Raw genomic sequence first — 287420 nt, forward strand, 5'->3', positions numbered from 1 at the left:
TGCAGAGTTGCCCAACAACTTGTCGAATTTGTCAAATAGTTTGCCAGTAACCAATTAGCAAAATCCTTTTTTCCCTGGGCTTGAGGCAAGAGCCCGCCCCCTCTATCCGTCTGATTGTTTCCATTGTCTTATCTTAGTACCTGCTGAGGGCAGTCAGGATGGATCTCTCTCAGTCATATTTGAGAGATCATCTTTTTTTTCCTTTTCTGTTCTTCTGTTTGTAACTGAACATGGTAACATGTAAGTAAATAGTCTTTCTCTGTTTAGGATGCTTCTCGTAGACATTTTCTTAGTGCTAACCAGTAAAGGAGTAGATTCTGCTGCTCTCTTACACTCTCTGCTGTTTCATTGCTTTCTTTCCTTATTTGTATCAGACAATTGCACAGTTTAAAATCATGGGCGCACATGAATGTCAAGACAACCAGATTGTTTTTGACCAGAAGCTGTCAGAAATTAAAATACGTGCAGAAATCTTTCCTCAACTTCAGCCATCATCCAGGGGGTCGGCATCCATGAAGTGGGTGGATTTGGTGCTGTTCCAGTGTAGTGTTTATGGAAGTGAAGGCAGTGTCAGCTGCACATTATTGACACCAGAGTATACTCACAGAAGCTCCTTCTGTGCCTTTCGTTTTAGCGCTGGTTTGTACTTTATGCTCTACTAATTAAAGTATGAATTAGCCAAAGTCCCAGTATGTATACTGGAATCCCGCCCCAATAGGTTATGGGACCAGTTTAGCAGAATGATTAGCCCAGCACAGACAGAGTAGCTTAACTCAGAGATAGCTAAGAAGCCTTTTGGGGGGATTGATGTTTTCCACACATTGCAATTATTCTCCTCCCTCCCCCATTAACTAAATCATAACTAACTGTAGAAAGTCCTATACATATACAGTTTGAATTGAGCAGACATATATACAGTATTGTACTATATACAGTGGACCCTCTGCTTATGGAATTAATCCGTATTGGAACAGTGGCTGCAGGTCGAAAAGTCTGCAGGGCGAGTCTCCATTGACCTACAATGCATTGAAAACCGATTAATCCCATAACTGGCCGTTTTTGTTCTATTTTTGTTCTATTTTGGTTTTTTTCTGGTCTGTAGGTCGATTCTCTGGCTGCAAGTCGAATCTAAATTTTGTGGGCAGAGAAGTCTGTAACTCGAAAAGTCTGTAAATCGAGTGTGTTTATGCTCAATTCAAACTCCTGTTTCTGAGATTAATAAGCACCCACCCAATCTCAGAAACAGAAGGATGGATTTGATCACAGTAAAAGTTTCTCTAGGAAATGTACACTTACTTCTCCTTATTCCTCTCACTGGAAGACTAGGCTGCAAACTCTCTTAGGAACCTTAAGTGTACACGACTGACTATATAACAGATTTCAGATGCACCACATGAGGAAATTTGTTCTCACCCTAGATGGGAGTGCTGGTAGAATTAACTAAACATCTAATGGTAAATCAATGAATATAAAGGGAAAAGGCACTGGGATTTTACAGTGTTAACTGCCTGATGAAATTAGTCAGAATACCTTAAGTAATATTTTGTATGACCCTGATTTTCAGTGCTACGTGTTGAGTGCTGACTTAAGATGACAATTGCTTTTCCTTAAATTTTGGGAATAGAGAATAGACAATTAAGAAAGACAATCAAGTATATTTTCAAGCTTTTGAATCAAATGAACCTTCAGCTCACCAAAACAATATAGCAGAAATCCAAAGAGAAGACGAGAACAGCATTGAGTTTTGGCACCGTCGCTTTGCACACAGAGATTCAAAGGTGATCCTGGAGCTGCAGAACAAGAACCTTGCTACAGGTATCAAGATAAACCTGTGCCAACAACACAACCGGGTGCATAAGCTTTATTACAGAAAAAAGTACTAGGCCCTCATTCCAATTAAGGACTGAGAAAAGAAGCACGAAGATGCTAGATGTAACACACGGTAACCTGTGTGAGTAACTTAATGTGCCATCACAATGTGTGGAGCACAATAGATGTATTCTAATAACAAGATGCATGCTTGCAGATGCAGAGATTCCCAACAAATTCTGGGGTGGTGCAATAATGACAGCAACATACTGAATCTCCAGAACTGATTGCTAGCCAAAGGCACCACAAAAACATCATTTGAGTTATGGCAGGGCAGAGTACAAAGTGTGGAACATACCAGAGTCTTTGGAAAAGGCACAAAGTGGAGTATAGAACAGAACAGGCTATTTTACTTGGCTATGCTCCTGGCAACAAAAGCTATAAAGTAATGAACTTAAAAACAGGTGAAGACAGCACAAGGCATTAATTAATTTTGAGAAACAAAAAAGGATTGTGTTAGCTCTGAAGAGCAAAAGCAAAGCTGGCTGCTTATATACTGCCCTGTAGAACTTAAAGCACTCTCTAGGCGGTATACAATTTATGTAGGCTAGCCCCCTCCCCAAAGGCTGGGTACTCAATTTACCAACCTCGGAAGGTTGGAAAGCTGAGTGAACCTTGAGCCAGTTAACTGGAATTGAACTCAGGTCACGAGCAGAATTTTAGCTGCAGTATTGCAGTTTAAGCACTGCTCCACAAGGCTCTGAAGAGCAGGACCACTATGCTGAACATCTGCTAGGCACTGTAGTGTCAGTGCTTTCAACCAAAGCCAAAGGTAGAGCAGGGAGAGGAGGACACACATAATAAGAGCAGTACACCAAGAGAAGGGGGAAGAGATGGAGATGTTGAGGCTGTTGGAAGAGGCACCTATGCCACTAGATGTTCCAGAGCCAGCTGTCAGATACTCATCTTGACGCAACTGAGGTGCACTGTCTCCTCACCTGATCTTCCTTACAAGATTGTCGATGATGAATGAGCTTGTGACCTGGGAAGAAGTTGAACAGATGCCAGCAGCTGAAGGCACCCGATGGAGAGGAGCTGCAGGAGAAGAGATAGAAATCCTACACAAGATTGAGATGTGGGTCCTGACCAGACTACGGTACCATCAGAAGCAAGTGGATCTTCACAGTGAAACAGGGTGTAGACCAGGGATGGGCAATTAATTTCTATAGGGGGGGGGGGGGCACATGAAAAATCTGAACTGTGATCGGGGGCCGAACCAACTTTACTTAAAAATAAAATGCAACAGTGATGTTATGATTGTTTTTATTTTAAACTTGTTAATCTTCACAAATACTAAAGACGCTTTTTTGCGTTATGTTAAAGATAAGCAACTGCAAGAGCTATAAATGGCTCACACTTTGCCCAGGGCTGGTGCAGACAGAGAAATCGTGTGCTACAAAGCAAGGCTGGTTGCCAAAGGATTCTTGCAGAAATATGGAATAGATTTCAGTGAGACCTTTTCCCCTATTGTCAAGCACAGCATGTAAGAATGCAGCCTCTAAACCTGTGGTTCTCAGCCTTGTTAGGTCCCCAGATGTTCTTGAACTAAAACTCCCAGAAGCTTTCACCACTAGCTATGCTGGCCAGGATTTCTGAGAGTGGTAGCCCAAGAACATACTCTAAAGTGATACAAGTTAAGCACCTAGATGTGAAAACTGCATTTCTCCATTGAGAGATTGCAGAGGAACTGTACATGGAACAGTCACCTGGCTTCATCAACCAGAAGCATCCTGCTTTTGTCTGCAAAATAAAGAAATGGATTGAAACAGGCAGCTCGGACCTGGAACAAGAAACTGAAGAAGATGCTGCTTCACTGAGGTTTCAAGCAAGGTGAGGCAAATCAGTGCTTATATACCAGAAGCAGAAATGGCCATTTAACCTTTATTCTTGTCTATGTGTAGATGACCTAATTTTAGCTGCTCATAGGGAACAAAGATACACAGAGATTGTGTGCTATCTTAACAGGGAGATAGAAATAAAGGAGATGCAGCATATGATTTGGGCATTCAGATTGAAAGGAAGGCACATATTTGCTGAACCAAAAGCAAAAAATAATTGATCTTGAGGACACATTAGGTTTCCAAGATGTTCATTCACACTGTTGCAACGCCCATGACAACAGACTTAAAGGTAAAGAGAAAAGTGAGTCTCTACCAAATAGCAAATACACAGAACATCTATAGGAATGCATTTGTACCTAACAACCACTACTAGACTAGACATACCTACCACAGTCAGAATACTGCACAGAAAAGTTAATCAACACAGGGTGACTGGACAGCAGTCAAAAGGGTTGCTGGATAAGTGAAAAGGCTGATGGACTTTAAATTAAGACTGCCAGTGAGTAAACACCGAAAGCTTGTAGAATACACAGATCCAGACTGGGCAGACCGTATGTCCACCTGTGAGTTCCTGTATATGTATGGTGACAGGCCTATTTCATAGGCCAGTCATAAACAAGATATTATAACAAGATGAAATACCATCAGATAAGTGCTGTCCTCTGAAGATGCCGGCCACAGAGACTGGTGAAACGTTAGGAAGAACAACCTCCAGAACACGGCCAAAGAGCTTGAAAAACCCACAACAACCATTAGATCCCGGCCGTGAAAGCCTTCGCAAATACAAGAAGTTGTAACTTTGTCTTCAAGAGAGTCTGAGTTTCTTGCTGCACTGGAAGCATGCAAAGAACGGCTATAGCTAGAGAAGCTACTAAATGACTTTAGAGTAGAAGAGATGCCTGTTCAGATGATGGAAGACAACCAGGTCAATGCAAAACTGTCACAGAGTGTGAAGATGAATGCATGCACCAAACACCTTGGCATGAGGTACCATCTAGTAGGTGACCTGACCAAGAAGGGAACCATCCAGGTGATCTACTGTCCCACCATTATGATGACAGCAGACATCCTGACCAAGCCTCTACCAAGAGATCGAACCTGCGAGGCGAGATGGGACTCACTGAGAAGGTGCTGCATGCAAGTTTGAGAAGAGGTTTTGGAAAATCTAACAATCTTGTGTGTCTTTTTAATGCCGCGTATCAGTGGGAGGGGACTTTTGCAGTCTCATGTGTCAATCCTTTGCCACTAACCAATTAGCAGACTCCTAGCCTGAAGGCAAGCCTCCACCTGCTTTTCCTGTCTGTTTGCTGCCATTACCTTATCTTACCTTGTCTTTTATATTTCTTATGTTTTTATGTTGTAAGCTGCCTAGAGTGGTTGCAACGACCAGATAGGCGGGGTATAAATAAAATAAAATTACTGTGTTTCCCTGAAAATAAGACAGGGTCTTATATTAATTTTTGCTCCAAAAATGCATTAGGGCTTATTTTCAGGGTATGTTTTATTTTGCAGTCATGTCATCATCTTCTAGTTGCTGCACAAGGGTGAAGGGCGGGATTTCACTTAACTGGGGCTTATTTTTGGGGAAGGGCTTATATTACGAGCATCCTGAAAAATCATCCAGTACTAGGGCTTATTTTCAGGTTAGGTCTTATTTTCGGGGAAACAGTGTAGTTCCTGCTGAGCTTTGACCATGTTTCATGAAGTCAGGATGAATCTCTCATAGCCATATGGTTGATATATCATCTTTTTCCCTTTTCTGTCCTTTTTATTATTTCGTTTGTAACTAAACTTTGTAAAATGTAAGTAAATATATATAACTGAACATGCTTCTAAGCCGCCTAGAGTGGTCGTTTGACCAGATAGGTAGGGTATAAATTCAATAAATAAATAAATAAATAAATAAATTTTCTTTCACTATTTTAAGTTCTGGTTAGCTAAGGGGGTGGATTCTGAAAATGTGTACTCTTTTATGCTTTCTGCACTGTTTTGTTGATGATTTGGGCTCTGAATGCATGCACCAAACACAGAGATGGGATTGGCAAGACATGGGAGATTCATCTTCATTGGCACAGGTGGCCAGCCAGATTAACACCCGCTCCCGAACCCGCCGGTCAACTTACCACTCACTGCCCACAGTCGGCGTTGTTGACAGTACGTCAGTCGCAGCAGTCCCTTGGCTAGTGCTGCTCTGCCTCCCTGCTCGGCCGGCCACTCAGTGGCTGAGCAGGGAGACTTGTCATCCCATTCCTCGCCAGAGTGGCCAGCCGAGCAGGGAGGTGGGGACTGTGCCAGCCGGGCTACTGCTGTGATTGTCATGTGGATGACAATGCTGGCCACAAGCAGTAAGTGGACCGGTGGGTTCTGGGGGTGGGTATCGATCAGGACAGCCACCTGTGCTGGTGAAGAAGACAATCGTGAATGTCCCATGTCTAGAATTGACCAAAGCTCTAGTATATATATGTATATTTCAGTTTTTTCCATAATAATGAATTCCAGATACGTGCATGGGTTGCAGTGTAAGGTTACAACACTATACAACCCTTTATTCTCTTTACCTTACCTGGGACCATAACAGAACTTAATACTGAGTAGACATGTCCAAATTTGCACTTTTACCTTTTGCATGAAATTGACATCCCAAAATTCTAAGTAGGAAACTCTGTTTTCATGAAAAAAAAGAGAGAAAAGATCAGTGTTTTTAAAAATGGTGGGAGAAAGAGAAGGGAGATTGAGCAAGTATTGTGAGGATGGATGCAGAGGGCTTTTCAGCAGGGCAGACCCGAGTAAAATTCCTAACTGTATCATATTATTAATGATAAATTGACTTTTAAAATATTGGGTATTATTATAATATTGGGTATTATTTTAATGGTTTTTAATGTGGTTCTAAAGTTTTAATATTAATATCCTGTTATTAATATTTAATAATGCCGCTCAGAGACCATTGGTAATGGCACGGTTAAAAATCTTGTAAATAAAATAAATAAATAAATATAAATCGCAGGTAAGGAATCTTTAGCTCTCATGTTGATAAGCTACAGTTTCCTTCATATTGCACCACTGGATAGGGGTGGATTAGTATTCAGTAATATCTGGAAAGCCATAGGTCTGCCCAGTCCTGAGATAAACGTTGAATTTAAACATGAATATAGTTTACTTAAGTATGTATACAGAAAGAGCAGTAGCAGTTATTGCTAGTCTGAGGTAGAAGAGGATGATTAACCCAATGGGATTTACTGCCATTCAGCAGTGATCTAATCAATTTACTCTAGTTGGGACTAGCAGTAGGATATTAGCCATAAAACAGGAGCTACTGCAAGAAATATGAAAGCAAAGGAAGACATGTGAGTTCCAGCTCTTTAACTTAACTTTTCAGTGTCAAAGGCCATTCAAGCAGCAGGAAGAAAGAAGAGCAATAACATGAATCATAGGCAAATCACTTCGCTCTAGAGATGTCAAAGCACGTACAACATTTTTTTTAGAAAAAGCAATAAACACAAAATAGGATTGTAGTTTTTGAAGTTATAGCCTTGTTAGTCTCTGCAAAAAGAAAAATCCAATGGGAGACAGCTGGGATAAAATATATACACGTCCTGGACACCCATCACAATGGATTAAATATTGGCCTAGGTGTTTTTAGTCATTGCCAGCTGCAATAATTATGTTTTCTACTGGTATTTTTCTTCCCAGCTAACTAGACCCACCTTTTCAGAACAAGGCTCAAAGGTAAAGTCCGTCGTTCTCTAATTACTTCCTTTAATCACTGTTGCTGTTTACAGAACCAAGCTTCAAAATTATTGCTCAGTGTGAAATGCAACCAAGCACCCCTGTCTTTCTGTCTTAGAGCCTTGTATGAATGTTTTATTATACATACGTAAATACATATGTATTTATATTGATGCTGAATACTATCTTTTAATAATTTAATTTCTGTTTATGTGTACAGCCTGATTGGCTATGAAGCAGTATTCATGTTCTTATTTATATTGTAGTTTCTGAATTCAGACTCTTATGTCTGACAAAGTGAACATGTTCCACAAAAGCTTACGTTAAAATATAGCAGTTTGTCATGTCTTTTTTTTTAATACAACGTTTGCATTGCCCATAAAATAGGTAGTAGATCAGACTACACAGAAAAGGCTTGATTAAAAAAAAAGACTGAATGGGTTTATAAGGAAGAAAATAATCTCTCAGGTAACATTGACAACTACATTATTTATTTATTTGATTTCTTTACCGCAAATGTGGCTACCAAGGCCACATTAGTCCTCCGGGTGCATTTTGCTTCAACCAGAGAACCAAGTGGTAAAGGATATGAAGACACTCCTTACAGCTGGATGCAGACCTCTGTTTCATGACAACACTTCGTTGCTTCTGGGCCGGTGGCCATCTTGGCTGTGGGTTCTGCGAGTTTTAATCAAAAAAAGAAACCTTCTAAATTCAGCAATAGCATGACCTGTGTGGTAAGGACAAGGACCATTCTACATTTTTAATCCTTCTTTAATTATGAAGAGTTGGAGAACTTATCATAAAGAGGTATTATTTATTGAACAGTACTTATCTGAACTGCTGGATATCCCGAGCTGCAGTTCTTAGATGCCTCTGATCTGTCCTGGAACTGGACCGGCCCTACCATTAGGCAGAATCAGGCAGAAAATGTTAGCTGGAAAAGCAACATATTTTGCATTGTTATTATTGTGTTTCTACTGCTAGGAAGAATAAGGCAGTATTTGTGGGATTTTCTGCTCCGTGCCCAAATCACTTTAGCGGCCTTAAATGGTATATTGCAATGCCTCAGGCAGCCAAATGTACTGGGCCTGGCCCATCCTGAAGGCTTTACAGCGTTTTTCCATATTAATATGTTGATTTAAAGTTTCTTAAACTTATAAAGTGCTGTAAGTAAATCCATTAAGCACAGTAGACCTGCTGTTTAAATTCTGGCTTGATACTGGTGAAGTTGTTGTTTAGTCGTTAAATCATGACTGACTCTTTGTGACCCCATGGACCAGAGCACACCAGGCCCTCCTGTCTTCCACTGCCTCCCAGAGTTGGGTCAGATTCATGTTGGTCACTTGGTGCTAAAAGGGGAAATCTTGGACATAGGGTAGAAAATAGACTCTGCTGTTCCTGAAGATCTCTGCGTTAAGTAGCAGATTAGTAAAACTTTCTGGCTTTAAATTATTAAACAGCACCTCCAACAAAATTACTTTTCTTATCCAAATTACAGTGCTGAAATGAAAAGAACAACAAAAATGAAACAAAACAAACTCACTCAGTTCTAATACTGATAGCAAATTCCTGGGCTGAGAATATTTTGAGAAGAACTTTGCTTTTTACATCACAGTGTATATCCTGGCTAAGGTGGTTTGTGGTAGTTGGAGTTGTTGAGTAAAAAGCCCCACACCAGTTTCTTCTGGTAAGCCAGAATCCTGTACATCCTCATGTATTTTATTCTTCTTTGTCCTTTCCTAGGGAAAAAACAAAGATGAAGATTACTTTGTAGCTTTAAAAAATCCCCAGACTCACAGATATTCTTTGTTTTTATGAGCAACTAAAAAGGCACAAAAGCTTTTGGTTTCTCCTTATGTTTTAAGACCTGTCCACCTCTCCTCCCATCTCTTTTCTGTGCCACTTACTATGGTGAAGGATTCTGGAGAACACAATACAGCAGTGTGTTTTATGTGTCACCAAGTCTGTACTTTATGGCCTTCTGGTTGGTCCTAATTAGGTTACTGCCTGCCCAATTCCAACTAGCCAGCCAAGCGGCTTGAGCTGACAGTAAGTCAGCTGAGGTTGTGTTGAATCCAAACCTCTCCCAGTGTAGGGATGTGAGTAATTACTAGGAGTATGCTAGTAATCCCAGGCTGTGTGCCAAATTAGTGACTTTGAGTCTGGACTGAGGAGAGGTTCAGGTCTGGAATAACTAGGCTCTTTCCCTTCTCCGCCCCCTAAGTTGGCTCTTTTGCCAGCCAGCACAGAAGTTGTGCCAGCAGATCTGGAAAGGTGGTGTTCATATCACCTCAAATTGGTGCTTCTGGAGTGGCCCAGCTGACAGATGCTGATCATGGAGTGCATGGATTCTTTTGGGAGACGCCTTCTGTGTCTCCCTGATTTGAGATCAGTATGTCCAACAGGGGACGTGGTGGCGCTGCAGGCTAAATTGCAGAAGCCTTTGTGTGCTGCAGGGTCAGAAGACCCGCAGTCATAAGATCGAATCCATATAACAGAGTGAGCGCCCGTCGCTTGTCCCAGCTCCTGCCAACCTAACGGTTTGAAAGCATGCAAAATGTGAGTAGATAAATAGGTACCAATTCAGTGTGTCTAAGTCACGCTGGCCATGTGTCTGAAGACACGGAAGATTGTCTTCAGACAAACACTGGCTCTATGGCTTGGAAACGGGGATGAGCACCGCCCCCTAGAGTCGAACACAACTGGACAAATTGTCAAGGGGAACCTTTACCTTTACTTTTATGTCCAACAGGGCTGTGTCAACCCATGGTGCTTCGGCCCTGTTCCAACCCCACAATGGTGGCCATACCTTTGATGGTGAATTGCACTGTGAAGATTTAGTTTTTCTCCTTCCCTGTTCTAACAACCTTTTTTTTGGACCTCTGCTCCCATAAGCCCTATTTTTTTTAAAAAAATTATTCCTACTGTTCGATTTCAAGACGTCTTCCAAGTTGCCATCCCTTACCTTAGGGATGATCCAAGAGATTTTGCTGCCTGGCACAGGATATTTATATAAATACGCTTTCAACCCAAACATAAGGAGTACCCAAGGTTTTTTTTTAGCTCATGAGAGACAAAAAATCTTATACACCCCTTTCTCCCCCCCCCCCCTACGCCTAACAGTTTAAACAAAAACCCATAGCAATCCAGGAAGACCCTTGACGCCTTTTACCGCCACCGAAACCCCGCCGCCTGAAGCACGCGCCTCTCGCGCAGCCCTGCCGAGGGAGTGCGTTCCCTCCTGGAATGCGGAAGTGCGTCCCTTGAGCTCTCATTGGCCCGCGGTGACATTCCAGGCCCGCCCCCCCTATTTTTTTTTAACAGAGAGCCAGCGAGGAGAGGTGGAAGTGGCTCCAGTCCGGAGGAGCCGAGCGCCGATGCCGTCGCTTCCCTTTCTCCCGCGCTCGGCGCCCGACGACGCTCGGGCTCACCCCGAGGTTGGGCAGGCGCGGGAGCCGAGCGCCGATGAAGTCGAGCCCCGATTGGCCGCGCCTGGCAAGCCGGAACCGCACCTCAGGGCGAAGCCAGCCGCCGCCAGAGCGGCCGAGGAGGAGGAGGAGGAGGAGGAGGAGGAAGAGGGTGGGTCCGGGTCTTAGTGCGTGTCTGCCTCCAGTCCTCTTCGCCCCACCGCTCTTTTCCCTCCGGCTGGGGACGGAGTCTCTTCTCGGGGGGGAGGGGGGAAGAAGAAGAGGGCGGCGGACAGCGACGAAGAACTTTTCCCCACTCCGGAACCGGGGACGAAGAGGTACTTCTGAGGGGGTTGTGTGTATGGGGGGGGGGAGGAAGAGAAGCGAAAGAGGAAACGGCTGTTTCTTCCCCTCAGGCGCCCGTGTTTGTGAGGGAAGGAGTTTTTTTGAGGAGGGTCCGGCTGAGAAGTAGCTGAGGCGGCGGCGCAAGGGGGTGGGGGGTGGGAAAGAGAAGATGATGAAGAAGAAACCCCTGAGGGACAGGGACCGTCGTCGTTTGCCCCCCCCCCAGTGTTTCCCTCCCTGAGGGAAAGGCGAAAATGAAGCGGGGGGTGTCGTCTGTGTGGAGAGGCAGCGCTGGGGGGGGAAGGAAACGGGGGCGGTTGGGAGTGTGTGTATGTGGGGGGGATGGTGCTGTTTTTGGTGAGGGGCTGCTGAGGTAAAAAAAAAGGCAGTTTTTGGGCGCCGGGTGTGAGGGGGAAAGTCTCTGGATGTGAGGGGAGAAGAAGGTGGGGGGGCTTGGGGTCAAGATGTGGGGAGACGGAGGGAAGGCGGGGAACCAAATATGAGGAAATTCCCTCAAAAACGCCACCACCACACACACACACACTCCATGCTGTGGGGAGAGGTCGGAGAAGGACAGTGAGGGAGAGTCCCTTTATTTACACCTACTGTACTATATAAATGTGCGTTTATTTATTGAGGAGCGTGTGGGCTGGGGATTCCAGGTGTGAGGATAGTGAAAGGAAGGAAGGAAATCCGATGTGAAGAAATGTCTCCCCCCCCCCAAAAAAAATAATAATAGGAGGGCTCAGAGAATGCTGAGGGGAAGGAGAGCGGTAGGTTTGGAGGGAGGCTTGACTTATTTATGAGTGTTTACATAAGTTGCTTACCTCCAAAGGTTTGGGTCCCAAAACAGAGAAACGACTGCCTGACATTGCAAGGCAAATTCTGTGTAAATTCCTAAGACTCAGAGGAAAGGTAGGGTGCAGGATAGGTGTTTTGTCAAGATGCGTGTCAGCAGGAAGGCTTTTCCAAGCATGTTGGACCTGGGAAGAGGAGAGCATTTCATAGGAATGCACTGCCACCCTAAACACACTCTCTCAGGAGGGTTGAGTTTATTTATTTATTTATTGTATTTATTTATTGTATTTATACCCCGCCTATCTAGTCATTTCGACCACTCTAGGCGGCATGGGTGTCGGTAGCAACTGAAGAGTAGAAGGATAGGAGAGGTGGGACACTAATAGTGGGGTGGGGAAGCCAAGCGGGGTAAGAAATGGTCAGTTGCCCAGGTGAGGACAGGACACCCTCCCCCATGTGGGGAGAGTAAAGGAAGGGAGAAGTGACATGGGGTGTGTGGGGGGGAAATGAGGTGTAAGATCCTTTTCATTGCTTGTGGTGGGAGAAGGTCCCATTAAATCAAACCTGAAAGGGTGTGAGTGTTGAGGGGAAGATACACATCCCTCGGGATGGAGTATGAAAGAAGAAAGGGATTTGGGAAGCTACTTGAGGACATCACTTTTCTCCAGAGGTGACAGAGCCAGGTGAGAAGGACAAAGGGTTACAGAAGGGAAGCAGAGTAAGAGGAGGGATGATTGTAATGAGAAGGGGAAGCAGATCAAGAGAGCAGAAGTTTTGCAAAGATATGTATTCTCGAAGGCTTTCATGGCCGGGATCTGACGGTTGTTGTGGGTTTTTCGGGCTCTTTGGCCGAGTTCTGAAGGTTCTTCCTGACGTTTCACCAGTCTCTGTGGCTGGCATCTTCAGAGGACTGGAGTAGGAACTCTGTCCATGCTCTGTTGCTGTTTGTTGGATAGTTGAGTATTTATAGCTGTTAATTTATAGCTTAGTTATGTTTTGCAAAGATAATTAAGATTAAGGAGCTGTACATGAGGATTTCCTATTCTCACGTGGAAGGTAAGACATTACAGTATAGTTGCCTGAAAGAGGGTTATGGAGAGGAGGGGGGACATAGGTAGGAGAAAAGCAACAGATGAGGGGGTTAATCTGACCCAGAAGAGAGCAATAGAGGGAACACTTTGAGAGGATAGTCAGCTGAGGGTTTTTTGATCAGGCATGTTTGTTGAGAGAAGCCTGGACATAGGAATCTGGGGTGGTGGCAGTGTGTGTGTGTGTGTGGGGGGGGGGGGGAAGAATTGGCTTGGTTTTAGAAAATGTATAAGTGCATCTTGAGCATCTTGAGTGCATCGTCTTATGTGTGTTTCTGTGTGTATGTAACAAACAAATACATGTACATATACACACTCAGTGTTTGTTTCTATATACAAGGGAACTGATGTAACTCTAGCTAGCAGCAGTGGTTGCGGAGCCCAGCAATGGAAGTTTGAACCCTCATTATGCCTCCTGGGAGAGGGGCTGGTTGAGGTCATGCAGAGTGCCTGTTTTTAATTCGATTACCTACCCGGCCACTTGTGTGGATTTGAAAAGTCCCAGAGCACCATCAAAAGGAGGTACTGCTTAGCCAGCTCTGGTACTTTTATATATCTAGAAAACCTTCTGGTAACAACTTGACGTCATGTAATTAAAGTGATTATTATTATATATAAATTGTTGCAGCCTTTCTGCAAGGGAGTTCCTTTGAAGATGCTCAGGGTTTTGCAGCGGGTCAGAATGTTACTGCCTGTGTGTTGACAGGAGGTAGTGAGGGATGAGCATGTTACATCAGTTTTGAACTCTGTATCAGCTACAAGGGAGCTGCTAGCCCTGATTCAGAACAGTAGTGTTACAGTGCAAATGGTTCCGTATTTAGTCACTTTTCACAGTACTGACCAACTCATGTTTTAAAGACTGTGTAGGTTCTGTTTGTGGTACCTATGATGAGTGTGGCCAGTAGGTCAACCGTATGTGCTAGTACCCCTTCACTGGCTGCACTCCAGCTGTAGAATTTCTTCCTGGTGGAAGTCTGGTTATTCCAGACTAGAATAGAAGCATTTAAGCTTCAGGGCAGAACATACTGCTCTTATAGAAGCATTTGGAGTGATTGGCAGGTGCTGTGTTGATTTAGTGGATTTTTCTTGATAACCTTTTTTACATTTATATATCTAACATTTTAGAATTTCAACCTTAATGTTGATGGTCTGCTGTACTATATTTTATTAGTGCTGAGGTTTTTGTAGCTCATAAAAATGGATAAATACATATGAGGGTTAGATGAGATGAAAATGTGATCAGCAGTGCCTTGGACAGAGAGATGGAAAAGGGTTCAAGGATAAGGAACAAACCTGTTAGAGTTGCATGCGATCTTAAATCCTGTGAATCAGCTGTGAAAGGTTGTTGGCACAAATGGTTCTACAGTTACTACTGAGACACCCACATTCCATTGCTAAGCTTAGAGAATAACAGTAGGTACCAATATGATTCACTCTTATCATAGTGATGTTTGGATACCAGGAAGCTGTGTGTGTAGGAAGGAAGGTAGATAAGTTGTGGGCTGTTGGAGAACTATACTCCAAGATGCATGGGAGTTACTGACAAGAAAATAAACATTAGGTGAACTGACTGTGGCCATTGAGAGATGGGATGAATTGTGCAAGCATCATACTGTTAATTGAATGTTTACAATTTGCTATCAATTTTCTCTTCTGGTGACAAGTAATTTGATTTGGTGCTTACACTGTGAGTCTCTGGACAGTAGCTTTAGACTGATGATAGGTTCATTTGGAAAGTTTAAATAAAATGTGGTGAAAAAATGTCATTGGGCAATCAAATTTGTAATATGGTGAAAGGATTGACAAATGAAATAAAACTGGTAGATGACATCTTACTGTGGATGTGTGGTTTGCTTTGTTGTCTAGACATAACTACAATCTCTCTCTCCCCAGCCCCTTGCTGTCATGGTATTCAAACTTCACAATGACAGGGATGAATCATGTCTATACGTAGGTTATTCTTTAAGCTCTGCAATAGAACGTTGATGTTTCAATGATAACGGTAGCATCATTTGTTCTTGCAATCTTTCACATCTGATTTACAGGATCTATAATCTATCTATCCCCACTACCACCCAGATGACCCCTCATTAGAGTCATTGTATTGCTCATGGGTTGGAGACAAATTCATTTATGTTGAAAGTAGTGCAGACTAGTGATTCTAAATCTTTGGCCATCCGGAGGATTTGAGCGTCAGTTCTCAGCATCTCTACTGGTATAGGCAAAGATAAGGGTTCCCCTTGACAATTTGTCCAGTCGTGTCTGACTCTAGGGGGCGGTGCTCATCTCCATTTCCAACCCATAGAGCTAGCGTTTGTCTGAAGACAATCTTCCGTAGTCACGTGGCCAGTGCGACTAGACACGGAACACTTTTACCTTCCCACCGTGGTGGTACCTATTTATCTACTCGCATTTTGCATGCTTTCAAACTGCTAGATTGGTGGGAGCTGGGACAAGCGACGGGGGCTCACTCCATCACGTGGATTTGATCTTACGACTGCTGGTGTTCTGACCTTGCAGCACAGAGGCTTCTGCGGTTTAACCCACCGCGCCACCACTGGTATAGACCTGGAAACAACTCTGTAGAATGGAATTAGATTTTTAAACATTTCTCATACTTTCCCATCTGTTGCAATGTAGCCTGTTTGATCATGAGGTACCTAATACACATTTTGTCTCAAGATGCCAAATAATAGAAATTTGAGGACAAGTATCAGATATACCGTTTCTTTATTGGCATCATCTGATATGGGGCAGACTATAACTTGTTACTATTTCCCCTGTTTTTATTAATCAGGACCCATTTGAGTCTCATACATCTTATGTAGGTGTTCAAATAGGTCTATGTTTTTAGCAGATCATGGTTTGCTAGTATTGCTTCTTTTTTGGTGCTGTGTATTAAGATCTTTTGGGTTGCCTTTTGACGTTTTTCTGTTATTTCTTTCCTGGAATCATATTAATTCTGCCAGGGAAGATCCATAGCTATACATTTCTGTAACAACTTGCTTTAGTCTTCATGTACAGGAGGCATAGGTTCATGTAGATTATAGCAGATTTATATGATTACATTTTTTACTACAGTGACTAAAGGTCTTTATGTAACTTACATGCAGATGTTTTACCATGTCTTCCCGAAAATAAGACAGGGTCTTATATTAAGTTTTGCTCCAAAAATGCATTAGGGCTTATTTTTAGGGGATGTTTTATTGTACAGTCATGTCGTCTTCTTCTGGTTGCTGCACAATGATGGAAAGCGGGGTTTAACTTAATTGGGGCTTATTTTCGGAGTAGGGCTTATATTACGAGCATCCTGAAAAATCATACTAGGGCTTATTTTCAGGTTAGGTCTTATTTTCGGGGGAAAGGGTAGGTTCAATGGGGCAGACAGCTAGCAGTGTGTGCGCTCAGTCTAGTCTCAGAGGGGGGTCTCCTCTAGTCCTTGTCATAATGCATTATGCACTTTAGACATTTTCATGCACATTAAGGCAAGACACAAGCAAAGAACACTTTCCCCTAGAGTGAACAACTGAAGTCATTTAACAACCCTATGTTTCTTAAATGGTCACTCTGAAATACAGACAAAGAATCCTACAACCCCAAGTTCCAATTGTGAAAGTCTTTTTTGGAGTTCCCTGCTTGCATGTTTATTTGTTCCAGTTCCATCAGTCCTTTACTATAAAAGATGCCCAAGGTTTTATTAATTTCCAGAGGAATATGCATGTCCTGTACTGCAGTGAATCCTGGACCCTTTGGGCATGGCACGAGAGGAAGCTGAACACGTTCCATATGCATTGTCTCTGATGCATTTTTGGTATCATCTGGTAGGACAAAGTTCCAAATAGAGTAGTCTGAGAACGAGCTGGAATTTTTAGCGTGTATACATTACTGAAATAGTGGCATCTACATTGGCTTGGGCCTGTCATGAGAATGGCTGATGGTCGGATTCCAAAAAATCTCATGTATGGAGAATTAGTGCAGGGAAATCGCCCCAGAGGGAGACCACAGCTGCAATACAAGGATATCTGCAAGCGGGATCTGAAGACCTTAGGAATGGACCTCAACAGATGGGAAACCTTGACCTCTGAGCGTTCAGCCTGGAGGCAGGCAGTGCATCACGGCCTCTCCCAATTTGAAGATACCCTTGTCCAGCAGGCTGAGGCAAAGAGGCCGTCCTAAAACCAGCAAAATCAGGGAGCTGGATGGGTGTCATATTGGATTTGTCTTCAGTGTGGAAGGGATTGTCACTCTCGAATTGGCCTTCTCAGCCACAGTAGACGCTGTTCCAAGTCCTCCATACAGAGCATGTTGCCATAGTCTCTCGAGACTGAAGGATACCTAATCTAATTATGCATGCGACAGCAAAAACATTAGAGAGTCTTGTGGCACTTTGTGGACTTAAGAATTTAATATAAGATATGTTTTTATTGTGCCATAACGTTGGTTTTTAATGAACTACAATCCTCTTTGGAAATAAAATAGCAGCAAAGAAAGTCATGCTGAACAAAATCCAGTAGGCACAGCACCTGTTTAAATAGAAGCTCAGAAGGCTGTCAACAAAGGGACTCCAACTCAAGGAGATGGAGTATGGTGCAGGGCATTGCTTGAGTTCGTATCAAACATACATCAGATGTTTGTGGGGAGAAGGGCCTCACTACGGGATTTAAAGACGAGAGCAGGCATATTGGACAACTTGGGCTCCTGCAGCCTCAAGCTGTTCCAGACTTTATCATGTAACCGGCAGTTAAAATGGTTGTGGGAAATATATTGAGTACAGTTCAGAAGTAAGTCATCTTTTGTGAGGGAACTATTTCAGCCACTTTAGATCATTTCAGTGCAAGCTATGTCACTACTAACCATACATTGTGGTGAGGTCAGTATTGGGGGGGGAAAGGCTCTTCTGTTTCCTTTTGTTTTGTTTTTTGGCAGTTTTTTTTAACCAAGGCATGTTCTGGGGACATGTTTCTAAAACAAGGAGGGAGGGGGGTTGCTCCTTGTTGTAGAAAGATAATACTTGTTTTTAAATTTCTGTATGTGACACAGTCTCTCTTTGTAAAAAACAACTTAGTGGATGCATTCAATCTGTATGTTGGCCACCTTTGGAGTAGCTGTTCTATCTCTTTTATTCAGTATCTTTGGTGAACAGTCTGGGTGCAACATACTGCACTGGCTGACATTCTGGAGCAGCCTTGAAAGGTAGCAAGATGTAGAGAGTGTTGCAGTAATCCAAGAAATATTTTAACTGTGATACATGTCACTAAGACTAGATCTGACACCTCTAAGAAAGAGCACATTGTACAGAGCAAAAGAACTTTTGGTTACCAGAAAACCTGGACACCTAGTTATAGAAAGCCACAGCTACAGGCCTGATGTTTTCCAGAGAGAGCAAACACCTATTCAAAGTAGGAAGCCGAGTTCCCTGACCTACTTTTTGCTGACCAAGAGCACCTCTGCCTTCTCTAAATTAAGTTGTGGTTTGCTCATTCTCTTATGTTATCAGTATCAGGTATGTATTCAGAACATCCATAGTTTCTTTGGCTTGTGATGATTATCAGGTTTGCTTATCCTGTACTTGTAACATTGAACTCCCAAGTTCTGGATTAGTGTCCTTGGTAATTTTTTTGTGGTTGTGAAAAGGCATAGAAGACAGAATAAAACCTTATGGGACAATATCTGCTGACAAAAATGACCTTCTAATAAAGCTTGAACCTCTGCACCTGGAGGGCACCAGTTGAGAGAAGGTGGCTTCAAGTCATTTACTGAACCCTTGCTGTTTACCAATGTACTGTAGTACAGTACTGCCGGAAGGTACACAGCACATCCTTTTCATTTGTGATGTGCATGATCTGGAATGCTCTTCCAAGAGATTTTGGGGTGCTGCCTCCCATTGCATGCATTCCATTGATTACTGAATTCCTTTTCTTCTAAGTGTTTTGACCTTAGCTAGATATGTATAAATGTATCATTTTAGCTGCTGTTTAGATATCTTTCTGTTATGCACTTGTGCCCCTTTTCTATATAACTCTGTATAATTAGTGTTTGCTTTTATCTTTTTTGTGTATTGCCTAGAGCATTACTTAGTTGGAAAGGTGTTTGATGACAAAAATTTGAAATGTCCTATAGCAGAATACAGTGTAATTTGACAACATTGGTACAATGTATTCCTTACACTGGTAAAGACATAGACTTCAAATCCTTCTGACAATGTTAGCCTTCAAAATGTCATAGGTTACAATTTTGTGTTTCACTTTTGGAAACCCTTGTCATAGCAAGCCCTGTTGCTGCCCTGGGTTCTTGAAGAGTTTCGTCAGTATCACAACACTGGAGAAAAAATTGTTTTCTTCCAGTATTGCTTGTTAAATAGGGCCTTTAAAAATAATTAAGTTATATTACTTGAGGGGAAAAAAGTGATGAAAGCCTTTGTTTACATGATTTAAAACAAATCCTTAAGATTGTTCTGTATATCAATTACTCCTCGCATATGGCTATGAAACAGTGTTTGAGCAGCCTGGAACAGGGCCATTCATGTGAGGAAACCTTTATGTGAGTTGATGTACAGGAAGCTGGGCTGAGGGCGAAGGCCAGGTCTGTTTGCATGGATGCCATGCTGAGTTTTTTTTTTCCTGGGATTTCCTTTTGTCTCCTGAGCACATAGCCTGGGGGTGGGGCCTAGGGGTGGGACTTCCTGCTTTATAAGAGCGTTTCCCAGGACCCAGGACCCTTTTCCCTAGGAAGCTGGGCTGAGGGCGAAGGCCAGGTCTGTTTGCATGGATGCCATGCTGAGTTTTTTTTTTCCTGGGATTTCCTTTTGTCTCCTGAGCACATGGCCTGGGGGTGGGGCCTAGGGGTGGGACTTCCTGCTTTATAAGAGCGTTTCCCAGGACCCAGGACCCTTTTCCCTAGGAAGCTGGGCTGAGGGCGAAGGCCAGGTCTGTTTGCATGGATGCCATGCTGAGTTTTTTTTTTCCTGGGATTTCCTTTTGTCTCCTGAGCACATGGCCTGGGGGTGGGGCCTAGGGGTGGGACTTCCTGCTTTATAAGAGCGTTTCCCAGGACCCAGGACCCTTTTCCCTAGGAAGCTGGGCTGAGGGCGAAGGCCAGGTCTGTTTGCATGGATGCCATGCTGAGGTTTTTTTTTCCTGGGATTTCCTTTTGTCTCCTGAGCACATGGCCTGGGGTGGGGCCTAGGGGTGGGACTTCCTGCTTTATAAGAGCGTTTCCCAGGACCCAGGACCCTTTTCCCTAGGAAGCTGGGCTGAGGGCGAAGGCCAGGTCTGTTTGCATGGATGCCATGCTGAGTTTTTTTTTCCTGGGATTTCCTTTTGTCTCCTGAGCACATGGCCTGGGGGTGGGGCCTAGGGGTGGGACTTCCTGATTTAAAAGAGCATGTCCCAGGACCGCGCGCCATTATATCTGGCCTTAATATGGTAAATAGGAAAGGCAATGAGATTTGCATAAGCCGGGGAGTCAGGAAAGTTTTAAGGATCAGATCATACTTTTGCACTATTAAAGAGCAGGCCGGGTAGGTGGGGCTCGTCAGCCATGGAAGGCAGCCCATCTAGAAGGAAAACTCCGATTTCAAACCTCCACTGCCTTGTGGCTATATCCATTCATGGAAAAGGCTTCAGGAGTTAATCTCGAGGCAAAATCCGGAGCTGGAGTCCCGAAGGCAGCATGTGTCGTTCTGCCAACTCCTGCGACATTGCTGGAACCAGTTGTATTGGCTCTTGCCTTTCCATTGGATCATTTCAGCAATGTGGAGAGGGGGGATCTGCTGCTTGGGTAACAGCCTATCCTCCATATTAACCTACCCGGGCTTCATGCTCTGGAGAGGATACTCCTCGATTCAGAGCATGTTACCATAGTCTCTTGAGACTGAAGGATGCCTATGTACAGGTTTCCTTTGCTTTAGTTTCTGCTCTATTTGAACTTGTGTAACTGATGATAGCTTATGTTGATGTTGGGAGTAAAGAGGAAGGGAGAAGACTGTCATGTGATTACAAAGCAACTTTTGGAGAACCTGTGGAAGGAGGCATACAAAGAGCAGGCTTTGCTAGTCTCATAGTATGGAATTTTGATGAGGAAAATATTTTTATAGATCACTGCAGAATTTAAAAAGTTTAATATGTTTAATATTTTAAAATTTAATAGTATACCTAATTTTTAAAAAATCTAATGAGAAAAACATGCCCAATGCATCTGTGCTTATTGACCAGAGCAACATAGGAATGTCAGTAAGTACAACATTTTTTTTTATTTTAAGCAGGGAAGTAGAATGCTTTGTGCACATAGCTCTTTATATATTAGTATCAAACTCTTCCAATCATGCTTTAATTTTTTTAAACTGAAAATTGGAATTAAAAAAACCCCAGAACAGTATGTTCCACAGAAAGCATGGGAAAAAACAAGCAAAAGAAATAATCTATAATCCAGAAATATTTCAGAGGCTTCCATCTCCTGATTGCCAACAGCTACTTCCCTTAGTTTGACATTGGTTGACCTGGCTTTTTGATACCATTCACCAAATAAAAAAATTATTTGACTGTGTTGTAGATAAATTTGTTGGGAGAAAAAGCCTGCAATTGTCTGATTTTAGTTATGCAAGAAACAAAGGACAAATTGGAGGATTGCCATTGTAACCACCAAATCAAATGACTGGTTGCCAAAATGAAAACCATTTGTAAACTGTAAAAAAAAATCCAATAAACCAACAACATGTGATTGGCAACACTGCTTCTGCTTTGTGAGTACTGTTAATTTCATAGCAGATACTGCTTTTTTAGTTTCTTCACAAGCTTTATACAGATGAAATAGTATTATGGCGTTTCATTTGTTTCCTCAGATCAAAATGAGATTATAAAATGTTATTTCTCATCTTTGAAGGGAAAGTTTCTTTCTCTCTGCACACTTGGAAAGCTAGACTGCAGGTCTTTGAGATGCAAATAAATTATGGGCAATAAGGACTGACATCATCAGATATTTCTGCGTACATAGTGAGATCATTTGGAAGACTCATAACAACAATGTAAAGTTAGGTGTTCTGGAATAATTAGTCGGAGATCATTTGATGCTTTCCTTGTGGCCACTATATGAGAGGCTGTTCGTGGTGACTGAAAAATAAGTAGGGAGGAGCATACACACTTAAAAGAAATACTTCTCACAATAAAACTGGAGCTAAATCCGCAGCTGGGACTAGAGGCTTTGAGTTAAAGTATAGAAGCCAGGAGGAGCAGAGGAGCAAGGTCCTGGTGTGTTTTTTATACACACTAGTCTTCAGACTTCTCAGGCCTGTCATTCACAGTGGTTTATAGCACTTATCTCTGTTCTTCTCTGTGAATATGGACCAAAATGATTTCTATTCTGAGATGCACAAAACTTCCAGTGATCCCTGTGACTTAGTGACTTCATTCACATACCACAACAAAGTATGATGTGATTTGCTGAAATCTAATTTACTGTTACAGTATGAGCAAACCTAGTTCTGCTAATAACCATAGTTTGTCAGCTAACCATAAACCACAATTGGAACACAGGGTTTATAGTTGGCTCATATTATCTGGCTTGTTTAAACCAGTGATTATCAGTCTGTGTATTTTGCATCCTGAAGTAAAAGGCCTCCTTTTTCTGAGAAGGACACTTATATTTTTAAAAGCATCCTGGTAAGCTATAAGTACATACAAGTAGTGGGTTTTGTGTGCAATATTTTAATGGGCTTTAAGGATGTTAAACTTGCAGTAGTGTTGAATAAGGGGCACAATACTTTGAGAGAAAGGTGGTGTGCTAGGGACACTTTCTGGTAGGCTGAGATATTATGAGAGAGACCATGTGTCTATAGCTAATACTGAAAGGGCAGAAAGTCACAGGCAGATGATCAGGGGAGAAGGGCAGCATCAGTAGGAGACAGCATTGTTGGGAAATGAGGGACAAAATATTTTGAGTACAGTAACTGTTATAAACCCCTTGTTCCACAGACTGCTTCTGTACCCCACTGGTGATACATGTACCATTGAATGAAAATTATAATTATTTTTAATGGTGGTTCATTGTGTTATCTAAACTGACAGCATTGGGTTGTTCTTGGCTTACATCTCTAGCTCTCCATCCCTGAAACAGGAGCTGAACCAGGGGGCAGGAGAAAAGCAAAGGAGAAATGGCAAACTCAAGCTTTGGTTGATTAGTCTTCTGACATGCAATTTGTGGCTTTAAGCAATCATGGTTAGAACAGATCATAGCTTGGTGATATGGGAATGCAGCTGAAAGCTTCTGGAATGAGCAGGGTTTGACACTATCGGTTGTGTTTTTGTTATACTATTAAGTTGCCTCCAACTTATACTGACCCTATCAATGACCTATCATTAACACCCCTGCTCAGCTCCTGCAAAATCAAGGCCATGGCTTCATTTATGGAGTTCAGTCCATCTCATATGTGGTCTTGCTTGTATCATTCATAAATAAATAAACAAATCAAAGGTCTGCCTTACCAAAAAAAAAAAACACCTGTTAGGAGACTCTGATAAGTAGATGATAATAATAAGCCATTAAGTTGATTCCAACTAATGGTGGTCTCCAAAGGTTTTCTAAGTATAAAGGTCTTCAAAATAATTTTTTACCGGGGGTGTTGATACAGTGGGGATTTGAACTAACAGTCCTTGGCTCTGCAGTCTAGCACTCCAGTTCTACAACTCTATTAGCTCTAATATATAGGTAGTCATTTATAAAACAGCAGCCCTGTGCCTGAGCTTAGATTGCCTTTTGGCAGACGTTGGCTGGGCAGAGGCTTCCCACAACTCATGGACATTGTGGCAGGCATACAGAAAGGGAGGGAGTATGGCCAGTAGTAGATAATCCCTCGTCTCTCGCACTTGTTAAACCATAATTCCTCCCAGTTTCACTGGGATGTGTGAGAGGTAAAGGTTCTCTACCTATTGCGGAAAACAGCAGCTGAGATGTCTTTCATATCAGACCAGTGAAGAAGCCTGACCCAGAAGCTTTTGTAGGGAGAAAAGTGTACTGGCTTATCCAAAGAAGCACTTTTGCAGATTCAGTTCACTTCCAGCCTGCTATGTTGAAAGGAAAGAGCTGAACAAACCTGTCATATCCAAAGCAGTTAAGGTCTGCAGGCTCGTGTTCTGGTTCCCTGTTGTACTACACCAGTGAAGAAAGCATCTGTAATGTATCCCTTTTTTTGTTGTTCAAAGCTGAGAACGATTTAATTTTAACAATGTTGCAATGATCTGTGAAGCAAAACTGAAAATCCACCTTATTTTTGAAACAGCATCTTCACAAGAATGTGATTTCTTCTGGTAAAAGGTTTTCTGAGAGGGTGAGAGCCCTGTCACTGACTCATGGGAATGGGGCTTTTTCCTAGCTTTGCACAGGGTGAAATGTTCATCATGTGTTTTTCTCCATAGCAGGATGAGCTCATCCTATGTATATGAGGAATTCATTACCAGTAGTGGTAGGAAAATGTCAGATTTAATGTTGGAAGCTTACAAGACACTCTTGGCAGAGTCATAATGAACTGAGCTGCTTTCAGACTAGTAAAATGCAGTTTTAATAGAAATTTCATTTTTACTTTTAACAGTTTGTTCTAGCAAAAGAAATGAGAAACAATTCAAACACCAACAGCTGTACAGTATGTTGCATTCTTTAGGGAATGTGTCCCCAACATTTTTAAATGCACATCGGGCATTTTATGATATTGTCATGGCTGTCATCACAAAATGGCTGCTGTGGGGGTTTGCCCATTCACAAAATAGCTATTGTGTTAATTGTGGCCCAGGAACTAACTATTGTGTTAGTTCCTAGGAAATGAACGTTGTGACAAACATTCATTTCCCAGGAATACAAGGTTAAAAGACAGCTTGTCTAAGAACTTAAGTTTGCAACACAGATACCTGACCAGTAAGAATCACAGAATCATAGAAAAGTGGAAGTTGGAAGGGGCCTACAAGGCTATCAAGTCCAACCCCCATGCTCAGTGCAGGAATACCATCAAAGCATATCTGCCAGGTGATTATATATAAAAATTCCATGGCTTCTCCCAAAGATTTCCAGGAACTATAGTTTGGCACGGGTATTGATAACAGCAGCTGATGTGCAGAGGATTAAAATTAATGTATAAATGGGAGGTATATAGGAAGCCACAACCATGAATATATATATTCGTGTTAATTTGCCTCCAAGGAACAGAATTGATATTCATGGTTCTGGCTCCCTGTATACCTCCCATTTGTCTGCACACAAACTCCACGAGACCAGTTGGTTAAGAGTCTAAGGTCATGTCTAACGGAAACTTTGAACCTGAGTCTCTCCAGGCCTAGCCTGAAATTTTCACCTTTATGTTACATTGATAATCTAGTGTAGGATTTTCCTCTGTATTTAAAGTTAGTATTTCATACCTGTCTTGCAGTGTTTTTAGAAATTGAAAGAGATGTAAACATACTGCCTTCTACCTTGAATTTGTAAATTCAGACTGAGGTTTTATTCTCTCGCACATGTAATGGCGAGGTTTAATTTGTAGAGTATGGCCAATAGAGACTTTTGGTGTGTTGAGCCAAAGTCACGGTAGTGCAGTCAGAGCTGAATCACCCTGAGGAGACATATTTCCTTTAGAGAAATGTAGGGCAGTGAATAGATAGAGTATGGTACTGTAAAAGAAAAAGGGAGGAAAAAACCACAACAGCAACAATCCTATTATGATTTTGTGTAATGCCAACAGTTGGAGAATAGCTTCTTCTTTTTTTAAAAAATGATGTTAAATAGAAAGCTATATTAATTAGTAATCTCTATTAGAGAAAGAAGGAGCAGTGGCATGAAGCAGCATGAGGCAATCTTTTCCCACCCTTTAACTTGTATTTGAAGCTTTCTAAGGATGTACACAGTTCTCATTTGGGGAAGGAATGGTGACAAGGGGGTGAACATTAAGTTTAATGTTTCTGGGATAGGCAAAGTGCAGCCAACTAGATGTTGCTAGACTGCAACTTTATCACCCTTGGTATAGATAATGATACAGAATAGTGGGAATTACATACAGTCCAGCAGCATCTGGAAGGGCTGCACTTTGCCCACTCCATATTAGACAGTATCAAGCTGGTGAACCAAAATCAAGAATCTGACTGAAGATAAAGCAACTTGCTTTCTCTGTGGCTGCCCCAGGCTTTGGAATTTGGAAACTCTCTACTGAGGAAGGGGCTTTAAGAGGTGTATGCTCTGTTTCCTTTTTTATTTTTTTGATGTGCTTTTAAATTGCTTCTTGTACATTACTTTTAAATACTATAATTTATTGAAATGGGTTAATACAGTTTTGTGTTTTTCTTTTGATACGTAGCTTTTGAATTTAGTCTTTTAAGCTACCCTGAGCGGCTGGTTTTTTTTGTAGGAAGTAGAATCTAACTCTCTCTCTGTCTCTCTGTCTCTCTCGCTCACACACACACACACACAGAGAGAGAGAGAGAGAGAGAGAGAGAGAGAGAGAGAGAGAGAGAGAGAGAGAGGTTATTATTTGATTAAGACAGTTAGTCGAGCATTGTAGTACAGACATAAGCACATGGAAAAATTTACTTTAGTAAAGAAAGCATTTCCATAGGTTGATTCCTCCTCCCCCCCCCAAAAAAAAATGCTGTGTAAATGTCACTCAAACCTTCCTGGCACTTCTATGGCAACAATTTCCAGGAAAAAGATGGTGGGTCATCACATGGATATGTATTGATGTCCAGCAAGTGCCTCCATTCTATAAATTAGTTCTTTCAAAGTCTTTTCCAGATACATGTTTTCTTCATGGGATTTTCTTCTGTATGGACGCTAAATATTGGATGCATAGTAGGATTTCCATTTTCAGAATATTGACTGTTATCTTGACATGTGCAAAAGCTTACATCTGTAACAGTGATATTTTCAGATCCTATAGAAATTACAGTGCATAGCCAGGTAAAGAAATGCTCTGTATCCATGGAATGATCCATAGAATGCTAGTGTGTACAGAGTCAACAGCCAGGCACACAGGGCCACAGAATCACCTGGAAGTGGAACATTTTGTCTGACTAGCATCCAAACCTCCTGTATTGCAAAAAATAAAAATAAAAAGTGAATAAATAAATAAATTGAATATAAAGAAACAAGATAAACTCCAAAGCAAATCAGATGTTTACTTTACCTCATAGCTCAGTGGTTAAACTGCAGTATTGCAGCCAAACTGTGCTCCCAGCTTGGGGTTCAATCCCAGGTAGCCGGCTCAAGGTTCACTCAGCCTTCCAACTTTCTGAGGCCAATAAAATGAGTACCCAGCTCACCTGGGGGGATGTGTAGCCTGCATAATTAACTTGTAGACTGCCCAGAGAGTGCTTTAAACACTATGGGGGTATATAAGCAGCAAATTTTTGCTTTTTCAAGACCTATTTAACTAATGGTATTGTAGGAGTTTCCTACCTTAGTAAAATCATAATGTCTGCTTAAGGAAGTGCCCTCCACCCATCCAGGAGAGCCATGCTTTTTGCCAGATGCCCTGTGAATAACCAGAGTATGCCAGCTGAATGATGGAGTGGTCCTCAAAAGGAAATTTCCCATATGTGCTATATGTTTGTTGGATATATTATTTTATTTAACTTGAAAGCCCCATTAGGGTCACTATAAGTGGGTTCCAACTTGACAGCACGAAACAACAACTTGGTTATGGCTGTATATATAATTCACTGGTTCTAGTTCAGGACACCCAGCTATGATACAATTAATTGCTTCTTTAGATTTGTGACAGGCCTTTTACATATCACCTACCTTATGCATCATAATTATTTTCTGATAATATTTAGTGCAAATTACTTGGTCTTGGGTTGCACATATGCAGGCCATATTGAAAAATGCACTTGTCCACTCATCTGTGAAGAGTGAAAAATTCTGCTCGAGGAGTCACAGCTCCCTGCCTGCCTGCCTCCTTCCACTCCGCCTCTCTCTCTCTCTCTCTCTCTCACTCACTCACTCAAATCCTGCAGTCTTCCCCTCCCCCCTCCCATTGCAAAAGGAAAACTACCCTCTTCTCATGAGAAGAGAGTTCGAGCAGTACATAGAGATATAGCTCTGCAGGAGAATGTAGAGTAGACACATGCTGGAGAATATGAAGATTCCCTGCTCCCAGTTTCAACCAAATGAGGACACATCCTGGGGTGGGAGGGAACTGTGGCTCCTTAAGAGGCTGGGCACTTTTGCTTTCAGTTTTATTTTTGCTGGAGACATTCAAAATACAAGCTTAATGACCCCACAGGCATGCAGGTAATAAAGCAACCCAAGTCTGTGGGTATAAATCAGTGATTCTGAATCCTAATAAATTGCAAGGCTATAGTCTGGTCATGCTGACTGGTGAAATTTTTGACTGACTGGTGAGACATTCTAAAATTTTTCAAGCCCTGCACTTATGAACCACATGGTTTCAGTATAAATGTAACTAAACTTAAGCCTCAGCTTTGATTGTTGCTTTTGGATATTAGCAACAATAATAATTGGGAATGCCAGAGTTGAAAATAAAGAATTGGAAAAACTAACAAAATACAGTACGGAGATATGGCAATTGAAACATCTTGCTTGTGGATGAAACACACCTAATACCAGTCAATGCATTTCTAATTTTGATTGACTGTGCCTGGCATTTACAAATAATAATAAATATTAATAATGCCACATTATCATTCTGGAGGTACCTGAAGTGCTGTCCTAGTAATTCTTTCTCAAGCCATGGTGGAGGACTGTCATTAACAATTTGGTTCCCATTTGTTAGTTATAATTAAAGACGGTCATGAACTGAACTGCTGGATAGCTCAGGTCTCTGGCTGCGGGGCCAGAGGTTGGGAGTGCGATTCCCCACTGTACCTCCTTCAGAGGGGCTGGACTCTTATGATCCATAGGGTCCCTTCTGGCTCTGCAGTTCAAAGGTTATTATTACTATTATAAACAACAAAGCAGGAAATTCATTAAAAAATCGCTAATTTCTTGATTCAGATAGGTTTCAGTTCCTCAGAACTGAAGAACCTGAACTTACCCCAATCAATGATTTATTTATTTTTTTGCAGTTTCCGAACCTCCTGGTTCATTGTCTCTCCCCACAGCCTGCCTCCCCCACTCCCTCCCCACTGTCTCTCACCCCCATTTCCACTGTCCCTATTGTCTCCCTTTCTTTTCCTGTTGTTGGTTCTTCTTCCTCTGCTGCCACCGTCATCTAGAGAGGCCCACTACAAAGTGGCGACCTCTGTGCGTGGCCCTGCCCATCAGAGGCGGCAAACTAAACAATTTTTTTTAAAAAAAGTTTGTTTTTTAGCTAGTCAGCCAGCCAGAGGCCCTCTGTGCATGTCTCTATCAGCTGAGAGGTGGGGACATGCAGAGAGGGCCCCCGCCCAGGATGGCTAACTAAAAAAAAAATTAATTAATTGTTTGAAAACCAAAAATTGTTAGCCTGCTTGTCAGGCGGCCTTTGCACATTTCCCTGCCTCTCAGCTGATCCACTATCCATCACCTCCATCTAGCCACCCAGTAGTTAAGGCTTGCCCTAGGATGATAACAATGATTTACAGTTAGACCCTGCTTTCCACGAAAAAGTAGTGCCCGTGGCAGCTTACAATTTTAATAAAATAATAAAAGCTAGTAAAACTAACTGGACCATAAAAACCATTAATGTCAATTGAACAGATTAAAACCATTAAAATAAACTAATTATGCAGCTGTAGCCAAGTCAGCAGGGCAGGTCTAACATATTGATTTTTGAGCTATTCAACTGAAAGGCAGCCTTTTATCAGTGATTATACATTGCTTTGGTTTCCTTGTCAAACTTCAAGTGCCTTGTAAGTTGACAAACTCTTCCAGGGTAGGGGGAAGCAGGGATAGAAAATGAGGACTTCCAATCCCATTATCCTTCATAATTGGCTGTGCTGGCTGGATGTGGTGGCAGCTGCAGTTTAGAAACATCTAAACAGCCATACTTCCAAGGCTGTTCTACAGAGAGCATTGAATTATACTGCTTCTTATATTTTCAGAAAATGAAAATATTTTCTTTTTCTATTCTTATCTGTGGTGTTTTTAGGATACCATGAACACCGGGCAATTTAGTTGTCTTTCAAGTTATGTTGCCTTTTCATTCTGTACAGAATATTAAAAATCAAATTTATTTTTCTGTAAACGTGTTTATGATTCAGGTCGATTATCTTGTTATAGTAAAGTTAGTTTAGCTATTTTTGCAGTGCAGTCCATCTTTTCAAATACAGTTTTGAAACTAGAGTGGTGGATAGAAAGTGCTTTGACACCCACTCACCCTGCTTTTTAAGGTTTCCATTATTAACTGTCAGCAATTAACAATACTATCTAATTATTTTTGCTCCTTGCTAATCTGTGACTGCAGTCTGGTAGTGAGTGGCTACTACAGTAGGTCCACAGAATAAATGGAATTTATGGAGGAACTGACTCACCAAATCCTAACTGATTCAATGGGTCTACTCTAGATGCAAGTCTTGCTACTGGATTTCAGCTATATCAACAGGAACTGGGGGATTAACGTATCAACATCTTAAAACAAAGTACTGTATGCATTATGTTCAATAGTATGAACTTGCCAGTTTGGCCTCTAGCTTCTTGGAGGAATGGCTAATATTCAGTTTTGCAGTTGTGAGAATATCCAGTTTTTTTTCTGGCTGCAGTTATAGCAGGTACGAGAAGTGTTGAACATATGCAGCCCTGCCAATGCTGCCAATTGTTACCTCTACAAGTGTTCATTATCTCAATATCAGTGTTCCTTTAACAAACATGGTTTTGATGGCATCTATTCTCTAAAGTAATGTGCAGTTCTGTGCTTAGAGTAATGCTTAATCTGGCTCATTGCCACTATGAAGTGTATAAATCTTATTGATCATCAGAATTCTGCAGTAGTCCCTGAATTGCATGTTAGAGGGCCGTACTCTATTTTATGCATATATTTGTCCTTGCCATTTACCATATGATTTTTTCTCTCTTACTCGACACATTCGGATTGTTACTGCATTGGCCGTTATTTCCAAAAAAGGAACTTTGGAACAGAGAAGCTGACATCTAAGCAAATCCATACACAAAACTTGGATGTCTAATACATTTGTTATGCATCAGAGATCGTAATAGATTAGACCTGAGGATCAATTTGGACAGTGCTCTCACAAAAAGTTTTTACTTCGTATTTTGCAGAAGGGGTCTGTCACACAGGCCTTGATGGTATGTTTGTCCTAAGTTTGGCTTTTAGTGTTGCATTGTGGAAAGAAGCATGCTGGGGGGAAATGAAGTGTTTCTGCCCAGCTACATACAGTGGGAATTGCAGCCGGCTGGTTATTTTTAGCATCTGGAGTTATCTCACTGCAAGCATGAGTCTTTGTGGTTGCAGATGCTTGGAGTGCATGGGGGTGGCTGTTGGTTTTTTCCCCCTTGGTTGTTCTCTTGTGCTACCCAGATCTTCTAAAGCAGAGAAATCACAGAATGCCGGCAAGACTGAGGACTCCAGCTTATTCTGTATGATAGATACGTTGTGGACATTTCGTGTTAGTTTCCATTTTGTTTTGTTTTATTTCTTGTCCAACGAATTCTGTCTCTAAGAGCAGGTAAGTCTTATGCAGTGACTGAGATCTTGGTTATGCTGTCTTGCTTGTATATTCACTCCTAGGTAAATAAATGTGCTGTGAGTGTAGCTGCTGTTTACTTCCTGGATAGGAAAGATATGGTTTCTGCATTTAGTCAATTTGTATTTCAGCTTCTGCTTTAACACATGGCCAGCACTTTTACTTGCTTGGTTTTGTGGCATAAGAGGGAAAAACTGGTGTGTCCCCCCCCCCCCCCCCATAGCTTTCTGTCATGGAATCTAGATTTTAGAGTAGCTGGCTTCCCCCTGCCCCCCACTTTTCTTGTACAAAGTTAGACAAGTGTCTGGCTCCCATGATTTTGTAGACTTGTTTTTCAAGTGTTCTGGATCTTGTTCTTAAAAAGCTATACTTTTCATGAAGTATACTTTGTGTCCTGTGCTGGTGTCCCTCCCATTTCTCCTGCACATCTGATCTTCGACTTTAATGTTTAACCAATTATTACCAGCTAGACAAAATTGTTCCAGTTGTCCAAAACCTTATGAACCTCAGCACTTATAAACTGTACTGTTAATTAATTTGCTTATTATTTTCATTTATATGCTGTTCTTCTCTCCAAAGTGACCCAGAATGGCTCACAACACTAATTGCCAAGTGTGGATGCTAGAATCATGTTACACTTCTGAAAAGACATGCTGTATCTTTGAAGATCAGTATGTATCTGTATACAAACAGTGGGAGAAACTGATTGCCTTCATGCCCTGTGTCTGGGCTTTCTTAATGTATCTTGCTGGCTACTGTTAGCAACAGGATGCTCAACTATATTTATTTATTTATTTATTTATTTATTCATTTATTCATTTATTTATTTATTTATTTATTTATTTATTTATTTATTTATTTATATCCCGCCTATCTGGTCAATATTACTCCTTGATCATTAGGACTCTTATGACTCAGCTATACAACATGCCTACAGTTGTCCAACAATAATAGTATTCCTGCAGTGTTCCTATGATTGTCCTAAATGTGACCTAAAGTTAGTTATTTTATTATGACTTACAGAATTCTCCAGCGGCCATTCTAGAAACTGTAGTCCAAAAAAGTTACTTTTCTGAGGTCTGGATTGACTTATGTATTAGAAGGCTGGAAGGGGTCAATATAACACTGTTTTTAAAAAGCGATTTTGTTTATGGTGGTGAGTCCAAATAATTATAAGCCAATTAGGGTATGACTGGACTGCTATTTACGCCAAAGTTTGTGCTGGAATTGGCATGGTTAAATTTGGTATATTCTGTGTCACATATGTGATCTACAGCTAATCACAATGAAGCCTTTTTTCATTGGCATTAGATGCTTTTTGTTCAGGCAGCAGAGATAGTGTCTTTTTGTAATGATTTTGATTTGCATGACCTTTTTTCAGTTTCTGAAATATGTGATCACCTGTATTAATCCAAAGGGGCAGTGTTGGATGTGTCCTTAGGGTGATATGGGGGGTGGGGTGTCTTTTTAATAAACATCATAATTAACATAGCACTGAATTGTTAACAGCTTGTTAAACTGCAGTTCTTTTCTGACATTTCACTAAATGGGAAAAAATAATAATAAATTCTTCGAAGGAGCGAAAAGAGATGCTTGCTGAGATTTTCCTGCTTTACTGGCATACTGAGCTGCGCTGCAGGTTATCCCAGTACAGTAGGAACAATCACTATCTAATGATTTTCACTTGTCTGTCCTAACATTTTTAATTGTGTTTTTCTAATTTAATCCTGTCTCATTTGAGCCCATTATTGTATGTCTTACACTGTGGGATGATTGAGAATAATCCTGCCCCTCCTCTGTATGACAGTGTTTAATTGAGACTTATAGTACCCCACTTGTTGCCTTCTCCCAGTCTGAGAAGGAGCCATTGATAGGCACTCTCTGAGTATGATTATGTAACCCACTGTTTATCTACTTGACAGTTGTTCTATCCATCCCTTGCTTAATTAGCTTGATAATCAGAATATAGGGTACTTTGTCAAAAGCTTTGCTGAATTCAAGATATATTACATTTACAGCATTCCCACCATCTCCAGAGCGGTTGAAGGATTAAAAAAATGAGATCAGTTGACTCTGGCAGGATTTGATCTTGACAGATCCATGTTAGCTTCTAATTATTGCTGCATTATTTTCAAGGTGCTTACAGAGTGACTGCTTTATAACCAGTTCCAGAATTTTCTCTGGGATTGATGTCAAGCTACAGACTAGTCTGTAGTTCCCAGATTCCTCCTTTTTGCCCTTTTTGAAGACAGGGACAAAATTTGCCCTCCTGTGGTCATCTGGAACTTCACCCCTCCTACATGATTTCAATAAAATAGACAGTGGTTCTGATATCTCTTCAGCATTCCTTCAATATTTTTGGATGGAAATCAGCACAATGTCACTTATATTTTTTTTAAAGAGATAAGGAAGAGAGCAGTGTCAGTGACAGAGGATGTGGGAGACCTGTGAACCCAATGAAAATTGTGGCAATTTGAGATTCATTGTGGACTCTTGCACCCAAAATTGCCTGGGATAATAATAGCCACCTAGAGTGGTCTATTAGGTCAAATAGGCGGGGTATAAATCAAATAAATAAATAAATAAATAAAAAAGGTAAAGGTAAAGGTTTCCCTTGACAATTTTTGTCCAGTCGTGTTCGACTCTAGGAGGCGGTGCTCATCCCCGTTTCCAAGCCATAGAGCCAGCGTTTGTCCGAAGACAATCTTCCGTGGTCACATGGCCAGTGCGACTTAGACACGGAACGCTGTTACCTTCCCACCGAAGTGGTCCCTATTTATCTACTTGCATTTGTATGCTTTCGAACCGCTAGGTTGGCGGGAGCTAGGACAAGTGACGGGAGCTCACTCCGTCGCGTGGATTCGATCTTACGACTGCTTGGTCTTCTGACCCTGCAGCACAGGCTTCTGTGGTTTAGCCCGCAGCGCCACCATGTCCCTATGCGCCACCATGTCCCTATGCACCACCACGCCCCTAAATCAGTCAATCAATCAATCAATCAATCAATCAATCAATCAATCAATCAATCAATCAATCAGTCAATCAATATTTCATGTGAATGACAACAGCGATTGAGCTGCCATAGGAAGTGTTGAATTTACTTGAATCAACCCAGGATGGCCTCTCTAGTTGCATCCTTGGCTAATCTTTGTTCCAAGTAAACTGATATTAGAGCCTTATTGAGATTGATAGTTTAAATGTTTTAATTTTATAAACCTCTGAATATTTTCTTAAATGTAGAGCAGTTTTTACATGTAATAAATAAGTAAATAAATGAGTCCTCTTGGTTGTTGTGAAAACAGAATAATAGATTAGTTAGGCTTACCTGAATATCTCTGAGTTCAAGCATCTGTCTTAGTCCAAAGCTTTGGGCAACCAAAGTATATTGTATAATAGGCGAGAAGGTGCTTAGATTTCTTTTCAGCATATACCCCTCATACTGTAATCGTAATGCATGCTTGTGTATTAATATAATCTCTACATATTTTATTGATGTGTATCTGTTCAGATCGCTTCTACTGTACTTTTTAGAGGTATAGAAGCTATTTCCCTTTCCCTTTCCCTCCACCTCAAAGTTGTGAGATATGGCTTGGAAATTTTGTGTTGTTCCTAATACTTACTGTATAGTGTATTCCTGCTTTCTCTTTCAGTCACTAAAAAGAGTTTGGTGCTAATCCATATGCTTTTATGGCACAATAATGGCACTGTTCAGGTGATTTGAGGAAGATGTCCCTTTTGGCTACTGGTAGAGCCCCTTCAATGTCGAAACATTGAAGGGGCTCTGCCGGTATGGGGAGGTGTCAGTATTCAAAGTGGCTTGGATTAGGTCAGTGGTTCCCAGCCTTGGGTCCCCAGATGCCTCCCAGAAATCCTGATCAGCAGAGGTGGTGGTGAAGGCTTCTGGGAGTTGTAGTCCAAGAACATTTGGAGGCCCAAGTTTGGGGACCACTGACTTAGAGGGCACCTAAACTCACAAGAGCGATACCATTTTACTGCCATGCCATTTTATTTCTAACCCCCCCTCCCGGTTTGTGAAAACAAAGAAGGCAGTTCTCATTGAACAGAAGTTGAACAATGTTCTCAACCTTATCCTTCATCTATAACTTCTGTGTCAAGATTTTTCCAAAGCATGTTCAGTATAGAATTGTCTGTTGTCTAGAGCAGCGGTCCTCAACCTTTTTCAGACTGTGGACCGGTTGGGGGCTGCAGTCTCCATGCGCAGGGGGTGGACCCTCATGCTCATGTTTAGGCGTGTCACACTTGTGGGTGGGCTTGTTGTGCTTTGCGGAGGGGCGTGTTATGGTAGCACACCCACCCGTAAGTGCGACACACCCACCTGCGAGCACGACGTGCCCACCGTGCATGCATGCGGGGTGCTGGAGATCCATGTTCATGGCCCAGTTCAAGGAAGCCTGCGGACCACTACCAGGTCGTGGACAGGGGGTTGGGGACCCCTGGTTTAGAGATCCCGACTCACTGAACCCTCTATAATCAAGGTTGGGTGTGTTTAGACATATAGTATGTGTACATATTATATATAAATATTTAGCAGTCAGAATAGCAAACCCTACAAGGCAATCTGTTAGAATAGTGGTGCCTTGCTTAACGATTGCCCCGCATTACAACGAAATCGCAGTACGATCTCTTTGTGAATATCGGTTCCCTGCTTTGGGAACTGATTCTTCACATTGCGACGATCAAAACAGCGGATCGTCGGGTTTTCAAAATGGCCACCGGGTGCTTAAAATGGCTCCCCGCTGTGTTTAGGGACAGATTCCTCACTATACAGACAGCGAAAATGGCCGCCGTATGGAGGATCTTCGCTGGACAGTGAATTTTTACCCCATTGGAACGCATTGAACGGGTTTCAGTGTGTTTCAGTGGGGGTTTTAAATTTGTTTTACGATGTTTTCGCTTAACAACAATTTTCCTGGAATGGATTATCGTCGTTAAGTGAGGCACTACTGCATGTTGAAACAAAATCCAGTTGAGGGTATTCCTTTGGGATTCACATAGCTTAAGGCAAGGATGACAGAGATCAAAAAGATTACAGAAATCAAGACCCTTTATTCAGACAGTTGAAGTTTGGTGTAGGTTGTGTGTAGCTTTTCGACTCAATAAGAATTACCTCAAGAATCCATAGACTGTTATGAGGCCTTTCAAATTATGATAGAGAGAGAGTATATTTACTGTGGTCACATTAACTTGGGTCCGCAATGTTACTTGCAAGGCTGTTATCTGTTTAGCCCTGTGGTAAGAATTTGCAAAAGCACATCCAAATTTGTCGCCACCAACTACTTAATACTAGCCAATATCCTGAAGCATGTAATAGATCAATTGCCATAGACTTGTTTTGTGTCAGGGTGCCTCAATTGCAGTTAATTGCCTTCTTGAGCAGGAAAGCAAATGTTTGAATTATTTTAAGCCGTCTTCGTTTAGGATGAGAGAGCAGGAAGCACATAATCTGCATACTGTCGGAGTATGAACAACTTCTGGCTGAATCTAATCCTGTCTTTAATTAGATGGTAATAGTGCTTGACAAGGTAAGAAAGAAACCAGGAATAGGGGCATTTCTGACTGGCACGATCTTAAAAGTAGAGATTGGTTTTATAAATCTTATCCCTTCTTAGACCTCTGTCTCTTCTCTTCAGATCTGCTGATTTTTACTTCTTTATGACTCCTAATACATATTAGGTACATTTATAAGTTAATAATTACAAATGTGCTATATTGCCTGAGGAATTTTGGGAGCTGTAGTCCAAAAGCAGAGACCTGCATGCATTTCTCAATGCTTACACTCTTGATCAAGTCAATATAGTGTTCATGTATGTATGTATGTATGTATGTATGTATGTATGTATGTATGTATGTATGTATGTATGTATGTATGTATGTATGTATGTATGTATGTATGTATGTATGTATGTACAGTGGCACCTCGATTTAAGAACTTAATCCGTATTGGAACTGTGTTCTTAAGTCGAAATGTTCTTAAATCGAAGTACCATTTCCCATAGGAATGCATTGAAAACCATTTAATCTGTATCTGCTGTTATTCGTTCTTAAATCGAGGTGCTGTTCTTAAATTGAAGCATTAGTTCCCATCGGAACTAATACGAAGCCGGTTAATCCGTATCTACCACTAGGGGGTGATTTTTAAAAAAAAATTATTTTGACCTAAGGTGAATTTAGGTTAAAAAAAAAAGGTGCAGGAAAAGGTTTTTGTTTTTTGTTTTGGTTCTTAAATCAAGGCTCTGTTCTGAAGTCGAAGCAACTTTTTGCGAACGGAGCCATTCTTAACTCGAATCATTCTTATGTAGGGGAGTTCTCAAGTCGAGGTACCCGTTGTGTGTGTGTGTGTGTGTGTGTGTGTGTGTGTGTGTGTGTGTGTGTGTGTGTGTGTGTGTGTGTGTGTGTGTGTGTGTGTGTGTGTGTGTGTGTGTGTGTAATTTTTATGCCATTTACTCCCCATGGGGACCCAAGATAGGTCATAGAACTAAAACTATACAACCATCATGCATTTTAAAATTCATTAAAAATTATGATAAAAAGCAATTAAACATATATCAATATTAAAATTACAAATTAAAAACATTTCAAAATTTTTTATTTATTTATTATTATTTATTTTATTTATTGTATTTATACCCCGCCTATCTAGTTATTTCGACCACTCTAGGCGGCTTATAACATAAGGATAACAAGTTCTAAAAAAAATTATAACAATTAATTAATTAAATGATTCTATAAGATGGGAAAAATAAAAATAAATCAAATAAAGAGAGAAAAAAAGGAAAGAGGACAGGAATTAACTGGAAGGGAAGGCCTGCCTATACATCCATGTTTTTAGTTGGTTCTTAAAAGTAACCAGCGAGGGTGCAGCGCGAATCTCCGGAGGTAGGTTATTCCAGAGACGAGGAGCCACTGCCGAGAAAGCCTGGTTCTTCAACGTGGTTCTCCATGAATCCACACTAGTGGGTTTAGACAGCGCCTGCGCTGGCCTCTCGGAATTTTCTAGAGCTGTAAGAGAAAAGTAACAATGTTTGAGGCTACCCTTTACCGCGCATGTCTAGCCCGCCAACGGCTCAGTTCCATTTTTCCGCCAGTGAAGTTGGGACCTCTCGTTAGAGCTTCGCCTTCTTAGTTCGTTTTATAGCGAACTATTTTCTTCTATTCCTTGGCTACCCTGACTTTCGGACCGTTTTTTGACTTCGCTTTTGCCTCTGGTGATTTCTTCGGTGAACTGTGCCTCTATCCGGCTCTGATTGCCTTAGGCGGCCTCCCGCTGGGGCCTAATAGGCCTTAACGGGCTCCCCGCTGAGGCGCCACGCGCCAGCAGGAATCTTTCAATTATCGCTGATTGGACTTCCTTCCTTGCTTCTTTCGACGCGGCTCTCTTCTTAGTCAATCGGATCCTCCGCTACGGTCAGTTTTTCCTCCTTCTTCTTAGTCTATGCCTCCTAAAGAGAAGCCATCTCCCAGGAGAGGACCCTTTCGCCTCTGCACCGCGTGCTCCAGGAAACTTCCCTTTCAGGACGGGCATTCCCTCTGTTTGTACTGCCTGGGAGAATCACACGCGGTGTCCCACTGTAGGCATTGCAAACAGTTTACGAAGGTCACTCTCAAGGCGCGCCAGCAACGCCTGAAGTATTTTTTGTGGAAACAGACCCTGTCCGCTTCCCAACCTTCCCAAATGGAGGCTGTACCTTCCACCTCCTCCGTGCGCTCCGAAGTTAAAATCGTCTCGGCGCCGGAGTCATCTAAGGCAAAGGGACCTAAGCAATCTTCTAAAGACAAGTCCAAGAAGAGGAAGACCCCATCTACTCTTACCTCCGCATCGGTCTCCCTGTTCACATCGGCCGAGTCCTCGGTTCCACCGGTGTCGGAGCACCTAAAAAAGAAAAAGGCATCGACAAAATCAACATCGAGAACTAGAGAGCTTACCCTCGTCGTTCCATCCTGCTCGACGTCATTGCCTTCTCCTTTACTGGAGGATTCCTCTCGAGACCGGGAGTCGGCTTCGGACTTAGCTCCCTCATTGCCTCCTCATCAGGAGCCACCGTCCGTGGTCGAGAAGTCACCGACAACGAGCCACTTGGAGAAGATAGTGGCTGATTTGCCGGGCGTCCCTCGCAGCCCCATTCTAACCGGGCTAGGGACGGGATCCAGATCCTCCACACCGGGATCCCCAGGCTCCAAGTCTCCATCCACACCAGTGAGACCTGCTAAGCCTGTTGAGGCCCCCTCTCCTCGGCTTCCAGTATCCGAGTTAGAGGAGGAGCCAGCGCCTAAGAAGCCCCAGCACCACCGCAAGCGTAAACGCGGTTCTGGTGCCGATAGGCGCAAGAAACACAGACATCGGGACTACTCCTCCTCCGACTCCGATGACAGCAGGGGTAGGAAGAGATCCCGTCGTCGACGTCGTAGGCGAGATTATTCTACTGAATCCTCCTCCTCGACCTCGCGTGATCGGCGTCGACGTCGGAAGAGGTCTCGATATACTTCTTCCTCCTCGTCTTCTACCTCGCCACCTAGGAAAGGTCGACACCGCAAGCGTCCGATCGTCGTCAAACCTGTTCCTCCGGCGCCGACTAAGCCGACTGAGGTTCCAAGTCGACCCAAACCATCTTCTCCTCCGGTGCACCCGGTGCCTGATCCTGTGCCTCAGGCGCCTCGACCTCGTAAACCTTCGAAGACCAAGGATACCGACTCTCGTCCTAGCATCCTCCAGTCTTCTGATGAGGATAGCCAAGACCCTCACTCCTCTTCTGAGCAAGAGGATGGCAACACTTCTGAGGCTTCTCTGGATTTGCCACCTCCAGGAGAACCCCTAGGCTCAGACGCAGCGGACATCCATCCCTCCTCCCCGTCTGAGGACTTCTCATCTTATCCTCAGATGGTTTCTAGGATGGCTGCGGCACTTAAGTTGGAGATAGAAAAATCCCCTTCGCGTGCAGACGACCTGATTTTTGGGGATATCCACCTCGCAAGGTCTCGTCCTGTCAGTCTCTCCTACGTGCCTGAGCTTATGGACCTTCTCAAGGAATATTGGCAGCACCCTGCTGATCCTCCCAATATGTCCAGGCGTACTGAGAACATGTACCGAGTACATGGGGATGATACCTCGTTCTTGTTAAAGCATCCAGCTCCCAATTCCTTGGTGGTAGAGTCTAGTGTTTCCAGGCTGCCAGCTAAAGGTCATCCAACTCCGACCACTAAGGAGGGCAAGGACTTGGAAGTTTTGGGCAGACGGCTTTATTCTATGACTACCTTTGCGCTCAGAGCTCTCAACTACTTAGTAGCTATGGGTGCATACCAGAAACAACTATGGGAACGAGTCTTGCCAGCCCTACAAGTAGCCCCGGAAGACATCAGGCAGACTTGTCTCAATGCCCATGCGGAGGCCTTGACCGTTTCCAAGCACCAACGCTTAGCCTCCCGCCACGTCGCTGATGCCAATGCGAGAAACTTGGCATCCATCATTACTTTAAGAAGGCACGCCTGGCTTCGTTCCGCTAATATTATGGAGGACATCAAGGCTAGGATCAAAAATCTGCCCTTTGATGCTACAGGACTATTCAATGGCTCCACTGATGAGAACCTCGAGAGCTTACACAAGAGCAAAAAGACGGCAAAATCCTATGCAGTGCAGCAGCAGCCCAGGACCTCCAAATTTCAATGGAGGCCTAGATCCCAGCAACAACCCTACCAACAGCAGACCTACCAACAACTTGGTCCTTCAACTTACCGTTCGTTCCGCTCTCAAGCGGCTCCACGTTCTTCTCAGGCTTCTTCATCGGCTTCCAGCTTCAAGCCTCAGGCCTACAAACGGCAGTCCTTCAAACCTGGGGGGAAAAGGTCGAAACAATATCTTTGACTCTCATCATCCCATCCGGTCCATCAGGTCACGCACAAGACTTTCTCCTTACCTTCTGAACTGGAACATCATTACCCAGGACACCTGGGTCTTGAACATTATAAGCTCCGGCTACCGCCTGGAGTTTATAGAGTTACCTCCTCTAGGCTGGATCAAGCCTACCTCGTTCGATCCCATCCTAGAGGACGAGATTCTCACCCTTCTAGAGAAACAGGCCATCCAGATAGTTCCTCAACAAGACATCCTGAACGGGTTTTACTCCCGGTATTTCACTGTTCCGAAGAAGGACGGCGGTCTGCGTCCCATACTAGATCTGAGGGACCTCAATTCTTACCTCAGGCCTCGTCGCTTCAGGATGGTCACTTTAGAAGGGATCCTTCACCTGTTGAAGAAAGGAGACTGGTTTGTGGTGGTGGACCTCAAGGATGCCTACTTTCACGTGACGATACACCGGAAATTCAGAAAGTATCTCCGGCTCATGTTCAAGGACACAGTATACCAGTTCGTGGCTCTTCCTTTCGGTCTGGCCTCGGCACCGAGGACCTTTACCAAATGTATGGCCCCGGTGGCGGCTTACCTGAGGTTGCAGGGCATACAAATTTACCCGTACATCGACGATTGGCTCATCGTCTCCAGATCCAAAGCAAGGGCATATCGGGACACTCACTATGTCCTCAACACTCTTCAAGCCCTGGGGCTGTCCATCAATTACGAGAAGTCTCATCTAGAGCCCTCCCAAACGATGGACTACATAGGAGCACGTCTCGATGCAGTGCAAGCCCGCATGTTTCTTCCTCTAGAACGCGTCCACAAAATCAGGAAAGCAGTTCACAAGTTCAAACCGCGACGTACAGTGTCGGCCAAGCTAGCTCAACATCTGCTTGGCCTCATGGCATCGACAACAGCCACCTTGTCTCATGCACGGTTGAAGATGCGCTCCCTGCAAATTTGGCTCCTCACCCTGTTCGATCCAGAGACAGACAGCCAAAGAAAGCGTCTCAGGGTCACACCAGAGCTGGCAAGTCAACTACAGTGGTGGACATTCCTCCCCCATCTCTTGGTCGGCAGACCTTTCAGACCCATTCTACTTACCAGGCAGGTCACCACAGATGCGAGCCCGACGGGTTGGGGAGCCCACTGCGAGGGTCATCAGATCAATGCCCTCTGGACCCCAGAAGAATCGACGCTGCACATCAACCATTTGGAGATGTTGGCGGTCATAAAAGCCCTCAGGGCCTTTCTTCCCCTGGTGAGGGGCAGGGCCATACAACTAGTCACGGACAACACCACCACGATGTTCTACGTGAACAAGCAGGGAGGCACAAGATCAAAGTCTCTTCTGTTCCTCACTATTCAGCTGTGGGAGTGGTGCTACCAGCAGCACATCTTTCCGGTAGCCATCCACATTGCTACAACGGACAATCAGCTGGCGGACGACTTGAGTCGCCGCTCTGCTCAGACCCACGAGTGGGAATTGGATCAACAGGTGTTCCTCAAACTTTGTCGGATGTGGGGTCAACCTCGAGTAGACGTGTTTGCGACCCTCAGCAACAAGAAGTGTCTGCATTACGCTTCTCGGGCCGGGAGAGGAAAGGACTCCCTCGGGGATGCTTTTATGATCCCTTGGGACGTGGGACTAGTCTACCTGTTCCCTCCGCTACCTCTTCTGCAGAGAACTATCATCAGAGCCTTGCGGATGAAAGCGGAGGCGATCCTAATCGCCCCTTGGTGGCCACGTCGACCGTGGTTCTCCACACTATTTCAGAGTGCAGCGGACTACATGACATTACCATTGCATCCACATCTTCTCACTCTGGACGACGGGAAAATTCTGCATCCCGACCTGGAAACCCTCCATTTGACAGCGTGGAGGATTTCCCATCACTAATTGAAGTCATTGATAAAGCTCGTAAACCAGCAACAAAGTTGCTTTATCAATATAAATGGAGAAATTTTCTGAAGTTTGCTAAGGAACGCAACTTACAGTCGTCCCCAGTGTCCTTGTCTACTCTCCTGCTCTACCTCAGACATCTTTTTGATTTTGGACTGTCCAAATCTACCCTGAAGGTTTACACAGCGGCTATTGTGGCCTTTCAACCTCAGGGTTCTGAGTCATCTCGCTGGTTTTCGCACCCAACGCTTAAGGCCTTCCTCAAGGGTTTAAGCAACATGAGACCACCGTTGAAGAAACCAGTGCCACAATGGTCTTTGCAGACTGTTTTACATAGCCTCACCAGACCTCCCTTTGAGCCTATGACCTCTTGTGACCTTAAGTTCCTGTCATTCAAAACATTGTTCCTAGTAGCCATCACTTCGGCTAGGAGGGCTAGTGAACTTGCAGCCTTGCGTGCAGATTCTCCCTATCTGCAGTTTTACAAGGATAAAGTTGTTTTGCATCCTGATGTCTCCTTTCTCCCTAAGGTGGTTTCTGAGTTCCACGTTAACCAGCCTTTGGTTTTACCAACATTGTTCCCTGAGGCAGTGACAGATGTTGAGCGCATGCTTCATTCTTTGGACGTTCGAAGGGCACTTGCCTATTATGTTTCAAGGACTAAAGATTTTAGGAAGTCTCCTAAGCTGTTTCTTTGCTTCTATGGTCAGCAAAAGGGTTCAGCTGCTTCGTCGTCCTCTCTTTCTAGGTGGTTGGTCTCCACTATTTCTTTGGCCTATGAACTACAACACAGACCTATTCCTGAGGGCCTTAAAGCCCATTCAACTAGGGCTGTGGCCACGTCTACAGCTTTACTACGAGGAGTCGATATTCAAGAAATTTGCAGATCGGCTACCTGGTCTAATGTGTCCACGTTTGTCACGCATTATAAGTTGGACCTCCGGGCCAAGAATGAGACCAAGTTTGGAAGGGCTGTCCTTACGTCATTGCTACAATGACGGCCCACCATCCAGTAAGTCTGCTTGCTAGTCACCCACTAGTGTGGATTCATGGAGAACCACGTTGAAGAAGGACAGGTTACTTACCTGTAAACATGGTTCTTCAAGTGGATTCTCCATGAATACACACGTCCCGCCCGGCCTCCCCACATGTCCGTCATTGGAATCGAGTCCCAACTCTTCTTTGTGGCGGGCATATGGAACTGAGCCGTTGGCGGGCTAGACATGCGCGGTAAAGGGTAGCCTCAAACATTGTTACTTTTCTCTTACAGCTCTAGAAAATTCCGAGAGGCCAGCGCAGGCGCTGTCTAAACCCACTAGTGTGTATTCATGGAGAATCCACTTGAAGAACCATGTTTACAGGTAAGTAACCTGTCCTTTCTAGTTCTTTCTTTCCGGGCCTCCCTCAGCGTCAGGCTCCTCAGCCTCCTGGCTTGCGTGGGTGACACGGGTAGAACTAGTTGGGAGTATGTTTTTACAAAACATTTAAAAATCTCTGAGTTCATCTTCCTTGGAATCAGATAAAAAGGAGAGATAAAAGTTGGATGTCATCAACATACTGATGGCACTAAATCCCAGAACTCCAGATAACCTCTCCCAGGAGCTTCATGTATATGTTGAATAAATAGCATGGGGGACAGGACTGAACCCTGGGGGCTACCACAGGCTAAATACCAAGTTGACAAATAGGATTCACCCAGTACAGTGGGGTCTCTACTTAAGAACGTCTCTACTTAAGAACAATCCAACTTAAGAACAGCTCCATTTGCTAAATTTTGATTCTACTTGAGAACAGAAATCCAAGATAAGAACAGGGAAAAAAACCTTTCCTGCTCTTTTTTTAACCTTAGGTCATCTTAGGTTAAAAAAAAATTCTCCCCCTAGTGGTAGAGTACGTATTAACCAGCTTTACATTAGTTCCTATGGGAACTAATGCTTCAATGTACGAACGCACCTCTACATAACAAAAAAACAGCCAGAATGGATTAAATTTGTTTTCAGTCCATTCCTATGGGAAATTTTGCTTCAACTTAAGAACGTTTCAACTTAAGAACACCATTCCAAAACGGATTAAGTTCTGAAGTACAGGTTCCACTGTAGTTTCTATGGACGGAAAAGAGCAGATACGGATTAAATGGTTTTCAATGCATTCCTATAGGAAATGCAGATTCAGCATAAGAACTTTTCAACTTGAGAACCACCTTCCAATACGGATTAAGTTCTTAAGTAGAGACCCCACTGTACTTCCTTCTGATTTTGACCATTTAGGAAGGATCAGAACCACTGTAAAACAGAACCTTCAATACCCATCCCAGAAAGCCACTCCAGAAGGATACCATGGTCAATAGCATTGAATGCTGCTGAGAGAACTAATAGGGACACACTCCCTCTGTCCCGTTCCTGCCATAGGTCATTCAGCAAGGCAACCGAAGCCCTCTCCATTCTTTAATCATGGCTGAAGCCAGACTGAAATGTGTCTAGATAATTTATTTCATCCATGAATTTCTAGAGCTGAGATCTACCACGTTCTCCAAAACCTTGGACAAAAAATGGAATATTGGATAGCACAGAAACAGAGTATTGATAGCACAGTCTCTTTTTGAGTAAGAAATCCCCAGAAGATGACCTGGATCTTCACATGAGAGGAAAAAGGTGAGATTGGGATTGTCGCAAGGTCAATTAGAATGCCTGTTGAGCAGATCAGCACTGCACATTAGAAGGGCAAGTGCAGTAATTGGAAAGTTCAAGAGGATGGGATATGTCTGTGCTGTCCAGTATTCTGGACAAGGTTTTGGAGTGTTAACCCTCTGACAAAAACAACAAAGAGTCTGGTGTAATTTAGTGTATTTTGCCCACTTGCATCTGATGAAGTTCGCCATAGACTGCAAAAGAGTACGTATGAGAAATAAAACTTAACAGACTTGGAGGTGCCACCAGATTGTTTACAGTTTAAGATGATTTCAGTTTCTGAATGCACTGATAAAACAGATGCACAAGCACAGAGAGAGAGGGATATAGTCGAGAAATGGGACCAAGGAATCGAGGCAGAGCTTACAGGGTGAGGAAGCAACACAGGAACAGAAGAAGAAAAGATGGGAACACAGCGTGGAATCTGTGTAGGTGCTTTAGGAAAAGTTAAGATACACATTGAGCAAATGTAAGCGGGGTGAAGCAAGTCAAAGAATGTTAGAGTTGCTTGGGCTGTATGAGACTTAAAACTCTGGTTTATTTTCATCCTGGAAATGCATGTTAGTGGGATTCACAGTGCTAGTGGATTTGGTTTTGTCCTCCACCTAAGCTATAGGTCATGTAGGCTAATGTTACCAATTACTCTCTTGGCTCTAGTAGTGCTGGCATGGTCAAGGGCACCCTGGAATCTAGCATACCCTTTAAAGGCAGAATGTTTTATTTGTTCTTTGACGATGGCAGTTTTTCCTGAGCAGATGCTTCCCAAGAGCTGACTGCACTGACCTCAGGCCTTTTTTCTTTAGCAGCTAGAGTGAATTGTAAAGTTCAGCCATGTGCATGAGTAACTCTCATTAATTTTTCCCTGTATATATTGATGTACTGTCTTTCACTTGTCAAGAAGGCATCCTAGCATTGTGATCCCAGTTCTTGCTGGTTTTTTTATTATTTCCTATAAATAGGTAATTCTTGGTAACATTATATTTGCTTATTCTTTAGTCTCTCCCCCCCCCAATCCTCCCATGTATGAACAAATAAATTTGGGGGTCATCAAGTAGCAAACAAGTCTCTGACATTTCTGCAGCAAGCTTATATTTGTTTCTTCAACAGATTGCATGCCTACTGCTGGAGAACCATGGGAATTGTTGTTTTTATGTGTAGCTAACAATGTTCCCTCTAATACTCCAGAGCTCCCTGCAGAGGCTCCGCCCCCTGCATGCATAGTTCTGGCCACAAATGGATGCAAATGGGTGGATACACTCGCTCGGCTGCACTTGACCGATGCAGCAAGCGCGCTCTTAGAGGAAACATTGGTAGCAAAGCATCTAGAGATGGGCATGAACTGGGAAAATGGTGGTTCATGATGTATCATGGTTCGCTGTTATTCATGAACCACAAACTTCCACGAACATTCTGACAGAATGAACCATTTAATGCCAAACTTGCAGCAAATCTTCAGCTGACTCTGTTCTCCACCCCTACATATTTGGCAGAGATTGGATTTGGGAGGTCCAAGTTATACACCCCGCTCCCCCCGGCAAAGCAGATTCCCCAAGAAAAGTGCTCTGTGGTAGCTGGCTTGAACTTGACAAAGGGTGTTGCTCATCATGAGGTGGACAGGAGGGAACAGAAAGGGGAAGGATGAACGGACTAGCTAGCTGGTGTCCTCTTCTCACCCGGGCTGCTGAGAAAGTGAAACCACCAGCTGAGCTGCCCAGGGTGTGGCTTCTACAACCAGCTCTTCCCAGAGAATGGACTTGGATTTCCATGGTTGCCTGCCTGATCTGACAGTCAATCCTATACAAAGCTTTCTCTATGTCCACTCCAGCATTTCCTAGGGAATTGATTGAGTAGAGTCAGACAGACCAGGGATGACATACCCAAACAAATTCAGTTCCGATAATGTTCATTATTTTGTTTTGTTATGGCTAGGCGTGTTTCCCTAAAGCGTCTCAAAACAAACCACAAAATGGCCTAATTTGTGGGGTTTTTTTGCTGTGTGGTTCGTTTTGTGCCCATCTCTGGTACTTTATATAGACTATATCCTTTTATAGAACTACAGCGTCCAGAATCCCTTGGGAAAGAGGGCATAATTATTAAACTGAGGTCTGGTATTTGAATACGCCTGGTATTATAGTACTACTGATTTAATTTGATGCCTTATATGCTCTTACACTTACTTGGCTGAGTGCTTGTCTTCTAAAACAACTTCATTCCTCAGAAACATGGTTTATACAAAGTCCTTTTGTGATTCCTTAACTATAGTGCTAGACCATGAATGGAGAATGTGAGGCTCTATTGATGTTATTGGACTTCAGGTGTCATTACTTCTTTTTATTGATTGTGCTGCTTGGGGCTTATGAGATATTTACTGTTACCACCTTCGGATGGTAACGTGGTGGCGCTGCGGGCTAAACCGCAGAAGCCTGTGCTGCAGGGTCAGAAGACCCAGCAGTCGTAAGATCGAATCCACGCGACGGAGTGAGTGCCCGTCGCTTGTCCCAGCTCCCGCCAACCTAGCGGTTCGAAAGCATGCAAATGCGAGTAGATCAATAGGGACCACCTCGGTGGGAAGGTAACAGCTTTCCGTGTCTAAGTCACACTGGCCATGTGACCACGGAAGATTGTCTTCGGACAAAACGCTGGCTCTATGGCTTGGAAACGGGGATGAGCACCGCCCCCTAGAGTCGAACACGACTGGACAAAAATTGTCAAGGGGAACCATTACCTTTACCTTACCTTCGGATGACTTGACGTGGCTGAGCAGATACTGAAACCCAGATCTCGTGAGTCCTAATCTGTTACTCTATCCATTGCACCACATAAGATGCCCACAAAATAATATTACTAGATTTAGAGATTGAGTTTTGTTGTATTATTTGACTGACTTCGCTCCTAATATTGAATTCTAAATATATTAAATGCCCATTTTCCTTATTAATACAATACAGTGGTGTCTCGCATTACAACGTTAATTCGTTCCAGCGAAATCGCTGTAGAACGAAAACGTCATAAAGTGAAATTAAAAAGCCCATAGAAATGCATTAAAACCTGTTTAATGCGTTCCGATGTGCTGGAAACTCACCGTCCAGCGAAGATCCTCCATAGGGCGGCCATTTTCGCTGCCTGTGCAGCGAGGAATCCATCCCAGAAAACAGCGGGGGGCCATTTTGTTTACCCAGCGGACATTTTGAAACCGCCAATCAGTTGTTCGAAAATCATCGTTTTGCAAAGAATCGGTTCCCAAAGCAGGGAACCGATCATCGCAAAGCGAAATTCCCCCATAGGAAACATCATAAAGCGATCACAAAAGTGATCGCAAAAAGTTCGTCGTAATGCGGTTTCGTTGTTAAACGGAGTGATCGTAAAGCAAGGCACCACTGTACCAGGATCCTAGCTTGATGCATTATATCCTGCCTAATTAAATTTATAAATTTCAAGCAACAATTGGTAGTCTTTGAAATTAACTCTGTTATGACTGTGTTGGGATCCAGTGGCAGCAAATATTTTTAAAGTCAGAATTGAAAATAAATATGGAGCTCCATGTTTTACAGTATATGAATTTTGGATGAAATTTGTAAGTTGTGATAATATGAGAAAGGTGGGGTTCAGAACATCACAGGAAAGTTGATTCATAGAAGCATTGATGATCTTGTCATATAACATGTTTAGGTTCTCAGCATTAAGAAATAAATATCTGTAGAAGAAAAGTAGTAGTGTACAAATACTTAAGTGAAGACAGTTTAATATCTTATTCTTGAAAAAAACAATTGTCTAATATACAGTACTATAGTCCAATTTTGTTTAAATGTTTTGTCATTATTGTGGATCATCAGTGTTGATATACATATGTTGGCTCACGTTACTCTTCAGAAACAAGTCCAGTTCATACCATTTTTAGAGTGTCCAAATAACAAAAGCTTTCAAGTCCTGTAGGACTCTTTCATGCTGCACCTTGCAGAGCTTTGGGTGGATGAGGAGAGATCTGTAGATAAAGTTACCGGTAAATCCCAAAACTGAAGCTTCAGTCTTGTGGTTCCAGTTCCCCCTTTCCCCTTTTTCCTTACAATTCTGTTTCAATCTCAAGGGCAATTCAAGCGGACTGCTTCATCTGCATGAATATGACCATCATTTATCTTTCTTAGAAACTCATACTTCGGGATGTAATGAATGACCAGAACTTGGAAAAGTTATGTTTTTAGACAATTCTCAGAATCCTTCCATCAGCATTATTTTGTAAGCCGCCCCGAGTAGACATGGTCTAGAGGGGTGGGGTAAAAATCAAATCAAATAAATAAATAAATAAATAAATAAAGGCTGGAGGACTTGTGGGAGGGCGGGGGGGGGAGGGTTTTACCACAGCTTTGCCATGGTTTGATTATAGCCAGGTACAGGATGCCCTGATTGAGGAATGCTGCCCCCTCCAATCTCTTTTTTGTGCCGTCTGAGCATTTTGGGGTGAAGGGGAGGAGATGTGGACTTCCTAAACCATGAGTTCCTGCAATGCATTCCTTTCTTATTTTGTTTGGTTCTATTGTTTGTTTTAAGTAATCTCCTTGAGTTACTCACAGATTGGTCAAGAAAATTATTGTTGTACTTGCCATTTCAGAATGCAAATTGTTATAGTAATGTAAGTCCAGTCCTGTCTGCATATGTTACTAAAATTAAGTTCCAGTTATTGTAACTGTATTGTCACAGTATTTTAGACATGTTTTTAAAATATTTATTTATTTATTTGTTCCTTGCCTTTCTCCTTAAAAAGAGCCCAAGGCAGCTTATACCATTGAAGGACAATATTTAAAACCAAAAATAATAAGCATACAAATACTAAAAAGAGACAAACAAGTGCTACTCTAAGAAATGATAAATGATAGCAATACTAAAAACACACCCAAAGCAGTAAGGCATAACAATCCGTTTAAAAATCCCACTCAGGCAGCCAGCCACTAAGGGGGAAGTATGTCTGAAGAGAAAGGAAATAGCTTGGATATTAAATGCTGTATAATTTGCTTGCCCTGTGTAACAACTCTTTTAATCCTAACTAAGACCTTCAGAATATCCAGGCTGCCTTTCACTTTCTTTTAATTATAATTACCATGGCTTTGGTGTTCTTTAAATGTTGGTGCGTCTACAATCACCCTGGACCATGGAACAACTCTGTGCAATGCAGTGGGTTTCCACATGTAAAATTTGTCAGCTCTGTAACATACTTTTAATATTGTGCATTCTTATTTAGGAAGCTAGATGCAGCCAAATATTGTTAATCTGCAGATACAGACATATGCTATATCTTCTGTTTGTAACATGGCTGTTAGAGATAGGGGTATTCATATTTGTATACGAATACCCCCCCACAGGTGGACATAACAAGGGTCCAGCCCGGCCGGATGGTCCACTCACCAATCCGCCGCTGCTGCGGGCACCACAGACCCTTCCAGTGGCTCCAAAGATTGCGTTCGGCTAACGACTCCTGGCAGGAGGTGGGATGACAAACCTCTTTGCTAGGTCAGAGAGTGGCTCACCAAACACAATCTTCGAAACCATTGGAAGTCTCCGTTATGCCCGCACCGGTGGTGGATTGGTGAGTGGACCAGCCAGCCAGAGGGGGGGGACCCTCATTATGTCCACCTTCTCTAATGGTTGTATGAGTCATGGCGTCAGGAAAATAAAGTTCATATAAACTGCAAACCGTTCTGAGATTCTTAGGATATGGCTACACTAGCAGCAGGTTGTAAGCTTGTATGGGCTGCTTGGGAATGGTTGGGCTTGATTAGCCGCTCGGAGTGGTATAAATATACCAAATGGGCAGGATATAAATCAAATAAATAAAATAAAATGAAATAAAATAAAATAAATTAGAATGATTTAATCAAGCTTAACTGTTCACATAGAAATGGGTCCAGTCAGTATTGTGAAGTGGCTTAATAAGTTAGCCTCTTCAGGAGATTGGCAAATTAATCACTTCCCTTGCTTGGCAGAGAGGGCAGGGGAAGGGGAAAAAGTTTTTGACTATCTATAAACTATTGCTGATGCACTGTATCAGTTATTAAAATTTTTTTCCCCTTCTCTTAAAGGGCTGATCAAGAAACTGCCTGTAGCTGAAGCCATTGGCATGGATTCAACTGTGGATGGTTTCTCAACCAGCCCTTTAAGGCAAACCAAAGAAAAGATTTTTTTTTCAAAAACTGATCAAATTGAAAGAGGAAGCTTTGCTTTGGATTATTTCTAGCAATCACACATGCTGGAACTGATCCAAACCAAAGCGATCTTTCTCACACCAGAAAAGTAGAAGCTCCATGACAGGGACTAAAAGGTGAACTTAAGAACACACCGGGAATGGGCTGGTGGGCTCTAGCAAAGACATTGTCTGAGTTCCATTTTTAAGAATGCACCAGCCTGTCCCTACGTGCTTCAAACAGCGGGCTAAACATGCCTCCCTCCCAGTATGTTCTACTCATCCATAACAATTTGGCTTAAAGGGTCTGGTGTATCAAATGAAGAGTCAGCTTCTTAGAGAGGTATCTGTAGCATAAAGGTGACTGTAGTTTCAATGGATAATGTAGTAAGGCTTGGCTTTTCTTTTTTGTTTGTTGTTTGTTTGATTGTGGTATGTGTCCTATCTTTAAGTCATTAATAAATTAGAAGGAAGGTTAAGAGTGACCAGCAGTGTTTTTAATAAAGAAGGAGGGGCCTCTTTATGCAGGGAAAGTAAACATCCCAGGATGAACGGACAAAAATTATAAAGATAATATGGGACACTGACTCTGAACTGACAAAACTGACCACACCCCTAAGACTGAGCCAAGGAATGCAGGCTCTGGGAGAAGAATGATTTGACTGTTATAGTAACTTACTTTCCAGCTTACATTCCTCCTCCCTTGCTTGTACAGATCTCATCTGGCGTTCTGATCCAAGCCCAGTGGGGATAGGAATGAGGTTTCAGAAGCACTGGTGCTCTTATTGTCATCCTGGTACACATTTTCCCCATTAAAAAACCGGGGCTGGATCGTGATTGCTTCGGGTTTGTAAAGAAGAAGCAGTGAATTGTCTCAGCTGATGTGCTATGCTAAAATCCCCCCTTCTCTTTTTGCTTGCCTTATATTTTATGAAGAAATGAGCTTAATAACAATCACGAGTTGCAAATATTATTACTATACAGTGGTGCCTCGCATAACGATTTTAATTGGTTCAAAAAAAAAACGTTATGTGAAACATCGTTATGCGAAACACCATTTTCCATAGGAATGCGTTGGAAACCAGTTAATCTGTTCCAATAGGCACGGATTGCCGTCCTTAAGCGAAAAAACCCATAGGAAACATCGTTAAACGATACAATGTTTCCTCCATTGGAATGTATTGTAGCTGACTCAATACATTTCAATGGCTTTGCGAAGTCAATTTTTGCAAAATTAAGTGTGTCATAAAAGGGTCAAAAATGGTTTTAAATGCTTGGATTAGCTTCTGCACCCTCTAAAACGGATGCAAAAGTTAATTTGGCTTTGATCTGACTTTTCGTTAATTAATGGTGAATTTTTTCCCCCCAACTTTTGACAGCTGTCAAAATCTGACAGCTCCATTATTTCCTATGGGGAAGAAAAAATTCACAAAAAATTAATGAAGACTCAGCAACTGTTCTAAATTCTTGGGTTCGTTAGAGGACCCCCTAAGTCGTGTGCAAACCTGATTTGGCTTTGATCTGAACTTTCGTTAATTTATGGCGAATTGTTTTCTCCCCCATAGGAAAGCATGGAGCTGTCAGATTTTGACAGGTCCATTGGTTCCTATGGGCCGGAAAAAAAAATTAACCATAAATTAACGAAAAGTCAGATCAAAGCCAAATCAGTTTTGCACATGACTTAGGGGGTCCTCTAACGAATCCAAACATCTAGAACAGTTTTTGACCCTTCTAAGACACTTTTTTAATTGAAAAAAAAAACATCATTAAGTGAAGCAGGGGACCTAAAATCGCATTCGTTATGCGAAGCATGGTCCCAAACTTCGCTAAGCGAAAATCGCCCATAGGAAACATCGTTATACGGTGCATATTATTTTCTAAAAAACACATCGTTATGCGAATTAATCGCTATACGAGGCAATCGTTAAGCGAGGCACCACTGTATTGCCCACACCACTTATTTGCAACAGGTGTGTCAAAACACAAATTAAAGGAGCATCGCATGCTTGAAAACCAATGATTTCTTGCAATTTAGACAGGATGCCAATACTTTTGGCCAGTACATTTTTGGGTTTCTGTGTGGGATTGTATCAGATTTGACTTTTCTTCTGTGTTTTTTTGTGTTGTTCCAACACAAACCAAAGAAATGAACATGAGAGTACCACAACATTTGCCACTGCAACAATTTTCTGAGAGAAGGGTTGCATTTTCTGACAGAATTGCAAGGGTGCCAATATTTTTGGCCATGACTGTAGGTAAAATAATAATGGTACTGTGACCCTCTGAGTGAGCTCTTCTGTGTTTGACCAATGTGTGTGGCATTTAACATTACTTTGGGAAGGCCAGCATTAAGAGTTGCAGGAATAGATACTTCGAATATCTAATAAATGTTTTTATTTATGAGTAAAATATGTTGGCCTAGAATAGTGCAGTGGCAAGGAAACGCTTCTTGACTAACTCGTGAAGCGTGAAGCATTAGCTTATCACATGGGACTTACAGTCCTTGTTTCCAGCTGCCAACAAGCATGAATGCAATACAGAATACTTCCCTGGTATTTTGTATATAATAGCTGACACACGGATGCTAGATTGATGATAGTAAATATTGTTCATACCTCCCTCCCAATAGTTTCTAATCATCAATAACAATTTGGCTCCAAGGATCTGGTGTATCAAATAAAGAGTTTATTCCAACCTGTACAAAGCTAGATAAAGTTTGCTAATTACTGATAGCAATATAAATCTGTACTTATAAAGTGGAAATGTCTTTTCTGTTCATAAATTATGTTAGTTAAAGGAAAGGAAAGTGATGACTGAAAGAAAAACAGTGTGGAAAGGCTTTAGGTAAAATGTTATATATTGTGGATAATATTTTGTCCTGAGGGTGGGCATGCTATTTTCTTCAGCAGGCATTAATTATATGTTTTATATATATAATTTATACATGTATGTGGCTTTGTAGAGGCTGCAATAGCTCATTATTTGATGCCAGTTCTTGAGTAGGGGTGCAGCATGATGCAAAGCATGTCTAAGTGTGCCACTAGTGTGGTTTAATTTAAAGTGGGTAGACACAATGTTTCCAACTTAGAAGGCTGTGTAATGCAAATAATGAATTACCGCATTTTTCCGTGTGTATAAAATGACACTTTTTCCTAAAATAATGTGAGTGGAGGCAAGGAAGTGAGCCGTCCTCACAGAAACCAAAGGGAGAAGAAAGTGAAGGATGCGCGGTGGGGGAATTGATCAAGTTGGACGATGACGAAAGTATGACCAACAAGGCAATAGAGGTGTTTCTAGCAGAGAGGACTAGAGACTGGGGGGAGGAGTCCGAGGGGTGGAGATGGGATGGGATTATAAAAGAGGAGGAGAAAAGGAGAGAGGCAGATCTGTTGAAGGAGGACAAGGGCACACAGACGAGAGAGACAGGTGCAGAAAGGGAGAGAATTGCAACGTTGGTTAAGAGCTTCCCAAACCTGATGAAGGAAGATGGTTTGCTGCCTTTACACAAAGGAATAGGAAAACTTAAGACAGGTGAGCAGCAAAGAGAATGGAGTCCCGGAGTGGGTTCAACTATTCACCCAACGTTGGGCAGCGGGACCCTTGGTGGGGCCAGTCCTTTCCTACCCAGATTGGAGGGTTTGGTCGTAGTCCACCCGCGTTGCAGGACTACCTGTTCGGTGCTGAGTGTGCCAGCCAAGAACCAGAACGTAACCACTCACTTTGGGGTGAAGAGGTTGTAAAAGTTAAAGATGTAGGACCTGGGACTAACCCCAAGAAGTATAATGTGTTAAACAATGAAGAGTTGCCGAACCTGTTTGGTTCAGAGTTGTTTAATGACAAAGTTAATAAAACTAATCCTTTTTTGACTGTTGAGTCAACTCCGGCTGTCATTCCCGCCGAATCCCTTGGCCCGCCTATCCTAGAAAAAGAATCCAATCACAAATAATTAGAGGAAAAAATGAGTGTCGTTTTATACACAGAAGGAAGAAGACACATGCGTGCGCTCGGGCGCCTCTTGCTGCTGCCCAGATGCCTCTTCCAGAGCTCATGGCTTGTCCCCTCTGGTGGCCCCGAGGCGGCAGCAACAGCAGGAGGCAGAGGCGAAGGAGCATTCACACGCACTTGGCCGCCTCTTGCTGCTGCCTCCCCTGCACGCCCGATCACCATATCCAGTGGGTCTGACGGGCTCAGCTCACCTTGCCGCCTTGTGCCCTCCAGTGGTGGAGGCAGGAGGAGGCAGAGGTGAAGGAGCATTCACACGTGCTCAGGTGCCTCTTGCTGCTGCCTTCCCCACCTGCCTGATCACCACCTCCACTGGGACTGACGGGCTCAGCTCACATCGCCCGCCTTGTCCCCTCCGGTGGTGGAGACAGGAGGAGGCAGAGGCGGAGGCAAACAAGCACTCTCACGCACTCGGGCTCCTCTTCTTGGTTCTGCCGCCGGATCACCTCCTCCAGCAATTGTCTCCTTAGGGCAGCGACGTGAGCTGGAGGTGAGCCCCGGTAGTCACACATATTGTCTTCCACTGACATCAGTGAAAGCAGTGGTGGATTTGTTGCAAGAAAAGTCTTCAGGACTATACCTTATTTGCCAATTTCTATTTTCTTCTTGCTGAAAAACAGTATTGTGAGAAGCATGTGGGATTTCAGGTTTCTCTATACAGGTTTAGAAGTACTGTACAGTATTTTAAGGTGATAAGAGATGTGGTGGCGCTTCGGGTTAAACCACAAAAGCCTCTGGGCTGCAAGGTCGAAAGACCAGCAGTCATAAGATCGAATCCTCGCGAATGAATGAGTTAGCGTCGTTTGTCCAAGCTCCTGCCAACCTAGCAGTATGAAAGCATGTAAAAAATGCAAGTAGATAAATAGGTACCACCACATGGGAAAGTAAACGGTATTCCATGTCTAGTTGCGCTGGCCACGTGACCATGGAAACTGTCTACGGACAAACATTGGCTCTGCGGCTTGGAAACAGGAATGAATACTGCCCCCTAGAGTCAGACACGACTGGACTAAATGTCAAGAGGAACCCTTGCCTTTACCTTTTTATTTTATTTTATATTTATTGATATTTATAAAGATTTATGTATCCTTAATGAAGAATTTTGTTAGTGCTAGAAAATTGATGAGAACTTTGTAAAAGTTTCCAGACAGATGCGTTGGTCCTCTTGTCTTAGGGTGTAACATTTTTCACATTTGACTCATATCTGATCCTCTTTTTCTGTGTCAGCTGTAGAAATTTTGTCTCAAGAGAAGCAGGAACATGTGCATGAGATGTAATTGGCTGAAGGTCTGAGGGTCTTGGCGAGAGAAGGGGCCTTGGAAAGGAATGCCAATATCCTTTTCACATATTAATGGGAGGGCAAGAGTCATAAGTGATAAGGCGTTTCACTGAGGAAGATGATTATGAAAGCCTGCAAGACAGCAGTGATGGTTTATTAACACAATCCATTATTCAACTTTTGTTTTTTTTACAGTCAAAGAGGTGACTTGTGGTTTCATAGTGTGAGATGGAACCACACACAAAAAATTAAGGTGCTTATTTCTCTTTGATAATTTCAGTGTTGTCATAACTGATGGAGGAAGGGTTTTCTAATTTGTTTAGGGCATTGTAAAACTGTTACTCATTCTTACAGATATCAAGATGATGTGTTGTTTTGTACTCTCAGTCACCTCTGATTTATGATGACCTTATGAATTCGTGGCCTCCAAAAGCACCTGCAAACTAATAATCATGACAACTCTTAGTGAGTCAATCCATCTCATGCTCAGTCTTCCTCTTTTATTGCCTTCTATTTTTCTTAGTATTATTATCTTTTCCAAGAAGTCTGGTCTATTCATGCTATGTAAAAAAGCAAAACAGCCCTTGTTTAGTCATTTTTGCTTCTAGAGAAAGCCTGATTTGATCTAGAACACAAATGTTTATGTTTATTTAAATTAATTATTATGTAATTAATTTAATGATTATGTAATGTTCTTGTGTTTTATTGTTTTATCCTATACTGGAAGCCACCTAGAGTGGTCGAGTAGACCAGATAGGCGGGGTATAAATCAAATAAATAAATAAATAAATAAAATGTTTGTCTTTCTGGATGTTAATAGTATGTTCTTCAAAACCACATTTTAAATGTTTTTTTTCACAATTTTAACTATTTATCATCATCATCATCATCATCACCATCATAGATAGGTCAGTCATGCAAGACTAAAATACAATAAGGAAGCATATAGTATTTGCAATTGATACAAAACAGACTGAAATTCAGATTGCATTTAAGTGTGAGTTATTAATCTGATTACTGCAGTGATTTAGACATCTGTTGTTTTTTTATTGTACAAACCACTGCACAGAATTTTGCAACCTTAACTATACTTTCACTTGAGGAATCAGAGATGAGAAAAGAGATATGAAATTGGTTAGTTCTTCCTGGATAATGTTTAAAATTGGGGAAATAAGTACATTGTGTAAATAAGGCTTGTCCAACCTGCAGCCCGTGTGCTGCATGCGGCCCAGGTCAGCTTGTAATGCGGCCCAGTGCAATTTTTTATTTTAAAAGACATTCCAAAGTTTCAAGTTACACTGCTGGCGCTTGCGGCCGGAATGCGGCTGGGGCATGTCACAACAGTAGGGGGGGAAAGAGGGAAGGAAGGAGCGGGAGGGGAGGGGACAGGGGGGGCTGTGTGACTGCTTTGCGCCATCCCCTTCCGGCCCCATAAAGCCACCGTAGTCAAAGCTGGCAGCCTGTGCTCTCTGAGATTGCAGCTGCTGGTAAGCGCGCTTGAAGCGGGGCCGTGGAGGATGGATACGGCTGCCCCCCATGCAGCCCAAACCAAATTTATGTGCGGCTCAAACCAAATTTTCATCTTCTAATTTGGCCCAGGGAAAGTGAAAGGTTGGACACCCCTGGTGTAAATCTTTATAAAATGTACCATACAACAGGACATGTTCTACAGTTTTCACCATACCAGATTGGCAGGAGCAAAAACGCTTCTCGTAAAAGCAAAAGTAAAACAAAGCATGCTGCTTGCTTACTGCCGTATATTGCTTAAAGCACACTCTGGGAGGTTTGCAAGTTAATTAAGCAGGCTACACATTGCTCCCTCTGCCCCCAGCGAGCTGGGTACTGAATTTACCGACCTTGGAAGGCTGAGTGAACCTTGAGCCGGTGACCTGGGATTGAACCCCTGGTTGTGAGCAGAGTTTGGCACAATACAGCAGTTTAAGAACTGTGTCACAGGGATACATATCTTCCCTCTTAAAAAGGCAGAAAGCAGAATATTGAAAGGAACAAGGGTAAAATTTCCAGTGTCTCACAAATTCTAAATTACTGCATTTTTCCGTTTATAACGTGGTCCTTAGATTTTTCCTCTATCACCTTTCTCCACTGTCCACTTCTCACATCTGTACATAGTAACAGGGGATACTATAGTGTGAATGATTTTGTCCTTCTTATACATTTTCACTCTGAAGGATCTTTTCTAGTTTCTTTATAGCTGTTCTTCCGCATTTCAGTTTCTAATTTCTTGACCAGTCTCCACCTAGAATAACAATTGAACTAACATACAGAAAATGTAATACTTTGATTTTTGTTGTTTTTGTCAACATTGATGCTATATAATTTTTCTGTGGCTATTATTTCTGTTTTTATAATGTTCAAAAGAATCCCTCTTTTACACTTTCTTTTTTCAGTTTCATCAATAGTCATTTACAGTGGACCCTTGACTTACAGACAGCTTGACTTACAGACTTTTTGAGTTACAGACTTCTCTGGCCGCAGAATTTAGGTTTGACTTGCAGCCTGAGAATTGACTTACAGACCAGAAAAAAACCAAAATGGAACAAAAACGGCCTGTTACGGGATTAATTGGTTTTCAATGCACTGTAGGTCAATGGAGACTTGACCTACATACTTTTTCACTTGAGAACCGCCTTCCAATACGGATTAAGTTCTCAAGTCAAGACCCCACTATAAAATCATTTCTGCTTTCTACTAGTAATACGGTATCAGCAACATTTTTGTCTACATCGTTTCAGTTTTTATGTTCTGAACTGTGGATTTATATATTAATTTTATGATTGTTTTTGTTTTGAGCACCGTGTATTGTTTGAAATAATATAATCTTAATAAATTGAAAGGATGGCCATGTTTCTTTGTAAGGTCACTTTCCTTCTGACGCATGTTGATGAGGCAAGGGTTGTATGTGTTTTGTAGTAAATGAGGTCAGTTCATGTAAAACTGGTGCCCAGCAAAACCTGTTCACCTGCTCTGCATGCACTGATTTTCCCACTACAGCATTCTCAAAATCCTCCCAACATAGCAAGATTCCCCTGTCAGAATGATGCAAGAGAACTTCCTGATGGAAGAATTGAAATTTAGTTGTTCTAGACAACATAGTAACCTATACATTCAGATAGTAGCATTGTTTTGCCGTCAGCTTTCTAACAGATGTCAGCCTCTGAATCTGGGCTGAATTAAAAAAAAGGCAAGATCATAAAATGATGACTGAATCCCAAAGCATCTGTTTGACTTTTATCTTATGTAAGGAGAGGTGAGCAAATTTGTCTTCACAAGCATATTAGCAGCCATGTGATTTTTGATTGTAGTATGCTTACCTTAGCTGAGAAGTTCTGCCAAAGTAATTTAGGAACTTTTCTATTGCGCTGTGTCCAAAAAAATTTCAGTTCATTTTAATTGACAATTTACTGAAATTTGCTAACTCCTTCATATTCAGGATGAAAAAAAGTAAGATTTTAAACCATTAAACGTGCGGATGAACTGCCTGGTCTGTTCATGCAGGTGTAGGGCTTTAAGCATTTCACACTGTCAAAGGCTGAATCTGTGCATTCAACCATCTGTGTGGTGCTGATTTAGAATTTACACACACACACACATGGCTGAAAGCTCCTTATCTTTCACTCTATGGCAGGCAGGTACAATGTGGTCCTTTCCATGCAGAGAAATCTCATTTCAATTTGTTTTTGTAGAACTTGCTAAAATGCATAAATTGTGAGGACCTCATTTTTTAAAAAGTGTCTATGTGTATGTGTGAGAGAGTACACTGGTGCCTTGCTTAACGACGATAATCCGTTCCAGGAAAATTGCTGTTAAGCGAAAACATCGTCTTGTGAAATTAAAAAGCCCATTAAAACCTATTGAAAACCGTTCAATGCATTCCATGGGCTAAAAACTCACCGTCCAGTGAAGATCCTCTGTATGGTGGCCATTTTCAGTGCCTGTGTAGTGAGGAATCCGTCCCTAAGCACAGCGGAGAGCCATTTTAAGCACCCAGCGGCCATTTTGAAAATCCAACTGTCAGCTGTTTTTGATCATCGTAAAGCGAAAATCTGTTCCTGAAGCAGGGAACCGATCATCGCTAAGTGAAATTCCCCCATTTAGACCATTGTTTTGCGATCACAATTGTGATCGCAAAACATCGTCGTAAACTGGATTCGTTGTAATGTGGGGCAATCGTTAAGCGGGGCACAACTGTAAAAGAGAAGCAAAATTGGCCAGTTTCTGCTTTCCTAGCTGTGATTCACCTTGCTAGGCAAGGACTGAGTTAGAGTATAGACATCAGGAGGTACAGGATAAAGGAGAGACCATGGAGATGCTTTCTAGGAGTCCATCATTTGGAGCATTTTTTGGTCAGGCTCTGAATGCTCTGCAATTCTCTGAATTATTTGCCTGTAGTGCCCAGTTTAAAAAAATCTCCTGGTGAGTAGCATTAAGAGGCCTGCATGTGTGCTGTTGTATTCTGTCCCAGTTTCAATGTCAACATCAAGAAAACAATAGTCCTATAAATTAAATTACTATATGCAAAGTCAACAGGCACACATTTTGCATAGTTTGATTTCTGAGAGAGAGTATACAATATGGTCAAAAAAATAAACAAAAAACACATGCCTTCTGCTCAGGCTTTCCATCTGGCTTGTGTAATTTTACTGGGGTTCACAAATTTTAACAGCCGGCTCGAATCTAAGCCTACTGTTGACTCTGAGCCGTTTCCAGCTTGAGAGACCTTCATTATAGTAGTTGTTTCTCCCTTCTAGATTTTAGAGTATCAGTTTGATTAATTTTTTGATAATAGTAATAAAAATAAGTGAAAATGAAGGGTTTTAACTAGAATTAGAACTAAAATATAATTTTGAAAGTTGGGTATCCCATGTAGTAACAAAGACACTTTCAAGAATTACGGTATACTCTGTTACCTTCTCTGGGCTCTGTAGAATTATTTTCAATGAGATAAGTCGTAAGGCAGTACTGAAACCCAACTATTTTCTTGAGCGTAGAGATGGGCAAGGGTATTCAGTATGGTGCAGCGGATAGAGTAATGGACTAGGACTCAAGGCTACCTGAGTTTGATTCCCTGGTTCTGCCATCGAAATTCACTGTGGGGGTTTGGTGGAACTGGTAACTACTCCTTAAAGATACTTCAGTTACTTTGAGACCCTAATAGGGTCACTGTGTTATTCTGACTTGACAGCACATGATAACAAAGAGATGGACAAAGGAGTTCACCTGATTCTGCATGTTAGTGCATGAAATCCATCTTCTTTTATTTATACTGATAAGTGGTAACAGCTACAGAGCAAAGAGTAGGCTAAAAACACGTCTCTTATTTATTTGCTTTGAAGGTAGGAATGGAAAATTTGAATTAACTGAGGTTTTTAATGAATTTGTCCAATTTATATCTGCCAGACTGTCAGTGAAAGTGACTTAGGAGGAAACTACATTTTTAAAATTTGTGTCTCTGTGTTATGACTCCATTTGACAAATGGATGAAACCTGATTTGTCAATGGGAAAAATCTGTCGAACTGTTGGTGTTAAGAAATATTAATAGATCTGTACACATTAGGAAATGTTCACATCCAGATAGCATAAATTTCTGTACAGAAAGAAAATCTCATAGTGCCCTGTAGAACCTGGAGAAATGCAGGTGGCAGATTTTCACATTCCTACATGCAGAAAAAGTGGTAGGAATGCAGGGATCTGATCGGAGTCAGTGTAAATTTGCATCATACTAAGCAGCATAAAGTTCTGCTCTTTAATCCATCTGAAAGTATTCTCGGTTGGGGTAAAGAGTTGTGGCTGCATTGGCAGAGTGAAGGCACAGCCAAATTGTAAACAACAACTGAATGTAAGTAACCCATTCCCGGGTGGTTCCTTTCCGAGTTGTTCTGCTTTAAGAGCTGGAGCAGATTTTCGGGCAAGTGAAACCCTGTCATGGCCCCAGAGTATCCACTAACAAATAAATGCCTGAGTCAAACTAGGCGTGACAGGAAGCAAGATTTCTGGCTAGTAGTTCCCAAGGACAGCATGTAAGCTGACATCATCAGTTCTTTTAGTAAATTACCACAAGCCTTGCAATCTGTTTGCCTATGTCTCCAGCCCAGTCCTCTGGTATTGCAGGCTAGTTTCTGCCCTCTGGCAACCATGTAGGGGCCCTGCTGGACGAGAGCTCGGACTTGCCAACTGTATGTGGTAAGGAAAACCTGTCTTGGCCATTCAGCATAGTACACGACTCTTTTCAACAACTCTGAGCTATAGTTTGCTGTGCTGGTGCCAGGAAGTTTTATATTGGACTGCTGGGGGAATAAAATGCCTTTTAGTCTGGTTGAGAATGAACTAGCCAAGGTGCGGTTCAGTTTGGGGCGGTCTCCAAATCATCAGTCCCAATTAGAGCCGCTATGCGGGGAAACTTGTCATCCCACCTCCTCGCCAGTCAACAGTGCAGGCAGGTGGGGAAGCCCGGACCGGACTACTTCCATGATTGACATGGCACGAACATCAATGGCGCTGCGCTGCAAGCATTAAGTGGACAGCCCAGTTCTGGGGAGAGGGTCCAATTGGCCTGCCCACCTATGGTGGCAATATTTGTATTCATCTCCCCCAGGAGACAAATATAAATATCCCATTTCAAGTCCTAATCAATGCTGTATATGTATCTATTTTATATCTCCCTTTCTCTCAGTACGTGGGCATAAGTTGGCCTACAAGATTATCAAAACCCGGATAACAGCTAAGATTCAATGCCCAGAATTCTACTGAGGACTTATGCCAGAATCAGTGTAGTTGTGTAAAATTGTGGTGGTGAATTGCCACAAATTAAAGACTTGCCACTTGCATTCCTCTTCGCATGCCATTTGCACAATGTGGTTCACAATGTGGAATGGAAGTGTTCTCATTATTAGCAAATTTCCCACCATTACAGGCGTACCTTTGCTTTACAAAAGCTTTGGTTTGTTTAATTTTCGGTTTACGAACCGAAATCCATAGAAAATAATGCTCCGGTTTATGTTCTTTTTCTCCCCCCCCCCCCCGCTGTACGAAAGGGTTTCCCCCAGGACACATTGCACCTGGAGGTTTCTAGCGCTGCCCCCATTCCTAGTGCAATCCACGTATCGGTTTACAAAATTTCCACATGACGTAACGTCCCGGAGGACACATTAATTTCGTAAACCGAGGTACACCTGTATGTGGGCAGTTACTTATATTGGTGTAAGTCACAAATAGGATTCTGGCCATTAAGCTATAATATTGAAACACAGTTGGCCAAAATCCTCTTGTGGATAGTTATGCCCACACAAGCTGATGGCATTACCAGCCAGGAACTTGTGTCACTCATTAAAAGTTGCCTATTCGACACCACCCCAAGGTTCCCCTATAATTTCTTTTGACCTGAGAAAGCCTTCGGGAGTCTCGGCATGGGAGTGGAAGCCTTTAATATCCAAAACTTGCGGCCACTGGGATCAGAACCATGGCTTGCAATTTTTGGATGTTAACCGCCCGCCCCCCATCCCATGGCTCCTGAAGCCTTCCCCAGGTCAAAAGGGATCCTGAGGTTGCCTGAGAATTGTGGGGTGGGGGTGGGGGGGTGGAATAGGAAACTTTTAAGGAGTGATGAAAGCCAGTGGCTGATGATATCATTAGCTTGTGTGGGTGTATCTTTACACAAGAGAATTTGGGCCAATTTAACTCTATTAGCACATGGAAACAACCACTGAATTAAAACAAATTAAAAGCCCAGTGGGAAAAGTGGGAAAGTACCCCCAGTTAAAAGCCTTCTCTTCAGCTTCAAGACAGTTGCTCAAAGTCTGTGTGAAAAGAAAAAGGAAAGACAACAGGGAGGAGAGCCTGCCTAAAGTTCCCTGGCCACAATGTCTCCCCTGGCAGGAAGTCCCCTACCGTACAGTACCCATTTAAAGTCCTTCTCTTGTGTACTCATGAAATGTGTTTGTGAGGGTCGTGGGACTGGGAGAAGGGCCTCCACTGAAGATCTTTAAACCTGGGAGCCTTGTTTGGAAGGTGTATTTCCAGTAGTAGCTTGGATCCAAGTCAGTGTACAGTACAGTCCTTTATAGAGTGTATAAACAGGACTTTGAATTGTGCCTAGTAATGGACAGACTGACAGTAACAACGGGTTTCTCTGGAGAAAGCCATGGAGAATCTGGCATAGACCGACTGCCTCTTCTGGTGAGAAACGTGGTATGGGAGATATCGTAGTTTTACAGGCTGATACCCATAGTGGCCTATAGGAGAAGGAAGAGGCGTCTTAATATACAGTACAGTTTGAATTTAGTTGGTGGTTTAGCAGCTAAAGAGGGATGTGTTGGCGCTGTGGGTTAAACCACAGAATCCACGCGATGGAGTGAGCCTGTTGCTTGTCCCAGCTCCTGCCAACCTAGCGGTTCAAAAGCATGCAAAATGTAAGATCTGAGTAGATAAATAGGTACCACCACGGTGGGATGGTAACGGTGTTCCGTGTCTAGTCGCGCTGGCCATGTGACCACGGACGATTGTCTTCGGACAAAACGCTAGCTCTATGGGTTGGAAACGGAGATGAGCACCGCCCCCTAGAGTCGGACACGACTGGACAAATTGTCAAGGGGAACCTTTACCTTTACCTTAGCAGCTAAGGCAGAACAGAAAATTAAAAGTATAACTTATGTTTGTCCTTTCGTAGCCAAAAAAAAAAAAAAAAAAATCACCAGATACTTGGTAGAAAACTGTATTGTCTTAAAGTTTAGAAGTAACTTCTGGAGACAGGTCAGAAGTAGCAGGCATTTATTGCGTCAAACTTAAAAGATGGTTGGCCAATCCAGCATTTAACCATAAATACTGCTTTTAGTGCACCAGAAGCAGATGTTTGCAGTCTTCTGCTGTGGCCACAAGACCTGAAATGCAACATTCTTTTGTGAAGTGTGGGGTGTTGTAAAATTGACACAATGGGTTGGAGGTTGGTCAGTTGAACATACACTGATCCTTTATTTCTATTACAGTAGTTGTTGTTTTTTTCCCCTTGTTGCAGGTGGAACCAAAAGACACTTTCTGTACATAGAAAAGTGGCTGGAATTTTTTGTAAGCCTTTAGCCTTCCTTTCAGGGAGAATGAAGGCATTTATTGGGATGGGGTGAGGAGCCAGGTATTTATAAGGGAAGCCGTTTCTGCCACTATCTGAAACTATTTCACTTTCAATAATAGAAATATGGAGTGGGGGGGAAATCTTTACTTATCTTTTAAGATAAGCCCAAATAACAGTGGTTAAAACGCTGTACTGCAGCTAAAACTGTGCTCACGACCTGGGGTTCAAATCCCAGGTAGCTGGCTCAAGGTTGACTCAGTCTTCCATCCTTCCGAGGTTGGTAAAATGAGTACCCAGCTTGCTGGGGGGGCAATGTATAGCCTGTATAATTAAAAATTGTAAACCGCCCGGAGAGTGCTTATAGCGCTATGGGGCGGTATATAAGTCCAATAAATAAATAAATAAATAAAATTTACCTCTGTCTGCTCAAAGTACTCCTATGCTTTTGAAGTTTCTGATCTTTTCAGTATCACAGTCACTGTAACTTTTATGGTATAGTTTGGTGTCTGTTTTTAAAAGGATGAACAAACAAACATATAGATAATGTGGGGTTTACATTGAATGAAAACCGTGTTGAGCACAGGGGAGAGTGTTAATATGATCAGAATTAGGACCATCTTTATAGGAGCTTTCCTTGCATTGCAGATGGTTGCAGTGGGAAGCGCTGATAGTGAAGTGTGATTTAAATCAACTTGATTTTTAAAAAAATGATTATTTTCATCCACCCTGTCATCTACTAAGCCCATTGTAAATATGGCTGCTTTTGTGGTATTTTTTGTTGGGATGTGCCTCTCTTCCTCTCACATTTGAATATACAATAATGCCCACTACTTATTCCCATGTTACTTGTGGTTTTTTTTAAAATCTTACTAGGGTTCTGAGCAATTCTGGGTTCTGAGCAATTCAGGTGTGGATGTAGTTAAATTGTATATTACCAACTGTAAGACTTGCCGAGGAAAGCTCATTTGCCTTGCTTTGATAATAGAATGAAGTACTGTAGAATGTGAACTTTTGCAGGCTAGTGGTGGGACTTCAGATGACTCCTCATAAACTATGACTCTCATAGTTAATGGTGCAGCCTCAAAACATCTGGAGAGCTACACATCCCCCAACCATAGTGTGTTATAAAGATAGATTAGTGGAATAAGCAAGAAGTTGGAATAAGCAAAAAAAACAAAAGAATATATAAATGGGACCTTCTAGGGGGCTTAAGTGATCTTGCTTATCCTTAGAACAAGTTAATTAGACTGGTTGGCTCAAGAGATTCATGTTTGTTTGAAGATCTAAATCAGAGTCTTGCTTCATCTACCCCTGCACTCACTGCACCACATTGGATTGATTGCAGAGAAAGTGTAAAGTTTGTATTCAGATTAAACTTTGAGAAGGTAGCCCAAACAATAAAAGATGGGCTGCTTCCAGCAAGGTTAATGGTTTTATGTTCCAACTGTATAGTCTATGGTAGGAATAGAAATGTTTAATTACTGTGTTCTCACAATGAGAACAAAAATATTCAAAATTATCTCTCATAAAAATTTGTATTTTGCATAGAAAACACAGTATGTTTTGCTAGTGCAATTGCTGACCCAAAAAAGCCCCGTATTGGACTTTTTTCTCAAGCAAAAACTCTCAACAGTGCTTGGCCATTTGTTTATGGGGTGTCTTGATGCGTTGAGAAACCACTTTTCATTGAGAAGGAGAGGTCAAGTCCCGTCTGACCTATCAGGACTTTATAAATCAGTGAACTTCAACAGGTCTTATCATTATTCTTTTGTCTCTATCAACTCATTTTTATTTTCTGTCAAGTGATATGGTGTCATCTATCTGTAGCACAAAGTCATGATCTTTACCACAGTCTACTTCTCATCTTGTTTTTCAGGAACTATAGAGCTGGACCATGTTCTGTTTTTAATTACAGGGTCTGTTTGATTTCTGTATTGGACATCTGGTGACACCCTTGTGTCTATTTTGTTACTTGAAAAATGTACTTCGAGTAAACAAATTGTTGGCTTCAGAAATTATGTGAGTCACTCTCTTGCTTTGTTTCTGACTCCTAGGCCACATTCTCTTAGGATATTTGGCTCTGATTGATTTTCAACTTTTTCATGCTAGTGACCTGTGATTATTAACACATCTTTTTTGGGAAATATTTGCATAAAATATTTCAGTTCTTCTTTGTGGCCTCTGTGAATGCACACAAATGGATTTTACTGCGCCTGCGCAGGACTTCTCAGAATATTCTAAAGTTTAAAAAGACGTTGCCCGGTGGCATGCATGCTCAGCCCGCCCATAATACCTCAGTTCCTTTTAGCTGCCACTGAAATCGGACTTCTGTAGTGATTACTAGAGCAATTTTCTGATTTTCTCAATCTTACAATTTTTTGATCTTATGGACTGCCTTACGTTTTTAATTCCTGGATTATGGACTTGATCAGTTTTTTCATTTATGGACGTTTCCCTTATTTTTCTTAATTTTTCTTTTGTCTCCCCCCACTTCCCACCTTCCCGCCCTTTTTAATGGTCTCTTCAGGCCCATTCAAGCATTGTACTGTACGACGTGTGCCCATAAAAGCCACGATAGTTGCTTGTTCTGCCTTGGCAAAAGTCACCAGACCCATTCATGTCCGGAGTGTAAAAAATTAACAAAGCTGGCTCTTAAACTCCAACTGCAATGACTTTGGTCTCATTTGTGGGGAAAATCCTTAACACCATCAAGCCATCCAGCCAGCCCCATGATGGAGCCTACCTCCACTCCAGTGCCTCGGTCTGAGCCTTCTCACCCACCAGCTCCAGTTACTCCATCGCTGAAAGCCTCTACCAAGGCTTCCAAGCCGAAATCCTCCTCGGCATCGACATCAACCTCAGTGTCGAAGTCGTCCTCGGTTTTGGCTACGGCCCAACCTGATAAGAAGCAAAAGGAGAAGGACAGGGCTAAGCAAAAGAAAGCTAAGTGGATTCCTAAGCCTCACCACCTTTGAAAGCCTCCGGTCGTTCAGATTTCCCTCCCGTCTCCCATCTTGGAGGAGTCATCTAGAGATGTACCGGACCAGGACTCTATTTCAGAAGCGGGAGAGACAGTACTTCTTACTCAAGCTCCAGCGTTGGTATCAATACCAAGCTTGTCTCCAAGTCATGGCCGCTCTGAGGCTGATGTCACATCCAGCCTGGCCTCGGCCCATTCTAGCCCTGTTTTGACTGGGCGGGCAACTGTCATCCATCTCTCGAACTCGGAGGTATCGGTCTCATGGTCCCCTCTGCGTAAGAGGGCAGCAAAGCGGCACCATGTTTCCCCGTCTTCTCAGTATCAGGAGATAATATTTGTCTTGTGTCCATCTTGACGCCACTTGCTTTCTGAATATGGAGAGTCTGTTTATGAGGTCGGCTGTTGCAGTGAACACTATAAATACCATTTTCACGAGTTCGATCCGCAGTTTGAACAGGATTACTATGAGCATCCCAAGCTACATTCGCTACGTTTATGCCCCATCAGAGTCCTCACCATCAATGTTGCCTCCTCCTATTCGGAGTCGGCATCGAGCCTATTATCAACCCAGTCTTATGGTACCGACCTCTAAGAAAACTAAACACTGTCTATCTCAGCCGGTTGTCCCTCAGTGCGAGCCATCTTCTGCTCAACACGAGCCTGTTCCATCCAAGTGCTTGCATGCTTCTTCAGTGCCCTCGGCTTCAACATCGCACCCCACAACTGCTTTGTCTGGATCCTGATCTGCCCATCATGTCCCGACACCAATCCCTCTTTCAACTGCTCGGGCCCGTCAAGGCTCTCCTTCATCAACTCTCTCCATCTCTGGAAATTCCTCTGTTTTAACAGCTTCTGAACATGATCCTACCTCTGAAACTTCCAGGGAGTCTCCGTTGAATTTACCGACACCGAATTCAGATGTTGCAGATGTTCATCCTCCGTCCCCCTCTGAAGACTTTACCTCTTATTCCCACCTCATTCTTCAGATGGCCATGTTGTTGGAGCTCGATATCAAGCAGCCTCCTCCCCCTAAACATGACCTCGTCTTCGACAATATAAATTGGGATAAATCCCCTCAGTTGAGTCTGGCTTTCATACCAGCGATGCTGGACCTTATTAAAGAATCATGGGGCAAGCCATCCACCTCCCTCCAAGTTTCCAGATGGATTGAGAATCACTATCAAACACACAGTACCAACACAGCTTTCCTTGTCAAACCTCCTGTTCCAAATTCGATTATTGTCCAGTCTAATCAATCTCACACTGGTAACCGGTCAGCAGTCACCCCCACTAACTGAGAGGGCAGAAAGATGGATGTTCTCAGACATCGTTTATATTTTTTGGCCTCATTTGTGATGAAAGTTTCCAACTATCAAGCGGCTATGGTCGCGTATCACAGGCAGTTGTGGAACAAAATACTTCCTGTCCTTCAGTCTGCTTCCGAGGAGATCAGGACCAATGGGCTCAGTACTCATCTAGAAGCCACTACTCTTGCTAAGCAGCAGGGTCTTGCATCTTGCCATACAGCTGATGCTGCTTCAAAGGTTTTGGCTTTTGCCATCTCCCTCCGAAGGCATGCTTGGCTGCGCTAGGCGGGAATCAATGATGATGCTAGATCTCGCATTGAGGATCTTCCATTTGATGGAGTCGGTCTTTTTAATGAGAAGAACGATTAAATGATGGACAATCTACACAAAATTTGCAAAACTGCCCGTTCCTTCTTCACCCAGCACCCGGATACCAACGCATTCAGTGGCGCAAACCCTTCACTTTTCAACAATCATATCAGCAACATTATCGTTCTTATAAATCTTTCATTCCAGCTCCAGAGAGGTCCGATCTCCCTCAGCTTCTCCTCCTTTCCACTCTCAGGCACCAGCTCAGAAGCATAGACAATCTTTCTGTCAACCTGCAAGAAAGAATAAACAATATCTTTGACTTGATCCCTCTGAATCTGTTCTCTGGCTGTCCCCATCATCCCCGTCTGGCTCCCTTTCTCGACAAGTGGTCCATTATCACCAAGGACTCTTGGGTACTCTATATCACACAACAGTTACCTGTTAGAATTCACTGATCGACCTCCACTTGGCTAACTCCAACATACCACGTACTCACCTGCCCTAGAGGACAAAATTTCTCTTCTCATCCAGAAATATGCTATCCAATGAGTACCTTCCCAAGATGTTCTAAACGTTTTCTATTCTTGGTACTTTACCATCCCCAAACGTGATGGAGGCCTTCGCCCCATCCTGGATCTGTGACTTCTCCACACCTACATCCATCCGAAGCCCTTTTGCATGGTCACTCTGGAATCCGTTATCCCACTGCTTTCTCCAGACGATTGGTTTGTGGTCATAGACCTACAAGATGCACATTTCCATATCTCCATTCATGAACATCATTTCAAATACCTTCGTTTCCTCTTCATGGACAAGGCTTACCAATTCTGTGCCCTCCCGACTGTTCTGACCACCCAAACCCACGAGTGGGTTCTCGACAACTCTGCCTTCCACCATCTCTGCGGCTGATGGGGAACACCAGGTCTCAACATTTTTCCCACTGAGACCAACTCGAAATGCAGCAAATACTGCTCTCGAGTGGGATGCAGCATGAATTCCGTAGGCGACACCTTCGTGGTAGACTGGAGCGATGTCCTACTTTACCTCCCCCCCCCATTCCTTTTATCCAGTGGACAATAGTCAAGCTCTGCCAGCTGCGAGCCAATGCCATCTTAATAGCACCATGGTGGCCTCGACAACCCTGGTTTACTCCTCTCAGGGCCATGGCGGCCGAAGTCCTGAGACTGCCTTTTCAGCCACACCTCCTGACGCAGAACAACAGCTGTGTTTGTCACCCCGACCTAGAATCTTTACACCTCACAGTGTGGAGAGCCCCCTCGTCTTAGCCGGATGTACTTGAGGAAACCTTCTACTAAATTGTTGTATTCCTATAAGTGGAATGTTTTCTCTAGATCTGTTGCATCAAGAGGTTTATTGGCGGTTCCTGTTTTGCTAGATATCCTCCTCTTGTTTCTTCCTCACCTGTTTGATCAAGGTTTGGCCCACTCCACATTGAAAGTTTATATTTCTGCAGTAATATCCTACCAGCCTATTGGATCTGAGGCCTCTTGTCTATTTTCCCATCCAACTCTCAAGATGTTTCTTAGAGGCTTGTAGAACATTTGCCCATCTGTGCGACCTCCACTCCCTCAGCCGTTGTTTCTTCTATTACTGCTACTACCCAATAGCTGACGTATAAAGTGTTCAGTTTACCTAGGCACAAAACTAACAAAAGTTAGCTTGCGTGTCATAGCTGTTGTCTAGGAAGGATCTCTGCTAGTGTTATCTTCCACTCCTGTTGCTATGAATTCTCTTCTGCTGATGTGACCGTTCATTCCTGAAGGGGGTGGATGTATTTCATTTTCATTTTGTCTGTTCTGTCTTGGGTGACCCTACTAGAAGTCTAGATGCATAACAGAGTATAGGCGCCTAATAGTACAGTATTGCATCTAGCTGCCCTGACACAGTCTGGAGTCACCCAGCTCCTCAGTCCATAGTTTTCCGTTCTGTAACTGAGGCTTCTACTTTTCCAAAATAATGGACTGATTTGCATTGGTTTAGGCATGTGATCACTTGAACTGATGCAGAAGAGCTGCCACACCAGCACACACACTTGGGAATGCTGGATAAAGCCATCAGAATGACTGGTTTGTCTCATCTCATCGCTTTCTTTTTATATCTAAGGGCCATGCGAAGCCTCTCTCAGCTTGCAAAGCTGGCAAGACTTTATTTTTTAAAAAAACCTTGGTTCCAACTCTCATGCACTAGGGCACTGGTTCTTAACCTTGGGTCACTCAGGAGTTTTGGACTGCAACTCCCAGAAGCCTTCACAACCAGCTGTCCTGACTGGGGTTTCTGGGAGTTGCAGTTCAAAGGCATCCGAGTAACAAAGGTTGAGAACCACTGCACTAGGGCATCTAAACACACACCAAACAGACAAACAAACAAGCAAAAAGAAACTAAAAAGATGAGGAATTTAAAGGAGTAAAACTTAGCTTGCTGGCAATTCCTTTGAACTACACCTCCTTCTGGGCTTCAATAGAGCTGCAAACAAGTAGCAAACAAGGCTTTTTCTCCTATATCCTTGTGTTGTCACTAAAATTGAATTGACCTAAATTCCCAAGTGCAGCTTCACAGCAAGTAAAATCTGAGTGAATTTGCATTTCTCTCACTGTGTAGTTGCACCTAAGTTGTATATCAAGAGAGGGAGTCTGATGGTTGCTAGAATAGGTTTAACCCTTTGGAGAGGATGGGGGCAAATGGATTTTGTGGAATAAGATATCCCACAATTTTGTTACAGCCACGACAAAAACCTGTTTATACAGCCAATAAGATGGTCTTTTATTGTTGGGAGTGTTTGGATGTTTGGCTTTACTTCTCCTTGCAAAACATGTTTCATGTTCTTCAGCTTGTCTTAATCTCACTGTTTATCCTCATGACAGAGAAGCATCAGTATGCTTCTCTGTATGCTGATATGCATGCTCTCTAGATAGCTCTCTTTCCCCAGTGAGTATAGAAGAGTATGCTGGGGAAAAAAGACATCTAACTTTCTTTGTTGCTCTCTGATTGTATGCTACAGCAGCTCACCCACCATTTGGACACATCCACAGTCATCCTGCCAGGTGTTTTTCAGTTTCCAAACAATTGTTTTGCAGTAGTCACTTAAGAGCAGTCTTCTTTGGCAAAAGGAAGGCTGTACATGGAAACAGATCTCCAACCCAGTTGATTATTGGTCAGTAAATTGAGCATGGCAGGTCACCTCAGGGCAGCCTGTGTCCCTGACACTGAATGTTTGTAAATAATGGGACTTCTAAATATTAGCTCTGCTTCATGAAAAACAAACAATGCCAGGTGTCAATGAGTGCTGGTAGAATAATGATGAAACTTAATGTTAAAATGTTCAAAATGTTTTATCTCTGTTAGCTCAATAATTCTTGCAACAGTTCTCTAGGGTATAACAATTTGCCTCAAGCAACTGAGAAAGATTTGAGTGAGAAGATCCCCACTTTGTGGCCTTAGCTATGATATTATACTGATTTTCAGTAATGAAAAACTTTTACTGAAAGAGGTGCTTCATATGTAATAGTAGAGCATATACTCACAGCACACATTGTAATGTTCGTATGTAAAAGGTTCCCCTTGACATTTTTAGTCCAGTCATGTTCGACTCTAGGGGGCGATGCTCATCCTGTTTTCAAGCCGTAGAGCCAGCGCTTGTCCGAAGACAGTTTCCGTTGCCACGTGGCCAGCGTGACTAGGGAATGCCGTTTTACCTTCCCCCCGAGGTGGTACCTATTTATCTACTCGCATTTGCATACTTTCAAACTGCTAGGTTGGCGTGGAGCTGGGACAAAGCGACGGGAGCTCACTCTGTCACGTGGATTCGATCTTATGACTGCTGGTCCTCTGACCTGCAACATAGGCTTCTGCGGTTTAGCCCGCAGCGCCACCACATCCCCTAATGTTCATATGGGGAGCCTCTAAAAGCCCATTGGGTTGGGCAGGTTTACAGAGATACCTGTCCAGCACTCCCGTGTCCCGGCTTCCCTTATTTCTTAGCAGAGAAAGGGATTTTGTCCCACTCTCTCATGCTCTAATAAGAACTTAAGAATGCATGCCTCTGGAGAATCTTTATAGCTTCATTTCTGCATGGATGTTATTTTGAAGCAGAACATTATTGGGGGCAGAAGAACTATCCTCCCCTTCAAAATACTGTATTCTCTTGGAAAAAAATCTCCCCTTTGTTGCTCTTTTGAAGCTTTTAAAAAGAGCAGCTTCCATTAGCACGTGTGGGGTTTTTGTAAAAGCTTGGCCTCATCAGGAGAGAGACTATGTGAATATTCATTAATCATTAGGCCCTGGACAGTCACATTCCAATAGTGAACACACTGCTGGCCTATGACTCCCCATGTGCTCCTGAGAACCTCTTTGGCCTCCTGTGTGAAACAATTTCCCCATCCCTGCAGTAATGTGTGAAGGGCAACCTGCCTTTCACTATCTCTGCACAGTTGGTCCCTTCTCCCAGTTGCTTGTGCATGCAGTGACCTAGAAAGGCATACAGTTAATTTGTTACAGGGCACACTGCAAGTGTGTGTGGTTCAGATTAGCTCTATAATGTATAAAGAAGTTGATGTAGATGCAATCTCTTGCACATACAATATACTGGTTTCAGAAGCCCATTCCTTCTCCTTGAATGACTTCAGGAGTGGGTGGTGTGGCTGACATTATTTGACTGCAGTTCCCATCAGCCCTAACTAGTTTAGGTAGTGATGAGGTTTCATGGGGGTTGCAGTCAGTAACATCAGACACAATTGCCTACCCAGGTCTAAGTCTTTATAATGTTTGCATCTTTCATTATACTCTTGTTTTAATTAAACTGTTTGATTCAAATGTATTTCTTCTTATATAGCCAAGCTGAGACAGAGAATGGTATCCAAATCCATCTTTGTACATTTTTACCTATTTACTATTTCTATCCCTTTTCTGAAAAAATGGGTTAAAATAATTTGTGTTTATTTGATGACTAATGTAGACACAGTAGTGCATGCAAAGCTGTTAGGTAAAAGGAAAACCACAATTCTTCTTTCTGGAATCCTGCTTTCCTGCAGAATTCCACTTAAAGATCCACATGTTTCTCACTCAGACATGAATAATTGTTGTTTGCAGTTGTAATCCTGTGTGTGTAGGATTAAAGGTAAGAGGATAGTGCTGACTGTTGGTAAAAGGTGAGATATTTGTCACCTTCATCCTGTACTTTGACAAGATGAACAGGAAGATGCCTGGCCTTTTCTCCTGCTTTCAGGTGCCTTTTTTGTCAGAGGGAAGTTTAAATGGTGGTGGGGGGGACAAATACAGGAAAATGGTTAAATGAACTCATTACAGTTAGTTCAGAAATTGCCTGTGGTCCAGCAAATAACTAATCACACGTGTATAGTGTATTGTTTATTTCATCGTTGCCTATTCCTTCCATTTCCACAGGTCAAAAAGACAGAGCGTGTATAGTGACTTGGGACTCAACAGAAAAGAAAAGCCAGTATTTCTGCTGAAATGAGCGCAAGCTGTGGAGTATGGTTAATGCTACAGTTACCCAGGTATGCTAAAATGCCATTCTTCTATCCTACCTCTCACTGCAGTGCAACCCTCTTGGTTTTAAACTTTGCAAAATCTACAGCTTCTCAGCATTGTGAGCCACAAATGTAGGGAAACTTCCTTGGTTCTCCCACCTCACAGTTTGTTATGGATGAAACTGAAGATCCCGTGCAACCTAAAAATAATAAGAATGTGACCCAAAATCTTAAATGTTATGACCTTGCAATTGTCATCCAGACACCTGGGCTCAGAGCCTTTTTTAAGCAAATAAATTATTTACCTCCAACTCCTGCCCCAACATTCATTTTATGTAGTTCTTGTTCCACTCTGGCAGTGAGAAATGTTAGAATGTGAAGCAAGCTGCTGGATTTTACCTGAGAAAACCAAATATGCTGTAGCATTATTGCTTACTCCAGTATGGTGCCTTACTGAATTATATTGCTTATTTCTCAGAACACTATATAGAACATTCAGAAGGATAATCTCTGTCCAAATGTAGCTGAATGAACTTCTAGATCTTTTTTTAAATAATTAATATAGTGTAGAAGGACAATTAGTGCAGGGATGATCTGAGGAGAAAAAGGCTTATATAATATGGTTGTGATAACGGCACACCAGAAAAAACCTCCAATATATGCAGCGTGTAGCCATTTTAATCAGTTATGGCAAATTATATAAGAAATGGTAATGTAGTGCCTAGAGAATGTAACTAGGTTTTTTTCATAAGTTTGTGTGTATGTAAGCACACTTCTTCAGATGAAACCAAAAAATTCTGTTCTCCCTGTAACCAGCTCCAGTTGGAGTCTAGCTGTGGCATCTTGGTCCTGCTGAAGTTTCTGAAAGCAGGCCCACATATAGCAACAGTAATCCAAACAGTCAGTAACTACAGCCTGTGTCACTGGGGCCAGAAGAGATCTCCCAAGGAATGAGTATAGCTGGCTCACTAGTTTTATCAGTGCAAACACACCGCTAACCATTCCGAAGACCTGGGTATCCATGCTCACAGATTAATCCAGGAGTACTGCCAAACTGTCAGCGTGAATTTGCAGGGGGAGTGCAACCCCGCCCAACACAAGTTGGATCTCTATTCCCTGATTGTGGTTGAGTTCTTTTGAGAGTTGTGGCAGTTCCTCAGTTTTGGCGGGAAAGAAAGACTGAGATCTGCTTGAATCGCTCTCAACTTCAACTTTATTAACTTGTGGTGTTTCAACCATAATTCCAACGGGATCAAACCATGATGAATCAGGCAACTGTCCATAACTGGATAATGATAACTGTTCTCGTAGGTGGGGATGATTCATTGGGGGGGGGGGGGGGCTGGACCAAACCGCTCTCGATCCATGATGTTTCATAGAGGGGCACTCTGCATCGTGCAAGCGGTGCCACAACATGAGTGATGAGCCCAGTCCCCTTCCTTTGGAGGGTTGTTGTAAGATTGATCCGGGTGTATCACCTTCCTTCCATGCCCCTGTCCCCGTAGGAAGATGATCACTCTCCATTCCTGTGTCTCAAATGTAGTCTCTCCTTCCGTCTTTGTTTCTGGGTCCGGCAGCAATCCTCTGACTTTTAGGTTTGGAAAGTCTTTTAGAACAATGGTCCCCAACCTTGGGCCTCCAGATGTTCTCGGACTTCAGCTCCCAGAAATCCAAGCTAGCAGAGGTGGTAGTGAATGCTTCTGGGAGTTGTAGTCCAAGAACATCTGGAGGCCCAAGGTTGGGAACCACTGCTTTAGAAGACCACACATTCTTTCATATTCCAAATCATTCCCTCCCTTCTCTTTCCCTCTTCCGCTTCCTCCTTCATTCTCACATCTGCTGCTGAATCTTCTCTCCCCCTGATCTTTTATACTTTCCTCCCATACAGAGAGTTTCAGCTCCTCCCCTTTTCCTCCTTCTCCTTCTCCCACCAGACAGACCTCTGTTCTCCTCTTTTCCTCTATTAAGATTTCTTTCATCTCTTTTATTTCACAACCACTGATTCCCTTTCCCTCTTTTGACATTTCTATCAGTGAGGACGGCTCACTTTCCTCCTGCTTTTCTTCACACTGATCTTCCCTGAATAAGCAACAGTTGCAGTAGAAACAGTGTTAGTTAGTTTTGTTGTTGTTTAGTCGTTAAGTCACGTCTGACTCTTCGTGACCCCATGGACCAGAGCATGCCAGGCCCTCCTGTCTTCCACTACCTCTCAGAGTTTGGTCAAATTCATGTTGATAGCTTCAATGACACTGTCCAACCATCCCGTCCTCTGTCATCCCTTTCTCCTCTTGCCTTCACACTTTCCCAACATCAGGGTCTTTTCCAGGGAGTCTTCTCTTCTCATGACATGGCCAAAGTATTGGAGCCTCCCCTTCAGGATCTGTCCTTCCAGGGAGCACTCAGGGTTGATTTCCTTCAAAATGGGTAGGCTTGTTCTCCTTGCAGTCCAGGAGACTCTCAAGAGTCTCCTCCAGCACCAGAATTCAAAAGCATCAATTCTTCAGCGGTCAGCCTTCTTTATGGTCCCACTCTCACTTCCATACATCACTACAGGAAAAACCATAACTTTGACTATTTGGACTTTTGTTGGCAAGGTGATGTCTCTGCTTTTTAAGATGCTGTCAAGGTTTGTCATTTCTTTCCTCCCAAGAAGCGTCTTTTAATTTCGTGGCTGCTGTCACCCTCTGCAGTGATCACGGAGCCCAAGAAAGTAAAATCTGTCACTGCCTCCATCTCTTCCCCTTCTATTTGCCAGGAGGTGATGGGACCAGTGGCCGTGATCTTTGTTTTTTTGATGTTGAGCTTCAGACCGTTTTTTGCACCCTCCTCTTTCACCCTCATTGCAAGGTTCCTTAATTTCTCCTCACTTTCTGCCATCAGAGTGGTATCATCTGCATATCTGATGTTGTTGATATTTCTTCTGGCAATCTTAATTCTGTTAGTTAGTTAGTTAGTTAACCTCATTTGTTTCTTCCACTCAGTGTTCATTGCTGAAACTGCAGAATGTGATCAGATTTTTATTTATTTATTTGTACTTGTATCCTTCCCATTTAGTGAATGAGCCAGTACTCTGGCTTCCGGGAAATAACATAAATATCCTGTACAACAATTTGAAATAAAAACAAAAACTGAACATTAAAAAAAACCCATTTGGCAAACCATGGGCCAGCATAAACTCAGTACAAAATTAATATTACAAAGGGCGAGGATTGTAAAGGCCTGGATAAAAGCCAGGTTTTCACTTGCTTATGGAAGCTCAGGAGGGTGGGGGCCAATCACACCCCTACAGGGAGGGAGTTCCAAAGTGGGGCGGCTACTACTGAGAATACCCGGTTTCTGCTTGATGTCTTCTGGACCTCTTTCAGATTGGCCACCCATAGCATCAAGGATTGCGAGGTGCAGGTGGGACAGGAGGATGACCTGAGGGAGAGACACTTTGACAAGTAGCGTGGTCTCAAACTGTAAATGGCTTTATTCGTAAGTTAACATCAGTCCCTTAAATTTGGCCCATAAGCATAATAGCAGGTGAGCCAGGATGGGTGGAATATGGTCAAATTTAGATGTATCGGTAACCAGACTGGCTGCCGCCTTTTGCACTTGCTGCAGCTTCTGAAGCACCTTCAAGGGCAGCCCCACATAGAGGGCATTGCAGAAGTCAATCTTTGAGATTCCCAATGCATGAACTAGTGTTATTAGAGACGTCTTGTCGAGAAGGGGGCTGAGATGTGCCATCTGCCTCAGATGGAAAGAGGCAGATTTCGCCATGACCAAGATCTGTGTCTCCATTGAGAGGGCCTGGTCCAAAAGCACAGCCGCATTAGGCTTTTAGGTCTTTGGTCTGACCATTGTGCTAATGATTGAGGTCAAGGGCCGAGAAACATTTGACAGGGGAAGAAACCTGTGCCTGTGAGAAAAGCATCACATGCTCTCTTCCTGCCAGACAGAAAGCTTCCCTGGTTGCAGATGAAACTGCCAAGAGGGGCTGGTCTTTCAGCTGCCTTTTAAAGAATACACATTGGAGCATATATACTACCTTTCAGTCATCGCTGCCTTCTTATTTATAATAAATAAATAAATAATTTGGACCTTGAATTTTTATTTTGAGTTAAACCACTCTCTGGGGGATAAAGGCAGGATACAGATATTTCCAATGAGGTACATAGATTGCTCTCAGAACATCTTTATAGTTAAGAGAGAAATCATAAAAAATTCACCCCCTTCCAGAAATGTTGTTTCCTCAAATCTCTGAATAAAAGTCACCAGATGATTGAAAATAGTTGGAAGCACTTAATTGGTTATTTGACCACAATTTCCCCTTTCTCCAGGTTCTGATCTGTTAAGTACCAACTCCATTGTCAATGAGGGAAGACACTGCCTGTGACTCTAAGGTGGGAACACAATCCTAATATTGTTCAACATGCGGAAAGGGGTACCAAAAGACCCAGATATAGCTGACCTGTTCTACAAAGATGATCCTCAGGAACTGTTTGTGGGTTTACATGAAATTGGACATGGAAGTTTCGGAGCAGTGTATTTTGTAAGTAATTCTTTCTATACTAGTACTCATTAAAAAAAGTATTTCTGTAGTAATTAACTCAAAAAAGATGTTTGCTATCATTATGGCTCTTTGACTTTCCTTTTGGTTCCTTCCACCATCCCAGAAGGGCATCTATTATGCAGAAAAAGACTTTTGTTTTTTCTTTTGTTAAAGTATTTTGGCAAGAACACAGGGGGCGTAAAGACTAACAGTCAGTGGCAAACGTATGTCTGGGATTTCCAAGTTGCACAGTGGCAGGTTTGATTCGAACAAGATAGGTGAAGATGGATGCATGCATCTCCTCCCTTCTCCTTTCCTCTCGACTATGTTCCTAGGCTCCAGGCTTGTGTTGGATGCCTTAGGTTAAGTAAGCATGGTGAGAAGGAAGTGAAATTAACAGTGGAAAAGCAATGAGTGGGAAATAGCTTATCTGCCACTCCCTCTCCCCCCCCCCACATACATATTTTTCTCTTTGCTGTTTTGCAATTGAGAGAGGCAAAAACAGGGATTCCTAGAACCATATTCACAACAAAATTTTCAGGATAGCTTTTGTTAGGGTTTTGCTGTTGCCAGAATATTACAGATTGCCACCAAAACGGAAGGGCTGAGAGCATCTGCGTTTGACCAGTGAACACAGGCGCACGCATTCTGTGTATGTAGGGTGCATGTGCATTCTTGTATTGGTAGTATTCTCTAAGGTGGGGCTGTGCCGGCAATGATTGTTTCTTGCCTAAGGCTACCCAGTGAGTTTGTGGCAGAGATGAGACTTGGATCTGGGACCTCCTGTAGTTCCTCATTAAATTAATAAAAACAAACGTTGACACTTTAAAGAGAGCTTCACATCACAGCATCGCTTCCTGTTTTGTATATTTTCAGTTGCAAAAGATGGCTGCTTGTGTGCTAACTAAAGGAGGTGACCTAGTTTTATAAATGAAGTAGAATGAACTTATTAGTTCCTCTGCTTTGCAGAAATGATGTAGTACTCCTTGAAAATGAGGCAGGGCCACTTAAAGCAGCCTGCCTTACAGCATTACTTACAGTCTGTCTGATGAGCCTGTTATTTAACTGTAAAATGTCTCAGGCTGTGGATTAGTCCTTTAAGGGAAGGAGGTAAGAGCCCTGCTACTTTAATCATTTAAAGCTCCACCAAACGGTGCCGCCACAGAAGCGCGTTCTGCAGGGAAGAATTCTTTTTCCAATGCTCTTGGTGGAGATCACATCAAACAGTTGCCACACCTTTGCCAGCTCCTGGAGTTGGGTGTAGCTTATTTTAAGCACATGGGGTGGAAAGAATCACCAGATGCTATTGGCATCGCTGAAAATGTGTCGGGAGGTTTTCATATAAAGCTTCCTTTTTATTAATAGAAAGATGCAGAGCCAGTGACTCACTTGAAAATATAAATAGCACTTTTGAGGCATAAAAGCTCCTAAACTCCTAAGGTTCTGTTTATTTATTTAAATATCAGGCTGAAACCCTGGGACAAGTGACAGGAAGAATTCTATATCGGACTCTACATTTTAAAAAGACTGAAAAATTGGGAAGGAGATTGTAATACATTTTATTAAGCTTGTCTAATAATACTGATGTGCACATGTGCATATGTGCACATGTGCATGCACAGGCAGGCAGACACACTTTTGCAGCTGTGACGTAAGAGCTAGCTTCCTGTAACATCATGAGGGACTTTGTCTTGTTCTCAGGTTTCAGCCCTAGGGTCTCGGAGGATGTTGAGAAGTTGCTGACGGGGCAATTTGAGTGGACTCATTCTGACATTCCTTAGGAGGGAGGTCCAGAGTCAAGGACCTGCTACCAAGAAAGCCCAGTGGCTCATATGCTCACTGGTCTTGGTTCTTCTAGTGGTGGGACACACAACAAACGCTCCACAGGGCATTTGCAAAGCTCTCCTCCAGCACCACATTTCACAAAAAATTATCCCCCCCCCCCCCGTCAGCTTTCTTAACTCTCAAGATTTGATAGAGCGGAAGCCACTTACCTTAGTACTTCCATGAAAATGTGCCAGGAGGGGAAGCCACTAAGTTACTTCTCTTCATGTGGATGTTACCAGTAGAATCAAGTACCATATTTTTCGCTCCATAAGACGCACCTTTCCATAAGACGCACCAATTTTTAGGAGAAGAAAACAGGAAAATATAATCTGTTTTCTTCGCTCCATAAGACTCACAGACTTTCCACCCCCCTGTTTTGTGGAAAAAAAGTGCGTCTTATGGTGCGAAAAATACAGTACCACCCTTAGTGGCTGCTGGATGAAATAAGAGGGCAGTGGTTTTTTTTCTGACTTTATAACACCTATGAATCTTCTGACTCTGGCTTCTCAGTCTTGGCAATTTTGGTCTTTAAGACAGAAAAGATTTAGGATGGAGGTGAAGAATCTTTGTGTGTCAAGTTGGTTGTAACTTATGGCAACCCAAGGAGGGTTCCCAAAGTGTGTGAGATATATGAAGAGTTATTTTACCAGTAACACTCCCCACAATGGGTTTCCATGGCCAAGCTGCAATTGGAAGCCAGGTCCACGTTCTTATCTGCTACACAACACTGGCTCTCAATGTAAGGCATCTTTAGCCACCCTGATATCTTGGTCTGTAGTTCCATTCCATCCACCCAGTGGTAAAGGATCATACAAATTAGAGTCCAAAACCTATGGAGGCCAGAGTTTCCCCCTCTGTAATCTAGAATTAATGGAGAACAGTGAGGTGCTCAGATTTGTTGACAGCACAAAATAATTCAGAGTGGTAGAAACAGAAAACGATGATGCTAAACTCCAAAAGGATCCCCCCAAAATGGAATGTGTGTGGCAATAAAAGTACCTTGAGGCCAAAATTCTGAATTTTCCATTAGGCAATGACTTGCCTGGAAGAGGTTGCTGGAGTTAGCATGGGTAATTTTCCTTCCCCTTTAATAACACTAGAGTCAAGGGTTACCCAGTGAAAATAAAGGATGGAGAGAGCATCTCTTCCCATAGCACCTGAGTAAACTGCAGGTTTTGCTGCCGTAAAATATAATTGATGGTCCTAAAAAGAGAATTAGGTAAATTCATGAAGAGATAAAAGCAGTCTATGTCTATTAGTCTGGGAAACTACTCTGGGCAAGGGCTGTTGCCTATTGTCTGTCTTATGGGCTCTGTTGGCATCTGGTTGTCCAACACTGATAGTGTATACAGTGGTGCCCCGCATAGCGAGGTTAATCCGTTCCGGATTAACCTTCGCTATGCGAAAACATCGCTGTACGGGGCAGGAAAAGCCTATTGGAACGCATTAAACTTAGTTTAATGCGTTCCAATAGGCGCCAAAACTTACCCCTCCAGTGATGTTTTCGCTGGTCCGGCGGCCATTTTGGAGCCGCCGAACAGCTGTTCGGCGGCTCCAAAATGGCCGCCGGATGACCCGAAATGGCCCCCTGTCAGTGTTTTCGCGCCTTCCCCTTGCTTACCGAGGTCGCGAAAACGCTGCAGGGGGCATTTCGGGTTGTCCGCGGCCATTTTGGAGCCGCCGAACAGCTGTTCGGCGGCTCCAAAATGGCCACCGGACGCCCCAATCGTCGCAAAGCGAGTGCGGCGATTGGGGCAGCTCCGTATAGCGATCCCCAAAAAGGGATCGCTATACGGATTCTTCGTTATACGGTGCGCTCGTTAAGCGAGGCACCACTGTACTGGAAAAGGTATTTTGGCTCCTGTTAAGGATATTGGGCCATCATGGAAGTTGAGATCAGTAGCAAGCAGTGAGGGCAACTGTTTTATCATAGACAACATCTGGTTTATTCACATGGTTTGGGGCTACCCTGACTCATTGGGGAGGCAAAGGTGTAAGCTGAATGAAAGACACAGGCTTATATAAAAATGCATTTGCTTGCATACGGAACAGTAGTTGCTTGTGTGTGAGAGAGCTTATAGATGCTTCACTTGGTGCAAAATAACAAGGTAGCATTTAAGATTGGTATTCTGTACCCCACCTTAGTAACCCAAAGCAGCATTACAGTATGTGGCACTGCTCAAATTTACTTTGAGATACTTGTGTGGCAGTTGTCAGCACCCCAAATGATGCAGGACTACACCTCCTATCATTCTCCGTCTGGATGGCCCATGGTAAAGGTTTTAGGACTGTAGTTTAGCTAAGGCTGCATGGGAGAGGAAATTTCTCCTGGGTCAGATATTTCAGGCTTTGACAGGTGGTGGCTCTTTTCTCATTGAGGTCCTCATAGAGTTTTAGGGATTTATGCACAGGAAGCAGAGTGTTTAGCAGACATTTGTAGTATTTTGGCTATTTTAGTGACAAACCTAGACAGCATCTTAAAAAGCAGAGACATCACCTTGCCGACAAAGGTCCGCATAGTCAAAGCTATGGTTTTTCCAGTAGTGATGTATGGAAGTGAGAGCTGGACCATAAAGAAGGCTGACCACCGAAGAACTGATGCTTTTGAATTCTGGTGCTGGAGGAGGCTCTTGAGAATCCCCAGGACTGCAAGGAGATCAAACCTTTCCATTCTGAAGGAAATCAATCCTGAGTGCTCCATGGAAGGACAGATCCTGAAGGGGAGGCTCCAAGACTTTGGCCATGTCATGAGAAGAGAAGACTCCCTGGAAAAGACCCTGATGTTGGGAAAGTGTGAAGGCAAGAGGAGAAGGGGACGACAGAGGACGGGATGGTTGGACAGTGTCGTCGAAGCGACCAGCATAAATTTGACCCAACTCCAGGAGGCAGTGTAAGACAGGAGGTGATGACCCTGGCATGACACCTAGTATAGAGATAAACTAACATTCATGAGGAAGCATGTCTCCATAGGTACCAGCTTGTTTAGCTATCGGGGCAAATTTTTAAAAAAGGTTAAATCCTACTTTTCTCTTTCCTTGCATCCTCCTTTCCAACTTCTAGGCCACCAATGCCCGCACTAATGAGGTTGTGGCAATCAAGAAGATGTCTTACAGTGGCAAGCAAACAAACGAGGTAAGAAGGACAAAAATGTACAAATCTGTTATGCTGTTAACATTACATTAACTGTTCGGTTGTGTCCAAGATGCTTTCACAGAAGAGCCTTCTTTAAAAATTATAGCCAAATGATAATTTGCTTGGTAGTGAAGCAAAGTGAGACTAAAGACAGTGAACTAATTACAACCTGAAATCTGCGTGGTTTTCAGATGCTGCGAAATAACTAAACAACTATTGCTAAACAGAATATCTCCTGAGACTTGAATCTGAAGGCTTGTATCAATACTTGAAGTCTGTACCCCCAGCAGTGTTAACTTCTTTTCTTCTCAGGTCCTACATATTTCTTTTTCCCTGTCTCCTGCATGCAAACATGTCACTGATACTTTTATCGTGCCATCCCTGCAGGGCAACATACAAAGTTCTTGCCATGTTCACAACAGAGCTGTGAATAGTTTGATAGACATCAGCTGGCACCCAGGAACATATTTCCGTGGAACATGGAACTCTCTACAACCCGACTCTGCCCCTTTTACTACTTGTCTACCAAAAATAAAAGCAAAGAATCTGCAGTACCTTAAAGATGAACAAATCTATTTTTGTGTCAGCTTTCATGGGTTACCATTTACTTGCTCAGCCATGTACTGTGTAGAGGATGGGGACCAAATGAAAACGGGAAAAAGAGTAACAACTACTTTGGTAATAGGCTTTTTTAAAAAAAATCACACTAGTCAGTTTGTTGATTACATAGGCATCCTATTATCAGCAGTTAGATGTTTGTACAATGGTAGTTGAGTCAGATCAAGGCTACCCTCACAAAAGATCATTGTTAATAATTGTACGACTGGAATACATAGGTCCTGTGGTTTCAAAATCAACACAAGGCATTCACATTAAGCTAACATATGCAGTATTGTAAATTCAAAAGTCAACCAAAATCGGAATCAGAGCACGCCAGACCCTCCTGGCAGTGGTAGACAGGAGGGTCTGGCATGCTCTGGTCCATGGGGTCACGAAGAGTCAGACACAACTTAACAACTAAACAACAAGAAGTTGCGTCAGAAGGCCATCAAAGCTTGAGTGGCCCCTCCATGCTTGTCCTAATTAGTTTCAGTTTTATAATGATTCAGTCAAATCCTGTTATAAAAATCGCAAAACAAAATTTAAAAAGCATGCATTTCATGTACTCTTGTTCGAATTTTGGTCGACTCTTGAATTTACAATACTGCATTTGTTAGCTTAATGTGCATGCCTTGTGTGGATTGTGAAACCACAGGACCTATGTATTCCAGTTGTACAATTATTAATAATGATCTTTTATGAGGGTAGCTTTGATCTTTTAACTTCCTGGGAGGATATGAACTGAAAGTTTTACCTCTACTTCCTGGTCCCAAATGCCATGTGGAGTCATTTAGGACTCAGAAACAAAATCCCAGTCTGTTCAGATATAATATTTCTGATGAAATGAGAGGAAGCAGTGTGCCCTTGATTTTAGCCTGTTACATACAGCACTGATGTACCTGTCTGTCATGGGTTTGGAGGGAAAGTTCCATCCTATGGGGAGTGGAAGGCGGGACCTCAGGAGGAGGGGCTGTACTGTATATATATGTGATGCGTGGGTGGAGAAGTTAGGAGACGCTGGGATGTGAAGAAGCAGCAGCTGGGAAGAAGAGGCTGGTGTGGGAGTCTGTGTGTCAGACAGGGTACTACTGTGTGTCAGAGTACCAACCTGATAGGTTCAGGTGTCTGTTGGTCAGCCAGAACTGATAGGTTCAGGGTCTGTGCTTCAAGTTAAGGGTTCTGTGTGAACCAAACTGTGTGTATGTATGAGTGAAACTAAGCCACGTTACTAAATCTTATTCACCTGATCATTTTATTTTCCCTGTGTGTTGTTTTAAATAAACCTTATTCTTTTATTGGTTAAAAATCCATCCCTGGTCTGTGTGACTTCTTACAGGGAATGGTTGGTGGCAGCTTAGTTAACGTGTGGCAGGTCCCAGTAGGTCTGGGTTTGTCACATAGCCTACCTCAGAAACTTTTTGGTTTTTTGCTTCTTTAACTTTATGATCTTTTGGACAGTACAGGGCTTGATGCTAAACCAAGTTCCTTTGGCTTTTTTAAAAAACAGAAATGGCAGGATATTATCAAGGAAGTCAGATTTCTACGACAGCTGAAGCACCCCAACACCATAGAATACAAGGGCTGTTACTTGAAAGAGCATACTGCCTGGGTGAGTTTTGAACTGGATTACATTTTACGGCTGTATAGTCCTGTATGTCCTTTTTATGTTTCTGAAATCCTTCTGTTATAGTCTTTATCAAAAGTTGTTGTTTCTTTAACACACTGTTGAATATTAATTGTGTAGCATTACTGTTAAATACGGTGTTCACAAAGTACTTTGCCATATGAGGCATTTGGGCCCCTGACAGGCTTCTGAGGCCCTCCCGGGGAAAACACATTTTTGAAAAATTACCAAAAAAAGGGTCCTACTTTGGCCAAAAAAAGTTTCTAGAGCAATAGGGTTTTTTGTGTTGGTGGTACCCCAATATTCATCTACCCCTCAATGCAAAATAAAAAATAAAAAATTGCAATTTTCAGCCATTTCCGTGCATAGTATAACTGTAGTTGGTCTGCGGGCACAGCATCTTAACCCTCAAATGTTGCCTACTCCAGTTTTAAAGGCTGTAGCCTACTATAGAATCATGGAATAAAGGACCATCAAGTCCAACCCCCTGCTCAGTGCAGGAATCCAGATCAAACAATATCTGGCAGATGGTTGTCTAACTTTCCCTTGAATGCCTCCGCCATTGGAGTGTTCACCACCTGCCAAGGTGCTTAGTTCCATTTTTGTCCTGTTGTAACATTTAGGAAGTTTGTCCTGATATTCAAGCGAAATCTAGCTTCCTGTAAGTTGAGCCCATTATGATGTATCCTGAACTCTGGGATGATGGAGAACACATCCTGTTCCTCCTCTGTATGACAGTCTTTCAAGTATTGAAAGAGTGCTATTACATCTCTTCTCAGTCTTCTTTTCTCTAAACATGCCCAGTTTTTTCATTCTTTCTTCCTAAGATTTGGGTCTTAGGGCTTGGGTTCCTGCTCATATCCTTGTTGCCCTCTTCTGAACTTATTCTGGTTTGTCTGTGCCCTACACAAGTGAAATTGGGATTTATTTGAGGGTTTGGGGCCACCATTGTGCCAGCTTTGTTTTCCTGCACCGGCAGAATGAAAGCAGGCAGGTGTTGCTGACATTGCACCAGCTATGGACATTTTTTTTTCTTTGACCAGGATTAGGCCAGATGCTGTTGAACTGCAGTTCTCAGCCTTCCACACCATTCAATATGTTGGCTAAAGCTGAAATTTGGAGGGCTGCATTTTACTTAATGTTTTCATAAGCTGTGTGAACCATTCACAGCATTGCTGTTCATTAAATGCTTTGCATGTGTTCTCCTGTGTGAAGTGTGCATATGCTTCCTTCTTTAATTTTCTTACTTGTAGAGCACAGCGATTTAGTTTCCCTGTTCTCCTTCAAGTTAAGACAGGTCATCACACTGACGTTTGTGTCTCCACCTTGTGCTGGCATATATGAAATACTAAGACAGAAAAGAAAGAAATGACTCATCTTTGTTGATTCACTTTTTCATGCATCTGTATGGCTGCACTTTGTGAAGAACAGACAAACGGCATGAATGCCTAAATACACAGTGGACACATGCTAGGAAAATGTGGCTAGTTTGATGCATACCCCAGGATGGTTCAGCAATTGTGCCTGTCCTTACATGTGTGCTGTGGGCACACAAGCATCACTTTGACAAACAAAATTGCTGCTTAAAGTGAGATACTCTTGCATGTACAAGCTGTGTATTGAGAGAAGGCTATTCTCTGTAAAGACGTGTGAATCTCATGCATTATCCGTCATTCAGCAGAATCATATGTCAAAGCCTTTCTAATCTAACAGTACCACTGGGCAAAGAGCACCTGTTTGAACTCTATACAGCAGTTGTAGGCAAAGTGCAGCTCCCAGATGATGTTGGACTCCAGCTCCCGGTGTTCCACCACATTCTCTGTTTTGGCAAGCGCTTTGGGGAGTTGCGCTCCAACAACATTTGGAACTTACTTTGGTCATCCTTAGCCTACGGAAAAAGAGACTTTCTTCTGTGAAGAAACAGCCTGTTGAGATAGAAGACAGAATTAAAACTTGGAAGAGAGAATGTTCAAATATCTGTAGAAAGCAGGAATATTATCTGACTAAATGTTTGCTGTGGGTTAAACCGCAGAAGCCTCTGTGCTGCAGGGTCAGAAGACCAGCAGTCGGTAGACCAAATCCACATGACGGAGTGAGCTCCCGTCGCTTGTCCCAGCTCCTGGCAACCTAGCCATTCGAAAGCATGTAAAAATGCGAGTAGATAAATAGGGACCACCTCAGTGGGAAGGTAACGGCTTTCTGTGCCTATTTGTGCTGGCCACATGACCACGGAAACTGTCTATGGACAAATGCTGGCTCTATGGCTTGGAAACAGGGATGAGCACCATGCCCTAGAGTCAGACATGACTGGACTAAACGTCAAGGGGAACCTTTACCTTTACCTAAATGTTTGCTGCATGATTCTGCTGAGTGTATAAGCAGTTTATACCATTAACCTAACTGTACAGTTCCTCCCTTGATCCCATATGTTGATGATCCAGGACTCTGTAATCCACCAGTCATGGTTCTTGGATTGTGGAACCACATAGACTTCACCTACACAATGCCTCAGAACTTGGAGAGAGTGGCCTGGTACAGCCGTAGTTAGCAAACATTAACATATACATGTTAAAATCATCTGTAAATGTTTCTGATGCCATGTTGGTGTGAGCAAGTAAGAGAAACCAGAACTTTGATTTCCTGGGTCATTGAAACTTGTGGTATACTATATTGTTGTTGTTGCTGTTGTTTAGTCATGTCCAACTGGTGCCCCCCTAGGTCCTGGTGTAAGATTTCCTTCTAGAAAACTACACTTCCCAGGCTTCAGTTACACATGATCCATTTTCAAGTGTATTGGATAGGCACACCCTTTGTGATACATTGGTCACTTGTCATCCCTGCTCTTTAACAAGCTGTGCTTATTTCGGTCTCTTGCAGTTAGTGATGGAATACTGCCTAGGATCTGCTTCAGATTTGCTGGAAGGTAAGCCTTGAAATATTCCTACCACATTTCTTTGTCAGTATGGCTGCGATTTTGGGAAGAGTTGCTTACCTTCGCAGCATTTCATGGGCTCCACATTTCACAGTCTAATTGTTCCCTCTTTAGTTTATGGGTAGATTCTGTTATTTGCAGTACATTTGGATCTGTCTAGTTGTTTCTTTCCACCATTTCCACAGTGACTTGCAGGTTACTGAGTTAAACTAATGTATGTCTCTCAACCGATGACCTGTAAAGGTTTCAGTGGTGGCCAGGAGTGTGTTGGCATAATTAAAACTAGTACACCAGCTGAGCCCGTTGCTGGAGAGGTCTGATCTGGCCATAGTGACACATGCCCTAGTTACATCATGGCTGGATTACTGTAACATGCTTTACATGGGGCTGCCTATGGAAAATGTCAGGAAACTTCAGTGGATCCAACATACATCAGCTCCACTGGCTGCCAGTTTGCTTCCAGACAGAATTCAAAGTGATGGTTCTAACACCCTAAATGGTTTGGGCCCAATCTATCTCAGGGAGCATGTCTCACATTATGAGTGGGCATGGGTGTTAAAGATCATCAGAAGAGGCATTTCTCTTGGTCCCACCACCTTCACAGGTATGTCTGATGGGGAGGTGGAACAGGACCTTCTCCGCGGCTGCTCCCAGACTTTGGAACTCCCTCCCACTGGAGGCCAGGCTGGCCCCGTCTTGGCTCTCCTTCCACAGGCAGTCAAAGGCCTTTCTCTTCAGGCAGGCTTTCCCTCCGTGACTGGCTGCCGAGTGGGATTTTTAAATGGATGGCTAAGCCATACTTCCTTGAATGTGTTTTTAGTATTGCTTTTATTTATCATTTCTCAGAGTAGTATTTGTTTGGTCTTTTTTAGTATTTTATACTTATTGTTTTTAGCTTTAAACATTGTCTTGTAAGGATATAAGCCACCTTGGGTCCTTTTTAAGGAGTAGGTGGGGTAAAAATATTTTAAATAAAATAATAGAGTGGTCAAGTAGACCAGATAGGCGGGGTATAAATCAAATAAATAAATAAATAAATAAATAAAGTAATAAAGTAATAAATAAATAAAGTAATAAATAAATAAAGTAATAAATAAATAAAGTAATAAATAATCTGGTTTTCATCTAGGATCTAGATTAAGACACTCACTCCTCCTTGTAGCCGACTGCCCCAAATACTGCATATCAACAGTTTTTATGATTCAGGAGGCCAGATTTGATCCTGGAACTGCTAGGTGCTGACTTCTATTGAGTGATATTTCCTTACCTACTGATCATCTTCACTCAGGATCAACATACCCTCTTGTTGTTCTTGTTCTCCTCTGGCGCACCTTCCCTGTATATAATTTTAAACTCCCCAAAGATTCACATCTACTCCCTTCATCTGAAGAAATGTGTTTGGACATTCAACAGCTTATGAAAAATAAGAATTAGTCTTGAAGGTGCTGCAAGACTTCCAGCTAATGTTGTGATTGGCTTGAGGCAGTTTACTGCTCTTTCTGCCCCAGGATTGCACGAGACAATGTTTGTCCAATGTTCTTTCTTTGTGCTTTCCCCCCCTCATTCAGTTCATAAGAAACCACTTCAGGAAGTGGAGATAGCTGCTATTACCGATGGTGCCTTGCATGGGCTGGCTTACCTGCATTCTCATTGTAAGATACATAGGTGAGAGCATGATGTTATTTTTTTAAAAATATACTGTTATTTTTCTTTCTTTTATATTTCATCTAACTCAGGGAGGTAATGTTCAGACTGAGTGATTTGTACTGCTCACCCCAAAAGATTAGAGTCGCAGTCTGAGGACACTTTTTGATCCAGTTTTCTTTGGAGATCTAACTGTTTGCTGCAATTTATCCAGAAGAGAAAAACATGTACAGCAGTGCCTCGCTTTACGATCGCTCCATTTAACAACGAAATCGCATTACGATGAACTTTTTGTGATCGCTTTTGCAATTGCTTTACGATGTTTCCTATGGGGGAATTTCGCTTTGCGATGAACGGTTCCCTGCTTCGGGAACCGATTCTTCGCAAAACGATGATTTTCGGACAGCAGATCGGCGGTTTCAAAATGGCCACTGGGTAAACAAAAAGGCCCCCCGCTGTTTTCTGGGATGGATTCCTCGCTGCACAGGCAGCGAAAATGGCCGCCCTAGGGAGGATCTTCGCTGGACGGTGAGTTTCCAGCCCATCGGAGCACATTAAATAGGTTTTAATGTGTTTCTATGGGCTTTTTAATTTCGCTGTACGACGTTTTCGTTCCACAGAGATTTCGCTGGAACGAAATAACATCGTAATGCGAGGCACCACTGTAGATGTTGTTCAAATCTAACACCCATATTTGACTTCTGCTTGCTTTCCACACAAGGCTGCCTTTGAACAGCAACGTTTTGGAAGATATAGGTCAGCAATGGCAAACCTATGGCACGCGTGCCACAGCTGTCATGCAGAGTCCTTTCTGCCAGCTCGCGAGCCATAAGTCGCCGGCTCGCTACTCCCCACACTCACAGCCAAACCTGAGAAGGCGGCTGTAGCCACGGTGCTGGCGCTTCAGCAGGTGGGTCCGGAGCAGCTAGTGCTGGCGGTGGATCCAGAGTGGGGTCTCGAGGCACTTCCAGTTTTGCCACCACCACCAGTTCCGGTTCCGCTCCTGCCACACCACCTGCTGGTTCCCCCCCCTCCAGTTTGGGCACGTGAGCCCAAAAAGGTTCGCCACCACTGCTATAGGTGGTTCAAAATACAGCTTTTTGGATAGCTGACTGGACTTGGCTGGGTGTAACACATATCATCAATTCTTAAATGCCTTCACTGCCTGCTGGTCCATTTCCAAGTTTAATTCAGAGCTCTAGTGCTCAACGTTTAAAGCCCCAAGGTTAAGTCCCTTCTTCTAAGACCCTCCTTTAGATGCCCCTTCCTTCTAGTAAAGGTGGCACCAGGAGGAGAATTGCTTTGGTTCTGATGCTCGATTTGCCGGATGTTCTTCATAAGAGGCTTGCTTAGCATCAGGCCTTATCTGATTCTAGCACTAGGTGAATATTGTACTTACCCAAACCATTTATAATGCCTTTAGATCAGTGTCCCTGCTGACATATTTTCCTTACCATACTTCTGATTGTTCTTCTTTTAATTGCTGATTGCTGCTCTGGGAGTTTTCAGACCAAAAGGCAGGGTATTAAATATTTTAAGAAGAGTGGCTTAATAAAATAAGGGATATTCATTTATATATTTATTTCAATATTTAGTTAGTTGATTCATAACCCACTTCATTCCCCAGTCTGAGATTTAAGGTACCTTACTGAAGGATAGAGCAGCAATAGTAATATTAGCTTCCTGCAGTCTCATATAAAAGGGATGTAGTGTGTCATAATTTAAGGACTCAATGCAGGCAGCTATGAAATAATGCACTTTCAGAGAACCTCTCCTAGCAAATTATAGAAACCAGCCAACCAAAGTGATGTTGATCATATACCTGAGGTTGAATCCATTTATATGTTGTATAGCCTGGTACTGTACAAAAAACATAACTTCACAGAAGTGTCATTATTGGTTGATGGCATTATGCTAATTGATGTTTGAAGGGGCCCCTGCTTTGTGCATTTAATCTCTCATATTCTAAATGCCAGCAAGCAGTTAAAAGTAAAGGTCACTCAAACTGTCCCATCTAACAGTAGTCCAATTTGAACTTGCCTATTTTAAATGTACAGAGAGTGCTACATTTAATTACATTTAAATGTGGCCAATAGCCATTTAGGCGGACGGATTCTGGAATCTGTAGCCCAGAAAAGCAGTTTTTCCATACTTGGCTCTGAACCGTATTCTAGTTTTCCATTTCTCACATTTGTATTGTTCTCATAGACCAGTGGTTTCCAGCCTTGAGTAACCCAGGTATTCTTGCACTTGCAAAAACTGTTAGCTGTGCTGGCCAGGGTTTCTGGGTGTTACAGTCCAAGAACACCTGGGTTGCCCAAGGTTTGGAACCACAGTCATAGACCATCATCCCATGTCTTTGTCAAACAGACCTAACACTAGCTACACCAGAGAAGGTGATTCTGTGTTCTACAGAGATGCTGGGTTTGCCTCTTGTCCCTTTTGTTTTATTCACTTAAAGGAATGAGTAAGTTGAACTACACAGGAGGAGGACCTGGACACTGCTCATTCATTGTGTTTTAATTATACATGGACAAAGAGTGCTAGAAGTATGCCATAAGAGGGCAGGTGTCCTTGAGATTGAGTCCTACCTTGAGAGTCCTACCCTGTTTCCCCGAAAATAAGACAGGTTCTTATATTAATTTTTGCTCCAAAAATGCATTAGGGCTTATTTTCAGGGGATGTTTTATTTTTGTCGTCTACAACCATCTATATTAATTCAAATGTAATCATGTCATATTCTGGTTGCTGCACAATGGTGGAGGGCGGGGTTTCACTTAACTGGGGCTTATTTTGGGGGGTAGAGTTTATATGACGAGCATCATGAAAAATCATACTAGGGCTTATTTTCAGGTTAGGTCTTACTTTATGCAAAACAGGGTAAATTAGGAGCCACTCTGCCATTAGTTTCACGATTTCCTATCTGTTGGTTAAGATTTCCGGAGGGTTGCATAAAATTGCAGGATTTATTTATAGGATGAGCACCTATTATAAAGAAATTCTGTTTGTAACCATGACTGTGGTTTCCCTCCTTCTGTTCAAAAGGGATATTAAAGCAGGAAATATTCTCCTAACAGAACCAGGTCAAGTGAAGCTAGCTGATTTTGGGTCTGCATCTATAGCCTCTCCTGCCAATTCCTTCGTGGGGACTCCATACTGGTAAGTGAAGCGGGAGCAGAACTTTTATCTTTTGTTAAAACAAAAAGGTCTTGAAATCTTGATCTGCCATGTCCAGTCTGGGAATTTAAGACTGACTGAGGGCTCATTCAGATGGGCATTTGTCCTGCTTTTTGATATGTTGGGGTGATGGATGGATTCACTCTTTTTTCCAGCGACTAAATGAAAAATGGACCAATTTGCTCCCAAGGCAGCAGAATCTGCATCTCTTTGATCCCCTGTCAGATGCGTCTACATTTTTGGTGTGGGCTGGTTTAGTCCATTCTCGGCTACCAAGGTTACCGGTTTGAATTTCTGGGATTATGAAGTGGCTTAATAAAATAGCAGCTTCAGGATATTGGCAAATTGAAATTATTATAATTTTGTTTCTGCTTACTGCTGATGTGCTGGATCATTTAAATTATTTTTTTAAAGAAAAAATTCTTGACTTTGTGTGAAGGGCTGGTCAAAACCACACACAAGGCAAAGAAAATTGTTTTAGAAAAATTTAATCTAAGTGATTCAGTGCATTGGCAATAGTCTAACACAAGCAAAAATAATTTCACTTCCCTTGCTCCTCTGCAGAGGAGCATAGAAAGGGTTCAATTGACAGCAGAAGAGGCCAGAGGGTTGCTTACGGTCCAGATGCCATTTGGACACAAATATCACACCAAATGGCATATTACTCCTTCCCTCAACCTTAAGCGACCCCAGCAGCCAAAGGGCCAATTTAGACTTTTCCTTAGTTTCCTTATGAAACTATGCCATACAGTTTGCTTCCCAGAGTTGAATGAAGTGTTGAGGAGACACAAGAGTAGGAGTTAAAAATAGCAACTCTTTAAGTGCTTAGCCCTGGTCCATTATGTTCATGTTATTGTCACTGATGTTTGTTCGTGTTCCATGTCATCATTTCCTCTAACAACAAACTCATTACACCTCCACACATATGTACCTATAGGACACAGTCACCCATGATCCCCCCCCCAATCTCATATGATCCATTGTCCTGTGGACCTTCTGTTCAAGTGTGAGACTGGAGTGGGTGGCGCCTGTTGTAGCTGCATGTCTTAATGCCACCTAAAATTTGCTTGTTTAAAACTCGCCATCTGATCTTACCTGCCGAGCTTCTCTGGATAGGAAGGCTCCGTCCTTGACAAGTTTTCCGTGAGGGGTTTGTGACTTCCATGTTGGAAATCAACATGGGGTGAAGTCAAGTTGCAAGCTTAAATGTCTCTTCACACCAGGGGTAAAGTTTAATTGCTAATTCGAGTAAATCCTTGAGTCGAAATATATTCCCTTAGCTGCCGTTTGGCCATTTCTGTTAATGTGGCATTAGTTTTAAACAAGGGTGAGAAATCATTGTTTTTCTCTTCACCTTGGCTCAGCTAGAAAGCTGACAGGTTTGGTAGTCCTTTTCTTTTGGGAGAAGTCCAGATGGGCTTTCCGTGATCCTGTTTTGCCACTTGTTGGCCAAACCAGAAGCTAACCAAAAGAATCCTGGTCGAAAGGATGCTACTTGGCTATCTGCTCTACAGGTTGTGGTGGACGAATGGAGGGAGATTGGGACTCAGGATGGCGTCTGTTTTGTGTGGGAAGGGCACATCGGCTACAGGAACCTGGCTTAGCTTCAGAAGCTACAGTACAGATGTCTACCCCTCCCACCGCGGACTTCCCTGCTGTTTTTTCCTTGTGCACTGTTGATCTTGGGCTCCCTTTCCCCTCCTGTGTCCTAGATCCCCTTGTCTCTTTCGTGCTTGCACTCCCAGGCTGACCATCTCCAGGAAAACACTGTTGGTGTCTCAATGAGAAAACTCACCCCCAGTGATCAGACTGAAATTGATCCCTTAGGACCCTTTCAGCCCCTCCTGGCTGACTCCAGGTACAGCGCCCAAGAAGCTGATGCGGGTTGCCCATCCACCAGCATGCTGCCCTCACAAGAGACTACTAGGTTTTCCTTTTTTATATATATTTGCTGTCCTCATACTTCCTTCCCATCATGTCCTGAAGACCTTTTGTTGCTAAGCAGGAGAGTATTATTTTACAGCATGGCTTAGTTCTGCTCCATGCTGATTCTTTTTAAGTCCAGGGGCTGCCGTGATGGTGAAAATGACTGACAAAAGGGGGGGGGAGTGTTGATGGAACACCTTCTCATCTCAATACTCTTTGTATCCCTGCCTTGTAGGATGGCTCCTGAGGTAATCCTGGCTATGGATGAGGGGCAATATGATGGAAAAGTAGATATTTGGTCTCTTGGAATCACGTGCATAGAGTTAGGTAAGTAAAGCACACACAGACGTTGAAAATGACCAACCTACCGCACTGGTAAGGTAAAGGTAAATGTTCCCCTTGACAATTTGTCCAGTCGTGTCTGACTCTAGGGCATGGTGCTCATCCCTGTCTCCAAGCTGTAGAGCCAGCATTTGTCCGTGGTCACGTGGCCAGCGCGACTAGACATGGAACGTCGTTACCTTCCTACTAAGGTGGTCCCTATTTATCTGCTTGCATTTTGCATGCTTTCCAATCACTAGGTCGGCGGAGCTGGGTCAAGTGATGGGGGCTCACTCCATCGTGTGGATTCGATCTTACGACTGCAGGTCTTCTGACCTTGCAGCACAGAGGCTTCTGCGGTTTAACCCGCAGCGCCACCCACATCCCTGCACTGGTAGGGACGTCCAAATCCACCTTCTCCAGGTACTGACCTGCCATGTAACCATTTATTTTGCCACACAAGGAGCAACTTCATTGGCAGTCTGTCTCTCAGATAGTGCCACCAAACAGCAAATGCTTTGTTGCTCGGTAGCAACATATGGTGTGCAAAGCCCTCACAGAGATGTGTTGTCAGCGCATGGAATATCTCTTGTCAATTGACGGAGGTTGCTGGAGAGTGAGGTGGGGACTGGAGGATATACCAAAAGTGAAATAGCAGATTTCTTCACGTTTCAATTTGTGCTTAGTTAGGAGCTGATGAAATTTCTTCAGAGTATCTAATGGAACCGGTCATAAGAACACAGGAGGGACTGTGCTGTATCATACCAGAGGTCTCTCTGAAGTTTCCAGAACACTTGGTCCACCTGATATGGCTAGGCAAGTCAGTCTTGCCCATTGAATGTGCTGGTTGGGATTAACAGGAGTTGACGTTATATAATACTGGTTTAGGATTTGCTCCCGTAGTAGCTAGTCAAATGTCTCAGGGAATCCCAAAAGCAGCAGGCAGGCTAAACGGATTCTCCTTTATCATGTTATTCAGCAAATGATCTACAGAGGCATACTTGCATCCACGATAGCCATGATGAGATTTAACAAAACATATAAGCCTTATGACTTCAGACTGGCTTGCTTATTCATCTTATATTTAACAATGAGACTCCGTTTTTCTATTTCAGAAAATCCACAGGGATATTCCCAAAGCTAAAACTAAACAACAACGAAATAGTACACAGTTGCATCAAGAACCTACAAGCGCCTACAATGATATAGAAATGAAACAATGCAAAAAAAGGCTAAATGCTCCCAAACATTAAATGACCAAGCAGGGAAATCCGTCTTGATGCCTGATACCTCTTTCTTAGATTATCGGAATGCATTACGTGTAATTTTGCTTTTGAAAATGGTCCATAAACCTCGGTGGTTTCAAGATACGGCTTTAAGGGTATTTAAAAATTTGTTAGTAGCCATGCTTTAGCATATTTGCTGTACTCTAGTCGGATTTTGTACTTAAATCAGACTATTGGTTTTGACTTGCCAAGTCCTTTCTTTGATGGCCTCAAACCACAACCTTTGAAGGGTTGCTTCATTCTTGTGTTCCAGTCAGATCCTAAGTTAAAGGTTTAAGGCCCTTCTTTGGAAACCCGTCCAGAATGAGGTGTGGCAGGTCCTCATAAGCAAAAAAATAAAAATAAAATAAAATAAAATAAATGTCTATTCAAGAGAGATTCTCTGACTGGAATGCCTTCTACAGAAAGACCTACCTGTTATATTCTTGAGTCGGTCTTTGGCACGAGACAGAGACCATTTCATTTTCTCAGGTTTTCTAACTCTGTTAATACATGCCATAGCTCTTAAGTCTGTTTATATCATATATAGTTTGTTTTCCTCCCTCTTCTTGATTTTAACCTGAGGTTATTTTTACAATTCACATTTTATTGTTTGAAATTCTGTTACTGTGGTTTAGCATTTTGTTTTATTCTGTTAGCTTCTCTGGAAGCATTTTTATAGGGTATTTTATAAATGTAAATTTAAAAAGTGAAATGAGAATAAGCAAGAGCTAGAACCAAACCAGTGCTTCTACAGAAGGAATTTCACATACCAAGATGCCGCCATTGAAAAGGACTCATGGCAGGCCCTTTGCTGATATACAAGAGGCCTGATCTAGTTCATCCCTGTAACTGAAGAATACAGGATAAATTGCAGAGCTTGGGAAAAAAATAGTAGTAGTAAATTGTTAAGGCAATATCATATGTTGATCTTGAAATATTAAGAACTAATAAATTGTCACATCATTAAACTTTAGAATATCACTTAGAATTGCTGGAAATAACTACAAGCAATTGAAAAGCAATTGAAATAACTACTACAATTGAAAATGTTAAAACATTGTTAAAACATTCACCATTCTAATAATTAAAACAATGCTTTGTTTTTTTTTTAAAAAAAATCACTGCTGATATTTATAACACATTAGAACACCTTATTCATTTTAAATATTTTCCCCAGGATCTCTCAAATACGCAGAATGAAAAAAATGTTTGACAATCGGCATCATCTGTAGAGATTACAGAATTAAGCTTCTTTTGGTACAGAATTTGGGTTGTCCTGTTGACATTACTCTTATTGCTCACAGTCTTCTTTAGGAATACATTTAATCCCCATTATATCTTCTTTCCCCCTGTTCCTATAAACAATTTTAATTGTATTTTTAATTGTATTTTAATTGTATTTTAACTGTATTTTAATTATTTTATTTTATTGCATTGAATTTTAATTGTTGTGAGCCGCCCAGGGACCTTTGGGTAGAGTGGGCGGCATATAAATTAAATAAATAAATAAATAAATAAATAAAATAAATAAGTACAGTGGTGCCTCGCAACACAGGTGCTCCGTTTAACGACGAATCTGCATTACGACGAGGTTTTTGTGATCGCAAAAACGTTTTGAATGGGGAAATTTCACTGCGCAATGATCAGTTCCCTGTTTCGGGAACCGATTTTCGCTTCCCAACAATCAAAACAGCTGATCGTCGGGTTTTCAAAATGGCCGCCAGGTGCTCAAAATGGCTCTCCACTGTGTTTAGGAGCCATTTTTCACTGCACAGGCACCCGAAAATGGCCGCCCATATGGAGGATCTTCGCTGGACTGTGAGTTCTTAGCCGATTGGAATGCATTAACCAGGTTTTAATGTGTTTCAATGGCTTTTTTATTTTCGCTTTACGTTTTCGTTCTAAAGCGATTTCGCTGGAACGAATTAACGTCGTAATGCGAGGCACCACTGTATATAAACTATAAACTAACTTACTTCGTTGTGGTTCCTCTTTATTTCTCCAGAGTTCTGAGCTATCCATTGCTGAGCATATGTACCTCTGCATTTGCCAAATTTTAGCATGATTTAGATAGAATCCCACTGATAGAAGCTTGTGCAGTCCACACCTCATTCCATGCTCAGCTGAGTTTTGCATTCACCTGATGCCTTGGCAGTTGCTTAATCTTCCCAAAGAAATGTTGAACGTGCTTCCAGTAGAGATAGTCTGAGTAACATTTTCCCTTTGCCTTCGGAGATTTTTTATTTCCCCTCTACTCATCTGCAATAGTGGTCACAGACTTCCCGAATCCATACTAGAAGACTTTGTGACGAGTCAGTTGCTCCAGTTCTCATTCTTCCCTTTCTCTCTGCTTGCAGCGGAACGGAAGCCTCCCCTGTTCAATATGAATGCTATGAGTGCCTTATATCATATAGCCCAGAATGACTCCCCTACACTACAGTCAAATGAATGGTAAGAATGCTGCCATCCGCTTTTCACTGCTGCTTTTGAGCATTTCCAGCTGTTCCTTTGCAACAGTTTCTTCTAGCATTGAAGACAAGGTCCTTGTTCTCACCTGCGGCACAACCTGCAAATGAAAGCTGCTATGATACAGTGGTATGAGTATGGGAGAGCAACACACCAGTGGCTCTAAGCTTTTTTTTAAATTCCATTCATGTTGACCTTAGACTGATGGTTCCTGCAGCAGATACATGCATTGTGAGTGACATGTATTCAGTCCATGTGTACTCAAATTGACTCCCCCCCCCCAAAGGAATCTTCCTTATACCAGGTCAGCCTACTGCTCCACGAAGCCCAACACTGTGTACAACAGCTGGAAGCATCAGCTTGGGACTTTCAGGTACTTGACCTGATCCATTCAAGAGAAAATACTAGGGAATGAACATAGAATCATCTGCTCTCCATTGAGTGATGGCCTGTACTTCTCTTCCCTTTCTATGGTTCAGTGCCCTATAGGTTCATGGCAGGAAGCAGCAGAGTATCAATAGCAAATGCACCTGTTATGTATTTTAATCAATTCAGTTTAATATAGAAGTTGCTGCAAAGCTTGGAAAAGTTTCTTTTTTGGGGACTACTGCTCCCAGAATCCTCCATCCCACTAGCAAAGGATTCTGCTCCCAGAATCCTTTGCTAGTGGGATGGAGGATTCTGGGAGCAGTAGTCCATAAAAGCAGCTCCGAATCTGTGAATTAATCCATTTTATGGGTACATAGAATGACAAATTGATGAAAAAGAGAAACAGAAATGGCTGGAATATTATCATGAAATTCTTTGTTCCAACGCAATGCAAAGGCAGTGTCAGCAAATGTGTTTGTTGTTCGTGGCATCTCTTATTAACAGTCAGTTTTGCAGGAATTATGTATTTTCCATATTCTTCCATCCCGGAAGAATGGATAAGTATTTCCTGCTGGCTGCATCATGCAAGTCTCCCTCATAAAAAATGTAAAGAGTCTTTGTGGGGAGAGACTTGGACATTTAAGCTCAAAACATATTGAGCAGAGGACCAAGTCTTGGAGAGACAATCCACATTTTGTGTGCAGGACACATGCAGAAAGAAGTAATTATATATCTCCTTAAATTCTAAATAGTTACAACAAATCAGTATAGTGGGCTGAATGTCTCCACATATATACCAGGTTGTGGATTAGGCTGTTACATCTCCCCCCCCTTTTTTTTTTAATTGTGTAGACTACTTGAACTATAGTGATGATGACTGCTCTCTTAAAATGGTTGAAGTAGAATGTTTCTGTTTTTCATTTAGATAAGTTTGCTTCACTGGTAAGTCCTCTGAACACAATGTACAGTATATTTTTCTTGATATTCCTGTAAAAGAGATTAAATTGGGATGAGAGTGACTTGTGAAAGAGCAGCCATTATATCTCAAAAACTAACCAACGTTTTGAACCTGTGTAACACTTGTATGAACTGGTGCTCTAACCTGTTCCATCACATTGGTTATATTAGATGGATCTGGCTGATGACTGAAGGTGACTGTACATGCTTTAGCTCTGAACTTCTAAATGCAAGCTTGATTTGATTTCTCACTTTTTGGCATCTTGATGATTCCCATCTGGAACATGCTTTATTTTCCTTGCCATCTCAAATTTAAATGTATTTTCACGTATATTCTGTTCTTATACACAGGACGGATTCATTTAGGGGATTTGTTGATTACTGCTTGCAGAAAATACCTCAGGAAAGACCATCATCAGCAGAACTATTGCGGGTAATTTTTCAAATCTTTCTGGGAGGATGTACGTGTGGAAAAGGGGGCATAATAGCATGATAAGAGGTTGGGAGAAACTGCCTAGGGGAGAGCCATCTATCCACAGGTTGTTGTTTTTTTCCAGCCAGTGGGCCTAATCCAGCATGTAGTCAATCCGAGGCCATTCCATTGAGAACTGTCTGATCCACACTCACCATGTTTCTCACCCCTATTTTAGGAGGTCACCTATTCACCTCTTAAGTATACTCCAAAACATGATGCTTTAACTGGGATTAACCACCATGAAGCATGCATTGTAATTCAACAACTGCCACCACTTAGGGGATAATCTTTTAGTCCCAACAATACCCCGTTTCCCTCAAAACAAGACCTAACCTGAAAATAAGACCTAGTATGATTTTCAGGATGCTAGTAATATAAGCCCTACCCCCAAAGTAAGCCCCAGTTAAGTGAAAACCTGCCCTACACCATTGTGCAGCATTGAGCAGCAATCAGAAGATGACATGACTGTAAAATAAAAATCCCCTGAAAAGAAGCCCTAATGTGTTTTTTGGAACAAAAATTAATATAAGACCCTGTCTTATTTTCGGGGAAACTCGGTAGTATTGTGAGACTACATTTTAACTACGTTGTCTTAGAAATGATGGTGGAAACAGAGAAGGCAGATAGAGAACATAATGTGTGAGATGAGGAGCACAGGGGGAGATAAAGATGGAATGGAAAACCAAGAGATTAATAAGGAGCACAGCCTCATCTAGGAAGACATATTGTGAAGATCTGTTTTCCTGTTCTGTAGCAAGGATATCTGCAATCACCATAGCATGCTTGTGGCCGTCCTGTTAATAAGAAAGTCCCCTCTGTTCAGCTCTGGTTAGGCCTCATCTTGAGTACCATGTTCATTTCTGGACTTCACATTTTAGGAACGATGCCGACAAACTGGAGCAAGTTCAGAAGAGGGCAATAGGGATGATCAAGGAACTGAAAGTCAAGCTCAGTGAGGAAAGTCTGAAAGAACTGGACATGTTTAGCCTTGAGAAAAGAAGACTACGAAGAGATAGGATAGCACTTTTCAAAGACTTGAAAGGCTGTCATACAGAGGAGGGGCAAGATCTGTTCTTCATCTTCCCAGAGTGTAGGACACGTAATAATGGACTTAGTTTACATGAATCCAGATTGCAACTGAATATCAGGAAAAACTTCCTAACTATTAGAGCAGCATGACAACAGAACCAATTACTTTGGGAGGTCGAAGGTGCTCCAGCGCTGGAGGCATTTAAGGAGTGTGAGACAACTCTCTGTCAGATCTGCTTTGATTTGGATTTCTGCATTGAGCATGGGGTTGGACTTGATGGCCTTATAGGCCCTTTCCAGCTCCATTGTTCTGTGGTTCTACGAATCAGAGGTTCAAGTAGATGGAATGTGACCGTGTGTTAGTGTTGGGGGCTATCATGACAAATCGTCTACAGTAGTCCTGGGCAACTTGTGGCCTACTGCGTGTTGTTAGGATTGCAGCTTCTATTAGCATTCCTAATTAGCTTTTCTAACTAAGGCTGATGAAAGTTGTACTTCAAGAGTCGGAGGGCCACAGATTGCACACCTCTGGTATTTTATTTATAGTACATGCACACTACTTTATACAAGTATTTCTAGGTAGTTAACATTAAAATCATCAAAAATAATGTTTTCACTTCTGATATGTGAAGATACAAGTCAAATAAATTAATACATTGCCCTTCAGAAAGTATAGAAGTACACTAGGTGTGGGGTATTTTGTGTGTTCTCTCTTTCCTGACCCAAGTGCTTCTGTGTCCCTTCTAAAACCAGCATGAGTTTGTTCGCTGTGAGCGGCCTCCACGTGTTTTAATAGACTTGATTCAAAGGACGAAGGATGCTGTTCGAGAGCTGGATAACCTACAGTATCGGAAAATGAAGAAAATCCTCTTCCAGGAGGCCCACAATGGCCCTCTGAACGAATCTCAGGAAGAGGAGGAGGTATCATGTTTATCTATACCAGTGATGGGGGATAAAGAATCTCAAATTGCATGTGGTATTTCCCCCTGCTCTTTTCACAGGCACCAGCAAGACTTGTGGAATTTTGTGGTCAACAGGAGTGGCTTGTGCCTGATGCCTGGCCTATCTTTCAGTTAGTTACTGAAACAAATGGAAACAAAGCCCTTGAAGTCTTCAGAGTCAGCTGCCAGTCATTAGTCATGAAAAGAATTTAATCAGACTCCAAAGCAACTTTTATGTTCAGAATGGGGTTGCTAAGAATACACCTGCTCTAGGTGAAGGAGCTTCCATCTCCGGACTATATGGGAAAAGCTGTGCAAGACCAGATGAGTTATCTAGGGCAGTGGTCCCCAACCTTGGGCTTTCAGATGTTCTTGGACTTCAACTCCCAGAAATCCTGGCCAGTAGAGGTGGTGGTGAAGGCTTCTGGGAGTTGTAGTCCAAGAACATCTAGAGGGCCAAGGTTGTGGACCACTGATCTAGGGAAAGCCGACATGCTGGTCACCCTGACTTTTTTCATTATGTGAGAGCTGAAATTTGTTGAGCAAGCAACTCTTATCAGTGTTTTAGGCAAACTGGTCAGATTGCATGTCTTTATGTGGAAGAGAGTACAACAGAATCTACCGTATTTTTCGCACCATAAGACGCACCTTTCCATAAGACGCACCAATTTTTAAGAGAAGAAAACAGGAAAATATAATCTGTTTTCTTCGCTCCATAAGACGCACAGACTTTCCACCCCCCTGTTTTGTGGGAAAATGTAATGTATGCAACAATAGCTATAGGTAGTGTTTGACTAATTGCAGGCCATCTCCTGATCTCAAAGAATAGTGGCAAACTGGACCTGATTGTTTCATGAGTTCTTTCAGGATGGGGGCACCTGCTAAGCATCTGGAACAGTTTGCCCATTTTACACAGCAAACAGCTTTGCCCTGGCCAGAGAGAAGTGATGCAAAATAGACTCAGGAGCTACATTCTCTGCAGCCAAGACATTTAGGTGGTGAGGGGAGAGCTAACCTCACCTTGGTCTCTGTTTCCCAGTCTTGCAGAAATGGACCTTTGTTGCTATAGAACTAACACTGATGCAAAAAGCTTGTGAAGTCTAGGTACCAGAGCGAGCTAGGAATAAAGTTATTCATCCCTGTAATCCCCCTGTTTGCTTTGAGATTCCCAACCCTTATTGTTCCCTGGTCCTCTGCAATGCTGTCTACTGTCCAGACCCAGATGGAAGTATTTCATGTTGAATCTGGTTATGTTCTGTGCTTTAATCCAGTTATGATCCAGTGTTTCTTTCATTTTAAACAAAAATTGGCATATTTATACATTTTTATGGTACCAAGGGTCATTGTAGACTAAATTGTATGATACATCAAGTATACAGTGTGCAAATGTAGACTTGTTTTTTGCTTCCTTGGATAGGAGCAGGATTGTAGCAGAGGTAGAAACTTTTCCCCACTATATTGTAGCCTAATTGCAGTCAGTGTTCCTCCCACAGTACTTTTTTAGCAAAGAAAAAAAATGTAAGCGCAGAGTTGCAAATGACACATGTTTGCCATAACATATACTTGCCCCTTGCTGAAACTGGAACAAACCAGAGAAAGCTTTTTACACAACAATTCAGCCTGGAGGTGGTTTACAAAATAGTTAAAATAAAGGCATAGGAATCAGGATTTTACACCAAGCAGGGCAGAGAATCAACACGGAGATACAGATTGGACCGTTATGGCATGAGACAGATTTTGGAGAAGCGTCACAAAAATAGCAAGCTAGGAGTTGCCCTCACCAAGCCATATTTTTAGCAGTCCCGCATGAACTTTCCATTGGCCTTTCAAATATTGTCGTACAGTGTGACAAAGCTGTGTGTTGATAATCTTATTACAACATTCCCTATAAACAATGCACATGCATGGATCTGGTATTTGTACAAATCAGATACGCTGAAGGCTGCAGAGCACCTAATATTTTTGACAATCTCCAAGTAGGATGATTGTGCGAGTATAAGTTTCTAGGGCTCTATCAACATGCAAGCAAATTTGCTGCCATCTGTGATTCCGCCCCCCCCCCCCCCGCGCTTTCCCTTAATGCTTAAGGTAAGGCATTTTAAAGTCATTTGGACCAAAAACAGCTTTTTTAAAAAAATTGCACATGGAGAAAAGAGGCTTATGCAAAATAAATGTTGTGTTACTTCACAGGAAGTGGTGTGTAGTGTCTTTCAGTTCCTTTAGACGTTTAACATGTCCCGTCATTCTTACCTGCACTTTTGATCTGTCACAAACTGACATGCTCAGCCTTAAAATATATATACCTGTATTGTATACAGTATTACTAGTTTCAGTGCTAGGATTGAAACCAGCTGCCTCTGAGGCATAGATTCTTTCCTGCTCCGAAAAGGAGGTGTGACTTTTTGCAACTTTGTTCACCCATGTTTTGCCCTCATTCTTTGGGTTAATCGTGCACATAATTCCAGCATAGATGGGAGTTTTCTGTTCTTTATTACGTGTGTTCTGTGCTGCCAAGTCAGAACAGACTTATGGCCTCCCTAATAGGGCTTTCAAGGTAACTGAGCTATTGAAGGAGTGGTTTTACTAGTTCCACTTCCCATTGAGTTTCTATGGTAGAGACTGGGAATTGAACCCCAATCTCCTGAGTCCTAGTCCATTACTCTATCTACACCACTTTTTTTTGAGGGGGTGTCCCTATCTGCAAACTTCAAAAAGCTGATTTTTGTCTGAATCACCTTAAAATGCTTTATCTCAAGCACCAAGGAAAAGAAGGGGCACAGATGGAAGCGTTTTTTATTGTGTTTTGAGAGAGCCGTGGAAATTTACACTCACAGAAATATGCCTATGTGACAAAATTCATATGCCTAATGATGCTTTTAGTTCTAATTAAAAATCTTCTGTAAGATATGGCTCCATGGTTGTGCCACTGAAATTAACTGAAAGCGAAAGTTAAGTTAGATAGTTTAAACCAATAGACGAGCAGGTTTGTAAAGAGTGCAGATGATGCTGAGAAGCAGAGGCTGCTTTTTGGCACTGCCTCATTTTGAAGAACCCACATAGGGTCTTTGGTTTGTAGGTGAACATCCAAGCTTATTGATCGTTGGTCATCATAGTAAAAACAGCACTTTTTGGATAAGAAAAAATTATCAGCTTCCAACCTTTTTCTCCTGCAAAAAAAAAAAAAAACTGAAGAGAGATTCCTACCAATATTCTCTTCTTTGCTTGTGACCCTGTCTGCCAGATCGCGAAGTCAATAAACGTCTCTATTCACCACTGGGAAATTCCAAATGGGAGATTTTGTTTTTTTAAAAAAGCACCATGTGAAACCCCTATGACACCACAGGTTTTAAAAATAATTCAGTGGTGATGGCAGTTCTTTCTTTTTTTGCTTTCATTTTGTTTGGTTTGGGCGATGTGCATTCTTCAGGATTACAGCCAAGCCCTATGATTTAGGTTGTGTCTGCCCTGGCAGTCCTTGCCTTCTGTGACATATATTCTACATTTCAAGAAGAGAAGAACTGCAAAATAGTTATTATTTTAGAATGCAGTTCTTGCATTCATGTATATGTATATGTACAGTTGCAAGTATTACGAAAGAAGGACCTAAGTACTCAGCTATCCCATATTCTTAGCAATGATTGTCTAGACCATTGTTTTCCATTTCACTCCACCCCAACCCTTACCCCTCATCTCCCTCTCCACCTTGTTTAGTCTTTAAAAAGCATATAGATATAATGGCATGCATTCCTATGTATTCACTAACCTTACCTCTTTCCAGTTTCCTTTTCAAATGTTAGGTGCATTTGCCAGGCACAGTCTGTTTAAAGAGAGACACTCCTTTTTGGCTCTTGCACACACATTCAGCCATGCACACAAATAAATGCAAGGCAGAAATGGCCGTGAAAGTGTGACAGTGTGGACAGAGCTTTTCACTGAGATAACTGGCCCTATAAATATGGACAACCACATGGGAGGATTATTGCGAACCAGAGTTAAGTCAGGAATTCTGCAGCTCTGTTTGCTTGGCTTGGCTTTGGAAGGTGAGGAGTAATGCCCCTGAAAGTTCTTGGAAGGAAGAAGGATTTCTTTACTGATGCTACCATGTCCAGCCCTGCTTTTTGCAGAAGGCAAGGTTTTTGTGTGAGTTGGCATAATTTTGAGATGGGAGAAGAATGAGATCAACTGTATTATTTATTTGTTTGTTTTATTTATTTATTTGGTTTATTTGATTTATTTGATTTATACCCTGCCTATCTGGTCTACTCGACCACTCTAGGCGGCTTCCAGTATAGGATAAAACAATAAAACACAGGAACATTATTAGCAATATTAACCTGTTTTGCTGTCTTTACAGCATGTTGGAAACATTTTATTAATAGTGTGCATTAAAAAGGGTGTCTCCTTAAATTAACCTGTCTTGCCTCCGTCTTTATATCTGCCCAGAGAGGAAATTGACTAAGACGAGTTAAAATGTTTCCTTTCTGCAGAGTTACTTTTAACGGAATGGTTCCCACAGCGGAAATATGTTCCAGGGAGTTTGCCCCTTGTGGTATTTTGTTTAACCCTCCTGCCCCTTGTTTTGTAGGAGAGTGAGCATGGGATAAACCTGAGTAGGAAGATGGACAGTCTGGGCAGCAACCATTCTATCCCCAGCATGTCTGTAAGCACAGGCAGTCAGAGCAGCAGTATCAACAGCATGCAGGAGATCATGGATGAGAGCAGCTCTGAGCTGGTCATGATGCATGACGACGAGAGCACCATTAATTCTGCTTCCTCTGTTGTACCCAAGAAGGTATGTTTGCTGGTGCTCTGTCCCCCAACCTCAGGCAAACCCTGCTTTATTGCTCTTTCTTCTTCTGGTCTGCGAAGGCAATGTAAGTTAACCTGTTGAGCTAATGACAAGAAGCAAGTGTTCAGCCACTCTAGGCTTTGACACTGCTCCCAGTGTGCATTTTAAAACCTCTGTACGATAGTTCCCAGCCAAAGCACAAAGTTCCTCATCTTCTCTAGTGCTAAGAAAGTGAGGCATATGTACTGTTACGAGATGAATGAAACTTGAAGGTTAAGGTTTGTTTTTTTAAAAAAAGATGCCAGTAAGGAGAAACATCTGAGACAAGGGATGGAGATCAAGATTGACATCTAATATAATCCTGTTCAGTCTCTTCCCCCATTCTTTACCCCAGCACTGCATGCATACCTGTGTCCTTGCCTGTTAACACCACCTTGTCTTCTGAACATCTGTCTCCCCCAAGTGGTTGTCATGTCAGTTGAAACAATCACATCCACCAAGCTAGGACAGTAATTTCAGTAGCATTCCAACAAAATCCCAGCTCGCGTGACAATTCTTCGCTTGACAAGTTAACGGCGTACTGGATCGCTTTCTAGAAGCTTTGTTTTTTGAGGGCTAAAATAAGTACAGTGCTTCTTCTGTTTTTTTTTTCTACACTGCCACTTGAATCATTTGCCCATTGGGTAGTATACATTGCGATCTGGTGTAAAGGACTGTGGTTCCACTGGAAGAATGATGTTGGAGAGCCTCAGTGACCTTTTCAACAGGAGCATGGTGCAATGAAGGCCACTCTTCAGTAAGAGTTTCAAAGTTATCTTCAGTAACGAGCATACAGATCCTGCATACAGCTGCCCCAAAAAAAGTTCACTTTTATACTATTTACTAAAATATTTGCCACATTTACCACATTTCCTAAAATGTAACCTTAAATCTAAGCTGAGGGAAAAAAGGAAGGTAACACATCACACCAATCATAGTGCAGGAGATCTCAAGGACTAAATGCTTAAATCAGTGTTTTTCCCCCTGAGGAAAATGTACTGGGAAAGTGTTGGACTGTAATGGCCACTTCTCCACCCTTGAGGAGGTAAAGCAGCACAAGAAATAGTTAAAGCTCTAAGCTAGTTAAGAATGCCTTTAATCTCATAGGTTTCAATGGGATTGAACACCCACAGTACTTGTATCTCATTGAATGTGTGTGCTTACACCATTAACAAGCTTCATGTTTATATAACACTAGCAAAAACTGCCAGCTGAATAGAAAGACTCCAGGCAAGGTGGAAATGTGGCAAAAGGCAGTATTTTAAAAGTGAAGATCAGTGATTCTTATGATGAAACACCTTAAAACACTTTCTAAATGTAAGGTGGTGAAAGGCAGCATTTTAAATGGGATTCTTAACCTCTGTCCTGCTAAATGTTTTGAATGTTATTTCTCGGAGCCTCTGACTATTGACTATGCTGAGTTTGACTTTTGGGAGTTGAGAACATCTATAGTGCAAAAGATGGAAACAGCTGCTCTAAAGGGATCCTTCTTCTGTTTCATAGTACATCCAGGTAACAGTAAGGGCTCTGCTTCTCCAATAGAGTGGTCACCAGTTGCACTAGAAAGTGAGATTATGGGATGTGTTCTTCATTAGTAAATGGGGTCTGAGTACAGAAATCCCACTTTGTGAATATTTACATACTTCTTAGATGTAAAGATTTCAAAGTGATGTTGGACATTAATAAAACATAAAAATATAATAAACACCATGCAAAACCTTAAAGCAAAATATTTACATGATGAAATAGATGGTAGGTTGGACTACACAGGTTTTGTAAGCAGGTATCCTTTCAGCATGCATCTAATGATTGTCTGAATGTGCCAAATTTCAGAGACATTTTTCAGAGATAATTCATTTAAGGCCACAGCATTAAATTCTGACCACTTTCAGCAACTGTATAGGATACATACAGAAAGTGGGTAACATCAGCAGGAGAACCTCTTCAGGTGGCCCCAAGGACTCTGTGGCTCTGTAAAGTAGTCACTTGAACTAGTTGCCAAATTATCTAGGGCCCTGAAAACTAATAACAGAAGCTTAAGCCTGGCTTATTAGCAAGCAGGAACCAGTATGGTTCCATGAGCATAGGGGCAAAGTGGTGCTCTTTAATCGCTGCACTGCAAAGTTCAGAGGAAACATCCTGCACCAGCTCCAGCTTGTGGAACAGTCTTCAAGAGCAGTTCTACACAGTGATCTGTGCTTAAGGTTTCCAGTGGCTGGATCACTTTAGCCAACAATGTCTAGAGTATGTATAAGCATTAGGAGCTATAGGGTGGCTTTCATTTGGCCCTGTGCCATTAACAAACCAAATGTAAAGACCTTAAATTGGTTAGTATGTGTTCTAAATTGAGAAAGCTAAAACCACTTTGGTATTGCTTTGATGTTGAGCTGAGCTTTGCATCTTGAGGATAATAGGAGCTCGAGATGATTTCTGTGGAGCCCAGTCCTGCCTTGCCACCATTCTGGAGTTCTTTTTTCAATGGGTGGGTAAAACCTCCAGTAAAGTCTACATTCTTCCAGAGTGGCCCAGTCCATTGTAGAACAGCTCTTACTGTCAGGAAATTCTTTCTAATGTTTAGACGAATTCTCCCTCGTATTTTGAATCCATTGTTTCATGTTCTTCTTCATGGCCTCTGTGACTCACACCATGGGCGATCTGTGCCTGCGCAGAGCTTCTTCAAAATATTCTAGCGCTTCTGGGGTAGCAAAAAACACATTAGAATAGACCCCTCCCCTTGGTATATTTATCTTGGTGCCAGGACTCTCCCTTCAGTTCCTTTCAACTGCCACGTTAAAGAGCCTCGTATGTCTATCTTTTGTGAGCCTGAAAGTGAAACAAGTCAATTTTTTCTGCTGAACTTAAAAAATCTTTCTCTTTATTAATAATCAAAGATACATATATACTGTTTTTAGTTTTTTCTCCTCCGTGCCTCGGCCTCCGGCCATCGCACACACCCCCTCCGATTTTTATTTTTCTTCTCATTATTGTTCATGGCCCCTTTGGGCCCGTTCAAGCACTGTGTGATTTGCGATAACAAGATCCCGCTGTCGGATGGTCACACAAAGTGCCTTTTTTGTTTAGTCGAGGCGCATCAAACCGCCTCGTGCCCTCATTGTAAAAATTTCAAATGAGGAGTCCTCCGTTCCCACCTATCTCGACTCAGACTCTGCCTCTGGAAACAGTCTTTGCAATCAGCAAAACCTATGGCTCAAACTGCATGTAAAACCACCCCACAAGCCAAAACCATGGAAAAAAGCCATTGCAGAATCATCGAAACATCGTTCCTCCGCTACTCCATCTCACTCAGATGCACCTTCCACTTCATTGAAAACTTCTAGGACACACAGGTCTAAACAGCTGACATTGAAGCCTTCCAAAAAGTGAAAGCCGCCTTCTGATCCGGATCCCAACCCCCTGTAACTGAAACTATCTAAATGAACCAAATCAAAGACCTCGGCAATCCCTCCACAACAGGTTTCTGAACCTGGCGATTTAATTTCTGTAGCTTCACCCTCTGATGATGAAGGACTTCCATCTCATCAACTGGTTTCTCAGCCACCGACATGGGACGAGCGAGTAGACCATCTTACTTCCTCGCCTAATAGTCCCCAGCACTCTGTCTCTTCTCCTAATCCATCCACTGACACCTCCCCAGAGAGAGAGGAACCCGAGCCTCAGTGGGACACATTGCCCTATTCTCTATTGGGCCGGCCTCCAAGGCCAGTGGCACACTATTGGGCACATCCATCATATGAGGTAATTCCACAAGCGTGTGTCGATCAATCCCGCACACAGCATGCTCATTGGATAGACATTTGCCCCGGTCAGTGCTTCTCTAACCTGCCAGCTATGGATGCTTGACCGGCTGCCTCCTCCGGTCCGGTATTAGCATCACATCATAAACCTCCATCTTGACAACCTTCCATGTTGAAGAGATCTTATCACTTAGAGGCACGCAGCCATCATATGATGAAAATCGGCAGTCGAGAAACATGCTTCCACCCACAAAGCATTCACAGCCCCTGTGACTACATATTTTCCAGCTTAAAATGATGGAAATCACTCCTCTCACTCGGCATCCCCAGCCTCGATTTACTCTACAAACCTACCTATGCATCCACTGAATCGGCGTCAGACGCCTTTTCGACACTGGTTCCAATATCGACGACCCTCAATATCCATCCTGGTCTATGGAAGCTCCACTTTGATCTTTCTCGGTTGCTAGCCCTTAACAATGGCACCAACCTAGACACACAGTCCATCAATACCAAGATGCAGACCTCGACACCGAGATCCCATCTAGTTTACCTCCGTCCATGGACACACCTTCGACATCGATACCAGTCAACTCTTGACGTCGACAAATGTCCAAGGACATGCCACTCTCGTGGCAGACCACTGTCAACATTACTGTGATCAGCATCCTCTCGACACCGAGGTCGATCAACGTTCTATTGATTCCAGGCTCGATCCCAAGGTCTCAGAACATGGTTCTCGACCACGAAGTCCATCTGTGCTTCTCACATCGCCAGATTCCGACCTTGCAGATCTAGATCCTCCATCCCCAGCAGAGGATTTTCAAACTTACACTCAACTCATGATTGGTATGGCTAAGTCACTGGATCTTCAAATCCATTGCCCCACAACCAAACTGATGGATCACCTTTATGATCCTATGTCCAAGGACATAACTACCCCAGTCCATATTTCCATGCTACCACCTCTTCTTAGCACTGCTCAGTGATCTTGGACTAAACCAGCCTCCTCTCATTCGGTCTCGAAAAGAATCGATAATCTCTATCGGATACACAACCCTGGAGCACTTTTTCTCCAGAAACAGCTGGCCCCAAATTCGATATTTGTTGAGGCCTCACAATCCTGATTTTGAAACCAACAATCTCTTATCCCACCTAACAAAGACAGTAAAAGAATCAACTCTATGGAGCAGGTGGTTTTACTCATCAACGGCTTTTACTATGAGAGTAGCTAACTACCAAGGAGCTATGGAGGCATATCAGCGCTTCCTTTGGGATAACATGGCCACTTTTCTTGACTCTTTACCAGAAGACAAAAAAATTATTAGCACAAACCTTCCAACAGGAGGGTCTCTGTTGCCAAACAGCAAATGTTCTCTGCCAAACACACGGTAGATGCCACAGCTAAATCCATGGCTACCTCTGTCATGCTTAGACGTTTCCCCTGGCTAAGAACAGTCGGCCTTGCGGAGGATGCCCAAGCATGTATTGATGACCTCCCATTTGATGGCACCGGTCCCTTTAATGCTGAAACTGATGACATCCTAGAAACTGTTCAGAAGAAATGTTCCGCTGGGAAAAGATAGGGTGTTTATCCCACTTATCAACAGCACCTCCGATGCAATCAATGGAGGCAACCTTACAATTCCTGCCAGAGTTTTCAACACAAATCCCAACATCAGAACTTCTACACACCATACTTTAAACAACAACAATACAAATAAAAACCTTGCCAGCAACCCATCCAAAGGCGCAATGACTGCAAACCCAAACATCATGTTTGACGTTTTCACAACCAAGATTGCAAATCCACCCCCTTTCCTCTGGAAACACTTACCTGTCTGGCAGTCTATCACTACTGACACCTGGGTTCTTCCCATTGTCTAATACCAATTGGGTTTTTTTTCTGAGAAGAGGTAGAACGGAATCAAGGATTACCATACGGAATTTTGTGGTGATGACATATTGGTTGAGTTCTCTGAGGTCTAGAATAGTTCTTAAACCTCCATCTTTTGGGGGGACAGTGAAATAACAAGAGATAAAAATGTTGCTGTTTTGTTGTATAGGTTCTATCACGTCCTTGATGAGCAAATTTTATATCTTTTCTTGTAGAGTTTGGGATGGTGGAGTGACGATGTGATGTGATGGAGGATGTTGATGGAAATGGATGCGGTATCCATTCACAGTCATAGATCTACGAGATGCATACTCCCACATCTCCATCCACCCCTCCCACAGACAGTTTCTTCGATTCCAACTCGGGCCCCAAGCTTACCAATTCAAAAGACTTCCTTTCGTACTTGCAACAGCTCCCAGAGTTTTCGCCAAGTACATGGCCCCAGTAGCTACCTTCCTCAGACTTCAAAAGATCCTCGTCTTCCCGTGCATAGACGACTGGCTCCTTGTAGCTTGTTCCCACCACAAAGCTCGCCGAGACACCCTTTTCACCTTATCCATCCTTCACGATCTCGGTCTCGCGGTCAACATGCAAAACTTCAAAATGAGTCCTACAAGGGTTATTCATTACATCGGGGCTTCCATAGACTCCACCCGAGCTTGTGCAATCCTCCTGCATGGCAAACAACAAAACTTCATCTCCCTCCTCCAAGGTTTCACCCCCCACGCCTTGGTTCCTGCCATCCTTATCCAATGTGTACTAGGCACCATGGCCGCCATGACCTCAGTTGTAAGACACATATGCCTGAAAATGAGGTCTCTACAGTCATAGTTCCTCGCACTTTTCAACCCACTGACAGATCCTCCCAACACTCTTAAGAGTTACTACCGAACTCGCTTCACAACTCCAATGGTGGTGCTTCATCCCAATTCTCTTTATGGGACGCCCTTTCCAAAAACCATGTCCTCAAACACAGGTCACAACCGACACCAGCCTTACTGGCTGGGGAGCACATTGTGTCCGCAGAGAACGTTCACTCCACATCAATGAGTTGGAACTATTAGTGGTGGTAAAGGCATGCAAAGCATTCAGAAACGTCCTAGCTGGCAAGGTGATCCAGATTGCCACCGACAACACCACAGCCATTTACTATATTCACAAACAAGGAGGCATACACTCCCCAAGTCTTCTCTAACTGGTGGTCGACCCATGGGAATGGTGGCTCTCACACCACATATACCTCACAGCTCTGCCTATCACAGGCCAGGACAACGACCTAGCCAACTCTTTCAGCCACACAAACTCACAACCCCACGAGTGGGAATTAGATCACACAATTTTCCTCCACCTGTGCAAAAGATGGGGAAAACCAACTCTAGACCTTTTTGCCTCCCGCAACAATCGGAAATGCAAGCACTGTTGCTCCCGTGCCGGGATCGGCAAACACTCCCAAGACCCTCACATACCTCTTCCCACCATCCCTGCTCATCCACAGGGTAATTGTTCGAATACAACAGGACAAACCCAATGCCATCCTCGTTGCTTCTTGGTGGCTGAAAGAGCCTTGGTTCCCAGTGCTTCACCACCTATCCTCCGACATCTATCACCTCCCTTGCCTACCTCACCTCCTCGCACAAAACAACTCCCGGATCCTTCATCCCGACTTACCTGCTCTGCACCTGGCAGTGTGGAGGATTCTCCCTCCTTGATGGATGTTGTCCATCAAGCAAAGAAGCCCTCCACTAGGAAAGCTTACCTGTATAAATGGGAAAGATGTCAATCTTTTACTACAGCACTTTCCCTTCCTGCCGTCAACCCATCTCTCCATGGTTCTGCGGTATTTTCTCCATCTCAAATCTTCTGGTCTTTCTCTCTCGTCTATCAGAGTCTGTCTCTTGGCAATCATCTCGTACCAACTACCGACCTCTCCAGCAGCTCGATTCTTCAAACATCCCACGGTCAAGCGCATTCTTAAGGGATTGTCACACACTTACCCAGACATTCACCTGCCCTCTCCACAATGGTCCTTGGTCTTAGTCTTGCAACAACTCACTAAAGCTCTATTCGAACTGCTAGCCTCAACGGATCTCCATCTACTTTCTTCAAAATGGCCTTTCTCGTTGCAATTACTTCAGCTCGCCGAGCAAGCAACCTTGCGGCCCTATGCCATGATTCTATCCTGATAAAGTAAAGTTGTTCCTCAGTGTCTCCTTCCCTAAAGTGGTGTCTCAGTTTCATCTCTCTCAACCACTGGTCCTCCCATCTGTCTTTCCATCCACAACCCATACTTTGGACGTCAGGAGGACCCTCTCCTTTTATTTGTCATGGACGCAACCCTTTTGACGTTCCCTACGCCTTTTTGTCAGTTATCAACTTCCTAACAAAGGCCTACAGATCACCTCCCAGACAATCTCTTGCTGCCTTGCCTCTACTATCCAGCTTGCAAGCCAGCTTGTTCAACAGCTGGTCCCTCAAGCTATTCATCCTCATTCCGCCAGGGTGTTGGCAGCCTCTACAGCATTCCTACGTGGTTTGCCTCTCCCCGACATCTGCGCCTCAGCTATGTGGGCACAACCATCTACCTTTACCCAACATTATAGACTAGATGTTTGACAGAAGTCTGATGCAGCATTCGGACGTGCTGTTTTCGCTTCCGCCTTGGCGTAACACCCTGCCTCCGGGAAAGACCGCTTGCTAGTCACCTGCAGTGTGATTCACAGAGGCCACGAAGAAGAATGGCAGGTTACTCGCCTGTAATTGTAGTTCTTTGAGTGGACCTCTGTGATTCACACATCCCACCCGACCTCTGTCGCGCCATGCAATATTTTTCTCCTTGCAGCGGTTGACACAACTGAAGGGAGAGTCCTGGCACCAAGGTATTTATACCAGGGGGAGGGGGTCTATTCTAATGTGTTTTTTGCTACCACAGAAGCTCTAGAATATTCTGAAGAGGCTCCGCGCAGGCACGGATCACCCACAGGGTGAATCACAGAGGTCCACTCAAAGAACCACAATTACAGGTGAGTAACCTGCCATTCCTTGCTCTGGAGCTTCAGAGAATATTTTTTCACGTTCCATGTGGAAGTTCATATATTTAAAGACAACTGCTATGTAATGCAGTGATGTCTGAGACCCAGGGATCAAAGTTCTAAGTGTAATCCAAGACTCCTTGATTAATTCTCTTTACAGTTAGGTGCATGTGAATCTTACAAGCTTTCCAAATCACCTGGCAAACAGGACAGAAAACTTGAGAGATTATCCCTGCACTATGATGGAAAGCAAGGAGACTCTGGTCACAATGATTAAGTGCTTCTGGACAAAGAAAATTGAAATTTGGTCTTTTCCAGACCAAGTAGTCAGTAGTTACTATAAAATTATGCACATGGGGCATGAATATGTTTAATATTGTCTTTAAAAGGTGGAACATGAGTCCTCTAGAAGGCTAGGATTCTCCTGCAAACCCAGTCTCCACATGGAATTGTATGCTGGGCTGCAGGCCCAACAATTTTCTATTAGCACCCTTGAAATGGGCATGTGTTGGAAGACATTTCTGTGTTGGAGCTTGGGAGAAAATGAGTTGACCTAAGACATTAATGGTGAAATACTTTCACATTAAACAGAAGATTATGCCAAACCATGCAACTAAAGAATAATGTTTTTAAAGTTATGTTTTTAACATTTTAAGTGTTACTTTAAGTGTTACTTTTAAAACATTCCTATATACCACTTGGCATGCTTAAATTTAACATACTGAGGAGAAAAAGGTAATAGGCCCAATGCCCGCCACTCAGAGAACACTGGTAATAGTGCGGCTAAAAAAATCTTGTAAATAAATAAATCTCCTCTTATCTCTTTCCCACAATGAATTCAGAGGTGAGCTGTTGTCCCATGTGAACTAGAGAAGGCACTTTGGTCTTTCCTCTGTTTCATAGTACATTCAGTTAACTGTAATTTCTTCTGTCTGCCTTTCCTTTTGAGATTTTGACTCCTCTTTGTCCCTGCCAGCCCATAAGGCAGGCAGGATGCTTATGGGTGACTTACAGAGCCTGTGTATGTTCTACCTACATAGCCTTTTGTCGTACCAGAAACCAACTCAAAAACAGGTCCTCACTTTGTTCACTTCCCACACGACAGAAACTTCCCAATTTTATTATGTTTGATCCTTCCCTTTTATCTAGCAAATCCTTGCCATTGTGCTTGAAAGCAGGACATGGAAGTTTAGTTCATGATGTTGTTCTTCTAAAGGAAACATTTTTCACCACCACCTTCCCTTCCCTTTCTTCTCTCTGTGTTGAGAAATCAGAGTTTTGTTTTAGTTTAGTTTAGAGAAATCAGGGTTTTAGTCAGATCATGGATGAACACATATTTTTGTATGCAAGTGGTAAAAGAGAAAATAAATGCAAAGAGGTTAAGTATTAAAGAAATGCAGCAGGACCAAATTCTCACATTGATGGATTGAACTCAAGATCCTGAAAGATACAGAAAAAGAATGACCTTGTGGGAAAGGTTACAAACATCCAGTCTCTTGGAGCTGTAATCACAGAAGGTAGTGAAACAATAGAAGAACTCAAAATAATATAGTGCAAATATATGCTTACATAAGAAAGTTTTCGAAAGTTAAAAGTTCCTTAATAGTTTCCAGATTTATTGTACAAGTTTTGATCAGTTCCTCAGCACAAATAGACATTCTGAACACTGCAAATTAATACTGGATGAAATGCTAAGAAAAAAAATATATAGTGCCGTAAATAAAAACACCTGGAGGAAAAATTATGAAGAATCTATCAAGATTAGGGAAGAACTGGTGTCTCATAAAATCCCTGTGAATGAAAGAGAATGAGAACATTGAGCAGACCAGTAAGAGGAAGAGGCACGAAAAAGATTCTGAAACCTAAGTAGTGCAGCAAGGAGAAGGGCTTCAGGATAGCTGAAGCCAGCAATGGAAGGGAAGTTGGGTTGTTTGAAGGACTAGACTGAAAGGGGTGGATGAAAATTCCATGATCTGGAAAGTAGTTGTGCATAATGAGAGAAATTTGAAGGGTGGTCGTCGTGGTCCCTTGTGGTTTGTGAGAGCAGAAGGGAGTAGCCCACCCGATGCAGTTGCTTGAAGCACAGAGCTGGTTTCCAAATTGTGTCAAAAATTGGTTTTCCCCACCCTTGCACATGGATAATTTTTCAGCCTTGTGTAAACAAGGTTGCTTTGAAAGGAAATCATAGAGAACGTCCAAATAAATAGCTGATCCAAATAAAATACCTGATCCACATCAGGTAGTTATCTCAAAGGTCGATTCAACTGCAGAATCACACATCCATTTCTTTTCACACTCAGCAGTTCTGTTAAGTGAGAATCTTTCTGTTGGAAATTTACCATGCAGACCCAACCTTCTCTCTCACCTGTAAGAGGTGAGAGAGAGGTAGAAAGTACCAGATGAACTCCTGCAATCTCCAGTAGAGCAAGAGGAACTCCTGTCTTGAAACACAAGGGACTCACTGCCAGTCCATCTCAATAGTACAAAGTTAATCAAGAATACTTCCAGTGTGGTGTAGTGGACAGAGTGATGGACTAGGACTCTGGAGAACAGGGTCTGACTCCCTACTCAGCCATGGAAACTCATTCGGGGAGTAGAACTCATAAAATCACTCCTTAAATGTCTCACTTACCTTGAAAACTGTATTAGGATTATTATAAACTGGTTCCGATTTGACTGCACTTAACGCATGTCATCAAGAATTGTGTCCTTCTGTCATGTTGGTTTTGACTTGCAAAATAATTCAGAAGTTTCCAGGCATAACTTTCAACTTGTAGGTACTGCCACATCAAAACCATTCCTCTCATTTAGTTAATTAATTAGATAATTAATTATCTAAAATATTTTTACCACACTTCTCTCCTTAAAAATAATCCAAAGGGGCTTTCATCATTAAAATGCAATATTTAAAAGCTTAAAACAGTACACACACACTTTTTTAAAAAAAACCAACAAATTCCACAGGAAAAAACGTAAACAGAATCAACCCCAAAAACAAATTTAAAGCAACAAGGCACAACACTCAATTAAAAAACCCCTCTCAGACAATCACTAAAAGAAAGCCTATCTGAAGAGAAAGGTCTTATCTGTTTGCAGGACAGCAAAAATGGGGCCAGCCTGGCTTTCTGTGTTAAGCAGTTCCAGAGTTTGGGTGCATCAACAGAGAAGGCCCTCTCCTGTGTCCCAATCAAACTTACCTGTGCAGGTGGCAGAGCCAAGAGGAACGCCTCCCCTGATGACCTTAACATCTGAGCAGGCTCAAAGAGGGAGATGTGGTCCTTGAGATCGCTTGGACCCAAGCCACTTAAGGCTTTACAGGTTAAAACCAGCACTTTGGATTGTGCCCAGATACAGATCGGCAGCCCGTGGAGCTGCTGTAACAGGGGGATTGCGTTATCCATCCAACCAATCCTAGTTAACAGTTTGGCTGCAGCATTTGGGACCTGCTGAAGTTTCCAAACACTTTCCAAAGGCAGCCCAACATAACAGAGGACACTAGCAAAGTAGAATACTTTGATGTTGAGGATGGTATGGGACTCAGTGGCCTTAGAGGCCCTTCCCGATTCCATTAATCTATGATTCTATGTGCCTACACCAACTTTTTTTCAAAAAGTTGGTGTAGGCACAATTTCCCTCTGCAGGATGAGCTTGTTAGATAAAGGAGAGACATTAGAGGCGGCAGAGGGGAAATAGCGATGAAGGGAAGGTATGCTGCTTATATATTGCCCCATAGCACTCAAAGCACTCTCTGGGCTGTTTACAAGTTAATTATGCAGGCTACACATTTCCCCCTCCCCTCCCCAGCGAGCCGAGTACTCATTTTACCCACCTTGGAAGGATAGGAGGCTGAGTCAACCTTGAGCTGGCTACCTGGGATTGAACCCCGAGTCATGAGTACGGTTTTGGCTGTAGTACAGCAGTTTAATCACTGTGCCACGAGGCTGCTTAAGGGCAACATAATAGGCAAACTTTAATGACGAGATGAAGAAGAAAATTGAATAATGTAGAAATAATAGCATCATACATAACAATCTCAAAACCATGTCATGACCGACTGATCTGCCCATCTCCAATAGACTTGAAAGCTTGGTAGATAGAGGGACTGCTATGCATCTTGGTTTCAGCAAGGTTTTCAACAAGATGTAATCAGATTGGTAAAATGTGGTCTAGCTAATGGTACCTTTAGGTGAATTCGGACAGTACCCAAGGAGTGCTCATCAATGTTTCCTTGTTATTGTGGTGAAAATTAACAAGTTAACAAAACTAACAAGAAATCTAACAGGTTTGTTTCCCAGACCTGGTCTCACCTTTATAAATTTCTTGAATGACAGTACAATCTTGATTAACAATTTCAATGGCAGTGTGTGGGGAATGCTCGTATTTGCAGATGACACCCAACTGGTGGTGGCTAATACCTAAGAAAACAGAATCAAGATAATTAGGTAATTGGCAGTGGAACCAATTACCTCAAGAAGTGATGAGTACTCCAACACTAGAAGCATTTAAGGGAAATCTAGACAACCACCTGGCAGGTATACTTTGATTTGTATTCCTACATTGAGCAGGAGGTTGGACTCAATTGGCTTTATAGCCCACTTCCAACTTTGTAAATCTGTGATTAATAAATTTTCTCTTCAACAGAGAAAAATGTATAAAGATTTTTATAAGGCAGGAAAGGTCAGATGTACAAAATTAGGATATGGGATATGCGCCTTGGTAGTAATATATGTGAAAAAGATGTATGAGTCTTAGCAGACCACAAGCTAGACAAGTTAATAGTGTTGGGATTGCAAACATTGTAGGCTGCACCAGAAGTATAGTGTCCAGATCCAGAGAAATAATAGTCTGATTGGGCACATGGCACCCAAGCTTAACAAGTGTATCAGGAAAATGGAACATATGCACAAAAGGGCAACTGAGAGAGGTGTGGAAACAGATGGAGGGGTTATATGATAAGGCATCTTCAAATATGTGAAGGGCTGTCATGTGGAAGACGAAGCAGTCTTCTTTTCTTTTGCTCCAGACGATAGGATCCAGACCAATGGATTCAAACTTCATGGAGATTTCTACTAAACAACAGGAAGAACTGCCTAACAGTAATGTTCAGTAATGAAGCAGATTATTCCTGAAAGAGGGTGGAAAACTGTCATCAGAAAATTTTAAACCAAAATGGGGGAATGCTTTGCCTGGGATTTCTTGGATTGCCAGGAAGGTGGGCTACATTATCTTTGGTGTCTCTTCCAGGTCTACGGTTCTCTGATTCCAGTTCTTGAACACTTAGCATCTGCTTGGCGGTTTAGTAGCCCAGCTGAAGCTATACTCCTGCTACAACAATTTCTTCGTTGCAATCTCTCTCTCTCTCCCTCCTTCCCTCTGTAGGGGTGGTCCCTCTTAGGTGCTCTAGACGTGTGTTTTCCTTCCAGGAACATGTTCCCTGGAAGATGACCAGCATAATACACACAAGTAATTGGTAGATGCATCCTATTCTTGTCCCATTGTGGTCTTGCTTAACATCCTGTGGGCTCTCAGGTCCAAACCATGGAAGACATCTTCCAGAGATGATTATACCGAGGAGGTTCATATTAGCAACCATGCATTGGAAATATAGGGTTAAAATGGCAAAGAAATGAGTAGATGGATTGCTAATTCCAAAGTAGAGGACAGTAAAATAATTTAAAATTGGTGAGTAATACAATCTACTCTTGTGTCCTACCCAATCCACCAGTACCTCCCCATTCATGCAAAGGGGAAGAAGGTGATTCACTGCTTTTGGATGCACGTAGGAACTACGTTTCAATTTTTAAATAAGTTGCAGTCCACCCTGCACCACTGGGAAAATATACAATTTTTTCAAAATCACAGGTGGACTTTCAGCCATTCAGTCTCAGTTTCATTTTTAGCAGTCTGTGTAGCTCTTAAAAGGTCTTGGGGACAACAAAAGGTCCTCTGTGCCTGCTAAGGTTGCCCCCCATCTCCAATTTAAAAATGGATTGGCTCAATCCAGGACTCTCGGAGGCTCTCAGATAGTCTTGTGGTTCCACAGAGAGAGAAGGTGCCTTATTTCATTCAATAACAGGAATGGTGTCCTCAGTTGCATTTTAAAATTTTGAATCTCCCTCCTAAGTGTGAACTCTTTGATCAGGGTGCTGAGTATCTCTGAGTAAAGATTAATGTAGCCAAGAGTGGCAAGGCAGGATCTGTTTAATGGAAGATGCACTGTAACCTCCAGCCTCTGACATGGTTATCTGAATGCTATTAGAGATCCTGTGTACAACTAAATATAGATACATGAGACAGAGACGTTCTCTGCTGGGATCACAAGAAACATTTCTTGAAATTAAATATTTAAATCTTGACACTTGATTAAAAGCTAGCCTTCCTCTAAGTGCATGCAGCCTTTATAGGTATACCCACACATTTCAAGTGTTGTTGCAGACCTGACCTGTCTGAAACACGGGGCTCCCGCTGCTTTCCTCTGTCCTTAATTTTTTTTTAACCTTTCATTTAAAGATTTTAAAAAATACAGATTTAGCCTATTCTTTGGAAGACAACCCCATTTAGCTCAACGAATGCTTCTGCTGCTGCTTTTAATGGAACCTGCTAGAGGCATATCACTTCTATGAACGTGTGATAAGTTGGTGCTAAGACTGATGATCAGTCTTTCCAAGGAGAAACATGGTGTTCTTCTTAGAAGTATGATTTCTTCTGCCATAAAAAAAATATGAACTATTTGCTCAAAGTGGTATCTTCTGTAAATTTTCTTCAGCTGTAGAACTATGCTTTAAAAGCCACCCAGATAGTGTCCCTGCTGTGCTTAGACCCTTATGTGACCTGCTGTTAAATGCCCCTACTGAGGAAGTTTCTACATACACTGTGGCATTTTTTTCTGGCTGTCTGCTACAGTTATGGTGTTACCATTGAATAAACAGGAAAAACCACTGCAAAAGGTGGTACAGACAACACCAGCTACACAATTATTTTCATGCTGAGCCGAACACACGTTGATTAAATGACTATCATGCGTGCAGTCATCTTGCTCAGAAAGTGGAAACTAAAGTACACCTATATGCACAACCATATCATCTAGTATTCTTTTCCCCAAATTTGCTCTTGGGTAGTATTCCACGTTATGACGAAATCTTGTCTTGCGAAGCCTGGCAGCTTTTCTTAGGAAGTTGGTTCTTAAAGTCTGGAGACTGTATAGTTGGTTGAATTAGGCTGAAATTAAATGGAATGCAGAAAAAATGTTGGACACCAATAAATTGCTTGAGGTCTATATGGGTTCATGACAAGAAGTGGGAGACCGTTGAGGGTGAAACCTAAGGGCATTCGCTTGAACCTGAGCTAACCTCTTAGTAGTTAGAGGTACACCTTGTTTCCATTACGATAACTAACGGGAAGGCAGCCTTGATTCTGGAAGCCCCCCTTTTTCTTCCTCAGTTTAAGGAGTTGAATGATTTGGTCTGTACGCCATGGAGACACCGCAGTGATGCCTTCCAAACTGGGTGCCAACTTACAATTTCTTGTAGTTGGAACTATACAGCATCAACACTATGCATTAAGCAAAAACGATTATCTTCTGAGCATTTATATCTTCAGAGATAAACTAAGTTGAAAGAAATACAATTTCTGGTGAGGGGCAGGAACTCAGAAGCTGCTTTTCTTTTGTGTCAGGACATCTGCTCATATACTTGCTCCTTGCTTCATCCTTGCTCTGTCCTCGTGAGAACAAACAACCCCGAGATCAGGTGTGTGATCAACAGGCTGATTGCTGATCTACTTTTAATAACATTTATTGTTTATTAGGAAAACACCCATGCATGTGGTTGGATTTTTTATGTGTGTGATTGCATTCACCAGTTGTCCTGACACTTGCTGTTTGTACACAAGGAGCCTTGTAAACTGTGAATTGTCTTAGAAGTTGATTTCTGGTCAAAGTCCTTGTTTTTTGTCAACAATTCTCTGTTGCGCGCATCAGAATCGTTGCCATTTATTACATTAAGCTATCTAGGTGGATTCCTTTAAGCAGTTTTTTTAAAAATTGAATGAAATAAAAACTACAACAAAGCAGAAGGCAACCCACTGCAAATCCGATCACATGGATTTTAAAACTGAGAAGTCCGAATTACAGCTTTGGGTAAAAAGGGTAAAGAGAGGCTGACTAGAAAGGTCTCTGTGCAGTGCCAGGAAAAAAAAATCAGAGGAGTTACAAGAAAACCTCTTGAAATCTCTTTGGGAAGAGTGCTTTACAAATGGATTGCTATGAAAATGGATTGCCATGACTGAAAACTTCTTTCCTTGGAAGTTGATGCCTCCTTGCATTCAGTAGATGCTTGGAGTAGGGTCTCTAAGGAAGATCTTAAAGATCAGGTATGTACACATGTGAGAAGTCTTTTTTTTTCAGGTAACCTTGTCCAAAATCATTTAGAACATTAAAGACTGAACATAGCTATTTGAATACACCTGGAGTTTAACCATGAATCACAGAAGCTGAGAAAACAGACAAAATGTGGTTAGACCTCCCTTTAAAAATCAATCTTTGCTGTTCCAAACCACCTGAAGTTCTCATATCATATTTAAATATGAACCCATGTACATTGCATTGCAGCAGTCCAAGAAAACTTTATCGGAGTATGTGCAACTGCAGGCAAAATACCTTTGTCCAAGCAAGGTTGCAACTGATGTATCTGTCAGAACTGTTAAAAGGTGATTCGTGCCACAGATTACGCCTCTCACGGCAGTGCTGACTCAACAAGCAACACAGGACTGTGAACCTTGTAGTCTTTAGTGGAATCGGTTGAAAAGCATTCCCAGTGACTAATGAGCAACCAGCCAGTCATATCTCCATTGTGTCTGGAGTGAGCCTCAGTTCATCGTCATCTGCCTCCACTACACTGACTATGCAGTAGTTCAGAACAGTGTTACTTGCACTTGATCAAAATTAAGATTATTATCTGCATATCTGTGACTTCTTAGAATGAATCCGAGGATGGCCAAACATCCTCAGTATTAGAATCCAATAACTGAAACTCATTCAGCAAAATGGCCAGACAGTAAACCTTTATGGACTTCATTGCTTTCGAAGTTCAAGTCATAATAGATACAGGTAACTTCCTTCTCAAAGAGTTCTTGAGAACATGTCAAAGGGTACTGCTGATGGTTCTACTACATCTCTTCTTGGGCCATATTTTAAAGTGCTGTCCACGACCTGGAAGATCTGCTAGAATGATACTCAGCAGATGCAGTGTCTGAGGATAAAGACTGTTTATTCTCCTTCATTACCACCACAGAGTTGACCCGATTAAGGGCTCTCTCATATATTTTATCAGACAAAAAGCATTTGTCTTCCTCTGAGTTTCAGACACCCTTTCTGTAGCTTCACTGCAATTTCATGAAGGTTTTGAGGGCTTTCATTCCCTTTGCTGTATGATTATAGAATCATTGAATTGTAGAGTTGGAAGGATCTACTGGGGTCATGGTGAGTCAACAAGCAACAAATCCATCTAACAGTAGCACTGTCTAGTCTACATTTTACAAGCTTGCTTCCAGGAATATTGTAGGTGACCTTGTTGAAAGCCTACTGAAATCAAGATACGTGAAGCAATCATTATTATCAGTTTTATTTTAGATGCTGCTTTTCCACGCAGCCTACTCAAAGTGGCTTACAATACAAGATCAGTAATACAGAAACAAAAATGTCATTTAAATATGTAACTCTGAGACAATTATATCAGACATTGCTTTAATTATATCCTAACAAAGATGACTAACAATCAGTTCCCTCTAATGCACCAAGTTCAAGAAATAGCCACCAAGCTGTTCTAGCCTGCAGTAGAGGAACTCTTCCATCCTGCACCTACTCAAGCAGGAGGCCTTTTTTACAGCCCCAGCACAGATGGGATGGTGGTGTCTAGTTTTTCCTTCCACATTCTGGATGATACGGATCCTTTCGGCTAAAGTCTTATGTATTATTTCTGAATGATTTCCTCCTCCTTCCATTTTTTATATTTGTCCTTCTGAATTCTCAGTTTATGGAAAAGCCACCCATTTCTTTAGATACTTCTGCTGTTAGAATTGTTTATTTATTTATTGGATTTCTATCCGGCCCATCTAGACCAAAGGTCTACATGTACATACATTACTTTACTGTACATTCATTACTCTTTACAGTTATGCATTCAGTATTTCTTGTATACCCCTTTCTCTTTGGGGTATTTCCAACCATGAGATCTCACCCAGTATAATGTTATTGGAACCAGTGTCCTTAAAACTCAGAGTGTATGTCTGGCTGTGTTCTGGTCTCCCTTGTAAAACTAATTGTGAGAGTACACAATCACTTCCACTCAAAGTTTCTGCTTCTTCCACCTTGTTTACCAGATCTTCTGCATTAATGACAATCAGGTCCAAGATTGTTGATGCCCTTCTCACCTCTTCTATTTACTGGAAAATGATGGGATAAGTTAGCAGCTTTGATACCTGTTTTCTGAAAAGCTGTTGCCCTACATGGGTGCCTGCCCAAGGCATCTTGCTGGCTGTATTTAGAAAAGGAAAGACAGGGCAGATCTTAGCCTTCATGTGCCACGCCCTCTAATGCTGTACGGAGGATGACTTTAAAATGCAGCTAATATTATTCTTCATTGAGAAGGATTGTTGTAATGAAAAAGGGAGAATGACACATTTGAATTACTCCAATGTAGAGACTAGCAGCTAATTATGGAACAGGATTCTCTTGTTAGGGGCATACCATTATGTGATCATATATGCACAACCGCTGCATATCTATTATAATGTTATTAACCTGAAACAGAATATTTTAAGTTTCCATGATCACGAGTTAGACTTGGACCAATAAATACTACGTTGATTCATCGGCAAAGAATCAGAAAATTCCAATGCTTTAGTAATAGGAACAGCAAAGAGTTTTTAAATTTTGAATTAGGTAGCTGAAATAAAGAAAGCTTAGGATAACTGATAGTGGACCCTAGCATGAAAGGACAATGAGCTCACTTTTGGTTTTTGCTTTGAAAACAAATGACTAGGAACAGAAAGTGCTTGGCTTCTGCTTTTTAATTCTGAGCCTATGTCCTTTCATCTAGTACATGGATATAGCGATTTTATTATAGTTAAAGCATCTGGGGCAATCCTGGACAATACCCAGTCCAGGCGTAGGCCACTGTCTTGTTCCCATTGTGCAGATAAGTAACTGAGGCAGGTGGGTTGCAGTACATGTCCACATATGGAGCTAAAGTAGAAAATCATACCTTGCTTGCCCCAAGATGTAGGGATACTGTACTGGAACGATACTAGTTCTCAAATGGCATATGTAGCCATTTGAAGCACATGTATGTGTGTGTATGTGTGCATGGGAGAGAAAAAGAGGACATGACACTGAAATATGTGTTTTGGTAATGTCAGATCCCTATTTCCTGATGCTTTGGACCGAGAAAAAGAAGAAAAACTTAGCAAGGATAATTTGTATTAAACAACGGTCTGTCTCTTTAAATGTAAAAAAAAAATCCTTGCCAAGGCGATGGAGAGAAAATGCTAGAACCGTGCACGATCATGACTAGAAAGCAGGATCCCTGAGTGGTCACAGAGTCTTTCCAGCACAAGACAGAGAGAGAGAGAGCGAGAGACTGGTCTCCTTCAAACCTGCACCTATTTAAAGCAGAAAATGCTTCTTCTCCAGAACAGATAACAAGTCCAAAGGAAAAGCCAGGCTGGAATAAGGGAATGTGGCAGATCCTTGCTTCTATGCTCAAAGGCAGCAGCAGCAGCAGCAACAGCAGCAGCAGCAGCATCTTTACTAGCCATGGAAACCATGTTTTTAAAGGGATTATTTGGGTGCAGTGTTTCAAGCAAGCCCTTCTGAGGACTCTGACTGCTCTGCAGTGCTTTGTGTTTTTGATTCTCTTTTTTGCACATATGTAATTCTGGAGGTTAAAAAAAAATTTTCTGCCAGGGATTCAGAAGGCATCCCACTAGCGATCAGCTGACATTCCTAACTGAAGGCTGCAATGTGTTGCTTATTCATTTTGTACTGGGAGAGCTGCAGGGACTAGCAGAGAGCCAAACTATGCATTTCAAACAGCAGGGCTTGTGCAAAAAGAGGGGTGAAAGAGAGGCAGCCAGCGAAGAAAGAGCACAACTGGACTTTCTCCTTGTTTTTATCCATTTCTGCAGGATCATGTATTCATAAGGGATGAGGTGGGCCACGGGGAGAGCAGGCCTGAGCTGCGGCCTACCCACTCAGTCCAGAATCAGGCCCTCCACTACCGGAACCGAGAACGCTTTGCCACAATCAAATCAGCATCTTTGGTAAGCAGCCACCACACCCCTTGCCCCACTATCCCCCCTTTTTTTCTTCCTTCCTCCCTTGTTCTGATGTGACTGTGTCAGTCTGGGGAAGGGGTCAAGAATTCTCTCCTTTCCCAACGCCCTCCTTTTTTTTTTTTGTTGGCATAGCAACTAGATATTGCAAGAGATGTTTTTGTGTCTTTATAGATTATTTTTAAAATGCATCTTAATATTTAGGATTATTTTTCAGCTTCCTCAAATTTTAACATGGAAGATTGTGGAAGATGGAGCAATTTTAAATATATGTTTATATTTTATATATTTTATATATATGTATATTATTATATTTATATTATTTATATATATATATTATATATATATGTATATATAATATAATATATAAAAATATATTTTATATATATATTAAAATGTCTGTCTGTGTGTGTGTGTGTATGTGTGTGTGTGTGCACATATGTATGTGTATGTATATATAGAGGGGGGGAATTTTCAGAAAATAACCTGTGATTGGTTTGTTCCAAATTGCATCCATTTTTGTTGAGTATAATTTCTGTCTGTCTGGCTTGGAGGGGGAGGGAGAGAGGGGAGCAGGGTTGGCACTGACTGAGTCGAGGTACTGATGATTATAATTTTAATGAGTGCTGATGGATTTGACCAGTGGAAGGAGCGGCGGTTGCCTCTCATGGTGTATCGCCAGTTGCTTGCATTCATTCATTCTCATTCGTTCATTTACGGGTAACTGCATTGTTCCCATCTGACACGATAAAGGACTGGGCAACTCCTATAAAAATGACAAGAGGATCTGGAGAGGGTTTTTTTTTTCGTACGTTTTTGTCTTTTACCCAAGGATGCATGAAAATCAGGTGTAAGGAGGGGGCATCGTAGTGATGGTGGCGGCGGTTCAGGCAGGATTTATACTATTGCAAATGTGATTGCTAGAGATGCCTTTGTAGTAGCGAAAGGGGTGTGTGCTGGTAGAGAGTGAGGTCTGTGCCTCCTCCCCCATCCTTTCCTCTTCTCTCTGTCTCTCTCTCTCTCTCTCTCTCTCTCCTTCACACACACACACACACACACAGACACACACCGAGATGCACATACACACACACACACACACATACACACACACACACACACACAGAGAGAGAGAGAGAGAGCGCGAAAGCTGGAAATTGGCAGCAGTATCCCAAGAGTGGGTGGAGGAGGGGTTGTGATGTTTTACAAACCCAAAATACTCTCCTACATATAAAATGATAGAAATCTTTGGTATTTCGGCCAAATCAGTATTAGAGGTCACATGAGCAGAAAGATTTACAGGGTGCCCAGAATTTGGCCGTTGCATTTGCTGCCTGCCATTATGACATCATCCTGAGCCGGCCCAGAAATTACAATGGATAACCCTCCCCCTTTTCTTTTTTTCTTTTTTTTTTTTGTCTTCCCTTCTATCTGAATGATTCCCCCCCCCTCCTTTGCCATTTCCCCAATCTCCTCCACAGAGCATGTCTCCACCACCCCTCCCCACCTCTGTCTTCCGAACCACATCAAAAGAGCTTGTTAGCCCCAGACAAAGGTGGAGTAAGGAGGAGATCACATTTACAAGGATAGAAGATTTTTTTTTTCTTGTGCTGAAATGCTGGAGTTCCGTGTATGGCTCATCATGCTTATTGCTGGCGTAGATCCCAAGAGATGTGTGTGTGTGTGTGTCTGTGTGTGTGTGCACGCGTGTGTGCGTACGTACGTCTCCGTGTGCATGTGTGGTATATCTACGGCATGGGGAAGAGCTCCCGCTGGAACCTGCAGGTTGACCTGGATGCATGGGCGTGGAAGAGCAGTCTTCAAAGCAGCATGCCTCACGCCTCCTCCCAACCAGAGGCCCCAGTTTTCTCTTCCTTTTGTAGAGAACCCTGTAAGCATCGAGATATACTGGTCGGTATGTCTTTTATCACGAAAAATGGACCCAGCTCAGTTAATTCATGCAGTCATCCAGTTCATTTGTCATAAAACTCTTGTTTGAAATACCACCCAGCCCTGACTTCAGCGTCTTAAGGGTGACTCTTTCGGAGGGGGAGGACATAAGGCTGTTGTAACTCAGGGGTTTATTAACATTACCAGCAAATCCATGTCCATAATTTGGTAGACATCAACATTCACACCTGGATGCTGACACTCCCAAAGGAATATTATAAATCTCCAGCATCTCAAATGCACCAGTGAATATTGACTGTCACCTGAATGTCTTAGACATGTTTGGTGTATTTGTTATACTTATTATCAACATCCATGGGCAAATATTAATATTCATGAAATGTGTAATGTTGTAGTTTTGTCTGCAACACTCCTTTTACCAACAACTATGTGGAGGACATATACACCTACCAAAACCATACTCATTGCCACTGATAAGTGACCTCTCTCAGTGATCTCTTCTGTATCTCCAGTCTGTATTTTGCCTTATTACTACAAGTAATCTTGCTACTGTGTGTCCTAAGGAGCTGTAACACTTTCTGTTTCTTGGAGGGGGTGGGTGGGAATTGGAAGCATAAGGCTGGGCCAGTGAAAGGGAAGTTCTACAATTGTCCCTTTACTCCAGTAGTTACATATAAACGTGGTACTTGCTCTAAAATATTTCAGTGCATCTTGGCCACCTAACAGGGAGAACTCCTCCTATTCAGGACTTCAGCCAGCCAAGCCTTCCTCCAGGAAATTGTAAACCCCAGGAAGCTCAGTAATTCATCTCTGTAGTTTTCTGAGGGTTCCCCTCCCCAGGTAACTTTTTTTTTGGTTCCTAAGTGCCACTGAGCATTCTCACATTTGATAGAGCTGTGGTTTTTTGGAGGGAGAAGATGGATTATTACAGAAATGCCTTGTACTTTTGCATATCTTCAGGCTGCTAATAGCCTCTTATGTTCCTGTGTGTCCTCATTCTGGTTCCATTTCTCTTGGCACTTGCCAGCAGAGTTCACTGCTAGAGGGAACAATATGGGGACCATTATAAGTTATGGGATGCACCCTAGTTTGTCCATGCACAAAATCTGGGCTGGGAGACTTAAGACTAGCCTTGTGATGTCCAGTTCCAGACCTGTGAATCTCTCATCATCAGTCATCAGTTCCTTTCCAAAGAATCAACTGAGTAGCTCCTGCACTCTCATGTTGAACACATGCAAGCTTTGTTGTTCTGTAGTCCTTTCCTTAATCTTCGGTGGATTCCTTTTCTTGTCCATTGATCAGGCTGAGCCTTTGTGCCCCCCCTCCTTTCTCAAATCTGTTTCCATTTATACTAAGCTGTATCCTGAAGGCTCAGGGTAACATCTCTTCTTTCTGGATTAAAGCATCCTTTTCTTACCCTCCCTCCTGTTACCCTTTTCAATCCCTTGACAATGCTTCGTTTATTTTTTTGAGCAAGGAAAAAAAATTTACACAGTCGGAAACAGTGTCATAGATAAGAGGGAAAGGGAATCCCCAGTTTTGAATATAAACTAAGGCTATTGTAAAATGCACCAAAAAAAATTAAAAGGGAAAAATGGATTTAAAATATATTAATATTTTGACACTTGCCTTCATAGTGTCCATGCAAATATAGAAACCATTCAGATTAATGGGCAATAACACAAAAGCCATCCTTTTTAGCCTAGGATGGTGGAGGCTGTCCAGCCTAACCACTTCTGGAGCTTGACTGCCCTATGATGAAACTCACTGGGTGACCTTGGGCCAGTCACACACTCTTAGCCTTACCTACCTGCCTCAGTGGTCGCTGAGGAGGAGAGCCACGTACTCATTGGAGAAAAGGCGAGAGAGGTGAGCAACAAACAAATTCCAAAATAATGACATAGAAACATGTTGCAAGAAAGCATGGCCAGGTCAAGTTTCCACCTCCAACCCACAGCTGCAGTTTAGACATACTCTTTACTTTAGTTTTATTGAATTTATACCCCGCCCCTCTAGACAAAGTCTACTCGGGGTGACTGCGCAAACGACCTGGTAGCTGCTGCTCATTTCTGACATTGAGACTCCTACCATTGGGAAAAGGAGGACTATCAGAAATACAGAATCAGGGATCTTCCACACTGAAAGGCAAGATGCAAGATCAGAGGCTGTGCCCATTCCTTAGTGCAAGGAGTCATATTATGAATCGAGTTAGTCCAGAGTAGTGGGAGGGGACCGGTATGTTCCCTGGGCAGCCAGTTCTCATAGCCTTATGATGACCTCTCTCTTTTTTGTTGTATTCCACTGAATATATACACGCCCTGCCATATTTAAGCCAAGCAACCTAAGCCCTTATTAACCATCCGTTGTAGCAGCATCGCAACGTCTTGAGGGCAGTCTCATGTTCTATGGCAAACAAGTCCAATTTCAGGGCATGTTGATAGGTGGGGAAACCTTTATGGCATTGCGTAGATTTGATAAAAGTTTGCCTCTGCTCCAAAGCTCATGGATCAGTGTTTATGTTCAAAAAAATGTACTCTTAATCTTCTGGCTATCTAAGCCACCCTGATCTTCCACATGCTTTTGACAACAAGCACCTCTTCTATTGCTATTAACGATGCTTGTTGGGACTAATGAGAATTGTAGTTCGAAACAGGTGAAAGGCTGTATCTTCCTCATCATTCATTTCCTGGCTTACCAGGTGCTAGATTTCAAAGTATATAAGTTTGTCTTTAACCTTGCTTTGTTTCTGTGTTCTTCGTGGCTAAGTCAGGCTGAGTGTCTCAGGGGGTGGTCGGTGTGTAAAAAGAATTCGCACAAAGTGCTTGTACAGTACGGGTGCTCTTGGGAATGTGAGTCTCACAGGCCAGTCTGACCTACCCGAAACCACTTAGAATTAACTGATCAGTGCCAGAATATTCATCAATTCTGCTTTTGTGAAGAGTTGCTGCAATTCTTTTACATATATCTAGGCTTCAATATAACTTGCTGTATTTCTTATCTATCGATTACTACCTCACATTCCCACCAACATTGGTACATGGGGCAGAATTTCATATAACCTGCTTCTAATAGAAGTTCCATCCTGCTCTCTGTTGCATGTATGTATCTGCAAAATCCACATAATAGTCCACACACCTGAATAAGTGTTTTTTGTCTAGGGACATTTATACTTCTTTGTCCTCCTTTTTCCAGATGGCAGGACCACAAAATCTTCAGCTAAACCAGTGGGTCTACCTTTTGTAGCAAACACTGGGATTTTCTTTCCCTACCTACTTCTGTTTCTATAATTTGCATTGGTAACTTAAATCCACACTTGACTGTACACTTTTTTTTTCATATTTGTTTTGTTTTGTTTTTGTTTTTTGGCTTGCATGTCAGCATTGTATTGCAACAAGATTTTTTTTTAAATCCTAAATGTCTTTCTTGTCTCATCCTCTCCAGGATCTATTTCAAAGCCACTCCCACTTTCAATTTTTCCTGTGTTTTATCTTTTTTTTTCCTTATTCACTGGGCTTGCTTGCACATGTCCATTCCTTGTCATCCAGATATGATTCCTTCTAATAACTAAGCTGGGTGATCCTATGACAATTTGTTGGGAGGGAAGATAGCCCTCCTGTGAGGCAGTGGTTTCTGTGACTCTCTGTGCATGCAGTAAAGTACCACTTCGTAGGTCTCTCTCTCTCTCTCTCTCTCTCTCTCTCTCTCTCTCTGTTTGTGTGTGTGTGTGTATTCCTAAGAGATTGTGTGATATGGAATTAAAATTAACTTAAGACATGCTATATGGGGGCTCAAATGCAATATTTTTTTCATTTCCCCCTTTCTGGAAACTTCCTTTCCTATCCTCCCTGTGATATGACAATAAAATATACAGACTGGTGATAAACAGCCTGTATATTTTAGCACCATAGCTAAAGAATGGGGTGACCTCCACGCTGCTTTTCCTTCCTCCTAACCCCCCCTCCCCTTCTATAGGCCCTGAAGACTATCACCCAGCCCTTGTCCTGGACTGTTCCTGTTAAGTCTGAGGATGCACTGCAACTTCTTATTGCATCTCCCAGTCTTGTTTCTCTAAAGGCAGAATGGGGGAGCAAAGTCAGAGAAGAAAAGGTGGCTTTTTCATTCTTGATATTCACATAGTGTGGGCTAATTTATACTAGCATGTAGATTAATAGGGTGAGGGACTGAGCATGCTGAAGATTGCTAAAGGTGTCACTTGGAGTAAAGGGTGATGTGGGGAAAGAACAGCCTGCTTAAGCTCCCTGTAGTTCATAGAACTGTGATGCTTCCCTGCCATATGACAATGCAGTGCTCTATTTTGGACCAGTAATTAGTTCCAGATCTGGGGCCTTGAACAGGAGAAGACTTCAAATCGGCTTCATAGTGATAGTTCTCTAGCACAACCAGCTGAACCCTACCAGCCTTCTGAAAACAATACATAATCTTCAAACATTCTCTTCCTTAGGCTCATGGTAGCAGATTCACAATTAAAACTTTAAATTCTCCCACAAGCTGTACTCAAACGACTCATAGCTTTATGTCTCACCCTACGACAGCTATCCTTAAGGGCTCCTGTGAAAAGAGGCTATCCCAGTGGAAGTTATTTAGGCTAGTTTGTTTGGGAGCTCACAGTGAGAACTTATCATCCTGGGATTCTTCTTGCAGTGTTTTGCCTCTCTTTTCTTCTACCATTTCAACCACACTTATTTTGCCTTCTGTTGTTGGCTACTCCAGCTCTAAATATCGGAAGGGAGTTCTAATGTGATGGTTCCAAAACCTAGTCTGTGCTTGCAACCAAGACAGAAGTACCAGTTGATTCCAGAACAAGGTGTCAGACTTAATTCAAAGGATACCAAAAGTAGGGTTGTATGACTCAAGCAGTATTTTATTTTTATTTATTTATTTTATTGAATTTGTACCCTGCCCATCAAGACCAAAGGTCTGCTCTTTCTGTAGGGTACGGAAAGGGTACTGTCACAGAAAGCGCCCTTCCTGTGACGTTTTAAAATGTTCTAAATCATGCATCCATTTGATCCAGTTTCTGTATCATTTCTGTGGTACTCACATACCTATATATATTGTATTTCTGTGTCATTTGTGTGTGTAGCTTCCCCCCAAGCTACATAGTTTTGTAGACAGTTTTTGAGTTCAGAACTGGACAGAAAGTTTGGAGAAGTTCAGAATCCACTTGATAAATACTGTTCCAAACCATCTACTTGCCTACAAAATGCAAATTAGGTCAGTTCCAGTTGTGTAATTGAGTCGGGACTCATAGGACCAAAGTTTTCTCTTAGCAAGATGATATCATCTGCCATCCTTGATTTTAGCTGAAATTCTAACGGTAGTTGGGGGGAATCAGTAACAGTATATTGTCATGAATTACCCCTATTGTAAGGCAAAGTATCTACAGAGGCTTAATTTTGGATGGCTAGTACCTTCTTCTAAGAATATTCATGTCCTGTCAAATCAGTTCAGAGTTATGATATCCTTTTCCAGGGTTTTCTAGGTAAAGAGCACTCAGAAGTGGTTTACCATTTCCTTCTTTTGGGAGCATCTGGGGACTATAGCTTGGCAAAGGCCACACAGGCTGGCTCTTCTGCGCTACACAGTGAGGGAATTAAACTCCCAACCTCTGGCTCTGCATGCAGATACCTAAACCACTACGCTATCCAGCTACCTAAACCACTACGCTATCCAGCTAGGTATCTACCTGTGGAGCCAGAAATTGGGAGTTCAGTTCCCCAGTGTACCTCCAGGAAGAAGAGCCACCCCGTCTGGCCTTGGGCAAGCTGCACCGTCTCAGGAATCCCCCGCAGAAGAACGGAAAGGCGAACCACTTCTGAGTACTTTCTGCCTAGAAAACCTGTAAAGGGTCACTATAAGTCAGCATTTACTTGATGGCACATAATTATTTAATATCTACTAGTTCCGTTTTGGAAAAAAAACCCTGGAGATTAAAACCGTTAGAATTGCTTTGTTGATGTGTCTGGTCTCTGGGTGTCTGTGAATTTCGTTGTATGATATACTGTGTATATACTTACAATGACAATAAATTATATTATTATTGATACGAATCAACGCAGCAGCCTGCATTTTTTTGGACTCTCTTTGTGGGCGTAGCTGTGGAGGCTCTCATGAAGAGAGCCTGTGCTCCCTAATTTACTGCTACAGCACTAGTCCCATTTGCTATAAAATGCTGACCAAATGAAATTCTCCTCGATTCCAGTTTTAAGACTCACTTTCCTGTAACTCAAGCTGAAGGTTTGCTTGTTGACAAGACTGAGAAAGTTCTCTCTCTCTCTGGGACCCTGGGAAGGAAGGACAATGCTAAGCGAGATAACACCGTTGGGTCTAGCATGATAAAAGGGGAAGTCTTTGTCTCGTTTTAACTTCAAAACACTGTGTTCTCTTGAAGCTAGTCCAGTTGCTCATCTTTTCTCTTCATGAATCATTCTTTCTCTCCTTTCTGCATCAGGTTTTAAAATCCATCCCTGCTGTTCCCCTAGGGACATCAGAGATGATAGCAGTATTGTTGTTTCGTTGTTAAGTCGTGTCCGACTCTTCGTGACCCCATGGAAGCAGTATAGTAGTAAAGCTAAATTAGGCATTTGTATATGTCTTCACAAAAAAAAGGTCACCTAAGGAAAGAGTCTCTTATTTGAGCGAACTGTCTTGGATGGCAGGGGTGTGTGTCCCAACGATGTGTTTGCGGCAAAGATTAGCAGTACAGTCATCATCTTAGACCTGCAGAGGTAAAAAGGACCCCATGGCTCATTGAGTCCAGCTCCCGTCAAGAAAGCGCAGTGGAGAGTCAAACTCCAAACCTCTGGCTCTGCAGCCAAACTCACAGTAATATTTTCACGGTTTTCTCCATGGCCATTCCATAATGCAACCCTCATGTTGCTTCATAGAATTTTTTTTAAGTGTTTTTTTTCTTCCCAGTCCTGGAGGTCTCCAGGAATCATGGGAGGTTCAAATGGGTCTCCAAAGTACTCCAAAATTTTCAAAAGAGCCAACTTAAATACTTGATGTTTTTGGTTGGTATGGGTTTTTCGGGCTCTTTGACCATGTTCTGAAGGTTCTTCTTCCTGACGTTTCACCAGTCTCTGTGGCCAGCATCTTCTGAAGGTGCCAGCCCAGAGATTGGCAAAACGTCAGGAAGAACAACCTTCAGAACACGGCCAAAGAGCCCGAAAAACCCACAGCAACCATGAGTTCCTGGATGTGAAAGCCTTCGAGAATACTTCATGTTCTTGTTTGCTTGCTTTGCCCTTTCCAAGGGTTGAGTAAGACCAAAGCCACATGTGCTGAAGCCTATTTGGCTTCCGTGTCTCTTTGCCCCCCCTTTTTTCCTATTTTTTTCCATCTTCCTCTCTACCAGTAGCCTTTTGAGTGAGTAACAATTTGCTCTTGCCAGACTTCTGAACTGATTCTTTGCAGGAGACTTTTGAAATTGAGCCAAGAGCCCTGTGAAAGTCTTTGTTCGTTCATTCGTTCGTTCATTCGTTTATTCATTCATTCATAACATTGAGCTGGAAAGTCTGTCAGAGCAACTTAAATATCATTCAGAGAAGATAAGGCAATCTCTGTGTTTAGGTTTACAATCTTGAAAAGACCTGGCACAAAAGTAAAGAGGGATGAAAGGGAATGGAGCGAAGTCAGGCACATGTACTTTATGTTAAAAGGTTCCTCAACCAGTTGGAATGACTGCTAAATGACAAACCCTGATGGGATTGGCTTCTCAGAAGGGCAAAGGATGCTCCTGCAATCCTTCTCTTTCCCTTTCCCAAACTGATGGAATCAGCAAATTCAGAGGGGAACCATTGTGCTGAAAAGTGCACCTCCAGATGTAAAACAGAAAGATGCCTTTGCCTGAGAGTGAAGGTATCAGATCTTAGCAGGCAGCCTCTGAAACCAATTTTGCCTCTTGCCTATTTTGCTCTCCTGGACAACAGAACTTCGTCTATCATCCAGCTTGTCTTGCCTTCTCTAACCTGGTCTTGCTTCATCAGGTGTGGCAAACACCCTTATGTTTCTGGCAGTGTTGAAGGAAGCTTCAACCAGTGATCTAGTCAGCCATCTATACAAGGAATTCAAAGGTTGTGTTCATTCTCTCTAACAGCTTTCCCTGGCTATACATCTGGGACCATTGGTCTGTTTCTCCAAATGTGGTTGAATTGAAGCTGCCTGCATTCCTTACCATTAGCAGTGCCAGTCCAAAAACATCTGGAGACTCTTACTTTGCCCGTTTCTGACCTGTGAGTTCTAAGGAAATGCAAAATATGAGATGAGTGATTATATGAAATTATCCTCAAGAAGGAGCCCTCCTTTGGGGAAATGGGCTTGCATGATTTGGTACCAATATATTTTTTTTCTTAAAGCCTCTTCATTTGCCCTGCCAATGATCTTGAGTCACACACAAGACAAATTTAGAGTGGCTACAGTTAAGTACATGATATTACAACTCTAGAAGAGTCTCTCTTTGTGTCACAGTCACCTCATGGAAAGAACCAATGTGGTATAGTGGGTAAAATGTCAGACTGGGACTCAGGAGACCTGGGTTCAAATCCCTGTTTGGCCACGGAAAGTCAATAGGCAGCAACAATGATAAGCCACATCTCACAAACCTTGAAGATGCTGTTGGGATCATCATCATTGAGAAGCACCTTGACCACATATAACAGCAACAGTCACCTCATAAAGGCTGAGTTCTAAGAAACCCTCTCGGCTTTGGTGCCTCTTCTAAAGTTTCCACACTTCTCCAACTCCCTGTTTATGTGTTTTGTCAAGGAAGCCCAAAAAGATATGAGTTCACTATTAAGGATGTGCCGCCTCCTGCACACATCATTAAAGACTGTTTTCATAAAGTGAGTCACCTGTATTCTTACACAGCTTTGGCTGTACCTTCTCCACAGCTGAGCTTGGATGATCTAAGGCAGGGATGGGCAAAGAGTGGCTCTCAAGATGTCCCTGGAGTGCAACTCCAAATACGGTTTGTTGGCTGTACTACTTTATCCATTTCAGTGGTGCTTCCAGAGTTGAAGGATCAGCTCACAGGGTGCTGCTGTTGTCTAGGGGACCTCCAAATGTGTGCGTAGTTAACACATTCCTGGGGGAGACTCATTGACTGTACTGAGTAGGACTGATGGAGGTTGGAATCCAGCATTATCTAGTGCACCACACATTTCATTTCTGACATGAGAGAATATTGCAGCTCACTGAATTTCCTTTGTTTATTTGTTTGTTTGTTTGTTTGTTTGTTTCCTTGCTTGGTTATTTATTTTTGTTTACAGTTCTCACAATCTTGTAGCCAGCATAGAGTTTTCACCAAAGAAGTAGCATTTCCGGGCTCTGGAATATTCCATTAGTTTTGGTCTCAGTATCACTTTGGGCTGGGGTAGTGGAGCTTGTGCTAGTCCCTGAGCTGAAAAAGGAGAAATTGGGTTTCCTGATGGTTGATTTGTTGGTCAAGATCTCTGTATGTTGAGGAAAGGAAGGCGGCTAGCAATGAAGGTGAGCAGTGAGAAGATTAGCCAAGAGAAGACCCATCCGAGCCCATTTGTGTATCGACAGTGAAAGATGAGGAAGGCTTTTTGGGGCAGAACCTAATAGTAGGAAAGATTTGATCATGGTCTCTGCTTGTTTCACTAGATCTGCCGGATCAAACATACGTGTAAGCCTTTTCCATGATAGATTAGCAAGTTCTAATGGAAGTGAAGGGATCTGGAAAAACATGTTGTTGGTTGTAATTGTTTTTGGAAGAGGGAAGAATTGTCCTTCTAGAGTCCAGTAATTTGTATAGCCTCTTTTCTTGGTATCTCACAATTTCTCCCTGAGTTTGTGTCCTACAGTTTGAGAAGATAAGTGTCATGGAAGAGCACGTTCATTTTCCCTCTCTTGGTGACAGTAGATGCAGCATGTAGTGAGCAGAGGCCCCAGAGAACTATAGAATATAAAGACATGGGTATCATCGAAACCCGTGCTGCCTTCTTTTTCAGTGAATGCAGTTTAGCCTACTTAGGTAATGCAAAGGTTCCCCATGACATTTAGTCCAATCGTGTCTGACTCTAGGGCACGGTGCTCATCCCCGTCTCCAAGCCGTAGAGCCAGCGTTTGTCCGAAGACAGTTTCCGTGCTCACGTGGCCAGTGCGACTAGACACGGAATGCCGTTACCTTCCCACCATGGTGGTCCCTATTTATCTACTTGCATTTTAATATGCTTTCGAACAGCTAGGTTGGCAGGAGCTGGGACAAGCGAAAGGAGCTCACTCTGTCACGTGAATTTGATCTTACACCCTACAGAGAGGGTTAGTGAAAAAACAGTAGAATTTTGTGGCACCTTAAGGGTGCCATAAAGGCTAAAAAGTTTCCTTTGACATACATTTTCATGGACAATAGCCACTTCTTTAGCATCTGAAGAAATGGGCTTCAGTCCGTGAAAAAGCTTCTTTGTCTTTAAAACTCTTCATTGTATTTGCGTCAACAAGTGGGCATGAATATCCCCTTCAAAGTAAAACGGCTGAGTTCTGAAGTGAAATTTATAATGGTCAGCCCTGTCTGACTACTGCCATGACTAGTGAGGCATCTAGCCCCAGTTGGGGATGCCAAGTATTCCTCCTAGCATAAAACACACCTTCTTCCCACAACAGCGCAGGGTTTCATGACTTCTCTGTGGCAGGAATAGCAATAGTGGTAGCGAGTGTGAACCAGGAAGGTTGTGGGATGCTTTGGGATGCTGTGCTACTGGGAAAACCCTATCTTACATCCTCCCTTTCTTCAGGAATAATCAAAGACTAATTTATCCAGCATAGAAGTCAGTTGCTTTGGCCTGTATCTTTCTTTCAGGGCAGGGAACTGTTCTAGATGATCATCATTCTATTTCTAGTCCTAGGAATTTTGAGTGTTCCATTTAAATGGGAGCTAGAAATAAGATGGTATCAAGTACACTACCTTCTCCACTGAATATGACCAATAAGAACCAATAAGCCTTGAGAATGGGGCCAACACATAAAGCAACCCTAGATGCCTTTAACCCCAGTGGCCTTACCAAATTTAGATCATGTTGTAATCATGTGGCTCTCAAATTCTCTTGTAGGAAGGGAAGAAGCCCTTGTTCTGTCATCATATACAGATGCTCCTGTAGTCTAGCCTCCTTTATACCCTAAAAAGGCAAAATAATTTACTTGCTATGGATTGTTAATGGAAGCATATTTTTTTAACTTATCATAAGCTCTCCGTTTGCAAAGGGTCATTTCTGGTTTGGAAAAACCTATTCCGGTTATGAGAGACGAAACTGATTTGCCAGTTTAAAAAAAAATAGGGAGTCTCGTCTTGCCCTCTAGAGCAGCCAACAGGGGCCATATGTTTGGGGGGGGGGTCTGGCACATTTGAGGGGATCAACAGACTGAGTATGTGAATAGTTTCTGAAAGATATATGTTCACATCATATCCTTGTTTGACAGCAGGCCCTGGAACCTCAGAAGAGCTCCTAAAAGAGCCGCAGCCAAGGAAAGGTTGAGAATGGCTTCTCCGGGGAAATAGAGGAAAAAATGGGGGAAAATGGAAAACTTGAGGCATGCCAGCCCTGTGATTCTGTGGCCATTGTACAAGTACATGTGCTCTCTACCCATATATCCCCTTAAATTTATTCTGGCTCCTTTATTAACATCTGGAGAAGGATCAGTCTCCTATGAACACAAACTTCAGCCGTCCTGGCTTAAAATTCAGAAAGACTATCCTAACTCTAAGAGCAATTCAGCAGTCGACCAAATTTCTGAAGGGCTGCATGTCTGTGGAGACTTAGATTCCCACGGTGGATGATGACTCACCGTAGTCTTTCACGGATTTCTTAAAGAGATATCTTCCGTGGAGATTCCACATCTCTGATCATCTGTGTAAAAAAGCAAGGGCTTGGGATACATCCACTGGCAGATCCTTTCCAGATGACTCTGGGATTATTTATTTATTTAAATGCCACCTTTCTCCTCACCACTTTTAGGCTTTTCTTTCATGTAAGGCTTTTTTGTTTGTTTGAGGTGGGCGATGTCTAGAGAGATCCAAGAGCCCCCTCTGCCCCTTTCGGAGTCTCACTGCGCCACAACCTGAAAACCAATCAGTTTTGGTTTTGGAAAACCAAAAGACCCGAAGGTGATTTAAGGATACCCAAATCGCCTGAAATGGCAGTTGTGCCCCCAGAAGCTCCTGAGGGTGCAAATGTCCATTTTTAGGAATTTTTTTAAAAAATATTGAGAATTGAGAGGGAGAAAGGCCTTAATACTGCCATTTGCTCTTTGCCCGTCTCTGGTTCAAGCAGTGGCTTATTTAGAACCGAGTGCCTTTCCACGGCAATTAATATTCCAGGCACAACTTGGACTCTTGTTCCCTCCCTTTGCAAAGCCACATGTGTGTAGTTTGATCTGGGGCACCATTGTGCAAGTGGCAGAAGTGTTTTCTTCTAAAGCCGGTTTCGGGCTCTATTTAGTCTCCCATTAATGCTACAGAACAGCCTTCGCTTGTTTGGGGAACACTTGGGAATCTTCACGCACGATCCTTCTTTTCAGTGGTGTCCAGGACACTCGGCGCTCTTCTTTGCAAAGCGCTTCTCAAAGGCCTCGTTCAAAGAGAGGAATAGAGGCTGCGATGTTGCAAAGCTTCCTCTGAAAGCAGAAGATTGCCTGGGAGCGTCCCATGGGAAAGCTATAAAACTGGTGGTGACGGTGGGACAAGGTAGAGAGGCAAGTGGGTGCTTATTTAGGAGTTGGAAATGGAAGATTATCTTTTCAGAAAATATTCTGAAGAAAAAATTCTGGAAGCTTAAGAGGAGGCTCTAGGGAAAGGACATAGGAGATGGAAAGGTGGTGGTTTTTTTTTTTTTAATTGCCACACATATGGAGTGATGCAGGTTGTTTAAGTGTTTCAGTTCCTTCAGGAACATAGGTCTTTGGGCACATAAGCACTGCTGTGCATGTACATTCACCTCTATGCATTTTATTGGATTTGTATACTGCTGAATTTCCCAGTAGACTTGTGCTCTTGTTCATGAATGAATGCGGACTCTGGCCCTCGTTTGCAAGATCCTGTAAGTACAGCAGAAGGTAGATTTAGTCAGCCCAATTTGTATTTTGAGTGGTCCTCTGGCTGCGCCTATTTGAAGCCCACAGAATAGATCTGCTGCCTATTTTATGTTTCAAAAGGTTGAGTTCTGCTTGCATTTGAAAAATCTCAGTGTGTTGTTTTTTTTCTAGCCGGCTGAATAGCTCACTGCGTTAGGTCTCTGGCCGTAGAACCAAAGGTTGGGAGTTCAATTCCCCCACTGTGCCTCCCAATCCCAGGACACCCCCCGAAGAGGGGAATGATAAACCACTTTTGTGTATTCTCTAGAAATTCTCTAGAAATACCAAAAGTCAGAATTGACAACAGAATGCATTTATTATTATTATCATTATCATTGCTTTTCTGCTGTATGGTCCTTGGCAGATGGGTTACCTGTTTTGGATACAGAAGGTCCTAGGTTATCAGACTCCTACCTGAAACCCTGAAAAGTCATCACCAGTCAGTTTAACTATCTGGACTGATTGATTTGATTTATATTTCACCTTTCTCTCAGAAGCATTCTTTGCTATTTGTGTCAGAACCACCACAATACTATTAACAGAATGCAATATAAAATTAGGCAATAATCTGCATATAAATGCATGTAAAATACAAACTAGTTTACAAAAAAGAGAACTGGAAATCTTACGTAAGTGTGTCAGATAATTTTCATCCAATAACAGGCAACATCAAGAACATTTGGGTAACTCAAATCAGATCTTCCATAATACATGTTGAGGGGCATACAGTACACTGGCATAGTGTGATGTTGCTAGTTCTTCTCCACATATGCAGAGAACTGTGTCAGTGTGAAAACTCCTTTTTCTGAGTCTCAGCTTGGTTCTGCCAACTCCATTCCACAGCATATTTAAAGAGACTTCCAAAGTAGCCCAGTCCCCCATGTAACCAGAAACTGGGGTACAAGATGATTAGATGGACCAGTGGCCTAATGTGACACAAAGCAGCTTGCTATGTTGCTGTCTTTCACATCTTAGCAAGGGTAAAGAGCTGGGTATTTGGGTTCCAGCTGCCTGTGAGACTAAGTGGGCCAGACACAAGTATACAGTTCAAAGCAAGTATGAGTCAGGTTGCAGAGCCCTTTCCAAGAACCAGGAAAGTTGGAAGCAGATCAGGATCCAGAGAGAAGGAGGCAGCGACTTAGATGATGCCCGTATACAGGGGCAGTGGATCAGAGTTAGCCCCTGCAGTCCTCTGACTGAGTGCACAGTCAAGCTGGTATCTCATATTTGAATTCCAAAGTTCACTCCACTAAGCTAGCAGGAAAGACAGATAAGCCACTAGAAATTGTCTGCTAGGACCCCTACTTCAGCACACACACACCCTTGTTAATATCCCTTAACTCGTTTTTTCAGTTACTGTATATACCCCATGCACATTTAATTTTGCAATTTCTGCCTCTTAGCATTGTGTCTGAGTGTTGTTTATGCTGTTTATTTGACTTATCTTTATTTTGTTTTCAGCCAATTGTAAACTGCCCAGAGTAGTGTGTTGGGGTGGTATACATATTGAATGAATGAATGAATGAATGAATGAATGAATGAATGAATGAATGAATGAATGAATGAATGAATGAATGAATGAATGAATGAATGAATGGGGACCTGTCTGCATCCTGGGAAGTGGGTACAAAGCACATTGTGAGGACTGCACAGTTACATATTACAAAGACTTCTGAAAATTACAAGTGTGTCTGTGAGCTTTAATTGGTGGATGCACCAGTTGTTAGTTGTATTTGATAAACTGGTGAGAGCAAATATTAATTGGTGGTACTGAGAGTTGAAGGCATAAACTTTAAAGGCTATTTGAATCTGTGTTGCTATAGCAGAGAATGAGACTAAAAATAAAAAATGGGCGGGAGATACTGAAGTTGGCCTTACCTACTAAAACCAAGTAGCACTTTGTGAATAGTTGTTGAAAACAAGATGAGCTAGATAACAGCTCTGGCTGATGAAAGAGGCTAATAGATAACAGTAGATACAGTACAGAAGCAACGATGAAGGATAATGCTTTTTGGGGTGAGGATTAGCTTTCCCTGAGGAGGTTCACCTAGCATCATATCTTTGGGGCAACAGGCAAATCTAGGCTTTTAGATTTCTTTGAATCTTCTAATCTTGTTTGAAAGCTGAGACATTTTTGCTGGCCCATGGCTTAATTGGGCAGCTTTTAATAATTTCATGTTGGTCTAAGCCAATGGTTCTTAACCTTTGTTACTCGGATGCTTTTGAACTGCAACTCCCAGAAACCCCAGTCAGGACAGCTGGTGGTGAAGGCTTCTGGGAGTTGCAGTCCAAAACTCCTGAGTAACCCAAGGTTAAGAACCAGTGGTCTAAGCCACTGTAGTCCTTTAGGCTGTGGGAGGGGGAGGACCTTTGTCCCTGTAGGTGTTTTAGATTACATCTCTCCTGATTTGAGCAGTTAAACTAATTAACTGATTATATCCAGTCTTTCCTCCACTGAGTTCAAGGCAGTGTATATGTCTCTTTTCCTCCTTGTGTTATCTTCACAACCAACCTAGGGTAAAGGAGTGTAACTGGCCCAAAATCAGGAATTTGAACCCACATCTCCCAAATCCCAGTCTAGCCTTGTAATGAATATAGCTCATTGGTTTCCCTACCAAACCTTTATCAATGGCCACACTGTATAGGGGTTTCAGGAGTTCAAGCCATCTGGATGGCCAGCAGCTCCCTGCCTCTGCTTTAGATTAGACTGGGTGATGCAGATACTCTAAATAACTAATAACCAGCCAGACTATTACTGCTTTGATGATTCAGGGCAAAAACATCCTTCCTGCTTTTTGGTGTGAGCAAGCATAAGATTCACAGTAAGCTTCAAAGATCCACTTGAGAACTTACTTAAGGGAAAGCGACATGTTTTAAGAATATTTATTATACTTAAAAATGATGGGAACCCATGATCCAGACAAAGGTATTGTTGTTTCTAGGAAGTGTGAAATAAGGGGAGGCAGAGATTTCACAGCACTTTCCTTGCTCTGCTTTGTTGGGACTTAAGATCCAACCCATTGGGAGAAATCCCAAACTACTTTACTCTGTCCTTTTTCCTCCCTTGGATCTCTAGTCAGCTCTTTCAGATGACAGTCCAATAAGAAACTTCAATATCTACTTCTGCTTTCATTCATTCTCTTCCTAAACTGCCCCCTGGAAGAACATCTTTGGCTGATCTGGTTGACCAGATGCATGAATCAGAGACAGAGTTTGTCTTTTCCAGTAGCAATAACCATTCACTTGCCTGCAACATACTCAGTGCACACCTTGTTACAATCAGATTTATTTTTTTTTGGCCATACTTTTATCCTGGAAAAGTGGGTGAATAAACTCCAAGGGGTTATTTGTGTACAGCTGTACATTCCACTACCATTCATTCAGTTTTGCCCTAGAAATGATTGCTGATTTCTTGCTTAGGAGCTGTCCAAAGTTCTGCTGGTCCAGGGGATGAGATCAGCCTTGCATTTGCTTTTCCTGTTAAAACTTCCACGGTCTCTGGCTGATATCTTTGTCTCTGCCTGGCTCAGTTCAGTCCCAGAGGGCTCTGTGTTGCCCAGACAAGCACAGGCTGGCCTAGACAGCTCTTCTTTAGCTATAGTTATGACAGAACCTGCAGAAATGGCAGAGCTTCATAAGCAGAACTTCTTGTGTCCTGTAGCATCTCTTCCAGATGACATATTAGAAACAAAACAAAAGTGGACTTGATCCACAAAAGCTTGCATTTAAATATAGCAGCAAGTCTTTTAAGTTATCCAACATTTTTGTCTCCTTTTTAAATTTTGGTTTTTGCAGGATTTGTTTTGTTTTGTTAGTCTTGTTTTCTTGTCTGATATGTTTGCACAGCCTATGGGTATCACTTTTAAAATTCTGGATGACAGGATGCTTAACATGAAAAACATTTCATAATGGGTTCAAGTTACAGGAAGCCAGATTTTGGTTGAAAATATATATATAAACTTCCTATCTGCAAGAGTAGTATGACAGTGGAACCATTGGGAGACGTTGAGCACTCCAGCACTAGAAGCACTGAAGAAAAAGTTACACAGCTTTATACAGATGTACTTTGATTTGTGTTCCTCCATTGAGCTGGGGACTAGACTTGATAATCCTTTCTAACTCAGCTATTTCCATCATTTCCAGCTGGGATGGTTGTCTTAGGCCAGCCTTCTCCATCCTGCAGATGAGTTAGTCTGTCACTCCATCATCCCTTACGGAAGGGTGATATGTTGAAGAAGACTGGGGCTAATAATTCTGAAGCTACCATCGTATGCTGACTTAGTAGTAGGAAGCACTACCACATACATTAGAGTATAGAATAGGGTTCTGATGTAAATTATTGCTTCTGTATAGGATTCTGCAAAGCAGCTATGTGAAAACCAAGGCTATACATCTCTCGAACTGGGCATCAGGAAAGATACAAGGTTGGGAAAACAAGCATAGTTAAGCAATACAAAATAGTGACTTAAAGGCCTCTGATCTAAGGGCTGTGTGTGACCCAGGAAACATTTGGATGAAGCAGTGTCTGCCACACACTATATTCTAGCTTTGTGTTTCTTTTTATGAGTTCTGGTCTCTCAAACAAGCCATGAATCTGTAATCAGATTTAAGCCTGGACTATGAAGACCTGGCACACCTTTTAGGTCTGATTACTGGTAGCAGTTGGAGGCAGAATTTTGCATCATTGGTCTAGTGCTATAGTGGAAGAGAAAAAGAATTTTAAGGTCAGGGGGAATTTACGTTGCTCTGTTGAATTTTCATTAGCCAGCAGGAATCTGTGGAGCTGGGTACCTGGTTTGTTTAGTCTGAGAGTTCCTCCTCTTCATTGTCATCATTGTTTTTGCAAGGTGGTGCCTAGGGGACCACTAGAGATGGTAAGCCTTCTGCAGGAGGTGTTTCTTCTCATTCTAAGGACATGTTGAAGCCACAAAGTGCCGGAAGATCTGGGCCAGATCTCCCTCTTTGAAGATTCTGCCTTCATCCCCTGTTTGCCGGGCTGTAAAGCCACAGATGACGTGCACGTCAGGCGGTGGAATTTAGCAGTTAGAGGTGCAGGGTTTGGCCACCAGATCTGCTGCTCCTTTTTCTTTCAGATCTGCTCCTGGGAACATTTGAAATGGCTAATAGGCATGGGATTTTCAGGGGTGTGTGTGTGTCTGTCTGTCTGTCTTTGTTTTGTTTTTTGGACTACAAATCTCATACTTCTCCACTCTGGAAGTTCTATCAGAGAGACACTTTACAGATGTCCAAAGGTGACTTTTCTGAGATAATGACCAAACTGGAAGTCTTTCAGGCCCAGGTTGGCTTAAGCTTCATGCTCCTGCCCCGATGCTACCTGAGGTCTTTCTTTCTGAACAGGAAGCTAGATAGATCTAGGCCTCAAAGTTTAGGCCTTTCTCTGAGGTGAGCCTCCTTTAAGTATCTGGCAAGGTAGAACTCCCTGAATGGAGAATAATGGGATTTGTAGTTTTAAAAAATCCCTTGTGGCTAATATGGATTTCAAAAAGATGGGATTTTCTTTGGAATTACCCCTCTTGTCAAGCAGGAGGTAAGATGATGATTAATCTTGTTTCCTTTGGTGACCATAGGTTACAAGGCAGATCCATGAGCATGAGCAGGAGAACGAGTTGCGGGAACAGATGTCAGGATATAAGCGGATGCGGCGCCAGCACCAGAAGCAGCTGATCGCCCTGGAAAACAAGCTGAAGGCTGAAATGGACGAGCACCGCCTCAAGCTGCAGAAAGAGGTGGAGACTCATGCCAACAACTCGTCCATTGAGCTGGAGAAGCTGGCCAAGAAGCAAGTGGCCGTCATAGAAAAGGAGGTCAGTCCTAATGGAGCCCTGTCTTGTTTAGGGACCAGAGAATGCAAAGCTTGGAAGAATGTACCTCTTTGGGGCTGCAACTCTTAGGATCCTGGACATGTTGGTTGAGCGATTTTGGTAGCAGAAGTGGCAGGCTACGTGGGTATTTAGCAATGAGCAGGTTCCAGAAGGAAGTTTTCAAAATTCCTTTCATTTTTTATAAGTGATGCAGCCATCACTGATGCCCTAATACAGTCTTTAAAATACAGTGGTGCCTCGCTTTACGATTGCCCTGCATTACAATGAAACTGCATTACGATGATCTTTTTGCGATCGCAATTGTGATCGCAAAATGATGGTCTGAATAGGGTTTTTTCGCTTTGCGATGATCGGTTCCCTGCTTTGGGAACCGATTCTTTGCAAAACGATGATTTTCCTACAGCTGATCGGCGGTTTCAAAATGGCCGCTGGGTAAATAAAATGGCTCCCCACTGGGATGGATTCCTTGCAAGACAGCCACCGAAAATGGCCGCCCTATGGAGGATCTTCGCTGGACAGTTTCCAGCCCATTGGAACGCATTGAAGGGGTTTCAATGTGTTTCAATGAGCTTTTTATTTTCGCATTACGACGTTTTTGGTCTACAGCGATTTTTGCTCCAAAAAACACATTAGGGTTTATTTTCAGGGGATGTTTTATTTTTATTTTTTATTTTTGTTTGTACAACAATCTACATTTATTCAAATACAGTCATATCATTTTCTTCGAGTTACTGCACAATGGTGGAGGGCAGGGTTTAACTTAACTAGGGCTTAAATTACAAGTATCCTAAAAATCATACTAGAGTTTATTTTTAGGTTAGGTTATTTTCGAGGAAACAAGGTATAAATTTTACTTTCTCTGCTCTTCCATGGAGGAGCAGAGGAAGTGTTTCATTTCCAAATATCACAGAGTGGCTGTCTTCTTTAAGCTACTTCATGATATGGGAAATAAAAAGAGGAAAGAGCTTGGCCAAATACGGTCACTTGAAGGGCGTATGCTATTTGAATATGAGAATCACGCCAAATGCTATACTAGACCTCAACTCAGTCTCTAACAACCCTATTTAGCTTGTTTCAGCTTGTTCCAATGAGCCCAGATAGACAAAACCATAGTCTCAAAAAAATTTCACTTTCCTGGTTCTACAGAGAACTAAATTCAAATACATACTTCAGAGCTAATCCACTCATTAGTCAAAATGTGGTAGGTTTGTGAACCTGCAGCACTTTACATTATGAACTCTGAGGATGTCGTATTATAGAAGGTCCATGAGTTTAAAAAGCCCAGTGTGTGTAGTAAATATCATTAATTCAACTTTTTTACCTGCATTTGAGTTTTATTAAGGAAATGTAGGATGTAGACATTTTCTAAATAAAGAAATACATTTTCAGTACTAGCAAGCATATCAGAAAGAGGGCTGTACTAACTCTGATGGTGCTGTATCTCTGCATGCAGAGAATGGGGTTTAAAATACCATGGGGCATTTAGGAATATATAACCCATCCCCATGCTTACATACTAAACTTGTAGAATCCAGAGTTCTGACATCTTGTCAGACAAGAGGAAATTTTCAAGAAGGTGCTGCAGCCACTGTCCTGGCTTCAGAATTTTCAGTGAAGTTTAATGAACTGTTCAGAGAAAAAGTGTAGAAGAATTTTGTCAACATATGAGGCAGCACATCCTTAGAATAGTTATCTAACAGTTCGTAAGACAAGGATAATGTATAAATTACGAGGATGGGAAACTTGGACAGAAAGTAATAGACCAAAAACTCAGTAGATAGTTGTAGAACTTTGCATTTAGTTACTAAGAATTATTATCAGATCTATGTTTGGGAATATCTGTCTTGACAGTGATGTACGAGGAGCAAAAATCTTGGATTCAGTCATTCAAAAGCTGGACACAAATAAGCAACGTTATATGTCTGCAAAAAAAAGTTAATGTTATTTCAAGTTTCATTAATCATAATTTCCAAGATACAAAAAGTATGTTTGTTCCCTACTAGTCAGACCATAGACCCAATTATGGGTGTCACATCTATTAATTGTAAGGATGTATGCTTAAAATTAGGTTTAGAACAATTTATAGAGATGCAGTCAGCTTTGGAGGACATAAAAATAGTTCGTCAGAGATATAGCAAAAGGGAACAAAATAAAAAAATTGGGGGAGTGGTTAAGGAAATGAGTGTGTTAAGCCTGGAGAAGAGGTTAATATAGAAGAGAAGAGAATAGCTTTGTTCAAATACCTGTCACAAAGACGCAAAAGCTAAGATGCGTTCTTTGCTGCTTTGGTAGGTAGGGCTGGTCCTCTGAAAGGTGCAGCTTAGGAGAGAACAGAGTTCATTTGAATCACTGGTTCTTAACCTTTGTTACCCAGGTGTTTTTGGACTGCAACTCCCAGAAGCCTTCACCATCAGCTGTACTGGCTGGGGTTTCTGGGAGTTGCAGTTCAAAAACATCTGAGTAACAAAGGTTAAGAACCACTGATTTGAATGATAGGAAAAGCAGGACAACAGTGGAAGCCATTTGCAGTTCATCGGTGGACTCCTCCTCCCTGCAGGTCTTCAAGCAGAACATGCACAGGCTGGAAGCTGGGCATGCTTTTAGTTGCAAATGTTTTGCATGGAGTAGGAGTCTGGGGTAGCTTGGTTACAAAGCTTCCCTCCTCAACTTAAAATTCTCCCACATTGTATTTAATGTGCTTTAAGCCACTGCTCTATAATGGACAAGTAGTTATGATCCCACTATATAATCCAGATCTTTGCTATAATCAGAATAATTTCTAGACATGTTTGCTTAAATTCTTGGAATTGCTTACTTACGTCCTGATTCTTAATGCACTGGCTTGAAATTGTCATTGATTTCAGTAAAGTTTATTTTTCAGCAAGCAGAGTTTAAGGCCACACCTTTGTCTTGCAGTCAAAATTTGCCTTGGTCTTGGCTCCACCCTCATCTAGCTCCTGCAGAAAGACTGTATTCAGTATCTGGATCCACACTTTGCATGCACGCTGGCCAAAGCACAATTCACTGGTGACTATAGTTAAAGCAGGGACCTCTGGGCCCCCAGATGTTGAAGGACTGCTGTTGTCTCTCTGACCATTGGCTCTCTGCTGGCTCCGTTGATAGGAGTTGGGAGTTCAACACTATCCAGAGACGTAACCTAATAGAGCTCAAGCAGCAAGAGTGAGAGATCTTCCAGTTGTGGTTTTAGGAGGAGGTGGCTGGCCAGAATACGGAGTACTGAGTCGGATGAATTAATAGTCTGATTGTGTACAAGCCAACTGCTAGTTCTAAGCTGGTTTGGAGGCACCGTGAGTGTTCTGGGATGGACGGTGTGGTCAGTAGTCATTATGGAGAGGAGAAGATTCCAGTTCTGAGATGGAAAAATGGGATGGGAAAGGCAACAGGTCTCCAGGAGACAAAAGTCTACACAGATAGGGAGGCGGTACTGGCCATATAGCAGCACAAGGGATGCTAGAACAGCAGGGGGTAAAATGTGGTGAAATTCTAACAACCGATTTCTTTCCTCCAACCCTTTTCAGGCAAAGTCAGCGGCAGCAGATGAGAAGAAATTCCAGCAGCAGATTTTGACTCAGCAAAAAAGGGATCTGACCAATTTCTTAGAAAGTCAGAAGAAGCAATACAAGATTTGCAAGGAAAAGATTAAAGAGGCAAGCAAAGTTCTTCCTAGTTTTATTCTGAGTGAAGGTGAAAGCGTATCTAGGGTTGTGACATTGTGGATGAACTTGAAACTGTGTCAGTCATTTTGCTTAAAATACGAGAGGGTGGGACGTCATTGGCAAGCATCCCCAGTGGACTGTCTGTCTGTTTTTCTCATTTGAGTTTATAAGCTGACCTCTCCAAAAGGCTAATAGTGGATAGTGAAGATGAATGAAATACAGGGATGCCTCACAAGACGAATGCCCCGCACAACGAAAAACTCGCAAGATGAAAGTGTTTTGCGATTTTTTTTCTTGGTGACTCGCAAGACAAATTTTTCTATGGCTGTGCTTCGCAAGACAAATAGGAACACATTAATTAAATTTCAGTGCATTCCTATGGGAAATGGAGCTTCACAAGATGAAATTTTTGCAATATAGAATGACTCGCGGAACAAATTATTTTCATCTTGCAAGGCATCACTGTACTGTACGTTTTAAATAACCCACTGTCCTTACATTGAACCATCCATACCACCTCGCAGAAGAAGAGTCCACACCCCACCCCAATTTCTACAATATTCAGGGTGCTGGTGAATCCACAAGGGAAAGAGAGATTTTTAAATCTGCAGTAGCTGTGTCTGCCTTGATACACCTGAGGTGTGAACCTAATGCAGAGTAGTGGCTTAACAGCAGGAATTTGTATGGAAGTGGCCCTAGGGAACCAAACCACTGTAGATACCACGGCAATAACAAAAGCTGAACTCTGCAATGTTTATGGATGGTACAGATTAAACATATCTTTAACTAACCATGTTTTTTAAATAATACTCTCTTTTGCCTGACTGATTCTGTTTTCTACGACTATTCAGAGGGGGCTAGGATTATAGGTGAATAGCCAGTGTATTGTATTGTATAATAGACTAGAATTCAGGAAGGGTGGGTCCAAGCCCTTGCTCAGCCGTGAAGACTCACTGGGGCAAGGTACTGATAAAACTTCTCCTTAAATATCTCACTTACCTTGGAAGTTCTATTAGGGTCACTAGAAGTTGGTTTTGACTTGACAGCACATAACAACATGATTAACAGAAGGTCATTCATTTATTTCATTCCATTTCATTTTTGCCCACCTTTCTCCTTAAAAGGACCCAAGGTGGCTTACATCATTAAAAGACAATAAAGCAAGTGTACAAATACAGTACTTTAAAAAGATCAGACAAAATTCTGTTTTAATTATCAAAAGTTACTTCCACCATCTGAGATCCTCACTGCAAATTGTTTGCATACTTCCAGTCGTAGCTTTAAAATCAGGGAGGGCTAGCATTTTCTTGCATGTATCCACCTTCCAAGAAACCCATTGCCTGGGAAGAAGTAGGGTTGATACGGGATAAATGTACTATGATGGTGGTGGTCAGTAAATCTAAGAGGGGAGCCTCTGGTGCTTGTTTGCATATTGGCAGCTACAGGAAAATTCCTGATTTGGCTGCATGAGGAAGGAAACAGCAGAAACTGAGTGCAGGCAGGGTAGGAGTCGAAAGAACAATAGCCAATGCCATGCTACATAACATATAATGTATGGCTACTACTGTGCTAAAGCATGATTGTTTCCTAGCACCTTCTTGAACTTGCCATCCCAGTTAGCTACAATCTCCATTCTGTAGTGGTTTGAACTTGCCACCAGTTCTTGAAACCGTTGTTCTTAGCAAGAGTCCACTGAATTAGGAGAACAGGGCCCTGTTTCCTACAGTGATACATCAGTGTAGTTGCCACCCAGAACGCCAGCCTGTCACAGAGGGTTGCCTGAGGCCGTTGCATGCTCTTTGTCTAGAATACTCTCTATGAGCATATAGAAGTTCCTCTGGTGTCTTAATTATCCTTGCATCCTTGAGGCGCTGCTGGATATAATTTAGTCTGACTTGAGTGCCCAGTTAAAGTATAGTCTGTGTAACGCTGCCCTTTGAGTAACCTTTTAGCCTTCCTTTACATCTGTAGACAAAAACTCCTAGCCATCTGCATTAATGATGATATCCATGAAACAGCTCTCCTCTATTAAGATGTAAATTATTTCCTAGTTTTAATATCATCTTCCAAGTCAACCTTAATGAATGTCCTACATTGGGTAAGAATACCTCACATATATGTATTTGTCTTGGAAATTTGTCTCTTATTTAATTTCATTTTAGTTGTTTAATTTTGGAATGTGGGACTCCTCAGTGCCGCTTCTGTGATGAAATGAATGTTCAGTTTTTGTACATAGGCTGGAATGTGCACATGGATCCATGTACATGTGCAGGGTCACCTGCCACAGATAGAAGGAAGGACTTCTCCACACAGTTGATACTTAAACTGTGGAATTTACTGCCGCAGGATATAGCAGTGGCTTCAAAGTTCATGAAGTAGACTAGCAATAGCTGTCACATGATTAACACATGTTCCCTCCAACAGTAGAGATGGTATATGCTTTTGATACCAGCTGCTGTGGCACATGAGTAGGAGGGGGCTGTAGTGTTCATGTCCTGCTGGCAGACTTCTTGCAGGCAAAACGCTGGCTGCTGTGTCACCAAACTACTGAACTCAGTAGATTTGGGGGCAGTTTGTTGTGTCCTTTTGGTGGCCTGTGAAACAGTCCTCTGCTGACGAGCAGCACAGAGATATTTTCCACATGCAATTTGCCCATCATGGAGAAAATATTTGAAGAGTATATCTACAGCAGCTGAAGCCACGATAGGGGTGTAAATCTTTGCTTACTTTGTTCTCATTGGCAAGAACAATTTTTTTTGAAGTTTTCTTCCTCCTGGGCAAGATTATAAGAGTTTACACACATTTTCCATATTTTGGCAGCTTCTTTAGGAAAATACTGTGGGATTGTTTTTGTGCCATATCTTGTATTCTGCACAGCAAACGTGTATTGTGTGCAAAATAGAACTTTCTACACAAAAAAAGTCTTTTTTGTGCAAGAATCCTTGGGTTTTTTGTTTTGTTTCATTTTTGCTGAGATGTTGCTGGCAAGAAAAAGCACTGGTCTATTCATTTCTGAATGGCAAGAATACACAGAGGAATTATATCAGAAAGATTTGGATATCCCGGACAACCCAGACAATGTAGTTGCTGACCTTGAGCCAGACATCCTGGAGAGTGAAGTCAAGTGGGCCTTAGAAAGCCTGGCTAACAACAAGGCCGGTGGAGGTGATGGCATCCCAGTTGAACTATTTAAAATCTTGAAAGATGATGCTGTTAAGGTGCTACATTCAATATGCCAGCAAGTTTGGAAAACCCAACAGTGGCCAGAGGATTGGAAAAGATCAGTCTACATCCCAATCCCAAAGAAAGGCAGTGCCAAAGAATGCTCCAACTACCGAACAATTGCACTCATTTCGCACGCTAGCAAGGTTATGCTCAAAATCCTGCAAGGTAGGCTTCAGCAGTATGTGGACCGAGAACTCCCAGAAGTACAAGCTGGATTCCGAAGAGGCAGAGGAACTCGAGACCAAATTGCTAACTTGCGCTGGATTATGGAGAAAGCCAGAGAGTTCCAGAAAAATATCTACTTCTGCTTCATTGACTATGCGAAAGCCTTTGACTGTGTGGACCACAACAAACTATGGCAAGTTCTTAAAGAAATGGGAGTGCCTGACCACTTTATCTGTCTCCTGAGAAACCTATATGTGGGACAGGAAGCAACAGTTAGAACTGGTCATGGAACAACTGAGTGGTTCAAAATTGGGAAAGGAGTACGGCAAGGCTGTATATTGTCCCCCAGCTTATTTAACTTATATGCAGAATACATCATGCGGAAGGCTGGACTGGAAGAAACCCAAGCCGGAATTAAGATTGCCGGAAGAAATATCAACAACCTCCGATATGCAGATGATACCACTCTGATGGCAGAAAGTGAGGAGGAATTAAAGAACCTTGTAATGAGAGTGAAAGAGGAGAGTGCAAAAAATGGTCTGAAACTCAACATCAAAAAAACTAAGATCATGGCCACTGGTCCCATCACCTCCTGGGAAATAGAAGGGGAAGATATGGAGGCAGTGTCAAATTTTATCTTCCTGGGCTCCATGATCACTGCAGATGGAGACAGCAGCCCTGAAATTAAAAGACGCCTTCTTCTTGGGAGGAAAGCGATGACAAATCTTGACAGCATCTTGAAAAGCAGAGACATCACCTTGCCAACAAAAGTCCGAATAGTCAAAGCTATGGTTTTCCCTGTCGTGATGTATGGAAGTGAGAGCTGGACCATAAAGAAAGCAGACCGCCGAAGAATTGATGCCTTTGAATTGTGGTGCTGGAGGAGGCTCTTGAGAATCCCCTGGACTGCAAAGAGAACAAACCTATCAATTCTAAAGGAAATCAACCCTGAGTGCTCACTGGAAGGACAGATCCTGAAGCTGAGGCTCCAGTACTTTGGCCATCTCATGAGAAGAAAAGAGTCCTTGGAAAAAACCTTGATGTTAGGAAGGTGTGATGGCAAGAGGAGAAGGGGACGACCGAGGATGAGATGGCTGGACAGTGTCTGCGAAGCAACCAACATGAACCTGACACAACTCCGGGAGGCAGTAGAAGACAGGAGGGCCTGGCGTGCTCTGGTCCATGGGGTCACGAAGAGTCGGACACGACTAAACGACTAAACACACACACATTCATTTCTGCAAATATGTAAAAAAATCTCACATTGACTTATGTTTTTTTTCTTTTTTGTTTGTTTGTTTATTATTTGGAGAGGGTCATGATGTCTTTTCTGAAAATGTCAGGAAGGAGAAAAATTGCCATCATTTTTTCTGTCCTTAGGGTGTGAATGTAGGGGCAATATTTGAATATGTATAGAGAACTCACTTTCCCTGGGATAGCTCATTAATCTGTCCCTGCACAGAACTGAATGTTAGTGCACACATGTATATACATTATGTGCAAATATGTCAATCAGAGAGCTAGAATTTTCCATAGAAGTATGTCTGATATAACCTCTAATGTCTATCCATTAAATGTATGGAATGCCCCTAGTTATTCCTGACTTATGTCCAAATATTTGAACCTACACACTCCTATCATTGGCTTATCCTTTATTTCTGTAACCTGGGTCACATCTACCACAAACATTTTCAGCTTCTGCCCACTTCCTTTTCCACTATGAAGTGTTCTGAAGTATTATCAACAATGCATCCTCTAAGCTTCTTCCACATATAATCTGGACACTGTACTATGAATATTCTTCGAACATATTTTTAAAACATCGTTTTCTCTCTCTTTTTTTTTTTAAAAGAAATGCCTGCAGCTAAAGAGCTTTTAAGACAATTGCAGTAGCTTACCTGGGCGCACTGCTCTCCATCTTAGTGGCTCAAACATACGAGTCTATTTTAGGTACTTGCCCTAAAATACACTTACAGCACAGACTGAAAACAAACTCAGTCACTGACCTGCATCTACTCTTCTGTTCCTTGGAAAGCAAATATGTGGGGCATAAAGGTCACCAAGCATCCCTGTGCACTGGTAAACTTTGTGAACCTGTCTTTTGTACGAAGCTTAAACCTGTGTGCAAAGTAACTCCTGCATTCCAAATCATGAAATGAAGAGTAATTGCTACACCTAGGGTTTGCATTAATGATTATGTTGAACACAGATCAGATCCTTGGGTAGGACCTACTGGCCTCAGACATAATAATGTGAATAATATGTCTTCAGTGAACATCTAACATGCTAACTTCTACAACACCCACTTAAGTTCCTAGATCAGGGGTGGAAAAACATGAAGCTGTGCTACAGATATTGCTGTGCTACAACTGCCATCATCCTTGTTACATAGCCAATGAGGAAAGTTGATGGGAGCCCAGTAAGGTTTGAATGGTTGTAGGTTTTCCACACCTTGTTGTTGTTTAGTCGTTAAGTCATGTCCGACTCTTGATGTCCCCATGGACCAGAGCACTCTAGGACTTCCTGTCTTCCACTGCCTCCCGGAGTTTTGTCAAATTCATGTTGATAGCTTCGATGACACTGTCCAACCATCTCATCTTCTGTCGTCCCCTTCTCCTCTTGTCTTCACTCTTTGCCAGCGTCTTTTCCAGGGAGTCTTCTCTTGTCATGAGATGGCCAAAGTATTGGAGCCTCAGCTTCAGGATCTGTCCTTCCAGTGAGCACTCAGGGTTGGTTTCCTTCAAAATGGATAGGTTTGTTCTCCTTGCAGTCCAGGGGACTCTCAAGGGTCTCCTCCAGCACCACAGTTCAAAAGCATCAATTCTTCCATGGTCAGCCTACTTTATGGTCCAACTCTCACTTCCATACATCGCTACTGGAAAAAAGTTTTGACTGTGTGGACCTTTGTTGGCCAGGTGATGTCTCTGCTTTTTAAGATGCTGTCTAGGTTTGTCATTGCTTTCCTCCCAAGAAGTAGGCTTCTTTGAATTCTGTGGCTGCTGTCACCAACTGCACTGATCATGAAGCCCAAGAAAGTAAAATCTGTCACTGCCTCCATATCTTCCCCTTCTACCGTATTTCCCAGGAGGTGATGGGACCAGTTGCCATGATCTTTTTGATGTTGAGCTTTAGACCATTTTTGTGCTCTCCTCTTTCACCCTCATTTCCACTCCTACCTTAGCTTAAAAGTTACTGCTGTTATTTGCTGTCAGTTTGCTTCTGACTTGTTGGGATACTAATGGAGTTTCAATGTCTGTGATAGGTTCAAGGAGTGGTCATACTTCCACCATGAGTGAATTTCTTTAGTTAGGCAGGGATTTAAACCCATGTATCCTGATTCCTACTCAGACACTAGCTCTGAGTTCAAAAGTTCCCTCAGAATGAATTCATATCTTGGCAACCCCCCTTCTTTGAGATCCACACCCTCCTCTGTAATACAGGGGTTAATAATACATTCCAGTGTTGTTTTAAATATGTGATGTGGTTATGACATCTAAATCTTTTAGGGCTGTCATACAGCCCATGTCCCAGAGAGGCAATGCAACCACAACATTGAACATGGGCTGTAGTCATGTGTGATATGTTAGTGCCGTGCTTTTAAATTAAGGAAATGGCAGCTTACTTCTACTAAATAAGACATTTTCCCCTTTCAAAGCAAGCTTACCTAGTTCTATGTGTCTTGAGGTGTAGGCTAGCTTAGCTGTAAAATAAGCAACATTCATTTCTTTTTACATGCTGGGTCGGATTATACTGGGCAAGAGCTTTTTGGAGGGGATGCAGGGGGAAATTACTACTAGCCCTTGCTACCTTTCTGGATTTTGCAAAAAAAAAAAAAAAAAGGAATATAGTTGCTAAACAGAAAAAGGCAGGGGCTTTGGTCTACTCTCTTTTAGTGGCTGGTTCACAAAACCTGAGGCATGTGGCAGCTTGAGAGGAAAAAACTGAAGCAACTCCTGGCTGCATACTTTTGCCCCCACATGAGCAGAACTCAAGGGGTTGCTGTTGATGTGTTTCCAGTGCATCTCCTAGGGAAGCATGGTGAATGACCCTTAGATATTTCTGGTTAGTGTAATGGCCACATACAATTTCTCTGGTCCACCCATGACTGTAAGTCAGTTTGCACAGTGAATTCTGAGATGGGAAAATTGCCATGGAATAATGCCCCCTTTATCCTCAATTTTCATGTGACATTTTATTTTATTTGAAATAACAGCTTGTTTTTTCCCCCAGTAAGATCCATTCCAAACAAGTGTATGTTGAGATTTATTCTGATCACAGCCTCCTCCTCCTCCTCCTCCTCCTCCTCCTCCTCCTGTGCAATGTATTTTGCTGAAGGGAAGCCTTGGTTGAAGTCATAGATTCCAACTTCCATTCTGTGTACTTTGGTTCCAGCCCTAGTCTGTGAACTTAAAGTCATTTTCACTCTTCTACTCTTTCTAACCTGTGTTATGTATGAACCGGTTAAATCTCACCAGGTGTAATCTTGAGGGGCAAGGAGCTTGCATCTTTCTGGACGGAAATTCTGAGGAGTGTTGTGTTTAAGCTTGTATATAATATACCCATATTTTTCTGTGTATAAGACGCCCCCCACTTTTCTAATCCAAAATTAAGAAAAATAAGTGGGGCTTAGCAAGTGTAGGGGGAAAGGGATCAAAGCGCTGCAGATTTGCTTTGATCCCTGCTTTCCCCTCCTTTTGTTTTTGTTCTCTCCTCAGCTTACTTCCGTGTATAAGATGACCCTCAATTTTTAGTCTAAAGATTTTAGACAAAAGTGGTGCCACTGCGGGTTAAACCGCAGAAGCCTCTGTGCTGCAGGGTCAGAAGACCAGCAGTTGTAAGATCGAATCCACGCAACAGAGTGAGCTCCCATCACTTGTCCCAGCTCCTCGCCAACCGTTTGAAAGCATGTAAATGCGAGTAGATAAATTGGTACCATCTCGGTGGGAAGGTAAAACGGGGTTCCCTAGTCACGCTGGCCATGTGACAACGGAGACTGTCTTCGGAGAAGCGCTGGCTCTGTGGCTTGAAAAGCGGGATGAGCACTGCCCCCTGGAGTCGGACACGACTGGACTAAAAATGTCAAGGGGAACCTTTACCTTATAGTCTTATACAGTACATGGAAAATATGGTAATTGTTTCTGAAGATGGCCCTCTCCATCAGAGTCATCATTTGGGGGGGGGGGGAGAGAGAAGGCGTGGTTGAGGTTGAGCAGTAACATATTGAGGGACATGCAGGTGACGAACCAGCCCAGTATGAGCCCGGAAGATATTAAAGCAGTGGAGGAAACTAATCCTGGTCTTGTTAGGCTGTTACGTCCTTGCTTTCCCATTCTCTTGAATCTTTAGCCCCTTGTTTGACACTACAGTGTCAAACTACTTTCACTACAGCCCCGTTTTGAGTGACCTGGTCAATGCTGGGTTTTTTTCCATGTTGTCTTCAGTTTGTAAACTTGTAGGAATGGCAAGGAAGGGGACCTTACATGTTTCGCTGCCTGTCAGGCTACTTTTTAACACACGGGTTTGGTTCTTGGCCCTTCCCTCTCTGTGCGTGTACAGGAAATGAACGAGGATCACAGCACACCGAAGAAGGAGAAGCAGGAGAGGATATCCAAACACAAGGAGAACCTGCAGCACACACAGGCTGAAGAGGAGGCCCATCTTCTCAGCCAGCAGAGACTCTACTATGACAAAAACTGCCGTTTCTTCAAACGAAAAACCATGATCAGGAGGCATGAGTTGGAGCAGCAGAATATACGAGAGGTATAATAACCTCTTGCCTCTTTTCTTTCTTTTTTTTTAAAAAAAAAATACAAAGTGCTTACGAATACTACCGTGCACCCCATACCCACGGGACCCCTTGGAACAATACTTTTAATACAAACTTACTTTCCAAAACTGTATTGATTGTTGTTTAGAGGCTTTCCCCTTTCCTTTCACTAATACAAGTTCAACAAATCTACCCCAAATGGCATAAACAATATTTAAACTTATTTCCCCTCTTTTCATCTTGAGTTCAGTAGACAATTTATCATTTAATGCAATGTCCCATACTACACCATGCCAATCTTCTAATTTAATATCATTTTTATCTTTCCAAAACCTAGCTATTAATAGTCTAGCACTTGTCATAAAATTGGAAATCAATTCTTTCAAACAATAATAAAGATCTGTCTTATCAAAAATTGACAACAGAGCAATTTTAGTTAAATTCAATATCTTTTCCAAATATATCACACATTTCCTTAATAATCAATTTCCAAAATTTCTGAATCTATTTACAGTCCCACCACATATGATAATATGTGCCAACTTCTTCATCACATTTCCAACAAGCTTTAGAGTAATCTGGATTTATTATATTCAATTTCACAGGAGTCATATACCACCTTAAACAAATAATTTTTTTTTCCTTTATTCTTACTGACATTAACCTTAAAACTCCTGTCCTCCAAATTTTTATCCAATGCTCTATTTTAATTTCTGTCTTTAAATTGTTTTCCCAAATTAATGTCAAACTTTCTGTTCCTATCTCTTTTCCCTCTTGTTCCGAAATTAAATTATATATTCTACTTACTACTCCCTTCGTCAAAACATATTTCTGCATGTCTTCATGTGATGATAAAAATTGTTCGTACTTAGTGCATTCTCTACATTTGCCATTAGTTTTCAACCATTCATTTGTCCAACTGTCTAATTGAATATAATTATACCATAATAATGTATTAGTTTGAAGTTTAACCGTAATCTGATCCTTCGTTGTCTCTTTTCTTTTTCTCCTCCCCTCTCCTCAAAAAGTGTGGTGTAGTGAAAAACATACAGTGAACATACACAGCTAATTGCCAGGTTTTAAGTTAACACTGCCATGCCTGTTGCCACATGGCAGTCCCGTGTTTTGCATTGTCCTAGCAAACTGGGCATCTTAGCGCAGCCCTGGGTCTATTCAGAAATCCAGGGGGTATATAAATAAAGTTAATTATAAGTGAAGTAAGGTTATTCAGCCTTATTCACTGTATTCAAAAGGTGACATAATTGGCAGCTAAGGTAACAGCAAAATGGGACCCAGAGGTTGGAAACATTACTGCCGTTGCTGGCTGGGAGATTTTGGGAGGAGGAGGAAGAGGCCATTTATTTATTTATTTGTTTATTTATTTATGTATTCATTCATTCATTCATTCATTCATTCATTCATTCATTCATTCTGGATTCTCTTTCCCCCTTTGCAAGGTCCCTAGGGAAGACCTGCTCACCAACCAGCTCCATGTATTTGAGCCACTCTTTGGCAAGGTGTCCTCTATATTCACCTGCTCTTTCGTTTTTCTTCCCTGTCGTAGCTGATAGCCTAAGGTGTCAGTTGATGATCTGTACAGGTTTACATCTGGTATAGGGATTGTGTGGTTCCCGAGGACATTTTTCAAGGCCCTTTCTCCCTAAACAAACACACACAAAAAAAAAACCAAACAAATTTGGGCAGGAACAGTGGTTCTCCTTCTAAACAGCCCCCTACCACACCTTTTGATCCTTCTAGTTTAAGAGAAACTTGCATATTCGTCTTCTTTCAAATATTGAAATATACAAGTGAGGTTGTTGGATTGGTGTAGATTGGAGGGAGACACCTTTTCTTCAGAAGGAAATAGCCATAGTTACAGGTGTTCTCACTTTTAAATGGAACTTAGTTACTCCTGGTTGCCACCTCCTGGGCAGTTTACAGAAGAACACCCCCCAAAAAAGAAGTCAGGGCTTCCTGAAGATAGCAAGAGAGGTTTGGTCTCAGGTTGTGGTACAAGCTCCCATGACTGAAGCAGATTTGTAATAGGTTCAGCACAGACCATGGAAGTACTTCTTCACACAGTGTCCAATAAATACATGGCGTTTGTTGTGAAACTAGATATACAAATACATGACATAAAATGTAAAATATCCTTCTGTTGCCAATATTATAAAATGAATGAATGTGTGTGTATGTACAAACACACACCTTCCTAAAAAAAATGCAACATTGTTATTCAGGCAGTGATATACACCAGTCTCTGTTTATACGTTTAGGCAACAAAATTTCAAATAGATGTGGTGTGCTACAGTTTTCATAAACCCAGTGAGCACTGGGCTGCAGTGCCTTATGTGCTCAGATGGCAATGCTTTAGGACGTGGTGATGTTGTGGGTTAAACCGCAGAAGCTTCTGTGCTGCAAGGTCAGAAGACCTGCAGTCGTAAGATCGAATCCATGTGACGGAGTGAGCCCCTGTTGCTTGTCCCAGCTCCCACCAACCTAGTGGTTCGAAAGCATGCAAAATGCGAGTAGATAAATAGGTACCACCACGGTGGGAAGGTAACGGTGTTCCGTGTCGAGTCACACTGGCCAGGTGAATACGGAAGATTGTCTTTGGACAAACGCTAGCTCTATGGGTTGGAAATGGAGATGAGCACTGCCCCTAGAGTAGGACACGACTGGACAAATTGTCTAGGGGAACCTTTACCTCTACCTTTTTAACCCTTGTCTTGAATTTAAGAATAACATTTTTATTGATATTTGAGAGTGAACAATTGAATTGGACAACAAAAGAATCTAGCAATGGTGGCTAAATTAATAATAGCAAAGATTGGAAAGTTAAGTGCTATCTCTAATTAAATGAATAGTGTAAAGATGTGTGGAATAAAGCTATTAATAATAAATTAGCATATAGTAAAGCAAGAAAAGGAATGACAAATAAGAATATGTTTAGAAGTATATGAGGAGAATTTACTGACTTTGTACTAATTAAGGGACAGGGTTGTGTACCTTTGCATGAGTACCTTCTGTATTTCTGGAAGGGGAATGGGGCTCCATAAAGGGAAGAAAAATAGAGTATCTCCAATGATCTCAGTGGTTGTGGGAGCACATTGAGTTGTATATGTTGTTTTTCTGTAGGTATGGGGTTTTTTTTAATGTGTGATAGATGTTAAATCAAATTAAGAATCACAAGGGAAAAAGAGAGACTGTTCTCTTGGATGTGTAGGCCACAGGCATCTTGTGGCATGGGAGAGGCTGAGCGTTCCCACCTGGCTTGGATGGTGACCCACACCTTTTTCCTGAAACCTGCAGGAGCTGAACAAGAAGAGAACCCAGAAGGAGATGGAGCACGCCATGCTAATTCGGCACGACGAGTCGACGCGGGAGTTGGAGTACAGGCAGTTGCACATGTTGCAGAAGCTACGCATGGACTTGATCCGGCTGCAGCACCAGACGGAGCTTGAGAACCAGCTGGAGTACAACAAGCGGCGAGAGCGGGAGCTGCACAGAAAGCACGTCATGGAACTGCGGCAGCAGCCCAAAAACCTGAAGGTAACAAAGGAGCAAGGCCTGCAACCTCCCGCAGGGGTGGGCAACCCATGGGGTCATGCCTTCCCTTCCCTTCTTAGATTTCTCCCGGTTTTTTCCCTTCCGGTCACTTTAGGAAGGGAAGTCAGCTTTCAGCCCTGCAGTCTTTTCAAAACTGTGTGGTGCAGAAGAATGATGTCCCATCTCTCCTGCACCAGAATTGCTGGAAAGTTTGGCAGCTATTACTGATATTTTGCTGTGGGAGCAAGCAGCTAAATTGTCTCCAGTCCATTGTGCCCCGTGACCTTAGGATAACTGTCTGCCTCTGATTTAGCAGGAGAGTTTATAATTTGTATAAGACGGTTTATCTATACCATCTTGCACTGCTGTCTTAATTGTATGTGTGTACAGTAATACTCCACTGAGCGGTCATGATGCATTCCAAGCCTGTGCCAGGAGTTTGGAGCCCTGCTCCATCTCTCCTTGTCAAGCAGGTGGACTGGGCCACAGGACTCCCTGGAGGCCTGGTCTACCTTGAGCACAGGGTCTCCCAGAGGCCCTGTCTACTTCCAAGGCAGAGCAAGTAGGCCAGGCCTTGGGTCTTCAGGAGACCCAAGGTGGAGAAGGGGGACTCAGCCACATATCCTCCTGTTACCCAGTTTACTTCCTTTAGGTAAAACGGCACCACAATAAACGGACGCCCACACATACAAGTTGTAATGAATCCCTAGTAAACAGAGCAATGCTGTAGGCAGCCAGTGGCTCATTCATTCCAGTTGAGGGTCGTTTGTATATATTTTAATCACAAAAGAATTATGGATCTTGACAATTTTTTAGCCGTAATGTTCAGAACTCTGTTACTTACACCAGTTGGCATAAATCTCAGTAGTGAATCGCTGCAAGGTAAGAAGTTGCCATAGACTTCCTGTTGCACAGCAGTTGTATGACTTGACACACGACAGCAAATGCCTATGCTGACTGCGCACTGCATCTTTTTAAGTACGGCCACCCAGGGGAAAAGCTTAGGCTCCTTAATGGTTTATAGCCAAAGTCCTGTTGCATTTTTACTGTTTAATCACATTTTGTGGGTTATTCATCACATGACTGGACATGTTACTGATTTGCACAGTTAGGGCACAATAAGGTGCACAGCAGAAAACCACAAAGTGGCACAGGCCGCTTGAGCGATTGCCCCTCCGCAGTCTTCCAGCATAATAGGATTCTGGACTAAGGCTTCCTCAGAAGTTCTTTCGAATGGCTGAAATCAGAAAACATCCACTGGAAACAGACAGTGGTTTCATGGGGGAAAAGAGAAATTGGTTTTCATGGGTTCCACCCATATATTTCTTTTTGTCTCCCTGTATCTTTTGATCAAAGAGATTTTGCAGCCTTTGAGTCGAGCCAGAACAAACCATACCCTTTCACCAGAGTCAAAAGGTGGGCGAGCGTTCATTCCCTGCTCCCTCACCGTCTTCAGTATTCTGAAGAAGCTGTTCTCCCTTGGTACTTTCATATTAGACTCAAGGAAAACCGCCAAGATATATTGGCTGCAATGTGTCCCTTAATCATCTTGAATAAAAACTTGTCAGACTTTAAAGTCTCTCCATGGATCCTGTGCCGTTCTTAATGTTTAAAAATCATTTGCATGTATGTGCATGTAAATGTATGTATATTTGTAATCAGTAATTTCTGAACTGTTCTTGCATTTGCTGCAGGCCATGGAAATGCAGATCAAAAAGCAGTTCCAGGACACATGCAAAGTGCAAACCAAGCAGTATAAAGCACTCAAGAACCACCAGCTGGAAGTGACTCCAAAGAGTGAGCACAAAACTATTCTGAAGAGCCTAAAGGACGAGCAGACAAGAAAGCTTGCGGTCTTAGCTGAGCAGTACGAGCAGAGCATCAACGAGATGATGGCATCGCAAGCGGTGAGGACAGCTCTTGGCTTAAGGATGTGCTCATGTTCTTCTTTTGAAGAAGAGAAGGGCCCTTTAGAAAGTGGGGGTACAGTTTAAAAAGACCTCAAGTTAAAATAAAGCGGAAGTCCTTAAAGTAGAAGCCTGGAGGCCCTCTCCCCTGCGGTTCCTCCATGGAACCCTGGGATGCTCTAATGGACCTGCAAGGGTCCCTTGCAACATTATGCTTAACAGAATAAGGCACACTGTGGGGTACAAACAGTGAGGATCTGGTGAGTCAGGTCTTCCAATGAAGCAGGTAGTGATTAGATCACTTCCAGTTTCAAAAAAAGCTCACTAGAAGTTTTAAAAAACCAACCAACCAACCATATGTTAATGCTAATACAGTATTAGGGAGGGAGACCCTTTCCCCAGTAGAGGCCTGATTCTCTTATTTTGTGAGCCAATCAGAACATTGGAGGGGCTCTTCTGGCCGTTAAAGGGGGAACAAAAATGCCCTTGGGGGCGCATGGTTCCTTCTCCTGCTTAGAATCTAGCATGAGGGAGAAAGGTTGAGGTGCACGCATTGTTTTCTCACAAAAGCCATTGCCTTATTTTTTGGGAGGGGGGGAGGAAACATTTTAATGAATGAAAGGATACATAGATGTATCCGTGAGAATTTAGAGCAAGTTTATGGGATGCCTTAGAATATTTACAGGCATTCCAGACATGGGAGAAAGAAACGGGTAACACGGAGTGTTTGTGGACACTCTGTGAACAGCTATGTATTGTGATGAAGAGATTGGGCTGTGAATCAGAAAACTGAAATCTTGCTCCTGCAGGGAGCTCACTGGGCCTCACGTAACTTCTTCTCTCAGCCTCGATCCCTCTATCTGCCATAGGGGGAATATGGGGAGAGGGAATAATATCAAGTTGCTTAACTTGTTGCAAGGGTTGCTACTAGATCATACACGTAAATGTGCTCTGAATACTTGAAATGATTATGCATATCTCTATTTTGTTTTATTTGCCTTATTTGTAGTCTGCCTTTCTCTCAATAAGGCAGCTCACAGTGTTAAAAAGTAAAATTAAAAACACAATAAGTTATACATTAAAAAAAACAATGTTGATGTATAATTTATGAACATGAGTAGTACGACAGTGGAACCAATTATCTTGAGAGGTGGTGAGCACTCCAACGCTGAGGCATTCAAAAGAAAAGCAGACCTCCCTCTGCCAGATGTGCTTTGATTTGGATTCCTTCACTGAGCAGGGGGTGGGACTCCAGGGCCTTACAGCCCCTTCCATCTGAATTATTCCATGATTTCATAAATTAACTACAACAATAAAAACTTTTAAAACTTTTTTAAAAAACTGGCTGAAAAAACCAGCATTCGGGGAGTCAGTTATGATTCTTAAAAGCTTTCCTGAAGAGGTGGGTCTTCAACAGCTGACAGAAGGATAAAAGAAAGGGAGGGGGTCATTCTGACCTCCCGAAGGAGAGCATCCTGCAGCCGGGGAGTTGCCATCAAGACACCCCCATGCTTGTGTCCCCATCCACCATGCCGGCACTGGCAATGGCACTGAGAGCAGGATCAACTCTTAGCAACCTTAAAAGCTGAGAAGGCTCACACGGGGAGATGCAGACCTTCAGGTCAGCTAGGTCCAATCCATAGAGAGCTTTAGTGATAATGACCAACACTTTGAATCAGGCCCAGAAATGCACTGGCTGTGGCAAGGGCTCCCTAGAATGGACTCCAGTTGGAAGTGTAGCGGCTGTCTTTCGAACCAGCTAAAGGCAGCCCTACATAGAGCAGATTAAAAGACCAGCTTGGGAAAAGGGACCACCAAGGGAAAAGAACAGAGGGGGAAGGTACAAACATGAAGTTCAAGAGCACGTGGAAAAGAACAGTCCTGGCTAAAAGGCAGGAAAAGATGATGGGGATTTCAGGACAGGGTGGACCAGTTGGATGCAGGAAGGGATGTGAGAGAGTGAACAAGCAGAAGTGTTGAGCCACTGAGAATGTAGATTGGGAGCCAGCATGGTGAAATAATAAGGGAGGACACCCTGTACAATGGAAGGGAAAGAACAGAATTGAAGGGGGAGGAAATGGATGGAGGAATTGAAGGAAGAAACCAGTGAGAAAAAGAGGCGCTGGGGACAAACCTCTGGAAGACATGAGGGGTTGTGAGCTGCTAGTACAAAAGTGAGACCACCCTGTTGGTCACTGAGATCCGTGCTTTATCTGAATTTTGCACTGTCTTCTCTTTTGGTGCCGCTGTTTGCTCTCATATACTGCCTTTGTTTTGACCTTGTCTGGTTTTCTTTCTTTTTTACCCCACTGTGCCCTGGTTATTGTCACTCTCAGCTACACTAGACGCTGTTCCAAGACCTCTCTTCAGAGCATGTGGCCCTGGTCTCTCGAGACGGAAGGAGGCCTACACAGGCCCTCGTTATTGGCCTTGTGCCGTTTTAGCCCACAGGTTGACTCACAAGCCCCTCTTGTTTTCAATCCCTTGCCTGCAGCTGCGGCTAGACGAGGCTCAGGAAGCAGAATGCCAGGCCCTGCGGCTGCAGCTTCAGCAAGAGATGGAGCTGCTTAATGCCTACCAGAGCAAAATCAAGATGCAGACGGAAGCACAGCATGAGCGCGAACACCAGAAGCTGGAGCAGAGGGTGTCATTGCGCAGGGCACATCTTGAGCAAAAGGTATGGCAAGATGGAACAGGGAGGTGAGAGGTTATTGCCCCACAAGCGCCAAGTTGACGGATGAGAATTTTTGCAGCCACAAAACATTGCCGCTAGCCAACGAGTTCCCATGGCCAAATGGGGATTTGAACCCAGTTCTCCTCATTCTTGGTCTGGTGCTCTGGCCACTATACCACGCTGACTCGTACAAATACTGCAAGTAGGCAAAAGCACTTTTGTGCAGGCATAGAGATGCCAATTTCTGAACAAATGGTCCATGTTCTTGTTTGAATATAAGCAATGGAAAGGGACAAGTGACTGATGATGTTGACCCATCATGAGTCAGAATGCATGAGAATGTCAGAATCCCTGCCGAGCACATGTGACCCACTACTTACAAGACTGAATTAGATATGTATTGCAAAGTTAGGACTGCCAATACCAGTCCTACTCAAATGTAGAGGTTGCCAATGACCTGCTAACATTGCAATAGTATGTAGCTTTTTGGGGTGTGTAGGAATGTTTCCATTACACTTAAATCACATTCAGATATTCACAAAGTACTCCATTATGATGTGGGTGGTCCATAGTTACAGATCCAGGAGTAGTTAAAGGAACTGTTTTGTTGGTAATAGAAAGGTTTGCCTTTCCCAGATCGTGTCAAGCTTGGGCGCCTGGTTGAATTAACAACCGGTGCTAGGGCTCATGGTTACTTACAAGACTCTATGAGTTTTGTGAGGATCGGGCTCCTTAAGATTTCAGTAATGGGACCAATTCCTTGTTAGTGTCAACACCACAATCAGTTGTCAGTGCTGATGCAACTTCTGCCACAGTTTGTTCCTTTGCATAATGGCAAATCTAGGTGTTCACTAGCAAAAATGTCTCCCTGTGTGTTTCAGACTGTGGCTGAAATCCTGTTGCCCTGCAACACAAAGGGCGTAGCTTTTGGAGGCGACATGTCATAACAGCAAAGGGGAAGCCTTGCATGGAAAGATAGTGGGGATTAATAAAGTTACTGACCCCCCCCCCCGCAAATGGTTCCCACCATCATTCCTAGTGTATTTCCTATTTAAACCTGTCATACGTCTACTTTCAGAGTCTGAGAGCCGATGGGAAAAAACCTATCATTTAAAAAATACTTTTTTGTTAAATAACTAGGGCATTGATGGCGAACTTATGGCACACATGCCACAGCTGGCATGCGAAGCCCTTTCTTCTGGCATGCAACAAACCTTTTGAAATGGCTGCAGCTGGGATTCCCCCTTTCTCTTCCTGTTCTGGGTCCTTTAACTTCCTGTCTGTCCCCATGCTTCCCCCTTTAACTTCCTGTCTGTCCCCATGATTCCCCCTGAAACTGCCACTTCCTGTTCCAGTTCTGATCTTCCAGGTGGCACGGCAACCACTGGTTTCTTCCCCACCCCCTCATTTTGGGCACTCGAGCCGAAAAAGGTTTGCCTCCACTGAACTAGGGGATTGGCAGGGGGGAGCTCTATTCTTTGCAACATGGTCCCTTTTATTCAGTATCCCAGCAATAACAGTTCATCCCATGCTCCTGTATGGGTCTGACAATGGTTCTGGCATTGTGAGAGCTATCTTGCCAATTACTTGTTCCATGCCAGTCACAATGTAAGTGAAGCTAATATTCAGCTGATTTGTGGCTGTTGCGTTGTTTGTTGTCATTTTTTTTTAAACTTCAATAAAACTTTAAAACAGCCACCACCATGGGGAAGGGGAAATGAAGAAGGAAATCCAGTAGGTGAGAGAACGATGAAGCATCCAATTACTAGTCTCCAGTTCCCCTTGTGAACCACCTTCTACTTCTTTCTCACTGGAAATCCTCCTAATTTAGACCCGTTGTTGAGGTTTTAGGGCTCGTCGGTCAATTTCTGTTCTAAAGTTGGTCCTAACTCTGCTGTTTACCATCACGTCCCCCACAAGCCCTTTACCACCTTCAAGTTACCCACTCGGTACAGTGGGGTCTCTACTTAGGAACTTAATCCGTATTGGAAGGTGGTTCTCAAGTTGAAAAGTTCTTATGTTGAATCTGCATTTCCCATAGGAATGCATTGAAAACCATTTAATCCGTATCTGCTCTTTTCCGTCCATAGAAACTACAGTGGAACCTCTACTTAAGAACTTAATCCGTTTTGGAATGGTGTTCTTAAGTTGAAACGTTCTTAAGTTGAAGCAAAATTTCCCATAGGAATGGACTGAAAACCAATTAATCCATTCTGGCTGGTTTTTTTGTTATGTAGAGGTGCGTTCGTACATTGAAGCATTAGTTCCCATAGGAACTAATGCAAAGCTGGTTAATGCGTACTCTACCACTAGGGGGAGAATTTTTTTTAACCTAAGATGACCTAAGGTTAAAAAAAGAGCAGGAAAGGTTTTTTTCCTGTTCTTATCTTGGATTTCTGTTCTCAAGTAGAAGCAAAATTTAGCAAATGGAGCTGTTCTTAAGTTGGATTGTTCTTAAGTAGAGATGTTCTTAAGTAGAGACCCCACTGTATTTGGGTGGGAGAGAACCAGGGAGTGCCAGCCATCTCTGGGTAGCCCTAGGAAAGAATCACGCCTGACCTCCCAGAGAGTTTCTGCCAGGCAGAATTGGTAGTACTGTACTTTGTTCAACGGGCGAAAGGTCAGACTCGGTATAAGTCGGCTCCCTCCATTCCTGTGTTTCTTTTTTATTTCAGATTGAAGAGGAGCTGGCTGCCTTGCAGAAGGAGCGCAGCGAGAGGATAAAGATTCTGTTGGAAAGGCAAGAGCGAGAGATTGAAACTTTTGACATGGAGAGCCTTCGAATGGGCTTTGGAAATTTGGTCACATTAGAATTTCCTAAGGAGGACTACAGATGAGATTAAATTTCTTTTGCCATTAAAAAAAATGCAAACAAAAATATCTCAAATCCCAACATCCCTCCCTCATGTTAACGGGTGTGCTCTCTCTCTTTCTGTCTCTCTTACTGACATCACGTCGGACTTAGTGCCTGTATATTCTTACTCCATCAGGGGGGCCCCCCCTCCCCGCCAAGTGTCACGTTCCAGAGCTGGACCACACTCAGCCGTCTTGAATCTCATAGTGTCTCACAGTATTGATGTCTCTGTGCAATGATTTTTTTTTTTAAAAAAGAAAGATATATTTCAGTGAAAACTTTGGAGACAATTCTAATGAATCAAAAAAAATGGATGTATGTTTGCTTTTGAGCAATCACTCATTTTTTAACTACCAATCAGTGAAAATACTAGCAAAAAAAAAAAATTAAAAAAAGAAGTCAAATCCCCAGGGGGAGAGAGATGGATATCGCAGCCTTACCTTAATCAGCTGCTGCATAATGTTTAGTTTTTAATTTTATTATTATTATTTCTTTTTCTTTTTTTGGTATTTATTCATCAGGAATAATTAAATGAAAAAAAATAATAAAAAAAATTTATTAAGAGATCGAGAAATTTGATACATTTTACAGAAAATATGAATTCTGAATTGTGCTGTACATATCAGTGGTGGACATAATTATTACTTTGGGGGCAGGGGGGGAAGGGCAGGGGGAGGGGGGGAGGGAAAGAGGGAGAGCGTGATTTTTTTGAAAAGGGCCAGGCCAGGCCAAGTGGGTTTTTGGCCGTGGTCTTTGGCACATTCTTGATTGTATCATAATCATTTTCTGCTGTAGCAGAGGATGTGAATACACTTAAAAAAAAAAAGACGCCCAGAGGATCCCAGGAGCACAAATTGGGCCTTGTCAAATTGTGTATTTTGTGTATAGAAGGAAATTTAAGGAGAAATTTACTTATTTTCATATTGTATTTTAACTGTTTCTCTGATCAGAAGTTTTTTTACTACCTGCCTCGTTGTCCCCACCCCACCCCCACCCTGTTCCAGGCCACGCCAGTCCCCCAACTCCTTCTCCCATCTCTTTTCCAAATCAATCTTTGGAGTTTAACACTGTCTTTCAGTCACATCACCTTGGACTTTTCCTCGTCCTCCTTTTCCACCCACCCACCCACCCTGTTTCCTACGACCCGCCCACCTCCACCTTTGTTTCCCCACTCCCATGTTCCTCTTTCCCTGTTCCCCATAATCTTGGTCATAAATATTGCATTATTCACACTTTCAAACTGTGTATTTTCTTACAATAAAAAAGTTTTAAAAAAAGACTTTACTTCTTTTGCATGCACTTTTAAAAAAAACCCCACAAATGAAACAAAAAAAAAAACTTTTTTAAGGTGCAGGGGAAGAGCATGATAAAACTGTCAGAGCTTTTAATAATATTTGTAAATAAAAATGTTGCTTATGAAGCTTGGCTGTCTCATTCTAGCAGGGGGAGCAGCTCTCTCTCGCTGCACTGTCCCTGACTCCTATCAGCCATCGAGGGGGTTCTGTGTGGCTTTCAGTCTCTTTTATGCCTCCAGCAGCAGGAGAATCTTTTAGCAAACCTTTGAGAACACAGATCCTAGGCTTCAGGCTGGTACTGGAACGCATGCAAGTCAATGCCAGGGACTTGCATGCAAATCAATGCCGGGGACTTAGAGAGCTCTTGGGAAGCAGACAGGAGGGAGTAGGATGTAAGGCTGTGTCTGTGTTAATGCAAGGTGAGCAAAGCATAGTCTTGCAGATTTTGCTGGACCACATTTCCCCAAATTCCTGTCCCTTGACAATGCTAGATAGTGCTGTAATATCTGGAGGGCTACACTCTGCCCAACCCTGTAGTAAAAGAAGGACTCTCGCATATAAGGCTCGAGATTGCTTGCATCCTTCATTGGTCCTCTTCTGAAACTCTGAGGAGGGAGAAAAAATGTCTCGCTGCCAGAACGACTTTCCTTTCCAGGCCCGGAAGGAAGCATGGGCCGTGACTCTGCAGTAGAAACTGGCTCTGGACCGTTCTCACCCCTGCCTGGCACCCCTAATGTCAGCAAGAAGGGACATCAAGGGAAGAGACCATAGCTCGGGGACCAGACGCAGGCTTGGCCTGCAGCAGGTCACAGGTTGAGTTTCCATCTTGACTTAGACTCCAAAGAACTGCTGCCTCTCAGGGTTGGCAGAAGAGGGCTAGATGGAGAAAGAGCCTGACTCTCTCCAAATCACTGCCCTGGGAAATGCAGATACAGTCCCAGAATGTTCCACTGAAAACAGATTTTCAGTTATTGTAACTACTACTTGTACTAAAGCAAAAGATGAATCCATAGATGGGAAACCATCATGTCATGCTTTGAAAAGAGCTTAAAAGACCACCAGCTCACCTGAAGCATAGCAAGAAGACTGACAACTGAACTATCCTTCCGTTCAATGCTATGAGCATGAAGGATTCAAACTGCCAAGCTGGGCTGGAATCATAGCCAAGGGACCAGTTTTGGACTCCTTTTCTTATATCAGGGCCGGGTTCACTCTTGGCCATTCCAGAAGAAATGTCTGTCTTTAACACAGCCACATTTTGGCTTGCAGCAACTTAGTTTCTGTGTACTTTGTTCATCTCTGTTTAGTCTTGCCATTCCATGCAAAAAGAACTTTCATAGATGCTGAAAGTTTCCTGCCTGGCAAAACTGCGAGTCCCTCCCCACCCCCCTTGCTCCCCTTATGCCTGGAAAGTGAGTTCCATTCTGGTACCTGAGACTGTCTGGGAGGTTCATGTTGCCAGTGATGCCAACACCAAAAATGCTTACACAGCATTTCCGGCCCTTATTATTTTCATAATTGCTGTTGAAACTGGATAAATATAAAGTCACCCAATGAGCATTGTATTGTGCATATGTGTGACTTAAGCGTTTACATCATTTGGCTAATGTAGGAGTAGCTTAATCGGTTCTACTTGTTTCCCACGACTTGGTGACTGCAAGTCAACAGTCCTGTGGTGAGGATGGAGGTGATGGCAAAAACATGGAGGTCTCAGCATGTCCTCTGCCTGTGACTTCTGGAGGGGAATCGTCTGCTGATCTGAAAACACCCACAGGAATTTTGCCAAAAGCAAGGTATGTAGGAGGGATTTTTTTTCTTATACCGTAGAACTGCAGTATCTGCAAGGGATTGATTCCAAGCCTCCGGCCCTGTGGACCCTGAAAACATTGTATCTGGCTCCTTCTAGTGGCTAGTTCTGTTAATACACTGTGGAAATAAATGCAGTGGTGCCTCGCTTAACGACGATAATTCGTTTCAGGGAAATTGCTGTTAAGCGAAAACATCGTAAAGCGAAATTAAAAACCCCATTGAAATGCATTGAAAACCATTCAGTGTGTTCCAATGGGGTAAAAACTCACCATCCAGCGAAGATCCTCCATACGGCGGCCATTTTCGGTGCCTGTATAGCGAGGAATCCGTCCCTAAGCACAGCGGGGAGCCATTTTAAGCACCCGGTGGACCATTTTGAAAACCCGACAATCAGCTGGTTTTGATCGTAGTAAAGCAAAAATCGGTTCCCGAAGCAGGAAACTGATCATCACTAAGCGAAATTCCCCATTTTAGATCATCAGATTGCGATTGCAATTGCAAAAACATTGTTGTAAAGCAGATTAGTCGTAATGCGGGGCAATCGTTACGGGGGCACGACTATATATTTCTGTGTTTTTTAATTTAATACTGTATTTTGAAGCAGCAGATAAGTGAATCTGCGGTTGCTGATCCAGCAGATAGGGAGGTCCTGCTGGTCTTGACTGTATCCTTTCTCAAGTTCTGGAATATACTGCTTACCTCAGTGCCTCCATTTACCTCTCCAAGATGGAGATGATGAAAACAGACTCCCATTTCCCACTGCCAGTGCCAAGGGAGGGTGGAAGTGCCATCCCAAAAACATTTGGAAGGGCACAGTTACCCTCCCCTCATTAAAAAAAAAACAATTTATAGCCAGACGTTTTTCGCACCCTTGGTAACAAAGCTTGGGGACTCTTAATGCTACCACTTCTCCCACAAAGTTAAATGGGAAGAATGGCTCAGAATGGCCCTCAGGGCCAATTTTGGAGATTTCCCCAAATACTCTGAGCTCCTCACCCCAAGTTTCCAATTTTTTAAATTGCGACTAAAATGAACAAATGGAAAATATGGGGTTGGTGGGGATCAGGGTGATCTGGAATACAAGAGTGTAGATGTTCTTTGTCTCTATGTGACACATCCTTACACCTCATGATCTTTTGTAATTCCTTCATTGCTGACTTTCTGAGTCTCCATCTTCTGATTTCTTAGCTGCAGTCCCCCTTTGATTGATGACTGAACCAAGGTATACAAAATCTCATTATTTCAGTTTCTTCATTGTCATCATTAAAGTTCTGTTGTTCTATACTCATGATTTTTCTCTTCTTAATGTTCAAGTGTAGTTCTGCTTTGGCATTTCCTTCTTTTACTCTCTTTCTGCCATCCAATCAAAGAGAGGAAGTGGATGAAACTTTTGAAAAAGAAATTGCAAGGATGTCAAAGAGACATGATGTAGTAGTGATGAGATGTTTCAGTCATCCAGATATTCGTTGGGAGACAAATTCTGCAAAGTATAGTCCTTCCGAAAAAAATTCTTGGCTTGAGTGGCTGATAATTTTCTCCTACAAAAAGTGAAGAAACTAGTAGACTAGCTGTCCTTGTCTTGATTCTAACCAATAAAGACAACTTGGAGGAGGAATTGGCAGTAAGGGGAACTCTGGGCGAGGATGACCATGTTCTACTAGAATTCTTCATTTCAAAGGAAACCAAAGAAGAATGTGGCCACACACACATGCTGGATTTTGAAAGCCAATTTTAATAATCTCAGAAAAAGCATGAGTAAGGTCCCATGGCATGAGATCCTAACAAGAAAAGGAGTCCAAGAAGGGTGGGTTTCTTTAAAAAAAATTCTAAAAGCACAACTACAAACAATTCCAACAAGAAGGTGGGAAGCAGCAAAAAGGCCAGTGTGGCTTCACCAAAAAGCTCAAGGAGGACCTGAAAACCAAAAAAGATATGTACATGAAGTGGAAAGACGGCCAGGTCACCAAGGAAGAATACAGACAGCAAGGAAATGCAGGGATGGCATTAGGAGGGAAAAAGCTGAGAATGCGCTGAGATTAGCTAGAGACACTAAAAGCAATAAAAAAGCATTCTTTGGGTATGTGCGAAGCAAAAGACAAAAGAGACAGTGGCACAAACAATGAAAATGGAAAAATGATAATTGATGACAAAGAAAAAACAGGTGCTTGATTCCTATTTTAGCTCTTTTCCCATAGGCCAGACTATGAACCTCCAGACAAATGTGAAGTGCAAGTGGAGGGGACAGGATTGCAGCTGGAGACTAATAATCAAAGAGTCAAGGAATACCTTACCACCTTGAAAGAGTTCACATCTCCAGAGCTGGGTGAACTGCATCCAAGAGTACTGAAGGAATTGGCAGAAGAGCACTCAGCTCTCAGAATTGCTGTCCATTATTTTTTGAAATCACGGGAAATGGATTTTTGTTGTCCCTATTTTCAAAAAGAGCAAAAAATAGGAGCCTGGGAACTACAAGCCAGTTAGCCTGATGTCATTCCCGGGGAAAATTGTGGAACAAATTATAAAATGTTTACTATGCAAGCACCTAGAAAATGATGCGGTAATAAGTCGAAGCCAATACGGATTGGTCAAGAACAAATCCTGCCACACTAATCTGATCTTATTTTTCGATCGGGTCAACTCCCTGATAGAGGGAATGCTGTAGATGTAGTATATCTTGACTTTAGCAAAGCTTTTGACAAAGTGCCTCATGACATCCTGATTAGCAAGCTAAATAGGTGGGGGCTGGATAGAACAAGTGTCAGGTGGCTGCACAATTGTCTACTGAATCCTACTCAGAGGGTGATGATTAATGGGTCCTTCTCTAACTAGGAGGAGGTACCTAATGGGGTATCCGAAGGCTCAGCCCTGGGCCTGGTGCTCGTCAACATTTTTATTGATGACTTGGATGAGGGAATGCTTGTCAAATTTGCGGATGACACTAAATTGGGTGGAATAGCTAATACCTGGAAGTCAGAAACAAAATTCAAAATGATCTTGATAGGCTGGAGCACTGGGCTGAAATCAACAGAATGAAATTAAACAGGAATAAGTGCAAAGTCCTCCACCTCAGAAAAAAGAACCAATTGCACAGTTACAAGATGGGAAATACCTGGCTCAGCAATACGACAAGCAAGAAGGATCTTGAAATTGTCGTAGATCACAAGCTGAACACGAGCCAAAAATGTGATACAGCTACAAAAATGGCAAATACTATTTTAGGCTGCATTAATAGAAGTATACTTTCCAAATCCCGCAAGGTGCTAGTTCCCCTCTATTCATCACTGGTTAGGCCTCACCTTGAGTCTTGTGTCCAGTTCTGGACACCACAGTTCAAGAAGGATGTTGACAAATTGGAACAAGCTCAGAGAAGGGCAACAAGGATGATCAGGGAGCTGATCTATACCTGGGTGAAATCCAACACTACTACATCAACTGGACTGGTTATGCCCAGTGAGTTTCCATGGCCGAACGAGGTTTCGAACCCAGGTTTCCTGAGTCCTAGTCCATCACTCTGTCCACTTCACCAGGCTGGATATACCCAGTGGAATGAGGAGTTTAAAAACAAGGTAGATCCTGTCCACTCATCTAGTTTTTAATGAACCTTTCCTTCCCCCCCCCCCTCCACTACAACAGCAAAGTCAGCCGGAACAGATAGAGAAGGCAATCCTAAGAGTGTCACCCACTTGCAATGAATAACTTCATTGCAATACAGCGATTTCTACAAGTCTCGATCTGGTTAATAAGGTGGTTGGTGTATTCTGAAGTAATTAAAGCTCTGTATTGTACAAGCAGAAAGGTAAACTTGGCATGATTTTAATATGAATTGACCTAATTTGCACTTCCTAAATAGAGATAGAAACTGGGACATTATTTTCCTTTGGTTTTTTGCATCTCCCTAAAGTTCACAATGCCATTTTCCAAGGGATAACTGCACACAGAAATGGACGGACGAGAAGGAACAGGGTAGGAAAAAAAAAAACAATGTTACAAAAGTTCCATACATTTTTTGCACATAATTAAATTGTTTTCTGCAAACTGATTCAGAAAGAACAATTTTGTGACTAAAAGAAGCACATTTTATTTTATTTTATTAGAATAAATAACACTGTCATAATGGTGGAGGGGGAAAGCTACGCATATGAGGAGGGCCCTCTGGAGTGATTCACATTTCCCATTGCATCACGTGGTCAAAAGGGAAAATGTGAATTCGCCTGCCGGAAACCCACAGTATCTCTGTGTATTGTGCATCCCTGTTGTTGCCCCCTTAGTCTTCCATTCTAGGGTGCAGTTCCATTGGCAATATGAACTACAATTAAATCAATGTATAATTTAAACCAATGTATAAAGTCTTGGGCCCATGATGCATGGGTGAAACCTATTTCTATGGGCTGCAAAATGAGTTTTTTTTTTTTCCCAACTGGCCGGCAGGGCATTTTAAGACACCTTGCTTCTGAATTAATTCAAGTCAATGTGATTTTGTGGATGGAAATGAGGCTGTTGCGTTAATTTATATGGATGAATGGGTGGGGGTGAGGATGCAATCTGCAGGCTGTCTCCCACCCCCACCCCAGAGAAGCAGCATCCAGGAGAGCGATGTAGGGGCCAAGATTCCAGGATTGGATCCTTTCCTTCAGAACCTCCACCCCCCAGGATTCTCATTTTTCCTTCATTAATTGGCCAGGATCACCTCTCCAGAGTCTCCCCACACACACACACACATACATTTCAAGTGACTATTATGACACCAGGTGGTGTCTCCTAGACACACGCTTTAGCGATGTTTCAAAAATTGTTTTGAAAAAATAAAATACAATAAACATATTTAAGAACAGTGTGTTCCAAAAAAAGGAAATGAGATGAATTCCATGTAGCTCCCAACAAACTGGCTTTCATTACTAGAAATACATCGATTTAATTTCAGTCAAAAGTGAACGCGTTTACCTATTTATAGACCATGTTACTTGAACCCGATATACAAAAATGCAGAACAGGAATAAATTCAAATGGCCAGTGAGACTCGCACCCATAAACAAATGCATGATATGTTTATTTCTTCTCTGTTTGTTCATTACATTGAAATTCCTCTTTCTGGCAGTGAGCTCAAGGCGCTGTGAATGACTTTCCACCTCCTCCTTTATCCTCGCACCCTGTGAGGTAGGACAGGCTGTGAGAACATGCGGGCTGGGCCCAGATCACCCTGTGATTTCTCTGCTCATTCAGGATTTAAACCTGGTCACCTGCATCTTCCTCCAATATTCTTAACACTACAACACACAGTCTCTCTTCATAAAAAAGGACAGTACGGGCTAAAAAGTTTTATTCAGCACATGCTTTCTGTAGTTTTTTTTTTAAACAGAATACAACCAGTTTAATCAGATATATGGAGTTTATGCATCTCCTGGAGTGGGCTGTAATCCACAAAACTTTATGCGAAATGAAACGTATTCGTCCCTAAAAGGCTTCAAGACTTTCTGTGCTTTTGTTGCAACTTCCTGACATATGTACCCACTGGAGAGGCTTTCAAGCCAAGAGAAACAGGGTCCAGTTCAGTCTAAGTGTGCACTGGGAGCCAATAGCTGTTGATTAAAGGATTCCCTTTTTCTTATTTTGGGGTATGGACAACTGTGTCTCATTGTGTGTGAATTGCACACCCCCTAAAACTGAAAAGAGAACTGCCACAATGATGTCGTCGCCATTGTGCAGGCAGAACTGTGCAACAGGATACCGGGCACTAAATTTTCTATGGCTGTCAATGAATCCCACTGGCAGCTTAAACCAAGCCAAACCATGATCCCTGCTATGTTACACCTGCCTTACTCACTCCAGAACTAAATGCCATTATTGAGTAGCCCTCTGAGGGATTGTTCCAGCCAGCCAATCGCAGAACTGAGAATCAGACCCTCATTAGAATATTTGCCCCTATATAAAGGCCTTGCTTTTGTGAGGTCACCGTCATTTGCAGGTTGGGGCAGCTGTAGGAAACAGCAAGGCCATGGTAGCTCTCCGAAAAGGTAAGAAGGACGACACAATGCAGAAGCGTCAGCAACACGGCAGACCCCGAAAGACCCTAACAAGACAAGGAAAGCGGTCTTCTAGACCCAAAAGGAATGTCTGTGTCATCAGGTTCCCGAGAAGCAGCTATTTGACCACATGTCCCCTCGTGAGCTGGTATTTCAACCGGCGGATGAGAGACGACCTCCTGTCCTTGCAGAAAGACAACCCGAACTTGACCCACTGTATGGGAGAAGCCCACCATAAGATGCCCTTGCGGTTAGCCAGGCAGGGGAAACCGCGACTGAATAATACCTGCTCTGCGTTCCTGAGAAACGCTCTGAAGGAGGTGGCGAGCAAGAAAAGGGCCAAATGGGTCGTCGCCACGTCCAAAAAGAGACGGCGGTATTCCGACGAGGAGATCTTCTACAGGCTGGCAAATACCTCGGAACTGGAGGAGAAAAAAATCGGCCGCTCCACCACCATCGAGGCAGGGGCCAAAGATGTGATGTCTCGTGCTTCTGGGATTTCCCCACCAACAACGAGTGAACTTCAAGAGGCCTTCAGCTAAACGAACGTCTCCCCCCCTCTCTTCTCAAAAGCAGGCCTGAGGAAAAGCTGAGGGAGAAGAGAGGCGAAATAGTAATAATAATAATAGATGACAGGCCTGGTCAAGAGATTTGAGAGCTCAAACAAGCCCACCTGCATCTGTGTTTCGATCCTGACTCGTTGCACATGAGTGAAATCAATGTTATCAAAGCCTTGACAAGGGGGGGGGGAATGATATTTACACCATTGTGTTTGAAGTGAAGGACACGGTTACCTGGAAATACCATCTCTGAACCCATGCAGTGAGAGAGGATTATTTGTCCCTTGCTAACAACACAATGAATAGTAATTGGTCACCAGAGTAACAAAGATGGAAGAATTGTATGTAGCTATGGCGTTTACCTCCTCCCATGGAATCCACCTTGAAGCACTAATAAAGCTGGGTCTTTTGCAAAACGTTCAATGTGCTTTTCTCTTTTTTTTAAGCTCATGTTCTTATTTTTAAATTTATATTTCTAATTTTGGGACAGTGAGATGACTTGAAGGAGGGCTCTAAAAGATTTTTTAAAGATGCTTTAGGTGGGGAGGGATAAAATTAGATATATGCTGAGCACATTTTTGGAAGAGCTACATATTCAAGTAATGAAAGACATCTGTCTATCACAGAATACAGTTTTCTTTATCTACATATCTTTGCATTTACCATGCTTCGTTTTGTGATTAGCCACCAAAAGGTGAACAGGGGCATAATTAGCAAGTTAGATTGCTGAAACATATTTCTGAAGAAATTGCATTCTGGGAGGAAAAAATTGCTCCATGGCAGGCTACAAAATTTTCCTTTAATATCCAGCTTGATCCACAAGTGGTAGTTTAACCTTATACAAGCAAGACAGAACTACACTGATGGGAGTGACAGCAACAGAAATCAGGATGCTATTGAAGATGAGACCATTTGTGTTGCACTGAAGGAGGGCTATTGCAAGACAGCAGTGTTGCAACTAAGGTAGCTCAGCCTCAGAGAAGGATCCAAGGGAAACTTATTGGGGGCTAAGCTTATTGAAGCCTGACTTTGTTCCCCTATGTATTCAGCCTTATTTGTGGATATGAATCTAAGTTACCACATCTTCTTTCTAACAGATTCTCACCTATAATGGCAAGCAGGAACAAGATAAGAAGTTGCCTTAAATCAAGTCACGCCATTGGCCCATCCAGCTAATTATCATCTACACTACTAGTAGTAATCAGGGTTTCAAACTGGGATCTTTCCCAATCTTAACAGGAATTGTAGGGCTGAACCGAGAACCTTCTATGTGTGGACATAGCATATTTTCCCATGTATAAGACTATACTTTTGTCTATAATCTTTAGACTAAAAATTGAGAGTCTTATACATGGAAGTAAGCTGAGGAGAGAACAAAAACAAGTGGAGTGGAAAAGCAGGGATCAAAGCGATCCTGAAGCGCTTTGATCCCTTTCCCCCTCCACTTGCTAAGGCCCACTTAGATTTCTTAATTTTGGATTAGAAAAGTGGGGGCGTCTTATACATGGGGGTGTCTTATACACAGAAAAATACAATATGTTATACCCCTTCGTCAGGCCCAGTCATTCGAAATGCCAGCATAAGAAAGCCAGTGAGGTATGGTAACTGTTGGGACTCCCACAGAACTTCAGGTTATCATGAAATTCACCGGGTCCGTAGATGTTATAGGATGACAGGTCCCAGAAATCCTGGCCAGTACAGCTACTGGTGAAGGCTTCTGGGGAGTTTAGTTAAAGAACACATGGAAACCCAAGGTTGGGAACCACCTTAGAGGCTTAGCTAGGCCTGGCTTTGCCCACGCTTCCTGTTTCTGACCCAGTTCTAGCTGGGAGCTTGTTTTCTGAACAGAAAGCAAGGCCTAGATAAGCCTTAAAGCCTTGAGGCATTTCCCCGAGCTGAGCCAAATGCACATGTCTGTAAGGTGTCTGTCTGTCAGGGAGAAGTTCTAGAATGGAGAATTGTGGGATGTGTAGTCCAAGAAATCCAAACATAACAACCGGCTCAAGCTACAGGAAGCCAGATTTAGGCTGACTATCAGGAAAAACTTAACTATTAGAGCAGTACAGTGGGGTCTTGACTTGAGAACTTAATCCGTATTGGAAGGCGGTTCTCAAGTCAAAAAGTCTGTAAGCCAAGTCTCCATTGACCTACAGTGCATTGAAAACCGATTAATCCCGTAACAGGCCGTTTTTGTTCCATTTTGGTTTTTTTCTGGTCTGTAAGTCAAATCTCAGTCTGCAAGTCAAACCTAAATTTTGCGGCCAGAGAAGTCTGTAACTCAAAAAGTCTGTAAGTCAAGCCGTCTGTAAGTCAAGGGTCCACTGTACAACAATGGAAGCAATTACTTTAATAAGGAGGCATTCAAGAGAAAATTGGACAAGCATCTCTCTGCTTTGATCTGAATTCCTGCCTTGAGCAGGGGGTTGGACTTAGTGGACCCATAGGCACGTTCCAACTCAATTATTTTTATGATTCCTTGAAATGTTTTAAATATTTCTCTACAGAAGGAAGGCCAAGATCACTTCTCAATCATTTCAGAGTGACAGCCATCTGCTAGATATATTTTAATCTGGATTCCTACATGTGGCTGGACCCGATGGCCTTATAGGCCCCTTCCAACTCCAATATTCTGTGATTTATGTTTTCTACGATGACTGGCTTATGACAGCATTTTCCCTCCTCAATAGAATTTCCTCAGTAATACGTGCTTTAAAAGGTAAAGGTAAAGGTTCCCCTTGACAATTTTTGTCCAGTCGTGTCCGACTCTAGGGGGCGGCGCTCATCCCGCTCTTCAAGCCATAGAGGCAGCGTTTGTCTGAAGACAATCTTTCTGTGGTCACATGGCCAGTGTGATTTAGACACGGAACGCTGTTACCTTCCCACCGAGGTGGTCCCTATTTATCTACTTGCATTTGCATGCTTTCGAACCGCTAGGTTGGCGGGAGCTGGGACAAGCGACGGGTGCTCATTCTGTTGCGTGGATTCAATCTTACGACTGCCGGATCTTCTGACCCTGCAGCACAGGCTTCTGCGGTTTAGCCCACAGCGCCACCACGTCGCTATGTGCTTTAACCCTAACTAAATCTGTGTTTACATTCCAGTGACTATGTCTAGGGAGAAAAGTAGATAAGCAAATGACCGACAAATTCAGTTGCCTGAATATCAAGCCTGATGAAACATAGCATTGTCTCTACACTCCAGGGAGACACCATCAGACTTGGGAACATGCTAGAGCTTGTAGATGTACAAGAGCTTGTATCTCAAGGTTTGGATAACCAATCACAAAGTTGCAAAACACCACAATGTAATTAGTGTTGGGGAAAAAAGGCTTTGAGCCACTGAGACAAAATATATGCTGTAATCTTTATCTGATTCTCTTAGGAAAAGGGTAAACAGGACATCCTAAGAAAACAAGAAAGTGCTAAAACTACATTACGAAACATATCAAACAGTAAAGGGGAAAAAGGCGGTGGCAGTTCCAGGCAACACCCACAAACCTAGGCAAGCACACAAGGTCTCTGCCTCGCTCTGTCAGTCAGCACCATCGAAGGGTGAAAGGGAAGGAGGGAGACAAAGTTTTATAGAGCCCAATTATAAGGGGCAGGTGAGGTCTTTAAGGATATTAACCCATAGTAGGTAGAATGTTATACAGTATCTTGTAATATACAAACAATTAAAACATGATCGGTGGCTACAAAACACTGGATGAGTGGGCAAAGGAGAATGGAATGAGATATCTGAGTAAATAATATAGCTGAGTGTTATACCACCTCTCCCTTTCTCTCTCATGTGTCCACGCTGGCATATAGATATAGTATATGAATCACTGATGGCACAGTTTGGATGGGAGGGGGGGAAGAGACCTTGCTCACAAGTGTTTCTACTTAGAATGATCCATCGTTCCCCTTTAAGACATTGTTGTGTCCCCTTCTGGCCCAGCAGTATTATTATTGGCACGCTTGTCGTTTAGCTTGTTTCGCTGGGAGATGGCAGCCTCCAACAGCCGCAGCTTCCAACTGCCATCGTGGTTGCAGATTCCAAGACAGAAGGAGAGAGAAAGTGGGGAAAGAATGAGTGAAGGGAAGTAGGGGGGGGGGAAGGAAGAAAATAGAACAGCACTGACGGAGGGAGAGAGGAGTGATTTAAAAAATTAAAATAATTTCACTTCCCCTGACCCTCCAGACGATCAGAGGAAGTGCTTAATTGATAGCTGATCAGGCTACAATGGGCTGTTGGCTGTTTAGATGGGAAGATCACTCCAAATGGCACATTGTTCCCCCTCTGACCTCAACAGACCCTTTGTAGCCCAATTCACCCCATACCCCAAATGGCCAGTCTGGACAACCTCCCTCTTCCTGATCATGGGTTTCCTAGTGCCACCTGTAGAGATCCTAAAAGAAATGGGATCTGACCGGGCTCCTGTGCTTAACCAAAAACATTCCACCCACTGTGACATTGTGGCTTAATGGTGAGACTAGAATTTGGGATACTGACTCCCCCATGGAATTTGATGACCTTGTGCCAGACTTTTAACTTGGCCTGCCTCCTAGAATTGTTATGAAGGTGGAAGTAGATAGCACAAATGGCCACACAACGTGCCTTGTTTATACCCTGGAGGACAGACAAGGTAGGATATAAATGTAAGTCGTAAAAAGAATAAATATATATTATTCATTCTACTTGACTGGTTTTATATAAGACATTGGTTGCCACTTGGCATAAGAAGTGAAAGACACAATGCTGACAACTTCAAAACATAGTTTGGATGATGATTGTCAAATTCTACATAAAATCTTCAGCTCCATCAAGAAACCTGGCTGGTCACTTTCTCTTCTCCCTTGGTGGCTCCTCAGGACGGCCTCATTTCCATTTCCAGAAGGGAAACTGGATGAGTCATTGGAGCAAATTGCCACTTATTAAGAAGGCGCTGGTTGCATTCCTGGCTGTGCCGAATTGCATGATTTGCCACACACCCAGGAAAGAAACCAGCACTTTGTTAAGGAACAGACATTTGTTCCCATGACCTGTTAAGCTTTCCTTGAAGAAATGTAAATCACTAACGAGTAGGTGGTTGTAATGGCGAACATATTGATGAAGTGATGCGGCGAGAAACATTTTAAGAATTTAAAAAAATAAAAGAAAAAGCAAAAAGGCAGTGCAACGGGCACCCCAAATCCACATACGCACGAATTAAAACGGCATTAAGTAGGATTCACATCCAAAACCACACTGAATTGATTTTAGAAGCAATTTTTTTTTTAAAAAAAGCCCCTGCTGACTAGTTGGGAAAAAAAACCAACTCATTTTGTAGCCCCTATAAATTGATTTTATCCTTGCGTTGTGTGGACGATAAAATCTAAATAGATTTAAATGATGTTTAAATGTAGTTCTTATGGCCAGTGTGACCTAAATGGCATCCATCCACCCCTCCACAATTGCTCCTCTCTTTCCCTACGACACAAGAGAGAGGTTGAGAGGAAAACCCAGCTTTATTAGTATTTCAAGCAATACTTGGGTAGAATAACCATTTCCTCCCCTCCTAATAGTCCGTATCTGATTATTGACTTCGTAGACAGAACAAAATACTGTAACTTTCTTTCACTGGGAGTGTTCAGAAACCTTGTCCTTTTCCTTCCAGTGGCTTGTTTTGACCACTAAATTTGCCATACGTTCGTGTGTGTCGTTTCCTCCCTCTTCCAGGCATTCCTTGAAATGGTTTCATCGGTTCAAAGTTGCTTCGGATCACAGTTAAAAGTACGAGGATAGTGTCTTGGAGGTGCTTGGATTTCATTGTTCTTATTTTTAAGCAGGCTGGTGGTGTATTTCCTCTCTCTCCCCCCTTTCTTGGTTGTTTCTCAGGCCTGCTTGCTGTTTTTGGGGAAGAGGGACCATCGTTCTTTTAATGGGAGGCTTCCTGCAGCTCCCTCAGACTCGCAGGAAGATGGACTTCCATGTCCTCATCCTTTCTGCCAGCAGTGGAACCGTCATCTTCTGCTTCATCCGCAAGGGCAGGATTGGCCAGCCTGTAGAAGATCTCCTCATCTGAATAGCGCCTCCTCTTCTTGGGGGCGGTGAGGATCCTTTTGGCCCGTTTCTTCCTCGCCACCTCTCTTAAGGCAGCTTTCAAGAAGTCCGGGCAATGGCGCCGTGCCCTACTCTGCTGCCACTGCTTCTTCTGTCTGCCCAGCCGCAAGGGCATCCTATTAGGGATGGTAACTCTAAGAGACCGGACAGGACGCTTGGACTTCCGGGGGAGAAACGAATTTCTCCTAGTCCACCTGTTGCAACACCAGGTCATGAGCGGGCAACTCATTTGATAACTACGCCTTGGGAACTTTATGATGCATACATTCCTCCTTGGTCTGAGACGGAGCTTCCTGCCTCTGCTTGTGGTCTTCCGAGCACCGCTTCTGTGGATCCTCCTCCTCCTCTCCCATCTCCTCCTCCATATTTGGTTCCTCCTCCTCTTATACAGACTCTTTCTCCTTCTCCTCCTCCTCTGCCTCCGCCTCCTCCTCCTCCGGATAAAGTAGACCTTCCTATCTCTTTTGAAAGCAGTCATATTTTGCTTGCCCTGTTGCTCAGTTCAGCTTTCCAAGTTGGTGGGTAACAACCGGGTTGAACAATGCCCTTATATAGTGCCAAATATTCAAATAAGAGGCTAGCTCTGAGTTCTCTGATTGGGTGAGTGGGACAATAGCCCAGGGACCACCCAATAATGGCAGCCTATGAGAGATGAACTTTGGTGTGAAATGATGGGGATGCTGCAGGCTGGCAAAAAAAAAAAAAAAAAAAAAAAAAAAAAAACAGGGCTAGAAAATTGCCAGGTGGTGGTGAACTGGAATTCCCATTATCCCCAGATGGTGCAGCTAAAGATGAGGAATGGTTGTTGTATTCCAACAGCCTCTAGAGCAGTGGTCCCCAACCTTTGGGCCTCCAGATGTTCTTGGACTTTATTTTGTAAGCCGCCCCGAGTAGACATGGTCTAGAGGGGCGGGGTAAAAATCAAATAAATAAATAAATAAATAAATAAATAAACCCCCAGAAATCCTGGCCAGCAGAGGTGGTGGTGAAGGCTTCTGGGAGTTGTAGTCCAAGAACATCTGGAGGCTCAACGTTGGGGACCACTGCTCTAGAGGGCCACCAGATATCCGCTCCTTGTCAAAACCCATGATATTATCAAATCTGGTACCTGTGATGGTTGAAAAGATTGGTGCAAGCAGCTGGAGCTACGCCCTTTTCATTCATTCATTCATTCATTCATTCATTCATTCATTCATTCATTCATTCATTCATTCAGTGATACTGTTCCATTAGTTCAAGCACTTTCTGGGCAATTCAAAAATAGAGATGGGCACAAACCACTAGTTCATTTACGCAGCTGATTTGCAGGCTGGCACTCTGACCCCCCCCCCCATGATGAGCGCCCACTCGGACACAGCGCCTAGAGGAAGCGGGACAAGGAAGCTGGGGTGCTGCCTCCGAGTGAGTGCCTGCAGGGGGGGGGGGAGGAATGGGGCACCAAACCACAGGTCAGCTTTGGGGGTTGGTAAACGAACCACGCTGAACCGCTGAACCAGCAGTTCATGCTCATCTCTATTCACAACCCATTAAAGGCATAGTTACAAACCATACAATAGAAGTCACATCATGCAATAAATACAATTACAACCCTGTCGCTAGCTAAAACAATAAAACCTGTGTTTATCATTTCAGCCAAGAGTGCAAAGTTAGGCCTTGCAAAGTTAGGCCTTGCAACTGTTACTCAGGCACAGGGGAACTCTCAGCTGGTTCCCTGCAAGGTGTTACACAAGCAGGGCTGCTTTTCAAGATACTCCAGAGACTTTTAACTACAGTGGTGCCTCGCATTACGATGTTAATTCGTTCCAGCGAAATCGCTGTAGAACGAAAGCATCGTAAAGCAATTTTTAAAAGCCCATAGAAACACATTAAAACCCGATTAATGCGTTCCTATGGGCTTGAAACTCACCGTCCAGCGAAGATCCTCCATAGTGCGGCCATTTTCGCTGCCCGTGCAGCGAGGAATCCATCCCAGAAAACAGCGGGCGGCCATTTTTTTTACCCGCCGATAATAGGTTAGCGAAGCAGGGAACCGATCATCGCAAAGCGAAAAACCCCATAGGAAACATCGTTTTGCGATCGCAAAAAATTCGTCATGCGATTTCATCGTAAAACGAAGCGCTCGCCTTGCGAGGCACCACTGTAATTCGAAAGAAGGTGGCTGGCCAGTTCACTCAAAAGCCAGGCACAGAGTTTGGAAGTATCATGCTGGATTACAGCAACCAAGATCTGGCTCCAAATGGGAGTTCTAGTCCCCAAATGTTCCATTCCCAAGGTCTACGGTAGGCTTACCCACTGACTGCCAGATGGTCTCTCATCAAAGCTCTGAATGATATGGGGCAAAGGGACCTGCAGGAGCATCACATCTCATATTTGCTCACTTACTCGAGATGGGCACGAAACTGCTGGTTCGGCATTTCGTGGCCCTTCGTTTTTTCCAGCCCAATGGGTGTTCAGTCGTTCTCAGCCTGGCTTCCTCTGGTGAATGCCCGCTCAGAGGCAGAGCCCTGGCTTCCTTACCCCGCCTCCTCTGGGTGCTGCCTCTGGGTGGGCGGCTGCTAGAGGAGGTGGGGCTGGAACTGCCAAACACCTGTTCAGTCAAAAAGAAAACCAAATGGGCATAAACTGCCGAACCTATTGTTCGTGCCCATCTGCAATACCTACATCTCTGGGTCATCCCCTTAGATGCTTCTCCAGGAGCTTACTGCCCAATGGAATGAAGTATCCACCAGGTTATGTGAGAGAGGGCCTTTCTCAGGGATAGAACCCCATCCACAGCATGCTTTTCCTAGAATGTCCCATTCTGTGGTCCCTTGGGGAGCAGAACGTTCTTTCTCCACAGGCAGCTAGCTAGAGGATTTTGGAAGTTGTAGTCCGACCAGGTAACATTTCCAAAATATTTTTTCCTATAATGATAACATACACATAAACATATAACACATAAACTAAAGTACAATTTAACTGTGTTCCCCACTACCATAAACGGGACCTCTTGCTGTAATCTTCTTCTTCCACCTATATTCTTCTTCTGCTTCTTCTATTGTCCTCTTCTCCAGAACTGCATTGATTCTTGATTTAGAGCTTTCCCTGTTCCTCTTATTAACACATATTCCAAAAATCTGCCCCATATTTCATTAAAAAAAATTTTTTTTAACTCTCCTTTCTTAACCTTTAAACTACAAGTTAATTTATCATTTCTAGCTATATTCCATATTTCCTTATAACAATCTTCAGTGTGAAATTCAGATTTTAATTTCCATTGCCTAGCTATTACCAGTCTAGCCGCTGCTAATAAATTGGTTAGAAATTCTTTAGTCATCTTATCATATTCCACATTCTCAAATATTGATAACAAAGCAATCGCAGAATTAAATTCTATATCTTCTTCACATATGTAGTTTAATTCTTTAAAAATTTGTTTCCAAGGTCTTTGTACAGTACTTTTTCACATTCCCACCACATATGAAAGTATGTACGAATTTCTTTCTCACATTTCCAACAAACATTTGGATATCTAGCATTAGGTAACATTTCCAAGCTTTGACCCAGACACTGTTACTGTTCATTTTGTTATGACCAACAAGGTGGGGGATGTCCTTGTTTTTGTTGTTTATTTTGGCGTTCATTCTTGACGTGCTTGGTTGTCATGGCTCTCTTGCCTTGTATTCTTTCTTTTTTTCTTTCTTTCTTTCTTTCTTTCTTTCTTTCTTTCTTTCTTTCTTTCTTTCTTTCTTTCTTTCTTTCTTTCTTTCTTTCTTTCTTTCTTTCTTTCTTTCTTTCTTTCTTTCTTTCCAGTTTGTACACTGCCCAGAGAACTTTGTGGTCTTTTTGGTTTTTTTGAATGAAATAAATCAACACGGAAAACTTTCTACAGATAGGGTTGTTTTGTCCTTTTGAGCTTTTCATTTGATTCTGTTTCATGTCAAGGACCTCAAAGCCCTCTGACCTCACTGGAAGCAGACTTTGGTAAGTTTTGGACCACCGATCCCAGAATTCCTATCTCTTGGAGAGGACTCCGGTTGTACAAAAAACAAACCAACAAACTTCTTCAAGCTCTCATGGGCATAATACTAACTTGCGGCTTAACTGGCACCCCCCAAAGGAAATCAAAAGGGTTTGCTTCCACTAGAAATGGACTGTTTGCAATATCCCTAAGCTGTTGGATCCCATTTCTGCCCGAATCTGTGTTTTTTCTGCAGGTTTTTTAAAAATTGTGTTTGCCAAGTGGTTATTACACATGAGTCTATTTCACAATATTCCAGTGTCAGCAGGGCCCGAGTTCTTTTCTTTTTTTCATGGCTCCTGATGGATTACACTTGGGGGGGGGGGGGGAGAAGGAAAGAAGAGAAATAAAGAAGGAAATTTGAAATGTTTGTTGAGTTTACTTCACCATTACAAAGCTGGCCTCAAGAAAAGAAGAGAAAGGGAGCAGAGGGAACAAAATGGAACCTCCTGCTACCAGCATAGTCTTGTTCTTGTTGTTTAGTCGTTTAGTCATGTCCAACTCTTTGTGACCTCATGGACCAGAGCACGCCAGGCCCTCCCGTCTTCCACTGCCTCCCTGAGTTGGGTCAAAGTCATGTTGGTCGTTTCGGTGACCCTGTCCAACCATCTCATCCTCTGTCGTCCCCTTCTCCTCTTGCCTTCACCCTTTCCCAACATCAGGGGCTTTTCCAGGGAGTCTTCCCTTGTCATGAGATGGCCAAAGGACTGGAGCCTCAGCTTCAAGATCCGTCCTTCCAGTGAGCAATCAGGGTTGATTTCCTTCAGAATTGATAGGTTTGTTCTCCTTGCAGTCCAGGGGACTCTCAAGAGCCTCCCCCAGCACCACAATTCAAAGGCATCAATTCTTCAGCGGTCGGCCTTCTTTATGGTCCAGCTCTCACTTCCATACACCACTGCTGGAAAAAAACATGTTTTTTCCAAAGCTAGACTAGCCAGCATAGTCTAGCTTTGACCAAACCTTGCAGAGCAGGAGGGCAGGGGAGCCCCGACCTGGCTCAAGATGAGTTCCCAGCCAACACCTTCTGCTCTGCTTCCTTGTAATCCGCCTGGACTCAGACCCTCCTTCAGCTTGAGTAGACTCCCTGAATCAATGGGGATTGACATGAGAGTGCTGGCCCTGCCATCAAAACCTGGGAGTCCTATTCTCTAAATGGTCTCCCAGTTGAATTCAGGTTGGTGCAGTTTAACACTGGTGCGGTTCAGTCAGTGGGAGCACCTGGCTGGGATGCTGGGAATTTGAATCCTCCCTTCGCCTCCCAGGAAAGGGGCTGGACACGGTGGGGCTCTGTGCCTTCCAGATAGCCACTGTCACCTATGGTCCCTGAGCATGCACAGAAAGCAGGGCTTCTGAATGCTTCAACCTTAAAGAACCCTGGGAAGGACCACCACAGTTGGGAACCAACCTGGTGGCAAATCATCATCACCAGCCTTATCATCGCTATCATCACAGACTGGTAATCCCAGGAGTTCCCTCTTTCATTAGAGGTGCATTCAACCTCCTGCCACAGACTTTGGTTTGGACTGCAGAAGCCGCAGAGGCTGGGGGATTCTGGGCACTGTAGTCCACCAAGGAACTTTCTGAACTCTGCTGCTAGAAATAGGCTGAAAAAGACAATTTTGCATGGTAGTTAATGTAAGCACTGCCCCCCCTCCATTTAAAAAACAAATCCACATGTTTGCTGATTGGGTTTGCATTCCATTTTCGTACTCAAGGCAGCTCCCAGTAAGACTGGGGAAAATGCATAATTAAAAACACAAAACAAGGTCAGTTATTTCCACCTAATCAGAAGCACAATTTAGCACAGCTAAACTCAATGTGTAAAGGCTGCGCTGAACATGGCATGAAATGAGAATTAAGCCTCTGTTTGAACTACCCATTGTTGTTTAAGGCCTGCCTTTCCCACAGTCGCCCCCCCCCCCCATCCCCACCAGAAGAAGGACAAGAATTTAGCACGATTCCATGGTTCCAACTGGGCAGTTTCACGTTTCCCTTTGAAGCTAGCAGATGCTGTTCTCAAATGGGCCGCCTTCTAAAGCTGCTCCAGCTTGGCCGGGTTGGTTTCAAAATTCCCCACGTTGGTTTCTGATGGTTCGGTACATTAGGCAAATCTATTGATGTGGGATCTGGCCCACGGAAGCTTAGGCTAAAGGAGGTCTGCCGCTTCTTAAAGGTCACGATCCTTTTGCCATGCACGGAAAGGCAATGGCAGATGCCGTTGTATCCGATTGGTAGACACCAGTCGCATCGGGGTTGTGTGCTCTGCCAGGCAACCAGGACCTCATCCATCAGTTACAGCAACCCACACAATTTCCCTTCCACACGCAGTAAAAAGCAGCAAGATTTTGGCCGCCGTTTTTTTCTGAACAAGCAGCATTTGGACTGATTTTATAGGGCTTTTTGGATTTAAAAATAGGAAGTTATTTCACTCTTCCTTCTGCATCTCTTGCTTTACGATTTAGGTTTCTGGCTGCAGGGCCAGAGTTTGAGAGTTTGATCCGTACGGTGCTTCTTTGACAGGGGATGGCCTCAATGGCCCCTTCCAGTTCTGCAGCCCTGAGATATAGACGTCAGATCTATCTCAGACGGACACTGACGTTGGGGGCTTGGCAATACGCTGATGTATATGCTCATGTAGTTCAAGGATGGGAAATTCGGTTTCACAGGCCGTCTCGTAGCCAAGCGTTGGGCAGGGGCCAAGAAAAAAGAGCAGGACCCCAATATCAAGATATTAAAGCTTTAACACTCTGATTAACAGTAACAAAGCCTTCAGAGAGAAATTTGGTCTTTTTGAAAGTGAAAAGCCCATAGAAAAGCTGGGAATGGGGAAGAAGGAGGAGTCGGCTACAGGGGGAATTCTAGGGGGCCAGATTTGGTGCTGCAGGAGGACCAGATTTAGCGCTTCTGGTATCCTGGATAGATGAAGTGGGGGATGGATGGCTCCTCGGGTACGTCTTTTAACAGATGGGCAAAAAATAAAATATGTTGTAAGCAATTGCTCTGAGGAGAGGCATTATCAAAACTGCACAGAGAGGAATGAAAAGTTAAACGCCTAGCACAGAAAAAGGGGTGCGCTATGCGTGTGAACGGTAGGTGGCGCTACAAAGCCACGCGTGTTTTCCCGGGCATTCACAGAAATGGCTCTGAGAATGCAAAAATAGGATCCATGTCCGGATTCCTCTTCCCCGCCACAGCCATCATGCTAGAAGAATCCTCTTCCACCCCATAGAACGCCCCTATTTTCATTTGTATGCTGACAGTCACAAATGCCTCCAGCAATTGTTTATGAATGGACCACATCAAGCTTTTTCTGCTGTTGCACAGGAAATTAGCGTGCTTGCTTGCTTATTTATTTATTTATTTAATCATTTATTTGATTGATTGATTCCTTGCTTGTTTGTTATATTAATGCAAAGCACTATTCTGGGCAGTTTGCAACAATAGAGAAAACATACAGTACTAAACAAAAAGGACACAGGAATTAAAACATTAGCAGAATACTAATCCTAATACTTGTTCATTTTTGTAATGGCCGATGCCAGGGACCAGTAAGGTGGGAGGGTCCTGACCCATTTTTTTATCCCTAGGAATCCTCCTGGCCTTTGCCCAAAACAATTCAAGAAAACAGTGGATAATGAAGGCCACACTAAACCAAGACACTGTTGGAAATTGTAATTTATTTATTCACCTATTTAAAATATTTTTACCCCACCTTTCTCCTTAAAAAGGACCTAAGGCAGAGAAGACTCCCTGGAAAAGACCCTGATGCTGGGAAAGTGTGAAGGCAAGAGGAGAAGGGGACGACAGAGGATGAGATGGTTGGAGAGTGTCATCGACCTTTGGGTAGAGTGGGCGGCATATAAATTAAATAAATAATAAATTAAATAAATAATAACATGAATTTGACCCAACTCCGGGAGGCAGTGGAAGACAGGAGGGCCTGGCGTGCTCTGGTCCATGGGGTCACGAAGAGTCAGACACGACTAAACAACTAAACATCAACAAGGCAGTTTACATCCTTAAAAGACAACATTAGGGGTAAAAGCAAGACGTATACAAATACTAAAAAGGATTAGACCAATAGCACTCTGAGAAATGGTAAAGAGAAGCAATTCTAAAAACACAGGCAAAGCAGGAAGGCAGCACCATCCCTTCCACACTCCCACTCAAGCAGCCAGTCACGGAGGGAAAGCTGGCCTGAAGAGAAAGGTTTCTGCCTCCTTGTGAGAGGACAGCCAAGACTGGGGCCAGGCTGGCCTCTTGTGGGAGGGAGTTCCAGAGTCTGGGAGCAGTAACGGATTAAACGCAAATAAAACAGGAGAGTGGAGTACGGCTTTGAATATCCCTATCCCTTTTTTTATAACCTCTTTTCATATGTGTTTCCTACTAAACACGGTCACCCAATTCATTTTAGGTGTTTTTTTTAAGTTAGAACTTATCAGAATGTACATATATGGTCATATTTTGGATGGAAAGAAGCAGAGCTTTTTCTCATTCTTTTCGTTTCAATGTGGTAGAGACTGAACGGAACCTCTCGATGCCTGTGGGTCCCAGGGCTTCCTGTCCAGTTTGGGTTTGAACTCCCTTGACTTCTTTTTTCAAAGAGACCGGTTCGCTTCCAGCCTCCCCCACCACCCACGCGGCGGGCCTTCAACAACCTCCCGCAGCTTCTGCGAGCTCAGCTCTGTGGCTTCCTTCAAGGAGTCTCTTCCTCTCACGTTTTCCTGCTGCCTCCCCTCTTTCCCAGCATGAGGATGATGAAGCCCCTCTCATTCAACAAGAGGCGGGAAACGCGCCCTTGCGGTGGGGGGGGGGAGGCGCGGCGGAGGTGATAATGGAAGCTGTCGCCCACGATCCCTGGAAGGCGCCGACTCTAGAGAAAGCACCACCGGGGTGGGTGGGAATATAAGGCTCCCTTCGAGGACCTTGTTTTGTGTGCCGCCTTTCTTGTAATGAGCTCCAGGCGGCGAGCGGGGTCTCTCTGTCTTTCTCTCAATCAATCAATCAATCAATCAATCAATCAATCAATCAATCAATCAATCAACCAACCAACCAACCAATCAATCAATCAGTCCCTCGCAGGCTCGTCTTCACAACAACCCTGCGAGGAGGAGCAGGGCGAGGGTGAAAGCCAGGGCCAGACCCGAGATGACCAGGGGAGGGGGTGCCAGGCGGATTTAAACACCTGCCCGCTCTCACCCTGCCTTGCCGCCCCCGCATCCCGCCCAGGGAGGCTCACTGGGGCGGCAAAGCTGACCGCGTCCTCTTCCCCCCCTCTTTCGAAGCCGTGCTGTTCGGTCTGCGCTCTTTGTGCATGCTCAGAGGCCCTCTCGGCGAGGGCTCCACACCCGCCTTCCTTCCTCGCTCACAGGTACCGGCGGAGCTGCGAGGCTGGCTGGCCTGGCTCCATCTTTGGTGGTGGTGGTGGTGGTGGTGGGGGGAAGGCACCGGCTCGCTGCGGTTTCTGGCCGCCTCCGTGGGAGGGGCGAGGGACGCCCCCCCCCGCCCGCCTCCCTCCCTCCCTCCTCTCGCCTCTCGCCTGCATCCAGCCTGCGCCACCCGAGCATCATCTGGGGACAGCGGGGCGCGCGGCGAGGTGAGCGGCGGCGGCGGCAGCGGGAGGGAAGGGGGGGCAGAAGCGATCCCGAGCACCTGGGACAGGTGTGGGGCGGGGCGGGGCGGGGGGAGGGCAGGACCAGGCACCCGAGCCCCCTCTCGGCCTCTCCCCCCCCCCCCGCCAGCCTTTCCCTCCCTCTTGACAGCCTCCCCGGCTTACAAACGAGGCGCGTTTACGCTTCCCTCGGGGACCGGAGAGTGGAGCGCCTGGGGGGGGGGGGGATAAGAGAGAGGTGGCGAGTGGGAGAAGGGGAGGGAGGGGGGATCTGGCCACGGGGTGTGGTGGTGGGGTGGGGGGAGCCGAGGCAGACCGAGACCCCGAGCGTCTGTCCCGCTTTGCAGAGCGGAGAGAAAGGGGGCGACGTGCCCCGTCCCCCTTTTTGCGCTCCCCCCAAATCCGTGCTTGAGGGGGGGGAAAGGCGCCTCTCCCCATCTCGGCCATTCCCTTTCCGCGCGCCCCCCCCCCTCGCCCCTGGCTTCCCCAGTGGGCCTCCTTTGTGTCTGAGTCTTGGGCATTTTGCCAGGTAAGAGTTATGGGGCTGGGAAGGGGGGGGGAGAAGAGATGGCTTTCCTGTTCTGATGCATTTCTGGCCGCATCCCTCTCCCCCCCCCCCGTTGCAACCCTATGGGGGAGAGTTTGGGGAAGGAAAGGGGCAAAGGAGAGCCCTGATTTTGGAGTGGGGGAGAGGGGAGGGCAGGAGACCCCTTCCTAATGTGGGGGGGGGGGGGAAGAGCCATAGATGATGTTTGTTTTTCTGGGGCAAGGAAGGATGCCAGACAGACCGAGGGGTGAGCGGACGGCGGGGGTGGGGGTGGGGGGGTTCTCAGTCGGCGGAGGAGGCAGATCTAGCAGCCAGGGGGTGCTGCCACCCCGTGCCAAGGCAAAGCGGGGGTGGCTGGTCGTGGGAGAGGGAGGGTGCGGAGACCCGCCACCTGGCCGGGAATCCATCATCCTCGGTGTGACTCTTTCCCATTCCCAATTGCTCCCCAGCCCCTGCGTCGAGCAGACAGAGAGAGGGAAGCGGACGAAAGAGGGATCAGGGCTGCGGAAAAATCAGGATGACACCGCCTCGGCAGCAGCGTCGGTCGGTGGAGGTGGCACGGATGAGAAAAGAGGTCACCCTCTCTTGCGGGAGAAGGATCTGAGGCAGCCCTCTGGCTAGAAACACCGGGGGGGGGCAGCGTTGGAGCATCTCTTTCTCTCCCTCCCGGCCAGTGAAGACCCTGCTTTGGAACCACCTTCCGGCCTACAAGGACTCTGCCACAGCCGGCTAGGGATGGCCTTGGTCCTTTTTCTGGCCTGAAGCCACAGGACGGGGACCTGGGCAAAGGCTCCCCCAGGCCCCACCGGCGCCTCTCGGAACAGACCCTTAATTCTGCCATTCGTGGCCCAGCGGGGCTGAGTTGTATCCAGAAGAGGGGAGAGCAGTTGGACCATCGGAAAGCAAGGAGGGGAGCGCAGCCTCGCGACAGGATTCCTCTGAGACCGTGGATGGCAAGAAAGAAGCGCTTCCTTCTGCCTGGATGCCCGCGGCGTGAGAAATCGAAGCATTGACTTTGTAGGTTTCCCCAAATCTTTGGAAGACAAGGGACTTGGGTTGAGTGTGATACCCCAGTCTCGTGGGCTCTTCTGTCGGGAGAAGCCGTGTCACCTCGACACGTCACCTTCTTGTTGACTCTGTGGTGGGTGACTCCTTCCCAGTCCACCCCCGAAGGGAGCCGTGCCTCGAAAATAGTTACGTGGGCTTCGTTTGCATTGTCTTTGCAGACGCTGCGACAGCCCTGGAAAAAGCTGGATTTCTCCTCTTTGTTTTCTCCTCCTCCTCCTGTTCCTTGTGCAAGACCACTGATCGAGAGAGCATCTGTGCTTCGTCTTCCTCACACCCCAAAGGTCTAGACTGTGGCTCATGATGAAGGGGAGAGGTGCCCTTCTCAAGGGCCATGAAATGTTGGGGATGCTCTGAGACAGATGGGGAGGACGCCCTCCCAGTGATCCGGCCAGCCTGCCCGCCTGCTCCTCCATGCCTGGTCTGCAGGAGCCGGCATCATGGCACGGCCTGGCACAGGGACCCTGGTCTTGGCCAACGGACTGGGCTTCCCTCCCAGTAACGTGGCCCGGGTGGTGGTGTGGGAGTGGCTGAACGAGCACGGGCGCTGGAGGCCCTACACGGCGGCGGTGTGCCACCACATCGAGAACGTCCTGAAGGAGGATGCCCGGGGGAGCGTGGTCTTGGGGCAGGTGGACGCCCAGCTCTCCCCCTACATCATCGATCTGCAGTCCATGCACCAGTTCCGCCAGGACACAGGTAGGGCGGAGGTCTGGCTGGCCTCAAGTCCGTCCTTGAGTCCCAGGTTTCATAAAATGAACATACCGCTTTTCCTTCAACTGTGCGGTTTTTTTGCAGGCAAATGGGCACACCTTGCTGCTTTAAATATAACCACCTCCTCTTACCTTGCAGAGGGAAAAACAGCACATCAGGGCTACATGGAGCCCTATTCCCTGCTGTGCTGGATTTCTGCAAGCGAAGAGGTTCTGCTCCCACGGGGAAGCTTTTAAACAAGTCAACTAACCCCAGCCTGAGTCCCTACAGATGTTTTGGCTGACATTTTCCATCAGCCTCATCGCTATCCGAAGCAGGCGAGGCTATCTTCCAGCAGAAGTGCGAAGCTATACGGCCGGTGGAAAGCTTTGATCGTGGGATTTTGGCCTTTGTATAAGCTGAGCCAGAGATCTGAATGTGGGAAGCACAGATTGTGAAAAAAAAATCTGTATGGAACCATTGTTCTCCGGCTTTGGCTTTCTAAATGCTTTAGACTTCAACACCCATTGTGATTCCCCCATTCGGATGTCTGGTTCATTTTAACACAACCCCTGGAACTTGCCTGATCAAAACTTTCCACAGGGCTGGTGTCATTACGTGATGTCAAGTCACTTCTGACTCACGGTGACCCCATGAATTACTGACCTCCAAAGGCTGCTCTCTTTAACATTCCGACTCAGATCTTACAAACTCAAGGCTGTATAGAGTCCTTTACAGATTCGATCCCTCTCATCTTCAGTCTTCCTTTTCCCCCCAGCATTATTATCTTTTCTAGTGAGTCCTCTGCCCAGAGTATGATCGCTTCGGTTTAGTCATTTTTGCTTCTAGAGAGACTTCAGGCTTGTTTTGATCTGCGGCTCCGTTATTTGTCTTTCTGGTGGATCAAGGTATCCACAAAGCTTTCCTCCGGCACTACATTTAAGTGAGTCATTTTTTTTACCCCTGTCTGGCTTTCTTTGCTGTCCAGTTTTCACATCTGTGCATTGTAATTGGGGACACTGTAGCTCCACAGGGTATACCACTGAAATCCTGGCCTCTTGGCCCCAATGACTAAGGCATTCTGGGTGCTGGAGTCCACAATGTTTAGTCAGCTGAAGGTTAGGAACCAAGGAGCTAGAAGATCTGAGATGATGCTTTCTTTTTTTTTTATTGCAATATTTTGCCATGGAAACGCAGAGTGTTTAATTCGATGTAGGTCTGGGTGGTGATGATGATGATGATGACAGCACAAACCTTGAACTTGAGCGACAGAAGTTGGGAACTTGTTAAAAGAACCAGAAAACAAAGGTGTTTCGGGGATGCGTCAGGCACAATCTGGAATGATTACTTTTCTGTAACTGCCAGAATCCCCCACCCAGCAAACTTCCTCTCTAGCAGGTTGGCTTTCGAATCATCCGCCCTGAGTCTTAACCTTGTGCTGAATGTGGAAACTGGGAATCTTCACCTGCTTCTCTCTTCCCTTTTGGAATGACAGTGAAAGGGAATGAAAATCAAATTTCCTTTTTTGGAAAGCACGGAGCCTCATGGAGCTATGAAATCTAGCAGATTTATGGCCATAGAAACTGGAAGACTTGACAATTCTCTTTGGGTATGACTGCTCTTGCAGCAGGGTTAGGTGGGTAGCTAGCTTGGGATACCTGGCAATCGTTGGGCTTGATTAGAACAATCTAATCAAGCCTGACCATTCACACGGAAGTGGCTCTTGCCAATATCGTCAAGTAGCTTAATAAGCAAGCCACTTCAGGAGGCTGGCAAATTAACCACTTCCCCTGCTCAGGAAGTGGGACACGGGAAGTGAAAAACAATATTTTTATTGCACATGGAGTGTTGCTGATCTGCTGCACGAGCTATTTAAAAATATTGTTTTTTCTTTGCCTTCTTTTGAAGGGTTAGATGAGAAACTGCTTGCACTGTGGATTCAACTGCAGGCGGTTTCTTCACAGGCCCTTGAAGGTGAGGCAAAGAAAATGTTTTTAAAATAAATTTTACAGATGGTGTAGCACATCAAGAAATAGTATACATACAATCAAAAATATCTATTTTCTTTCACTTCCCTTGTCTTCTGCAGAGCAAGGGGAAATGATTAATTAGCCAGTCCCCCCAAAGTGGCTCGCTTATTAAGCCACTTCACGATATTGGCAAATTGAAAGAGGAAGGCTTGCTTTGGATCGGCTCCAGCGATCATAGGCGCTGGAACTGATCCCGGCCAGAGGGATCTGACCCACAACAGAAGAGTAGAAGCCAGAAAGGTGTGGGTCGGATGGTTGGTGCACTGTAATAACCTGTCCCTGCAGTGCTTCAAACGGGGGGCTCAATGATCTGTGTAGTTAGCCTCAGAGGGAAGAAGTCTTGTCATTAATTGACTTCATGGAAACCCACTGGCAGGGACATTAAAATCATGGAGTGGGCACCGTAGGAACACCTTCTGCCCTGATCAAACTGGAAGTCTTTAATATATGAGAGGGTCTTGTTGTTGTTCTGCTGGCACAGTCTAACACCCCACCTCCTTGGGGAGTAGAAAAAGCAAACGTATTTTGCAAGCAGGGTTCTAGGTCAGGAAATAAACCACTGCATTGAGTTGGCCCTTGGACCACCGTCCGGACTGCAATTCAGACTTCGTGTCTGCCCCGTTTCTACCTTGTTAAGGCGATGAATTCATGCAAATGAAGGCTGCGCGGGGCTAGCTGAAGACCCTGTTTCCATGGGCAAAGATCAGATATAGCAATACAGCTGGGACAGCCTTCTGCTTGGCACTGAAGACACGTATTGGAGTCTCCGTTTCAGATAGTTGGGAAGCGCAAAGAGACCCTTTCAGGCAGAGTGATGAGTTTTGAGGTATGTCATGGAACATACAGTGGAGGAGAGATTCCACTTGGATGATCAGGTCCCACATTTGAATTCCTACTAAACCACGATGCTTGTGGTTTGTCTTCTAACTGGAATTTGGGGAAAAAGTGTTGTTGTTGTTTTTATTTTTATTATTATTGCAATATTCAGAGCACTCTAGAGAGTGTGGCCAAGTCTGGAATATTCTGGAGGCTTCATTCTGAAACAAACAAACAAACAAAAAAGCGGGGGGGGGGGAGAGATCAATGTCTCCCGTCTACAGTATGTCTGTCTGCCATTGTTATTTGCATCACAAGATTATTGTGAGGACAAAAATCCATGAAGGATCAGGGACGGGGATCTGATGTATGACGTGTGGGAGAAAAGATGAAATGGAAGGGCCACAAAGGGGCTCTTTCTGAGCTTCTTCAGCACTCCCTTTGGTGTTCAGTTGGGCTGGAGGAACTCAGAATTTCCATTTTGCTTTTGCACTCCCAGATGCAGGGCTGTGCGGGGACACAAGGTGTGTCGCCTGCCTAACCCTTCTCTCCCTTCCCTTAGATACAGTTTTATTCTCAAAGGAACTGAAAAGGAATGAAAGAAGAAGCTCCTCTTGGTGGCTGCCATGGGGCTGCTCTCCTTATGACCTTCTAGAAGAGCATCAGCTGCAGGCTCTTTGGACCTTTGGCTGTAATCCTGCCCTCCCTGTTTGTGTAATGCAAAAATGATCCGTGAGGGGAATGGCTTGGAGTCTGAGGGTGCAGTGGAGAGAATGGGACTAAGGAGGTTTCAAAATGGCTAATGGCTGGTGAGGAGACTGGCCAGGAAATGTGTTGGGGAATGTGAGGGTGGAAGAGAGAGGGTCTTCTGGATGTCATGGTGAATTTGGGAGCGGTGGGTGCTTGTTTGGACTGTCCCTGTAATCGCCCAGGCCTATACGAAGAGTGCAAACCTACAGGCTGTGGGAGTAGTGCCTATCTACAACCGAGGAGCAAACAGGAAGCCAGATTTTGGTTGAATATCAGGAAAAACTTCCTAACTGTTAGAGCAGTACAGCAATGGAATCAGTTACCTCGAGAGGTGCTGAGTGCCCCAATGCTGGAGGCATTCAAGAGAAATTTAGACAACCACCTGGCAGATAGCCTTTGATTTATATTCCTGCCTTGAGCAGGGGGTTGGACTTGATGACCTTATAAAGGTAAAAGTTCCCCTTGACAATTTTTGTCCAGTTGTGTCTGACTCTAGGAGGCGGTGCTCATCTCCGTTTCCAAGCCATAGAGCCAGCGTTTGTCCGAAGACAATCTTCCATGTTCATGTGGCCAGTGTGACTCAACATGAAACACTGTTACCTTCCCACCATGGTGGTACCTATTTATCTACTCGCATTTTTGCATTTTGCATGCTTTCGAACCGCTAGGTTGGCGGGAGCTGGGACAAGCGACGGGGGCTCACTCGATCTTACGACTGCTGGTCTTCTGACCTTGCAGCACACAGAGGCTTCTGCAGCTTAACCCACAGCGCCACCACATCCCTGATGACCTTATAGACCCCTTCCAACTTCATTATTCTAGGACTCTGTGAAATATTTTGCAAGGCTAATGGCTCTCCATAGCCCAGTGAAGACCATGCCACCTGCAAAGCCTTTGCATTATGACAGGGATGTTTGGAACAATATACAGTTCCTAGGAAAAATCTGTCTGCCTCCCAGTTCCCATGAGGATTGCAGTTAAATTCGGAGCAAACCGGGAACTCTGAAAAGGAGGTGGACAGATGCGGCTGCTCTAATTGTTGCAACTCCGAAAGCTCTGGATACAACTCTCCTTGCACTTTGGATTGTATTCAGGCTAGTGACGCCAGGTCTTATAGGTATAGTGTATGTATCTGTACACACTCCAACATGTCTTGATGTCTTTGCTGTGGTGGTGGTTGCTTTGTTTTTCTGTCTGATAGGCTTCCACCAATTAACATGGCAACCTCTTCAAAAACGCCTGCATGTCCATCATGTCTGTTTCCACTCTGAGGCGTTGATGAGAGTTGAAATCAGAAGAAAAAGGGTCTCTGGCTGGGCAGGGCTAAGCCTGTCATACATTTACGGGACATTTTTTCTGTTCTCAAGAGGGAGCGGCTTGAAGCCTAATTACTGGCCAAGGGTTCAGTGTTTAGCATGTTTTCCAATTTGTCTTGCTGTTATAAATACAAGAGGCGTTCCTTAATGGCGTGGAGATTTTCTTTATCACTCTTTATATTAATTTGTACTTCATTTCCCCCCCCCCCCCATAGCCTCAGGAGGAGAATTATTTTTTAAAAAGATTTTTCCTCCTCCGTTGTTTGTCTCGGATACAGATTTGTGCTTTTTAAAAATGAATAAAATAAACTTGAAGGAGAACCTTTGGCATTCCAAATGTTGGGATGTTACGCTCATCATCTTATATTCAACAAAGCTCGCTGGGGTGATGAGCACCAAAGCCACAACAAAGGTAGAAAAACCAGCACCAGCTCAGCAAAAAAGAAAGAAAGGAGACTCCATCCAGTGTTGAATAAAATCTGCACAGTGTTCTATACAAACAATTAGTGTGCTTTAGAAATGAAACACCTTTTCATGACTTGATATCTTGGCGGTGGGAAACAGCAGCTTTTGCTGCTGTTTTGGCAGGGCATAAAACTACTTTTTGTGTAAGAGTAACTGAGTAGAAAATTAGAGGTAAGATATGAGTAGAGGCTAATCACTGGAAGAATCTTTCTCATAACAGGCAGAATATAAGGAAAGAAAGAACAAGAACCCGGGCCTTCTCGGCAGTGGCCCCTCGACTTTGGAATAAACTTCCGTCGGAAATTCGCCTGGCACCCTCGCTGGGTGTTTTTAAGAGCCATCTTAAGACCTGGCTCTTTAAGGAGGGCTTTTCTTTCGGACACTTTAATTTTCTTTTCTGTTTTAACTTCCCTTTTGCTTTTCCATCTTGAATGCCACTAATATTATTGGTTTGAATGGTTGTTTAATTGTTTATATGTTGTTTTTTACTGTAAGCCGCCCAGAGTAGATGTAGTCTAGACGGATGGGCTACAAATCTAATAGATAGACGGACGGACGGACGGACGGACAGAGAGACAGACAGAGAGACAGACAGACAGACAGATAGATAGATAGATAGATAGATAGATAGATAGATAGATAGATAGATAGATAGATAGATAGATAGATAGATAGGTAGGTAGGTAGGTAGGTAGGTAGGTAGGTAGGTAGATAGATAGATAGGCAGGCAGGCAGGCAGGCAGGCAGGCAGGCAGGCAGGCAGGCAGGTAGATAGATAGATAGCTAGCTAGATAGATAGCTAGCTAGCTAGCTAGCTAGCTAGATAGATAGATAGATAGATAGATAGATAGATAGATAGATAGATAGATAGATAGATAGATAGATAGATAGATAGATAGATAGATAGATAGATAGATAGATAGATAGATAGATAGATAGATAGATAGATAGATAGATAGATAGATAGATAGATAGATAGATAGATATTGAAGTCCAACATAAATAAAAGGGCTAAGTTGAGTTAGCTCTTAACTAGAGCTTGGAAAAGTTACTTTTATGGGCAGTTTCTCCCATGGCTAGTAGTTTCCTTCACTGGAAAATCATGGGAGTTAACCCAAAAAAGACAATGTTTCTCAACTCTGCCCAGCAGTGTAAGGTTTCTCTAGCCAGCATGATCATCATCGCTCTCAACTTCTTGGAAGTTTCAGATCCTGGAGGCTGGCATCCCTAGTAGTCAAATTTGGATTCGTGCTAGACAAATTGTGAGTCCTGCTCAAGCAGCCTCTCAGAGGATGGTGAAAAAAAAACAAAACACAAATGGCAGCTCCCAGGACTGATACACATGGCCGACTCAAGTAGAGTTGCACACCAGGAACTCTTCTTGATCTAACTGGGTCTCCAGCAGGTGCCCTAATACGGCTGTGTATGTTGACGCTTGCTGCCTGGGTCCGCTCCAGAGGAAGCGTTGGGGGTCTTCTCAATGTCCTATTCATGAGGACCTTCATGGTTGTGATTCCAGGGTAGTAGAGAAGCCTGGAGCTTGACTTTAGAAAGAAAAAATAACCCTTGGCAGAAAATGGCCTCTCATTGCAGAGGAGCTGGATGAATATTTGTCTGTGTGTAGGTCTTCATGACCAAGCATGCCACTATCGCCTTGTTATAGGGAGCAACTCGCCACCAAAACGTGCACAATTTCCTTTGTGCAAACGCAGATGATCCAAGAGGATTCTGGCCTATCCAAGGGTTTCTTAGCCCTTTCCCGCCAGGTGAGCTCATGTTGAAAGGGTAGGGAGTTTGAAATTGCTCTTGTTGTTTTTGATTCTAGGATGTTTGTCCTCGGGGTTCCTTCATTATACAGTCTCATTAAGTGTCTTCCTGCGGAGGTTGCCAGGAGATTCTCCTGTGCAAATGTGTGATCTGCCTACTCAGAATCCCGAATGCTCTAAAATGCAAGTCACTGTAGGTTGGAGTTCTCCCATCTGGGCTCTGCACGGCTGTCTAAAATGTGCTTTGCCAAGACTGGTTTGCCCGGTTTGAAAGCATCTGGGCTGAAGACTTGTAGGGTTTTGCAACGGAAGCCAAGGCTCAAGGGGTCAACATGAGAAATGGGTGAAGAATTCATTTCTGTTCATCCCCACCACCACCAGAATTTCACAAAATCCACAAATCATGCGTATAAAGAAGAGGACTCAAAATTGGAAAGGGTTCAAATGTAGAAGTAAGCAAGCCTAACCATTTTGCTTGTCCAGATTTGATTTCTAAGAGTATTGGACATTTTGGGTTGAATCTCTGTGGATTCAGGCATGTTCATGGAGCTGTTTTAAGGTGCCTCCTCTTCGTCCTCAGAGATGCTCCATTTTCAGTACTGCTGTGGCAGGAACGAACAAGAGGACCTCCGTCGTCTTAAGACAGTAGCAGCTGGTGGTGGGTCTGATTTTGTGGCTGTGGGCAATCCACTTGGGGTTTTAGTCTGAACTTTACAGAAGCTGTCCTGAAGTTAAACTCCCCAGTAGGCTCACCAACTTGTATAGCACCTGTAAAGTACAGTAGCGGGGAGTGAAATGGACAGATTTTCCCATGCCTAGTCAGAATGCCAGCATGCGCTATTTAGTACGGAGAATGAATAATCTGTCACCCACCCTTCAGGTTTCTCTGTTCGTTTTGAGCTGAGTTGTAATCCTCATAGTAGTAATGTATGATTTAGCACTGTTGCCTCCCCGTATGGATCCAGATAATTTAGGAATGGCTTAATCCTGAATGAGCGGTTAAGACACAGTGGCCAGAATCTGTTTCCTGGGGTGTCCGATGTGTGACATACGGGTTGCATAGCAGGCCCTGTGGCAAAGTTGGATGGCAATCATTTTTCATAATTATTATGGTGCCCAGAAATGGTTCTTTCCTTTGCCTGATTAGTGGTGAAATAGGTCACAAGACCAGTCATGCAACAGACGTCCTAGTAAAGGGTAGAGAAGCTTTCATGACGGCCATTATGCACACAGTCTTCTCCCCCATGAGGATTCTGGCTGTTATCTTTACAAATGACCTACTTCTGATGAAGATAAAAAAGCATCAGAACTGGTTCACCCGTGTAGATCAAAACCCATGCTGGGATTCTCACTGGGACTACTGGGAGGGGTTGTAATGTTGAATGGGTTCACTTCCCAGTTACCTCAATCACTACACCTCTGCTGGGTATCGCAACAATTTTTTCAGGACTTAAAAGAGAAGGTCTCTCTACCGGAGAGGTACAGCAGGATCCCCTTATCTGCAGGATCAGTATCCACTGATTCACTTATCCACAGTCTGCAAATATTAAAAATATTAAAAGAAAAATCCTAGAAATATATATTTCTAAAGATGAAATTATCAGAACTGGGCACTAGAGGGAGCAAGAAACCATGTTATGTATATCATTCACTATTAAATAATGTTCATTATAATCTGTGTTTTTCAGCATCTGCAGTTGGGGGGGATCTTAGAACTGAATCCTTGTGGATATGGGGATCCTACTGTAGCTGTTTCAGCCTAATGACAAAAGCAGTTCCGCTCACAATGAAACCTATGATTGCGATTTATTCTCCCCAGTGCATCCACAGTTTAATGCTATTTACCATATGGTTGCTGGTGTATGCGGAGCAGTCCTCCCCTATCTGATACCTTCTAGATGTTTGAACTGTAATCCCTATCATCCCCAGCTGATGGGAGTTGTGGTTCTAAAATCTGAGACAGTGCTAAGTTGTCAAAAGCTGGCACAGAAAGTAGTAGCCTGGATTTTGTGGAAGGAGGCTCTGGGTTCAGATTGACAGAATCGTAGAATCAACGAATAATGGAGTTGGAAGGGACTGGTAAGACCTCTGAGTCAATGCGAGAGTCGAAATCAAAGCTGAGCTGACTCGACGGTTGTCCCATTTTCTCTTGAATGCCTTCAGTGTTAAGAGTGCTCATCACCCCCTGAGATAGGATACAGAAGGTAACACCTTTTATTTATTTATTTATTTATTTATTTATTTATTTATTTATTTATTTATTTATTTATTTATTTATTTATTTATTTATTCATTCATTCATTCATTCATTCATTCATTCATTCATTCATTCATTCATTCATGCATTCATATACCACGCCATTAATGCAATGCACTATCCCTGCTCTAACAAGACTGGTGGAGGGAGCAAAGAATTTCGAAGTCTTTTGAGAATAGTCTGATAATAAAGAGGAGGGACGAAAGTCCATAGCAGGGATGGTGTGTGTGTGTGTGTGTGTGTGTGTGTGTGTGTGTGTGTGAGAGAGAGAGAGAGAGAGAGAGAGAGATTAAAACTGGGACCCCATAAAAGGTTTTCACAACCACAGCAATATGGTCTTGAGAAAAAAAAAATTCTTCTTCTTTTTTTGGAGGTCATTTTCAGAAAGCCTGCTGGCTTCATCAAGAATGGCCAAAGCTGAGGAACTGCTATTTCCTTTTAACTATTTTTTTGGGGAGGGGAATTCATTACACATTTTTTTCTCTTGTAGGAAACAGTATATTTCGTTGCACCCACTTGTGAGCGCAATGACAAATACATTTCTTATGTCTTATGTATAGAATAATAGAGTATAAAGGTAAAGGTAAAGGTTCCCCTTGACAATTTTTGTCCAGTTGTGTTCGACTCTAGGGGGCGGTGCTCATCCCCGTTTCCAAGCCATAGAGCCAGCGTTTGTCCGAAGACAATCTTCCATGGTCACATGGCCAGTGCGACTTAGACACGGAACGCTGTTACCTTCCCACCGAGGTGGTCCCTATTTATCTACTTGCATTTGCATGTTTTCGAACTACTAGGTTGGCAGGAGCTGGGACAAGTGACAGGCGCTCACTCCATCGCGTGGATTCGATCTTACGACTGCTGGTCTTCTGACCCTGCAGCACAGGCTTCTGCGGTTTAGCCTGCAGCGCCACCATGTCCCACATAATAGAGTATATAAATTAACAAATAAGGACCAGGGCAGAAACCAGAATATTTGAACACAATTTAAAATGACTGCAACAGAACTTTGTCTGGACACGAAACAGAAAACGAGAGCTGCTTTTATCCAATAAAGCCCGGTCCAGGAGAATCCGAGTGGTGTTTCATATTTCCAATTAGCCGAGTCAATTCCCTTTAGAACCTACCTGGCAACATATTCCTTCCAACGCCACCTTTACATCTGAGATTAGCTGTAGTTTTTCGTTGATGCAAGGTCTTTCCCGCAGTCCGTGCTTCCCAATTTTTGTCCTTCTCCTCTTGGTTAGGAGGCTGTGTTTTATCTCCCTCTTTTGCTGCAATTTGGAATCTTGCCATTCTCATAAAGCCAATTCAGTTTCTTGTAAACTGAACGATGGCTTCTTGGCTCTAAAATGCACAGGGCTTGTTTCAAAACTGAATAAATTAACTACCTATGGCTGGTTGAGGGTGCATTGTATGAATAATTTTATCCTTCTAATGTTTTATGAGTTGCCGTTCGATCTTTTAGGCTAGACAGCCAAATGAAAAGAAATACGGAAATAAATTGTTAAGACCCAGACTGGCCAGCTGCCGCACCCTTGAACACCTTCGGATTGAAGCATGCATGAGGCGATATACTAGAGATGAGATTCTTGGAATTAAAAAAACTCCCAGTCCTATAATTTGGCTTGGGGAGCATTGCTGCCAAATTAGAGGATTGAGATTTCATTAAGAGGACATTCTGAAAATCCCATTATTGTTAAAGAGACTGTGCAGCTAAAATTTCCTTTCTGTTTTATTTTAAAGTAAATGTATGGATAGCTCCGTGGTATAGGTAGCATCTCCAATTGTCTTGAACAGATCTCTGGTTTTTCCCTTTCTTTTCTTTTCCTCTATTTCTTTGCACTGTTCATTTAAGAAGGCCCTCTTGTCTCTCCTTGCTATTCTTTGGAAGTCTGCATTCAATTTTCTGTAACTTTCCCTATCTCCTTTGCATTTGGTTTCCCTTCTCTTCTCTGCTATTTGGAAGGCCTCGTTGGACAGCCACTTTGCTTTCTTGCATTTCCTTTTCTTTGGGATGGTTTTTGTTGCTGCCTCCTGGACAATGTCACAAGCCTCCATCCATAGTTCTTTAGTCACTCTGTCCACCAAATGAAGTTCCTTAAATCTGTTCTTCCACTGCGTAAGAACAGTGGAAGTCCACACAATCAGGATCAGACCCACCAGACACGAATAGAATGGCTTCAACCTTACACCAACCCATCACCCACCCTTAGTCAGTCTGATCAGGACTGCATTCTAGTGAGCCTACTTCAGAGTAATCAAAAAGGGAATGCTTAGCTGAATGCTATAAATTTGGCCACTCCTAGCTGTAGAGTTCATAAAGTTTCATCTCACTGTGCTTGCATCTGCAGACATTGGGTAGCAATTTTGAGTCACACCTTCAAAGGTATTCTCCAATAAGGGGAAAAATGGAAAAAGTGCTGGGAAAATACAGGACACAACAAATCAAAGACTATCCTCCCGATAAAACATCATGCATAACTCACCTGCACAATAAAACCCTTCTTGAAAGCATCTTCCAAAATTGGGGATGTGGGAATACATGGATTGTGAAACATCATCCTTCCCATTAAATCTATTTTGTTTCTGCTTTTTCTTAAGACCAATTCCATTCTTCATGGCCAAAATAATGTATTTGAGCTGATTTTGCATCTAAAATATTTTACAAAGTTGGGGGGGGGAGGTATTTTCAATTTTATAGCTTTAATTTTTTTTCTTTAAAAGAAAGCTGAATGATGGGGCCAATTTAAAAATAACATCCATTGCAACGGACAGAAAAGTAGAAAAAGACAATAAAAATATTTATTAATAAATTTAAAAGGGGCCATGAGGCCAAACTCTAATTGAAAGCAGCTTAGATGGACCTTCTTGATAAACATGTATAGGGCTGTATGTCACAAAAACAGTAAACTGGTGGTGAAGAATAAATTATAATTCAGCCAGGAGTGTGGGAGGTTAAGCCTGAAGAGGTACGTTTTCTAAGTGTTTCATGATCCTCTGCAAAGAAGTGAGTCATGCTAGATTCAATTGAATGTAGATTTAGTGGTATGTGGATAGCATTGCAAATGTTGCATTTCTGCCACAAAAATAACTACCCAAATTTTTTTTAAAGGGCTCTGTTTTCAAGCAGAAAGAAGTCATGCCATATTGAACAATACGAACTGCAGTTAAATTGGTTTTACCATTACTTAAATCAATTTATAAATTCCCAGGCATACAATACATGGGTTGTTGTTGTTGTTGTTCATACATGGGTGGAATCGATGTATTTGGGCAGTCATGCAAGTTTTTTAAAAATCTGGTCAGCAGGAGCTTTTTAAAATCCCTCAATTCTAAATCGATTTACTTCAATTCAGGTTGCTGGTTATGAACGCTACTGGTGATTTACTTTTAAGTGCCATTGATACCACGGTTTTGCTTCTCCATTTTAAAAAAAATCCTTTAAAAAATATTTAGCGATGCATCACTTTTTGCATTGTGACTGCAAATGGTAACTGTCATTGTGGGCAACTACCACGCCTGGTACATTTGTGAAAGATAAACACCTTGGCACCGTTGAGACATACCGAGGCATTGTAGTTATGTAGAATCTTTCAAGACTTCTTTCTGAAGTTTAGAATCATTTCTCCGATGAATGCGGCCATCAGTGTGGCAATAATTCCTCTCCTTTTTTGTTGTTGTTAAAGTCAAATGCTCCTAAAACAGAAAAGAAATGAGTTGATTTCATCTGTGTAGCTGCCAAAACTGGTTTAATTACCAGAAATAAATCAAATTAATTTCAGTTAAAGTGAATGCGACTACTAATTTATATACCATGTAACTTGAAACCAATATATATAAAGTTCAAGCAGGAATTAAATTGCCAGTGGGGGCCCCACCCTTATTTAATTTATTTTAAACGTTTATATGCCCCTAATTGGCAATGGTTTCAGAGTATATTTCACATATAATTCATTTTCACAGTCAATACTTGGGCCTCAATCCAGTTACTAGATCAAGGAAGTCCACTCGGTCGGTTGTCGGATGGCAAGTGGTTTACCCTTGTGTAAAACTCATTGTTTCAGAGGGAAAGCTGGACTTAGATAACAGGGTGTTTTCTGGCACGTGGTTTCCTGTGTTGAGGATATGAAGATAGATTGCCGTTTTTCTGTTGTTCCTTCTTTAATGAATTTTGTCTGATAAAGAGAAAGATGGAAATGGTGACAAGGGAGGGGGGACCTGAGAGAGTTAGAAATGAAGATGGCCTTGATTCCTGTAACTTCAGCCTGTTATTGCATGTTCTGTACTCCAGAATGATCAAGAACAGATCCTGCCCATTCTTTGCATGAGTACCTTTCAAGTACTTGAAAACTGCTATCCTATGTTAAGGATATGAAGATAGATTGCAGTCTTCTTTTCTCAAGGCTAAACATGCCTAATGCTTTCAGTCTTTCCTCACAGAGTTTGGTTCCCAGTCCCCTTTGTTGTCCTTCTCTGAACTTCCTCCCGTTTATTAACATTCTTCTTAAAGTGTGGTTTCCAGAACTGAACACAGTACTCTGGATGAGGCCTAACCAGTGCTGAATAGAAGGGAACTAGTACTTTACAGCAGTAGTTCCCCAACCTTGGGCCTCCAGATGTTCTTGGACTTCAACTCCCAGAAATCCTGGCCAGCAGAGGTGATGGTGAAGGCTTCTGGGAGTTGTAGTCCAAGAACATCTGGAGGCCCAAGGTTGAGGACCACTGCTTCACAGGATTCAGAGACTATAGTTCTGTTCATGCATCCTAAAACAGCGTTGGCCTTTTAATAAAAAGCTTCTCTACCGTTGGTCCTAATAAAGATCCTGTCCATGTCTGGATTTTGAAGTTTGGACGATGTTACAACTCCCATGGATCAATGTGGACATAACATGCCTGGGGAGACAGCTCTCCCTTCTACCGTTTTCAGGGTAATCAAAATTTTGGAAATAGAGAAGATGTCTGCACTTTTTGTTAACTTTTATTTTGGAAATCCTGAATCTTTCGTATTTCAGAGACTGATAAAGCCACAAAAGACTCTGAAACTAAAAGAAAGGGCTTCTTTTGTGTTTTATTACATCTGAGTCCATCCTAAAATCCCATCCTGGTAATTGGTTATCCTTGTAGTACAAACTTCTCTTGTGTCTATTTGGTGGCCTCCTCAGCACCTACAGCACAATCTATAAAGCAACAGCTGAAGCCGGCATTTCGATTTTCTCCATGAGGCTGCAGCCAGGGAACTATATAAGTGACTGAAAAGCTACAACCCAAACACCAAAGAGTCTCGCAGTACCTGAAAGGCTAATAAGATTTATTCATAGATTCATAGAATAATGAAATTGGAAGGGGCTCCGAAGGCCATCAATTCCAACCCACTGCTCAATGCAGGAATACAAATCATAGGGTATCTGCCAGGGGGCTGTCTAAGTTTTTCTTGACTGTCTCCAGTGTTGGAGTACTCACCAACTCCCGAGGTAGCTGGTTCCACTGTCATTCTGCTCTAACAGTTGGGAAATTTTTCCTGATACTCAACCAAAATCTGGCTTCCTTTAACTTGAGCCCATTGTTGCCTGTCCTGCATTCCGGGATGATCGAGAACAGATCCTGCCCCTCCTCTGTATGGCAGCCTGTCAAATATTTGAAAAGTGTTATCATACCACCCGTCTTCTTTTCTCAAGGCTAAACATGCCCAATTCTTTCAGCCTTTCCTCCTAAGGCTTGATTTCCAGACCCCTGATCATCCTTGTCGACCTTCCTCTGGACTTGTTCCAATTTGTTAGCATCCTTCTTGAAGTGTGGTGTCCAGAACTGGACACAGTGCTCTAGAGGAGGCCTAACCAGTGCTGAATAGAGGGGAACCAGCACCTCACAAGATTTTGAGACTATACTCCAGTAAATGCAGCCTAAAATAGCATTTGTATTTTTTTTGTAGCTACATCACACTGTTGACTCATATTCAGCTTGTGTTCTACAAGGACTCCAAGATCCTCCTCGCTTATAGTCTTGCTAAGCCAAGTATCCCCCATCTTGTAACTTTGTGTTTGGTTTCTTTTTCCAAGGTGCAGGACTTTGCACTTCTCCCTGTTGAATTTCATTCTGTTGTTTTCAGCCCAGTCCTTCAGCCTATCCAGATCATTTTGAATTTTGTTTCGGGCTTCCAGGGCATTAGCTATTCCACCCAATTTTGTTTCATCCACAAATTTGATTAGCATTCCCTGCACCCCCCTGATCCAGGTCATTAACAAATATGTTGAAGAGCACTGGACCCAGGACTGAGCCTTGGGGTACCCCACTTGTGACCTCCTCTCGGCTGGAGAAGAAGAAGCCATTAGTCATCGCCCTCTGAGTACGATTCTGTAGTCAACTGTATACACACGTTCAATATACGCATTCATGGATGAAAGCCACTTCATCCAAAATAGGTTACTAATGGCCAGATTTGGGTGGGTCTTACACTACTCTTTGTACACAAGTCTTTGTACATGACTGAACTTTGTATGCAATGAAGATATTAGAAAAGACCATCAAATGTAAGGATGTGTCACTGGAGACCAAGACCATCCACGCTCTTGGCTTTCTAATCAGCATGTACAGTGGGGTCTCTACTTAAGAACTTAATCCGTATTGGAAGGTGGTTCTCAAGTTGAAAAGTTCTTATGTTGAATCTGCATTTCCCATAGGAATGCGTTGAAAACCATTTAATCCGTATCTGCTCTTTTCCGCCCATAGAAACTACAGTGGAACCTCTACTTAAGAACTTAATCCGTTTTGGAATGGTGTTCTTAAGTTGAAATGTTCTTAAGTTGAAGCAAAATTTCCCATAGGAATGGACTGAAAACCAATTAATCCGTTCTGGCTGTTTTTTTGTTATGTAGAGGTGCGTTTGTACATTAACCAAAGCTGGTTAATACGTACTCTACCACTATGGGGACAATTTTTTTTTAACCTAAGATGACCTAAGGTTAAAAAAAGAGCAGGAAAGGTTTTTTTTTTCCTATTCTTATCTTGGATTTCTGTTCTCAAGTAGAAGCAAAATTTAGCAAATGGAGCTGTTCTTAAGTTGGATTGTTCTTAAGTAGGGACGTTCTTAAGTAGAGACCCCACTGTATGGATGTGAAAGCTGGACAGTAAAGAAAGCTGTTGGGGAAAATTGCTTTTTGAAATATGGTCCTGGAGGAGAGCTTTGTGGATACCCTGCCTTGCCAGAAAGACAAACAAAGAAGTGGGTCCTAGACTAAATCAAGCCTGAACTATTTCTGGAAGCAAAAATGATGCAGTTGAGGCTGCCCTACTTTGGGCACATCCTGAGAAGGCAAGATTCACTGGAAAAGACAATAATGCTAGGAAAGGTTGAAGGCAACTGGAAAAGAGGAAGATGAAATATGAGATTGACTACCAGAGGCTTGGGTTTACAAGAGCTGAGCTGCTGAGGATAGGAGATGTTGAAGACCTTCTTCATAGGGTGACCATAAGTCAGAGAAAAGTCAACAGCATGTAACAACAGCAGCAAACTTTGCATGTGACTTTATTTGCCACTGTGTTTTAATAAGCTTTTCTATAACATCCAAAGGCATCTAATAAGTGGGCAAATGGTGGTCTCCTCCTTGGCCTTTCCTCATGTGCAGATTCCCCCAGAGTGGAGAGGGTGCCATAAAACTCTTGTTTTTTTTTTTTCCTGCAGCATGCTGCAAATGTCACAGTTATGGTACAAAAAGGAGTGAGGTCACCCTGCCTCAGTTGCAGCTGTAGAGGAACCCAGTTCTATCTCGGGGATTTGAAAATGGAATTAATTGCACATAACTAGTTATTTATAAAAGGTGACTTCCAATCTCTGGTCTGGAAGAATACCAAGCGATGATGATACAGCAGGATTTTGTCCCTGGATGGCTTCTCCACCGTTGGCTTCAAGGTGGAGAGAAGGAAGTGTACGAAATCCACACGTTGTGCACACCCACCCATTTCCTGCTCTCTCCTTACGCTTCCCAGGACCCACAGCTGTGCAGAGCTGGACTGGAAGCCCCAGACAGGGAAGCTTGGGGAGTGTTGGTGATCTCTCCATGGCAAAATAAACAGCTGGGAGTCTCTTGGAATGAGGTTGCTGATACTGTGGAATCAAACACCAATTTTTAAAGTGCCTTCTTTCCCCCCCCCACCCCCACCCCAAACAAAAGTTCACCTCTGGCTTGACTACAGTGGTGCCTCGCTTAACGACAATAATCCGTTCCAGGAAAATTGCCATTAAGCGAAAACATCGTAAAGCGAAAAAAAACACAACCCAATTGAAACCCGTTCAATGCGTTCCAGTGGGGTAAAAACTCACCGTTCAGCGAAGATCCTCCATACGGTGGCCATTTTTGCTGCCTGTATAGCAAGGAATCTGTCCCTAAACACAGCGGGGAGCTATTTTAATTACCCAGCGGCCATTTTGAACCCCCTGATCAGCTGTTAAAAAAAGTCGTTTTGCAAAGAATCGGTTCCCGAAGCAGGGAACCGATCATCACAAAGCAAAATTCCCCCATTTAGACCATCGTTTTGCGATCGCAAATGTGATCGCAAAAAGATCGTCATTAAGCAGATTCGTCATAATGCGGGGCAATTGTAAAGTGAGGCAGCACTATAATTCCGTCCATACGCAGGCTGGGCCCTATGGTGAACCTCGCTTTGTCCCTGAGCGGAGCTATAAATGGTCTCCTACCCATCTGCAGGGAATGACTGGTCCCAGTTTTCTCTGGGGAGAGGGAAAGCATAGATGGTGGCTTTTAAACCAGTTTACATCAGTGGGATTCATCTATGGGTGGAGACTTTTTTTGGGGGTACTTGGGGAATAAGTGCCATGCCTGCCAAACCTATTTGCCTTTGAGAACCTACTTCTGAGAAGAGAATAATCTTTATCCTCATATGTTCAGATCAACTTTGGGTTCTGACCCAGAATACAAACACTGTGTACCTTCTTTTGCTTCCTAATCTCTACCCTCTCTTTCTAAAACATACATGGCAGCAGCCCTCCTTAGCTCGCCCTGGCCATTCTGCAAGAGATTTGAAAGTTGCCCAGGCGACTTCTCTTGGGTCAGGGGACCCTCAGCCTGGATCTCCAAACCAACTCGAAAACTGAAACATCTGCACCACACCATTTTGCAACAGGAGAAGGAAAGAATCATTTATGGAGGGGTTTCAGCACCCCACTCCCCCGAAATGTCACTATTTGGTGGAATGGGTGGGGCATAATAAGGCACTCCCACTCCCTGGAAAGGGTCATCTAACTTGAAGGTGTCGAGTCCTTGTGGAAGGATCAGGGGCATAGCAGATGCTGTCTGTGTGGGTCTCTCTCCTAGCTGTTCCTGGCAGAGCAGAGAACTGCTGGATGGCTCAGTGGTTTAGGTTGGGAGTTCGATACCCCTTGTGCCTCCCTGACAGGGGCTGGACTCAATAGTCGATAGGGTGCCTCCCAGCTCTGCAGTTCTAAGATGATTATAGGACTGTTATTATTATTTTTATTATTACTATAAGCACAGAGATCTGGTGAGCGGAAGGTTCTGCCCGGCCCCCGAGTGCTGCATTGCTTTCTGAGCCAGGATTGCGGGGGCTGTTGGCGCTCTCCCTTGCGCCTTGGATGAAAAACCTGGGTCACGGGATGGAGCTGCCAAAGGGCTCGTTTCCAATCGGATGTTCTTCTGATTCCTGCCCCAGCTAAGCTCAGGTTTCAAAGAGAGATGCTGACGCCCAGCAGCTTTCCCATCGACAGGCACCTAACTGTTGCAGAGCATAGCAGGTGGTCTGCAGGTGTCAAGGGTTGGGTGAAGGCAGCCCGGGTGTTTCTGTGGGGCAAGTGGGGGGGGCTGGCGGGAGCTCTTCAATTTATTGCTTTATTTTTAATGCACACAGATCGATGACCTGTGTTGTAGTAGCACATCCGATGTGGACAAGTTATTCTGAAATGCTTTGCCTCTTCCTCCACGACACCTTCTCCCTCCCCCTGAAATTCCCCTGAGCGTTTTTAGGAAGTAATAGTCTGGAATGACCCAAAAGTCAAGCATCAGGAGATGGGGTAGAGGAACAAGCTAAAAGATGGGAGTGAAGTATAAGGAAAGATGCAGGACTGCGGCGTACAACGTTGCCTTAAATAAGGGGAAAATGCTCAAGGAGGAGAGCTTGGAAATATGGCTGTCTTCAACAACACCTACCCGAATCCCCTAACTAGATTATTATTCATTTACATTTATATTGCAGTTTTCCTCCAGTGAAGTCAAGGCAGGCAACATTATTTTCCTTTCTCTTTTGAGCTTCATGAGGTAGGCCAGGCTGAACAATGGTGATGCCCAGATTCACTTAGTGATACGGCGTGAGCCGGAACCTGGGTCTTCCGAAGCTCAGTCCAGAACTTTAACCACAAAGCCACAGAATTGTCTGGGAACTACTAGGAGAACTTCGGCACTAGATTGCCCAGAGTTTACACCTCCCAGCTGTGAGTAGAGAGGGGCACAAGCCACCAAACTGGACATTTGTGCCAGTTCGTCCTTTAGCCGAATAGGTGTTCGGCGGTTTCCTGCCCTGCCTCCTTTGGCAACCGCCCACTCAGAGGCAGCACAGTTGATGATCCATCGGGTCGCTTCCAGCTCTGCAGTTCTAAGATGATGATGATGATTTTTATCATTCTTCTCAGTCTGCGCCAGCCACATCTCCACCCTGCCACAGCTTTGGCCAGAGCATGCATGAAATTAGGTTTTGGCAGTCGAAATTCGCTGGCTGTGCTACCCGGATGATTCCGAGAACTCCAACCCAGAAAAGGTGCTTTCCCTGCCCCCCCAGGCTCTGGCCTTCCCCATAAGCACCTCCACCATCCTGGCCATGTTGCCCGGAGAGCTCTCATGACAAACCCTCCATATCTGTCACAGCCCATCTGCTCTGAAGAGCTGCAGCCAGGCAGAAGGCGCTGCTCTCCTGGCATACGTCCAGCGCGCTCGCTGTGGAGGCGGCGGTCGTGAGATGACATGACGCAAGGCCTGCATCCACAGACTGTTCGCCTCCCTCAGCCTTTCTCCTCCAGAGGAACAGAAACCTGCTCTCAGCAAAAAAGCAGGGATGATCCCCAGTCCTCCTCTCCTGCCAAGCCTCCCCGGAGGCAGTTGATTAATTGCTGTAATTACAGTAATTAATCGAGATGGTCAAAGAGTCATGGGAGTGCTCGTCTTCTTCTTCAGGAGAACATTTCTGCTGGGCTGTGCAGGGAGCAGAGCCTTTTTAGGCCAGCGAGGGGAAGTGAAAGCAACGCGCTGTTGGCTCAGCGTTCTGAAAACCCCAAGTGATGCGACTGCAGGACTTTGCGAGCCAGGGATGTGGAAAAACACATTTTCTTTCAGATGCCAGCACATTGTTTCTGGGTAAGGCTGGCTCTGACAGTCATGCCCCAGAGCAGCCATTTCGGACCTCAGGAGACTCGCTGTGAAAAGAAACACATTTAGCCTTGGGAATTTGACCGGTGGTGGAGTGGGGGAGGTTGTGTCTGCAAAAAAGCAAGCGCACAAACCAAGGCATGTGTTATAAAATGCGTGCACCTAACAATGTGCAAATTTCAAATGGCTATACCGAAACACATTGTAGTTGGTCGTGGGGTAAACACATTAATTGGGGGAAATGCATCAAATACATGCAGACATCATGCGAAATGTTGGAATAAAGTCTTTGCCCAAACCGTTAGCAGGCCTCACAAAAAATACTGGAAGGATTTGAAGGAAAAACCTTGAAATTGAGACCGAGAAGCATGGGTCACGACCAGTGAAAGAAAAAGAAAAGAAGAGGAGATATTGGGAGAACTAAAGGCTCTATTCATGCTTTGGTCTGACTGTACATTTATTAGGTAATTAATTAATCAGTTTGCTGTCTAACTGCCAAGAATGATTGCTCGATAACTGCTCGAAATGCAAAATTATGGAAGGTTTGTTTCAGAGGTAAATGTTAAATAGGGAGGGAAGAAACTAGATAGCAAATTTGGAAGAATATCAGCGTGAAGCTAAGGGGCACAGGATGGGCCCAAAGTGAAGATGATGTCCTTACCAACAACAACAACAACAACAACAACAACAACAATAATAATAATAATAATAATACAGTGTGCCTCGCATTACGACGTTAATTCATTCCAGCGAAATCGCTGTAGAACAAAAATGTCGTAATGCGAAATTTAAAAGCCCATAGAAACACATTAAAACCCAATTAAGGGGCTTGAAAATCACTGTCCAGTGAAGATCCTCCATAGCACGGCCATTTTCAGTGCCTGTGCAGTGAGGAATCCATCCCAGAAAAGAACGGGGAGCCTTGTTTTTCACCCTGCGGCCATTTTGAAGCCGCCGATCAGCTGGCCGAAAATAATCGCTTTGCGAGAATCGGTTCCCGAAGCAGGGAACCGATCATCGCAAAGCAAAATTCCCCCATAGCCATTTTGTCATAAAACGGAGCACTCGTAATGTGAGGCACCACTGTAGTAGTAGTAGTAGTAGTAGTAGTAGTAGTAGGAGCAGCAGCAGCAGCAGCAGCAACAACAACAACAACAACAACAACAACAACAACAACAACAACAACAACAACAACAACAACAACAACAACAACAACAACAACAACTCACCAAGAGTAGAAAAGCACAGGTGAATTGTAGGGATGCCTGCTTGTGAATAAGCCTCATTTTAGCAGCTCTCCAACCTGCAAAACACTGTTTGGTTCCATGCAGTAGCCTCTGGGGGCTGAAAAAGCAGCGTTCATCTCCGTTCAGAACCTTCCCAAGCATTAAAGAGCCTGTCAAATCATTGAGCACAGATGTAAATCTTAGCTTATTTCATTCTCTCTGGTGAGAATCACAAAATTCAAGTTTTCTCTGCACTGGGCAAAATTATGAGAATATATATGTGTTTTCCACATCGCACCACTTTTTTTGCTGGATAATTAATGGAAGTGGGTTATATATATATTTTTTCTGCAGAAGCAAACAGACAGACAGACAGACAGACATTGGCCCCTTCCCTTGAAATCATAGTGAGAACAAATTATATTTGCATCATCTGCTTCTTATTGTCCTACATTTAATAAGGGAAACAGAGGTATCTTTCTGTTACTTGGAGTAGAATCCAAACGTTCATTATACAGTAGTATGAAAAGTTCCAATGAGGCATATTCCTTGTTGCCATTCTAGCCAGCTGGCCGGCCGGCCAGCCATACCCTTTCCCAGAAAACTCCAATCCATTATCCCTTCTCATTCTTCTCTCCCACTCCACCCCAAAGCTGTGAGCCAAAAGTCATGGGCAGAGAGCATTTCAGCCCATGTCATGTGGGGATCTACCCTTATGTTCCTTCACCAGCTGGTTCTTTGTACTTCTGCAAACTGTGGTGCTGTTACATTTTTTACAAAGGTAACCTGAAGACTAGAAATAAAGGAAATCATACAAAAACCTAAAAAGCTGGAGGGGTCCTTGCATTACAGTCAAAAAACAGTTTATTTTATTTATTTAAAAATATTTCTAGCCTACCTTTCTTCTTAAAAGGACATAAGAGGGCTTAAAACAATTAAAAGACAACATTTAAAAGTCCAAACCACTTAAAGTATACAAATATTTTAAAAGAACTTAAACAAGCATATTCTCGAAGGCTTTCATGGCCGGGATCTGATGGTTGTTGTGGGTTTGGTTGTTATTCCTGACATTTCGCCAGTCTCTGTGGCCAGCATCTTCAGAGGACTGGAGTAGGAACTCTGTCCATGTTCTGTTGCTGTTTGTTGGATAGTTGAGTATTTATAGCTGTGGGAACAGCTTTTGTCCTTTTCAGGAGATAGGGTGTTCAGTGTGTTTTTGTTGTGATAAGGTGGGAGAGATTATCTGTCACTGTGATTGATGGGTGTCATTAGCTGGTCTTTTTTGTGCAATGATCCCTGGTCCTTGTGGCTGGGTAGAGTTTGTTGACCTTTTGCATTATTATTCAGTACAGTATTGGAAGCCAGGCCGTATTCAGTTTCAGACTTTCCTCTTTTTTGTTGAAGTTCTGTTGATGTTCATGGATTTCAAAGGCTTCCCTGTGTAGTCTAACATAATGATTGCTGCTGTTGTCCAGTATTTCAGTATTTTGAAATAGAATTTCATGTCCAGCTTCTTTTAGGGCATGCTCAGTTACTGCTGATTTTTCCAGTTGTTTTAGTCTGCCGTGTCTCTCATGTTCTTTGATTCTGGTCTGGGTGCTGCGTAGTATGAACTTTTGTTGCAGTGTTCTGTGATATATTTTTTTTGAACATTTATGGTTTTTTTCCTGCATTGTCCATAGTCCTAGTTTATGATTTTTTTATTGGTCTAATAAAAGCATCACCCACTCTTGACTTAGCAAAGCTGCATGCATCTTCTAGTGAACAAATACAACGCCAGAAGCTACAAAGCAGAAGGCAAAGCTTCTGCTTCAATTTTTCAATGCTTTCCTTCAGTTCTATTGGGATGTAGGTCAGGTAATTGACAGATGATCAAATGGCATGTAATGGGCATGTAATTGACATGCACTTGAAGATATTGACTTGCAGGCATGACATTTGGAGTTTTTCTGTAATTGAATCATCTGGAGACAGTTCCTGGGTTCAATGCATGACAATTTGCCTTCAACCTTTAGGTGGCCTGGATCTTTTAATGAAGCTTTGTGCTAAATGGCAGTGATGTTGATGGAAGGTTGTTCCATAAAAATAAAATTAAAGCATCCCAAGGAGAGCAGGTAGTATTGACGTGTAAGCTGTTTCTATGGCTGGCTCTGTTTGAAAGCAATTTTCATTAGCTAGAAGCAACATGGCTAGAATGCCTTAATTAAAACTGAGAGAGGTTTGCTACCAGCCAAATAAAATTCCCACCGGGTGAAGAGATACCCATGCCTGGTTGAGGGGTTCTGCTGCCAGCTCCTCTCTTGGTACACGTTGTGAAAGAGTAAGAGGTAAAGTTTCAGAGTAAATAAAGCAATATGTAGTGGGTGGCAGAGTTCCCAAGGGGGCTGCAGAAGGCTTGCTCTCTAGAGCGGATTAGTAAAAACAACACACTCTATCAGGCTTTCAGTTTTTCAGATACAGTTCTAATGAGCCTGTGTTTCTCACTTGCATCACCCCGTCTTTCTTCCAAGAAACGCAAGGTACCCTGCTTAGTTTGAGCTCCTCCTCTTTCTTTTCAACTCCAAGGTTTGCTCAGTACCCCCTTCTTAGATTGCACACCTTAATATGGTGTGGGAAAGAATCTAAAGTATGGAAAACAGAACAATGGCCCACGGACTGGAAATGTTCAATATACATTCCGAACCTTAAGAAAGGAGATGCCAAGGAGTGCAGCAACGCTAGGACCATTGCTTGTTGTGCGTTTTCCTGGCTGTTTGGCTGTGTTCTTAAGATTTTTCTTCCGAATGTTTCGCCAGTCTCTGTAGCCGGCATCTTCAGAGGACTGGAGTAGGAACTCCAGAGCACAGACAGAGTTCTGACTCCTGTCCTCTGAAGATGCCGGCCACAGAGACTGGCAAAACGTTAGGAAGAAAAACCTTAAGAACACGGCCAAACAGCTCGGAAAACCCACAACAACCATCAGATCCTGGCGTTAAAGCCCTCGAGAATACGATAGGACCATTGCTTTCATTTCTCATGCGAGCAAAGTGATGTTTGAGGTGCTGCAACAAAGGTTTTACCTTATATGGAGTGAGAAATTCCTGATGTTCAAGCTGGATTTCAAAAAGGAAGAGACACTCAAGATTCAAATTGCAAATATCCACTGGCTACTGAAGTACACCAAGGAATTTCAGAAGTCTGTGCTTTATAGACTACAGAAAAGCTTCTGACTGTATGGGAAACTGTGAGTTATTCTGACCGAAATGGGCGTGTTTCATCATTTGTCCTGATGAATAACTTGTACTGTAGACAAGAATATGGAAAGACAGAATGGTTTCCGGTAGGCAAAAGTACCAGACAAGAGTGCATTTTACGCCCTTATCTCTTCAACTTGTATGCAGAACATATCATACGGAAAACTAGACAAGATTCAGATGGAGGAGGAGTGACCATTAATGGAACTTGAGATGAGTAACTTGAGATATGCAGATGACAACATCTTACTGGGAGAAAGCAGCAATGACGTGAAATAACTTTTAGTGAAAGTGAAAGAAGAAAGTATCAAAGCAGGACTGCAGTTGAACATTAAGACAAAAACTGTGACTACAGAAGAACTTCACAACTTTAATGTTGGCAATGAAGAAATTGAAATGGAGATTTGCATACCTTGAATGTAGACTGCAGTAAAGAAATCAGAAGAAGACAGAGAATTGGAAGGGCAGCAATGATGCAATTAAGGATGTGTCACTGGAGACCAAGACAAAGTTCATCCACATTATTGTATGCCCAGTTACTATGTATGGGCATGAAAGCTGGACCAGTAAAGAAAGCTGACAGGGGGAAAAACTGATGCATTTGTCATTCGAAGTTGGAGGAGAGCTTTGAGGATACCCTGGATGGCCAGAAAGATGAAACAATGGGTCCTAGATCAAATCAAGCCTGCACTATTTCTGAAGGCAAAAATGATAAAACGGAAGCTGTCCTATTTTGGGTACATCATGAAAAGGCAAGATTTGCTGGAAAAGAGTAGGAAAAGAGGAAGCCCAGAAATGAGACAGATTGAACCATTTAGGGAAGCCAGGGGCTTGGGGTTACAAGAGCGGAGCAAGGCTGATGAAGGCAGGACATTTTGGAAATGGCTCATTCATAGGGTTGCCATACGTTGGATGCTACTTGATGGCACATAACAGCGTAGCTCAGTCAAGGCGGTATCAGGCTGAAAAAGCAGAGGTTGGGAATTCGATTCCCCGTGGTAACTCCCCATGGAAGAGGAGCCAGCCTGGGCGGCCTTGGGCAATCTGCAGAATTGTCCCAGGGCAAACCCCCCCCCGAGGAATGGAAGAGTAAACCACTTCTGAGTACTCTGTACCTAGAAAATCCAGGAAAAGATCACCAAAGGTCAAATGTGACTTTGTGGCACATAATTATGAAATGATGTGAGGTCGGCTTGACTAAGAGAGGGAGGGAGGAAGAGAAAGGAGGGAGAATAATGTCTTATCCAAAATCATGACATGGGGTGTGGTGACACAAAAGGTTGTCCCACGTTCTATACCATACTCTGGCATTTTATTTAATTGTCCCAGGAAAGTGTGTTTCGGGTGTCCACACATCATCTGTTGTCACCACCCTCTTGCCTTCCCCCATCACAGGGAAGCAAATTTCTCTTTTTCTTAATTGTTAGCAAGTGAACTAGTGTTGAGCCGACAAGACATGCTAAGCATTTGCATTAGCGCTGTATTAGTTCAGCGCTATGCATTTATTCAATAGAATAAATATCGAAAGGAGCCGTGAGGAGCACAGTGAGCTCTTCTGCCAGCTCATAGGCTTTATTGCTTACTCTAAAACAATAGTGGGCAATGGCGGTGGGGAGGGGGGAGACCAGGCTGCTGCTTGGGGGAATCCTTGAGGGAGGGGTCAAGTGGAGGAGACTTTGATGCCAGAGCTAAACAAGCAACAGGGTGGAGACTCACCCATCTTCATCTGACTTTCCCTTTTCTTTCTTGACACCAGAACATACATCTCCACATCAGTTTGAACATGCAGATACACTGTCTTCTCCCCCTCAGTAGTTAGAATGGCTGAGTTAAGGAACAAGGAACATTCCCGATTAAATGGTCTCCGCTTCCTGACTGTCAGTCAGGACCACTGAAAAGAACAAGGTTAAAGCTCCTCCCACCAACCCCTCAGCCACTGTGGTCAAAATTGCTGTTTCTGCACAAATACGTAACAGCGGTGCCAGGAACAACTGTCTCCTCTCTGTAAGCTGCTGGTTCAGCAGCATTCCATTCATTTCAAGCTCAATACCTGAGAATCGGACTAGCTTGAGGGGGATGAGAACTGCTTCACTGTAAGAAGAAGGCTTGTGAGTTGTAATGCTGGTGCTCCACTCGCTCAAAATGGAATGCTGTGCCAGGTAGATCAACCCGCTGGGTCTCTTCCCCAGTCCCTTCCCTTTGCTCCTTTGAAATAAAACAACTACAACAGTGCAGCCAATGAACCTCAGCATCAGCAAGGAAATGGTGCAGATAAGTATGGGGCTTTAAAGCTACTGTGCACAATAAAATCTAACTTTCTTCCCCTCCAGAGGCTGTCCTACTCTGGGCACATCATGAGAAGGCAGGGTTATCTAGGGGAAATATAGTAATGCTGGAAGAGGCAGCAGGAAAAGAGGAAGACCAAATATGAGATGGATTGGCTCCCTAAAGGAATCACAGGCTTGAATGTGCAAGACCTAAGCAGGACAGTTGAAAACAGGACATTTTGGAGGTCACTCATTTGTTGGGCCACCATAAGTTAGAGGTGACATGACAGTACACAACGACAACAAGAGCAGTTGCCCCTGAGATGTGTCTCCGGAGACCTGGAGATCAGCAGCCAATCCCTGAGACTTCCGAGGGGTCGGCATTCCAGATAGACAGCCATGCCCTTTCCCGTTCCATTCCGTTCCATTCCATTCTCATTTTCTTTTCTCCCCTTTGCACTGCTTGAATAGAAACAAAGCCTTCTGGGCCCAGTGAACATGGACAGGTCTCACTGGACTGTGTTCTCAGTCACCCTTTACAGTATTTTCCCCCAGAAGTATCTTTTTTTTGGGGGGGGAGGAGTGGGGGACAACAAGTACCAGAGTATTTCCCATCTGATGGTGTTTCCCTCTTGCGAACAGAAAGTATCATTTCAACTCCACAAGGACTGGCAGTTGGAGAAGGACCATCACTTGACAGACAGAGATGGGGAACATTTTCAGCTCCCTGGTGGAGGACGGGGTTCCCTCAGGAGCAGAGATGGGCAGAAACAGCTGGTTGGGTGGGATTCATTTCCTGGCTGGACAACTGAACTGTGGTTTGAAGTCTTGCACCCTCCAGGGGGCACCTGCTTGCCAGGCACATGGAGGGGCCCAGGGGGGGCAAACCACAGATTAGCGGTTCAGCCGGGAAATGAACCACGCTGACATTTAGTCCAGTCGTGTCCGACTCTAGGGCATGGTGCTCATCCCCATTTCCAACCCATAGAGCCAGCGTTTGTCCGAAGACAATCTTCCGTGGTCACATGGCCAGTGCGACTTAGACACAGAATGCTGTGACCTTCCTACCAAGGTGGTGCCTATTTATCTACTCGCATTTTTACATGCTTTTGAATGGCTCGGTTGGCAGGAGCTGGGACAAGCGACGGGGGCTCCCTCCATCGCGTGGATTCGCTCTTACGATGGCTGGTCTTCTGACCTTGCAGCACAGAGGCTTCTGCGGTTTAACCCACAACGCCACCACATCCCTCTCGTGGCAGCTAAATCCTGGTGCTGACCAGGGTCAGAGGCCAAAGGTCACAACTTATCAGAAAAAGTTACTTTCTTGGACAACCAATGCATAGTTTTTTTAAAAAAAGTATTCTGGGATCTGCAGTCTAAAGTAATCAACACTTTGGAGCAATACAGAGAGCTTTTGAAATTAACTGGAGGCAGCCAGCCCTTGGCTGTCTTTTGCCACTGATAATCCTCAACTCCCTGCATTTGCCTAATCCATGACTAACAAGTACAGTATCACCAATTCTTATGGCAGCAATTTTTTCAGAGGGGTCTCTTTTGTGGCCTTCTCTTGCCAACCTGCTACTGGCAACAGGTGTCGTGTTGTCTGGAGGGACAGTTTCACACCCGTGTCATCTGAAACCTGACGCCGGTCTCCACTGATTTGACTCAAAAGGCATATGTTTGAGATTGGTCTGAAGTGTTTACTGCAACAGCTGGTTACCCTGCAGACATTTCTACTTGGTGGTGCCAAGTGCTGATCAGGCACAGACGAATGTGTGTCTGCGATCCATGAGGCAAGAAGTCCCCAGCTAAAGTTTATCGCTTCTCCGCCTTTTGGCTAAGATCAAGTGTAGTCGCTAAAATTTATTCCCTTCCAGAAGCTCAGTTGTAGCCTGAGAAAGGCTCCTGTTGTTTAACCTCAGTTCTGTACCTATCAGTAGATAAAAAATAATCCTGCCAATCTCATTTACAGCGTCGTTGTGCAGTCTTATGAGACAACACACAAGAATGCTTCTGAATTTTTTTCAGCTGCAATCTGAGCACAGGAATTTACAGTGGTTTGCTCCAAAGATAGATAGAAGACCAGATACTTAGAAAAAAATAATAAAAGAAGGAAAGCATGCCATGTACTGTTAGCGTTTTGTTATGCAAACTCCTTTTTTGCACAAATGGAAAGTTTGACAGCTTCATTACAGGAAGAGTTTTTGGCAGATTTTCCATTCACAAAAGTGTTGAAGACGCATTCATCTCAGATCCGGGTAATGTTAACAACGGTACGAAGCCAAACAGGTTAAGTGTGTGCCAACACTGATAAAATATATATGAAACATTGGATTAAACAACTGTGCGAGGCAGGACAACTGGTGAACCTGTAAAGGTTCCAAAGCTCCTTGTGGGCTTAATGGTTTTGCGGACCCAAGTTCTCCCCACCTACCGGCAACACTGGTTTACCCAAAAACCCTGAGTGGTTGTTTTTTCGCTCCAGAAGTGGAGGCTCACCTTTTCCTCTCCTTTTGTTGTTGTTTAGTCATTTAGTCATGTCCGACTCTTCATGACCCCATGGACCAGAGCAGGCCAGGCCCTCCTGTCTTCCACTGCCTCCCAGAGTTGGATCCAAATCATGTTGGTCACTTCAGTGACCCTATCCACCCACCTCGTCCTCTGTCGTCCCCTTCTCCTCTTGCCTTCACTCTTTCCCAACATCAGCATCTTTTCCGGGGAGTCTTCTCTTCTCATGAGATGGCCAAAGTATTGGAGCCTCAGCTACAGGATCTATCCTTCCAGTGAGCACTCAGGGTTGATTTCCTTCAAAATGGATAGGTTTGTTCTCCTTCCAGTCCAGGGGACTCTCAAGAGTCTCCTCCAGCCCCACAGTTCAAAAGCATCAATTCTTCGGCTATCAGGCTTCTTTATGGTCCTGCTCTCACTTCCATACTTTGCTACTGGAAAAACCATCGCTTTGACTATGCAGACCTTTGTTGGCAAGGTGATGTCTCTGCTTTTTAAGATGCTGTCTAGGTTTCTCATCGATTTCTTCCCAAGAAGCAGGCGTCTTTTAATTTCGTGGCTGCTGTCCCCATCAGCAGTGATCATGGAGCCCAAGAAAGTAAAATCTGTCACTGCCTCCATATCTTCCCCTTCTATTTGCCAGGAGGTGGTGAGACCAGTGGCCATGATCTTCATTTTTTTGATGTTGCGCTTCAGACCATTTTTGCGCTCTCCTCTTTCACCCCAGGTATCAGATACCCAGAATTTCAAAACATTCCCTTTGTAATAAAACTCTTTAGTCATTTAGGATAGGGACAACTGTAGATTACTGCTAGAATGCAGAGTATTTTTTGTTCTCTTCAACTTGGATAGGGAAGTAAGAACCATTAGCTGTATAAAAGACCTGCATCTGGTGAAGATGGTCTTTGTAATCCCTTTTCAGGACTGCGTTTCACTGCAGATTTTACACAACATCTACTCAAACTCCCCCCCCCCCCAAATTTTCTAATGTTTGTACTGCCTAGCTATGTTCAAAAGCTTACACATTCAATGCACTTTGATTGGTCCACTGGACTTTTTTTTCTCATGGGCCAACACTATTATCTTTGTTTTTATATTGACTATATTCAAAATCTTTTATTTCTTGGTCTATGGCCACCCCTCCCTCCTATTAAAACTGGAAGTATATATTCACTATACTCCAAAACATCTATTTCCAGAGCAATTAATAGCTTCCTTTTCTCAGCCCAAAGTCTTATATGCCCTTGAAGCCTAACTATTTAAGGATTATCCCATCTTATCTAGTTTGACAATAAAGAAAATGTTCTTGCCTTCCCATTCCCCTGTACTTGTTCATCTGAGAGTAAGCCCATTGAACTTAGTAGCACTTACTCCATGTAACATGCATAGGATTGTCACCTTATTGAGCTCTAAATCCCAGAATCCCACTCCTGGCTGGTGGTGAACTCTGGGAATTTTATTCCTTGAATGTGATTTTTCCAAGTTTTGGACTAAGCTTCTCTTCCTAGATGTTGCCAAGGTTCCAGCTGGAATTTGCGGTGACTCCTGTTGCTGGGCATGATGCGAATCCTACTGCGATTTAAAAGTCATGCACCATCTGAGCATCTTAACACTGCAGTAGGGTTTACATCCTGCTGTTATGCCTCTTGGATGGCTCCTGCAGATGGAAGGCTTTGAGGAACCCCCAAAAGAGAGAGGCTCCGGAGTCACCCCATCAGTGAAAGCTCATCCCCTAAAGTCTCTTAAAGAGACCTCTTAAAGAAGGAGTGCCAGAACCCAGGAAATTAGCAAGAAGAGGTGGCTGACGATGGTTTGAGGTTTGGGTGGGGGGTAGCGGGGGGGTAGGGCTCTGCTTGCCTGCCAAGGGAGACGTCTCTGTGTGCCACAGGTGGCACGCGTGCCATAGGTCCGCCATCACTGCCCTAGGACTTCTGGCTCGATTCACTGGGTTGCTCTAAAGCATACTAATGTGAGGAATCACATTGAAGCCGGATATGTGTTGCAAGCAGGTTCGTGGCTGTTTGCCGCTAACCCATAATAAATCTCTTTGCTGCAGATCATGGCACACATCTACTCCCAGCCCCAGTTAAATATGATATAGTCAAGTCACTGGCTCTCAGTGTGTTGCATCTCATTAATCACTAGTGAAACAGACTGTTTTCAAATGAGGGTGGTGGTTTTCTTTTGGATTGAAAGATTGTCAAAAATCTGGTCCATGATGACATGCCATTCCAGGCTGTGTCATGCAAAGGAAGAAGCCAATAGATGGTGGAGAAGATTGGACGGCGCAAGCCGAATGAGAGGAAAACAACAAGGTAGTGTGGTTTTGCACCCTTTGTGGTCTGCTCTTTAGAAGTAAAAAGAGACCCTCCTATAGATCATCTGCCTACCTACCGGCAGGTTCCTGCTGAGCAGTGTTGCCTGGCAGAAGGAACCGGCCGGAGGCCTGCCAAGCCAGCCTGTCTTGAAAACAAACACCACGGAAACCACTGGCGAACAGCCGTTTAGCTGTAGGAGTCTCCAGGGATGGATGCATCGTTAACATAACACTTCAAACATAATTATTGATTACCTAGCCGCGGCTGCTGTGCTGGTTGCAGCGTCAGCAGGGGAGGGAAGGAACCGGGAAGCAGAAGGTGGGGCAACAGAGGGACAGAATCGTGCACGCACATCTGCCTCTGGGTGTGTCGTTGCGTATTAAGCGTTTTGCTTTGGAAACCTCAGGTCCCGGAGCCACTTCTGCCCTCCTAGCTTCTCGGTCTGGCCATTCCTTCCCTCTGCTTAATCATTTGCTTTTGTGCTTCCACCACCACCTATTTTTAAAGGGTGGGAATGGCTTCGCTCCTGGCCTGACATGAAGAGCTTTACCAAGAAATAGTCATTGGTTCCTTTTCGTGGTGTTTGGCTTTGACAGTATTTGACCAGATGATAAGATTCCAATTAACAAACACTCTCTCTCTCTCTCTCTCTCTCTCTCTCTCTCTCACACACACACACACACACACACACACACACACACACACACACACACACACACACACACACACACACACACACACACACACACACACACACACACACACACACACACACACACACAGAGCCCTACCACTAATTAGGCAGAGAAAGGTGGTAACTCAGGCATCTGACCGCTAGAGGCCACAGGAAGCTCTCCGAAGATTGAGCTGTATACGTTAAGGTAGCCTGAAGACGAATGTTATGGTTTTTATGGGCAAACTCTGATCTTTCTTGTACTGCAGAGTTTTGAATGTTGCTTAAACTTCTGTAGCTGAGCAGCAGAAGTGCAGGGATTCACAGGGCAGAATAGCCCACAGTTCCCCACTTAGTCCCTCCCTTTTTTTTACTCATTCGCCAGCATTTACAATCTCAAGGACACACTCTGAGACATTAATAGCAGAAGGAATACAAATGTTTCATTACTTGCAGGGAAGAGATAACAGCAAGCTGACAACAGGGCTGGCGGCTTTGAGCAAAAGGCCTCCATAGACTAAATGCTTCCCACAGACTCCAGAGAGGGAGGAAAGGTCTTAGCAGAGGGGCATGCCTTTCTTTGAACTCAGAGTCAGGGGAGGAAATGCTGGATGGAGTGATAGTCACCCCCCCATTCCCAGAGAGCTCCTTCCCAGCCACACCTACTAAAGGCAGCATGCGAGCTTGCACTAACTCCCAACATCTTGCTAGGAAATAAAGTCTTGCATATTGGAAATTCCTCCGCTATATCTGACACTCCTGTATTGCTAACAGTGCACTGCTAACGAAGTCAAGCGTTAATTGTGTTGAGTCAGGTTCCACCCATCCGAACACCCTCCTGCTCCCACCAGCTGCCCGGCCAGTTCGGATCAGGCGGAGGGTTAGTCACACCGTTTTGCTTCCTGGCTTATCTGACCCAGCCATTGTTCTTGCTCAGTTTCCCCTCCGGAGATCAGGAGACCTCCTGACAGTGCTAGGCAAACTGAGGTCTTCTGATGGACATTTCCACCCACCCGAAGGGAGAGCAGCTCTTGCCCCCTGGAGCCATCCGTTTTGAGTCCTCCGCTTGGAAATCCTCTGGCCCTGAGCAGGTTCCCCTGGAGGTCACAGCTGGAAAGCTTGTGTTTGTTTGTGTGTGTGTGTGTGCAAATCTGCACAAGGCCAGATTAAGACACGCTGTTGCCCTACATTCTCCCAAGAGGCCCCTCACCTCTGCAGTCACACAAAAATCTGTATTATTCTAACCATTCTGTTAAAGTAGCCGTGTGATACGAATGTGTGTGAAAGAGAGCATGTGTAAGGCATGTGCATTGTCTCCAGACAAATGTGAAAATTACGGGTATTATTTGTATAATTCCCGAGCAACTACTGAGAAGAGAAAGGCATACTATTTCGGTAGACTATTTGCATTTCAAAATGTTCTTCTTTTCCTTTCTTCTCTTGTCTGTTTTGGAGCAATAACGTTTGCTTGAAATATTATTGCACCATTTGAATTGTATCTGTTTCTCCGTGTAATTGTGGGAGATTGATTGTTTTCAGGCTAAGAAGTCACACAACAAGAGTGCTACACAGTCTACCCCCCCCCCCTTCATGGTCCGCTGCTAACCCCATTCCTTGGATTCATTTATTTATTAAACAGAGATCTGAAAATACACAGATAATGTCAAGGACCCCCCAGGCAGAGTGGATTGGAATGGCTTCTAAAGGGTATGGGGGAGGGGGAGGCTGGTCCTCATTGATACACCCTTTGTCGGGATGCAGAGTTTATCCTCTCTCTATGTGTGCGTCTTTCGCACTCTCTGCCTCTTATAATCTGAAATGGTAGGAGAGAGGTGGCAGACTACATCCCGTGAAACAGACGTTGCTTTGGGGGGCCCAGGTAAATGTGCTCGTCTAGCGCTCTTTGGCCTTCTTGCTCCCCAGGAGACATGGGAAGCAACTCTGGCATGTTTTGGTGCACCCAGCACTCCTGCTTCCCAATTCCATCCACCAAATGGCTTGAGTGCTTTAACATAAAGCCTTTGGGGATCCTATAGGTAAAGGTTCCCCTTGACAATTTGTCCAGTCGTGTCCGACTCTAGGGGGTGGTGCTCATCTCCGTTTGCAACCCATAGAACCAGCGTTTGTCCGCAGACAATCCTCTCTGGTCACGTGGCAGCGTGGCTAGACACAGAATGCCGTTTATCTTCCCACCGAGGCGGTACCTGTTTATCTACTTGCATTTTTGCATTTTACATGCTTTCAAACCGCTAGGTTGGTGGGAGCTGGGACAAGCGATGGGGGCTCACTCCGTTGCGTGGATTCGATCTTATGACTGCAGGTCTTCTGACCCATGGCAGTTGGTTTGTGTTTGGGTTATCTGGTGAAAAAAAGGAGTCAGGTTCTGGGATTTTCCCTTGCTTGATAGCTATTTGTGAGCACAAGAGGGGATTCTGCAGACCATCTGAACTGCCATCATTGGTGCTGGCAACATTCAGCCTGGCCTTTGCTATGTTAAGCTTGGCGTCCTTGTTCCTGCTGGCAGTATAGGCACAATATTGCAATCTCAGACAATTTCTAGGTGTTTTGAATTGTAGACAGAAGCAGTATCCCACATACATAAACCGGTGGGTTTTTAAAGGATTGAATTGATTTTAAAATTCTTGAGGCATAGCATTATTCGAAGGTCCCTAAACACTTTTCCTCATGAAGCTCTACAGCCTTTTGGCCATTTCTTAACCACCTTCAATCTTGAATACAATGTGACATTCTTAATGTTAATCACTCAGCTATTTTATTTGAACTATTTCTTTATGGCTTTCCTGTCTGCCAGGACTAACAAAGCAATGTAGAGCAGAAACGTTCTTCACAAGCAAATCCAATCCAATTTTAAAAGCTATTTTTGTAAAGCATTTTTTAAAAAGCCAGTACTATTTAAAAACATGAAAAATCATTTTAAATACCAGTTTTAAAATAGCTTTTTAAAAAAAACCTTGACATTTTCAAAAAAAACAGGTGAAAACATTGATTTTTTTTTCCAAACAACATTATTCTCGGAAAACAATTCTGAGAGTCAATTATAAAACAAGTGTTAAAGTTGAAAAGCCATATAGGAAAGCCATATGGCCTTAGCCATGTTTTAGGGTGAGCTGGCAATTGTTCAGTGGGTGCAATCTCCCTTAAAGTCACCCTTCTATGAGCATGTGTGTGCATGCTCATCTCATCCTCTCTGCATCGATTCAAGCAATCACATGCTTGAATCAATCCAAAAGGATCTGATACGTTAAAAAGTAGAAACATGACGTTGGAAAGGGCCTACAAGGCCATCAAATGGAACCCCCTGCTCGGGGCAGGAATACAAATCAAAGGAGATCTGCTAGGTGGCTTCCCTGGTGACAGGAACAGCTGGGGAAGGGGGGGGCTCTGGGCTGATGTATATTAACTATTGCGTTGTCTGATCAACGGGGGAGGGGGGAGAGGTGAATCAGCTCATTCCAAACCGGTAGTATTTTCTGCAGTTTTTGGTCATGTGATCACCCCCCTTTGTTGATTTATTTATCCTTCCTTTCTTTTTTCCTCTTCTTTCCCAGGGACGATGCGCCCGGTGCGAAGGAACTTCTATGAGCCCTCTTCTGCTCCTGGCAAGGGCATCGTGTGGGAATGGGAGAATGACAACAGCTCATGGACCCCTTATGACATGGATATCTGCATCACCATCCAAAATGCTTATGAGAAGCAGCATCCCTGGCTGGATTTGTCCTCCCTGGGGTTCTGCTACCTGATCTATTTCAACAGCATGTCTCAGGTGAACCGCCAGACGCAGCGGAAGCGCCGTCTCCGAAGACGCATGGACTTGGCCTACCCCCTGACCATGGGCTCCATCCCTAAATCCCAGTCCTGGCCTGTGGGAAGCAACTCCGGCCATCCTTGTTCGTGCCAGCAATGCCTGCTGGTCAACAGCACCCGAGCGGCCTCGAATGCCATCCTGGCCTCCCAGCGCAGGAAGGTCTATTCGGGGAACGGCAACGGGACGCTGGCTGTCCGTCAGAGCAGTACGTTCAACGGGACCGCGTTGTGGTCCTTGGGCACCATGCAAGCCAACGGGGCGGCCAAGATCGAGCAGGTCCGCGCGGCCAACGGGATGCAAGTGGCTACTTTTGCACGGAGTCAGAGTGCTCCCAGCAGTGCTCAGCTCCCGGGTCAAAACAACCTCAACCAACCTGGTACACAACGAGTGGCTATCCTCAGCACGAGGGCTTCGGTCCCACCAGGGTAAGTCTTTCAGCAGTCAACTGGTTTTCTTCCATTCAGGCGAGACCTTTCTCTGAAACTGCTCATCCCTTTCCATTTTCACTGGATGCTGCCACCCCAGAGATTGGAAGTAGCAATTTCCAAGTAAACTACCCTATTTTTCTGCGTATAAGACTATGCTTTTGTCTAAAATCTTTAGACTAAAAATTGAGGGCCGTCTTATACACGGAAGTAAGCTGAGGAGAGATCAAAAACAAGTGGATGGGGAAAGCAGGGATCAAAGCGATCCTGCAGTGCTTTGATCCCTTTCCCCCTACACTTGCTAAGCCCCACTTAGATTTCTTAATTTTGGATTAGAAAAGTGGAGGGCGTCTTATACATGGGGACGTCTTATACATGGAAAATACAGTAATTACAAGTAACGTCATTGCCAATAACTAGTTGGGGCAGAGGGGAAATGAAGCAATGTAACACGTTATAGGCCAAAAGTAACACTGTGTAGTCAGTTCACTGGTCTAGTTACTTTCAAAAATTTTAAAGGGCATGTATGAACTGGGATCTGGTGTTGGTTCAACCCTGAAAATCATCCGTGATGTGGCTAATTTTTGTACTCCTAAGGCTGTTTATGAAACACCAATTAGAGAGTCAATGTGCTGTTAGGTAAGACAGACCTTCTGTCTGTTTTTTTTCCTTCAAAATAAAAGTGGTTGAGTTAAATATGCTTCCTTGATCACAAGGGAGGTAGTTTTGATCTGGGATTGTAACGTAGTGAGCAAAGAAGCATAGATGCCCATTGCTTGTATTGCCCATGGGCAGTGGTGTAAAATTATTATCATCATTGGCACAATCATTCACCACTAATGTTTAATTGAGTCCTAGGATGTGTTTCAAATCTGCATCTGTAAAATCTTTAAATCTTGCTTCTCTAACACTTGTTTGGTCCGAGTTGTTTGTGTGTTTAGATTATTTGTAATTGTTGTGAAACTACAGCTATTGATGGTGTCATCACAGTAACTACTAGTAACAGGAATAGTGATTGTAATATCACCCCATGAGATTTTATGTTATTTTATGTTATTTTTGCTATTTCCGTGGATTCTGTTTTAATCTGCTTTCGCCTCTCTGATCCTATTTCTATGATCCTATTTTTGTTTGACTATTTTTGGGGGTTTTTTTGCATGTGTGAATAGTTTTTTATTTTCGTGACACTGCTGTGGCTGACGAACAGCTGCTACCACTACTAATAGTAGTCCTATTCTAGACCTTTTTTTTTCATTTTCATTTTTAGTTTAGCGCTGCCAATTCAGTTTTAATCAGCTTTCGCTTATCCTATTTCTCTGATCATGTCTTTATAGCTGTTTGTTGAGTGAGCCTGTTTGTCTTGCTTTTTATTTTTATGTCACTAGCGCTACGAACAAAGGACGGCCACCACCACCCACCACAGTAATAATAATAATAATAATACAATGTCACTCCAGTGGTTTTCTATTTATTTGAAGGTTTTCTATTTTTGCAGTACATTCTTACAAGAAAGAACGTTTAAAGTCTTTCAGAGGTGGAGATCAATCTGATGCTTGAAATAACAATATCATGATCACAAACCCTCAACAAGAAGAACAACAAGCAACAGACAGAAGCCAGGATGTCTGTCTGTGGCCTGTCAGTCGGATGGGAATAATCCGGCCTTAAGCTCTCAGCCCTCCTCTTTCCCCGACTTTCTTTGTCCTGCTAGTGTGATAGCGTTGGCAAAGAAGCAAACACCGGACTGCTCCGAGGAGGCCCACTTGGCATAAGTACTCCCCGTTGCCTTTGTAGATGATCCAACGCCATCTTGCGTTGGATGCAGAGTGGGGTGGTGGGCAAGCATTTGGAAAAGCAAACATTTCCACTGTGACCCCTGAATCCTTCCAATGGAAAAATGACAAAGGAGATGCAATGCCTGGGGGGAAAGGACCGTATCACAGGCCTGACGTTGCCACGGCAACCAGGTGGCAGTGCTGGAGAATTAATGGAGCCTCCTAGGGCTCATTCTCCACAAGTCTATCTCTCTCTCTCTCTCTCCCCCATGAGATGCGAAGCCCTTTCCCCCCATCATCTGCTTCTTTTATGTCTTATTTAGCTACACGCCTCCCACAGCATCATCTTTCTCTGTGTTTAGGGATCAATCCCCAATAGGATACGTTGCCAAGGCCATACATTTTGAAGGCAACACTCCACAAAGGGCACACTTCACATGTAAGCCAAGAGCTGCCGGGCGAACTCTTTATCATTTTTAGATTTCATTCAACTTTGCACTTCTCTGATCTTGAATTCAGAGAACCAAGTTGCCAAAAAGGGGAATTGCGCCACCACCGGAGTGAAATTGCCCTTTGTCATTTTACATGTGTGATGTAGTGTGGTTATGCATTAATTCATGGAAAAATTTCAAATATAATCAATAATTACAAATAATTCATAATTTGTAACAACTATCTTTCAAACAGGATTCCCAGTATGGTGTAGTGCAGGCATGGGCAATTAATTTCTATTGGGGGGGCACATGAAAAATATGAACTGTGTTCAGGGGCCAACCCAACTTTACTTAAAAATAAAATGCAACAGTGATGTATTCTCGAAGGCTTTCACAGCCACGATCTGATAGTTGTTGTGGGGTTTTTTCCGGCTCTTTGGTCGTGTTCTGAAGATGGCCGTGTTCCGATGTTCTGATTGTTTTTATTTTAAACTTGTTAATCTTCACAAATACTAAAGAGGTTGTTTTTTTGCAGTATGTTAAAGATAAGCAACTAATCAACTTTAGACAAAAAGCTATAAATGGTTTTGATGTTCAAAACTGTCTGGGGGCCGGACAGGATCGGCTCGCGGGCTGTATGTGGCCCTCAGGCCACACTTTGCCCAGGTCTGGTGTAGTGGATAGAGTAGGCGCTGAGGAACAGGTTTGAATCCCCACTCAGCCACGGAAACTCACTGTGTGTGTGTGTGTAACTGGGAAAAACACTCCTTAAAAATCTCACTTTCCTTTAAAAGCTCTGTTAGGGTCACTGTAAGTCACTTCCGACCTGACAGCACGTAACAACATCTTTCAAACCATGATTTTTTATTTTTTATTTTTTGCAGCGTGTAAATTTTACAAGATGGGCTATTTATACACTCTGGTAGCTGGGTGCTCCTATACTGTATATCAGCTGCTGGCGAAGGTGATATGGGGTAGGAGGGGTGCAGTTATAGTCATGGCCTGCTTTCCATGTGCTAAAGATTGGACAGAAAGATGGACTAGATAGTCTTTTGATCCCATTTAGCATATTCCTAATTTTGTTTATGTTTTAACTGGAGAAATTCCTTTAAAAATTTGGAGACTAGATCTTGAGTCCCTTTATTGGGAGAAAGATGGCATATAAATAAAACAAATATATAAAAGAATAAATAGCTCTTAATTACAAATTAGGTTAAGGAACTAATTGTTCACCTAAAATATTAGTTTTTTTTTTTAAGGGAGGGATATGCATCCTACTGGAGCTGATAGAATAGCTCAGTGGGTTGGGTACCTGGCTGCAGAGCCAAACATTGAGAGTTCGATTCCCTGCTGTGTCTCCCAGGAGAAAAGCCAGCCTGGGTGGCCTTGGGCAAGCTGCACAGTCCCGGGGCCCCTCCAGAAGACGGAAACCATTTCTGAAATTTCACAGCTGGAAAATCCGAGAGAGGATAACTTTGAATCGTCTTGACAGCTTGTAACTATTTATATTTGAAACTTCTTTTTGCTGGTACGTTGGTCATAAAAACAGAAGTGAAGACGGATACGCACCACTGCTATGTGTTCCAGTCACGCGCAGGAACAGCCTGCGCTCTGACTGTGGCCACATTTTGCATGAGCTTCCTTCCTCCGTGTGACATTGCTTTTCGACTTTTTAAATTCTTGCCAGGGCTCATGAGAATTTGAGTCCTGGATCCCAAGCAGAAAGCATTCCACACCAGCAGAGTTTGCACTGCTCATGAATAGGTAAGATTGTTCTCTTGACCATTCAAGGTGGGGCCAAGAATGTTAAAATTTATATTTGACAGTCCACTTTTTTAGCTCTTTGGTACTGAAACATACTTAGCCAAAAGAGGAGAGGATTTGAAGGTAGGGAGCAGTGCTAAATACTTTGATGGAGACATAAAAGGGGTTCAGCCTGACACTCTCTGGGTTCGCCTTAATGTCAGATGTTGGCTATACATCCTTGGTCATAGCTGGAGAGTAGGCAATGCATTCTGCGCATGCTCCCTAGGTGTCAGTGTATCTGTCAATTTCACTTTCTCCCACATTTGAATTTTGTGAATAATGATCAGAATTAAGGCCAAAAGTTACTTGAAATGAAAGATCTGTTAGAGTTTCATTTCCCCACATTGGGGATGTGTTACTGCTTGTTAGTTCTGCTCATGAAAAGGATTGAAACAGAGTGTTCACCAGTTCTTAACACTCTCAGATGTTCTTTTATTTAGAATGGCATCTCATGAAGAGTAAGGGCAGAGGCAGAGTTAGAGGTTAGCCGCAAAGAGAAGGAGAAAATCTGTAAGGGCTATTTCTTTGTGGGAATCACACCAGGATTTCCCCCCTGCTGGAATTTACAAATTATTTGCTTTGTTTGGGGATTGCTCTCCAGGAAGCCCCAGTCTGCTCTTTAACCTGTTTCTTGTGTGCTAGCTAACTCACGGGCTCTGGAGCAAACGCAGCTGTTGAACAGTTAGGAAGGGGGCAAAATGAGCCGAGAAATTAAAAATTCTGTATTTTTTGCATTTTGAATTTAATGCCTTTAGGGAAAGAGGGGCAAGCTGTATGTGTGTTTTGGCCAGTGCTTGCAAACATTGCTTTTTCCGGTTGTTGTGAGCCCTGGGGAAGGCAGGCATGAATCTTGGGGGTGACGTTGCTTGGATTCAGGGAGGCTTTGATGAGCAGTGTGACATGCAGGATCTGAGCTGGGAGAGATCTCTCCTTCCTCCTCCCCCTGAAAATGTCCATATGCCCTCGAAGAGCATGGGGGCAATTTTGCTAGACCCTCAGCCCTTCACGTGCCCTCAAATTATTTCTTCTTCTTTTTTAATGGCCACGAGAGGTCAGGAGGGGACTTTTGCAGTTATTAAACATGCATTGCCATGAGGACTTTCCCCCAAAATAATAACCAGAAACGAAGTATGCCAATTAACCTCTTTGGCTACCTCTTCCCCTTTAGCCTCTCCTCTTGTAGTTTGAACCTTCAAGCTGCCAGCAGCTCTTAGCCCTGCTGAAAGCACACATCCTTGCTCTCCTGTTTGTTAAATGCTGCCACTGCCTGTTCTGTGCTGATTCAAAAAGCAGGTATTTATTCTTGGGTTAAAGATACACGGATACAGCCACCGTTGCCATCACTCCTTTATGATGAGGATTATAAATGTGGTTTAAACTTCCACTCCCCCAGTGAGCTTCCATGACCAAGTGGAGATTCGAACCCTGTTCTCCAGACTCCTAGTCTGTCATTCTATCCACTACACCACCCTGGGAATCCATTTGCTCAGTGGTAGAATACATGCGTTACATACAGCAAATCCCAAGCTCAGGCCATGACTTTTGAGGATTAGAAATAGCCATCAGGCTGGCTGGGATATCGTGGAAATCATGTGCCAAAAAATGTAACTTCCCCAAGTTCTGTTTTTGTAATTTATGGGCAGCATGCAGCGGATCGGCACGAAGATGGATCAGCTGTAAACAGGCATAATTGGAGCTTAGGTTTCCAGCACAAGACTCAGCTTGCAGGTGTGTTCTCATACGGGTTTGAATGCTACGGGCGAAAGACATAAATAGCTCTCATTAAAGGATTATTCCTTTAATGGAGAGCATTCTGGGATAGGACATAAGCTGACACAAATCAGAGGACTACGCTTAATGACGCCAGTTTCACCTCTAAGACTGTGCAGCCAACACAAGAGATGTACGTACATAGCAAGAAATAGAGAGTCACATACTACTCGCAAGTACAGATTTGTGCTGAGCAGATGGAATGTTCCTAAACATTCCGTTAACACCTCCACTGCTGAGTTGATCCCTAGAGATGTCACATTTGATTATACTAAATGTGGCCAGCCAATGCTAACCAAGGTTTCAAAAACAGCCGCTTGTCTTCAGATTGGTATGCGTGTATACGCTTTGGGGGAGAAAAGGAAATCTTCAGAGATACGTGTCTGATGCTTTAGTTCACAGGCTCAAAGACTCACGCAGATCGTAGAGTAACACAGGCAATGGTTTTGAAAATGATTACGTAAGGAGCAAAAATGATCGAAGTTAAATCTATTTTATCTCCATGTGGTAGACTTACGTGAGTGTTCAAATCTTTCACGTTGAAATAATGCAGGACTTAACCATGCTTGGCTTGGGCTGGATTATATCCACAGACAGCAAAGAAGAAAGAGCTCATGTTATATCTATTTATATATTTACTACATTTGAGATGCATGTTTCATCCAGTTAAATCAAGACAGTGTCCACAGGCCACTTTGTACATGCAACGACCCTGTGGAATAGGTAAGCTGAGAAGCAAGTGATCAGTCCTCAGTGGTCCACCTCACTGAGTTACCTAGCTAAGTGGAAAATCTGGAGACTCTAACCACTACAACCACGCCGTAGAGATGAGGAGCAACTGGTAGACCTCTGGCCTGGGTGAGTGGCATTGGAATGGCAAGGGCTCATGGCTGAGCCGCAACTACTAAGAAAAATGGCTTCATCCAAAATTGAGCAGCTGGAAGGAAGAGTGAGTAAAGGGGGCGGGAACAGGGGTATCCTTGTAGGTGAACGGTAGCGCGGACCCACTACCACTAGGAATGGCAAAGCCTGGAGGTGGCAAGCAGTGCCATCACCTCCTCTGTACCCCAAAGCTAGCCTGCTGTCTTAAGTGGGGTAGTGACCACTCTGTAACCAGTACGGCACATCCTCGTGTTTTTGCTCCCTACCAGCTGCCTCACACACAGATGGACATGCACTTCCTTGGCTCCCTTCCCCTCCTCCAGTAAAACCCAGTTAATCTCCCTCCTTCCTCTGTGACTGGGTCAGCTGCTGGTCTTCCCTGGTCATGCCCCCTCCAACCCCCCTACCTTTTACAACCATGAAATCGTGAGCAAGAAAGATGTGCTGTTCTGTGAGAAGGGGATTATGCGCGCCGGCAGAAAGCCACCTGACCCCCCACTAGTCTCGTAATCCAGATCCAGGGCGGTCGTTCCGTCGATCGGCTTCCTTGGTTTTGGAACATACCTTCTTTGTAGAGGAAAGACAAGCGTAGCGGGAGGTGGCCATGAAGACCAAGCGGGTGACACGGTGAGTGACAGAGAGAAAGAGCGTGGCGTACGCAGGATCGACCCTTATATTAGACAGGACAAGTCAACTCTTCAATGGTCAGCAGATTCTGGGTGTCACAGTTGTTATTATTCACATTATAAACAGCCCGCCACATGTTGGAGGGGTTTGCTTTCTTGAATATCGGGTCATTCCCAAAGACTGAGAGTATTGATGGGCATTTCCTATTTCCAATCTGTTTGGTGCATTGTGATCTCATTTACACCTGGAGTACAAAGATGGGTTTCTAAGACTTTCGGTATTGCACCCAAGGCACCAGTGACAGCCGGAACAATGTTAGTTTTCTTTTGCCATAATCGCTTGGTCTCAGTGCGTATGGTTTTGTATTTGCCAATCTTTTCAAATTCCTTCTCTTCAATTCTAACATTCCCAGGTATTGCTGCCTCCTCCTCCTCTTCTCTTTCCAGGGGGCATCATTTTAATTCAGGTGGTGGATCTTGCTAGTATTGAGCCTTATGCGCCTGGGGTAGGCTGGGGGGGGGGTTGCTTTGGTTCAACTGCAGTACTGCAGCCAAAATGCTGCTTACAACCCGAGTTCAACCCAGCTGCCTCGAGGTTCACTCAGCCTTCCATCCTTCTGAGGTCAGTAAACTGAGTTTGCTGAGTGGAGTGGGGTAGGCATTGTGTAGCCTGAACATTGTAAACTGCCAAGAGGGTGCTTTAAGCGTCATGGTGTGCTATATAAGCAGCAGGCTTTGTTTTCTGCTGTTTTGCCTCAGACAGCAAATTGTCCTGGGACAGCCTATGTCACACACGTGTGTGTGTGTGTGTGTGTGTGTGTGTGTGTGTGTGTGTGTGTAAATGCCAGTCTGTGTTCAACACCTCAGGATGGTTAAGAAGATAAAAAGGAAAAGAAACTTCACCTGTGAGGAAAGGACATGCTTCCAGGTTTTGAAGCTACATGCAGTTGCAAGAGTTATAATGACCAAACTACATCTAATGCTTAAATTTAGGTCTCAGAGGCTGGGTGTTCAATTCCCCACTGCGTCTCCTTGACAGGAGCTGGACTGATCTGTGGGATCCCTTCTCGCGCTTTATGTTGAAGGAGCCTGGGGTTCTAAAGGAGGTCTCCCACAGCCAAAGGACAGGAGTGATCAGGCAGAGGGAGAGAATCTTTGTGAGAGCAGGCATGGTCTAAAACCGGAAGGATTGAAAATTGGGGTGTCCATGCTCAAACTCCCTATCAGGCAGGGCACAGATAAGATGACTTGGGGGGCAGTACATTATCAAACAAACTTTGTTATCAAACAAGCTTATCCAATTCCATTGCTCCTTATCAAATGCTGATAACTGTGCTAGTCTCAGGATAAACACTACATTTAACTCCAACATGGCATTAATTTCTTCAAAAGCCAGCTCCCAAAACGACATTACATTTTTACATTCCCACCGCATACGAAAATAAGCACCAACGTTAAGTATCACATATCCCAACATAAAGATGGAAATTTACCATCCGTAACAATTCCATTTTACTGGTGTTAAATACCATTTCCAAACTAAAAACTAGTCAAATCCTGATATCCCAACTAAGGGATTCCATTTGGTGTGGTCAGAAAGTGGTGGGGATTGTGGAGTTTGTAGTCCTCAAAAGCAACGTTTCTAACCTCTGACGGAGCCAGGAAAGAGCTTCCCTCAAGCTTTTACCGAAAGAGTTAGACCCCCCCCCCACTTCCAGATCATGTTTTTGGGGATGGAGAGAGCTGCCGAGGGGAGCGGGTGGAAATCCCAGTGCTGCTGCTGCTGTCACAATTAATCGAGGCCAATTATTACATTTGTGATAATTTGTGGTAGAGCCAATGGGAGCCGTGTGCCACCCTTCAACAAATTTGAGAAAGAAGGGAGAATTACACTTCAGAGGCAGCATCTGCGGCCATGCATCGTTTCTGAGTAATCTACCACGTCATTCGCACATTGCCAAAGCAAGAAGGCTCAGATTTGCATGTGCTCGCACAGATGGGCATAGATGGGCATAGCATCTTTGGGATAAAAATACAGCCTGTCTCAACGTGGAGAGAGGGAATTGTGACAGGATGCATCTCATGCGTCTGCTCCTTCTCCAGTATCCCTAAGCAAAATGCTGACGGGTGACTGAACTAGTAGTATAGTGTGGTGGTTTAGCGGTTCAAGGATTAGATTGAGACGTTGGAGATCTGGGTTCTAATCCCGGCTGAGCTGTGGAACGCAGGGGGGTGACGCTGTGCCCATGCCTCTTTCTCAGTCTGGCCTATCTCATGGGGTTGCTCTGAAGATAAAGCGGTGAGGAGGAAAGCCGTATGTGCCACCTTGAAGTCACGGAAGGAAAGGTGGTGATATAGATGTAACAAATAAATAAGTATAGAATCATAGAACCATAGAAACGTGGAAATTGGAAGGCACCTACAAGGCCATCCATTTCAACCCCCTACTCAGTGCAGGAATACCATCAAAGTACATCTGCCAGGTGATGATCGAAGTTTTTCTTGAATGCCCCCAGTGTTGGAGCACTCACCAAATCCCAAGGTATGTGGTTCCACTGTCATACTGCTCTAACAGTTAGGAGGTTTTTCCTGATATTCAGCCGAAATCTGGCTTCCTTTACCTTGAGCCCATTGTTGCATGTCCTGCACTCTGGGGTGATCGAGAACAGATCCTGCCCCTCCTTTGTAGGACAGCCTTTCAAATGCTATCATATCACCCCTCAGCCTTCTTTTCTCAAGGCTAAACATGCCCAATTCTTTCAGCCTTTCCTCATAAGGCTTCGTTTCCAGTCCCCTTGATCATCCTTGTCAACCTTCCTCTGAACTTGTTCCAATTTGTTTGCATCCTTCTTGAAGTGTGGTGTCCAGAACTGGACACAAGACTCAAGGGGAGGCCTAACCAGTGCTGAATAGAGGCGGACTAGCATTTCGCGGGATTTGGAAACTATGCTTCTATTAATGCAGCCTAAAATAACATTTGCCTTTTTTGTAGCCACAACACACTCTTGGCTCATATTTAGCCTGTGATCTATGATAATTCCAAGATCCTTCTCACTCATAGTTTTGCTGAGCCAGGTATCCCCATCTTGTAACTGTGAAATTGTTTTCTTTTTCTGAAGTGCAGTACTTTGCACTTATCCATTTTGAAATTTGTTTCTTTCTTCTAGGGCATTAGCTATTCCACCCAATTTGGTATCATCTGCAAATTTGACAAGCATTCACTGCACTCCCTCATCCAGGTCATTAATAAAAATATTGAAGAGCACCCGGGCCAGGACTGAGCCTTGAGGTACCCCATTAGTTACCTCCTCCCAGTTAGAGAAGGACCCATTAATCATCACCTTCTGAGTACGATTCTGTAGTCAATTGTGTATCCACCTGACACTTGTTCTATCTAGTCCGCACCTAGTTAGCTTGCCAATCAGGATATCATGGGGCACTTTATCAAAAGCTTTGCTGAAGTCAAGATATACTACATCTACAGCATTCCCTCTGTCTATCAGGGAGGTGACCTGATCAAAAAACGAGATCAAATTAGTTTGGCAGGATTTGTTCTTGACAAATCTGTGTTGGCGTCTAGTTATTCCTGCACTGTTTTCTAGGTGCTTGCACAATGACCGCTTTACGACCTGTTCCAGAATTTTGCCTGGGATTGAGGTCAGGCTGACTGGCCTGTAGTTCCCAGGTTTCCTCCTTTTTGCCCTTTTTGAAGACAGGGACAACATTAGCCCTCCTCCAATCCTCTGGCACTTCCCCTGTTTCGCATGATTTCAAGAAAGTCATGGATAGCGGTTCTGAGAGTTCTTCAGCCAGTTATATAAAAGCTTCTACTGTCCCTTCTTAGTTTGTTCTCTCTTTAAATTAGATTTGGAATGACTCACTCTTCAAACAGAGGACCACCCACCATTCACACTTGTTGAAAAACAGCACTGACGGTTGCTTTGTGTTTGCGTGAGAAGTGACAAACGGATGGGGGAAAAAAGAGTCAGCTTCTGACATTTCCCCCTGCGTGGTGTTGTTTTGTGAATGGTATTGAGGAGAAGACGGTATCCCGTAGAACAGAGGCCCCCAATCCCTGGTGCATGGCCCCATGCCGGTCCATGGCCTGACCCGGACTGGGCTGTGGAGACAGAACTCCCACCCACCCACATGCAGTAACCCAAGCACAGCTGATTTGCACATGCGTGTGCGCTCCAGTGCCCCCCGTGCAAGTGCTGTGCCACTGCTTGCACATGCGCACGAGCGCACCTGCAACTGCACAAGCGCCACATCACCATTTGCGCATGTGCACATTCACGCGAGAGCGCATGCATGCTTGTTTGTGCATGCATTCGAGCGCGGGGGGTGCCCTGCCTTCCCCAGCTGGTCCACGGGGTGAAAAAGGTTGGAAATCCCTGCTGTAGACCATTGTGACTGCTGCCATTGGTGTCATCAACATTCAGACTGCCCTTTGCTATGTAAAGCTTGGCATACTTTTTCCTGCTGGCAACTTTGGGACGATATTGTGCAGCAATATTGGGCTGTTTCCCGGATTTTTGAATTGTGGATACAGTAGCTCAATATACGTACCCCACATTTATAAACTGTAGTGGTTGTTTTTTTTTGTGAAGAACTGAATTAATTGCTATATCCCAAACCTCTTTGTACCATCACTTAATATAGCAATTAATTATATATTACGAGCTGATTTTCAATTCCTATCAGTTTTGCCGCTGTTAACAGATTAGAAACTAATTCTCTCTTTATCCACTTATCTATCTCCCTTCCAAATATTGATAAAAGCACTATTTTAAGACGTACAGCTAAATTTAAGTTGCTTTTTAAATACATTTCTTTAAAAACCAATTGTCAAAATGTATATATAAGTCCCCAGTTCTACCAACATATGAAAAATAAGTGCCTGTTTTCAGGCACCTTCTCTGACACATCCTGGAACAATCATCATCCATTTGATTAAGTTTCACTGCAGTCAGTCACCATCTCCGTATTAATTTATAAAAGTTCTCTTTTATTCTTATAGACGAAGACCTCCGTATTTGAACATTCTACATATTTTCCCAGTTTATTTCATCTCCTTAATCTGCTTCCCATAACGTTTTAAGTGAATCCTCCTAATCTTCTGCTTCCAGTAATGAATTATAGCTTTTCCTTCTTATTTCCTTCTCTACGTTCTCCTCGCCCATGATTTCCTTCTGTAAAATAATTGCTTCATATTTCATAGCCTCCATACCTTTCTTTTCATCCACCTCTTCGTCCAGTGTTCTAATTGAATAACATTATACCAAGATATTTCATCTTCACCAAACACTTTTATTTGTTCTTTATTTCCTATTTATTTCCTAGGCAATCCTTTAATCTCGAAGCAGGTATTTTTATCATCAAAAGGTCTTCAACTGATCTTTTAAAGTTCTCTGGGAATTCTTTCCAGCTGACTGTCACCAGACACAATGGGGATACTGGTGGGATAAACAATTTTCTATATTTATTCCTTATTAATAACATATCACTAAAAAAAGGATTTTATATTTTTTCATCTCTATGTCTATTAAATTGTAAGATGTTTACCAAATTCATTTGTAGTTTTTGCCCTTCCATATTCAAACCACATTAATTTATTGGGTTGAGATAAAGTATCTGAAATATATCTGAAAACCCACAACAACCATATATATGAACTGATTGGCGATGAAGACAAACCTAAATGTTCCACTTTTTTGAGATTTATACCTCTCTTCTTATTGACCATTGGTTTATCTCAATTACAAATTTTATTAAGGAGTATTTTTACAAGTTCAACTCGCTCCCCATGAATTTCCATGGCCAAGTGAGGATTTGAACTCAGGTTTTCCTGAGTACAGGTATGTCACCCTATCCATCACACCACACTGGCCAAAAATAAATAAATCAATAAAGTGAGCTTTTGAGTTTGCCAGCACCCATCTTCAAAAAAGGATGGTACATAAACTGGGGTTAACTGGGCTAGAGGCTTCTAAAAACAGACTGCCAGTAAGGCAAGAGGGATTTATGAGTCAGAGATATGACACATACTAATGTACAACCTGTCCCCTCTTCTTAAGTGGTTAAGATACAGTGGTGCCCCGCTAGACTATGACCTCACAAAACGACGAATCCGCATGACGATGAGTTTTTGTGATTGCTATAGTGCTTCGCAAAACAGTGTTTCCTATGGGCGATTTCCGCTGGACGATGTTTTGGTCCGTGCTTCGCAGACCGTTTTTCGCAAGACGACGATTTTAACAGCTGATTGGCACTTTGCAAAATGGCTTCCCTATGGGTGATTTTCACAGAATGGCGACGGTTTTTCCCCATTGGAACACATTAAATGGATTTCAATGCATTCCAATGGGGAAACGCTTTTTGCAAGACGATGTTTTCACAAGACAGCGATTTCAATGGAACAAATTAACATTGTCTTGCGGGGCACCACTGTACTTGCTTCTAGCTACATTTTTAAGCTGGCAGGATAGTTCAGTGGTTTAGGTATCTGGAGCCATAAATTCAGGATTTGAACAAGCGACAATGAAAAATCAGTAGCAGGTGGACTTTGAGGAAGAGATTAAAGGAAAGGATTGGAACAAGATAGGGTCACAAAGAATAATAAAGAATATGTCTATTAGGGTAAAAAAATTGTTCTAAGGTAGCATGGGGATGGTATTTAATTCCAGTAAGAGTGAATATAATGAATAAAAATGCACCATATCAATGCTGGAGATGCGAAAAGGAAAAAGGGACCTATATGCATATGTGGTGGACGTGTGAAATAAGAGAAAGAATGGTCACTGGTTTTTAAGGAAATTAGAACAATTATTGGATGTGATATTCAAATATCACCAATTATTGCCCTCCTGAACATCACTAAGAATGATCATTTGAAAAAAAATTCAGAAGGAATTAGTTGTTACAATGGTTACGGTAGCAAGATTAATATTTGCACAGAACTGGAAAAGCGACAAATTAATCTTGATGATTGGTATAAAGAAACGTGGAGCATATTGATTAATGATAACCTAACCTGTGAAATGAAAATAAGGAGAGGAATGCTAATGTTTAATGATTTCAAAGATATATGGAATTTATACTTGGAATATGTCTTTTCTAAGGGGAAAGGCTATACACCAGCGAAAGAATCAATGTATTTTTGGAGAGGTATGGGATGAAAGGGGGTGTAAACGGATATTACTGGTCACCTGCTCCCAAGAGTGAAGGTTCAATGTGTATTGTGCATAGTCACTATTGAGTTTGTATTCTAGTTTAAAAAAAATTATTTGTAATTTTTCTTTTATTAATAATCAAAAATCTGGAGCCAGAGGTTGGGAGTTTGAATCTGCACTGCACTTCTTGAACCAGCCTGTTTGGCTTGGGGAAATCAGCACAGTCCCAGGGCATGCTCAGAGAAAGGGAAAAGTAAACCATACTAAACAGACTTGACGGCTCACGTATGCACACACATTTTTAGAAAATCTCTGAAAGGTTTTCATCCAACAGCCCAAAACACAGTCCATACAAGCACTTGAACCATACAATGTTTGCTGTCCGTCTTTGCTGTGGCCCCAGAACTGTAGAAAAAGCGAAAAAGTGATGGCTATATGGCAAAAGATGTGGTCTTGTCTCTCAGCCATAAATGAAAATTGTGATTCAAGGTAGTTATGATTCAGTATTGGGAAAAAACCACTGTTCGCTAGCCGGATAGCTCAGTGGTCTGAATACAGTATCAGGTTGTAGAGCAAGAAGTTGGGAGTTCAGTTCCCCACATGGGGGAAAAGCCAGTTTGTGTAGTATTGGACCCAAGAATGGCCCACAAAGAATCAAATAATAAGCTACTTCTAAGTACTTTACATCTAGAAAACCCTGGGAAAGATTGCCGTACATCAGAATTGACTTGATGACACACTATTATTTGTTAAGCAATTATAACTATTTATGGCTACTTAATAGTTATAATAACTATTTAGCTAGATAGTTCAGTGGTTTACGTTTATTTATTTATTTATTTATTTATTTATTTATTTATTTATTTATTTATTTATTTATTTATTTATTTATTTATTTATTTATTTATTTATTTATTAGATTGGAGTTCGATTCCCCACTTGTGCCTCCAGCGAGTAGAGCCAGCCTGGGTGGCCTTGGGCAAGCTGGACAGTCCCAGGGATGCCCCCCCGGAAGAAGGGAAGGGGAGACTACTTCCGAATATTCTCTGTCTGGAAAATCCTGGAAAGGGTCACCATAAGTCAGAATTGACAAGACAGCACATGATTGATAGTTGATGTACCGTATTTTTCAGTGTATAAGACTATACTTTTGTCTAAAATCTTTAGACTAAAATTGAGGGTCGTCTTATACACAGAAGTAAGCTGAGGAGAGAACAAAAATAAGTGGAGGAGAAAGCAGGGATCAAAGCGATCCTGCAGGGCTTCAATCCCTTTCCCCCTACACTTGCTAAGGCGCACTTAGATTTCTTAATTTTGGATTAGAAAAGTGGAGGGTGTCTTATACATGGAAAAATACAGTAACTATTTGCTTCTGAGCTTTGTACCCACTCCGGATCTAAAAACAAGCAAAGTATGCTTCTTGTCCCTCTGCAGCAGTATTGTTGTTCTCTCATTTGTAAACATATTTATCTTAATTAATACTTGATTAATTGACTACAGCACATCTATTTCATCAACAAGGATTTTTTTAAAGCAATGTCAGCTCTGAGAACCATACAGCGAATGTGTGGATAAGGAGATGGTTGTTTGATTCTTGATGGTGGATGTAGAGACCCGCTTATCCTGCCTGACTCCATGCTGGCTGTCTTTCTCTTCCAGGGTTCCCGCCCTCCCAGTTAAGAACCTGAATGGAACTGGCCCAGTCCACCCGGCCCTGGCAGGTAAGGATGACACGGGTGATCTAACAATCAAGTTCTTAGGCATGGGAGAGAGGATATTCCATGTGCAGAAGGGTCTTTGCCTGAAATTATGGAGTGAGGGGGAAACCCCCTTCCTGCTTGGACTGTCCCCACCCTTATGTCTGGAGTTGGGGAAACGCTCAGTCCTTGCCCAGTCAAGAAAGAAGAAGTCTTAAGTGCCTTCAGTGGCAGATTCTGGGGTAAGGTAATGGCAGCAGTCCTTCACAGCCTCTGTGGCTGTTTCCTGCTGGTGAAGGCCAGACCTTGGCATGTGACCAGTCTTATGAACCTGTTGCTTCGACAACCCATCCATCCAACTTACACACAGAGGATGGGAGTTTTCTTCACCTGATGGAGAAAAATACAGTGGTGCCCTGCATAATGGGCTTCCCGTTTAATGACGAATCTGCATAGCGATGTGTTTTTTGCAATCGTTTTTGCGATCGCATTGCGATGTTTAAATGGTAAAACATCGCTTTGCGATGATCGGTAAGCTGTTTCGCTTACCGATTTTCGCATAGCGATGTTTTCCTAACAGCTGATCAGCGATTCTAAAATGGCTGCCGGGTAAAAAAAATGGCCGTCCGCAGTGTTTTCGCGCCCATTCCTTCCTTACCGGGCAGCGAAAATGGCGGCCGTATGGAGGATTTTCTCAGAACGGTGAGTTTTTTGCCCATAGGAACGCATTAAATGTGTTTTAATGCATTCCTATGGGCTTTTTTTGTTCCACATAGCGACGAATCCGTATAGCGACGATTTTTTCCGGAATGGATAATCATCGCTATGCGGGGCACCACTGTAATGTCTTTGGGCAGTTGTAGGGCCACAAAAAGTGAGAGCCACATTTCTAAAATAAAGGAGCATTTCCTGTCTCTGGTTGCACAGCAGTGGGGAGTTTACTAACAAGCGAGATCCAGCTGGTAGTCCCGACTAGAGCAGACCCACTGAATCCCAAAGGTGTGCAAGTCCCATTGATTCAGTGGGTTTACTATAGCTGATACTACCCACTGGACTTAGCATAGCTTGGAAGTAACTAGTTACAAGTAATATAATTGTCTGTAATTAGTACAGAAAAATAGAACTAGTGGTTACAAATTTGTATGTTATGTGTAATAAGTAACATCTAAGTTACTTAGGTATGACAAACAATACCTCATTATTCAAAAGAATTACAACTTATTACTGTACTTTTGTAAATAAATGGCTTAAGATGCCCTTGATGCTTTAAACGTTTTAAGGCATTTTAATGGAGATATTTTTTAATTTTATGTCATTATTTTATCAATTCTTGTCTGGCAAACCCAGTATGCTTTGATTTTGGATTTTGCACATTCATAAATATTTCCATGGCACAGTATCAGTCAGTTACTGGCAATATCAGGGAAACAGAGAGTATTTCCTATATTTTCCCACCTACTGGAAATGCCAACACAAGGTATTACTAAAAACACAACACATGAGTTTACATGGGCAGCTGAGACAGCAGTAACTGTAATCTAAACTGCTGGTGTTGACTGAATAGTGTCACCTGGGATCAGACGAAGTCTGTATCCTTCTGATGTGGCATAATAAGTCAGCCACTTCAGAATACTGGAAAATTAAACACTTCCTTTGTCTGAAGAACCAGTTGAGTCACTACCCGCAGCCAATCCATGAATTCCATCTTTCAGACAAAACAAAATTTTCTTTTTTCTTTTTTTTTAAAGTGATGCGGTGCCTCAGTGATAGTCTACCAGAATCTTTAAAAAAATAAAATCAGTTTTCTCGTTCCCTCTACCAAGGAGCCGAAGAAGTGTTCAATTTGCCGATATCCTGAAGTGGCTTGCTTATTAGGCCACTTCATTATATCGGAAATTCCAATTGAAGGAGCCTTGACAACTGGGAAAGCTCACTTTTGGTTTGTTCCCAGTGATAAAACATGCCGGAAACAAACCAAAACAGAACCACCCTACCCACAAAAAAGTGGAAGCCTGTGACAAGGGCTTAAAACAATGTGAGTAGGATTGCTCGGGGTATGGCTTGGTTTGTTCCGGCAAATCCATCATCGCTGGAAAAAAGAGCAAACCAACTTGTCTGCACGGTGGACTCAACATTGGGACAAATGTCTGTCTGACGAAGCCCTCACTTCGATGATCAAACTCTGTTTCGGCATTGCTCCAACATCTTTCTCTCTGTGTGTCTCTGCTCCAGGGATGACGGGCATTTTGATGTGTGCTGCCGGCCTGCCCGTCTGTCTGACTCGAGCCCCGAAGCCCATCTTGCACCCGCCGCCGGTCAACAAGAGTGACATGAAGCCGGTGCCTGGCATCACCGGAATTTGCCGGAAGACTAAGAAGAAACATTTGAAAAAAAGTAAGGGATGCTTTCCATTGTAGGCAGTGGGTTCCAGAGTGGTCGATTAACAGCTTCCTTTCTAGAGGAGCATGGATTATGGTTCTGGGTGGCACACAAGGTTGGCGTCTTGGGTGTATCTGCGTATCTTGCTCAGCAGATCTGTATTTATTAGGAGTTGATTCTTGTAAGTTACTTGTCCCTGCACCATTTCTGCTAGCCACTCTGCAGAATTTATGGCCACCAGGGTGAATCAGTCGATTGCCATTTCTGTGCCCCATGTCCCTCTGATGTAGCCCCAGCAACCACATGCTGTATATTGTGGGGGCTGAACATGGTGCTCCAAGGCCTGAGAGGTGGTGGATGATGATATGTGACTGCTCTCGCATGAAGAACCTTTGGGTGCTTTAAAGGTGCCCTTTATTTCTAAAGCACACTCTCAGAGACCTCCTTGCCTGTATCTGTTTGAGACTTATGGCGTCTAAATTGAGGGGTGGCGTGAAAAGCTGGTGGCCTCAGAGAGAGGCTAGGGTCATCTTTCGGGGTAATGCCCTGGAGATGAATACCGGAAAATTCTAAGGGTTTTATCATAATGATCACATGCTGTCAAGTCAGTTCTGACTCATGGAGACCCTTTTTAGGGTTTTCTAGGTAAAGGACGTGGTGGCGGCGCTGCGGGTTAAACCTCAGAAGCCTCTGGGCTGCAAGGTCAGAAGACCAGCCGTCGTAAGATCGAATCCACACGACGGAGGGAGCCCCTGTCGCTTGTCCCAGCTCCTACTGACCTAGCGGTTCGAAAGCATGCAAAATGCGAGTAGATAAATAGGTACCACCACGGTGGGAAGGTCACGGCATGCCGTGTCTAGTCACGCTGGCCACGTAACCATGGAAGATTGTCTGCGGACAAATGCTAGCTCTATGGGTTGGAAACGGAGATGAGCACCGCCCCCTAGAGTTGGACATGACTGGACAAATAGTCAAGGGGAACCTTTACCTAGGTATAAATCCCATGTTTCCCTGGTAGTTGATACAGGATTAAACTGCTGTCACCCTATACAGAGGGAGAGGGATATGTGGAGAAGGAGAAAGAGTTCCAAATCTTTGGTCTCTCCACCAGGCCAGTGTTGTGGCCCTTTTCCTGTCTCTTCCTGTGCCTCAACCTGATGGAACTACTACTGGGTAATTAATTAGAGCAGATAGGCAAGGAAATCCATCAAGACAAGACATGTCTAATGATGACCGCCTTCTACTTTGTACAGGCAAGAACTCTGAAGACGTGGTGCGGCGTTATATCCAAAAAGTGAAGAACCCCCCAGAGGAGGTGAGTCTCCCTTCGCCCCCACAAGGAGCCACAGTGGACTGTGTCATGTAGTGGTTAGAGCATCGGCTAGGAGAGTGCAGAGAGCCCCCCCCCCAAGTCTGAATCTCTGCTCCTCCAGAGTGTGACATGCCTTCTGTCCACTTCTTATATGGTTACAGTTTAAAAGTCACCATTAAAAGGGAAGAGCCCCAAAAGCATTTTGTGGAGTCCCTGTTCATAGATACCATTACAAGTACAATTTTTTAAGAAGTCACAAAAATAGATAGTTACAAAATAGAGACCTATATGAATGTTGTACATCAGTGGAATAAAAGCACAAAAGAGGGAGAGTCTGGTGTTCTTCATCACTCTTCAATGGTGCCACATTCCCGGGACAATCAAAGGAACTAAATAGCTACTATTACACCACAAAAAGAGTCACTTTATCCCTCATTAAATTACTTTTACAAAGTAACTTTAGTTATACCTTTGTTACTGCTAGAAACGAATTAATTCCAGGTACAATGATCTGTAACTAGTGAATAGTTGCTTACAACTAGTTACTTTCCAGTTTCTGGTTCCACTTCCTCTTGCTGCGGCTGCTTTGGCCACTTTCTTCCCATGTGCCTGCTGGAAAGGGGTTTTACCCCCTTTGGACTACAACTCCCATCATTAGGGGAATTGTCATCCTGAAATGTAATTTGTCCAAGGGAAAGGGGTGTGCTAGCTGCACTGTTTCTAACAACCTGAATGGGCAGTGAGGTCCCTCAAGCTGGCACCCTACAGAATGATCCTTTCGCTCACCCCTCATGCCTCTTATTTTATTCCCCTTCTCTTCCAGGACTGCACCATCTGCATGGAGAGACTGGCATCCTTGTCGGGCTACGAGGGCATTCTCAGGCACAAGGGGGCCAAGCCGGAGGTGGTGGGGAAGCTGGGCAAATGTGGACACATGTACCACCTCCTCTGCTTGGTTGCAATGTACAACAATGGCAACAAGGTAAGACTGGAAGGGACAGGCCTTATCGCTGTCCAGTTGTTGCCACATCTTAACCTTGTGGTTTCTGAGATGTATGCGGATTAGAGCCAATTGTGAGCTCCAATAAGCATCAACCCACTGAATCAGCAGAACCTGCATCAATAGGATCTGCCATCTGAGGCTGCCCCAGCAAGATCAACAAAGCATGGTTCCAACTAGGAAAGCTCAGGGGGAAATTTTTAGAATTTCTTTTGTTCTGGGGTCTTTCTAGGAGCATCTTTGTGTGTGTGTGTGTGTGGGGGGGGTCTGCAGGCCTCTTGGTAAACCTGAAAGGAACCAATTCTTTCAGGTTTTTTTGTCTGTTCTGGATTTCTCGTTTATGGTGCTAGACTCAATTGGGCCCTCCAGAACCCTTAAAACTAGTCCATAAAAGCAGGGGCAAGGCAACAGAGGGCAACAACAATGGGGGAAAAATCTAATCATCCAAAGATCTATGCAGGCACTAATGCTACTTTCAAATTCACTTTGATCACCATATCCCCATTCTCATCAGTTCATTGAACAGGAAACAATGCAGGTGAGAAAGAGAAATCATCATGATGATCATCATCAAAATAAAACAAAGAAAATGGTGAGGGTGGGGAAAGCCCCAACCTGTAAAATAGGAAAAGTTAAAGGTAAAGTAAAAGTTTTACCTCTGTAAAATAGGAAAAGTTAAAGGTTCCCCTTGACAATTTATGCAGTCGTGTCTGACTCTAGGGGGCGGTGCTCATCTCCATTTCCAACCCATAGAGCTAGCGTTTGTCTGAAGACAATCTTCTGTGGTCACATGGCCAGTGCAACTAGACACGGAACACCGTGACCTTCCCACCGAGGTGGTACCTATTTATCTACTCACATTTTTACATGCTTTCGAACGGCTAGGTTGGCAGGAGCTGGGATAAGCGATGGGCGCTCACTCCGTCGCGTGGATTCGATCTTATGACTACAAGTCTTCTGACCTTGCAGCACAGAGGCTTCTGCGGTTTAACCCGCAGCGCCAACCACGTCCCTTAAAATAAAAATAAAATAAAAGGCCAAAAAAGCAGGGCAATCTGAAATCCTAAATATGAACGAGATCCATAGTTTTCACTCACCTCTGTTTTCTTTTCATATTTCAGAGGCTTTGTATTATAAAGCCATGAAAGACCCTGAACATTAAAGGGCCTCTGTCTTGTTTTTGGCCAGCTTGGGTTAATCTGAAACTCCCGTCCGTAATTCTAAGGGCTTCTTCAAATCAAGCTGCAACTGAAGAAGGGGACAAAAGCCCACGAAAGCTTCCCAAAATAACTCTTCTTAGTCTCTGACTTGCCAAAAGGATATTTGTTGGTTTTGCTCAACAAGTCCTGCCTTCAATGGCTCTACTCTTTGCTGGGACTAATAATTGCATTTACACCTTTGTGTTCTAATGGGGGAAGCCACCGAGCTTATTCGTTCATTTATTTATTCTTTGATTCTATTTACTTAACAAAATTACTGTATAATTTTTTCATTTTCTAGGTCCCTGAGCAATTTCTCATATACAGTGGTGCCCTGCATGGTGACGCGAATCCGTTCCAGGATTAACGTCGCGATCCAGAAACATCGCTAAACGGAACTGAAAACCCCATAGGAATGCATTAAACTCCATTTAATGCATTCCTATGGGGCGAAAACTCACTGGTAAGCGAAGATTCCCCATCTGGCCGCCATTTTTGCTGCCTCGGTAAGCGAGGGCAGGGCGCGAAAATGGAGCGGGTGGCCATTTTATTCTTCCAGCGGCCATTTTGGAACCACTGATCAGCTATTTTTAGAACATCGCAATGCGAAGATTGGTAAGCGAAACGCTTACCAATCATCGCAGTGCGATTTTTGGCCTATCTAAACATCGCAATTCGATCACATTAGCGATTGCAAAAAATGTGTCGCTATGCGGATTCGTCGTTAAGCGGTGTGCTCGTTAAGCAAGGCACCACTGTAATACCATAAGAACAATAAAGTAATAAAAAGATAAAAAACATACAGTGGTTTACTAAAACCAACACATAAAGCCACGGGAGTAACTAATAACCATCTTTTCCTATGGGAAACCGTTCTTGTTCTTCGTACTCTGTTCTAACAGTTGCCTCTTGTCCAGAGTATGGTGATGTAGTGGAACCAGGATTTTCCGGCTTCAAGCTCAGGGACCATTCTAATATCTGTGACTGTGACAGCACCTGCCACCTCCCTCAGACTCCCTTTTTCCTTTTGAGGCAACCGAAGGCGAAGTGGACATTTCTCAAGAACAGCATCTTGTTGCAAACGGCCCCTAATGTAATGCAAAATATTTGAGCCTTCTTTGGTCTTGAAAGGGCAACTAAGAGCCTTTCAGTTTACAGAAGATCTGCTCCTTATCCACTGATCTGAAATGCCTGCATCTTAGACTCTCATGACAGGGTAGCTGTCTATAGAGACTGTTGTGATGGGTAGCTGCGCTTCCTAATTTACCATTACAGTCCTCGTGCTGGAGGATGGGGTATCTCAGCAGAAGCACTGCAGTAACTGCCAGCCCCTTCAGGCTCTGTCGGTGAAACAATGAAGAGGACACCTTTTGTCTGCCTTCTTTCTAGCAACCAGATGTGCGGGTCCAACCCTGCGAGGTGGGCCGCTTCTTTGTTGACAAAGGCACGCAGAGGCCCATGGCTGACAAGTGTGTCCAAGACCATGTTTGTATGCTTTATATTCTTTCTCCTCTCGCCCCCCCCACCGTGCCCCGCCCTGTTTTCACTTTGCCTAGCAGGACGGAAGCTTGCAATGCCCCACTTGCAAAGCCATCTATGGGGAGAAGACTGGAACCCAGCCCCCTGGGAAGATGGAATTCCACATTATCCCTCACTCCCTCCCGGGCTACCTGGACTGCAAAACCATCCGCATTGTGTATGATATTCCCGCAGGTATCCAGGTGAGAAACGGAGCGAGTGAGGAGAGAGGACAGGTAGAGGAAGAGTCACGCCAGGGTTCTGGGAGGTTAAAGAGCGGGTCTGGCCCTCGTGTGGGGCAGGCTCAGGGCACCACTGAGCCACGGAACACCACGGCACAATGAAACTTGTAGTGCTGTGATAAGAATACAGTGGTGCCTCACAAGACGAATGTAATTCATTCTGCGAGAAGCGCTGTATTACGAAAAAATCATCTTGTGAAAAGCAACTTCCCATAGGAATGCATTGCAATGCATTCCTATGGGAACCTCGCAAGACGAATGAAATATTTTCGTCTTGCGAGGCATCGGTGTCGGGAGAAAAAATATCACATCTTGCAAAGCACGGCCATAGAAGAAGCTGTCTTGAGAGGAACCATAGTGATTGGAAAAAAACCATTTGTCTTGTGGTTTTTTCGTCCCGCGAGGCATTCGTCTTGCGAGGCACCACTGTACAGATAAAACGAACCCTCTGTAAGCTGTTGGCTTTTAGGATTTCATCTAAAACAAAACGAAATGCTGAACTTTTTCCCCTTTGAAGTTTCATTTGGCAAAAGAGAAAGGCTCCCCCTCCACCCCCCTTCCCACGGCCCTTGTCGCCTCCGCCTACCCACTCCGGCCATTTTCCAGTTTGCGCTAGAGTCTCTGTCATTTTGCATGAAAGGCCTCGCCTCTCTTTGGGCGAGCACGGAATGACCAGCTGATGGTTAAGCAAGAGGCAGGAAACCCCGATGGGAAGTTGCGGTTTTAAACAAGACATCCCAGCTGGGGACAAATAATTCAATTTGGGCAACTCAGGTGTGAGGATAGTACCGTTTCATGCAAAATGAGCAGTCTGAGCAAAATGAGTGTGGTTGTTCTGTGCAAAACACTTTCTTGCAAATGAGAATGGGAAAGGAAGAGGTCTTGCAGTATCTCATTGCCAGCCACAAGGATGAGACGAATGAGGACTGGCATCTTTACGGGAGAGTCCTCAGCTGAAATTCTAAAAATCTGAATCCGTAGTGGGTACAAACTGTCTCAAAAACAGCATCTCCCTCTATGAGCTTTCCAGGGTACTAAGATAATCTGGGGAGGCCTTTCTCTTGGTCCCACCACCCTCACAGGAGCGTTTGGTGGGGAGACAGGAGAGGGGCCTTCTCTGTGGCTGCTCCTTTAGACTCTGGAACTTCCTGCTACTGGAGGCCAGACTCCTTTTTTGCTGACCTCTTGCAAACAGGCACAGACCTTTCTCTTCAGACAGGCTTTTCCTTAGAGACCGACTTTCTAGGAGACAATAAAGAGGGTGCTTTATATTTTGTTGCTTCTAAATCTGTCTTTAGTCATGCTTTTATCAAGTATATATTTAATATAGAGTTATGAATTCTTGTTTAGGTTTGATTAATGTACTGTTTTTAGATTTTAAACATCATGCTTTTAATGATATAAGTTTCCTTATGCAAGCGATAAACGTAGCAAGCAGAAAGTTGGCAGAAGCAGCTTGCCAAGCCCCCCCTGCTCCTTAGTGAGACCTGAGAAACAGCGAGAGTTTACAGGGAGAATTTTGCCCGGCACTGCTTTTCTCCTACCGTTCCTGCAGGGTGGCAGAAAAATTAGGGCTGGCTAAAATTCCTTCTTTGCTGCTGCCGTCCAAGATGCAAGGATGCTGTCAATTAGAACCCACTTGAGTAGCATGCGAGTGGCAAAGAGAAATATATGCTTTGTCTCGTGGTATTCGTGAACGAAGCATCTGTCTGTGCCTTCTTCCTTCACCAGGGCCCCGAGCACCCAAACCCTGGGAAGAAGTTTACTGCGCGAGGCTTCCCCCGTCACTGCTACCTTCCTGACAACGAGAAAGGCAGAAAGGTAAGCGCTGCGTTTCGATTCTGCCCGTCGGCTTAAACCTGCATCGCTTGCTACGAAGGGCCTCGCCTGAATCCTGTTGCCAGTTTGCATCTGTGTAAGGGAAATCAGAGTAGCCCTTGCAGCAAATTGTCATTCAGTAATGAGGTGTGTTCCTGAGCATGTGCATGACTGGGCACGCAACCAGGAACGCAACCAGCACCCTTGTTCTTGATTGCCAAGTTGCTTCCAAAATGTGAGCCATTTCACTTTCCCAGGCCTAAACGGGATTTTGGCCAGTGTTTCCAAAGATGCTCCAGGGAATCTTTCTTAGCCTCCCCAGTTGCATGTAGTGCCTGGAAAAAAAAATTTACAGTCGCTATCCGGAAACATCGCTATGCGTTTCTATGGGGACAAAACTCACCGCTATGCGAAGATTCCCCATCCGGCCACCATTTTCGCCGCCTTGGTAAGCAAGGGCAGGGCGCGAAAACGGAGCGGGCCGCCATTTTCTTCTGCCGGCGGCCATTTTGGAACCACCGATCAGCTGTTCTGCAAACATCGTAATGCGAAGATCGGTAAGCGAAACGCTTGCTGATCCTCGCAATGCAATGTTTTGCCACCTAAAACATCACAATGCGATTGCATTAGCGATCGCAAAAAACGTGTCGCTATGTGGATTCGGCGTTAAACGGTGCACTCGTTAAGCGAGCCACCACTGTATTTTGGACCACACCTCCAAAGAACTCCAAGACAGCATGGAGCCCTAGACCCAAAAATTGTAGATTTTTTCCCCCCATGTGGTGGACTAAGTATGTTTCCCAGTGGATTGTTTATTTTCTGTCTTCTTGACCAGATCCTGAAATTGCTGATCATGGCATGGGAACGCCGGCTCATCTTTACCATCGGAACCTCCAACACGACGGGCGAATCCGACACCGTGGTGTGGAATGAGATCCACCACAAGACCGAGTTCGGGTCTAACCTAACTGGCCACGGCTACCCCGACCCCAACTACCTGGACAACGTCCTGGCCGAACTGATGGCCCAGGGGGTGACGGAGGCGCACCTGAAGGATTGAGGACCCCCCCTCGGGCTCTCCTCCGCCCATTCCCTCCCCACCCACCCCCACACTTTGCCATGTGCTGCGTGGAAGCGTAAACACTGCCTGTGTCCGTCTGTCAGCCCATCCGTGAGACGTGTTCTCTGTCTGTCTGTCTGGCTCTCTCCACCGGCGTTTGGAGTAGATTCCCTTTGCCTCCCATGTCGCTTCAGCTGGCTAGCGTTTGGATGCTCATGGCCCAGCCACACCGGATGCGGCCGAAGAGGGCTGTGAGAAGCCTGCTCACCTCCGGGGCCCGGCCTGTCCGTGTAATTTCTCGTTTGGAGGAACAGCAAGAAAACCACACAAAAACTGTGCAAGTGAGCAACTGATGCAATTTGCTGTCGTTTTAAAAATATATATACAAATATATACATAGACACACGCATGCACACTCATGCACGCACACGATTGTGTGTGTGTTTTGTGTGTGTATGTTGTTGCAGCCTGCAATACTTCTGTTTGCCCCGACTGTGTATGTGTGCACATAAGGCATTCATATTGAACATCTTCTGCTCTGGTACAGGATGACAAATATAATAAGAGAAGATATACGGAGCCAGTTGTACACACACGAGTTGTCCTGTCGTCCCCCCTTGCCCCTTTTCTGCCCCCTTTCCTTCTGTGGCCGTTATTCACAGCTCCTTTTTGGTTTAATCCCTGGGATGCCTTCCCCATTTTAAAGGGAAGCAGCGGGAAAGGATTCCTTTTTTGAGAGGCTCGGGCGGTGAGATCACTCTAATCAGGGCTGACCCAAGATATTAGCTGCCTGAGGCGGGCAAAGGTGGTACCCTCTCCCTCCCCGTCCCTGAAGCTTGAAGAACTTATTTCCACCACCCTCTCAGGATCCTCTAGGTAGTAGGGATGGTGGATTCTGGGACCTGTAGTCCAAAACAACAACAACAGTTGGCTCTGGTAGGAAAGCCATTTGGGGTGGCAGTCTAACCTCCCTTCTAGCAGGAGGCCACCGGGGTTGGCTACTCCCCAGCATCTGGTGCCTCTCTTGACCTTAATTAATGAATTAATTATGGGCCGTCAAGTCAATTCTGACTTATGCTGACTCTCCCAGAGTTTCCTACGTAGATATAAGATTTTTAGAAGCGGTTCCCCAGCCTCTCCTTCTGGGGATGCTCTGCAACCACCGTCTGACTTCCCCCAGTGAGAGGGCAAATAGCCCCATCAGCAAGTTACGCTCCTGGCTGGCCCCAGTCGTAGGAGCTGTAGTCAGGATTGGAACCCGTGACCCCCGGACCTGCAGGGAAGTCCCTGGACCTCCTGAGCTACACTTTTACATGTGGCTTTACACGCAGAAAGAAGACAGTTCATGAATTAGGCTCACCTGATGCTTTTAGAGGCTTCCTCTTCAGCCCTTCACGAGAGGGAGGCTGGGAGAGGCGTCAAGCCGGCTCCTCTTGCTGCTGCTGCTGCTGGGGCTTCCCCGTCTACTCAGGGGTAGTCCAGAAGAAGATTGATGCGGTGGCCCCACTTTTCAAAGAAGATGTGAGGGTCCTCTCCCTTCCCCCCCACCCCCCGCAGCTAGAATTTCATAACTTCGCAACACTAGCCATTGCATCGTTATGAAAATAAATAATGTGGATGTGAACAGGTGGGATTCTGATGAAGAAAATTCCACGCGGCAGTCCTGATCCTTGCCAGGGGGGCACGTGCCTATTCTCATGGGATAATGGAGTTAGAAGGGGCCTATAAGGTCATCAAGCCCAACTCTCTGCTCAGTGCAAGAATCCAAATATAGCTGGCAGAGGGTAGTCTAGTTTTCTCTCGAATGCCTCCAGCGTTGGAGCGCTCACCCCCTCCTGAGGTCTTGGGTTCCATTGTCGTACTGCTCTAACAGTTAGGAATTTTTTTTCTGTGATATTCAACCTCAGTCGGACTTCTTTTGTTTTAAACTACGCAAGAGCAAAGGGCACACGTTCAAACAAGATCGCCCTGATGTGCATGGCATCTCCCATCCGTCCTGGGCAGTCATGAGAGATTCTGGGAGTTTCAGCCCCGAAACAATTGGGGTGGGGGAGAAAACATGCTCCCTAAACTCTGCTAGCCAACCTCTTTTGTCCTCTCCCTGTTGTGCCATAGGGAGAATTCTGGCTGCTGTATTAACTCCATCCCCCCAAAATGGCTCTCCATCCCTGTTCATGGCCACCCTCTTCCACACAGCCCCTTCCCCAGTTCCACCTGCCAGCTTCCGATGTACGTCTCTTCCTGCAGATCAAGCAGAAGCAGCAGAGATGGAAGCTAGACAAGAAGGCACAGTGTCCTTCAGGGCTGAATTCACTCATATGCTGGATCCTCCCTGCCGTGCCGTTGCTGAAGCTTTCTCAGACTCTATGCATGTCTTCTCCAGGTGCAATCCAGAGACGGGCCAAAGCCAGGATGCCTATGCAGTTCCTTAAGCAGACCCAGAACCTGCAGTCTTCCTAGGCCACCGACAGTCAATTTTTTGATTTGCAAACATTCCTTTGCACCCTCTGATGGCGGTGGTGAATTTTGTTATAGTTGAGGATGCTTCTTTCAAGCCAGGAACACTGCTTCCGAAAGCGTGCAGAGGGACTCTTTTTTTTCATTAAAAAAATTAATCAAGGTGTGTTGGATGATGGAGGCGGCGGAGAGGGATAGCCTTCCAAGGTTTGGGGGGAGCGTGTTTCTCCCCAAGGAAGTTTTGGAAGTTGCTCCATATTTCTCACTCTTAGGACTAAAGGATGGTCTTGAAGGGGGGTGGAATGCGTTTGCACGGGCTTGCTTTTCCTACAGCAGAACCTGAGAACATTTTGCGATAAAAATTTGTCCGGTGGATCTTGGCTAAGCAGCTTTCCTCCCCCATCTTTATGGAGCAGGGGGGAGGGTTTAAGACCTTTCTGCTTCACAAGGTAGTCTGTTTGGATATCTAGGTGTTAAAGCTGGATTGGGGCCAGAGTCACCCAAATGGGAAGGAAATGGGGGGGGGGAAATCTTGCAATATTGACCGGTCGTTCACGAGTATACTGCAAAAATGAGAAGCAGCAGCATTAACGAAGGCTTTCCTACTGGGAAAGGGAACCAATGAGATGCAGCATTCGGCCCCATGCCCACAGAATGAGAAGGCAGGGCTCCGCACCCTGGAGCAGAGCAAGCTTACTGGATTTAGAATTACATAAAGCCAGGAGATGGTCTGGACATAACCCTTCATTTTTATTGCAATGGCAGCAAAATCTTTACTTCAGCCTTTAACGAGACAAATGCAATTTCTCTTTTAAAAAATCTAATCTTGAAATAAATGTAAATGCATCAAAAGCTTTGCTTTCAAAATATTCTTCAGCCGCCACTCCTGGCTTGTCCTACCCAAGTAACCACGGGTTAACATGCTAAATCTTCAACGTTATTTCCAAACACAGGGAGTAAGGCACACACACCGCCTTCCACAGCAGAGGTATGGAATTTTTGCTGGATTCCCAGGTCCCATAAACCTCAGAGAGAAGCATCTGTGGATTAGGGATGATTAATTGGTCCAATATCACACGGAGAGCCATACATCTCCCGTTCCTGATCTAAAGGGAGCCAAACATACGACCCATTAACCATCTAAATTTATCTAACTGCCCTCCTGAGCAAATCTCTAGAACTCACGACCATGTGAGAAAAGAAAGGAGGAATCAGTGACTTGAGATCCAGGAACCTCTCCCTCCCACCCCATTTTCATCCATGCATTGTGGGAGCCACTTATAAATGGATGTGGGATTATGAGGTTGAATCGTGGACACGATGCAAACTTGCTTCCGGTCTCCGCTTAGTTCTAAATCTCCAAAGACCCGTAATTTAGGTGCCCACCCTCCAAAAAAATCAAAGCCTGTCCCTCTAGCTCCCTTTTGTCATGTTGAATGCAGTGCACTTTGTCAGATGGTGTTAGAACCTGTCTTTGCACCCTTCCTGTCCATTGTACGTGGAGATCAGGAGGGGGGGGGAAGCAAATTCCTAGGAGTTAGCAATCTGGTTTTTGAGCCTTCCTCACTGCACTCAGCCTTCAGGAGCGGGTCACACTGCCGTGCGAATGTCTGTGTTGCTCTGACAGGAAACAAAAGGAGAAAATCTTCTTGTGGAAGAGGTTTTCTCCAGGGTGTAGCTGGATTTATGCAGTTTTTACAGTCAGTACGGCTGTTTTTGCTGAACCATATCATGGGTACTGAGCATGCTGGTGGTCGCAGGGGCCATGAACCCAGCCTTTGGGGGACGCCCTCCCTTGCCCTCTCCTCCCCCCCACACCCCAGCTGTAACTGGTGGCAAAAGGTGGGGAAACGCAGAGATGTGATGCTGCGAAACAAATCGTGGCAGGCATTGCAGCGGTAAAGGAGGTAGACCTGGATTCTTTCGGAGGTGGTAACAGGACTTGTATCAAAGCCAGTCTTGGCACTGGGAGTCAAAAGTAAAAGTAAACGGATGCCCATTAGGAATGGACAATCTCCAGGCTTGAACCAGGAACTACCCATGTCTGTCCCCAGATCTTGAAAAAGCTGCACCCGTTTGCAGGACCCCCATCTCAATTTTATTTTTCCGTGTGTGTCAGTCATGGGGAGCTGTTGGGCTCAGAAAGGGGTCAAACAGCTTCCTGTATCCCCTAAACTAGGCACCAGGAAATTCACTGAAGAGATTTTTGGGTTTGAACATTCACCTTTGGAGGTGTGGGGGTGCTGGCAGGTCCTAGAGATTCTGGAGGGCCCCGTGTGGCTCCCTGGCAGCTGTATGTGACCCACCCTGATGCTGATGGAAAGGAGAGACAGGCCTCGTGTGTCCCCATATTTCCTGAAGTGCAGGTTGATAGACAATCCTGTGTCGGGTGCCAGGGAGGAGTTAAGCTTTTTCCAAGCTTTTTGGAAGTTAACTTGGAACTTAACTTCCAGGTTAAGCTTCCCCGGGCCCCTTATGTAGGGAGTAGAACAAGGGGTCACCCCCTCCCTGTGCCAGGTTTTCAGAATCCAGCCCCATGGGGAGCCTGCATGAAAAATATATATCCTTCCTGTAACTTGCCTGGTTTCCACCTGCAGGTCTGCTTGGCACCCCTAATGCAACCAATGCTGATGTTGTCGTTTCTCCTGCCTATGGCCTTGCCTGCCTCCACGGAGCCATGGAACAATTATGCTGCTCCACCTCACAACCGCTGCAATGACAGCCCCAACCCCAAACACCCCCAACCCCCCCGATGCACCAGCTGGTCTTCTTTGGTGTCTGGGAATCAACATGGCTGGATTTCAGGCAGGGCTGGGCTTTCTCTCTTCCCTTCCCCTCTCTTTTTGGTGGAAGATCTCTCGACAGAAAGAGTTTGACCCTGGGAGGAGGGTTCCTCTGAGGATGTGCCAAGTGCCTTTCTCTCATCACTGTGCTACCACCGTTGGCCATGGGTGCCTACGCCCTCTATGCAACCGCACACCTGGGGGTTAGGTTGAACGGTCTTATGGGGCACATGTCTCAACCAGGAAGCATTTCTCTTTTTAGAAGCAAAGCCTGTAACAATCATCCTTCGGATGAATGACGAGTGGCAGGTCTCCCCCGTTCTATCGCTCCTCTCTGTTTCTCCATTACCTTTGTTCCCCCTTGCTTCCGCAATTGTCAGCTAATTGGGACTGATCTTTTTCATACTGGTCATCATCATCATCATCATCATCATCATCATCATCATCATCATCATCATCATCATCATCATCATCATTAGTTTGGATTTCCCGAACTAAACGGATAGACACCTTGAACATAACACATCAGACAGAACGACACATTAAAATGAAGAAATGTCCAGATCATTGACATTGCAATTCCAGGGGATGCCAGAGTTGAAAATAAAGAATTGAAAGAACTAACAAAGTTACAGAGACCTGGCCATTGAAACATCTCACCTACGGAAGAAACACACTTCAGTAGTTCCCGTAGTCATTGGGGTTTTGGGAACAATATCAAGAAACTTCACACAGTACTATAAGAAGTGGCAGATCTCAGAAATCACACCATTGCAGCTACAACCCCCCCCCCCCCCCCCGGGCAATTTTAGGAACAGCATAGATACTGCGCCAATGTTTAGCAGATGCTTAGGTTTTTGGTTAAAATTTGCATCTGTTATATAATACCAGTCAATGTCTTTATAATTTTGACTGTGCCTGGAGTTTTTCAATAATAATAATAATAATAATAATAATAATAATAATAATAATAATAATAATAATAATAATAATAATAATAATAATAATAATAATAATAATAATGGTCTACCCTAACGCTTGGCATAACCTTTGGGAAGGACTTGATGTTCCCTTCAGACTCAAGTCAAGCAATGGGAACCAATCCTTCCCACCCTTGTTAGCTGTTGTTCCCTTAAAGGAAGCTGCTGGATCATCCAGCGAGTTGGCCAGTGATTTTCCCAGTGGGTCCGTGATGGAACCCCCAAGAGCCTTGATTTTGCCAATGCAAGTCTATCTTGATTTGCTGATGTGTCCTAGCTCACATTCTTCGAATTATTTAGTTTAATCACAGTTTCCCCAATTCTACAGCTTCCTTCTCCCCCGCCCCCCATTTTTATCAACAGCAAATGAGAAAAGCTTTTCCTGGGCTATCGTATTTTGAGCTATAGAGGAAAAGAGGGGGTGGCAGTTGCATCTTTAAAGGCTTCATGACAAAAACAGCTCTCTGCTTGTGGAAAGCTAGCATATCAAGGATTCGCCAATTTTATCTCTGAAATGTTGCTTCTCTGGCTGTAGAAACTAGGGGATTTGTCGTCCAAAACATCTGGAAGACCAAAGGCTCTCAGATTTGCGCTCGCTCTCTCTCTCCGTCCGATTTCCTGCTTGCAGTTTCCCTCCACGAAACAGAATGGTAGCTTATGCCTCCCTCCAGCTTTGCCCCAACTTTTTTTTAATGAGGTGCCTACATTTTTTTTGCAACATAGAACAATTATTTGTAAGGTAAGTAGGGGGGGTGGGTATAAATAGCTTAAGATAACCCAAATACCTAAAAACAGCAGCAATAATCTTAGAAGTGCAGAGCTGAAAGGGACCCTCTGATCATCAACTCCAGCCACTTTCAAAGAGGCGCCGCCAGGAATTGATCCCAGCTTCTCACTCTGCAGCCAAATACCTGCATAATTCAGTCATCCAGCAGTTCTAAATTTCATCCTATGTGATGCTGGAAGGCTTTGGATGGATATTAAGGAGTTGGGAGTGGGGTAGTCTCTGAAAGCAAAGCTTGACATATTAGGTTAAACATTAATTCATTAGGGTTCATCATTAGAAACTGGAAAACATTGATTCTGCTAATGTTAAGCATTGGAACAGTTTAGCTTGAATTAGCAGTATTAACTCCTCGTTTAAATGATTAGCTGTAAATAAACAGTGGGTTTTACGGGGTTCCTTCTGAACAGTACGTTTGCTGCTGGCTGTTTCGGAAATGCTCCTTTTGTAGTTTCTAAAATTGCCCTCTCCCCATGTGGTGCTTCCCCCCCCCCGATGGACTACAAAATCCATAATGCCATTGCTAGCAAGGAATGGTGGCTCCAGTATGAAAAGCATTTGGCTGAGAAAGAATGTGTGTCCTAACATAGGGCTGCATCTCTCCATCCATAGAGGAAGGGACACCCCCCTGCATAAGACAGCAAGTTCTTTGAACCTTTCCAGATACCCTTCTTTAACAGGCCAATATTTCTATCTGGACTTCCAAAAAGCTCTTGAGAAAATCCCTTGCCAAAGATTATTGAGTAAAACTCTGATGGGATAAGAGAAGTCCTTTTATGAATTGAAAACTGCTCGAAAATCAGCAAGCAGATCATGGGTGTAAAGTGGCCTATTCTTGCGATGGAAGAATCTGGCCAGTAGGTCTGTATTGAGATAACTTTTTTTAAAAAATGTTCGTAAGTGACCTGGAATTGAGGGGGAACAGGAAAACATCTGAGTTTGCTGATTGTAAACTTCCAAAATGATCCTTCCAACTGGATGGGAACTGAAAGAACAGCAACAATAGGGCAGAAAGCCCCCAATTTCACATACATGCTGATGGAATCTCAGGGCTGAAACAGATGTTCATAGCACCTATTGTTAGAAGATGGAAATCCTTAACTGATTTGCTCTTTACTGTGATTGGTTCTCAGGATTTGGGCACAGAATACCATTGTAGTTCGATTTCTCAAACTCTGGCTCTTCCCCTACAAGACCCAGTGGGGAATTGAACTTCCCAGCTGCCGTTGAGTGGAGGCATATAAAATTAAGCTTGTTTGGAGTGTATAAAATGATGCATGTTGTACAGAAAAAATAGATAGGAAGGTTTCCTCCCTCTCATAATACTGGAATCAAGGGTCATCTACTGATGCTGAAGATGGGGACAGAGAAAAGGAAGTATCTATCCACACAGCATGAAGTTAAACTGTGGAACTCACTGTCACAAGATATAGTAATGGCTGCCATCATGTTTGGGTGAAAGGCAGCTGGATAAATTCATGCAGGAGAAGCCCACCAATGGCTACAGGTCAGAGGAGCTACAGGTCACCTCTGTTATCAGAGATAATACAGTATGCCTCTGTGGGTCAGTAGCCAGGGAACACAATTTAGACAACATATTTTTGCTGTCTAAATTGTGTCTGCTAGAAGACAATTGGTGCACAAAAATTTTAGGCTAGACTGGACTTTTTTTGTTGGATCTTGCTTGGCCTTTCTTGTGTTTTTATACAAGCCCTTGACCTTTCTTAAGTGGAAGCATCCATACTTTTTTTTTACAGTTAAACAAGGGCCACAGAAAACACATCCCTTTCTGAGAAGCCTGTGGGAAAGGGATTCCCCGGAGAAGAGAGGCGTGTGGTCTCCACCTGTGACAATTCAGAAAATGAGTTTTGCTGGCACCCCAGATTCAGCCATGAGGAAGGGGAGCCTTGCCAGGAGGTACCCAAAACAGGAAGGGTGGGGAATGGAGTCCACCAGCTTTGGGTTACCCCCAATGTGGGTTACCTCCCCCCCCCACAAAGGGTATATCTTTGAAGGGGGGGCTTCCACCTGGAAGGCCCCAAATGAAAGCACTGGCAAGCTGATCATGGTGGCATTCCCATTCTTTAATGGATGTTTTGGGAGGTGGGGGGAGGATGGAAAAAAACGCTGAGAAAACATGGCATGGTTATAGGTGGAAGAGGTTGTAATGTGGACTTTCTGGTTGTGTGAAAGAGGCAGGACGCGTGTGCAGGCAGCCATGTACCTCCTTAAAAGTACTTGTTCCCTCTTGATGTACGCCACTCAGGAAGGAAAACTGCAAATATTTCCCAGAGTCAGGCTACAAATGCTTGTCTTTGAACAGCCCAGGGTGGAACAGCTAATCCTCTCTCTGACTCTCTCTCTCTCTCTCTCCCCACGAGCATGTCCCTCTCAGGCGGCCGTTCGCACAGGGGGTGGCGGCGGGGAGAACGCGTCCTAGCGAATCGCAGGGTCAGCTGAGATTCTTTTTGGCGGATCCCCAAGGATTTGGAAATTTCCTTTGTCTCCCTCCCTCCCTCGTTCTCTGTTCATGCTCAGCATGTGTTGATGTCTACAAATTTATGCAGTAAATGTGGGATTCAAATGCTACCCGTCTGTTGTATTTTTCTTAGTCTCCAAGTGGAAAAACGGCGTCGCGAGGAATGGAACCCGGGCTGCTTTCCCTCCAGCTTAGTGGTTTTCATTGATGGCCGGTGCCATGCCTTCAGGAATCCCATGGCATTGACGTCAATGGGTCATGCGCCAAGCAGAAGGTCGTGCTCAGTTGGCCAAGGAACAATAAAAGACCTGCCATAGCAAGCCCCTTCGTCCCTGTGTGACATGACTTGTGTGGCCATTGCAATTGCACACATTTGGATGGCACGAGGCTGGGAGAAGTTGTGTTAAAAGTTCATGATTTACTAGGGGTGGATGGCTAGATGGACGGACGGACAGATTTTCATCCACCTTTAAGCTGAACTCTGGGACACAAGATGGCCTACAGTCAGTGGACATCACTTGCTTTGATTTCCCAGACAGGGGTTCTGCTCTGGTTCTTGCTGTTGTTGTTTAGTCATTAAGTCATGTCCGACTCTTCGTGATCCCATGGACCAGAGCACACCAGGCCCTCCTGTCTCCCACTGCCTCCCGGAGTTGGGTCAAAGTCATATTGGTCACTTCGATGACACTGTCCAACCATCTCGTCCTCTGTCGTCCCCTTCTCCTCTCGCCTTCACACTTTCCTAACATCAAGGTCTTTTCCAGGGAGTCTTCTCTTCTCATGAGATGGCCAAAATATTGGAGCCTCAGCTTCAGGATCTGTCCTTCCAGGGAGCACTCAGGGTTGATTTCCTTTAGAATGGATGGGTTTGTTCTCCTTGCAGTCCTGGGGACTCTCAAAAGTCTCCTCCAGCACCACAATTCAAAAGTATCAGTTCTTCGGTGGTCAGTCTTGTTTATGGTCCAGCTCTCAATTCCATTAATGGCTACTGGAAAAACCATAGCTTTGACTTTTGGACTTTTGTTGGTGAGGTGATGTCTCTGCTCTTTAAGATGCTGTCGAAGTTTGTCATCAGTTTCCTCCCAAAAAGCAGGCATCTTTTAATTTCGGGGCTGCTGTCACCATCTGCAGTGATCATGGAGCCCAAGAAAGTAAAATCTGTCACTGCCTCCATATCTTCCCCTCCTGTTTGCCAGGAGGTAATGGGACCAGTGGCCATGATCTTAATTTTTTTGATGTTGAGCTTCAGACCATTTTTTGCACTCTCCCCCTTTCCCCTCATTAAGAGGTTCTTTAATTCCTCCTCACTTTCTGCCATCAGAGTGGCAGAAATTCTGGTTCTAATCAGAATTTTAGCACCATTTTTGAAACTGCTGTATCCCATCCGCCAAATAGGTTCAGCACCTTGGAGAGGTTATATAGAATCGGGAGTAAAATCTGGAATTGCACTCACAAATTTGGAGTTACTACACACCATAGCAAGCAGCAGGCGGAGGGCAAACCTTTGGCACTGCAGATGTGTTGGACTAAAACTCCCACAGCCTTACCATTGGTGATACAGGCTAGGGATTCTGGGACTTGTAGTCCCAAACATCTGGCGTTCACCCTCCCTGGCTTAGAGTATAATAGTCACTAACTTATTTAGCAGCCAGGGATGTGGTGGCGCTGTGGGCTAAACCACAGAAGCCTCTGTGCTGCAGGGTCAGAAGACCAGCAGTCGTAAGTTCGAATCCACGCGACGGAATGAGCGCCCGTCGCCTGTCCCAGCTCCCGCCAACCTAGCGGTTCAAAAGCATGCAAATGCGAGTAGATAAATAGGTACCACCTCGGTGGGAAGGTAAACAGCGTTCCGTGTCTAAATCACACTGGCCATGTGACCACGGAAAGATTGTCTTCGGACAAACGCTGGCTCTATGGCTTGAAGAGCAGGATGAGCGCCGCCCCCTAGAGTCGGACACGACTGGACAAAAATTGTCAAGGGGAACCTTTACCTTTTTTAACTTACTTAGCGTTCATTTCCTCCCCTCCTTCATCCTCACTGCAACCTTGTGCAGCAGATCACCCTGAAAAGTAATGACTGCTCAACATCCCTAAATTGATTTCAATTCAGCAGGAATTAGAACTCAGACCAGGCTAGTACTCCAACACAGTGGCTGTCCTCTGACCAAGTCATGAAGTAAGAGTCAAACTTCGCTAGATGTAAAAGGCAGCAAGCCTCTAGTCTCCATTTATAGGCTTTGCTTGTTACCAGTCACACTTTGCATGGAGTATTTGAGCTGCCTTCAGCTTCTTGCACCTTGGCTTTTTTTACTGGGTTCAAAAGCCCCTCAAAATCCCAGTGCATTTATACTTACCACAATTCCATTTGAAATTACTGGGGAATCTGCAATCCGACACATCTTTTAATAAAGCTGGCTTTTTCCTTATTGTTTTCAATTTAAGCTTTATTTTTAAGGCTTATAGAAACTGGGGAATATCTAGAAACAAGTAATAAAACACTGAAAACATGTCAATATATATAGAGATATAGATATACTTTTCCTTTAAAAGGAGCAATTCATATTCACACATTCAGAGCAAAACCACATTTTAATCATCAGTGTCAAGAGTGCATCAGTCCAGCAGGCTTTCCTCCCCCCCCCCAGTGGGGGCTTAAGTGCTCAAAATCCAACTGCTTATTTACACTTGTGTAAAGGAAATCCTGGGATGTGGTGGCGCTGCAGGTTAAACCACAGAAGCCTCTGTGCTGCAGGGTCAGAAGACCAGCAGTCGTAAGACTGAATCCACGCGATGGAGTGAGCTCCCGTTGCTTGTCCCAGCTCCTGCCAACCTAGCCGTTCGAAAGCATGTAAAAATGTGAGTAAATAAATAGGGACGACCTTGGTGGGAACGTCAGGGTGTTCCGTGTCTAGTTGCGCTGGCCATGTGACCACGGAAATGGTCTTCGGACAAACGCTACCTCTATGGGTTGGAAACGGGGATGAGCACTGCCCCCTAGAGTCGGACACGACTGGACAAATTGTCAAGGGGAACCTTTACCTTTACCTAAAGGAAATCATGGATCTCTTGGCAGAAAACCCGTTAATGAGGGGCCCTTGTTGCATTCCTGGGCCCATGCTCCGGATCATCATCAGCACCTCCTTCGTGAGCTGTGATCCGCCACCAAGGTTTAGACACTTTGCTTTATGCAAGGCAACTGCAGAAAGGAAGAAAGCCAGATCCAAGTGAGATCAGACTCTATGGGCTTCCCAGACTCAGCTGGCCGGGCAGCTAAGAAGCCAGTGCCAACCATACTGATTTTCCCACCACGCAACGCTCCAAGAGTGACGCCTCCAAGTTGCTTGGTGTAGAGACCCAAATGGCTGGTGGTTTACCAACCACTGGCTGACCTAAATATTCAGCCAAAGGAAGGGCAGGAGGTCAAAAGCAGCTCGGATAAACCCTAAGAGGGTGTTTCTTTTTATTATTATGATGTGTTATTTTTCTATTCCACCTTGCTGAAGCACAGGATGGGGTGTGCGCCTCTCGCTTCCCCAGTTTATCCTCCCGACTGCCCTGTGGGGTAGGTCAGGCTGAGAAACCCTGATGGGCTCAAGGTCACTCAACGAGCCCTATGGCTTGTAGAGGGTTCTAAACATGACTCTCTCCCAGGGTCCAGTGCTCTTCACTTATGCACCATATTAGGTCAACTGAGCACAGCCCCCAGCTGTTGCCTGAGGATGCTGGGATTTTCAACTACCTTTGAAACCATCATGGGCCAATTATTTATGCCACTTTCCATTCCCCTTTTCCTCTGAGGAAGTGAGGGTAGAGTACATTATCTCCCCCCTTCATCCTCACAACTACCAAGTGGTAGGTTTTACCGAGAATGAGAGGCTTGCAAACATCTTGCAAGTTTCATGGCGTGCCTGTTCCCCCCAGATTGTTGGCCTTCCATTTCCAGCAGCCCCAGATGATGATAAAGGGTTGTAAGAGTTGCCGTCCATCTCCCATGTGGGGCCAAAACTTCCCGGAGCTTGTCCCACACAGACCAGGCGCAGCTCCTCAAGGCCTCAGGAGTGGGGGTTTTCTCGGTCATAGTTTGAGACGGACACTATATAGATCAATATATATGATCTGGGACAGTCCTATTTTTGGCCTCTTTTTCAGCGATGGACGGCGTCTTTTCCAGGGATACACTGGTGGTCATCGCTATTTTGAATGCCAGTTCGCTTTAACCCACAGAAAATGCCGATTGCTGAAAGTTCCAGGTTTTGCGCATCTGAGGATGGGATTTTCCAGAGCTGCGCCCCAGAATATCTGGAGAAGGTTGAGGAAGGCCAGCCTGCGGCTTTCCCCAAGAAACCTCGTGGAACCGGTGCAGGCCGTGATTTATGGGGCATGAGCATCCACGGGAAACCAGGCAGGTCAGCCGGCTGTTGCTGCAATTCAGAAAAAAAAGGAGAAAAGGCTGGCGAAGCCAATCTGAGCCCCAAAGAAGCCACCCAGCAGGCCAGAAGCGCACAGGGTGGCCACAGCGATCAAGAGGAAGGACATGCGTCACCGAAGAGGAGGACAAAAGAGAGTCCCAAACGGCTTAAAACAGCACGTGCCGATCTGCACACACAGAGGCCAAAGGAGAAATAGATGGGTTTATTAAGAGGGAATTACAATACCTCGCACACTAGGAAGGTGTGATGAATTATAAGGGGAGATGACCTGGTGGCCTATGGACCTGACACTGAGGTTGCGGTCCAGGAGCTTCTCTCCGTGGGTGATGGGCTACCTAAAGCCCCTTCTTTGCCTGCTCAGGGTTCTTTAACCCAGACTCAGAAAGGAGAGCTCCGCAAACAGAGCACGCATTCAAAAAGAGGACTATCTCTGCTAAAGAAGGCTTGTGAATCCCCAAAGAAGCATGACTTGAAAACCTGCCACCGGGGTGTGGCTATCAATTGAGCCTGTACCTGGGGGAAACATCTCCTTCCCACATGCGCACCTGCTCCAGTTTCACCCACTTTTTTTTTAATGGTGCAAAATAAACGTTTTCCTCTTTGCCTCAATATGGACCTTTTAAACACTGTATGCATCGCTTAAAGGCATCGTCTGTTGATTCACATGCGCAGGATTCTGTGCTGTGCACGTGGGAAATGCGTGCCTTTTTTCTTTGGGCACTTTCCAGAGGGGGACATTTTGCTCCCAACACATTCAGCCTGGATGTGGCTATTTTGGAGCACAAACGGCATCCGGCCTGCGGACGTTCCAGGACAGAGATCCAACAGGAGACAAACCGAGGATTCCTTGCACAGCCCTCCCCCTTTCTCACTATCCTGCATCCAGAGGATTGCTCTGAGAGGGCAGCTTTGGGTTCATCAAGATGGGCTCATGGCCAACGCCCTGACCAGCGCAGGACCGCCCCGGGTATGAACACCTGCTTCCCTTTGCTTGTCTTGGCCAAACTTCAGCTTTTCCTCTGGGAAAACCTACATCAGCCCTTTCTCTGAGCGATGCATGAGTCACATCTGCCAGCAAAGGCAAACCAAGCGTTTCAAGAGGAAGGGAATGATAACTGGTCTCAAACCACAAATACATTCTTGTCTATCTTGGGATAAAAAAAAGACACCAGCCCCAGAACCTTTCCAACGAGATTTAGGATATGTTAGGAAAAAGCCCGCTAATATTGTCTAATATCCAAGTTCAGAAGCTACAATTCTCAAGTTGGACCACTGGCCCATCAAATTTGCTAGCCCCTGCGCTGGCTTGCCAGTTTCGAAACCCCTGTTTCACGACTACTGCCTGCCGATGCACTGGACTGAACTGGGAGATTCTGCTGGCGAAACCAGTGCTCTAAGCTCTGAGCCACGTTGAACTAGGTGGATTTTGATACCTAAGCACTGAACTGGGAAATAGGGGAGCAGGAGCATGAAAGGAGGTGAAAGGAGGGGAGGAGGATGGCTGTCTCAGTGGGTGAGAGACAGGAAAGATCCTTCTGGATTGCAATTCCCCTCTAGCATAATGAGTGTTGGATTCTGGGAGCTGTAGTCCAAAATCAAACTTTATCCCCTTCTGGACAAGGCAACAGAGGTCTTCTAGCCATCAGGTAGAAGGAACTTTTTTTTGGTCCTGATTCCAGGTTCCACTTGGGTGAATCAGCAATGAAGCATCTCCGTACATTCCTTGGCCATCCAGAGCCACCATCTGCTTCAGCGATGGGTGGCCATGTTTGCTGGTGAGATCTGCTAATGAAATGCTGTCATGTATGCACAGTTTACTTTGGAGGTGTCACTTTTATTCCTGCATATTCCGAGATTCTCCAGGGAGCTAGTGAAGCTATTTAAATAGAGACAGGGCCTATTTTCTTACCAGGCACACCAGCTGGAGGGAGGGAGAGAGCTTTTCAACTATACCTGTCATGGAACGCTTGTCACCTCATTCCGGCACCACCAGATCAAATCAATCATCAGCGTTTGGAAAAATACAGAGCCAAGGGCCGGCTTGATCCAAGGCATGATGGAATACCCAAGACAGCCATGCAAAGCCAGTGTGCCTTTTACAGGTGCCAAGGTAAGAGGCCCAAGGGGTGGAAGGGTATGTTGGAAATTAGTAAAAGGTAAAGGTTCCCCTTGACAATTTGTCCAGTCGTGTCTGACTCTAGGCTGCGGTGCTCATCCCCGTCTCCAACCCGTAGAGCCAGCGTTTGTCTGCAGACAATCCTCCATGGTCATGTGACCAGTGTGACTAGACACAGACCGCCATTTACCTTCCCACTGAGGTGGTACCTATTTATCTACTTGCATTTTTGCATTTTGCATGCTTTTGAACGGCTAGGTTGGCAGGAGCTGGGACAAGTGACGGGGGCTCACTCCGTCGCGTGGATTCGATCTTACGACTGCTAGTCTTCTGACCTTGCAGCCCAGAGGCTTCAGCGATTTAACCCACAGCACTACAGCTATAAAGTTTTCAACAGGCGGAGTCAAATGTGGGCCTTCAGATGGCTGGAGATGGCTGCAAGACTTTGCCGGAGAAGCCAAAGAGATGGAGTTCTGGTGAAATGGCCGTCAGGGCATCCGAAGGCTTCTAGGGCAAGAGGGTGCCCATCTCTCTATTCCGTGGGCAGAAACCAGGTGAGTGGCATTTTAATACAGTTAGGGGAATAGGAAGGCTGCCTGATACACCATTTGAATCTTGTTCCACTTGGCCCACTACTGTTAACTAGGGATGAGATTATTTGGGACTACAAATACCATAACTGTCCTTTCTCGGAGTTCTGCCTAACTTGCAGGCACCATACAAACACCTACGCATGGCTCACGTGGAGGAAAGACCTAAATTACGAGGCTCAGAGGTTTAGCTGGGCTTAATTCCATCTAGCTTCCTCTTCAGAAAGGAAGCTCCCAGCGAGTAGTGGGGAAGGAACAGGAAGTTTGGGTGGAAGTAGTCCTAGCACAGCCTCAAAACCAGGCCTTTTAAAGGGCATCACATTTGGGTGTTTCTAAGGTGTCTGCAAGATAGGTAGAACTCCCAGAATGAGCAATAATGGCATTTGCAGTCCAGAAAATCTGAAAATCCCATCCCTCGGCAGCATTGGCTTGACATGGTTTCAAGCACATAATTTTCTGAGCCATACTTGAAGATGCTGAAGATTGAACCTACAATCTTCCGCTTGCAAAGATTGAACCTACAATCTTCCGCTTGCAAAGATTGAACCTACAATCTTCCGCTTGCAAAGATTGAACCTACAATCTTCCGCTTGCAAAGATTGAACCTACAATCTTCCGCTTGCAAAGATTGAACCTACAATCTTCCGCTTGCAAAGATTGAACCTACAATCTTCCGCTTGCAAAGACTGAACCTACAATCTTCCGTTTGCAAAGATTGAACCTACAGTCTTCCGCTTGCAAAGATTGAACCTACAGTCTTCCGCTTGCAAAGATTGAACCTACAGTCTTCCGCTTGTAAAGATTGAACCTACAGTCTTCCTCTTGCAAAGATTGAACCTACAGTCTTCCGCTTGCAAAGATTGGACTTACAATCTTCCGCTTGTAAAGATTGAACCTACAGTCTTCCGCTTGCAAAGATTGAACCTACAGTCTTCCGCTTGCAAAGACTGAACCTACAATCTTCCGCTTGCAAAGATTGAACCTACAATCTTCCGCTTGCAAAGATTGAACCTACAATCTTCCGCTTGCAAAGATTGAACCTACAATCTTCCGCTTGCAAAGATTGAACCTACAATCTTCCGCTTGCAAAGATTGAACCTACAATCTTCCGCTTGCAAAGATTGAACCTACAATCTTCCGCTTGCAAAGATTGAACCTACAGTCTTCCGCTTGCAAAGATTGAACCTACAGTCTTCCGCTTGCAAAGATTGAACCTACAGTCTTCCGTTTGCAAAGATTGAACCTACAGTCTTCTGCTTGCAAAGATTGAACCTACAGTCTTCCGCTTGCAAAGATTGAACCTACAGTCTTCCGCTTGCAAAGATTGAACCTACAGTCTTCCGCTTGTAAAGATTGAACCTACAGTCTTCCGCTTGCAAAGATTGAACCTACAGTCTTCCGCTTGCAAAGATTGAACCTACAGTCTTCCGCTTGCAAAGATTGAACCTACAATCTTCCGCTTGCAAAGATTGAACCTACAATCTTCCGCTTGCAAAGATTGAACCTACAATCTTCCGCTTGCAAAGATTGAACCTACAATCTTCCGCTTGCAAAGATTGAACCTACAATCTTCCGCTTGCAAAGATTGAACCTACAATCTTCCGCTTGCAAAGACTGAACCTACAATCTTCCACTTGCAAAGACTGAACCTACAATCTTCCGCTTGCAAAGATTGAACCCACAATCTTCCGCTTGCAAAGACTGAACCTACAATCTTCCGCTTGCAAAGATTGAACCCACAATCTTCCGCTTGCAAAGATTGAACCTACAATCTTCTGCTTGCAAAAATTGAACCTACAATCTTCCGCTTGCAAAGATTGAACCTACAATCTTCCGCTTGCAAAGATTGAACCCACAATCTTCCGCTTGTAAAGACTGAGCCTACAATCTTCTGTACGCCTTTCACTGAGACAGGACTGAATGGAAGCACTCACCACCAATTGAGGCCAATTTGGGCTACAGAGGACCAGAGGTCAGAAACACTAGATTTTGGGGGATACAAGCCCCCCAAATCAACCCTGCCATGCTACCACTGGTTATATTGCATTTCATTGCTCTGTACTCAAGGAGAAAGGAACACAGGGGTGCTCAGGAGGAAAAGACAGGAGAACGGCCCTGGTGGACCACAACATCTCCTATTAGAAGCAACTGCCTGGTGGTGGTGGTGGTGATGGTATCCCGGTCATTAGCACCTGAGTCTCAAAGCAGGCTGCGGTGGCACTTTGTCTGTCCACGGCGCAAGGGCCAGGCAGATAAGCAGACACAGCTGCTCCACTGTGTGTTCAGAACTAGCCCAGATTCTGATCTCTACTCTTGCCTGCGCTCTGACGTGGGATGGTCTTTCTGTGTCACGGCCAGTGGGGCAAGACAGAAGGTGGCGCTCTCGAAATTGGCAATAGGGAGGAGCACATATTCTATGCTGGGGAAAAAAGAAAGGAGGAAAAAAAATATCAAAGTCCCACCTCCAGAAAATCCAGGCTCTGTTGCGTGAGCATCCAAATCCAGTGATGTCTGGAAAAGTATGCACGGTGGATACAGTTTCTCTCATCTCACATAAGGCAAACTGCTTGGCACCATTTTGTCACCATGGAAAAGGGCAAAGGTGCCAATGCAAGGGTGCCAAAATTTCACTCTGT

At 43.6% G+C, this 287420-nt stretch overlaps 2 protein-coding genes and 1 long non-coding RNA gene across 7 annotated transcripts; 2 read left to right on the forward strand and 1 right to left on the reverse strand.

The window, feature by feature from the left end:
* Positions 1 to 7908: 7908 nt before the first annotated feature.
* LOC110086279 (uncharacterized) lies at positions 7909 to 10689 on the reverse strand. Its single transcript, XR_012081944.2, has 3 exons — positions 10408 to 10689; positions 8986 to 9181; positions 7909 to 8376 (listed from the first exon to the last, which is right to left on the reverse strand). It is a non-coding gene; the product is annotated as an uncharacterized LOC110086279 (long non-coding RNA).
* A 233-nt stretch (positions 10690 to 10922) lies between these two features.
* On the forward strand, positions 10923 to 176885 carry TAOK3 (TAO kinase 3). 4 transcript variants are annotated; one of them, XM_072983471.2, is made up of 21 exons: positions 10936 to 11187; positions 76700 to 76812; positions 81111 to 81322; positions 86210 to 86281; positions 88389 to 88490; positions 91383 to 91428; positions 93006 to 93102; positions 96127 to 96240; positions 98420 to 98511; positions 102131 to 102224; positions 103917 to 103998; positions 105823 to 105990; positions 110596 to 110802; positions 131703 to 131837; positions 152456 to 152692; positions 156250 to 156378; positions 165334 to 165537; positions 168857 to 169096; positions 170788 to 171000; positions 173495 to 173677; positions 176350 to 176885. In XM_072983471.2, the coding sequence occupies exons 3-21, from the start codon at positions 81203 to 81205 to the stop codon at positions 176509 to 176511; spliced, it is 2697 nt and encodes an 898-aa protein (XP_072839572.2). In that variant the 5' UTR covers positions 10936 to 11187; positions 76700 to 76812; positions 81111 to 81202; the 3' UTR covers positions 176512 to 176885. The 4 variants fall into 4 exon arrangements, with proteins under 4 accessions (XP_072839573.1, XP_072839572.2, XP_078237751.1 ...); XM_078381625.1 differs by lacking the exon at positions 10936 to 11187 and adding an exon at positions 31413 to 31673; XM_072983472.2 differs by lacking the exon at positions 110596 to 110802 and having other exon boundaries at positions 10923 to 11187.
* A 26981-nt stretch (positions 176886 to 203866) lies between these two features.
* Positions 203867 to 268564, forward strand: DTX1 (deltex E3 ubiquitin ligase 1). Of its 2 annotated transcripts, none has more exons than XM_020807095.3 (9): positions 203867 to 204218; positions 240794 to 241475; positions 257600 to 257661; positions 259870 to 260031; positions 261270 to 261331; positions 262152 to 262310; positions 265087 to 265248; positions 267019 to 267108; positions 267941 to 268564. In XM_020807095.3, exons 1-9 carry the CDS (start codon positions 203960 to 203962, stop codon positions 268163 to 268165), a joined length of 1863 nt encoding a protein of 620 aa, XP_020662754.3. In that variant the 5' UTR covers positions 203867 to 203959; the 3' UTR covers positions 268166 to 268564. The 2 variants fall into 2 exon arrangements, with proteins under 2 accessions (XP_020662754.3, XP_020662753.3); XM_020807094.3 differs by having other exon boundaries at positions 203868 to 204218; positions 265084 to 265248.
* Positions 268565 to 287420: the final 18856 nt, after the last annotated feature.

Source organism: Pogona vitticeps, chromosome 14 (assembly GCF_051106095.1).
Source record: "Pogona vitticeps strain Pit_001003342236 chromosome 14, PviZW2.1, whole genome shotgun sequence".
NCBI classification, from domain to species: domain Eukaryota; kingdom Metazoa; phylum Chordata; class Lepidosauria; order Squamata; family Agamidae; genus Pogona; species Pogona vitticeps.

Bases quoted from the DNA above. Each gene is read 5' to 3' on its own strand.
- TAOK3 (XM_072983471.2), top strand. From the start codon at position 81,203: ATGCGGAAAGGGGTACCAAAAGACCCAGATATAGCTGACCTGTTCTAC. The intron at 91,429-93,005 runs GTAAGCCTTGAA...CCCCTCATTCAG, and splicing joins TGCTTCAGATTTGCTGGAAG to TTCATAAGAAACCACTTCAG. The intron at 131,838-152,455 runs GTAAGCAGCCAC...TGGTGACCATAG, and splicing joins CAATCAAATCAGCATCTTTG to GTTACAAGGCAGATCCATGA.
- DTX1 (XM_020807094.3), top strand. From the start codon at position 203,960: ATGGCACGGCCTGGCACAGGGACCCTGGTCTTGGCCAACGGACTGGGC. The intron at 257,662-259,869 runs GTAAGGATGACA...TCTCTGCTCCAG, and splicing joins AGTCCACCCGGCCCTGGCAG to GGATGACGGGCATTTTGATG. The intron at 262,311-265,083 runs GTAAGACTGGAA...CACTTTGCCTAG, and splicing joins TGTACAACAATGGCAACAAG to CAGGACGGAAGCTTGCAATG.